Source organism: Notechis scutatus, chromosome 5 (genome assembly GCF_049901735.1).
Source record: "Notechis scutatus isolate UNSWTSFEM ecotype Mainland chromosome 5, rNotScu1.2, whole genome shotgun sequence".
In the NCBI taxonomy this organism is placed as follows: domain Eukaryota; kingdom Metazoa; phylum Chordata; class Lepidosauria; order Squamata; family Elapidae; genus Notechis; species Notechis scutatus.
In genome coordinates this window covers 68,412,064-68,691,979 of record NC_142013.1, presented here as the reverse complement: position 1 = coordinate 68,691,979, position 279,916 = coordinate 68,412,064, and the positions used below count along the sequence as shown (strand labels likewise).

General features: G+C 38.6%; 2 protein-coding genes across 5 annotated transcripts; both read left to right on the top strand.

Annotated features, from left to right (window-relative positions):
* The first annotated feature begins 38,994 nt into the window (after positions 1-38,994).
* Positions 38,995-115,420, top strand: SMS (spermine synthase). 2 transcript variants are annotated; one of them, XM_087966927.1, is made up of 11 exons: positions 38,995-39,191; positions 57,009-57,129; positions 70,919-71,009; positions 74,704-74,768; positions 87,252-87,427; positions 88,501-88,657; positions 89,894-89,981; positions 97,295-97,409; positions 99,534-99,613; positions 112,863-112,978; positions 113,432-115,420. In XM_087966927.1, exons 1-11 carry the CDS (start codon positions 39,143-39,145, stop codon positions 113,469-113,471), a joined length of 1,098 nt encoding a protein of 365 aa, XP_087823053.1. In that variant the 5' UTR covers positions 38,995-39,142; the 3' UTR covers positions 113,472-115,420. The 2 variants fall into 2 exon arrangements, with proteins under 2 accessions (XP_087823053.1, XP_087823054.1); XM_087966928.1 differs by lacking the exons at positions 97,295-97,409; positions 99,534-99,613.
* Positions 115,421-121,728: 6,308 nt separating this feature from the next.
* Positions 121,729-267,400, top strand: PHEX (phosphate regulating endopeptidase X-linked). Of its 3 annotated transcripts, none has more exons than XM_026674905.2 (22): positions 121,729-122,401; positions 127,737-127,805; positions 132,377-132,538; positions 160,999-161,085; positions 163,861-164,087; positions 165,575-165,643; positions 167,200-167,316; positions 173,148-173,231; positions 173,486-173,631; positions 188,131-188,224; positions 188,736-188,864; positions 193,115-193,216; positions 223,643-223,720; positions 232,505-232,608; positions 235,618-235,676; positions 245,236-245,290; positions 254,876-254,943; positions 255,269-255,399; positions 256,369-256,434; positions 256,578-256,682; positions 257,211-257,287; positions 264,983-267,400. In XM_026674905.2, exons 1-22 carry the CDS (start codon positions 122,278-122,280, stop codon positions 265,083-265,085), a joined length of 2,256 nt encoding a protein of 751 aa, XP_026530690.1. In that variant the 5' UTR covers positions 121,729-122,277; the 3' UTR covers positions 265,086-267,400. The 3 variants fall into 3 exon arrangements, with proteins under 3 accessions (XP_026530690.1, XP_087823041.1, XP_087823042.1); XM_087966915.1 differs by lacking the exon at positions 264,983-267,400 and adding an exon at positions 258,170-258,299; XM_087966916.1 differs by lacking the exon at positions 132,377-132,538 and having other exon boundaries at positions 121,739-122,401.
* Positions 267,401-279,916: the final 12,516 nt, after the last annotated feature.

The following is a 279,916-nucleotide window of genomic DNA, read 5'->3' as shown; positions in this document are numbered from 1 at the left end:
GTTCACAACAAAAAGGAAAACCTAGAAAAGGCCTCATTGGCATTGCTACAAATTGCTGTTCTGAGCCTGGAACATGAGAAAAATGGTAGATTTCCATTTTTGTAAAATATGTATTACAAAGTTACATATGACAAAAGAAAAACAATGTGGATATTGGAAAGGCATTTTCCATGACTTGAATGAGAAAGTCTTCCTGATAGAATAAGCATATATAGGTCTAGATGTACGCCTAAAGTAAGTGCTATTGATAATTTTTAGATTAGATTAACAGAGTTGGAAGGGACATTACAAGTCATCTAGTCCACCCCCCCCCCCATCCAAGCAGGAGACCCTACACCATTTCTGACAAATAGCAGTCTAATCTCTTCTTGAAAGCCTCCAGTGATGAAGCTCCCATAACTTCTGAAGGCAAGCTGTTCCATTGGTTGATGTCAGAAAATTTCTCCTTATTTCTAGGTTGAATCTCTCCTTGGTCAGTTTCCATCCATTATTCCTTGTCTGGCCTTCGGGTGCCTTGAAAAATAGCTTGACCCCTTCCTCTTTGTGGCAGCCCCTCAAATATTGGAACACTACTATCATGTCTCCCCTGGTCCTTCAATTCACTAGACTAACCATGCCCAGTTCCTGTAACTGTTCTTCATATATTTTAGTCACCAGTCCCCTATTCATCCTGGTTGCTCTTCTCTGCACTTTTTCTAGAGTCTCAACATCTTTTTTTATCTGGTGATCAAAACTGGATGCAGATGTGGTCTTACTAAGGCTTTATAGAGTGGTATTAGTATCTTGATCTTGATTGTATCTGTTAATGCAATTTAGGATTGCATTAGCTTTTTTGGCTGCCAACACACACTGCTGACTCATATTTAACTGGTTGTCCACTAAGACTCCAAGATTCCTGTCTCAGTTACTGCTATTAAGCCTGGTTTCACCCACTCTATATGTGTACTTTTGGTTTTTCTTGCCTAAGTGTAAGACTGTACTTTTCTCTATGTTGAATTTCATTTTGTTAGATAGGACTCAGTGTTGAAGTCTATCAAGATCCATCTGGATCTTGTGCCTAATTTCTTGGGTGTTAGTTCCTGCAAGCTTAGTATCATCTGTAAATTTTGTAAGTTCCCCTTCTATTCCCCCATATTAGTCGTTTATGAAGATATTAAATAATACTGGGCCTAAGACAGAACCTTGTGGTACCCCACTGCTTACTTCCCTCCATGTAGAAGTAGACCCATTAAGGACTACTCGTTGAGTATGGTTTGTCAGCCAGTTGTGAGTCCATCTAGTGGTGGTGTTATCTATCCCACTTTTTTCAAGCTTACCAAAAAGTAGGTTGTGGTCCACTTTGTCGAATACCTTGCTGAAGTCTAAGTATATTATGTCCACAGTATTTTGCTGGTCTACTAATTTAGTCATTATGAAGAATGAAATAAGATGGGTTTGGCATAATCTGTTCTTAACAAACCCATGATGACTCTATTTATTACTTTACTATTTCTAGATGTTGGCAGATCCTTTTAAATTATCTTTTCCAATATCTTCTCGGGTATTGATGTTAGGCTAATTGGTCTGTAGTTTCCTGGGGTCTGGTTTTTTTCTCCTTTTTTGAAGATAGGAACCACATCAGCGCTTTTCCAGTCCTCTGGTAGTTCCCCAGTGCTCCAGGATTTTTGAAAGATGTGGTACAGTGGTTCTGTGATGACATTTGCCACTCCTTTAGAACTCTGGGGTGGAATCCATCGGGCCCCGGTGATTTGTGTTCATCAAGATCAGACAGGTGTTCTTTTACTTCTTCTTTTTTTTTTTTTTTGGCTTATTTTAATTTTTATTTCTAGTCTGTCTTTTACAGTTATATTTTTGGCAGGTTGGGCTACAGTTTCTTTTTGCGTGAAGACCAGGAAAGAATGAGTTAAGCAGCTCTGCTTTCTTTCTGTTGCCTGTTACTTCTTTACAGTCTTCTCTCTTTAGTGAACCGACTGTTTCCTTGATTTTTTTTCTTGTTATTTCTATGCTAGAAGAAACTTTATTATCTTTAACTTTTGTTGCAAGTCTTTGTTCATTCTGAGTCTTTGCTTTCCTGACCGTCTTTGCAGATTCTGGCTATCTGCTGATATTTTGCCTTAGTTCTGTGTTCCTCTTTCCATTTTTGGTACTTGTCCTTTTTGTCTTTCAATTTGTCAGAGAGATCTTTGTGCAGCCATGCTGGTTTCTTCTTGGGTTTCTTTTTTTTTTCCTCAGTGGTATTGTGCTGGTCTCAGCTTTTATGATCATATTTTTCAGAGTTTCCCAAGCTTCTTGAATTGTTTTCCCATTAAGGATTTTCATCCAAGGAATCTTTTCCAAGTTCTCTTTGAGTTTATTAAAATCAGCTCTTTTAAAATCTAAGACTCTGATATCATTATTTGCATTATGTTGAATTCTAACATGAGATGGTGACTCTCACCCAAGATTCCTGAAGTTTCAACTCCCTCTATCCCTTCTCTGTTTTAAATATTAAGTTCAGTATGGTTGTCCATCTACTTTCCTCCTCTACCTTTTGGACAACAAAGTTATCAGCTAGGTTGGTTAAGAAATTATTTGATTTGTCACTTGGTGCAGAATTAGTCTTCCAATTGATGTCAGGGTAACTGAAGTCCCCCATTACTATTATACTATAGTGTCTTTTTTACATATATTTGTTAGTTGGTTAGCAAAAAGGACGTCTATTTTTTCTGCTTGATTGGTGGCCTATAGTATACATCTTTGGCCATGTCATTCTTTTTTTCTTTTATATTCACCTGTATGCATTCTAGGTAGTTTTTGTCTTTGGTTTCATGCATTTCTGTAGCAATATAGTGGTTCTTTACATACAGTGCAACTAGGGGGAGAAATCGTTTGCTCAGTCTTAATGGGGCTGCTTCTGATTGGGTTAGATTGGGCAACAAGGGTTTGTTAGATGTGTGCTGCTTCTTTCTTTGATTATTGTGTTTTCTTCTATGTGTGACATACCTCCATTTGTCTTCCTCCAAGGATTTATCAGCAGGGTCTAATCCTTTGGGAGTTTTTTGTTCATTATATGGTTCAATTTGGGCATAGCTTTCTTGCATAGGTTGGAGTTTGGCTAGAGCTGCCTCTAGATTCTTTACTTTTTCCTCTAGCAGTTCATACAGTTTACATTTAATACATGTATAATTTGAGTGTTCTTTGGGCATAAGCACATACATGGAACTTATATTGCAAAACACAATAGTATCAGTCACCTGTTCCCTAATTCTTCTTTTTTACTGGTTCTTTTTAGAGTAAAAAGTTTTGTCTCTTTCTTTTTTTTCCCCTATCCTTTTTTCTGTTCTTCTGTGCTTGTTTTTCTAGCTTGTTATTTATTTAACTTACTTAGTGTTATGTTAATTTTATTTATCCTTTTCTTCCCTATATTTTAAAAAAGTTTTTAACCTCTAATTCCTCCCTACCTTATTATTTAAGATTTGCCTTGTTTGTTTGATTGATCTTTATTCTTCCTTGATTGCTAATGTTCTACTCTTGTCATTATTTGCCTATTTATTTGTCTTTTATTTTCTGTTCTGTGTTTATTTTCATTCTCTACTGGGGTCTTCCCTCGCCATTGGGACCTCAAGCTTAATTGCTGCCTTCACTTCCATCATTCGCTGCTCTGGCCTCTTGTCATTTTCTCTATCAGCTCCCTTCTGTCCTTTGATTCTCGGATCTTTTCAGCCTCGTCTCTGTTCTGGTCAGCTCTCTCTGCCTGCCATTTAGTTATCCGGTTGGCTGTCTGGTCTGCTCTGTTCAGCCTGCTACTCAGCTTTAGAGACCAGATCTCTCCAACTCCATGTGCTTCTGCTGCTGTGCTGTCTGACTTTGCTGCTACAATTGCCCCTCCAATGATTCCGCTGCGGCTACATTTCTTGCCTCCAATTCTGCCACCCCCAATTTCTCACAGCCACCAGTTCCCTATGCCGGATGGGTTGCTCCAGGCCTTTTGTCCTTTGCCAGACAAGCCAGTGGGAAGAGCTGCTGGAGTAGCAAGTGGATAGGGGGGGCTGCTGGTCTCGCTGGGGAGGGAATGTTGATCAAGTCTTTCACAAATCCTCTACCAGGGGCAGATCACCGGGGAAGACTGCTGATTTGGAAGAATGCAGGGGAAGGGCTGCGGTAGTCAGCTGGCTTAAGTTTGCTAGGCCCTGAGGCCTGTGATGCCTGGGTGCTCAGTGAGCTGAGCTGCCTGGATTGGAATATGGGTCTAGGCAGTTATTAAATATATTGTGACCTGCCAGTTTGCTGCCTTGTTCAGCCTCCCTTTTTGTGCTCTGATCAGCTACTGGTTCGATGCTCTCAGTTACTTCTTTTCCAGCATTGGGCTCCTGAGCTGGATCTATTGTTCAGTTGCCAGCTGCCTCTGACTCACCGTACAGCCATTCATTCGCTGTGCTATTGTTTTGCTGGTGTTTCCCTACTTAACCCAATTTCTTATTTTCCTTTATCCTTTCTGTCTTCCTTATCTAACTTTCTGCTCCCTGTTCTTCCCCCTTTTTTTCTCTTATACTTTCTTACTTAATTTAGTAACTTCTCTTCCCGTGATCTGATACTGTTTCCTCCACTGCTGCCATCTTGGAAAGAATCTCCAACCATGTGCCTATACCTCCAGAAAGCTCACCGACACTGAACAAAGGTGGGTGGTGTGGGAGAAAGAGGCTTTCGTGGTCCATTGTGCACTATTAACCTGGTGGCACTTCCTAGAAGGGAGCCAAGTGTTGTTTGAAGTATGGATTGATCATAAAAATCTGGAGGCCCTTAGGACCCCTTGGAAGGCCTCTCCCAAACAGGTCCAGTGGGTGCAATATTTTAACCGATTTGATTTCCCACTGAAATATATCCCAGAAAGGAAAAACTTTCTAGCGGATGCCTTGTCCCAAATGCCCAGTATAAGATCAGGCATGATATTTTTCCGATTAAAATCGGAATTCCGATTAAAATCGGAATTCCGATTTTCTGGTGCGGGCGGCGCGAGGGGCGGGCGAAGCGCGCGCGCGCGGCGGTCGGGGCGAGCGGCGGTCGGGCGAGGGGCGGGCGAGCGGCGGTCGCGGCGAGCGGCGGGCGGGTGAGGGTGGGCGAGCGGGCGGGCGAGCGGGCGCGCGCAGCGGGCGGGCGAGGGGCGGGCTGCGCGCGCGGGCGGGCGATTTCTTGGCCCGCGGTGGGGGGTCTCTTGGCTGGCCCCAATTTTTTTGGGGGGGGGGGAATATCATGCCTGTATAAGATTAAGTGTGAAGAGGTGGTCAATGCCATCATTCCCATCCCCCAGAAGGCAGCACAAGTCACCACAAGGCAACAGACTTGGAGGCAATCAAGCGAACCAGGGGAAAAGCTAATTCAAAAGCTCAGAGCCAAACTGCCAAACGACCCTTGGTTCAGGGATAACCAACAATTCCTGACTTCCTGAGATGGATTGGCATGGCAAAGTCCAAAATTGTATGTCCCCAGCACCCTCCGTGTCCCAAGTCCTGCAAAGAAGCCACAATGCCAAGCAAACTGGCCATTTTGGATTCCTAAAGTCCTGGCATCTGGTGGGAAGATAATTTTGGTGGCCGGCAATAAAAAGGACATTGAAAGTTATGTATAAAGCTGGGTGACATGCACAGCAATGAAAAAAAGACCTAGGAAACCTCCAGGATTGTTACAACAAGTGCCCGAACCATCAGGACTCTGGATAGAAATAGCAATGGACTTTATCAAGGAACTCCCAGAAAGTGGAGGAAACATAATTTGGACAGTGATTTATCTTTTTTCCAAACAGGCTCATTCATTGCCTGCTCCAGACTCCCTTCAGCCCATAAACTGGCCAAGCTGTTCCTGAAGCACATTTAATGACTTCATGGAGTCCCAAAGAGGATTATATCTGATCAGGGGGTCCAGTTCATGGCCAAATTCTGGAGGGAGTTGGTAAAATCAATTGGGTCTCCCCAGGTGCTTAGCTCAGCTTTTCATCCAAGTAGTAGTGGGGCAGCAGAACGCATGAATGCAATGATAGACCAGTACCTGAGGTGCTATGTAAACTATGAACAAATCAATTGGGCTGATCTACCTTTTGCTGAAGTGGCATACAACAATGCCATACATAGCAGCACAGGCTTCATGCCTTTCAAGGTGGCCATAGGGGTGGACTTTGTCCCAATGCCTGAGTTCCCTCGAGAGCCCCCTTCCTTAGTAAACCCTCACTGAATGGATAGACTCCCTGCAGCAGGCTTGGGGGAATGTAAAGCATGCACTCGCCAAAGTCACAGATGCAGAAAGAGCAGGCAGACAAAAGGATTTTCCCCCAGAAGCTTTTTCACAGAGGAGAAAAAGTTTACCTCTCCATCAAATACCTGAAACTAAAACTGCCATGTAGAAAACTGGGTCCTAAGTTTATAGGACCTTTTCCCATCATAAAAATCACAATCCAGTCACAGTAGAACTGAAACTCCCATGCTTGTTGGGGAAAATACACCCGGTTTTCCATAGCAATCCATTGAAGCCAGTAATAGGCTGAGAGCTAAGGTCAGTAGCTTGGGAAGCCCCAGGTTCCATCTCAGTGCAGGGAGAGACCCATTACGAAGTAAAAAGAATTTTGGATCCTAGACTGTACAAGGAGATATTACAGTATTTAGTACAGTGGAAAAGCTGCCCTCTTTCAGAAGCAACTTGGGTGAAGAGACAGAATGTAAGAGCAGACAGAGTGGTCAGAAAGTTCCATGAGAAGAATCCTCAGAAGTCAAAAGGACAGCCAGGTGGTGATAGGCCTGGCTAAGAAAAAATTAACCTGTTTGAATTTGGTGTTTTCCAGATAACCCTCACAAACTGGGGTTGGGGAGAGCAGATTATCAACTTTGAACTTAACCTGGCTGCAGCCATCTTTCTGTTCCTTAGTTGCCACACAGAGTGGGAAGGGGGAAGGTGGTCAGAATGTATTACTAGAGACAACAAAGTTTTCTCCTGAGAACCAAGGTCGTCTCTACTGGCAACAGATAAGGTTGGAAAAGGAGTGCCTGAAGAGCCCGCCAATCAGCCCAATTGGCCAATGTGACTTGGGGATGCGTTTATTTCCTAGTTTAATGATACTGAAACCGTGGAAAAGATTTAGATTTTGTTTTCCATTGAAACTGTGCCTATATGATGTGCTCATACTCACCTTTGAGAAAGAGCCAAGTTTCAGAGTTCTGATTTGCTTGGGTTCATTAGTCGGAGCCTTTGACATAGGGTTGTGCTGCACAATTATGATTTTTTGTGAAGCCTCTGGGTTTGTGTAGATATTACATTATTTATTTCTATTGAAGAATCTAATTATGATTATTGTTGTTAGGAATATAAGTCACCTAACAGGTATTTGGGTTAGAAATATATAAACCAGGGACTTCCGGTGGCAGGACAGGGACGTCCAGAGGTGGAGAAGCCCAGCTGTGGCTTTCGATCACCTCTTCTCGCGTTTGGAGGGATCCCCAGTGGATACACGAAACCCGTAGAGCTTCGTGTCAGAAAAGAGGACCCCCGGGTTGCTGTTTGGGGAAGGCAACTCCCCAGCAACGAAGGAAGAGCCTCTAAGACCAGCGCGATTGAGCCAGCCGCCAGCTAATGGCGGCTCCAAAGTCCCGTCTGTCACTGAACTGACGAAGCGAAAAGTGACAGCCTGAAAGATCCGAGCTGAAAAGGGCAGAAGGACTACAAAAGCCGTGAGTGAGATTGGTCTGACTCTCCCTCTTTCATTGTGAGTAACAGTGGGGGAAAGCTGGAGACAAGCGGCTAGAAAAGCGATTCGAAAAGTGAAAGGGGGATTAATGCAGACAGAATGGCTCAACACTTAAAATGAAAGTGTGGATTGGAGCGTTTGGAAGAAGATTGTCGAGGAGAGAGGAAGGCGGTGGGATCTTTAAGAAGCTCGGGAGTGGATTGCCATCTGGGATCAGCGCCTGAGAAGACTAGAAGACTAGGGGAGAACTATAGCTGCGAAGGAGGGCAGAGCGAGCTGCAGAGGGCGAGATAGTGACGCACTGACTTTTATATGTAAGGTCCTCTTCCTTATAGCTACACTGCCTACAAAACTGATTTCTAAAAGGGATCGATTTGAGGCGGACACTCAAAGTGATTGTGGACTGACAATTGCTGACAGAAAGGAAGAAGAGGGAAGAAGAAGAAGGAAGAGACAGACGGAATCCTGGTAAAGACTGGTAAAGACTGAATGCTGAGTGCTGACAGCAATTAGTCAACACTTCCTCCCTCTGCTCCTTCGGTGCGCCCAGGAAGAAAGACTATAAGACTATAACACCAGCCCCAACTCAGACTTGTTTTTCTATGGAACTAATCCCACAGATACGTGTCTAGTGATTCCCTGAAATCTAAAAGACCCTTCTCTTCCCGCACCCTTTCTCTCTCCCTTTCTCTCTTAGTCTTTCCTTTCTCTCTATAACAATTATAAATATAGATGTAAAGGCAAACTGCTTATTATTGTTATTAGGGTTTACTGATTAGAGTCTTTTGAATATACAAAAATTTGAAGGTCTCTTAAATTGGGTTGACTTAGATTAACTGGAACCTTGAATATTAATTACATTATAGGACAAAGGTATATATAGAGTGAGAAATTTTAGAGTTGTTTGTTAGCTGTAAATAAGTTTGATTTGATATGATATTGATTTATTAGGGGTTAAATATAATTAATGAATTTTGGTATATGAACTTAGTATAGAGAACAATATATAATACTTAATATATAATATTTGATAATATTCTATTTATAGTATGTGATAACACTTTATTGAATTGGAATTTAAATTGCCTAAGCGACAAATTGGGTCGAAGAAAGAGATCTAAAATAACTTGGTGTGTAAGCTTAGTAAATAGACTTGCAATCACATTTAAAGGGCTATTACATCGAATGGTGATTTGGGAAAATATTCTTAACATTATCCAATTGCAAAAACAAATCTTATCAGAGATGACTTCCACAACAACCATGGCCCTGAAAACGGGAAGGAAGAACACCCAGACCTTGACGACAACTTTGGCAACTGCCTCCCCAACAACGCAGAAAACTATAGAAGAGACCTTGACAGGAGAAAAACAACCGACCGTCACTAATGCCAATCTGCAAGCGACACTATTATCCCTGCAAGAGTCAATGTCTAGAATGCAGGAGATTATGATTAGGAATCACAATGAGACCAGAGCCGATATTAGCGAACTGAAGGAAGAAATGGGGAAATTAAAAGAGGAGATGAGAGCAGATATACAAAAAGTCGAAGATAAGGTGGGGACAATGCAATTGGCTATGGAAAGAACTGAAATAAAAATAAAAGAAATAGAGAGGAGGACAGAACGAGCGGAGAGGAACCTAGAAAGGACTGAAGAAGGCTTTAAAAGTGTTAATAGAGAAATGGAAGATTCCTTGGTCCAACTTGAGATGGACAGAGCAGCGGCATACCTAAGGTTCCAAAACGTGGAGGAATCCAAAAATGAAGAACTAGCGCAATTAATGGCAGGTTTGTTGGCTGATCTAGTTGGAAAAGAAAAAGATGACTTACTCAAAGAATTCGACGAAGTCTATAGGGTGAATACCAGTTACGCAAGGCGTCACAAGTGCCCAAGGGAGATCCATATCCGCTTTTCAAGAAGATGCGTGAGAGACCTAATACTTAGAATGGCCAGAGATGAGAGAGTATTATATATGGGCAAAGAGATCATAGTTCTCAAGCAGATTCCAAGAAAAGTGAGGGCCTTAAGGCAAGAATATAAATTTTTAGCTAACCACTTAAATAAAAAAGAAATTTCATTTAAATGGCAAATTCCAGAAGGGATGCTAATATGGTGGAAGGGAAGAAAAATTAAAATAGATTCAATAGAACAAGCACAAGACCTTCTAGAACAGCTAACAACCACGGAGGATCAACACACTAAGGAGGAAACCCAAAGGAACATGCAGGAAGATCGGAACCGCCATAGGAACAAGGAAGAAAGACCCATCCAAACTCAAGGAAAAGACAACTTACAACAAGAAAGAGTAGAAACATCCCCATACCTCCTACAAGAAGAGAGCCGTATAATTACGAGACAAAAAGCGAGGCAGACTTAAGTAAATGGAGGAAGGAAGTAAAATCCTTTCCATCAACATAAACGGCCTAAATTCAAGAGCTAAAAGGAAGAGGATTCTAAATAAACTAATAAAACAAAACGTTGATATAGTTTGCATACAAGAAACACACATTAGGAAAAGAGAGGAGAAATTTCTAGATTGTCCGAAACTTGGAAAATTATTCACAGCACCAGCAGATGAGCACAAAAAGAAAGGTATTGCAATATATGTGAGAGATGATTTAAAAGCGGAGTTAATCTGGGCGGATCCTGAAGGAAGAACCCTGGTGGTACAAACTTCGATTAATGGCATTACATTTTTACTGGTAGTAATCTATGCCCCAAATGATGATCAAGGTAAATTTTTCAAACATCTTCACCAAAAAATAATAGATTTCGGAAATGGCAATATTTTTCTGATTGGCGATTTTAACTCTATTGCTGACTACCGGAAGGATCATAGTAACATGAGTAAGAATAAAAAAGGAAAAAGAGAATTTTCGAAGCCATGTAAGGATATGATGTACGAACTGAATCTGGTAGATATTTGGAGAAAACTAAACCCAAAAAAAGAACAGTTTACCTTTTACTCTAACCCAAAATTTGGACAAGAATAGATATGGCTTGGATAAATGGTGAATTAATTAATGAAATCAAAGATAGCGAAATCTTACCAAACGACTGGGCTGATCACAACCCAATTCAAATAACCTGGAGAGGTAGAAGAAAACCAAAAAGAAGATGGACTCTTAACACTCACTTAATAAAAGAAGAATACACTAATAAATTGAAAGAAGAACTGAACTTCTTCTTAAAAGAAAATAATAATGAACTAACTTCGAAACAAAATATATGGGACACAATGAAGGCATTTATAAGAGGAACAACTATCTCTTACAATGCTATGAGAAATAAAAGAAAGTATGCCCAACAAAGTAACTTACAACAAGAAATTAAGGATTTAGAAACCCAACTACAAAAGAACCCCAAAAATCAAAGAATACAGAATCAGTTAATAACAACTAAACACAATCTAAATTTATTGGAACAAGAAAAATTGGAGAGTAGTCTGAAAATGACTAAACAAATTTATTTTGAGCACGCAAACAAGCCAGGGAGATGGTTAGCCCACAAACTTAAGAAAATGAAAGAAAAAAGATTGATACACCAATTAATGGACGAGAGGGGCAATTTGCAAGAGGAGATAGAGAAGAAAAAAGAGATCACTTTTAAATACTTCAGGAAATTATACAAAAAGGAAGACGTTTGTGAGGACAAAATAATGAAATATCTAGAGGAAGCGAACGAAAATGCAATGGGAGAGGAAGAGATAGAATTATTAAACAAAAATATAACATGGTCCGAACTGAAGTCAGCAATAGAGAAGCAAAGTAACAATAAAGCGCCAGGACCGGACGGGATACCTGTAGAACTTTACAAAACAATCATAGAACAAATTGGACCACTGATGCTGGAAGTATTCAATGAGGTACTCCTAGCAGCCAAGATGCCGGACTTGTGGAGGGGAGCCTTAATTTCGCTGATCCCGAAGGAGGACCTAGACCATAGACTTATTAATAATTATAGACCAATCTCGCTCCTGAATGCAGATTACAAACTATTCTCTTCTATAATAGCTAATAGACTAAAACAGGTTCTAAACACACATATCCATGAAGATCAAAATGGATTTCTCCCATTTCGACAAATTAAGAATAATCTAAGAACAGTGATAGACATTTCAGAATACTATGAAGCCCATCCGGAAAAACAATTTGCATTTATGTTTTTGGACGCTGAAAAAGCATTCGACAATTTAAATTGGCATTTTTTAATTCAAAAAATATACAATATGAACCTCGGCACTAGATTCGAAAACGTCGTCACTACAATTTACCATACTCAACAGGCAAATATTCTAATAAATGGGGAACAAACTGACCCGATAAAAATAGAAAAAGGGGTTAGACAGGGTTGCCCTCTCTCCTCTGCTTTTCATATTCGCCCTAGAATCTCTTTTGACGTATATTAGGCAAAATTCGAGAATTAGAGGACTGAGGATTAAATCAGAAGAGTACAAAGTACAAGCCTTCGCTGATGATTTGGTTTTTTTCTGGAGGAGCCTATAGAAAAAGGACATAATTTATTAGAAGAACTAGAACGATTTGGAGAAGTCGCAGGATTTAAAATTAATAGGGGTAAAACGAAATTAATGTCTAAAAATTTAACAGGAGACCAGAATAAAGAACTAGAGACAATAATGGGAATACAGGTGACAAAAAAAATTAAATACTTAGGAATTTGGCTTACTCCACAAAGCAAATCATTAAAAGAAAACAACTATGACAAACTTCTCCAACAATCCAAGAAAGATTTAGATTCCTGGAGTACATTACAACTTTCCTTATTGGGCAGGATTGCTCTGATTAAGATGAATATTCTGCCAAAATTTCTATATCTATTCCAGACAATTCCAATCAAATTAAATAAAAATTTTTTATGGAATTAAACAAAATAACACTGAAATTTATTTGGCAGGGGAAAAATGCTAGGATTAATGTAAAAGCCCTACAAGATTTGAAAAGCAGAGGAGGGTTAGGCCTGCCAAACTGGGAAGTATATTACAAGGCAGCCACCCTACTATGGATAAAGGAATGGGTGAATTTAACTAACAAAAGAACACTAATATTAGAAGGCCACGATATGCAGAAAGGATGGCATGCCTTTCTGTGGGAAACTGGGAAACCCAGGCAATCATATTTCCATAGGCATCTTATCAGGGACTCTCTATTAACCAATTGGAAAAAAGTTCGTAAAAAACTTTATCTAAAAATACCGATTTGGCTATCTCCAATGGAAGCGATAGTACACCCTAATAATTTGGATATAACTAAAATGATTAAGTACGAAAATTTATTAGACCCACAAGGAAAATTGAAAACCCGACAAGAATTACAAGAGCGAGGATTTAAAATTGATCAGTGGGTGTACCTTCAAATTCATAGTAGATATAAACAAGATATTAAGGAATTTGGAATCTACAATAAATTACAGACTTTAGACAAAATTCTATTAGGACCGAGCAAAAAAATATATCTAAATTTTACAAACATTTATTAGAAACTGAATTAGAACAAGAAATTGTCAAAGGAAATATGATTGCGTGGAGCAGAAACGTGGGACGGAGCATTACGCTAGCAGAATGGGAAAGGATCTGGAACAGGAACATTAAGATCACGAAATCAGCAGCTTATAAAGAAAACGCATATAAAATGTTTTATAGATGGCACCTGCCCCCTTCGAGATTGGCGAAGATGCACCCCAACACGAGCCCCAATTGTTGGAAATGTCAAAGCATAGAAGGTACCTTCTTCCATTTGTGGTGGTCGTGCAAGGAAACCCAGAAGTACTGGCAAAAAATTAGGCGCTGGCTAGAGGAAATAACCAAGGAACAAATAGAGTACAAACCAGAGTCCTTCCTTCTAGGAATTTTCGATAAACAAATACCCAAAAAATCGAAGTATATTGTAATTCATATCTTAACCGCAGCCAGACTGGCATTTGCCCAGTGCTGGAAATTATCTTCCATTCCCTCTGAACATATGGTTATTCAGAAAATTTTACAATGCGCCGAAATGGACAAACTAACCCAAGCACTAAAAAATAAAGAATCCTCATCATATTACAATAATTGGAATCCTTTGTATAATTGGCTAAACCAAAGATAGATCATCTCTAGGAAAATTATGGCCGAGGGCCTCCGAAGCAGAGATAAAGAAAAGCACCGCCGATGATACTTTTGAAGAAGAAAGGATCTTACAGACAGTCACAAAATATGGTTTTATTTTAACTGTTTTCCCTACTCTATCCTTCCCCTCCCTTACTCTTCCCTTTCCCCTCTCTTAGGCTTTCCTCCCTCTCCCTCTTGGTCTATGCCAAGGCCTATTTTTCTTTTTGTTGTACATAATTTGTAGTTGTGTTGTTCTTTTAAAGGTAAAACTAATAAAGTTTTTTTGCAAAAAAAAAGAAATATATAAACCAGGATAAGCATTTTTAAAACTGTATCTTTAAGAAAATGTAAAACTGTAATTAGGTGTGGTTTCTCAAACAGCCATAAGATGGAGCCAGAAACCTGGGTTGTTTAGTCTTAATCTCAGAAGAGTGTGTGTCTCAGTCTCTTTTTCCTTCTGTTGGAAAGTATTGCCATTCTTCCATTTTTCCTAATTGACTCCTATTTCTGGATTTGATGTAAGTCTGATACTGAACTGTTTTTGACACTAAAATTTGTTATTGGATTATCCCTGGATTGAAAAACTGACTGATTTACCTGTGAATGACTTTTGGGCTACTTATCTTGAACTTTGCTTAAACTTTCTGGAAGTAAAAACCTACATTTACTGTACAGTGTATCTGTGTACTGTGTGTGTATTATTCAAACACTTCTCTCAAATACATCTCCCTGTATGTGCTCATTCTCCTAACGGGGAATTACCTCAACACTGGTTATGGGCCCAGGCCATACCAGGCTCAGATAACTGAGAGTTAGTGTGAATGCACAGTACTGTATATAGACAGCTGTTTACTGTTTAATTGTGGGTTACTATCCTGATAAAGATGGCACAAGTCACTTCAACAAGTCTATCACTGATAACCCGGTTGGATGGAACAAACTATGTTTCCTGGTCTATGAAGTGCAGTCTAATGCTGCGTAGAGAAGGTTTATGGAATGTAGTTCAAGACCCACCGGATGTAAATGCTTGGGATACAGCTAATGAGGATGATGCCAAGAAGCTTGCTGACTTTAAACAGAACAACGAACGAGCTCTTTGTATAATTGGACTAACACTGAGTGACCAGCAGCTAGTCCATATTCGTGGAGAAGAGTCTGCTGCTGGGTGTTGGGAGAATTTGAAGAAGATTTATGTTCATGACAGTGTAGGTGAACACATACATCTTACACGTAAACTGTTTAGAGTACGTCTTCTGAAAGGTGGAGATATGTTAGCTCATTTAAACTTCATGAAAAGAACTTTTCAAGAGCTACATGAAAAGGGACTGATATTTTCAGAGCTGCATCAAGTTTACATCATTCTTTCCTCATTGGATGAAAGTTATGATGATTATGTATCTTCACTGGAAGTCCTGCCCAGAGATAAACTGACATTGACTGACATAACTGGAAGATATAGAAGAAGCAAGAAGACAGCTGGATAGGGACCAACTGAGGAAGGAACAACCACAAGAAGAGAATTTGTCTTCATCTGCCTATACTGTTAGGAAATGTTTTTCTTGTGGGGCTAGGGGACATATAGCTAAATTCTGTAAGAAGGGAAAACAACAGAATACTGGCAAACACCAGAAGGCCAAGAAGAATGTTAGTTTAGCTATGTATAGCAATTCAACTGTAAACCATGATTTGTGGGTTGTTGATAGTGGAGCATCACAATGCATTACTAAGGATAGAAACAGGTTTGTAAAGATGTCCACAAGTAAACAACATGTATCATTGGCAAATGGATGGAAAATTAAAACATCAGGTGAAGGTACTGCATATTGTTCTTGTATAAATGAGCATTTAACTATGTTATATGTACCTAAACTGAAATTTAATTTGCTATCAATAAGGGCTTTAGTTAATCTTGGTTATGTAGTAACCTTTAGGGGAGATAACTGTATAATAGAGAAAGAGGGTAAAAGTGTTACTGCTACATTAGAAAATGATTTATATTTGATACATGATGACCAATTGAAGATGGCTAACTCAGTTTATAACAATGTTAAGCCACATGATGAATGTATACATTTACTGCATAGACGTCTAGGGCACATTAATTTCAAAATGCTCAAACAAACTGTTGAATTGTCAGAGGGAGTAAAATTGAAACCCTGTAGAAAGTATTTACGCTGTAATGCTTGTAGCCAAGAGAAGAATAAGGTTACTCCTGCAAACAGACTAAATGGGTTTAAGACCAAAGAACCTTTAGAGGTTGTTTTTGCTGACATAATTGGTCCTAAGAAACCAAGTTTAGGAGGTGCTTGCTATATTTTGAGTATTATGGACCATTACTCACGATATGGTTTCTGCTATCTTATGAAAAACAAAACAGAAACATTCAAACATTTCTTTAACTGGCTACGGTTTGCGAAGAGAAAAATGAAAAGTAATTACTTTAGTAACTGATAATGGGACTGAGTTTGTTAACAAAAGATTCCAAACTATGCTGAAATTGGCTGGTGTTGAGCATAAATGTTCTGTACCTTACAGACCACAACAAAACTTGTTTGTAGAATGAAGAGGGCAAACATTACAAGCCATGGCTCGCACTATGTTATCTGATTCAGGTTTACCTGAAACACTGTGGGGTGAGGCCATAATGTGTAGTAACCATGTTTTAAACAAATGTAGTGAATACAACAACTGGAGAATTGCCATTCACTCGTTGGCATGGCACAAAGCCAAATTTGAGTTACCTACACACATTTGGAGCTCCAGCATGGGTGCATAGTCCCTCACAAATAAGACTGAAAGGGCAACATAGAGCTAAGAAGTTATTTTTTGTGGGTTATGAGGCCAACCATAGATCGTTTAAATTTTGGGATCAAGTCACAGCTCATGTTTATTGTAGTGCTAGTGCAAAATTTCTTGAGCACGTTGGATGGGATAAACTGGAACAGGAATCCAGCAATGATATTATTATTGACACCCAAATAGTCCCTAAAGATAAAATCAGTAAACCCCAAATAGCCATTAAAGAGGAAGAACAGGAGGAAGTAGGCGTTCAGGCATAGGAGGAGGTAGAAGAACAGGAGTCAGGAAAGTCCACCAGTTAGCCCTGTGTTACCAAGACGTTCAACTCAAGTAACACGACCACCTGATAGATATCAGGCTAGTGTTGTATGCCAAGTGAATACAGTTCCAAGTAATTATAGTGAACTAAAACTGTTTCCTGCTAAGGGTCAGGCTGCTTGGCAGAAAGCAATGGATAAGGAACTGGAATCATTAAAAAGACTGGAGGCATACGGAAATGTTAAGTTACCACCAGGTAAACATGCCATAGGATGTAAATGGACATATAAATTGAAGACAGGTGTGGATGGGACTGTTACACATAAAGCCAGGCTAGTAGCACAAGGGTTCAATCAGACTGCAAATGACTATGATGAGGTGTTTGCACCTAGTCTGAAGGCTACTACATTAAGGGCAGCATTAGTATGGGCAGCTAAGGAGAAATACATTGTAAATCATTTGGATGTAGAGACAGCTTATCTGCATGCACCATTGCAACATACTATATATTTAAAGAAACCTTTAGGTCTCAAAAATGATAATACAAATGATTGCTGGAAATTGAAAAAGAGTCTTTATGGTTTGAAGCAATCAGGATATGAGTAGAACCAATGTATAGTTAAAGAATTAACTAAGAAAGGCTTTGTAGCTGGCATGGCTGATTCATGTTTGTTTAAAAGAGAAAGTAATGGTATGATTTCATTATTGTTATTATTTACTGATGACATAGCATTAATCACCAAAACTGAACAAGAAGCTACTGAGATAATTTCACTATTGGAAAAGAAATTTAAAATAAAACAATTAGGAGAAATCAAACAATATCTTGGTTTAAAGATAGATAGAACTAGGGGAGGATACAAGATCTCACAGGCAGATAAAATTAACCAATTACTAAAAAGTTATAAAATGGAACTTTGTAAGCCAGCTAAAACACCAATGAGCCAGGAGTTTAGCCATAGTGATGTTCAAAGTCCTATTTTTGATAAGAACATTTATCAGTCCTTGATTGGTAGTTTATCTTATCTCAGTAATTGGTCAAGGCGAGATATTGCATACAGTGTTAATCAATTAGCAAGATTTAACACTGAGCCAACTGAAAGGCACTGGCAAACTGCTAAACGTGTGTTAAGATATCTGAAACAAACTGCACTATGCATTGTATTTGGAGCCTAAAGATGAACTGAATTTGATTGCATATGCTGATGAAACTTTTGCTACAGACATAAATACACAAAAATCTACATCGGGTACTGTAGTATTATTGGGAAAAGCATTGATTGGCTGGAGATCTATTAGACAGAAACATCTAAGTTTGTTAACAATGGAGGCTGAATTCTCATGTTTGTCTTTACTATGTACAGATTTAGTTTTGTATAAGCAATTATTAATTGATATGGGAATTGATGTAAAATATCCTATTGTTGTTTACAAAGATAACCAATCATCAATACAGATGGCTTCAAATATTGCTGTTAAAACAAGAATGAAACACACAGATTTAAGATATTTAAATGTGAGACAATGTGTGCAAAGTAAAATGATTAAACTGGAATACTGTATGTCAGAAAACAATATAGCAGATCATTTTACAAAGGCCCAAGGCTCTATAAAGCATAAGGCTAGCTGTGAAGATTATGGACTTAGAATGTAAGGTTGTATATATTGTCTTACCCAAAAGGGGAGAATGTTAGGAATATAAGTCACCTAACAGGTATTTGGGTTAGAAATATATAAACCAGGATAAACATTTTTAAAACTGTATCTTTAAGAAAATGCAAAACTGTAATTAGGTGTCGTTTCTCAAACGGCCATAAAATGGAGTTGTTTAGTCTTAATCTCAGAAGAGAGTGTGTTTCAGTCTCTTTTTCCTTCTGTTGGAAAGTGTTGCCATTCTTCCATTTTTCCTAATTGACTCCTATTTCTGGATTTGATGTAAGTTTGATACTGAACTGTTTTTGACACTGGAATTTGTTATTGGATTATCCCTGGATTGAAAAACTGACTGATTTACCTGTGAATGACTTTTGGACTGCTTATCTTGAACTTTGCTTAAACTTTCTGGAAGTAAAAACCTATATTTACTGTACAGTGTATCTATGTACTGTGTGTGTATTATTCAAACACTTCTCTCAAATATGTCTCCCTGTATGCGCTCATTCTCCTAACGGGGAATTACCTCAACACTTGTAACTATATATGTCTCCTCTACTAGATTATAAAATACAGAGTTTATTTATTTCAAGCTATTTCTCCAAAGTTTATTTGCTTGTTTGCAGAACTGTAGCTATTGATCATTTTGTAGTTAGACAAATAACATATTCTTCAAGTTCTATTGTTATAAATGGAAATTAGTCTAGGACTCCATTACAGTGTCTTACTGATAAAACAAACACACTTTAAAAGCTATTAACTATCAAAGGTAGTCCTCAACTTACAGCAATCCATTTAGTGACCATTCAACATTACAATGGCACTGAAAAAGTGACTTACAACCATTTTTCACACTTATAACTGTTGCAGCATTCCCATGGTCACATGATCAAAATTAGATGCTTGGCAACTGGCTTATATGTACGACAATTGCAGTGTTCTGGGATCGTGACCTTTTGTGACCTAACAATCATAGTCAATGGGGAAGCCAGATTCACTTAACAATTTACTAACACTGCAGTGATTCACTTAGCAACTGTGGCAAGAAATATCATAAACTGGGGCAAAAGTTACTTAACAACTGTCTTGCTTAACAGTGGAAATTATGGGCTCAATTGTGGTCATGTCGATTACCTGTATATGGGTAGTCTTAATATTATTGTAATTTCTGACCATTGAAAGGTTATTATTAGCCTTTTCTACACACTACATAGACACATGAGACACTGATTCTCAATTGGAATCTGAATTCAGACTTGATTCTTAACATTTGGGGCTGCAGTAAAACTAAGCTTGGTTCTGAATAAACATGCGTAAAATTGTACTTAAATAACATTAATAACAAAAATCACAATAGAAGACCACATGGAAATCCTTAGAACAATTGTATTTCTTTTAACTGTAATCAGCAATAGAAACCCACACAAAAAGCCACCCAGACTAAATCTGGAGATGGGCAATGCTGAAGTCAAATAAATAATAACATACTTCAATAACTTCTAATTAATCATAATTATTTCAAACACAGTTGGAATAAACTTTTAAGGACTATGGTGTATGGAATATTTTCAAGATGTTTTTGAACAGTATCTGAAATTTCAACTGCCTTGGGGTGTTTGAATAATATTTTACTTGCATACCAATAGGTACAGCATTTCTGCCCAGCAGTAATTAAATGAAGGTGAAACAGTTAAAAGATTAATTTTTATAAAGAAAACTTCAGTAGTTTCAGAGAAAAATAAAAACAGATATGCCTTTAATTTTGCACTATTAATTTTAAGTCATAAGAGATAAAGATTACTTTAAAATAGTGTCTGACATCTCCTAAAGTAATGTCTGACATCTTTGGTATTTGACCTTGTAAAGAAACTGCTGCAGATAGAAGGATTGTTGTCCTGGCCCCAAGTAGAAGTTAATTGTTTCAAAAAGTTTCAATAATTAACTAATTTTACTGAGGAGCTGTGTTCTTAGAAAAATGTAGATTTAAAACCACTTTTTGAGCTGTGGTATTTTCTGCTCCCATTTGTATTATGAAGGAGCTAAAGTTAAAGAGAAATGAACTTAAATGAAAATGCTATAAACTAAACCTATATGTTATGCTGTTGGGTGAATTTATAGGATCTTATGATTTAAAAAAAATATCCACTCAATTCAGTAAAAAGACATTCTATTTTAAATATTCATTACTCTAGAACAGTAGACCATTGCATAAAAGAGTTTATCATGCCAATAATGATATTTGGTATTAGTTTAATACTATGTTGAGACTATAAAAAAATACACATACAGGGTGTCTTCAACTTACAACCACAATTGGGACTAGAATTTCTGTTGTAGATGGTTGTTAAATGATTCACACCCTATTTTACAACTTTTTGCTATGCTGTTAGAATCTCTGCAATTGTTAATCGAATCATGTAGTTGGTAAGCAAATCCAGCTTCCCCCTTTGATTTTGCTTGTCAGAAGCTGGCTGGGAAGAAGGTTGCAAATGATGATCATATGACCCAGGTATGCTGCTGTTATAAATGCATTCCAGTTGCCAACTGCTCAAATTTTGATCATATCAGCATGGGGATGCTGCAACAGTTTTCACTTTTTTCAGAGTCCTTGTAATTTTGAACAGTCACTCAATGAACGGTTGTAAGTTTAGGATTACCTGTACAATATACATCCTAATATTTATTATTATTAGCATTAATGAAAACATTTTTAAAAGATTGGCTCAGTCTAAAAAGAATCAAAACAAAAACTTCTAGTTTTTAAGGATTTAGAAGACTACATTGGAAAATAAATTCATGAGTCACCATGCTCAAATGGCCAGGATTTGTATCTTTGGTACCAAAAAAAATTCATCCACAGATAAAGACAAATTGCATATTTAATATGGCTTCTTCAGTGTCACATTGGGTCCCCACTTTCAGCAATAATTTTCTAAGTGGAGATACCCCTCCAACAAATGGGTGGGACAAAATGATGACCACATTTGGACTGCTGCCACACAGCTCAGACACATATAGCCTGCTCTCCTTTCACAACATGAAGTCTGGGGAGGTAAGTTTGTGGTATGATAGATGTGTAGGGAGAAGGTTCAAGTGCTGCAGGGTTTTGGCGGGATGGAATGGGGGAGGCAAAAGGGTGCTGCAGCATTCCTGTTGTCAACTTGTAAAGCATTCCTATGCCTGTTTTCGAGTTGCCATAAACGTGTGGAAAACCTGAAGGAGCAGTATGGCAGTTAAAACCAGAAGTACATTCCATGCTTATCTTACAAAAATTGTTGCCTAGGCTAATAGATCTTCTGCCCTCTTCATTGGAGAATGTGATTGATGACACACAGCCAGAATCTGATTTATGACACACCCAGGGGGAAGGGGGGAAAACAGGGTCACAGGTGACCGTAAATTACGTGTGGCAGAGTTGGCTCCATATGGGTCAATGCCGATATGTTGCTCCTAATAAATCTTTTGGATTCTTTTGAATCTTGGCTCAAGGCTCATGATTTAATTAGGGCAATCGCCAAAACCCTGACAGCAAGCCAACTCTGCCACACATAATTAATGGTCACCTGTACAGTCACCGGAACCCTGACACCTGTGGTTGGTCATAAGGGCAAACCACTACAGGCCCCATTTGCAGCTGTGGTAACTTTGAAATGGGATATGTAACTTTTGGGGATCTGTCATAATTTCGAACATTAGTTAAATGGCCTGTCGTACCTTGAGAATTATCTGTGGAAGATAAAGACTATAACTGTTTAGCACTATTTTCCTCAAAAGATTTAAATAGTTAAGTGAATATTTGTCTCTCTCTGTGTTTGTAGACTATAGAAAACAAAGCAAACGCCTAACAAAGCTAATCTAATGACAGATTCCATCACTGGAATCAATGGAAGACATGTTCAGTTGAAGGAACAAAGAATTTTATACCTTTTTTTCCCCCAATACATTTTTTTTTATTTCTTTAAATATATCTTGGGGTAAACAAGTGTGGTTCCAGGTTTTTTACATTTTAAATCAAACATGATCATAATTGCATATTCAGCTTTCTTATCTAATTTCATATCATTACCTATTACCAATTTTCCATTTTATATTCTCATACATTACTTTATATCAATCTCTATGTTCTTAATCATTCTATATATTCATTAATCATTTATTCTTGTATTTGTCATATTTGCAAATTTTATAAAATTATATCATTCCATTAATCATTCAAAAATTCATCTTAATTTGTATTATCCAATATTTATCCCCTTTTTAATATTAATTTTGCCACCATTTTTTTTAGTCCACACCATTCTTCAACTTCATTGCATTACACAAATTATATTTTTCATCTTATTTTCGTTTAACAAATTACATAAACTAATAACAATAGTCATTTTTATCTATTACCATATATTATGTTCATATGCATCATTGCATTGTACAAATGTATTTTCCATCTTATTTCCCTTTAACAAATTATGTAATCTGATAACAATATTATCATTTTTATCTATTGCCATATACTGTATAAATATATGTTTTCTGTCAGATTCCAAATATTTCCTTCCCCATATTACTTGATTTTCTTATATATTCCATAAACATTTATATATCTTGAATAGTAATCCTATAATAAGATATTATTTTCATATCTGTTCCAATTAGATTCTTATTTTTGTTCTAATTGATATTTTATATATCTTTAATAATAATTCTATAATAAAATATTGATTGCAGATTCCTCAATATCTATATTTATATATCTTAAAAAACAAAATGCCCTTTCATGTAGAATCCCCATCCTTCCCATCTTCAACCATCATCTCTTATTCTCTTTGCTATGTTAGTTTGTCTCATCTTAGCTTGCCTTCCATTTTCTATCATTTTTTGGCCCTATCTCTTAATCATTCCTCCTTTCTCAATTTCTTTCCACTGTTTTTCACCCAATTATCTAATTTTACCCACACCCTCTCCTGATCTTCTTTCTATAATCCCCTTTCCTTTTGTTTAACCTTCAAAATGTTCTCCCCTTTATTTATTACATCAATTATTAACATCTTAAATCTAATTTCCTTTTTGTCCTTTTGTGTTGTTTGTTGTTCCCTTTGTTCCGTTTTGCTGGTTTCTCTTTTATTTAACTTCTCCCCCTTCTGCATTCGTTGTTCTGTAATTTGCGTCGCCATTTCCCAGTTTTAATCAATTTATTCCTTTTCAGAGTCCCCCCCAAAAAAGCTAATAAATCTAGGGGTAATATCTTCATATATTCCTTCACTATTTGATTTTAATATATCCACTTTCTGGGGTCTTGTTGTAATACAGTTTCTTTTATTTCCTTTTGAGTTCACACTTTAATTAGATCATATGGTTTGAAGGGATCTGCAGAATGTTTCTTTTATCAACAGGTGGCACTCTTAATCCAGTTTTCACTTTCCACCATTTCCCCCCCACCCCTGTTTCTTTAAGCTTTTATTAACCTTGGCAGTTTTCCAAATATTAGCTTTTTTTTTTACACAATTTCAGCATTTTAAATAATGCCTATTTAGTGCCAAATCCTGTACAATCACCAATTCAAATTTTATATTCTTTTTGTAAAAATTTTCTCTCTGAATTAATTGTTGAAAAAAAAACTAAATGGAAAGGAAATAAGTTTCTTACTTTTCCCATTTTTGTCTCACTTTCAAATCACCGTTACCATTCTTTATAGAGTTCTTGATGAGAACTCTTTTCTGTTTATTTTGTCGAGGTTACCTTTTAAAGTTTGAAGTATTTTCACCCAGTCCACATACCATCACTGCTTCTCCACTCCAGCACAGTCTTAGTTTTCCAGACTGCCTCCCGTCTTCATGATAGCCATTTTAGGCTACAGCTCATCTTTGGAGGGAGGTTTCCTTACTAGGGAGGAGAGATGCATCTCCCCTTGACCTGGCAGGCGGTCCCAATGTCAGGTAAGGCTCCATTCAAAATTCAAGAAAGAGTGGGGTGGAGGCAGCTATCTAGGAGAGAAGATGTGGCAAAACTTTGTTTTGCAGGACCTTTTGGAAGGTCAAAAGGAGGCTTGTACGGTTTCTGAAGGTGTAGGGATGCTGAAGAATCTACACGGGTGGCGGTTCATGTGGGGAAGTGGAGAGAACCTGGATTGAACAGACGAAGGAAGGATGATCAGCAGACTGTCCATAGAAGAAGACACTGGCCATATTATCGGTGAAATAGTGGAACGAAGGTGCATATAAAACAGATAGCTTTAACATCTTTTAAAGTGAGTAAAACGAAAGGGGCACCAAAAGTGAATGATATAGAGAAAACCCAGCATTAAAAGTCAGTCCTAGTTAACAACGGAAGGAGCGGCAAATTTAATGGCGGGCAAAGAGATCGGAAGAAGATAGGGAAACTAAAAAAAAAACTACCTGGTGAATAGAAGAGAGAAGATCGGTGTATACGGCTGTAAAAGGAAAAAGTGATTAGCTTGGCGCCTAGATTTAATGTAAGGAAAAATTTTGGATTATACTTGGAGAAGGGTGACTTTTGAAAGTATCAAATGTGGATCCATGAGAGTGAGAGATCTGTGGGATTACAAAATAAAAACGGAAAGGTTTGGAATGATTTGAGTAACTTTGAACTGATGGACTTCATTTAAAAAACAGAGAGAATTCATAACTTTGATTAAATATCATGGTGAAATTGGACTCTTTTTGGATTTGGGCTCTACATTTCTTTTTGAAGTGTTCTGAACTTTTTCGGAAGAAGAAACGTGGTATTAATTAAAATGGAGTATACAAAGAAAATGAGTCTGCAATTTTGAAGTTGACAAAGAGACATTGTAGCATTTCGTGAGAGACACCTGCTAGTTACTGAAGTAAAGTGAAACTAGCAAGAAAAAGAATACTTGGTTATCTTTCTTTTTATACTAAAGCTTTTGTCTTTTGGTATGTTTTGTTGATTCTTAAATGACTGCATATATAGATAAATGTAAGATTTTGCTGATCTCTGCATATATTGGGTAATATAGATTGATATAATTATACAAATACAAATATAAGTCATATATTATATACCTGATAGCTAGGTTGATTATTTAAAGTACAAGAGAATTATTTTATTATTATATATTTTGATATATTGCAATATTACATTATAGATTAATTAAATATATATTTATTATCTTTAAGGTTTGACTAAGTGGGATTATTCTAAGCAATATATCTGTTAAAATTAATTACTACATATTGACTGGTATTATTGTGGATATATTTTAACCTACTACTGAATACTGGATATTAGATTGGATTTATTTTCAGATTGGTTTCAATATTAATATTAATTACCTGGACAAGTAATAGAGTTATAGAATTAATATATCGGGGGAAAGAAAAATTAATTATTAATTAAATATTGCAGAGTGACGTGTTAGTGTTAGAGTTAGAAATTATAAAATTAGAGGGAACTGGAGGGATTTGAAAGAGAAGAAAAGAATTGGAAGAGGTGGTGGAAAAAGAATATTATAGCAAAGATATTTAGTATGACAAGTAATACAAATATACCTAAACCGGGAGTTGGAAAAAAAAATACCCACCCAAACATTGACAACAACTTCAATGACCAGTCCCTCCACACAGAGAGCTATAGACGAAATGTTACCAAGGAAGAGATCGAACTCGATAAAAGATCTACAAGGATTAATGCTGAATATGCAGGAAGTGCTATCTAAAAATCATGAAGACCTGAAAACAGAGATAGGATCAGTAAGATCTGAATTAAAAGAAAAAATCCAAATTATAGATGAAAAATTTGAGTGCTACCAACAAGAGATGTGGAAAAACGAAGAAAAAATAGCGGAAATAAAATCTAGAATGGATAAAGAGGAGAAAAAAGTGGAAGACCTGACTGATAAGTTAATAAAAGCAGATAAAGAGCTGGAATCTATGGTAATTCTACTGGAAGCAGAAAAAGCAGCTCACTATCTGAGATTCCAAAATATTAAAGAGGAAAAAGAAGATCTGCCAGATGTAATGGGTGAGATAATTGCAAAAATATTGAAAACTGAAAAAGAAGAAATTGTGATGGAAATAGACGAGACGTATAGAGTGCAGATGAACTATGCAAGAAGGCACAATCTTCCTAGAGAAGTTCATGTCCGAATGATTAAGAAGTCAATGCACAATTAAATATTACACAGAACAAGAGATGATCCAGTAGAACATAGTGGAAAACAAATAACTGTCCTTAAACAAGTGCCGAGAAGAGTCAGGGACTTGAGAAAACCTTACCACTTTCTGACAACAAAGTTAATAGAATATAACATCAGTTTTAGATGGTTGATGCTAGAAGGAATTATGGTTAACTGGCAAGAGAAGAAACATCAACTAGATACAATTGACAAAGCGGAAGATTTTTATGATCAACAATTTGCTAATGAAAGAGAGACAGCAATGGAAGAAGAGGAAGGAAGGAAAGATTTGGCTGAGGAAAGAGGAGCAGAGGTAGAAAATGAGGAAGAAAACTCATCGGATAATAAGGAGAGGAGATATGGAAGAAGAAAGGCAGAAATATATGAAAGACAATATACAGAATCCAGGGAAACAAGAGCAACAAGAAATGTGAGGCAAAGAAACTGATAAAAAAAAAAAGAGAAATGTGAGGTAATTTTGATGAACATTAATGGCCTAAACTCCCCGGCAAAAAGGAAGAAAATATTTCATAATTTACAAAAACTGAATGTAGACATAATAGCTATACAAGAGGTGCATATAAGAGAGAAGCAAAAATATTTGCTAGATAACAGAAAATTAGGAAACGCTTTTATGTCATTAGATAAGCAAAAGAAAAGAGGACTGGAAAAGAGGACATAAAGGACTGGAATTCGGCTAAATAAAATTTCAAAGATAAAGATGGTAGGATTTTGATGGTAAAGATAGAGTTAGAAAATAAAAAGCTTCTTTTGGTAGAAATTTATGCTCCGAATGGCCCACAACAACACTTCTTTCAAAAATTATATAATAATATTAAAGAGCGGGGCCAAAAATTAACAAAGAAAAAAACAAAATACTCACCAAAAATATGACAAATGTACAAAAAGAAAATTTAACAATGATAATGGACATCCAGACGACAAACAAAATTAAATATTTGGGAATCGTAATTTCAGCAAAATGTATAACTTTCAAAGAGGACAATTATACCCCACTAATTAAAAAAATAACTGAAGATCTTAGGAAATGGAGCAACGCAAGACTTTCCCTTATGAGGAGAATTGCGTCTATAAAAATGAACATATTACCAAAATAATTGTTTTTATTCCAAAACGCTCTGGTAAAATTAGAGAAAAACTTTTTTAATCAATTGGATAAGCTAGTATCAAAATTTATATAGCAGGGGAAAAAGCCCAGAATTAGACTGAAATTGTTGCAGGATGCACTGAAAGAGGAGGATTTGGCCTACTGGATTGGAAAATATATATTACAGAGGAAAATATATATTACAGGAAAATATATATTACAATATATTACAAAATATATTACAGAGCGGCCATTCTGACCTGGGTTAAAGATTGGATAAGTGTTAAAAACAAAATAATATTAACATTAGAAGGATATAATTTACAGGCAGGGTGGCAGGCCTTTTTGTGGCAGGACAAACACCAAATTCATGGTTATTTTCAAAGGCATAAAATTAGGCAGACCTTATTAAATGCATGGAACAAAACTAAATGTCAATTCTACGTTGAAATACCAACTTGGCTATCTACATTAGAAGCGTTAATGAACTCACATTTATTGCGATAAGGACAGGTCATTACATATGAGGACATATGAAATGAGAAGGGGGAGTTAAAAACAAGACAAGCACTGAAGGATTTGGGATTTGAGATAGAATGGTGGGCCTATTTACAATTATAGTCGAGGTATAGTAAAGATATGAAAGAATGGGCTATTAGTAAGTGTAAAATAGAATTAGATAAAATATTATTAGGAGCGGATGAGAAATTGATTAAAAATTTTTTTTACAAAGTATTATTGGAATGTAAATTGGAAGAGAAAAAGGTGAAAGAAATGATGTTGGCCTGGATGAAAGATATCGGGTATAGTATAAATTTGGATGACTGGCAAATTTTATGGGACAGGAACAGGAAAATTACCTTGGTGGCATCATATAAAGAAAATGTACATAAAATGTTTTACCAATGGCATATCCCACCAGCAAAATTAGCAAAAATGCACCCGAAATTATCCCCTAAATGTTGGAAATGCAACAAAGAAATTGGAACATGCTATCATGTATGGTGGAAATGTGAAAAAGTCCAAATATATTGGCTGAAAATTAGAAACTGGTTAGAAGAGATGTGTAAAATTAAAATAGAGTTTAGACCTTAATTTTTTTTATTGGGAATAAATGTGGGGAAATATAATAAAGAGACCAAATTATACCTAATAGATCATGTCACCACTGCCGTGAGATTAGTTTTTGCCCAAAGATGCCGCGAGACTAGCTTTTGCCCAAAGATGGAAAGGAAGTGATATACCAGAAGAGATGGAAATAATTAGAAAAATTTGGTTGTGTGCTGAAATGGATAGAGTAACTCAAGAATTAAAAGATAAGACTGAATCTGATTATTATAAAATTTGGGAGAAGTTTTACCCTGGTTTAAAAAAAGAACGGAGTAATTGTATTAACGATGATTAATATTTATGTACATATGTAAATTTGTGTTTTTTGTTATGTATGCACCACGTTCATATTTTTAAATGTTTTTCTGTTTGTTGTTCATTAATAAAATTTATTAAAAAAAAATCCAAGAAAGAAAACCTTAGACTCCATTGTTTTAGAGAAAAGGACTTTTACTGAAAATTGATATGGTAGCATCAGAGGAATAAAAGATCTGAGGCAATAGGCGTGAAAATCACATATAGAAAGTTATGCCAATGTTCCCACCCCCAATAGTTCAAACTGGCCATCCAATCTGAGATGTGCATAATGTTATGTGGGGCATCTTCAGGTGGTGCTTCAGACATCTGGCTCACCATAGCTAAGAAGCTGCAGCTGTGCAGTAAGCAAGTAAGCATAGTCAAGAAAGTTTTCTCAAGTTTTACAGTTCACCCTCTCAAACCTCCAGCATTCCCTCCCCACATAGCCCAATTAATATTCCCTGCCCCCATTCCTATGGCAACCAGAAAGACAAGCAGAAGAAGATTCTTGAAGGCTGACACTCCCTTTCTTCACCAGCCCTGCAGGTCGTTCCGGTCTCGATTGGGACCCTCCAATGAGTAGAGCTTGGAGCGAAGCTGTGGACAATTGCGGACTCCACTCCGACTATGACAGAAGTTCAACCGGAAGTTCCAAAATTTTATATCTTTAAGTGTATTAAACAATATTATCATTTTTATGTCTATAATCCACTTTCTTAGTAGCATGTCTGTCTTAAATACCTAAAACGGTTTTTTGTACAATGGTTTTTATATCTGTCTCAACTGAAACAGTTGTGTAACTTTTTAAACTCTGAAATTCATTCAGCCTTACACAATCTCAAATATGTTTGCATTCCAGGCAAGAACTGAAAAATCAACTTCATGCAATCTCCTTTTATTTTAGCTCACCTTTATAAGGAAGATAGTTGCCACATTTTGAATATTTCAGCAACTGTATTTGAATTGTATATATCCTGTTTTCAAATAAAAATTGTATTGAGCAGCAATACCTACTAATCATTTTTAGTTTATTGCAATGTCCCAGAATAATGTTAAAATAAAGACACTGTGGGAAGTGTAAAATACTATTAAGCTGAAAGTCACGATACAACTTGCCTCGTGGTATAACCGGAACAATCTGGAACTGAACACACTCAAAATGTAGAAATGGTGGTAGACTTTAGAAGAAACCCTCCCATACCACAACCTCTTATATACAACACAGTATCAACAGTAGAGAACTTCAAATTTCTAGGTTTAAAATTTCATATCACAAGACCTAAAATGAACACCTAACATCAAAAACGACATCAAAAAACACAACAAAGAATGTGCTTTCTGCACCAACATAGAAAGCTCAAACTGCCCAAGGAGCTGCTGATACAGTTCTATAGAGGAATTATTAAGTCTGTCATCTGCATCTCTATAACTGTCTGTTTTGGTTCTGCAACCCAACAAGACAGACACAGACTTCAGAGAGTAATTAGGACTGCAGAAAAAAACAATTACTACCAACCTGCCTTCCATCAAGGACCTGTATACTGCATGAATCAGAAAGAGGGCTGTGAAAATATTTAGACCTCTCCATTCTGGACATCAACTGTTTCAACTCCTACCTTCAAAACAATGCTATAGAGCATTGCACACCAGAACAACCTGACACAAGGACAGTTTTTCCCCGAACGCCATCACTCTGCTAAACAAATAATTCCCTCAACACTGTCCAACTACTTACAAAGTCTGCACTACTATTACTATTAATCTTCTCATCACTCCTTATCACCCATCCCCTCCCACTTGTGACTGTATGACTGTGACTTTGTCACTTTATATTGACTGTTTCCTAGTATGATTTGATTGCTTATTGTACCCTATGTCTATTATTAAGTGCTGTACCTTATGATTCTTGACTCTTGATGAATGTATCTTTTCTTTTATGTACACTGAGAGCATTTGCACCAAGACAAATTCCTTGTGTGTCCAATCACACTTGGCCAATAAAGAATTCTATTCTATTCTATTCTATTCTATTCTATTCTATTCTATTCTATTCTATTCTATTCTATTCTATTCTATTCCTATTCTATTCTATTCTATTCTATTCTAATTCTATTCTATTCTACTTTACTCAAAGTGTTGCGCTAGAAATAGCAATATCACTTACTTATATACTGCTTCCTAGTGCTTTACAGCCCTCTCTAAGCGGTTTACAGTGTTAGCATATTGCCCCCAACAATCTGGGCTCTCATTTTATCGACTTTGGAAGGATGGAAGACTGTCAACCTTGAGCCGGTGAGACTCGAACTGTCCAACTGCTTGCAGCTGACAGCAGAAGTAGCCTTTCTAATCACTGTATCACCACGACTCTGAAATAATACTGTATTTAAGGGAGCCCCAGGAGAGTGGGGAACATAAGAGTGCATTGCTAAAGCCCTGGGAATCTATCAATTGCTCAAGGACTCCAGATGCTTGCTCAAGGACTCCAGATGCTGATACTGGCCCTGAATATATGTATATATTAATTTCCTGGAATCATTTATCCAATATGTATAACTTGCAGCTAGTAATGCTAAAGTACATTATATTGGGAATCTAAAAGGAATCCTTGTTACCCACCTTTTATAAAACATTGAATTGCCTCATTTGCTGATTTTAATATTAGCAGTTTTAATATCCTTAAGACAATAAAATAAAGGTTCCTTGGAATCTCTGTACCATTATATTAATATGTTTGCTCATTTATTTCTAGTGTAATAGAAATGCAATGCTGATTACTGGAAACCCTTAACTATACAGTAGATTACTCAGTGAAACAAAGCAAGGTTTTCAACATGTATTTTTGCCATGTAAAACAGCCATGCTAGTTGGGGAATCCTGGAAATTGAAGTCCACCTATCTTATTAAAGTTTCCAAGGTTGAGAAATGATGTAAAATGTATACATGACCATTCGGTGCAGCCTGTACAGTACTGTATTCTCATCAACCATGTTGCTTCCTTCCACATGGCAATATAAACGACTATATAGTCAATGCACTTTATTATTTCAATCTTTAAAAAATTGACCCTGAGCTATATATCTGCATCCTAATTTGTATATTATATTTTTATAAAATAGACCATGATGGGGATACGATGTAATTTCTCATTTAAATGTAGCTCTCAAGCTGACTTTCTTCAGTATTATAAAGTAGGTTTCTTGTCAGAGCATTTGCACCATGACTACCATTATGAGACAACCCAGGAGCAAAACACAGCACACAGAGACTTTAACAGTGGTTTATATACAAGAGTTATATACAGAAATATATGTGATAAGACAAAATAACTTACAAGCAAGCTAACTTTCTTCTTAACTCCATGGAGACCTCCGCAATGAATACTAGACACAAGGAGAGAGAACATGCCCTCTATAATGGCTGCAATTATACAGTATAAACACCTCTTAAAGGAATCTTTAATCCCTGGTCTTAAACCCATGCTATGCTGAATCATTCTTTTTTTTTAAAAAAAAAAAAATTTAATTGGTTTTTAAAAACTAACATAAACAAACAAAACATAAAAACATCAAGCTATCTTCCATATGTATACAGTGTGCCGGTTGGTTTACAAATTGTTTTGTGCTTCCATTTCGTAGTCTTCAATTACAATTACATTGCATATAATCTCATATTTTCAATCAAAAATTAAATACTTTAGTATCATTATTAATCATTTGACTATACTTTTATTCATTCATGTTTTACAAGACAATCATAATTTACTTAGTTTATTTTATAACAGTTCATATTATCATCCCAAATCTATCCTAAAATCATTTTGTAGATATAATAAGAAAGAAGTACATCTTTATATATTTATTATTTTCTAAAAGTCTACATATTTCATTACTGTATTTTATTGTTTAACCATTGATAGAAAAGATCCCAAATTTTATAAAATTGTTTATCCTCTTGTTCTCTAATTTCAAATGTCAATCTACTCATTTCAGCACATTCCAATATTTTCTTAATGATTTCCTCCTGTGATGGTATTTTCTCATTTTTCTAGTTTTTAGCAAATACAATCCTAGCCGCTGTTAATACATTTACAATCAGGTATTTCAAGTCTTTACTATATATTTCAGGTAAAATTCCCAATAAAAATATCTCTGGTTTCAAGTCTATATGTTTTTTTGTCATTTTTTCCAACCACATGTGGATTTTAGTCCAGTATTTTTTAGCATCCGCACAAGTCCACCACATATGGTAATATGAGCCAGGTGTCTGATGACATTTCCAACATTTTTCGGATTTATTCTTGAACATTCTTGATATTCTTGTTGGGGGGAAATGCCACCTGTAAAACATCTTATACAAATTTTCTTTATATGCTGTTGACATTGTCATTTTATAATTTTGAAACCACAGTTTTTGCCACTTCTCTAAATCGATCCCATATCCAAAATTCTTCCCCCAAGCAATCATAGTTTCTTTAACTTGTTCTTCTTCTAATGTAATTTCTAATAAATATCCATACAGTTTTTTAATCACCTTTTCATCAGTACCTGTCAAAATCTTATCTAAATCAGTCAATTTATCATAGAAACCTTCCATTTTAGAATCTTTATCATACCTTGAATGTATTTGCACATATGAAAACCAATTCATCTTTATACCTTGTTCCTCTAGTTTTTGTATAGATTTGAGTTCACCCTTTTCATTCAATATTTCACCATATCTAACTGTTTGCTCCTTTTTGTATATTAGCATTCTGTAAGTACTGTTTAACTCTTTCCTCATCAATATTCTTTTGCATATATAATTTCCCATAGAAGTCTCGAATGATTTCCTTCCTCTCTTTACTACCATAGCAAACTTGGCCTTGGTCATCTATTAATTGCAACATTTTCCTTGATTCTTTCTCCTTTCTCAATTTGTATGCTAACCATCTACCTGGTTTGTTTGCGTCTTCAAAGTAGTTCTGTTTAGCACCTCTAATTTTCTGTGCTAATTCTTCTTTTTCTATTTGACCCATTTTATGTTTAATTATATCCATTTTTAGCTTGATGTCCTTTTTCTGTGGTATTTTCTGTAGCTCTTTTTCAAGTCTTTTATACTCATCCTCTAAGGCCTTAGAGGCTAGTCTTTTCATAGTATTCCTTTTCCTTGTATAGTCTATTATCAAGCCTCTAACATATGCCTTCATTGTATCCCATACATTCTGAATTGATGTATCTTATTTTGTTTTCTCTAAAGAAAAAAGCCAATTCTTTCTCCATCCACTGTGTGAAGTCTTTTTCCTTTAAAATAGTATTATTTAACATCCATCTAGATCTTCTTTTTTGTCCTTTCCATTTAATTGTCATTGGATTGTGATCTGCCCAAGTACTTGTTTCAATATTTATTTCTTGAATATTAGCTAACAATTCTGTTGACATCTATATCATATCTATTCTGGACCATGATAAATGTTTATTTGAGTAGAAGGTGTGTTGTTTAGTTTTAGCATTTCTTTCTCTCCATGTATCTTTTAAGTTTATTTCATCTATCATTTTAAAAAAAGATTTAGGGAGAGTCTTTCTGTTTTGCTTTATTGTTTTCTGTGCTGTATAGTCCAATTTATTGTCTACAATTCCATTAAAATCTCCCATCATAACTATATTAGCATAGTCCAGTTCAATTATTTTCATATGTAATTTTTTGTAGAATTCTTCTTGTTTGTCATTTGGAGCATAGACTGCAATCCGGAGTGTTTTTGTATTATTGTCCACTATTTCCATCATTAGTATTCTTCCACCATCATCGGTATAAATCAATTTTGCTGGGGTGGTCTCTTTAATATATAAAACCAATCCTCTTTTCTTACATTGTGTTAAGGAAGTAAATATTTTCCCTAATTTTGGCTGTATCAACAATTGTTCATATTGTTTTTTAATATGAATTTCTTGTAGATAAATTATATCAAATTTTAATTTCTCTAATTTATGAAAGGTTTTCCTTCTTTCCTTCTTTTAACGGCTGAGTTAAGTCCATTTATATTAATTGTAATCAATTTGTTCTCTTCCATGGTTGTCTTTTGTAGTTAAGTTTAGCAGCTCACGTTGTTCTTTGGCTTCCACCTTTCCACCTGCTGCACCTTCTTCTTTTTCAGTCGCCATTTGGCAGTCCTCTTGGAATTCAATTAATGAGATCTCTTTTTCTGCCTCTTCCTCTTTCCCTCCAAAAAATTCTGTATAAAACAATTCCGCTTTCTCAATTGAGTCAATTCTATGTCTCTGTTCTTGCCATGTGAACATTAAACCTTCTGGAATCAGCCATCTATATTTCACCTCTTTTTAAAGTAGCATTTTAGTCAGGAATCGGTATTCTCTTCTCATCTCTCTCACTCTTCTGGGTATTTGTTTCAAGACCACAATCTCCTTGTCTTTATATTTCAATGTTTTCTCTTTTGCCACTTGCAATATTTGTGTTTTAATGGCTTTCTTTGTAAATCTAATGTGAACTTCTCTTGGTAAGCTATTTCTCATCACATATCTTGTGAAAACTCAATAAACCTCATCTATTCCATCCATCATCTTCTCTTGAGTTATTTCCAAAGCTTCAGCCAGTATTTCTATCATTATCTCAGCTAAGGTTTGTCCTTCTTCTTCCTCTACGTTTTGGAATCTAAGATAGAATTCTGATCTATCCACCTCCCATCTCAACATACCACTTTTATCTTGTTCAACCACCGTTAATCTATTATCAATATCTCCAATCTTCTTGTCTCTTTGTTTATCTTCTTCAATTTTTTGGAATCTCTCATCATACTTCAACATCATCTGGGTTTCTATCAACAGCTGGAGTCTGGTGTTGAAACCTAGGGGGAAAAAAGGTGATAAGTTTTTGGAGAAGAGAGCTATAATAAGAGCCTTGGATAATTAAACAAAGTGCAGTGTGCTCTTTTTACTTTTTCTAAGTTGTGCTATCCCTCCTCACCAGCTTTATTGTATTTCATTTTATCTTTTTTTTTTCTTGTAATAACTATTTGGGTTTTTGGCTTTGTTGGAGCTTGTCTTTGTTTTTCTTTTTTTCTTTGGAAGTCCAATCTCTACGTTTGCTTTTTATTTTAAAGGGAAAGCTTTAGTATTAATTTTTTTTTAAGGGAATAGCCTTTTTTTTCTCCTTTCCTGGTATTTTTGTTTTTTCATCTACCTTTCTGGTTTATTCTTATGCACTCTTTTCTATTTGAGACCTTTCAATTAGATTAAGGTGTTGAAGAACCTGAAGAATTTTTCCTTTTCTTTTTTTTCTTTTTCTTTTTCAAGCCTTTTTCTTCATCTAACTACTGATTGGATTAAGGTATACAAGAACCTGAAGAAATTTTGTCCTCCCTTTTTTCCCCTCTTTTTTTAATTATTATTATTGGGCTTCTTTTTTCTACTATTTTTATTTTGAACTATAATTGGTTACTTCACAATTGGATTAAGATTTAGAAGAACCTGAAGATTTTGAATTGCTTAAAATGAGTAAGAAATTTACAGCTCCTGGTTCTTCAACTTCTACTTCTTCCTATCCACCATCTGGAAGACAATGTTCAATACAGACAATGTAAAAGCAAGAAAAAGAACAAGAAAAAGTGACTCTGCAGATGATTATGCAAGGAATTCAAAATATTCAAGCAAGATCAGAGAATATTGAAAAGAGAATAGAGAACATTGAACAAAGAACAAAGAACATTAAACAAAGAACAGGGAAAACCGATGAAAAAGTGGAGAACATCCAACAAATGATGTTGAAGTATGATGAGAGATTCCAAAAAATTGCTGAATCATTCTTATTACATCAGCCACATCTGGCAGTTATTCACTGCTGGTCAGCTCTTAAATCCCAAAACCTTAACATTTCTGCAGCATCAAAGAATTATGTCAAAATGATAACCTAGATGAATACCAGTTTTTATTTTCCTCTCTTAACTCATCAGTGGACACCTTTGCTGTAAACAAAAATAATTTTCTTAGGTATACATTCCCAGATGAATTTTTTTCTATTTGATGTTTAAGATTCCATACTGAAGTGTGACACAATGGTAAACCACAAAACATGTCACCTGAATGGATCATTCAGCTCCACAGCAAGAATTAATTCCTAGTATGGTTCAGTGCTCCTGTCATTTCTCAGTGCAATTTAGGCTTGGATTTTAAAACAGGTTTTGGAGTTTAAGACCAATGAATGGTCTTATTTTTAAACCATCATGTCACATTTTTTTACTTTTTATTATAATGTATTGAATGCTAATATAATCATCAGTTTTATAATAGTACTGTATTTATTTTACTGGCTCAATCATCAGAATGGAATATAAATATTAGTAAATGAATGAGATAAATTATTTGACTTTATATATGCTGGATTATCCCTTATGTAAAAGGAGCAGTATTGCACAAGCACAAAGTGAATGCAAAGTTTTTCCATATGCAAAAACTCCAAATATGCAATGTGTATCTCGATGCAGAGGTAATTTTGTTGAGATGAAGAGTACTACATTTTTCAGACCAAATGCTAATTATTTTAGCAAAAGTATTCAAAAAGAAAAGCCTCTACAAGCTAAGAAAAACTAAAATGTTGAACTGCTTTGAGAAAAACAAAGCATGACTGTCTGCAGGTGGTGCACTGGAAGGGGAGAAATAGTTGTGATAGCAACTCAACAATTATGCCTTTGTTCCTAAGTTAGCTATTCTCAGTTACAATGGAAATTCAGTGAAGGTTTGTTAAATGTCTGGTTGGCTGGAAACAGGAAGTATTTTTTAAAAAAGTCCTGGGAAACAAAATGTCTTCAGCACATATTAAGTATGCTTATAAGAATCACACAAATACCTTCCCTCCCCAAAAGCTAACAGTTATTGGAAAGAAAACCCCTTAAAGAGTAAGAGAAAATAATGTAGCATATGTTGAACTTGTTAGCTTAGTTGTAGCATTGCCTCATTTCTGGAAGATGTTTATCAGCTAGTTTGACTTTGGAAAGATGCAAATAGTTCCTTGATTATTTACTGTTTCATTTGTATGCTTAGTCTTCCAGTGTTCTAATTGCAGTTTGTGTTTTTAAGGCACGATCTAGTTGTTAAAATACATTTAAAACAATTACAGAGATATTTCTTCAGTAATTTTAATTATATGCAATGTGATTTCTGGGGGGAGTGAAAAATTGGCACCTGCTGCAATTCCATGTAAATGAGAACTGGTTAAGGTAATTGTTAGAGACTTCGGGGCATCTAAAAGCATAGAAGAAATTCCTCCTTGACAGATGCAGGTGTTTGTTGACTCACCCTTTCTGTTCTGTCAAGTAAGCCGTTTCTTTCGTTCTCTGTAAAAAAAAGAGATTCCTGTCTCGTTCTTTGCAGCATTTTATATTACACGGTTAAAAGCACATTGTTCTTATATGCTACGTTTCAGAATTTGTTCTGGAACCGAAAAATAAAACTGCGATGTAGGAGGACACTAGGCCTAGTCTGCGTTAAGCCAGCCTCAATTTGGTGCTTCACTCATCATAGAATAAAACGAAGCATAACGTGTACAAGAAATCCAAACAACCTGGAATAGGAACGTTCGAGACATCACAATATAATGTGTTATTTGAAGCGCCTTTATTTTGCAGGAGGGCCTTGAAGCCAAAGTAGTAGTGAGTCTGTCTCCGATTATAAACAAAAGCCATCATCTCGCCCCTTCAGGCTTCCTAAAACAGCAAATGGAGAGGTGGCGCCCGCGCCTCCCACGAATCCCTACCAAAGCCGCTTTCAGCTCCCCCAACCCAGCGTCGACTTATCGCTTCCAGTCATTTGCCCCTCCCCTTCGGGTTCTTACACAGCGGCGGTAACCCCGGCCTCCACCTCGCGTGCTAACACACACGCACGCACACCGCGCAGGCAGGCAGTGGCACTCGCAGCACAGCCACGGCCGTTCCACCAGGCATGGCACAGGGCTCTACTTCATTATGGCAGCAGCGCGACACAGCACTCTCGACTTCATGCTCAGCGCCACAGGTGAGGCACCTCATTTCGCCGACTCGCCCTTTCTGGCCTACCCACCCACTCATGGCTGCCTGGCCGGCCCACAATTGTTTTTCCTTCCCTTCCTTAGCTACGGGGGAGAGGAGAGGTCCGGACTGCTTGCTGGGTCGCTCTTGCAGCAAGAGCCACGGCTCTCCGCAGGCCTCTGCACCAAATGAGTTTTGTCGTCTAGGTCGGCGTGGGAAGAGTGGGGCAGCCTGCCAGTTTTGCCCCGGTGTGTTTCTTTCCTGCCCACTCGCCCTCCCGTCCCCAAATACGCGGCATATCCCCTTCTTCCCTCCCCGGGTCTCCTTTACCGCCAACTCTTGAATCTTCTGTTTTCCCGAATCTTCGATTACCCCGACATATTCGAGGTTTTTTTCCCCTCTTCCCCCTCCCCCTTTCCGCTTACAATTATTTTCTGATATTCAATTACTGTATTTTCTAACATTCGTGCCTGCAACTCCTCCCCTTCGCAAATACAAATTGCCTAAAAACTCGGCCCCCTCTTGCTCTTCCAACCATGCGTGTTTCCGTGCCGCATGTGCTTTATGGCGAAATCTCCCTCGGCGAAATCTTGCCATGTGTCTGTCTCATTCATTTCCCGAAACAGAACGCACTCTCACCCGAATATGATTTACTCTCGTCAATAGGCCGGCAAAGATCTTTCTTCTCCTTTCCGAGCATATTCCCTTTATATACTTAAAAATGTGAGCTCGTGCCGGGGGGCGGGGGAGGGGCGGATAAAACATCGAAAAAACATCAGATATTCGGCACTATTGCAAATGTGAGCCCGTGCCTTGGGGGGGGGGGGGGTTTGACTATAAATGCGGCTTGTTTCTGTCCAGTAGAAATAGGCGTCTGTTCATTTTGCAGGTCTTGCGTTCAAAGGACGGGCCTTAATCTACCCCTCAGGCGATAAGGTTTTTCCTCTAGAAATGCTGATTGAAGAGGTGATCCAGTTACCTCCCCCTACCCTTCCTGATTTCCTGGCTCTACTGGAAATTGGGTTTGAAAGAAAATGTTAGCTGTATAGTAGAAGGGAAATTGTGTGCTTGCTTAATAGAGTAATAATAGAAACAAGATGTACTGTGCAGAACATAGAAGAACAGGAGGCCTTCTTACAAGGATAAATTTGAATGAAATTGTGTCTAATTGGTTGGAGAAGGAAATATTTGGGATAATTCTATCTTACTCATCTGACAGTTGGATTTGTTTGTACATATACATTATTAATTATTTTGCAAATCTTAAGTGGTATTAAATTGGAATTGGGCTATTTCCCAATGTTTTCCAAAAGGCCAGAATCCAACAATGTTTATTTAGAGCCCTTCACCTTCAGTGCTTTTAAGAAATGTATTCAAATATAGTACAATTTTTTTTACAACCAAGAGGATTGCAGTCATTCTGCATAAAAGAAATAGGTCAATCTTTATGTAAACAAATCTCTCATAAAAATGCAATATTTAAAAACTAAGCGAGGAGACACAGTTGGTGGTGCTTTTTAATCAATAGAACTTAAAAGATCACAGCATGCTGTCCTGCTTCAGGTTTTGTGTGTGTATGTGTATTTACACACACACATACGATTTTTTTAGGAGATTATCAATTTTACTTTCAGAGGACAATAGCAAGGACTGTCAAACAAAGTGAAGGCTTGCCTGTGAATTTTGTTTTTAAAGAGGAGTATGCAGAAAACTCATCCAAAATCATTCTGTCAAGGTTATCAGCTAGTCCAAGGGTCTATAGTGCAAGAGAAGTCATGCATGAGCCAGATATTATTTCCAGCAAAGAACATAAGCAAAGAAAACATTTTTTTAAAGGCTGCATTTTTTAAAGTTATCAGCAATCAGAATGTTTATTTCAGTGTTTCTCTATCTTGGCAGCTTGAAGATGTGTGGGCTTCAGCTGTCAAAATTCAGCAGTCAACATGCTACCTGGAGTATTCTGGGAGTTGAAGTCCACACATCTTCAAGCTACCATGGTTGAAAAATACTGGTTTACTCCATTGCTTGACAAGTAACCAGCAGGTTTCCTCTGTTCTGTTCTTCCTTCTGGTGCAGGGTCCTTTCCTGACAGGTCCAGCTACTCAGGTAGTGCTGGTGATGGATCAGCCTTATGTGATGTCTGGCTTTTTCCTTCCTGAATAGACATTGTGCAGGCTCAACTGAAGCAGCTTTTTCAGCTTTGGAGTCTGAGTCCCAAGCCTGGGCTATGATATATACATTAATTGATGTATTAGCTTCCTTAGCAGTATCTGGATGCTGCCAAATCTTTTTTGTATGGCACTATTAACAACCTATGTATCACATATTCTACACTATAGAACTGGTAAAGTAAATTGTCTATTGTATTGCCATAAAACATATTGAAACAGCTAAAACATTTCCTATAATTTTTGCTGGAACACACAGAACTATTGATGACAAAAAAGCAATGAGTTCCTTTAAATTCCACATTTGCATTTTGTTTTATGCCTGTGTTGCATGACAGCTATACACATTGTTGATGTGCTTCATTTGGCTACTGTATAAGGCACATAGGCTGTACAAACCTGGAAAGTAGTTGTCTTTCTTATAGTGTTTTTTTTTCTTTTACAAAACTTAAGTCTTCACCGAATGGGTTGTAAATTAGAAAATACTGTAAAATTGTTGCAAAGTAGGATGGTAGGATGTTTTTACAGACTTGCTTGTTGCCTAAAACTACAGTACACATGTATTAAAAAGTTAGTTTTTTATTTCTATATTCTTAGTTAATTCTAAATGTAGATAGTGTTACTGCATTTATTTAAACCTTTTGTTTAAAATAAAGACACCTATTGCTTTCTTAATTTTAATAGCTGAATAATTGCTCAATGCTAGAAAACCTTCAATAATCTAACAATTGAGATTGTTGTTGTTAGTCACAAAGTCATGTCCGACCCATCATGACCCCATGGACAACGTTCCTCCAGGCCTTCCTGTCCTCTACTCTGGAGTCCATTTAAGCTCACACCGACTGTTTCAATGACACCATCCAGCCACCTAATTCTCGGCCATCCCTTTCTTCAGTTGTTCCCAGCATTAGGCTCTTCTCCAGTGCATCCTTCCTTCTCATTTGGTGGCCAAAGTATTTGAGTTTCATCTTCAGGATCTGGCCTTCTAAAGAGCAGTCAAAGTTAATCTCCTCTACGACTGACCGGTTTGATCGCCTTGCAGTCCAAGGGCCTTGCAGGAGTCTTCTCTAGCACCATAATTCAAAGGCCTCAATTCTTTGGGGCTCAGCCTTCCTTATGGTCCCACTTTCACAAACAATACATTGAAACTGGGAAAACCATAGTTGTGACTATATACACTTTTGTTGGCAGGATGATGTCTCTTCTTTTTAGTATGCTGTCTAGATTTGCCATAGCTTTCCTCCCCAGGAGCAAGTGTCTTTTAATTTATTGGTTGTAGTCCCCATCTTGGAGCCCAACTTGTGATTCATCTAGTCCTGCCTTTCTCATGATGTGCTCTGCATATAAGTTAAATAGACAGGGCAACAGCCTTGCTGAACTCCTTTCTCAATTTTGAACCAATCAGTGGTTCTGTGTCCAGTTCTCACTGTTGTTTCTTGACCTCCATACAGGTTTCTCAAGAGACAAATAAGATGGTCTGGTACTCCCATCTCTTTAAGAACTTGCCACAATTTGTTATGATCCACACAATCAAAGGCTTTCGCATAGTCAATGAAGCAGAATTATATGTTTCTCCACTGAGCCGAGAATCCAGGATGGGGTAGTCTCTAGTCTCATAGCTCTGCAGACCGAGTTGAAAAACTGAGGACACACCTCCTGGTAACGGTCCCCAGTTCTTCACTCGGTCTCATCCTGTTCAGACCACCCTTTAAGGGCTCTGAATAGTTAAGATTGTAGAAGAATCACCCTCTGGATTGAGGTTTTTTCTCTTCGAGAGGCTTAGAGCAGGTTTGACAGCTAGCCAGCTTGCCGGTTAGCACTTTTTTTTCTTTCTTTTTTTTCTTTTTGACTGCCTTTTTTAAAAAAAAAAATGCTGGTGGACTGGTTTTTGGAATTGTGATTGTATATTTGGTTGGAGGTGCCCCTGAGAGCCCGTGTGGCCCGGGCTGGGAGGGCAGGAGTCAGTGTCTTATTCAACTCACTTTCTCCTGGTCCGTTCTTATTGATCTGTGCTAGCCATGAAAACCACGAGGCGCTTCTGCCCCTTTTCGGCGTCGGCGGCCATTTCAGACGTTTCGGGACAATTCTGCAGTTCGTCTCCAGGATTGTCCCGGGGGGGGGGGTACTGGCCATCTGGATTGAATCCTGACCCCTTGTCCAGTCACCAGAGCACCGTGGCAGCTGTGAGACGCTTGAGACTGCCAAATTGATTGCGGTGCAGCCAGCACTGGCTTGCAAGCCTCTGATCTGTCGGCTTGTAGCAATTTTAAAGAGTCAGCTATTTTTTTTCCTTTTTGCTTTGACTCTTGCCTAAAATTGCGGAGCTGTGCTGAGCTCACCACTTCTGGGTCGCACTAGCCTCCTGAAGTGATAGACAGCTGCTGTGACCAAAGCAGACAGCTTTAGATCAAATAAATTTTGTTTTTATTTTTCTTTTGCCCCTTTTTTCCTTTTTTCTCTCCCTGTCAGTGACAATTATTTTTGGTGAGCTCAAAATGGCCACCAAGGGAGCTGGCCAAGAATTATCAGCTCCTCAGCAGAGTACGAGAGAGCTGCAAGGGGATCAACTAAGTCCAGGTCTGCTGGGCTGGAGGCAGCAGCTAGGATCAGAGCTAGGACCCTAGCCCCTAAAAGACCCTCTAGGGCAGAGAATAGGCAGGCCAGGCATAGACAAAAAGCCCTACATAAGGAGTTTGATAAGGTGGTGAGAGACTCCATGATGACAGGCAGCAAGACCAATTGGCAGATAGACAATATTTGACTGCCTGATCTCCTGGTGGCTCAAGTATTCAGGATTTGCAGGGAAAACTCCAAATCGAGGCAAAAGCCACTCATAATAATTCTGAGCCACCACAAGGATTTTTGATTGCTGCACCTGGAAGCCAAGCCTCCAGCAGAACCAGACCTGTGCCTGAAAATAAAAAAATAATAAAGCCACCTTTACCCCTACAGTGGCTGGGTTGTGGCTGGAGGAGACCCCCTTCATGAGAGCCTGGATCTCCCAAACAATTAGACAAGAATTTCAGGCTTAAGTCAACCAGCTGCACCAGCTGCCTGGTTTGGACACCAACATAGGCGTTCCTCAGGGGCAGGGGCAGGCTTCTGCAGAACAGCCGATCTACTTCAGAAATCGTTCTGCATCCCCTTCGGAAAGAAGCCAGTCTTATGTTTCTGAGAGGGGCCTCCTTCCAGAGAGGGCTTTTCGGACAGGGAGTCAGAGGTAGCAGGTCTCCCCTCCTTTAAGGACCTTTTCCAGCTGGTTCTCTTCAAGACTCTGCTGGTTAAGGCTAAGAGCATGGCTCATCTTAAAAAAGGGACAAGGTCATCCAGGATCTTCCCCCAGAGGGGGAGGATCAGGAAGATTACCTATTCACTGAGAAAGCATCTGTGGTAGACGCTGTACCTGTGCCCCAGACGTTTATGAATGTGCTTAAAAAGCAGTGGGAGTCCCTTGGGGGTACACTCGCCCCAGTGGGTCTGAGTCTACCTTATTTAATGGGTGGTTGTGGCAGCTGCAGAGTAGAATCCCACCTGAGGACCTCAGGGTGCATCAAGACTTAGATAATAGCCGCAGCTCAATCGACAGCTAATGCCACCCTCAAGTCAGCCAAAATTTCTTCCAGAGCCATGGCCTCATCTGTAACAGCACGTAGGCTCATCTGGCTAAGAAATTGGCAGATGGACGCTAGAAACAAATGGAAGCTGGCATTTGCTCCCTTCAAGGGAGAGAGGCTTTTGGGGAAGGCCTTGGATCCCTTTTTTGATGGAAACCAGGGACAAGCGATAGATCCTGCCCTCCCAAGGGAGGCGTTTTGATTACAGGTCTCCACCCTATTACAGAAAGCCCTCCTTTAAACAGAGGGAAGCTGGGGCAAGCTTTCCCCGTCAAAGTAGGCCCTTCTTCCAAAGATCCTCATTTCAGGCCGATAGACCGGCCTTTGCTGCCGGAGGGCATCAGAGGCAAGATGACAGAAGGTCCTTTTGGGGTTCCAACAGACCTTTTAGATGCAACAAGTGACACCCAAGCCTCCTCTCCCACAGGGGGCCGCCTGGGACTGTTCTGGCAGAGGTGGGAACATCACGACGGACGCTTGGATCCTGACAACTTTATGGTCAGGTCTCTCGGGAGTTTCTTTCCGCCCCCCCAGTGCCTTTATGTGCTGCCCTGTCTCAAGGGACCCCTCAAAGAGAGATCTCATGGAATCAGTGATCCACCATCTGCTGGACGTTTAGGCCATCCAGCCGGTTCCTGGAGACCAGGAGAGACAGAGATTCTATTCAATTTGGTTTGGGATTTCAAAGGCCTCGGGGGGTAGGGGGTGGCGAGCAATCCTCAACTTGAAACAGCTCAACAGGCATCCAATCTACCAAAGATTCAAGTTGCACTCCCTCCACTCTATCCTACAGGGCCTGCGGGAGGGAGATTTTTTTTTAGCTTCGGTAGACCTGACAGAGGCCTACCTCCATGTGCCCATAGACCCCAAACACCGTTAGTTCCTGAGGTTTTGCTATGGCGGCCACCATTTTCAATACAGGGCTCTCCCGTTCGGCCTGTCATCAGCCCCACGGACTTTTACCAAGCTCCTGGCGGCCGTAGCAGCATACCTCAGATCCTTACCTATAAGGATCCAATGCTATTTGGATGACATCCTGATAGCATCCTCTTCCAGACCCCAGGCGGAGGAGGATATGATGTCAATAATCAGGATCCTTCGAGAGCATGGGTTCTTGATAAACCTGGACAAATGCCACCTAGTACCATCGAACCATCTCTTGCATTTGGGGGCTATCATAGACACCTTAACTGGCCAGGTCTTTCTCTCACAGGAGCGTTGAGACAGTATAAGGCAGGGGTCCCCAACCGCCGGTCCAGCGGACCGGGACCAGTCCAGCGGAACAAGTCTTACCGGGCCGCTGGTTGCTGGGCGCCGCCATCTTTTTGATAAAAAGTGCTTCCGGTGAGCTTTCGGGTAGAAAGCTCACGGAAGCACTCATCAAAAAGATGGCTCCACCTCGGTGAGCTTTTCCGGGTAGAAAGCCATTTCTACCGAAAAGCTCACCGGAAGCGCTAAGCGCCGCCATCTTTTTGATGAAAAAGTGCTTCGGTGAGGTCACGGGCTTTTTCATCAAAAAGATGGCAGCACCCAGTTGATGCTGGTACTGGGCCGCGGCGCCCAGCTGATGCGGTACCGGGCGCGGCATAAAAAAGGTTGGGGATCACTGGTATAAGGGACGTCATATCACAGATCTTGTCTGCCAGAGAGGTGCCTTGCTGTCTCAACTTCTTGGCAAGATGATATCGTGCATCAGGATCGTCCAAGGGCCGCTTCCATGCCCGAACCCTGCAGTGGTTCCTGCTCCCCTACCAAAAAGGCAGGCAGGGCGACTCACCAAGGAGGGTTCGCATCCCCTTGCTGGTTCTTCATTCTCTCCATTGGTGGCAGTCCCGAGCCATGGATCAGGGTTGCTTATACAGGGAGCCTCAGAGGATTACCATCACCACCAATGCCAGTCTGTATGGTTGCGGGGCCCACCTGGGAGTCCAGGTTAGGTGGTCACGGGAGGAGCTCACCCACAACATAAATTGGCTAGAGCTCGGGGCTGCCCGTTTAACTCTCAAGGATCTAAGGTGATGGGGAGACAGGTTCTTCTCCTCACAGACAATGTGGCCACCAAGGCCCACATAAACTGGCGGGGGGACACTCGCTCCAGATCTCTAATGCAGGAGGCGACTTGGTTGTTCAGGTGGGTGGAGAGACACCTGTTGTCCCAGCGAGCAGGAAACATCTCGGGAGTTTCCAATGTGCAAGCAGACTGGTTGAGCAGGGCCACAGTTGACAAGTCGGAATGTCGACTGCATCCCAGTCTGTTCCAGGAGATGACAGAATGGTTCGGCCGTCCGATTCTGGATCTCTTTGCATCTCTGGAGAACTCACAGCTCTCGAGGTTCTTTGCATGGTTCCCAGCACCGGGAGCAGAAGGGGTCAATGCTCTCTGGTGCAGGTGGCCCCAAGGGCTATTGTATGCCTTCCCCCTTCCCCTGATTCTGGGGACAATCAGAAAGGTACTGACAGAGAGGGCGGAGGTTCTGTTGGTAGCCCCTTACTGGCCCAGGTGCCCATGGTTCGCCGACCTGGTGGGCCTGTTGGTCGTCAGACCTGCACAGGATCTCCCTCAGCCCAATTGAGCACCCAGATCCAGCCTGGTTTCGGTTGACCGTCTGGCACTTGAGCGGGTGCTCCTGAAACAGGAGAAGTTTTCCAGAAGGGTCATTCAGACCATCCAGGTGGCCAGAAGACCTTCCATGACCAGGATATACGACGCATCATGGAGGATTTTCTGCGGTTGGTGTGCCAGTCACCTATTGGAACCTACTGCTGTTTCTATGGCAAATGTGTTAGAGTTCCTGCAGGACGGGTTGGACAGAGGTCTTGATCACAGTACCTTGAAGAGACAGGTGGCTGCCTTGGCCTTGTTTTTTTTGGTCAAGGACTCAACCACTCTGGCCCAACACCCCAGGGTGAAAGCCTTCCTTAGGGGAGCCACTAATTTGAAGCCACCAGTGGTCCACCGTTACCCCACCTGGGATTTGCCTAGGGTCCTGCAGGCACTGACTTCTCCCCCATTTGAACCCTTGTGTGAAGTCAGTCTTCGCCTACTCACGTGCAAGGTGTCATTCTTAGTGGCCATTATTTCAGCCACGTGTATCTCGGAGTTGACGGCCTTATCCATCAGAAAGAACCTGTGCATTTTCCATTCAGACAGGGTGGTTCTGCGGTTGGGCCCTACCTTTCTGCCCAGGGTGAACTTCTTATTCCATCGCTCACAGGAGTTGATTTTGCCTGACTTCAGGCAAATTCACTGGACAGAAAGTGGCACACCTTGGACGTTAGGAGGGCCCTCCGTATATACATCAAAAGGACTAACTCTTTTAGGAGGACTGAAGCCCTGTTCATTTCCTTTCAGCCGTCAACTTTGGGTCACGGGATGACACCATCTACCGTGGGTCACTGGCTTAGAGCCTGTATTGTGAAGGCCTATGAGTTACTGGCTCTTCCTGTGCCCTGGAGAATCACTGTGTACCTAACCAGGAGTGCGGCGACTACTGCAGCCTGGGCAACGCAGGCTTCGGTTCTGGACTTTTGTAGAGCTGTGACTTGGTCATCTGTGACCCCATTCATAAGACATTATAAAATTGACTCCTTTGCCTCAGCAGAGGCGTCCTTTGGAAGACGAGTCCTGCAGGGCGTTCATGTAGAAGTGGGGACCTCTGACCAATCCAGTTCCCTCCCGTAGGACAGCCATCAGCCAGCTTTGGTATGTCCCATTCTGAATTCTCCCTTCAGCTCAGTGGAGAAGGGGCGTTGGTCATACCTGAACGCTTCTTCTCGGGGAGCCGAAGGGAGAATCCAATCCTATCCTGTATTCTGTCTGGTCGGAGTAGGGAGGAAATGTTTTTTTCTCGCAGTATCAAATAGGCTATCTGTTAGAGGACGAGGAGCAGCTGGATCCGCTTTGACGTTCAGAACTGGGGACCGTTACCAGTGGGTGTGTCCTCAGTTTTTCAACTTGGTCTGCAGAGCTATGAGATTAGAGACTACCCCATCCTGGATTCTCCCTTCGGCTCCCCAAGAAGAAGCGTTCAGGTAGGACCAACGTCCCTTTTCTGGAACTCCCTAGCTTTCTCCATGATCCAGCATAAGTTGGCAATTTGTACTCTAGTTCTTCTGCCTCTTCGAAATCCTGCCTGTACTTCTGGTAGCTCTCGGTCCACATACTGCTGAAGCCTAGCTTGTAGGATTTTGAGCATAACTTTGCTAGCATGTGAAATGAGTGCAATGGTGCGGTAGTTTGAACATTCTTTGGCATTGCCCTTTGGAATTGGAATGTAAACTGACCTTTTCCAATCCTGTGGCCACTGTTGAGTTTTTAGATTTGCTGACATATTGAATATAGCACTTTTACTGCATGTCTTTTAAGATTTTGAATAGCTCAGCTGGAATACTGTCACCTCCACTAGCTTTGTTGTTGCTCAGACTTCCTAAAGCCTATTTGACTTCACATTCCAGGACGTCTGGCTCGAGGTCAGTGACCACCCCATCGTGGTTAACAGGGATGTTAAGCTTGTTTTTGTATAGTCCTTCTGTGTAGTTTTGCCACCTATTCTTAATCTCTTCTGCCTTTGTTAGGTCCCTGCCATTTTGGTGCTTTATCATGCCCATCTTTGCATGAAACGTTCCTTTCATATCTCCAATTTCCTTGAAGAGATCTCTGCTCCTCCCTATTCTATTGTTTTCTTCTATTTCTTTGCACTGTTCATTTATGAAGGTGTTCTTATCTCTTCTAGCTTATTCTCTAGAATTCTACATTCAATTGGATGTATCTTTCTCTTTTCCCTTGCCTTTCGCTTCCCTTCTTTCCTCAGCTATTTGCAAAGCTTCCTCAGCCAGCCATTTTGTTTTCTTGCATTTCTTTTTCTTTGGGATGGTTTTACTTGCTACCTCTCGTATAATGTTGCGAGCCTCCGCCCATAGTTTTCAGGCACTCTGTCTATCAGATCTAATTCCTTAAATCTATTTGTCACTTCTACTGTATATTCATCAGGGATATGATTTAGTTCATACCTGAGTGATCTAGTGCTTTTCCCTACTTTCTCAATTTAAGCGTAAATTTTGCAAAGAGAAGCTCATAATCTGAGCCACAGTCAACTCCTGGTCTTGTTTTTACTGACTGTATAGAGCTTCTCCATCTTTGGCTGCAGAGCACAGTCTGATTTCTGTGTTGACTGATGATGTCCATGTGTAGAGTTGTCTCTTGGGTTGTTGGAAAAGAGTGTTTGCTATGACCATCGTATTCTCTTGACAAAATTATACCAGCCTGTGCCCTATTTCATTTTGTACTCCAAGGCCAAACTTGCCTGTTATTCTGGTTATCTTTTGGCTTCCTACTTTAGCATTCCAATTCCCCATGATGATAAGAACATCATTTTTGGTGTTAATTCTAGAAGGTGTTGTAGGGCTTCATAGAACCGTCCAACTTCATCCTCTTTAGCACCAGTAATTGGGGCATAGACTTGACTACTGTGATGTTGAATGGTTTGCCTTGGATTCGAACTGAGATCATTCTGTCATTTTGGGGATTGTATCCCAGTACTGCTTTCTCTACTCTTTTATTGACTGTGAAGGCTACTCCATTTCTTCTGAGGGATTCTTGCCCACAGTAGTATACCTGATGGTCATCTGAATTAAATTCACCAATTTCTGTCCATTTTAGTTCACTGATTCCGAAGATGTCAATGTTCAGTCTTGTCATCTCTTGTTTGACCACGTCCAGCTTGCCTTGATTCAACGATCTTACATTCCAGGTTCCTATGCAATATAGATCTTTACAGCAACGGAGTTTCCTTTTACCACCAGATACAGCGGAGTGTCCTTTCGGCTTTGACCCAGTTGCTTCATTTTTTCTGGCGGTACTAGTACTAGCCCTCTGCTCTTCTCCAATAGCATATTGGACACCTTCCGACCTGAGAGGCTCATCTTCCAGTGTCATATCTTTTTGCCTTTTGGTACTGTCCATGGGGTTTTCATGGCAAAGATACTGGAGTGGGTTGCTATTTCCTTCTCCAGTGGATCACGTTTTGTCAGAGCTCTCTGCTATGACCTGTCCATCTTGGGTGGCCCTGCACAGTATAACTCATAGCTTCATTGAGCTACGCAAGCCTCTTCGCCATGACAAGGCAGTGATCCATGAAGGGGACAATTGAGATATGGATTACTAAAGTCTCTTCAATTACCGTGTTAAAAAAAGGCTGCAAATAAAGTAATAAACATCAGAGGCAGGAATCACAATTCTATCAAGCTCAGATGAATTTTGCATTAATTGAAACAAACTATCCATAGCATTATGCAATGCGATATATGTGAATATGTCATTACCTGTTTAAATCTACTTACTTTTTAGAGGCTGTATTGTGAATTTGTTACTCAATTACTTGTTAGTGTTTGCTACTTATTGTTCAACAAAAAATAATTTTAAAAATAAAATTATTTCTAAAGTGTACTAGCATTGTCCTGAATGGAGAGAGCTTTACTAAGTGCTAGAAAGCTGATTCCTTCACTGTTCATTAACTTCTAAATAAAAAACCCTTATTAATAACGTTGAACAATTGTTTTGAAGTTCATTTAGAAAGTAATATTGATATGTCCTAGAATGGTAAACTGATTTCTAGTTATGAGTTACAAGCAATCTGATAGCATGAATTGCAAACAGAAACTGACAATGTAGGGAGATAGATTTTTAAAAAGTGGCAGCTTCTAGTAGAGATCACCTACAAAAGGCTGGCAAAAAGGAGCACTTAATTCTTTTACATGTATATATGTTTTTGGAATGGCTGCATTGGATTTAAACAAATATATGTTTAGTTCCTATTTATTATTAAGGTTTGCTAAGATCTTTCCCCCAGATTTTGTTACATCAAAGAATTTCTAGGTTATGCCAAATTTTGAAAGATTAGAGTGATCTATAGATCCAGAGCTCGTGTTAGAATGCCAATGTTTTGAGTTCGTGATAGCTTCCTTTGTTTTCACATTTTGGGGAACAAATCTATGAACTAATCATTCCCCATCTGGAGCCCTCTACTTGCAGTCATAAACTATGATATCACATTGATTGCATTGCTTAGCAATGGCAGTTCCAGTTGATGATGTTGCCCTAGGACTATGTGGGTTTTTTAAGTGGAAAAAAGTGGCAATCTCAAATCAGAAGCATGGACAGTTCATAGGTGCTGTGGGTGGGTGCTAGGGAGTGTTGATGGGCCAGTGGGACCAGGAGAAGGTGGATATACTGCAAGGCTTCACAAAGGGCCAGCAGCTGTCTTAGCTGGATGTGCCTCATTAGCTGCAGAAGAAAGCAGACAGGGAAGGTCAGTGGCGGCGGCGCTCCAAATGGCGGTGGTGCTCCAAACAGCGGCAGTGCTCCAAACGCGGAAGCGGCAGCTCCAAACGTGGCAGCAGCTCCAAATGCGGATATGGCAACTCCAAACAGTGGCAGTGCTCCAAACAGCGGTGGGGTTCCAAACGCGGAAGCAGCAGCTCCAAACGGCGGCGGTGCTCCAAATGTAGAAGTGGCAGCTCCAAACGTGGCGGCGGTATGGGCAGAAGGGAAACCAACAGCGGCAAGCACTAACGGTCTCGGGTCTGCAGGAGTAGGGAGCTCTCTGCGCTCTGCCATGATCGCCCATTAGGAGCAGCTGGTGGCGAGGAATTGCTGCCCGCAGGGCGCTCCTAATGGCAAGTTCCCCCACCCTTCCCCCTTATTTTGCATGTTTTAAAATAGGCCTAAATTTGGGGGAAGGGGCTTCATTTGATTTTATGCCAATAAAACATGCTGGGCCTTCCTATTGGTGGAGGCCGTATTGTTGGAGAAACACGGTACAAATATGTGGTAATATGTGAAATAAATATCTGGCTGCAAATTTAGCATAATTCTGTCATTCAACTGCAGTTTAATTGTAGTTCTATAAAAAAGAAGATGTAAGTTTTATAAAGGCCAGTATGAGAGTCATTGCTTATCATCTGTCTTGTTTGGAATGTTACCTTGCTATAAAAAAAAAAGCTGTTACAACCATAGTAGCATCTCATGGTCATGTGATCATCATTTGGATACTTCACAACCAGCATATCCTTACAACCATTGCAACATTCTGCAGCCACATGGTCACCAGTTGTGTGCTCTGCAACTGGTTTATGACAGAAGTAATAGAGAAAGTAGAAATTAAATCATAAATCATAGTCACATGATGTTTTGCTTAATGATCCCAATACTTTACTTAACAATTAAAGGAGTAGTGAGATAATAAACCCGTCACAGTCATGTGATGTTTTGCTTAGTGATTGCGGCATTTAACAATGGCGCTACTGGTCCCAGTTGTGGTCATTAAGTGAGGACTACCTGTATCCTCTCAAATTTGACCATTGCTGTCAATGGCTTTTGTCTTAGTCCTGTCTTCCTCAGAGATTTGTTTTGAAGATAAAATGAAGAAAAGTATGTTGCCTTGAATTCTCTGAGAAAAAAAAGATACAAATGCAAATTACACAATGAGATCATTACAGTGGTAGAAGCTATATGGCTTTGTTATCAATAATGTGTTAATAGTAAACTGAATAAGAAAAAATTTAGATAACAGGCTTTTGAATTGACTGACAAAATTATGATTAAATACAAAGGAGAAATCAAAGTATTAAATACAAAAAAAGATCTTTAACTTTACATTATAAATGAACTTGAGCAATTTTTGTTTACTTTTTTTAAAAAATACTATGTTCTTCACAATGAACAGATGTTCATTGCCATCTGTTAAAATAATTGGTCTTGGCATCAAGCTTTTCATGTGAACTTAGAATATATATTTTTTTAATGTAGGAGTAAAAAATGGTGTGCAATAGGAAATTTTTTTTTTACTTCAGATGCTAGCTTTATGTAGACCATGGGTGTTAAATTTGATTGCATCATGTGATGTCATGTGTATCACGACATTTTTTGCCTTTGTGGAGCCAGGGTGAGCGTGACCTGCGTGTGATGCATCTGGCCCGCAGGCTGCCAGTTTGACACCCCTTATGTAGAATATGAACATAAAGCTCACTTAACATTTTTTCTACTTTGAGAAACATCCACACTGCTAAAATCAATTAATCAAATTATTTGATTTATTTTTCAAAATGTATTTAATTACTGTGCTTCTAAATTACCCAATATATGCAGCTCCAGCATAGACATATTTTAAGGTACTGTAAAACGATAGGAAACACTGGCTGCCCATATCTCTTGCTAGTAAAGACAAATATATGTGTCCCAGGATAATTTTGTAGGATCCAGTCTGAGTCAACACCAGGACCAAAGTTCTTTTTCTCCCAAGCTTTCAGTCTCTCTCTCTCTCTCTCTCTCTCTCTCTCTCCCTCCCTCCCTCCCTCCTCCCTCCCTCCCTCCCTCTCCCTTTCTCTCCCTCCCTCCCTCCCTCCCTCTCTTCTCTCTCTAATATGTGCACTGGACTGTTGTATTTATATGGTCCCTGATTGTGTGTAGCTTTTAGTTGCTAATTAGGGAGTTGGTAGCTGGATATTAAGTCATTGATTGTTGTTTCCTTGTGCTGTTGAGCTCCTAAGTACCTGATAGGAAACAGTATAAGGAACAGTATCTGATAGGAAACAGTATAAGCAAAAGTTGTAAGAAATCACAATAATAAAAATCACAATATGGACTGAACTTACTCCATCCCTCTGGGCCCACCACCTCTGGTGATCACAGAAAAAGATATGTGAGGTCTATTTTACAGACAAAAGCATGGAAAAGCACCAGGCCCCTACAAGGTAACTCCTCTTGCTTGAAAGTTTGTGCCCCCATCTACACTGTTAATAAATCACTAGAGATTTCCTTGGTGCTTCAAACACTTTACTATCATTCCATGTAGCTGAACAACTACAGACCAGTTACTCTGACATCCGTAGTTGTGAAAACCCTTGAAAGGTTAGTGCTGGTACACCTGAAAACCATCACAGACCTGCTGTTAGACCCCTTGCAATTTGCCAACCGAGCAAATAGATTGGCAGATGATGCTATTGATATAGCACTGCACAACATCTTACAACATTTTGAATCTCCAAGGATCTATGCAAGGGACTTTTTTGTAGACTTCAGCTCGCATACAATACCATCGTTACAGATATTTTTCTCACTAAACTGACTCAGTTAATTGTGTTTGACCACACTTGTAAGTGGATCATAAGCTTTCTAACAGATGGAAAGCAGCAGGTAAAGCTAGGCAAAATCATATCAAATACCTGTACAATTAACACAGGTGCCTCTCAGGGCTGTATGCTCTCCCATTACTCTTTTCTCTCTACACTAACAACTGCATCACAAAAGATTCCTCTGTTAAAGTACTGAAGTTTGCAGATGATACAGCAGTGATTGGTTTCATTCAAGATGGTGAATCTGCATACAGATGGGAAATTGAAACAATTGGCCCTATGGTGCAGCCAAAACAATCTTGATTTGAATACACTCAAAACTATAGAGGTGATAGTAGATTTTAGGAGAAGCCTCCTACTAATCTTCCATCTCTTACAATACTAAATAACACAATACTAACAATAGTAACCTTCATGTTTCTAGGTTCTATAATAGGACACCTAACATCAAAAACATTATTAAAAAAGCACAAGGAGCTGCTGATACAGTTCTACAGTTCTACAAAGGAGTTATTGAGACTGTCATTTGCACCTTTATAACTGTTTGGTTTGGCATAGCAAACAAGATAGACTTCAATGTTAGGACTGCAGAAAAAATAATGGCAACCAGCCTGCCTTTCATTGAGGACCTTATACTGCACGAACCAAAAAGAGGGCTGTGAAAATATCTACAGATACTTTCTCACATCCTGGACATAAGCTGTTTCAACTTCTTCCCTCAAGATGACACTACAGGGCATTACACTCTGCTAAACAACTAATTCCCACAACATTGTTTTATGCCCTGGGATGTCAAACCATCTAGTAGGGCTGTATAACTATTATCCTTCTCATATTTCCTATTACTTATTTCATTAGCTTCTTATGACTTGTTCTGACCCACGCCCTTTTCCAACAATTCAAACACAATCCAAAGGGAACAGAAACCTTGTAATGCTTCTGCGAAATAATTAGCTGTGATAAACACAAGCCTTGCCAAACTGTGCGAGACTTGCCAAAAGATAACAGACAAGAAATAATTTGCAATACAAGAATCTTCAAATACAAACTCAGGATACTGGAATGTCCACGAGGCTGGAGTTTCAAAACGTCTTTGCCTTCTGCAAAGTACATTCGTTTCACAGCTGGCTTTTATCTTCTTGAAGGGGGGGGGCATTACCTTGCAGCCTTACTCCCGAGTCTCCTGTGCTGTTGTAGCTGCTCTTTCCTACGAGCAATCCTGTGTGCACGTGCACTTGGCACAGGCTCCTCGGGAACCTCCTCATCACTGCTGCCAGCCCCCACAATCTCTGAAGGCAGCAGTCCTTCCTAATGGTCCTGGCCCCTCATCTGAGTCCTCGCTCTCCTCAGCTGTCCGCACCTGCTGCCGGCTAACCACAGCATGACTATAACTGTTGTTTGTATGTCATGGTTGATGTTTATTGCTTCTGTGTAGTATCCTATTATGATTTATGTTGATTGCTTTTATTTAGTATCCTATGACTATCACTGAGGGTTGTATCTTATGATTTATGATGATTATATTTTGTGATCATGATTTACCACTTGTTGCTTGTGTATACATTGAGAGCTTGTGCACCAGAGACAAATTCCTTGTGTGTCCAATCGCATTTGGCCAATAAAGAATTCTATGATGTTCTGTTTTTAAAACAATTGGGAAACAAATCTTTACAAAAAATGCTGTTAACTTGTTAGGTATGCAACCTCCACAGAAAACAAAAATTCTTTATCAAGATTTATTAAAAGAGGATAGCATAAGGAATCTGAACAATTTTCCAATACTTGATAAATGGTATAGAAATTGAACGATCATCATTTTATGCTCATAAATCTGATAAGAATATCATGACAAAATGCATTAAATATCATTTCTATGTATTTATTAACCCATTGGTATTTTTCTTTGTCTAGCTGATTGTAATGCCATTTTTAAAGGTCTACAATCCATCTTCCAAAAGGAGGGAATGACAGAGACTATTCATAACTGGGAAAATCATGGTTACCTAGCAACATACGTCAATAAAAATGGCTGGTAAGTTGAATTTTAATATACGCAATTGTTGGAAGTATGTTATAATTATCAATTATTTAATAGTTTGTCAAGGTTTCCTTTAAGAAGCTAAGTGAAGAGTATTCTTAATTTTTATTATTTTTTAAATTTTATTTATTTTAATTTTAAAAAGTTTTAAGATTAATTTCTAATTAACTGTTATGAAAATAGAGAAAATGGTATATTAATAAAATTAACACATACTGCTGAAGCTTATTGTTAGGCAAGCTCTAACATTTTGATGTTCTAATGTCTTAATGAAACTCATGGATGAAAATAATTATTTTTTAGAGAAGAGTAGAATATTACAGATAACCTTATTACCCAACTGAGCGATATTTGCCTAGAGACTGTTTTGGTAAGTAGCTAATTTAGTTGATAGATTTTTTAATGGTTTCATCATATATCTTTGCAATCACATTTAAAGGGCTATTACATCGAATGGTGATTTGGGAAAATATTCTTAACATTATCCAATTGCAAAAACAAATCTTATCAGAGATGACTTCCACAACAACTACGGCCCTGAAAACGGGAAGGAAGAACACCCAGACCTTGACGACAACTTTGGCAACTGCCTCCCCAATAACGCAGAAAACTATAGAAGAGACCTTGACAGGAGAAAAACAACCGACTGTCACTAATGCCAATCTGCAAGCGACACTATTATCCCTGCAAGAGTCAATGTCTAGAATGCAGGAGATTATGATTAGGAATCACAATGAGACCAGAGCCGATATTAGCGAACTGAAGGAAGAAATGGGGAAATTAAAAGAGGAGATGAGAGCAGATATACAAAAGTCGAAGATAAGGTGGGGACAATGCAATTGGCTATGGAAAGAACTGAAATAAAAATAAAAGAAATAGAGAGGAGGACAGAACGAGCAGAGAGGAACCTAGAAAGGACTGAAGAAGGCTTTAAAAGTATTAATAGAGAAATGGAAGATTCCTTGGTCCAACTTGAGATGGACAGAGCAGCGGCATACCTAAGGTTCCAAAACGTGGAGGAATCCAAAAATGAAGAACTAGCGCAATTAATGGCAGGTTTGTTGGCTGATCTAGTTGGAAAAGAAAAAGATGACTTACTCAAAGAATTGGACGAAGTCTATAGGGTGAATACCAGTTACGCAAGGCGTCACAAGTGCCCAAGGGAGATCCATATCCGCTTTTCAAGAAGATGCGTGAGAGACCTAATACTTAGAATGGCCAGAGATGAGAGAGTATTATATATGGGCAAAGAGATCATAGTTCTCAAGCAGATTCCAAGAAAAGTGAGGGCCTTAAGGCAAGAATATAAATTTTTAGCTAACCACTTAAATAAAAAAGAAATTTCATTTAAATGGCAAATTCCAGAAGGGATGCTAATATGGTGGAAGGGAAGGAAAATTAAAATAGATTCAATAGAACAAGCACAAGACTTCCTAGAACAGCTAACAACCACGGAGGATCAACACACTAAGGAGGAAACCCAAGGGAACATGCAGGAAGATCGGAACCGCCATAGGAACAAGGAAGAAAGACCCGTCCAAACTCAAGGAAAAGACAACTTACAACAAGAAAGAGTAGAAACATCCCCATACCTCCTACAAGAAGAGAGCCGTATAATTACGAGACAAAAAGCGAGGCAGACTTAAGTAAATGGAGGAAGGAAGTAAAATCCTTTCCATCAACATAAACGGCCTAAATTCAAGAGCTAAAAGGAAGAGGATTCTAAATAAACTAATAAAACAAAACGTTGATATAGTTTGCATACAAGAAACACACATTAGGAAAAGTGAGGAGAAATTTCTAGATTGTCCGAAACTGGGAAAATTATTCACAGCACCAGCAGATGAGCACAAAAAGAAAGGTATTGCAATATATGTGAGAGATGATTTAAAAGCGGAGTTAATCTGGGCGGATCCTGAAGGAAGAACCTTGGTGGTACAAACTTCGATTAATGGCATTACATTTTTACTGGTAGTAATCTATGCCCCAAATGATGATCAAGGTAAATTTTTCAAACATCTTCACCAAAAAATAATAGATTTCGGAAATGGCAATATTTTTCTGATTGGCGATTTTAACTCTATTGCTGACTACCGGAAGGATCATAGTAACATGAGTAAGAATAAAAAAGGAAAAAGAGAATTTTCGAAGCCATGTAAGGATATGATGTACGAACTGAATCTGGTAGATATTTGGAGAAAACTAAACCCAAAAAAGAACAGTTTACCTTTTACTCTAACCCACACAAAATTTGGACAAGAATAGATATGGCTTGGATAAATGGTGAATTAATTAATGAAATCAAAGATAGCGAAATCTTACCAAGCGACTGGGCTGATCACAACCCAATTCAAATAACCTGGAGAGGTAGAAGAAAACCAAAAAGAAGATGGACTCTTAACACTCACTTAATAAAAGAAGAAGAATACACTAATAAATTGAAAGAAGAACTGAACTTCTTCTTAAAAGAAAATAATAATGAACTAACTTGAAACAAAACATATGGGACACAATGAAGGCATTTATAAGAGGAACAACTATCTCTTACAATGCTATGAGAAATAAAAGAAAGTATGCCCAACAAAGTAACTTACAACAAGAAATTAAGGATTTAGAAACCCAACTACAAAAGAACCCCAAAAATCAAAGAATACAGAATCAGTTAATAACAACTAAACACAATCTAAATTTATTGGAACAAGAAAAATTGGAGAGTAGTCTGAAAATGACTAAACAAATTTATTTTGAGCACGCAAATAAGCCAGGGAGATGGTTAGCCCACAAACTTAAGAAAATGAAAGAAAAAGATTGATACACCAATTAATGGACGAGAGGGCAATTTGCAAGAGGAGATAGAGAAGAAAAAAGAGATCACTTTTAAATACTTCAGGAAATTATACAAAAAGGAAGGCGTTTGTGAGGACAAAATAATGAAATATCTAGAGGAAGCAAGCGAAAAAGCAATTGGAGAGGAAGAGATAGAATTATTAAACAAAAATATAACATGGTCCAAACTGAAGTCAGCAATAGAGAAGCAAAGTAACAATAAAGCGCCAGGACCGGACGGGATACCTGTAGAACTTTACAAAACAATCATAGAACAAATTGGACCACTGATGCTGGAAGTATTCAATGAGGTACTCCTAGCAGCCAAGATGCCGGACTCGTGGAGGGGAGCCTTAATTTCGCTGATCCCGAAGGAGGACCTAGACCATAGACTTATTAATAATTATAGACCAATCTCGCTCCTGAATGCAGATTACAAACTATTCTCTTCTATAATAGCTAATAGACTAAAACAGGTTCTAAACACACATATCCATGAAGATCAAAATGGATTTCTCCCATTTCGACAAATTAAGAATAATCTAAGAACAGTGATAGACATTTCAGAATACTATGAAGCCCATCCGGAAAAACAATTTGCTTTTATGTTTTTGGACGCTGAAAAAGCATTCGACAATTTAAATTGGCATTTTTAATTCAAAAAATATACAATATGAACCTTGGCACTAGATTCAAACGTCGTCACTACAATTTACCATACTCAACAGGCAAATATTCTAATAAATGGGGAACAAACTGACCCGATAAAAATAGAAAAAGGGGTTAGACAGGGTTGCCCTCTCTCTCCTCTGCTTTTCATATTCGCTCTAGAATCTTTTGGACGTATATTAGGCAAAATTCGAGAATTAGAGGACTGAGGATTAAATCAGAAGAGTACAAAGTACAAGCCTTAGCTGATGATTTGGTTTTTTTCTGGAGGAGCCTATAGAAAAAGGACATAACTTATTAGAAGAACTAGAGCGATTTGGAGAAGTCGCAGGATTTAAAATTAATAGGGGTAAAAGCGAAATTAATGTCTAAAAATTTAACAGGAGACCAGAATAAAGAACTAGAGACAATAATGGAAATACAGGTGACAAAAAAATTAAATACTTAGGAATTTGGCTTACTCCACAAAGCAAATCATTAAAAGAAAACAACTATGACAAACTTCTCCAACAATCCAAGAAAGATTTAGATTCCTGGAGTACATTACAACTTTCCTTATTGGGCAGGATTGCTCTGATTAAGATGAATATTCTGCCAAAATTTCTATATCTATTCCAGACAATTCCAATCAAATTAAATAAATTTTTTTTATGGAATTAAACAAGATAACACTGAAATTTATTTGGCAGGGAAAAAAAGCTAGGATTAATGTAAAAGCCCTACAAGATTTGAAAAGCAGAGGAGGGTTAGGCCTGCCAAACTGGGAAGTATATTACAAGGCAGCCACCCTACTATGGATAAAGGAATGGGTGAATTTAACTAACAAAAGAACACTAGTATTAGAAGGCCACGATATGCAGAAAGGATGGCATGCCTTTCTGTGGGAAACTGGGAAACCCAGGCAATCATATTTCCATAGGCATCTTATCAGGGACTCTCTATTAACCAATTGGAAAAAAGTACGTAAAAACTTTATCTAAAAATACCGATTTGGCTATCTCCAATGGAAGCGATAGTACACCTAATAATTTGGATATAACTAAAATGATTAAGTACGAAAATTTATTAGACCCACAAGGAAAATTGAAAACCCGACAAGAATTACAAGAGCGAGGATTTAAAATTGATCAGTGGGTGTACCTTCAAATTCATAGTAGATATAAACAAGATATTAAGGAATTTGGAATCTACAATAAATTACAGACTTTAGACAAAATTCTATTAGGACCGAGCAAAAAAAAAAAAATATCTAAATTTTACAAACATTTATTAGAAACTGAATTAGAACAAGAAATTGTCAAAGGAAATATGATTGCGTGGAGCAGAAACGTGGGACGGAGCATTACACTAGCAGAATGGGAAAGGATCTGGAACAGGAACATTAAGATCACGAAATCAGCAGCTTAAAGAAAAAGCATATAAAATGTTTTATAGATGGCACCTGCCCCCTTCGAGATTGGCGAAGATGCACCCCAACACGAGCCCCAATTGTTGGAAATGTCAAAGCATAGAAGGTACCTTCTTCCATTTGTGGTGGTCGTGCAAGGAAACCCAGAAGTACTGGCAAAAAATTAGGCGCTGGCTAGAGGAAATAACCAAGGAACAAATAGAGTACAAACCAGAGTCCTTCCTTCTAGGAATTTTCGATAAACAAATACCCAAAAAATCGAAGTATATTGTAATTCATATCTTAACCGCAGCCAGACTGGCATTTGCCCAGTGCTGGAAATTATCTTCCATTCCCTCTGAACATATGGTTATTCAGAAAATTTTACAATGCGCCGAAATGGACAAACTAACCCAAGCACTAAAAAATAAAGAATCCTCATCATATTACAACAATTGGAATCCTTTGTATAATTGGCTAAACCAAAGATAGATCATCTCTAGGAAAATTATGGCCGAGGGCCTCCGAAGCAGAGATAAAGAAAAGCACCGCCGATGATACTTTTGAAGAAGAAAGGATCTTACAGACAGTCACAAAATATGGTTTTATTTTAACTGTTTTCCCTACTCTATCCTTCCCCTCCCTTACTCTTCCCTTTCCCCTCTCTTAGGCTTTCCTCTCTCTCCCTCTTGGTCTATGCCAAGGCCTATTTTTCTTTTTGTTGTACATAATTTGTAGTTGTGTTGTTCTTTTAAAGGTAAAACTAATAAAGTATTTTTCCATAAAAGAAAATAATTATTTTTTAGAGAAGAGTAGAATATTACAGATAACCTTATTACCCAACTGAGCGATATTTGCCTAGAGACTGTTTTGGTAAGTAGCTAATTTAGTTGATAGATTTTTTAATGGTTTCATCATATATCTATCTCTAGGAAAGACAACAAAATCAAAGGGGGCCTCATTCATAACAAACAACTAATCCCCTGTTGTCGTGATGGCAAACCTATGGCATGCGTGCCAGAAGTGGCATGCAGAGCCACTTCTGGCTCGTGAGAGGTTGCCCGGAAGAACCCTACTGCGCATGGGCGTGCGCCCCCACCAGCCAGCTGATTGTTGGGAATCTGCTGTGTGTGTGCGGGGGAAGATGCTCCTGGGAGACATGTGTGCATGCGCAGAGGCATGCAGCATGCGGGGCAGGTTGCGTGCACATGCGCAGAGACATGCGATGCGGAGGTTTGTGTGCACATTTGCAGAGGCGCACGGTGTGCGCGCAAGGGGTCGCGTACACTGGGCGGGGGAGTCTCGCATGCATATGCATCAGTGTAGTCACACACGTGCACTTTTGGCACGCAATGTGGAAAAGGTTAACCATCACTGCCCTATTTGTCACAAATTACCAACATCACAGGTGACTATCATATAGTGTAGATGTTATCAAATTAATTAAACGAAAGCAACAAGATTTGAAATTTGGGTAAACAACATTTTATTTATTTATGCTGAAATGGCAAAACAAAGCTTGACAAAAGATTTTTTTTTCAATTCTTGATATTGTAGAGGGGGATATTCGGCTTTTTGGAGATCTGAATATTTTTTTCTCCAAATGTAAACAAATCTGTATCCAAAAGAAAATCTTGCAAAGTCTTCAAAAATGTCTTATATTAAATATTTTTAATTCATAATAATACAAATAACCTGGAAAAAAGAAAATATATGTTTTATTCAGTTCATGAAACTTGGGAAACTTGGGCACGTCCATTTTTCATATGATCTTTGTAGCATCCCCATGGTTATGCGATCAAAATTCAGATGATTGTCAACCGATTCATCTTAATGACCATTGCTGTGTCCCAAGGTCATGTGATTTCCTTTTATGACTCTCTGACAATCAAAGTCAATGAGGAAGTCAGTGTCAGCCTCAGATCCATCTTGATGGATTTTGCGGGGGATGGACTTTGTCTTGGAGTTACAAATCGCATGGAGAGTTTAATTGGAACACTGACATTAACCCGAATTTCATTCTAAAGAAAATCCCAGTGGCTTCTTTCAAAGTGGTGCTGCTGTCCAGGGTCCTAAGCCCCAAGACGCACCTTGGTATAACAGGGCGTAAAGAATCAGGGAAGATAGAACAGGGAACAGAGACCCCTGAAGGAGCTACCGGATCCACTCCAGAGGATGGTTGTGGAACTATCTGCTACCCATCAGCTGCGGCAGTGACCGAAGCCATGGAGGCTGAACTCCGCAGGGGTGCCAGACCCAAGGAACCGACCCCATGGCAGACCCCCGCCAGCCGGACCAGCTGCACAGTTAGAGTTAGAGATGGTGATGATGGTCTCCGGGCCTCCAGGGGCATTAGGACAACTTGAACAAGTGGCAGCCTTTGAATGGAGACCATTGAGAACCCCTGGAGACTGGCGAGTTCAGGAAATGGAGGCTCCCACTGTCATCGCATAGCCAGTCACTTGCCGGGCTACCTGAGAAGTTTGATCTACTGAGTGTGGGGCTCATGGTCCAGACATCACCACACTCGATGCAGCCCAGTTGGATTCTAACCCAGCCTACATTCAACTTTCCAGGGTCAGGAAGCACAGCAGTCAAGAGTGGAGTGTCTGCTTCATTCCACTCAGCACTGGCAGGGCCAAGGCACAGCCTCCCGCTTCAGACCCCCTCCGTCAGAGCTGTAGCCCAGCCAGCCATCGTGGCAGGATGACATCCCAGACCCTTAGGCCACTCAAACCCAGGGACCAGGGGGAGAATGGAAGGTTTGCCAAGGTCTGCCCATCAACCCCCACTAGAGCCTGCCGGACTGCCGCCCACCGACCAGGTTCCATCCGGGTGGGCCTTTTACCCAGGCCAAGATTGGATCCAGTACCAGTGGATGCCGGTTCCCGTCCCGTCATTGATCCCACCAACCGCAGCTACCGCCTCAGCAGCTACCCCACCACAGTTCTTGGCCACCTTTGACGGCACCCTTGGAAAACTGGCCTATTTCCTAAAATGAATCTGGGCTCACATTGATCGATATGGGGCACAGTACCAGTCAGACCAGGACAAGTTCTCAGTCATCGCAGATAATATGAGAGAAGGGGAAGCAGCCAAGTGGATTGCTCAACTCCATGATGAAGGAGACCCTGAGTTGGAAGATGTGTACAACTTTGTGCAATCTCTAAGGGCCCGATTCAAGGACATGACTAACAGAGAGGAAGCTGAAGCAGAGATCGGGGCTGAAGCAGCACGGTCGACCCCCCCCCCAGGAGCGTGTGTGGTTTAGAAGAGTGGCTGGAAAATTACGACGCTGGCCTAAGTGACTCTTCGTCCATTGTTTTAAGGAAGCCCTGGATCAGGACCTTAGGCAAGCTTGCGCCTACAGGGGCTCCCAACCGGATCCAAGATTGGTACCGGATGGGGGTGACTGTGGACTTGGAAATTCACCCCCACTGGAGTTTGACTCAAGAGAAAGCCTCTAAGTGGCTCTTGAGCTGTAGACCAGCCAGAAATGTGCCAGTAGAGGTGAAACCTGCGGCAAGCCTCAGAATCAAGTATTTCAGATGTGGCCACCAAGGTCACCAAGCTTCGGAATGCCTTGTGCCAGCTCCTGTTCTTCAGACGATGCCAACTGCAGCCAAGTTGAAGAGAAGTCCCCGAAAATTACCTGACAAGGGGAGGTTCGCAATTCCGGCCCCAGAAGTTATTGACTCCAGTGGGACTGGCGATGAGGACCCGATGGTAAGTGGAGCCATCCGCCCCTTTGTCATAAAATCTCGTATAGGGGTGCCCCATGGAGAGCTGGAGACCATAATAGACACCGGATGCACCTGGTGCTTAATCAGCTCTCAGACCGTGCAAAATTTAGAGATAAAAACAATAATTCTGAAACACTCCATCCGCTTTGAACAAGTAGATAATTCACTTATTGGGGGAGAGCCAGCGACTTTAGTCACAGAACTTCTAAACCTGGGGATGGTGTGGTACTTGGAACTGATACGATTTGTTGACGCCCCAAAAATGACTGAAGCCCTCATTCTCGGCTTGGCTTGGCTAGACAAATAGGCCCCCACCATTACCTGGGAAGATGGCTACCGTAAGTTAAGGATAGGCATAGGCCCCTTGCCTCCCCATATACAATATGAGAGCCAGCCACCTTTGGGACCCAGAGATTGCAGTCAGAAGGGGGGAGTGGCCTGCACAATGGAGGGACTGCCTGGTTGCCTGCAGATACCCAAAGAATACCAGGACTTAGCAGAGGTATTTAGTGAAGATGAGTCCAATGTACTGCCGCTCCTGACCCACTGACTGCACAATAGAATTCATCCCAGGGGCAAAACTATGAAAGCCAAAAATGTACACAATGACCCCTAAAGAAATGGATGAATTGAAGAAGTACATTGATGCCAACTTAGCGAGAGGATTCATCCAGCCAGCAAAATCGCAGGTCCCCATATTGTTTAAAGAGAAGAAAGATGGCAGGTGATTTTTGCGGGAAAAACACTGTTTGTGTACAAAATACCTACCCCACCCCCCTCATGAAAGACATGCTCAACCATCTGGTGAAGGGTAAGGTGTTTATCAATCTAGACCTATTACCATGTGCAGATAAAAGAGGGAGACAAATGGAAGACTGCATTCAATTGCTTGTTAGGCAGTTTCCAGTTTAAAGTCATGCCTTTTGGGCTACAAGGAGCCCCCTACATGAACACCTATGCAAGGGGTCTTCATTTATTTGTACGACATTCTCATCTTCAGTGAGACAATGGAGGAGAACATTAAACTAGTGTGACAAGTGTTAAAAAATCCTTGTGCTAAGCTTTATGCCAAGCTGTCAAGTTCCATAAGACTTCCCTGGGCTACCAAGTGTCAAACGAGGGAATTGAAATTGGTTAGAGCTGTGCTGGACTGGCAGCCTTATCGCACCTGGAAACAACTTCAAAGTTTCCTGGGTTTTGCAAACTTCTACTGGCAGTTCATTCCTGCATTTGCTGAGATAGCCTTACTACTAACTGAGCTGTTAAAAACCAGGGGGACCGACCCTAAGCCCAAACCCAACCAACCACTGAACTGAACACTTGAATGTCAACGAGCTTTTGAGAAGTCGAAGGGACTGTTCTCTAAAGAGCCAATCCTGCTATACCCTGACCCTGACTGGCTGTTTGTAGTGCAAGCGGATGCCAGCGATGTCACTGCCTCAGTGCTTCTGCAGGAAAACTCCCTGGGCCAGCTGCAACTCTGCGCTTATGTGTCCAAAAAGCTTACCGACACTGAGAGACAATGGGCTATCTGGGAGAAAGAGGCCTTCACGGTCAGGTGGGCTGTCCTCTCTTGGAGCATTTCTCGGAGGGCAGCAAAGTGCCTTTTGAAGTCTGGACTGATCACAAAAACCTAGAGGCACTGAAGACTCTGAGAAAATTAAGCAAGTCCACTGAGCACAATACTTTAAACACTTCAACTTTGAACTGAAGCATATCCCAGGTGAGAAGAATAAGTTGGCTGATGCTCTGTCAAGGAAACCTCAATTTAACAGCTAATAGGAGGAAGTAGTACATGCAGTCGTACCCCAATCTCAGCCAGCTGCTCAAGTCACCACCCAAAGCCTAGCCAGGAGTCAGGACGACCGCATGGTAGACCTGATCACTGCAGAGATGAAGACTGCGCTCCATGCTGACCAATGGCTAAAAGATAACCTTAACATCCTAACACTACGAGGTGGGTTAGCTTGGAAGGGATCTAAGTTGTACGTTCCTGCCAGCCTGAGGCTGAAAGTACTTCAACGTAGTCAATTCCTGGTTGGCTGGTCACTTTGGATTCCTAAAGATCCTCCGTTTAGTGAGGAGGCAGTTTTGGTGGCCGAAGATGAAAGCAGATGCGGAGGACTATGTAAAAAACTACTCCACATGCGCTGCCATGAAAACACAACTGGGGAAGCTGCCTGGTCTGCTCCAGCCAGTAGCTGATCCCAGCCTCCATGGGATGAAATAGCCATGGACTTTATAGTCAAACTCCCATAGAGTGGTGGAAATACCGTCATTTGGACAGTGGTTGATTTGTTTTCTAAGAAAGCACATTTCACTGTTTGCTCTGGGTACCATCAGCTAAGAGATTAGTAAAAATATTTATCAAACAGATTTTAGGCTGCATGGAGTGCCGCAGTGGATTATTTCTGATCAGGGTGTCCAGCTCTGGAGGGAGTTCCTATGGTCTGTTGAGTCCTCTCAGGGGCTGAGTTCTGCTTTTCATCTGAGCATGAACAGAGCTGCAGAACGGATGAACACCATGGTGGAACAGTATCTGAGATGATTACGAGGAAGAAAATTGGGCCGACCTGCTACCTTTCGTGGAAGTAGCCTACAACAACACAGTCAAAAGTAGCACAGGCTTAACCCCTTTCCAAGTCACCAGCAGAATGGACTTTATGCTTATGCCTGAGCTACCTAGAGCTACCTAGAGCAGGGGTCGCCAACCTTTTGAACCTCAGGGACCACCAAACTCGTACTTTTAAATCCTGAGGACCACTAATATGATTTTTTTTAAAAAAATATAATATATTTAATCTAAAAATTATTTTTATATTAGATATAAATTTAATATTAAAAGTTAAATTTTAATATATACATAAATATAAAAATGCTTATTTAATTATAACAAAATCGTAAGTGTTTAATCATAACTGGGGCAGAGCGAAGGGAAAGGAGGGGCCTCTCTCATCCTTTGTGGGGAAAGAGGGAGGTTTTAATACCTGCTGGGTTTCAAAAGAAGCCACATGGTGCCTGGAGGCTGGGAAGATCTGGACAGGGAGGAACCGGCTACCCCTCAAACGGAAGAAAAGCAGAGCCCCCCACCCCCAATCTGGTCTCCTTTCATTTCATATCTCCTCCAAGTTAGAGGAAACCTCTCCCTCCTTTGCCAAGTGTGGCTGCTTGGAGTTGGGGGAGGGAAGGAGGGCCGGGCTGGAAGCACCGAGGAAGATGGACTCCTAATAACCAGGTAACATTTCCCCCCTTCGGCCTCCACACAAGAAGAGGACTGAGGCCAAGTTCCAGATTTCTCCTGCCGCTTCCAAGCAGAGAAGGGTCCCGCCCTGTGTGAAGGCTGAAGGGGAGGTGTCCAGCCCAGAAAAGCTCGAGCTCTCGCCTGCACAAACAGGCTGGTTATTAGGAGTCTGCCTTCCTCGGCACTCTTGGTCTGGGCATTTGGTCTTTCCCCTCCCCCGCCCCATGCCAAAGGAAAGCCAGCCGGGCTTCTCCTTCCCTCTTACCCTTCCCCTTGTTCTCTTCCCCCCACTCAATCCTACTTCGGGACAGAGGAAAGTGCGCTGGAAACATGTGTTGGCATTTCCAACATGCATTTCTCTGGCGCTTGCCCACAATTCTTTGCATTCCTCCAGGCCTGGCTTGCTGAGGGGGGAGAGCAGCCCTGACATCTCTGCTGCTCCCTCCCCAGCCATCGCTGCCCGGGGAAAGCACAGGAAAAGAAAGTGAGCAGAAACATAGTTCTCGCTGGGGTAAAGAGTGGAGATTGGGGAAGGCATAGGCAACAAAAAGTGGTGCTTTTCAAAGGTGGCAGCTTCCATTTCTTGCCTGTGCCTTCCTCGATCTCACCTCTTTCACCCCAGCGAGAGCTATGTTTCTGCTCGCTTTTTCTGTGCCTTCCCCGGGCAGCAGTAGGGGTGGGGGTGGGGTCAGCAGAGCAGAGCAGAGCGCCGAGAGGGACAAGAAAACTGCTGCCGCCGTGTCCCATTCCAGACCTCTGAACTGGATGGTGAGTGCAGACTTCCCACTCCATCCTCTTCCACCACCACTAGCTGGTACTTTTCCTGCCCTGAGCTGTTCCTTCAGCCCGCGACCATCGAGGAAGAGCCCAGGCCAGAAGAGGCAAGCTGGAAGGTGTGGGAGTGCTGCACAAATGCAAGTAGTATGGCGCTCCTGCACCTTCCAGCCATCTCCAACACTGCTTCAGCCCTTCTGTGCCGCCAGCCCCCTCTTGCTGCAACAGGACCACTACCTCGTCCTGGCCGTGAGGATGTGAATGACTTTAGGAACGTAATGGCTCAGAAACAAATCGTATTTCATTAACAAAGTTGTATGTTTCTGGAACCATGGGTATTCTGGCCCAGATGTTTTCAAAGATCAGTTTATGTTTTGTTTTAATTTGAAGGATTGATTGATTGATTGGCTATCTGGATTTAAAGGGCCACTAAACAAAAACAATGTGTTCTCACAGTGTACAACAAAAAGAATAAATTAAATATATAATAACACATTAAAAAATCAACCACTATATAAAATTTTGATTGAACTCAGTAATTAATCAAAACAATCCATTGAAGTATTAATCAAATACCGGAGGAAAAGTGATATTTTATTTTCAAAGACCCCTATTGCTCCCTATAGCTTAACATACAGAGAAAGTTAGCTGTTTTTGGAGTACTGATAACAATATAATCCCAATATATGATATATAGATTCTTTAGATATTTATTAACACTATTTGAAAGTTGATAAATATTTACAAAATATTAAGCTAGCATACAAAAAAAGGCAGTAAAATACCCAGATGGCCATCTTTCAATAAACACTCAAAGAATTGTTGACCCAGAAGAGCAAGTAACAGTTTTGATGGTAGCAATTTTTCGGTTGTTGCAGAAGAAATAATTATTTAAAATAAAGACGAATTATTACCAGTCTGATCTCCAGGTGACATCTTTGGCCAAGTTATTTGAGAACTTTTAAGAGTCAGATCTGTCTAAAAAAGGAAGGGAATTTAATTTTTTAATTAGAACACTAACTTGCTGTGCAGATAAGAAATGTATTCTTTAGCATATATAATTCTTATAATTCTTATTAAATTAGAGTTTTATTTAGTAAATTAAATTCTGGCTTTATACTTTCTTTTCTTTTTATTGTCTAGCTTTGCGAATCTGAGAATTTATCCTCATGGTTTGGTTTTGATTGATGTGCAGAGTTGCAATGATTTGAATGAGAGAGAAGAAACAGAACAGGTGGGTACATATTAATTTTTATTAATAATTAATTTTATTAAAAGAGGAAATAAAATATTTTATACATTTTTAGCTGACCTTTTCCCTCATTTGTCATACATGTATCATATTTACAGTGATAAATTGTAAATTGAACCATGTGAAGTCTTTTAGCAGAGCCAGTTTGGAGTAGTTTTTAAACATCAGGCTTGGCTAATACATCAGACCATGAGTTCTAGTTCCGCCTTAGCTATCTAGGTAGCCTTGAGCCAGTCACTTTCTCAGCTCTTGGTAGCAAGCAATGGCAAGCCACTTCTGAAAAACCTGCTAAGAACAGGATCTTTTCCAAACTATCTGAGAGTCTAAGCTAGGAGTCAGTGCTGACTTAAAGCCAGCAAAAAAAAATCTCTCCAAGTAACAAATGTGAGAGTTTAGATGTTGATTATTAAACTTAAATCCTTCTAGCCACAAACCTTATCTGATTTGGTTTTCATGCAAAGGGTAATCATATAAAAGTATCTATTTATTGATTTTTGTCAATAATGATTATCAATTTAGTTTTGACAGCATTTCCTTTTCTTCCTGCCTGCCTTTAATATTTTTGGCTTACTGTCCATTGTTTTCTGTGTTTTTTATAACATTGTTTATACTTAAAGAGAATAATAGAATGATGGGTGAGTAAGTAGGTAGGCACCTAGGTGGATAATAGGTACATAGCCTGTCACAGTGGTTATAGTTTTCTGGTATCAGATGGTGCACGTTTCTGAATATAGTTGCTAAAAGAGAGCAGCAAGGAAGAGCTATTAAGCTTGTGTTTTCTTGGTCATTTGGGTGACTAATATGTGAAAATAGTCTTTTGCTATGATGCAACATGTTTTTAACTTTTTATTTTAATTTAAAAATATTATTGCAAAAAATTAAAGAACAATAAGGAAATCAAAAAGGAAAAAAAAGATTAAAAATGTACAGATGAATAAATTGAATTTACAGATATAGAAATTAAAGTTTTTCAGAAGTTCATTGACTAGGTGTAATATATCATTTTTAAAATACTAAAATCAGTATCTCTAAACAATATAAATATCAGAAATAGTAATTTAAAATTTAAGTTATGCAACTGAAATGGTAAGACTTATATACAGGTGAAACTCAAAAAATTAGAATATCGTGCAAAAGTTCATTTATTTCAGTAATGCAACTTAAAAGGTGAACCTAATATATGAGATAGACTCATTACATGCAAAGCAAGATAGGTCAAGCCATGATTTGCCATAATTGAGATGATTATGGCTTACAGCTCATGAAAACCCCAAATACACAATCTCAGAAAAGTAGAATATTGTGAAAAGGTTCAATATTCTAGGCTCAAAGTGTCCCACTCTAATCAGCTAATTTAAGCCATAATACCTGCAAAGGGTTCCTGAGCCTATAAATGGTCTCTCAGTCTGGTTCAGTAGGAAGCACAATCATGGGAAAAACTGCTGACCTGACAGTTGTGCAGAAAACCATCACTGGAAGGTGTCATTGAGATGATTATGGCTTACATTGACACCCTCCATAGGGAGGGAAAGCCTCAAAAGGTAATTGCAAAAGAGGTTGGATGTTCCCAAAGTGCTGTATCAAAGCACATTAATAGAAAGTTATGTGGAAGGGAAAAGTGTGGAAGAAAAAGGTGCACAAGCAGCAGGGATGACCACAGCCTGGAGAGAATTGTCAGGAAAAGACCATTCAAAAGTGTTGGGGACTTTCACAAGGAGTGGACTGAGGCTGGAGTCAGTGCATCAAGAGCCACCACACACAGATGGATTCTGGACATGGGCTTCAAATGATGTATTCCTCTTGTCAAGCCGCTCCTGAACAACAAACAACGTCAGAAGCATCTTACCTGGGCTAAAGAAAAACAGACCTGGTCTGTTGCTCAGTGGTCCACAGTCCTCTTTTCTGATGAGGGCAACTTTTGCATCTCATTTGGAAACCAAGGACCCAGAGTCTGAAGGAAGAATGGAGAGGCACACACTGCAAGATGCTTGAAGTCCAGTGTGAAGTTTCCACAGTGTATTGATTTGGGGAGCCATGTCATCTGCTGGTGTTGGTCCACTGTGCTTCATTAAGTCCAGGGTCAATGCAGCCGTCTACCAGGAGATTTTGGAGCACTTCATGCTTCCTTCTGCAGACCAGCTTTATGGGGATGTTGACTTCATTTTCCAGCAGGACTTGGCACCTGCCCACACTGCCAAAAGCACCAAAACCTGGTTCAATGACCATGGAATTACTGTGCTTGATTGGCCAGCAAACTCACCTGACCTGAACCCCATAGAGAATCTATGGGGCATTGCCAAGAGAAAGATGAGAGACATGAGACCGAACAATGCAGAAGAGCTGAAGGCTGCTATTGAAGCATCCTGGTCATCCATAACACCTCAGCAGTGCCACAGGCTGATAAGCTTCCATAACATGCCGCATTGAGGCAATAATTGCTGCAAAAGGGGCCCAAACCAAGTACTGAGTACATATGCATGCTTATACTTTTCAGAGGTCTTATATTGTTCTATGTACAATCCTTGTTTTATTGTTTGCATGTAATATTCGAATTTTCTGAGATCGTGGATTTGGGGTTTTCATGAGCTGTAAGCCATAATCATCACAATTATGAGAAATCACAGCTTGAACTATCTTGCTTTGCATGTAATGAGTCTATCTCATATATTAATTTCACCTTTTAAGTTGCATTACTGAAATAAATGAACTTTTGCATGATATTCTAATTTTTCGAGTTTCACCTGTAAAGAGAAGCTCTCAATGAATATGGTTCAGTTCTCTATATAAAATTATAATCTGGAGTTAAATTCTTTGCAGGATTTATTTTTACATACTCTCACAGTTTAGCTATTCTTTCACAGAGAGGATTTTAAAGTCTCTTTCATAGCCTTTGAGAATGAAGTTAAAATGATATAAATAATGGAACCTAATTAGATGAGTTATTAAAAAAAGATGAGTTAGACTTACTATTATTCCAACAGAAAAACACATGAGTTATTCAGATAATTTTAAGGATTTGCTTAAAACATTTAGCATCAGTTTCGTTCAATTTCAGTTCATTATAGCCAATACCTAACATATATGTAAAAAACAAAAACAAGTAAAAACATAAGCAGATGTAATAATCAAGTTTATTATATTTTTTACTGTGAGTCTCTTTCCATAATATTGAAGTTAGATAACAAGCCTTCATAAATATTACAAATTATATAAAAGACCTTGTCAATAAGAAGGAAATAAAAATATTTATAAATAAATAAATATATCAGATTTTTTGCTAAAAATGGAAAATAAATTAGAAGAATGATGATAAAACTACAAGGCTACAAGGTTATGCATCACCATTTAATTCAGAATTTTGTGGTGGGAAATTGGAATATAAATCAAATAATGCAAACTATTTATTACTAACATTTTTTTAATTGTTTACTGAAAACTTTGTTTCACTGAACCACATAAAGAAAAGTGGGCAAAATTTCAGCTTTGCTTTAGTATGCGTATAAAAATCTGTATTTGAAGTAATGTTCAAGAAGATGTTCTGGAACTTGAACATAAGCTATACAAAGTCGATTGAATAATAAAAATGATGCATATATTTGTAATAATTAGAGTGGTATCAAATTCTTAAGTCTAATATGTTTTACTATGGTTTATACACATATATGTTTTCCTGCAGCTTCTAAATAAAGTAGAAGAAAAAATGAAAGAATTATTTCATAAAAGTATCAAAAGGATAAAGCGGTAAGGAAGTTTGTGCTTTCATACATCTCTTAAATATGAGTAAGAGTGAAGGACATGACTGAATAAATTACTCTGAAATAGTAATAGTTAAACTTTTATGCAGTATAGAGCTTTTATGCAGTGGTAATTATTGAGGTATTCCCCATTAGGAGAATGAGGGCACTCAGGGAAACGTAGTAAGAGTGGTATTGAACAACACACAACCAGCATACATATACACTGAATACTAAAATGTAGGTTTTACTTCCAGTAAACGGGTAAACAAAGTCCAACAAACAGTCCATATCATACACGGTTAAAGCAGGTAGTATTCAGGTAGTCCAGGGATAATCCAAAAACGAAGTCCAGTATCATAAACAAAGTTCAGTAAACGGAGTTTGCTAACAGTTTGCAAGACTCACAGCAATCCAAGCAGAACGACGTTCAGGCAAAAGGCAATAGGAAAATGCAAGAGGAGAACAAACCAGGTTTCTGGCTCCATCTTATGGCCGTCGGAGGAACCTCAGCCAATCACAATTACAGCATTCTCTTAAAGATACAACAGTATTAAATGACTATCCTGTTTTATATATTGCCAATCCAACTGTTAGGTGACTATCATTCCTAACATTCTCCCTTTTGGGTAGGACAATATATAAAACCTTACAGTTTAAGTCCATATTCCTCACAGCAAGCCTTATGTTTTACAGTGCCTTGGGCTTTCGTAAAATGGTCTGCAGTGTTATTCTCTGACATGCAATACTCCAGTGTAATCATTTTACTTTGAACACATTGTCAGACATTTAGATATCGTACATTGGTGTGTTTTGATCTTGTCTTTACAGCGAGATTGGAAGCCATCTGAATTGCTGATTGATTATCTTCATATACAACTATAGGTTTATTTACATTAATTCCCATGTCTACCATTAGTTGTTTATAACATACTAAGTCTGTACATAATAGAGACAAACATGAGAATTCCGCCTCCATTGTTGATAAGCTTAAATGTTTTTGTCAAATAGACCGCCATCCAATTAACACCTTTCCTAATAATACTACAGTACCTGACATTGATTTACGTGTAGGTACATCTTTAGCGAAACTTGCATGGGCATATGCAGTTAAACTTAGTTCATCCTTAGGCTCCAAATATAATGCATAATGCATCGTTTGTTTAAGATATCTCAACACACGCTTAGCAGCTTGCCAGTGCCTTTCAGTAGGCTCAGAGTTAAACCTGGCTAATTGGTTGACACTATATGCTATGTCTGGCCTAGACCAATTACTTAGATAGGATAAGCTATCAATCAATGATTGATAAATATCTTTATCAAAAACAGGACTTTGCACATTGTTAGGGTTTGGGAATTAACCCCTAGAAGAGTATTGCAGCAGTAGTCAAGCCAGGAAGCTAAACGAGAGTGGAAGGGCCCCAGAGTATACACACACTGAACACAAACACTGTTTGTAGTTTAAATAGTTTTTAATCCAGTTAGAGTTTAAGCATTGTCATTCAGTCCATTAAGTCATTCACAGTATTTCCATCCAGTAAGACTCACTAGTATAGTCCAAATTAAGAGTCCTTGCAATATCTTTATCAGCCGATAAAGATATCTTCTCCTCCTCGGTTTCACTCTCCAGAGAAACAAACGCTGGATATTCAGCAAACAGTAGCAAACAAAAACAGTTCAGTCACAGGCACTCACAGTCAGTAATCACAGTTAGTCGCAGCAGCACACAGTAACAGTTACAGCTAGTAAGCTTTCCAGCTTCTAATGCTTCCTTATATTGTAACTTCTAACCGCACCCTTAATCGGCTAATTGCCTGCTGCATTTTGCTTAAAGTGATAAGCACTTAAACCATGATATCTAAGTTTTATATATTTATTCACCCAAACCATATTTGGTATCAATGTTATACCTAACATACTCCCCTTTTGGGTGAAATAAATATATAATACCTTACAATCTAATCCCATATTTTCACAACTCTCCTGGTGCTTACTGGCACCTTGGGCTTTAGTAAAATTATCAGCTAAATTGTCCTCCGACATACAGTACTCTAGCTGAATCATCTTACTTCTTACAGATTGTCTCACGTTTAGGTATCTTAGATCTGTATGTTTGCTCCTTGTTTTTACTCCAATATTTGTGGCCATTTGAATTGCTGCCTGATTATCTTCATGTATAATTATAGGATAATCTACTGTTATACCTATATCAATTAACATTTGTTTATACATTATTAATTCTGTACATAACAATGATAAACAGGAGAATTCTGCCTCCATAGTAGACAAACTTATATGCTGTTGTCTTATTGACTTCCAGCCTATTAATGTATTACCCAGCATTATGGCTGTTCCTGAAGTCGACTTTCTAGTGTCTCTTTCTGATGCAAAGCTAGCATCTGCATAAGCACTCAAAATTAAATCACCCTTTGGTTCTAAATACAATGAATAATTCATTGTCTTTTTAAGATATCTTAATATCCTCTTAGCTGCAATCCAGTGTCTTTCACATGGTGCAGAATTGAATCTAGCCAACTGATTCACGCAGTACGAAATATCTGGTCTAGACCAATTACTAATATAACTCAAACTACCAATTAAAGATTGATAAATCACCTTATCAAACTCGGGCTTTGTACATCAGTGTTGCTAAACTCCTGACTCATTGGAGTCTTAGCTGGCTTACAAAGCTCCATCTTGTAATCTTTTAGTAATTTGCTTATCTTATCTTCCTGAGATATCTTAAAACCTTTTCGTGTTTTCTTTATATTCAAACCGAGATACTTCTTTATCTCCCCTAATTGCTTGATCTTTATTCTCTTTCCTAATGATGCTATTATTTTATTTGCTTCATCATTAGTTTCAGTTATCAATGCAATGTCATCTGTGAATAGTAATAATAATGATACTTTCCCATTTGTCTCCCTCTTAAACAGACATGGATCGGCTAAACCAGCTTTAAATCCTATATTGTCTAGTTCCTTTACAATATACTGGTTCCATTCATAGCCTGATTGTTTAAGACCATAGAGACTTTTCTTTAACAACCAACAATCATTATTATCCTTACTTTCACTTTTAATACCAACAGGTTTTTCATATAAATAATATGTTTTAATGGGGCGTGCAAGTAAGCAGTTTCCACATCTAAATGGTTAACTATATAGTTTTTACTAGCTGCCCACACTAAGGCTGCCCTCAAGGTTGCTGCCTTAAGACTAGGTGCAAACACCTCATCATAGTCATTAGCATTCTGCCTAAAACCTTGGGCTACTAACCTTGCCTTATGGATTAAATTACCATCTTTATCTATTTTTACCTTAAATATCCATTTGCAGCCAATGGATTTCTTTCCTACAGGTAATTTGGCATTTTCATACACCTTCATATCACTTAATGAATTCAGTTCCTTATTCATTGCTGCATACCATTTTTCTTTTTCCTTATTAGGATACTTTTTAATTTCTTCTACAGAATTAGGAACTTGATTAATCTGGCACACTGTGTTAGCCTGGTACCTATCAGGCGGTCTAGATACACGTGTAGTTCTTCTGGGAATTACAGGGCTTACAGGAGGACTTTGTTGAACTACTACCTGTTCATCTTCCTCATCCTGTTCAGCTATTGAATCTGTTTCTTCCTCTATGGGCACTATTTCATCCTGTATTTGTCTCTTTACTTTATTTTTAAAGTTACAGGGATAACTAATGGGATTTCTATAGGATTCAATAATTACATCTTTATTGGCATCCTGTTCTAATTTCTCCCATCCTTCATGTTCTAGAAATTGGGCACTAGCACTACATAACACTTTAGATGTGCCTTTCTCCCAAAATCTATATGCCCTATGGTTTGCCTGATAACCAACGAAGAAAAATCTTTTAGCTCTATGTTGCCCTTTTTTTCTGAGTTGTGCAGGAATATGCACCCATGCTGGTGCACCAAATGTGTGCAGGTAACTTAGATCAGGTTTCCTGCCATGCCATCTGGTAAATGGTATTTCACCTGTTGTTGTATTAACAACGTTGTTCAATATGTTATTAGCACACATTGTAGCCTCCCCCACAAAGAATCAGGTAACCCAGAATCATTTAACATTGTTCTAACCATTGCCTGTAGTGTTTGGCCTCTTCTTTCAATAAAAGCGTTATGTTCTGGCCTGTATGGAGCAGACTTCTTATGCTCTATTCCAGCTATCTTAAGTCTGTTCTGGAATTTGTTATTAATAAATTCCGTGCCATTATCTGTCACCAGGGTTATCAGTTTACGTTTAGACTTTCTTTCAGCAAACCTAAGCCAATTGAAAAAATGTTGATATGTTTCAGTTTTGCTTTTCATTAAATAGCAAAACCCATATCTAGAATAATGGTCCATAATGCTCAGTATATATCTAGCACCCCCATACTGGGTTTCTTTGGACCTATTATGTCTGCAAATACTACATCTAAAGGTTCTTTTGTTTTGAAACCATTTAGCCTATTTGCAGGCAATACTTTGCTCTTATCTTCACAGCAAACATTACAACGCAAATATTTATCACAAGGTTTTAACCTTATTCCTTCAGATAACTCAACTGTACGTTTTAGCATTTTAAAATTTACATGCCCCAAACGCCTATGCAATAAATGGATACATTCTTCATGAGGCTTTATATTATTAAATACAGTCTGAGCCTCCCTTTCTTACTATTATCTAATACATATAATGTTCCATTTAAAGCTGCAGTTACCCTTTTGTTATCTTTTTCAATTATGCAATTATTATCTTTAAAAGTAATTACATAACCTAATTTATCTAATACCCTTACTGAAAGCAAATTAAACTTTAGTTGCGGTACATACAACATTTTTATATCCTGGTTTATGTACGGACAACGTGCAAAACCTTGACCTTTCGCTTTCAGGTTCCAGCCGTTAGCAAGAGATATATGTTGAGAGCTTGTAGACATTTTTATAAATTTTGTCTTATCTCTTGTGATGCAGTGGGATGCGCCACTGTCAACCACCCATAAATTATTCTTCATCAGAGTTGCTAAACGTGGCTAGTTCAAATGCTTTCTTTGGCTTTTTACATTCTGGCTTTTTCTCTTTTTGCAGAATCTTGCCAAATGTCCTCTGCCTCCACAATTAAAACACTTTTAATTGTGTATGCTGTTGAAGATAAATTCTCTTCTTCCAGGTGCTTTACTTTGCTTTGCTGGTTTCTTTCAAGCTTTGAAGATAATTTCTCTTCTTTCTTATCTTCTCTCAGCTCGTCACGCTCACGCCTTCTTCTGGCTTCTTCTAGTAGCCTGCCTGTAATGTCGGTTAATGAGAGGCTTTCTTTTGGCAATACTTCCAACGAAGTCACATAGTCATCATAGCTTTGATCTAATGAAGATAATATTATGTAGACTTGTTGCAGTTCATTAAATATAAGCTCTTTTTCTTGCAAATCTTGAAAAATGCTCTTCATACAGTTTAAATGAACTAACATATCTCCATTCCTCTGAAGATGCGTTCGAAAAAGCTTCCGTGTAAGATTTATATGTGCTCCTACACTGTCCCGAACATAAATCTTCCTGAGGTTCTCCCAGCAGTTTGCAGCATTTTCTTCTCCACGAATATGGACAAGCTGCTGATCACAGAGAGTCAGTCCTATGATGCATAAAGCCTGCTCATTCTTCAGTTTAAAGTCTTGTAACTTTTCTTTATCATCATCATTAGCAGGATCCCAGCTACTCACATCTGGTGGGTTTGCTATAATGTCCCACAAACCTTCTCTGCGTAGAAGTAAACTACATTTCATTGACCATGAAACATAGTTTGTTCCATCCAGCCTGGATATCATGGACAGTTGTGACAAATTTACTTGTGCCATTACTCTTCAGATATTTTGACTATTTTAAACTAATTAAAACAGTTTGTTTTTACAGTAATGTGCAACTCACACCAACTCTCTCTGCTATATCCTGGTTAGTTAGACTATGCTGCTGGGCCCATAACCAATGTTAGGGTTTGGGAATTAACCCCTAGAAGAGTATTGCAGCAGTAGTCAAGCCAGGAAGCTAAACGAGAGTGGAAGGGCCCCAGAGTATACACACACTGAACACAAACACTGTTTGTAGTTTAAATAGTTTTTAATCCAGTTAGAGTTTAAGCATTGTCATTCAGTCCATTAAGTCATTCACAGTATTTCCATCCAGTAAGACTCACTAGTATAGTCCAAATTAAGAGTCCTTGCAATATCTTTATCAGCCGATAAAGATATCTTCTCCTCCTCCGGTTTCACTCTCCAGAGAAACAAACGCTGGATATTCAGCAAACAGTAGCAAACAAAAACAGTTCAGTCACAGGCACTCACAGTCAGTAATCACAGTTAGTCGCAGCAGCACACAGTAACAGTTACAGCTAGTAAGCTTTCCAGCTTCTAATGCTTCCTTATATTGTAACTTCTAACCGCACCCTTAATCGGCTAATTGCCTGCTGCATTTTGCTTAAAGTGATAAGCACTTAAACCATGATATCTAAGTTTTATATATTTATTCACCCAAACCATATTTGGTATCAATGTTATACCTAACACACATCACTGTGGCTAAACTCCTGGCTCATTGGCATCTTAGCCAGCTTACAAAGTTCCATTTTAAAGTTCTTCAGTAACTGGTTAATTTTATCTGCCTGTGAGATTTTGTAGCCTCCCTTAGTTTTATCTATTTTCAAACCAATATACTATTTAATCTCACCTAAATGTTTTATTTTAAATTTCTTTTCTAACAGTGAAATAATCCCAATAGCTTCTTGATCAGTCTTAGTGATTAATGCAATGTCATCAGTGAACAATAGCAACAATGAAATTATACCATCACTTTCCTTTTTGAATAAACATGGATCAGCCATGCCAGCTACAAAACCTATCTTTGTTAATTCCTTCACTATGCATTGGTTCCATTCATAGCCTGATTGCTTCAAGCCATATAGACTCTTTTTTAATCTCCAGCAATCAGTTTTGTTATCAGTTTTTATCCCCAAAGGCTTCTTTAAATATATAGTATGTTGCAACGGTGCATGAAGATATGCCGTCTCCACATCTAAATGGTTTATTGTGTATTTATTTTTAGCTGCCCACACTAATGCTGCTCATAATGTGGTAGCCTTCAGACTAGGTGCAAACACCTCGTCATAGTCGTTGGCTGACTGATTGAACCCTTGTGCTACTAACCTGGCTTTATGGGTAACAGTCCCATCCACACCTGTCTTAATTTTATAAATCCACTTACTCCCTATGGCATGCTTACCCGGTGGTAACCTGACATTTTCATATACCTGCAAACTTTGTAAAGATTTCAGTTCCTTATCCATTGCTTCCTGCCAAGCAGCCTGATCCTTAGCAGGATACAGTTTCAGTTAATTATAGTTATTAGGAACTGTATTTACTTGGCATACTATACTAGCCTGATATCTATCTGGTGGTTGTGTTACACGGGTTGAACGTCTAGGTAACTCAGGGCTTACTGGTGGACTCTTCTGTTCCATCTGCTCCTGTTCTTCTACCTCCTCCTGTGCCTGTTCTTCTCTTTAATGGCGATTGATAGTTTTACTATCTCATCATTAGGGACTACTTGGGTGTCGATAACAACATTGTTGGATTCCTGTTCTAGTTTATGCCACTCAACGTGCTCAAGAAATTTAGCACTAGCGCTACAGTAAATATTAGCTGTGCCTTGATCCCAGAATCTAAACAATCTATGGTTGGCCTCATAATTTACGAAAAATAATTTCCTAGCTCTATGTTGCCCTTTAAGTCTTACTTGTGAGGGAATATGCACCCATGCTGGAGTTCCAAATGTGTGTAGATAACTTATATTTGGTTTTCTGCCATGCCAATGAGTGAATGGCAATTCACCAGTTGTTGTATTCACCACATTGTTTAACACATGGTTGCTACACATTATGGCTTCACCCCAATGTTTCAGGCAAATCTGAATCAGATAACATAGTGCGAGCCATGGCTTGTAATGTTTGCCCCCTTCATTCTATAAACAAATTATGTTGTGGCCTGTAAGGTGCAGAACGGTTATGCTTGATACCAGCCAATTTTAACATTGTTTAATAAACTCAGTCCCGTTATCTGTAACTAAAGTAATTACCTTATAACTCATTTTTCTCTCAGCAAATCTTAGCCAGTTAAAGAAATGTTGGAACGTTTCTGTTTTATTTTTCATTAGATAGCAGAAACCGTACCGTGAGTAATGGTCCATTATACTCAAAACATAGCAGGCACCTCCCAAACTGGGTTTCTTAAGACCAATTATGTCAGCAAAAACAACCTCTAAATGTTCTTTGGTCTTAAATCCATTCAGTCTGTTTTCTGGAGTAACCTTGCTTTTCTCCTGGCTACAGGCATTGCAGTTTAAATACTTGCTACAGGGTTTTAATTTTACTCCCTCTGACAATTTAACAGTTTGTTTCAGCATTTTGAAATTAATGTGCCCAAGACGTCTATGCAGTAAATGTATACATTCGTCATGTGGCTTAACATTGTTATAAACCGAGTTTGCCATCTCCAGCTGGTCATCATGTATCACATATAAATCATTCTCTAAAGTAGCAGTAACACTTTTACCCTGTTTCTCTATTATACAGTTATCTCCCCTAAAGGTTACTACATAACCAAGATTAACTAAAGCCCTTACTGATAACAAATTAAATTTCAGTTTAGGTACATATAACATAGATAAATGCTCATTTACACATGAACAATATGCAGTACCTTCACCAGATATTTTCATTTTCCATCCATTTGCCAATGATACATGTTGCTTACTCATAGACATCTTTACAAACCTCTCTCTATTTCTAGTAATGCACTGCGATGCTCCACTATCAACAACCCACAAATCATGGTTTACAGTTGAATTGCTAGACATAGCTAAATTAACATTCTTCTTAGCCTTCTGGTGATTACCAGTATTCTGTCATTTCCCCTTCTTACAGAATCTAGCTATATCTCCCTTAGCTCCACAAGAAAAACATTTCCTAGCAGTTTTGGCAGTTGAAAACAAATCCTCTTCTTGTGGTTGTTTCTCTCTCAGTTGGTCTCTATCCAACCTTCTTGCCTCTTCTAATAATCGTCCAGTTATGTCAGTTAATTTCAGTTCATTTCTGGTCAGGACTTTCAGTGAAGATACGTAATTATCATAAGTTTCATCCAATGAGGAAAGAATGATGTAAACCTGATGCAGCTCTGAAAAAATCAGTTCCTTTTCATGTAGCTCTTGAAAAGTTCTTTTCATTAAGTTCAAATGAGCTAACATATCTCCACCTTTCAGAAGACGTGCTCTAAACCAGGGATCCCCAACCTTTTCGACGCCGCGGCCCGGTTCCGGCGTCAGCTGAAGGCGCCGCTTGCCGGTTCCGCGTCAGCTGGGCGCCGCCATTTTTTACGAAAAATCACTTCCGGTGATGTCACGAGAGCGATTTTCGTCAAAAATAATGGCGCCACGCTTTCGATGAGCTTTCGGGTAGAAATGGCTTTCTACCCGGAAAAGCTCACGAAGCTTATGGCGCCGCCATCTTTTTGACGAAAAATTGCTTTTTACCAAAAAAGATGGCGGCGCCCAGCAACCAGCGAAGCCCGGTAAGGCTTGTTCAGCGGACGGTGCCGGTCCGTGGACCGCAGTTGGGGACCCTGCTCTAAACAGTTTACGTGTAAGATGTATGTGTGCACCTACACTGTCACGAACATAAATCTTCTTCAAATTCTCCCAACACCTAGCAGCAGACGCTTCTCCACGAATAGGGACTAGCTGCTGGTCACTCAGTGTTAGTCCAATTATACAAAGAGCTCATTCGTTGTTCCGTTTAAAGTCAGCTAACTTTTTGGCATCGTCCTCATTATTTGGATCCTAAGCATTACTGAACTGATCCTGAACTGCAGCCCATAACCCTTCCCTATGCAGAAGTAGACTGCACTTCATAGACCAGGAAACATAGTTTGTTCCATCCAACCGGGTTATCATTGATAGATTTGTTGACGGGTCTTGTGCCATCTTTACCATGACAGTAACCCACAATTAAACAGTAAACAGCTGTCTGTATATGGTACTGCGTATTCACACTAACTCAGTTATCTGAGTCTGGTATGGCCTGGGCCCATAACCAGTGTTGAGGTATTCCCCATTAGGAGAATGAGTGCACTCAGGGAAATGTAATGAGAGTGGTGTTGAATAACACATGACCAGCATACATATACACTGAATAGTAAAATGTAGGTTTTACTTCCAGTAAACAGGTAAACAAAGTCCAACAAACAGTCGAAATCATACACGGTTAAAGCAGGTAGTATTCAATACAATCAGTCCAGGGATAATCCAAAAACGAAGTCCAGTATCATAAACCAAGTTCAGTAAACGGAGTTTGCTAACAGTTTGCAAGACTCACAGCAATCCAAGCAGAATGACATTCAGGCAAAAGGCAATAGGAAAATGCAAGAGGAGAATAAACCAGGTTTCTGGCTCCATCTTATGGCTGTCGGAGGAACCTCAGCCAATCACAATTACAGCATTCTCTTAAAGATACAGCAGTATTAAATGACTATCCTGGTTTATATATTGCCAACCCAACTGTTAGGTGACTGTCATTCCTAATAGTAATATTATTTAGTTAGCTAATATTGAAGGATAGACTTATAAGTTGATTATTTCCATGTATTTAAATTAAAGGAAAGCAACCCAAAATTCTTATAATAATTTTTATTAAAGTTTACAAATAACTAATACAAACTAAGAAGAATATAAAAAGTAAAACTTTAAAATTAAAAGCATGAAGAAAAAAAACAAGAAAATATGTATTAAAAAATAGTTCAACCCTTCCTCATAACAAATACAACTTCAGTAACTTATCACCTCTGAGATATCAATAAAATATCTCTTATGTATGAATGTATACTGTATATACTATATATTAATCTAGATCAAATAAGTCCACTTTATATTTCTTACACTTAGTTTTAATCTTTAATTGATCTTGAATCCCGTCAAATAATGTCCCACAAGTTGATTTCTTATTTTTTTTCTTTGTGTCCTGTCAGAAACTCCTTCACAAGTATATCCCCCTTAATTTTTTAGACAACAGGCAATTTCATTTGTAAATGCAGTGTGGCATCATTTCCCATATTTTTGTTGTCTGGCATTTTAAAATCCACTTTCAGGTCCATATTCAAATCAGCCTCCGATTCTATTTAATCTAGTAAAATCTGTTCCTCATCTATAGCATCTTTTAAATCCAATTTTATAGTAACAGACAATTTTTAGAGTAATTTCTGAGCTTATTGTTCCCAAGTATCCTTGAATTCTTCCATAATCAAATAATATTACTTCGTTGAATTAATGAGTCTCTACTGCTTTTAATTGTAAACCTTAGTTCTCCCTGGTTCCCTCTAGTCAAGGGGTCCCCAACCTGGTCCACGTCCCATTACCAGACCCCAGACTAATCACTGGGCCACATGAAGGGCCTCCGTGCACACAGCCCCATTCACACAAGTGATGTTGTGGGTGCTCATGGCTTCACTTGTACTCACATCACAGATGTGGATCTACTTGTGCGAGCGTCATCATGGAAACTCACAGCCCCATTCGTGCTCATGTCGTTGTGGGCGCTCGCAGATCCACTCATGCAATGTCATCATGAGCTCTCACTGCCCCACTCTCAAGCATTGTGGGCGCTCTGAGCCCCACTCGCACTTGTGGATCCATTCTTGTGAGCGTTGTCACCAGTGCTCACAACTGCAGTTATGCAAGCGTGGGTGCTCTTGCACGAGCATCACCACAAACATTGTGGGTGCTTGTGCACACACACACATGTACTTTCCCCTCCTTTTTTACCGAATATGTTATGAATATATGATAATTTTAATTAGAATTAGTAAAAATAAGATTTTTTTCTTTACTATTATCCGTGATCAAGAAAATATTATTCATTTAATTTCCTATCTTTCTTACATTGTAGTATTAATAGCACTTAGAACAAACAGATAGAATTCTCTGGCAATCTATTTAATACTATATATCCCGACTTAGAAATAGTAGTTTATATGGATACATATAGTTGGTGAAGTCCTATTGTGCAGAAACATTAATAGTTAATATATGTTTACATACATGCAAAAAAATAGAAATATGCTGGAAATTAGAAAATAGATTTCTGAAGAGAATTTAATATATGTTTAGATATTTTAGAATTAAATGTAAATTTAGAATGTAAAAAACTTTAATTCATTTTCTTTACTATTTTCTAATTTCCAGCACTGAAATTAGAAAGTAATAAAGAAAATGTACTAAATGTATTAATTTATTTATTAATTTAAAATATGTATTTTGCTTGTAGCATTGGCTTGTCTATCTATTCATACATAATAGTCCCTTTAGGAAGCTGTTATTTAAGGTTGTCTGACAAGAATAAAATGTGTCCTTCCTTCCTTCCTTCCCTTCCTCCCTCCCTCCCTCTTTCAGCTTGCCAGTCATTATGAGAGGGGATGCCATTGATAGATACTGGCCTACAGCAGATGGGCGATTGGTGGAATATGACATAGATGAAGTTGTATATGACGAAGAATCAGCTTATCAGAATATTAAAATTTTACATTCAAAACAATTTGGAAATATTCTTATCCTCAGTGGGGATGTTAGTGAGTATTATCAGTTTAAAATAAAATACATGCATTTGCTATTGAATCAGGCTGAAAAAGTTTCTAAATTGCCAGACTAAATACAACCCATAATCCATGGCTTATTAAGGGTTTGGAATTGCCTATTTCTAGGATTATTGTTCTTAAATTGCTAAACATTCTGTGTGAGAATTAATTGATATTTTATTCATGAAAGAAAGGATTGTTAGATGCTTGTCACATTTTTTTTCTTGGATGATATGAAATAAAATATAAATATAATTGTAGTGATATACAATTACACTTTATTGATTTTATTATATTAAGGTTAATTGTAAAATAATGTAACATTCTTACCTGAGATATGATGGCTGATTGAATTATGTGAACAAATTTCTCTTGGGTGACAGAAAAGGGTTCCGACCGATTTAATATGAGGTTGTAGTAAGCATATAGCTTATGTAGTTCAGGCAAAAGATCTACCCCTGTTTCAAATTTCTACTGCAGTCCTTGATTTACAACAGTTTGTTTAGTGATTGTTTGAACTTACAACACTGACAAAAAATAACTTACGACTGTTTTCACAGTTATGACCATTGTGGCATTTCCATGGTCTGATCAAAATTAAGGTGTTTAGCAACTAGTTCATGTTTATGATGGTTGTAGTGTCCCGGGATCATGTGATCACCTTTTGCAAACTTTGAACAAGCAGTCAGTGGGGAATCCAGATTCACTTTAAGAACCATGTTACTAACTTAACAACTATAGTAATTCACTTAACAACTGTGCCAAAAAAGGTCATAAAATGGAGCAAAAATTCATTTAACAAATGTCTCACTTAGCAACAGAACTTATGGGCTCAATTGAAGTTGTAAGTCGAAGACTACATATAGTTATAAAATTATCTTTAGAAATTTGTTAATTTCTAAAGGATGAATGTAAGACTAACCAACTATAAATATATATAATATTCATTGTATAATATCAATTGTCAGTTAACTGATTAGTTATAAGTATCAAAATGGTTATTGTTATGAAAAGGTTTTATTTTTATGTTTGTGTATATTCATAAGTTTGTTTTTCTGCTTTTTAAGATCTGGCAGAAAGTGACCTAGCATATACAAAAGCTATAATGGGGAGTGGAAAAGAGGATTACACCAATAAAGAAGTGCTCATTCTTGGAGGTGGTGATGGAGGAATATTGTATGAAATTGTCAAAATGAAACCAAAGATGGTCACCATGGTAGAGATATCCTTTTGATATGAACCTTAGTCATTAATATAAAAACAAAAATCTTCATCCCATTCTATCTGGAGCAAAGATTATTGGTTTATTATTTATCTTGATTCCTTAGTTTAGAGCATTATTTAAAACTTTGTCCATTACCTATCTTAAATCTGGTTCAAATTGTATATAGCATTTTATAATTCAGTTGAAGATTTGCTACTTTTAAAATTGTTGTAATTAAGAATTTCTGATGACCATACAATTTTTTGTGTGTAAAATACATCTTTAAATATACTATAATAGAGTTTTGTTCAGGCAGCTAAGGTTTGCTTTACTCTAGTGGTCCCCAACCTTTCTGGCTTTGTGGACTAGCAGTGAGGGTGAGTGGAGAGGGGATGGTTCCCACATAAGAGCAGGCGAGCTTGAGCTCACCCACCATTTCTACAGCCTGGTACTAAGCCCGGGGTTGGGGACCCCTGTTTTACTCTATCTGGCAAGGAGAGGGAATCTACAGTGATGGCCATCATATCTGCCAGTGGTTCAGTTCTAAAGATGGATTATACAATTGGATAAAATATGTCAAAGGATTATAATAAATATATGTGCATTTCTAAGAATGTTTTCATTTCAATTTTTAATCTATTTTAGGGGTGTCAAATTCAAGGCCCACGGGCTGGATTCAGCCCACGGGGTTCTTAAAACTGGCTCACAGGGCCGGCCTGGAATTAGCAAAGGATTGACCTGTAGTGCCTCTAGCAGCCAAAGAAGGTTGGGGGGACTGCACATGGCTCCCCGTGCCCCCTTTTCAATTTGGACTGCCTTCAGCACTCTGCTGGCCAAAATGGAGCTTGGGGGGGCGCACACAGCTCCCTCGTGCCCTATTTTCAGCCTGGGCGGCCTTCAACACCCTGCCAGCCAAAACTTCACCCCATTTTGGCCAGCAGCTTGCCGCAGGAGGCCATCCAGGCTGAAAACGAGGCATGGGGGGACCAGCAGGGTGCTTCAGGAGTTGTCTGTCCAGTCTCCCCCTACCCCCCCCTGCCCAGCTCACGGAGAAGTGCAATGCTGATCAGGCCCTAGATGAAATCCAGTTTGACACCCCTGATTTATTTGGCTCTAGGAAACTGTCAACTTATTAATGTTTTAGTGGTATGTTCGTTATACAATTTAGACTTTTCAAGACAGAAACAAAGAACATTATGAAGAATGTTATAATAAAACAAAATGAGTTATTTCATTCTTATTAGTATCAAAAACATTGACCAAATGGTGATTGATGGGTGTCGAAAATATATGCGTAAAACATGTGGAGATGTCTTGGACAATCTAAAAGGAGAATGCTATCAGGTATATATTTTATTTATAGTATTATCTAATTTTCTCATAAAAGTTTGTTTCTGGTACATAGAAATAAGTTCAATTATATGTTTTTGCTTTTAATATCTAAAGCCAATTTTGTCAGTATTTTTGTTCTATTATCAATACTAGTAGCGATATGAGGTAATGGTATGAATTGTATATAATTGCAGGATGTCCTTAAAATAGAGATAACTCTAATTTAATACAGCTAATACTATTTTAACTATGCAGAAGGTTGAAACCACAGGGTTTTTTGGTTTGATTTCAATTGCCACTTTGTTGTGGGGGAACAAAGGGAATAGTATGCTGTTCAACATTAGTGACTTTTAAATCTTGTAAATGAGTGAATGATAAATGAAATATTTTTGGAATAGGAGATGCTTTGATTGAAACATTGATGTTTTGTTACTAATAATAACAAGGTATATTTATTCTTGTCTGTCATGTTTTATGACTGTATGTGTCAAAGTTCCTACTGATGAACCCAACCAAGCCAGCAATTCGAGATGATCAGATCTCTTTAAGCATAACTTTATTGAATACATCATTTCAGCATGCATGTAGCAAAACCAACTCTAACTAGTTCCTGGGGTTTTCGGCTAATTAAAGAGTGAATTCTTTCCTCCCCTACTTTGACCAGGTCACATTGTCCAATTAGGTGTTCTGGTGACACTATGGCAACTCCTTCAGGCTCTTGCCAAACATCTGTTGAGATGATCTTGGTTCCCACAGGACGATTTCTTGTTGTCTGGGCTGGCATTCTAAACCTCTCCCCCCCACCCCCTCCAATAGTCTGGCAATCTGAGAAATGAAAAGATGGCTGCGACAGCAAGTTTCCTGCTTCCAGTTTCTAAGTTTGACATTCGGACCCCTTAGAAAGTGAGAAGCACCTGCAAAATATTAAGTACACATGTTAGTTACTTCACGGTTTCCTTGGCCTCTAGGAAGGAGTCCTTGGCTTCTGGGGATATTTCTCATGGAATTTCTCTACTAATCTGTCCTCATGTTCTGAGCTTTTACACATCTGGCTTTTGACATTGGATACCCCTTCCACTGGACTAGGTATTGGAGTTTTCCCCTTGAATAGTCTGGAGTCCAGAATTGATTTGACCTCATAGTGTTTCTTCTTCTTCCCCCCTCCCCCAATGATTGGACCTGGGCCAATTCTAGCCACTAGTCTTAGCTCAGATCCTACTACTGGCTTAAGCAGACTACAGTGGAACACAGGATGCACTTTTCCTAATAAGTGGGGTAATTTTATCTTTATTGTGACTTAGTTTATGACCTTTACTATGGGGAAGGATCCTATATACTTTGAACCCAGCTCCTTGCAAAGTAGTTTCAGCTTTAGATACTTGGTAGACAAATATACTTTCTCTCCATGTGGAATGATTTCTGGAGTGAGTGTGTCTGAACTTGCTGACTTTTGGTTGTTTTTGCTAGGGTTTGCTTTACATTACCCCAGGCATTTTGGAGGGAACCCACAAACTCTGTCAAACTTACTGACAAAGGGGTTCCTTAGGGTACTCTAGCATAGGCATGAAGTCTACCCCTGTAGCTACTTTAAAAGGGATGAGTCCCATGCTGCTATGCACTGCATTATTGTAGGCAACCTCAACAAATAGCAAAAGGTCTGCCCAGTTAGATTGCTAATAGTTGACATAGCAACACAGGTATTGTTCCATCATCGCATTCACTCATTTCGCGGCACCATTCGTGTTCAGATGAAATACCGAGCTAAGCCCTTGGGAGGATCCTATTAGTTTTACGAACTCCCTCCAGAACTTAGTGGTGAATTGGACCCCCTGATCCGAGATGATATGCTTCAGCACCCTGTGCAATTAGCAAATGTGTTGAAGAAACATTTTAGCCAATCTCTGGGGGGTGGGAGGCTCGAGCAGGCGATAAAGTGAGCTTGCTTGGAAAACAAGTCTATTACTGTCCAAATCACAGTGTTTCCCCCACTCTCTAGGAGCTCGACTATGAAGTCCATCGTGATATCTTTCCAGGGTGGAGTGGCTCTGTCAAGTTGCAGTAAGCCTGGGCTCTTCCCTGCTCTTTTTTTCATTGCCGCATACACCAGGCAACTTTTCACATAGCTCTCTGTGGAGTAGTGTGATTCAAATAATTTAACAATCAGTTCTCTACCCTAATGACCAGCTGGGGTAGGCGTGGCTGGGTAGGCATATCCAAATTGACGTCACTCATGTCGAGGGGCACCTTGCCTCGCTCTGCTTGCCTGACCTCCCGAGTTCTTATGGTCTTTGTCTAATAATTTATCTACTACTAGTGTCTGGTTGATTATCTAATTCCTGCCTGTCTTTCTGGATTTGGAACTCCCATAGATTCTTAGCTCTAGTATTCTCCACGATCTTCTGTGGAAACTCCTTGACGGCTGGCTGGGGAATTCTGAGAGTTAAAGTCCATAAATCTTTCAGCTGAGAGAAACTGATCTATCCCTTGGGTTCTATCAACTGTGATAAATCCCTGCTTCCATGAATCTGGTCCTTGGTGCCTGTTCTAGTGCTACTACGATCAGTGTCAGTGTTGCCTTTTATACACACACACACACCAGAGCAACAACAGAAACAACCTACAAAGTATGCCTCAGAATGCCAATTCATCCTAAATAAATACGGCCTTTATTTGCTTCTCTGGCAGGAATCTTTTCAGCAAAGTCCATTGCAGAAAGGTAGAGGTTGGGGCGGGGGGTGGGAGGGGATAGGGAAGAAGAGGAAATGACACCCGTCATTGTCCTCATTCTTATTTCATGAATTAATCTGGCTATCAAACTTGCAAACAACTGTGGCGAGAAATATCACGGGTCTCTCTCCACCCCCAAAGACCTTGCCTTTGCTCTCAGTCTCCAACACGAATTTCAGTCACAAAGCTCTGTTGGAGTGCTCCAGGCCAGAGAGGGAGAGAGAGAGAGCAGCCTCCCTTTCCTTCCCACCCCAACCTCCGTCTTTCTGCAATGGGCTTGGAAACCTGTGTTTTGCTGAAAAGATTCCTGCCAGCCAGAGAAGCAAATAAAGGCCGTATTTATTTAGGATGAATTGGCATTCTCTGAGGCATACTTTGTGTATAAAAAGCAGCAGTGATCACTGATCATAACAGCACAAGAATGGGGGAGGGGGAGGGAGGGAGAGACAGACAGACATGAAATGCCTGCCTTTTGCCTTTTTTTCTTTCCCAGCCCTCCAGCCACCATTCTCCTCCCTTCTTCTCCCATCCCAGGGCCAAAATCCCCGAAAGTAACCGCCTGGCCAGGCAGTTGTAACAGTTGATTTCGATGCTGTCTAGCAGCTGCTTCAGCTTGTGCAAGAGTTTGCCTAGGCCGATAGCCCCTGCGGAGGAGGTGGTGGAAACGGCATCCTTGGAATCTTCCTGGGCCAGCAACAGCCCTGGCCTGCCTCCTAGGATGAGCAAGAGAGCGCCCTACCTCCTGGGAAGTATGAGAGAGCGCCCTTCCTCCTGGGATGCAGAACACTCACGGGATGGGATGGGAGAGCGTTCTGCTCCCAGGATGGTGTGGGACACTGTTCTGCCTCCTGGGATGGCATGAGAGAACATCCTGCCTGCCTGGACAGGGCGAGAGAGCCCTGCCTCCCGGGACAGGGCAAGAGAGCGCTCTGCCTCCCAGGATAGGGCGAGAGAGCATCCTGCCTCCTGGGGTGGCGCAAGAGAGTGCTCTGCCTCCTGGGACGTGTGAGCGAGGTGGCCATCCAGGAGGGCCTCACATTTCACAATGTCACATGGCTCTCCTGGGGAGGTAGGAGATTGAGAGAGAGGCTCCTGCTTTTCTTTCCTGACCAGGGGAGGCAGAGGGCCACCAGGTTTCTCCATGAAGAAGCAGCCCAACACATGCCCTCCTTCCGCACCCTGAAGCTGAGCCCACCCACCTGCCAAGAGTGCGCCAGCGCACGCTCACCTGGCTATCAAGATCACGTTGACTACTGTGTTTCTCATATAATAAGGCTGGGTCTTATTTTTTTTTGAGCCCCGAAAAAATGGCTAGGCCGTCTTTTCGGGGTGACTTAATTCCCCCGCATCTTCGGGTGGCGGCGACTGCTTGGATGTTGACCTCGGCGTTGATGGGGCACTTCGTATTGGGGTCAACGCAGGCAGCACCATATCCGGGTGTGCAACAAAAGTACTTCCTAACGGCAACCCCCCCCATTTCCCCCCATTTCGCATGTTTTAATATAGGCCTTAATTTGGGGGAAGGGGCTTAATTTCATTTCATGCCTATAAAACATGCTGGGACTTCCTATTGGGGGAGGCCATATTGTTGGAGAAACAGGGTAGATAGGCCGTCACTAAGGTGCCAGGACCTTTTCACCACTGGCCACCGGCCTGCTGAGGCTGCGGGCTCCTGCTCCCGGAGCTGCTCTCTGGCTGGCAGCCATTCCCACTGCAGCTCCCAGAGGTCACCATGGAGCCGGTTCAACTGCTTCCCTGTGCCAGAAGGGTGCGAGGCCAGGTGTGCGAGTGAGATGGCTATCCAGGAGGGCCTTGTCTTTCGCATTGTCATGCGGCTATTCCAGGAAGGTAGAAAAGGGGGAGAGAGGCCGACTGGCCGGGGATGTTGTGGCCTGCCAGTGGCCAGCAGAGCTGGCAGCAGATTCGGACAGTGAGGAGGTTGGGGAGGAAGATGGGCCAGTCCTGGAGTCTGGGGAAGGCTCTGACGAGTGCTCTGCATTGGAGGCAGAGATGGGGCCAGGTCCCTCTGACAGTTATCACCTGCCTTTGGAGTCGGACATCAGTGAGGCAGAAGAACAGCTGGAGCCTGTTCCCAGTGTGCGCATGCACAGAGCTGCTGGAAGAAGGGAACGGCTAAGGAACAAGGGTCAACTTGGGAGTAAAGCCACAGGTGGACGGTGAACGGCCTCTCCCATAGGGAATAAAATAGGAACAAAAGGGGAGTGAGGTTTTGCAGGAGACAATTAGTTCATTTGGGTGAAGATCTGTTTCTGCATTCTTGCCAAGTATTGTCTGTTACAGTGTAGCATCTGAAAGATATTGTCCTGGCAACTCTCCAAGCTTGATAAAGGTCTGTAATTATGAAACATCTTGAAAGACTGTTGGATGGGACTTTGCTGGAGAGGAATTCACTGTAAACTAAATAAAAGGGTTTATCAGGACGAGGACTCAGCTTTGTGCTGTTGGGGAAGCCTAGGTCAGAACGGGAAGAAGAGAGGGTAGGAGTGGAAAGCAGTTGGGCCCTGCTGCTGCATGGTTCAGGCGAGCGGTGAAGGCAGGCAAGCAGGCGAAGAGGGAGACCAGCTGGGCCTGATGTGCAGTGTGGACATGGATGAGCAACGAAGGCAAGTGAGCGAGGAAGCCAGAGAGCAGCTGGTCCACAGGCATGACTAGGTGAGCGGGTGAGGCGAGATGAGTGGCTGGGAGGGGCAGGGCGGGTGGAGCCAGCCAGTGGTGGGATTAGCCGTTTCCCCGAACTGTGCAAAAAGTTAAGGTGTTCAGCCGAACCATTGAGAACCGGCCGAATCCCACCACACTCTCTGTCCGCTTTATCCCTGGCCACCAGAACTGTCTCTTAACTAAATGCAAAGTTTTTAAGAATCCAAGGTGACTAGCTTGCTTGGTGTCATAGCTTTGTTGCAAGGCTTGGCTCTTGGGAACATAGTTTGTCCCCCTTCCATGCCATCCCTTCTCTCGATGTTAGTTTACTTCCACGGCCTCCAAATTGGCTATCAGACTGTAATTCCTTTTTTATCTGTTGAGTCAGTGGAGGTCTGACAATCTTTTTTTTTTTTTTTTTGCCTGCTGCCTTGTGGTCCCCTGTGCTGCTCGTTATTTTGGAGGGGTGATGGCATTTACTACTACTTGATTGCTCTTGTACTATGGCATGCGGCTGCAAAGTTCTTCCCCCCCTGGGATGTACTTCAATTCAAAGTCAACTCAAAGTATTGTGCCCACTGGACTTTCAGGGAGAGCTTTCAGTGGGTTCTCAGTGCTTCCAAGTTTTTATGGTCAGTTCACACTTTGAAATGTACTTAACTTCCTTCAAGGAGTTGCCGCCAAGTAAGTAATGCCCACCTCACAGAGAAAGCTTCCTTTTTCCACACTGCTCAGTGCCTCTTTGTCTTGGTGATTTTTTGGGAGTGTAAGCGCATGGTTGAAACTTCCCTTCTCTGATTTTCTGGAGGAGTACTGGCTCCAACCGCCACATCCCTGGCATCAGCTTGGTTAATGAAGGGCTCCTTGGGGTTAGGGTGTTTTAGGATCGGCTTCTCTGCAAACAGTCTTTTTAAGTCCTCGAAAGCCTTCTGGCACTCCATTGGCCAGTTCAATGGCTGGCTTGGTCAAGATTTTTCTCTCCCTCCTCCCATCTTTAACAGCTTGGTGATCAGCAGGGCAATTTTCATGAAGGGGGCAATAAATTGCCAATAAAAGTTCGCAAACCCCAGGAAGCTCTGTAACTGCTTGCCGTTCAAGGGACTTGCCACTCTAATATGGCTTTCACTTTCTCCAGGTCCACCTCTATTCCATTGCATACACTTGGTAGTCCAGACAGGACTTGTGAAACTCTCATTTAGACAGTTCAGCATATAGGTTTGCCCTCAAGAGTTTCTGGAGGACCTGGCATATTAATTTTATGTGCTCCTCCATTGTCTCCATGTAAATTAGGATGTCACAAGGTACACTAGGACCCCTTTGTACAGGTGGTCATGCAGCACCTCATTAACTAGCTTACAATGAGCAGAGCAGAGATTTACCAAATTAAACGCAATCCATGGAGAAAAGAAATGGCAAACCAGTCAGTATTATAGTGATCCAAGACTGTTCAGATGCAAAAGAAGCAGATGTTGAACAGTTGACACAACAAAGAAGACAAGTCATGCTATTTATAGGTGACTGGAATGCTGTTTAAAGAAAAGATTGTGGTCATTGCCCATTTGAGTAGCCTAGCAGAGTTTAGCTGCCGCCTCTGTTTCAAAATCCTGTCTTTTGGCTTGTCCTTTCTATGAGTTATGAGAGTAGAAAAAAATGGTGTTTACATCATGATTTCTCTGTTCAAACTCCAGCAAGAGATCCTTAAATATTAGAGCACATCTTTGCATGCAAGAAATACCATGTTCAATTTCTAACTTGAACTGTCTTAATTATAGAGAACAAATCTCTGAACAATGTAGATCTATAAGAGGCCTTATATGGATAGTTCAGTTGATAAAGAGTTGGGTTACTCCGTTCATCATGACTACTACAGAAAGTGCTAGTTAGTAACCTTATGGGCATCATTATTATGTTAAGTAGACAAAATGTTACTACTTTTTTAGGTACTAATAGAAGATTGTATCCCAGTCCTGAAGAGATATGCCAAAGAAGAAAGAATGTTTGATTATGTAATTAATGATTTGACAGCTGTTCCAATCTCCACATCTCCAGAAGAAGGTTATTTTTAAAAACTTTTATTGTATTTCTACTTTATTTTACTATAAAAAAATAATATCTTTGGGGCATTTGTCTGAATATGTGGAAAGCTCAGATTGAGGAAGAAAATTGTCCATTCATGCAAATCTACTTTCTACAGACTTACTCCAGCCTCCATAGGTTCTAGTGAAAAATCTGAAGGGAGGATCAGACACCTCACAACAGTGGTTTGTGTGTAATGTAGAAGGACAGAATGGGACATTTAGGCATGGACCCTTGGCTGCACCTCCTTTGGTCCCAGCCACCTGCCTCAGCCTATTTACAGCCAGCTTTCCTCCTCTGCTGGATTTTCCACAGCCATTCTCCATGGCCAATGGGCCCCTTGCCCCTGGCCCCTTGTCCCTGCCCATTTGCCCAGACACGATTTGATCCGGGCCTTTGGCTGCATGGGATAAATAGCCCCAAGCCAATCGAGTGGCAGGCAGAAGCAATGGTTCTGCGGGGACAATGTGCGATGGGTAATCGCAGGGGCTGTTGTGGGAGGATGGGACAAGCATGCAATATAAGATTTTTTTTAAGTACTGTGGCTGCTGTGCAGATTTTGGAGCCTTGCAGATCTGTCACCAGGAGTGGGAATAGTGGTGGGAATAGCAGTGCTGGGCTCACTGGGGGGGCCAGACAAGCAAGGGTGTGTTGGGGGAGTAGGAAGGGAGGAAGGGGTTCGTCAAGGGGGTTTCACAAAGGCAGCTTGGCTTGCAACTCAGCTCCAAGGAAAGGGGAAGAGGAACAAGGCCGGTGTGGCTTTTGGTGTTGTGGAGGACAGCTATGAGGGGGCGCACTAGGAGAACAGCAAGGCTGGCGCGGCTTCTGCAATTGAAGTGGGCATGGGGGGGCGAACAGCAAGGGTGGCATGCTTACATGATTGCAGGAGGCTGAGGAGACAAGGCAGATGAGCACATGGGTTGGGGACAGCTGAATTGGCTGTTAGGCATCAGGCCGGAGTGGCAGTGGCGGGGCTCCCCCAAGCCGCATGCCACCTTTATTCACCTGACGACCACCACCACCCCACCCTCCCTGCAATCACATAAGACATGCCCACCTTGCCATTCACCTGCGGCCCTGCCGCCCACACTCACTGCAATTGAAGAAACCACACCAGCCTTGCTGTCTGCCTGCATTCCCCCATGCCTCCTGCAATCACAGAAAATGCGCCAGCCTTGCTGTTCACCTGCCATGCCCTCCAGCCATCCCCCCTCAATGCCAGATGCTGTGCCAGCCTTGCTCTTCCTCCCCTCTTTTGTTGGGGCTGACTGAGTTGTGTCTTTATGAAGCCCCCATAAGGTGCCCCTCCCACGCTTCCTGGTCTCCTGGTGACAGATCTGCTAGGGTTAGGGTTAGGGAGCTGCAGTTTTTTAAAAAAATCTTGCATCGCACGCTGCTCCCCCCAGCCCCTGCGATTGGCAATTGCACGTTGCTCCTGCAATACCCTTGCTTCTGCCTGCCACCTGATTGGCTTGGGGCTATTTATCTGAACCAAATATAGTGACCAAAATCAAAAATAAAGACCAGTTCAAAACAAGCAGCTTTAACCAGCAGAACGTGACTAATTATCTGGTCCAAACATCTGGGAAACAGTCACGTCCATAATACCTTATAAAAACCTAGCATGATTGGGACTATCCAAATCTTTGGTGGGATGCTATTGTGTTCTTTTGCAAAATACTGTTATGCATTCCCTTGCAAAGTTTATTGTCAATCGTTTTTTTCTGAAAATCTCTTTTGTAGTTAAGTAACTTACTGTACATCTGAAGAATAGAGAGAGAGAGAAAAAGTAAGTGGGTATGTAAAGTATAGTTTTATAAGTTGTGCATATTAGGGGTGTGGAGAAAAATGGAGACAAGCATTATTGGCCCTCACATCTACAGATAATTGATAGATTTTCTGCAATGCTGGAAATTGTTTTATAAATAATTGTCCTATATTTATAAAAAAATGTTTAAAGGAAGTTCCATGCCTTTTTATTTACAGAGTATCCTAAAAAATCAAACATGAATCCAATGATGTTGCAAATTGTAGTTGTTCTCATCACTTAACGTTTATGAATTATTCAATTCCTAATTAAACAATTAGTATGTTTAAATTTAGATTCCACATGGGAGTTTCTACGAATGATTCTGGACCTTTCAATGAGAGTCTTGAAACCTGATGGAAAATATTTCACCCAGGTATGACAGGTGGAATTGTTGTAGATAATGCAACTGTAGGGAATTTTGAAAAGAACCTTGTTTAGATGGCTTTGTAGATAGGCATGTTAGGGTGTGTTTGGAGTGAAGAGTCATACCAAAGCCTAGTATTAAGTTGTATGCTGTGCTTCAGAAGGGAGTGAATTAGGAATAGGGTTTTTTGGGGGGAGGGGGGTTGAAGGTGAGTTCCATCAGAAGCTAAGATTGTTTCATTCTTTTGAAATGGAAAAATCCTAGGAGCCACACTTTACTTTTAATGGAATTTGCCAGTCTTACTTAATTGCATTTCTTCCACAGGGATGTTTTCTCTTTGATTAAAGTGAAGTTAGACAGTAGTATCCTACTTCAAATGTTGGAATATGTATGAGATAGATGTTCTGCCGTGATTTGTTTGTTTGTTTGATTCAGTGTTGACTCCTGGTGACTGACTAGAGAAATCTCTAGTTTTCTTGGCAAAATTTCAGAAGTGGCTTGCTTACTTCCGAGTGGCTGAGAAAGAGTGACTGGCCCAATGTCACACAATTGGCTTCATGACTGATGTGGAACTAGAACTCATATCTTCCAATTTCTGGCCTTATGTCTTAACCACTACACCAAATTGCCTCCAATCTAGGAGAAAATCATTGAGTTCCAGAAATTTTGCTAATCTGTTTTGAACCAGCTACAATTTGGCAGAAGCAAATTCCAAAATCGTCGATTTTTCCAAGTCTGCGTTATCTACCCTCTCATTGCTGCCATCCAAGTCCCAGCTTGACATATCCATTGGCCCAATTAATCTTCTCCCAGTCTTTCCAGAGCTTTTGATTAATTATGTGTCAGGTTATATTCTCTTATGCCTCTGAAATGTGGAAACAAATTGATTATGATTAGTTCTCCTGTAATTTTAAGTTCCTCATAAGTGTCAAGAACCCCATTTAAGAAGAAAAGTTTTATTATATATGTAATCTATTCTGTCTTTATTTCGTCAGCTTAAGATTTCCTTCTTCCCCCCCCCATAAAACAACCCACTGTGTTGGGTTGGGCTAAGAGGGAGTGACTAACCTAATATCACTTATTGAGAATCTGGTCTATTGTTGCCTAGTCCACCTCCTTAACTATGCATCACACTGATGGCATTTACTAGATTTTTTTAAACTATGGTGTGCGGAACTACTATTTCCTTTGGTCTCCAATAATACAAAAAGTTCTACATTTTTATTAATCATTGAAAACAAAGTCTTTTAGTTTAAAAAGCACTAGGGTAAGTAACACAGCACTAGGAGACATAAAAACTAGTTGTTGTTGTTATAGTTAGTCATGAAGTTGTGTCCGACCCCTCACGATCCCATGGAGAACGTTTCTCCAGGCCTTCCTGTCTTCTACAATCCCGAGTCCATTTAAGCTCATGCTGACTGCTTCAGTGACTCCATCCAGCCAACTCATTCTCTGCCATCCCCTTCTTCTTTTGCCCTCGATTGTTCCCAGCATTAGGCTCTTCTCCGGTAAGTTGCTCCCTCTCATTAGGTAGCCAAAATATTTGAGTTTCATCTTCAGGATCTGGCCTTCTAAAGAGCAGTCAAAGTTAATTTCCTCTACGACTGACCGGTTTGATCGCCTTGCAGTCCAAGGGCCTTGCAGGAGTCTTCTCCAGCACCATAATTCAAAGGCCTCAATTTTTGGGGGTTCAGCCTTCCTTATGGTCCCACTTTCACAAACAATACATTGAAACTGGGAAAACCATAGTTGTGACTATATGCACTTTTGTTGGCAGGATGATGTCTCTGCTTTTTAGTATGCTGTCTAGATTTGCCATAGCTTTCCTCCCCAGGAGCAAGTGTCTTTTAATTTACTGGTTGTAGTCCCCATCTGCAGTGATCTTGGAGCCCAGGAAAATAAAATCTGTCACTTCCTCCATTTCTTCCCCATCTATTTGCCAGGAATTGAGAGGGCCAGATGCCATGATCTTAGTTTTCTTAATGTTGAGTTTCAAACCAACTTTTGCACTCTCTTTCACCTGCATCAAGAGGCTCTTTAGTTCCTCTTCACTTTCCGCCATTAGAGTGGTATCATCTGCATATCTGAGGTTGTTGGTATTTCTCCCAGCAATCTTAAATCCAGCTTGTGATTCATCTAGCCCACCTTTCTCATGATGTGCTCTGCATATAAGTTAAATAGGCTGGCGACATTATACAGCCTTGCCAAACTCCTTTCTCAATTTTGAACCAATCAGTGGTTCTGTGTCCAGTTCTCACTGTTGCTTCTTGATGCACATACAGGTTTCTCAAGAGACAAATAAGATGGTCTGGTACTCCCATCTCTTTAAGAACTTGCCACAATTTGTTACGATCCGCACAATCAATGGCTTTAGCATAGTCAATGAAGCAGAAGTAGATGTTTTTCTGGAACTGCCTAGCTTTCTCCATAATCCAGCATATGTTGGCAATTTGTACTCTAGTTCCTCTGCCTCTTCGAAATCCTGCCTGTACTTCTGGTAGTTATTGGTCCACATACTGCTGGAGCCTAGCTTGTAGGATTTTGAGCATAACTTTGCTAGCATGTGAAATGAGTGCAATGGTGTGGTAGTTTGAACATTCTTTGGCATTGCTCTTCTTTGGCATTGGAATGTAAATTGACCTTTTCCAATTCCGTTGGTCACTGTCGAGTTTTCCAAATTTGCTGGCAAATTGAGTGTAGCACTTCTACTGCATGTCTTTTAAGATTTTGAATAGCTCAGCTGGAGCACTGTAACCTCTACTAGCATTGTTGTTGCTAAGACTTCCTAAGGCCCTTTTGACTTCACATTCCAGGATGTCTGGCTCCAGGTCAATGACCACCCCATTGTTGCTAACATGTAATTGACTCATTTTTTTAATTAATTATATACTGATTAAATTATGATTGTGCTGAGATTAACTAAAAATTTAAAATTAAGCATTATATTATTGTGATGTGCTATAGCTTATACTGTGTTGTGATTTTATTGTTTTTCTTTATTGTGCTTAACTATAGCCATATACCACAACTCTGCCTTAGTGTATCACATTTGGTAGCTTATTTACTAGTGCCTGAATACCATTTCACTCCATTATTGAATATAACCACTAGATGGAGTTTTATTACTAAAAATGTCAGCTAACAAATTCAGAGACTGGAACTATATGGTACATTTAAATTAAGTTGTGAGTGATGTAATCTGATAAGACTGTGGCAGCATTAGCTTTTTCATAGAATGATAGTTGTTAAATATTTATTATGTAAGGTCCCAGGCATTTCCTAAGCCACTGAAATACCAAACAGAGTGAGACTCGAGACGAGGCTTGCAAAAGTATTTAGCTTTTTATTTTAGCCAAAGCACAAAGAATCTGCGTCAAACTATTTCCAAAACATACAGTCAAAAAGCATGTAAGGAATAGCCACACCTCTGTGAGAGTGGCCCAGAGTTTTTTCCTTGTAAGGATGCAACAGGTCAGGATGGGTGATACTCTCCTTTAGCTCTTTAGGACTGAGTCTGTGCAAAAGGCTTATTAGCCTAGCTCCGTCCACTCCAGGTAGCCCCTCCCAGTTTCTACTCAGTCCTTAGCAGAGTAAGACACAGAGTATTGCCTCTCCTGCCTTTGGGTATTTTTTGTGACCAAAGACAGCTTTGCAAAGGAAAAATTTATTCTTGTATTTTAAAAGGGAAAAAAAGCCTCCGTTTGCCCTTTCCTTTTAAATTTGTCGCTCCACTTCTCAGCTGAGGTCTCGGGAGCATCAAATAGCTGAGGACTGCTCCAGAGTTCCGGAGCAGGCTGCAGGGGTCCATTTCAGCCCTCCGGGGCAAAGAGGAAGGAATCGATCAGCTGGAGGGCCGTTCGTCGAGGGCGGCAGCTTCTGCCCTCGCTACAAAGCCACGGGGCCGCTTTGGGCTGTCCATGGCAAAGAGAAGGCTAAGCTTCGGCCAGGTGGCCATATTGGTGAGCGTGGGCATCAGCCATGCTCTTTACAGAGCCGTGGGGCTGTCCCAATCCCCATGGTGAAGCAGGCATAGTAAGAGTCTGCCTTTTGGAAGCTCCTCTGCCTCTGCAGAGCAACACAGTTCCAGGGAGTTACAGTAACTCCCTGGGGACGAAGAAAGGAGCCCCGTGGCCAGAAGCAGCCATTTTGTGAAGATCTCGTGTCTGGTGGCCAGTTTGGAAAGTGATCAAAGACAAGGTGGCCATTTTGAAGAGGCCTTTCTTTTTCCCACCACTCCTGCGCCTTTGTCATCATCAGTCTTGGTTGTTCCTGAGGAAGACATAGAAGGGTAGGTGCTAGCTTTTCATAATTTTACCGGTAGGGGATTGGTTTCCCTATCCTGTGGTAGACAAGACCCTTGGGCTTCCAGTCGGGCCTGGTTTATAGTTATTGCCCTATTAGGCCCAGGAGGGTATGAGTCCCAGGAGGATGTGTTAAAACATCCTGCTGAAGTTGCATAGGGCAGAAGAGAGTGGTGATTGGTGTGGGGATGGAGAAGATTTCCCCTGAAGTCCTTTATAAATCCCTTCATGTGCTTTCCTCCTTGCACAGGACTTTCAGTCCAGAATAGGCCTTGCTGTTCCAAGATGGCTGAAGCCCCCAAGGGAAACCAGAGCTTCTAAAGCTGCCAAGCCTCAAAAGGTGGCTCCTGCTGCTTCTATCAAAGGAAAGCAGCCTGTGAAGAAGGCCTCTAAAGTACAGGAGAAGGATGCTTCCAGGCGCCATCAGGCCATAGAGAAGCAGATAGCCAAGGTGCATCAGGCCTCTACTCGCTTAATACCTACAAGAGCTACTTCTCCAGCATCACTCATCAGTGAAGTGGATTTGGAGGAGCCTGGACCTTCTAGACCTGACATCCAGATGTGGTCCACTGATGTGTCCAGGAGAGGCGCTTCTGAGGGAGGCAATCAGTTTGATGAGGGTGAAGCTGTACCTTGGCAAGAGCGTGGACGCAGTAAGCAGAGGGTGGAACCCTTTTTTCCTTCTTCTGCTACTGGCCTCAGACCAGCTGAACCTTCTGACTCTGATGTTCCTGTAAATTTACAGATCCTCATCAACAAGGACATCAGGAAGGGCATCAGAAGGCTTGCAGAGAGCGACCCGACATTCTTCTGCTGTTTCTGATTTATCGGAAAGACGGTCCCGGGTTCGAGAAGCTCTCTTGTCAGAAAGAGGTTCCTTTATCCAGGATCCGGTTTCTGTGTTGGCTGAGGACTTCGCTCCTGCTACCTCAGTGGTTCCATCCTTGGCGGGGGAACCTGACAAGCCAGAATCTGATATGTCAGCAGATGAAGGCATGTCCCGTGAGATTCCTGTGTTCACAGATTGTTTTAAACACACCTTGTTTAGTCCCTTGTTCAAGGCGAGGAACACCGTCAATCAGAAAGGTGCTGCTGATGAGGTAGCGGCCTCACTTCCTCCTGAGGAATCAGATGTTCTGTTTGACAAACCGGAAGTGAGGAAAGAAGTGGTTCCACCTCCTAAACTGTTTCTGAAGGTGATCAGGAAACAGCTGGAAGCTCCTGCCTTAGGGCCCAGTCCTCTGGCCTCTTTAATGTGGGACCTGAACTCACCGAGACGCTCCAGGTTCCCACAGTAGATGCTTCTGTAGCAGCTCTGGCTTCTTCCTTGTCGGCTCCATCTGGTCCGAAGGAAGTCCTCAAGGCAGAGGAAAAACGTGTTGAACAATCGCTTCCTCGGTGGCAACCAGGCCCATGTGCTGGCTGCGCAACTGGCAAGCTGATGGCAGACAAAAATTGAAGTTGGCGTCTGCCCCGGTCCAAGGCGACAAGCTCTTTGGGGAGGTCCTCGAGCCCCTTTTAGTTGAAACCAAAGATAAGCGTAAAATTCTTCCTTTGCTTCTCAAGAGGGCTCAACATCGAGCCACTCCTTACTTCAAACATCCTCAGTTCAGAGGGGAATCCAGTTCCTGTTTCCAACGTCTGTCCAAGTCTGCTTACCAACGCCAGGAACCACCTCCTGACCGTTCAGGCAAGGGCAAACAGCAGTTTTCTGCCACACGGCCCTTTCGAGGAGGAGGAAGTCACCTGTACCATCACCAGCGCTAGTGCACAGTCTATTCCCATTGGTGGCCGATTAGCATGGTTTGCAGACCAATGGGAGGGTATTACTTCTGACGCCTGGGTTTTGTCCATAGTTAGATTGGGTCTTTCTCTTGAGTTCTTCTACTCCACTCCTCTGAGGTTCTTTATCTCCTGCCCATTGTCTAGAGATGCTGGGAGACAGAGTTTGATGGAGTCGGCCATCCAGCATTTGCTAGATCTCAAGGCCATCCAGGAGGTTCCCCTACAACAACAGGGGATGGGATTCTATTCTAGAATTTTTGTTATTCCCAAGGCCTTGGGGGGGGGTTGGGGTGGAGGACAATTCTTGACCTGAAATGGGCATTTAAGATGGACTTTCTTCCTTCCATTCTAGAGAGCATTCAGCAGGGGGACTTCCTCACATCCATAGATTTGACGGAAGCCTATTTACATGTTTCCATTTGTTCCTCACATAGAAAGTTTCTAAGGTTTTGTTACCAGGGGCACCATTTCCAGTACAGGGCTCTTCCCTTTGGGTTATCCTCTGCCCCTAGAGTCTTTACCAAAGTTCTGGCTCCCTTGGTGGCGCACCCTCGTTCTCCCAGTGCGCTACAGTGTTATTTGGATGACATTTTAAGCACTTCCTTTAATGCTCAATTGCCCAGGTTTTTCACTAGATATTTCACCCAGGGGGCAGAAGGGACCAACACTTTACATAGCAGCTGGCCTCCTGGATTGTCTTTTGGTTTGCCTTTCCTCCATTGCCACTGATCCCACCTGTGATTCGGAAATTTTTGTTGGAATGGGCCGAGGTGATATTAGTGGCTCCCTTTTGGCCTTGCTGGCATTGGTTTGCTGATTTGATGGGCCTGTCTGTAATTCACCCTTGGCGGATTCCTGAGGAGGATGTCTCTCTTCTTCAGGGGTCCCTGACTCATCCAGAGCCTCAGTGGCTACATCTGGCAGTTTGGCGATTGAGTGAGGCATCTTAAAAAACACCCAACTCTCCAACAAGGTGATACTCCAGGAGACCCTCTACAATTTGTATTTATGAAGTTACTTGTCAATCCTTCTCTTCTTGGTGTATCAAGTCTAACATCTCACCTTTACAAGCCTCGGTGGCTGCTATTCTGGAATATCTGCAGGCAGGCCTGGATAAGGGCCTTTCCACCAACACTCTCCACAGGCAGGTATCTGCCATCTCATCAATGTTAACTTGTGGAAAGTTAGACTCTTTGGCTCAGCACCCTACAGTCCGTAGGTTCCTCAGAGTGACCAACCTTTGTCCTCCTACAGTACATAGGTACCCCACTTGGGATCTGACCAAGGTCTTGCAGTCACTGACGAAACCTCCGTTTGAACTGCTTCGACAGTCCAGCCTACACCTCCTTACCCTGAAGGTGGCATTCCTGGTAGTTACTTTGGCGAGGAGAATTTCAGAGTTGGTGGCGGGGGGGGGGGGGGGTTGGGGGGTTAGAAGAAGGGGGTTGGGGAAAGACAAAAAAAAAAAAAAAAAAAAAAAAAAAAAAAAAACTTTTGGGAGGGGGGTGGGGGGGGGGGGGGGGGGGGGGGGGGAGGGGAGGGAATAATTTTGTTAATCCTTTTCTTCCTTTTTCCTTTTTTACCTCCCCCCCCTTTTAATTTTTTTTTTTTTTTTTTTGTTTTCCCCTCTCTCCAGGGGTTTTTTTTTTGGGGTGTTGCACGGATTTTTTTTTCTTTTAAAAAGAGGGGGTTCTCTTTACACGGGTATGGGGGGGGGGGGTTTTTTTTTTTTTCTTTTTTTTTTGGGTTTTTATAAAAAAAATAACATACATTGGGATTCTGTCTGGTAATCTAAGCCGGCCGGCAGGGCCTATCCTTCCACCCCCCTCTTGTATTTTCCATCCCTACCGGGTGGTTTTAAGGTTAAATCCGGCCTTTATTCTTAAGGTCAATACCTCCTTCAGGAACAGGTTCTTCCGGATTTTTGCCCTCATCCGGTCCATGAGTTGGAAAAGGCTTGGCATACTTTGGATGTGCGCAGGGCCTTGAAGGTTTATATTAAATGTACTGCTGAATTCCATGAGTTAAAATAGAGACGGGGCCCCCTCTTCTTCCTTTTTTTTTTTTTTCAAATGAGCGTGTCTCTATTTTTAAAGTTTTTGTTCCAACCTTCCACCTTGGGAGGTAAGGTGACCCCATCTACGGTGAGTAGAAGGATCAAGGCATGTATTGCTCAAGCCTATTCCAGTTGGTCCCTGCTGTCACTTAGGAAGGAGACAGGTATGAGGAGGAAGGGCGTGGGGCATTGACCGGCCTCCACTCGGAAAAGGGTAGCGTGGGGGGGGGTCGCGGCACCGGCAGGGGGGGGGGGGGGGGGGGGGGGGGGGGGGGGGGGACCTACAGAGGCTTGGGCTACGCAGGCGTCAGTGGAGGAGGTGTGCAGAGCAGCCACGTCACCTTCGCCTTTCATCTGTCACTGCTGCCTGGACTCTTTCACTTCAGTGGATGCGGCATTTGGGTGACGGGTCCTGCAATGTGTTGTTTTGGACCGTGAACAACACGACCAGTCTTAACCCTTCTGAGGACAACCCTGCTTTGGTATGTCCCATCCTGACCAGTCACAGCCTTACAAGGGAAAATGGGCATTATTTACCTGAATGCCACTTTTCCTTGTAGGCAAGACAGGTCAGCCCCACCATGTGGGACTGTTCCTTCGGGGGACCCGAGGGGGGGATCCAGATAATATTCGTGTTTTTTTGTTTCCCTTTCTCAGAGGTAATCTGGTCTGTCACACTAACTTCACAGAAACTGGGAGGGGCTACCCGGAGTGGGCGGAGCTAGGCTAATAAGCCTTTTGCACAGACTCAATCCTCAGCAGCTAAAGGAGAGTATCACCCATCCTGACCTGTCTTGCCTACAAGGAAAAGTGGCGTTCAGGTAAACAACGCCCAATTATACACATTTTTACCCTGTTAGAGATAAAGTTTACCCAGTCAGAGACAAAGGTTCAATATCAACGCGGGTCTTTATCTTCAAAGTTTCTTTGTCCACGCCCCTGTCTCTGACCACCTTATCTACGGAGCATCCCTATAGCCGTGTATTGGGGTGGGGCGATTTCCCTATCTGGCCAAGTTGTTTATTCAGCAGAATACTTTCAGGTAATTCCCTGCTGTGGTACTCTCTATGAGGCAGGAAACTCCCTACTCTGGTTCCTTTATCTATGGAGCCTGATACTCCTGAGTAACAATTTCTTTTATATTTTCAAGGATGTACCTAGGTTTGAATCAAAGGACAGAAGCGAGATAACAAGCTTTGCACTAATGCCAACCAGTATCAAGGCTACACTTTACTAAGCTAAAATTAATTCCTAACAACTAATTTCTGACAGTATACAGCGGGGGTGTCAAACTCAGGCCCATGGGCCGGATGTATCACGTGCTGGCCCCACCCCCGGCCAGTTTAGCAAAGGGGGAAAAAGTCCCAATACGTCACATGGCACCGCTGTGACAACATGAGTTTGACATCCCAGTATACAATAATATAAGCAGAAGCCAATAACAAAGCTCAATTCCTAACAAATGATTTCTAGCAGTGTATCATATTAGAAGCAAACAGCAAATATTGATTTGATCACTAACAAATATATAGTAGCATAAGCAATTCATAACAAAAGCAAATAGCCAATATTAATTTGATCACTATGCTTCAATTAGATCACAAATATACCTGATGTAATAAAAATACACTATCTTGTCTGGCTATTATTTATATCAGCATTATTAAGGATTAAATATGCTCTGTGGTTCTCAAAGTTTTTAATTTTCACTTGCCAAAATATCAAAATTTAAAAAAATATTTTTCTGAAAATGCATAGGACTATAATTATAAAAATATAGTTTGATGTTTTATACCACATAGTTATGTTATTATTTCACCCTGTTATATTTGGTAAAATCAAGGAGATGAATATGCCCTAGAATCCTTGCTTCCTGTTTTCACACAACAGTTACCCCTGTGAGGTGGGTTGTGCTGAGAGGAAGTTACTTAAGCCAAAAGTTACTTAGCTAGTTTTTATGCCTAAGGGAGGCCTAGAACTTAGTCTCCTGGTTTCTGGTGCCAGAACTTAAACTAAACTGGTTTACTTCAATTTTATAACTTTTTATAAGTTGTTTTCATTTTATTTTATGCATTAAAGCGAGGTAAATAAATGTATAAAGCATGCCAGCTTTCAGAACAATTGCTAGTAAAGATTACAAGATTTTTGGATATTTCTTTCCCTAGAGAAAGATTATTGGAGATAATCTGGCTTTGTGATGAGATTACTAAACTGTTTGCTTATCAAGCCCTATAGTTCCATAATGGCTCCTGAGATTCATATTCCAAAGTATGAGATGAAAATCTATTATTTTGTTAATATAGGAATTCAAGTAGAAAATTAAATGTTCTGGAAGTTACTATTCAAGGCATGGTTCATGAGGTGTACTCAAGATCTTAATATCATTCCAATTAGATAGTTGAAATTCAGATTTCCTAATGGCATTTTCTGGGGTTATTGAGAATAAAAACTTCATTATCCCTATCCAGCATGGCAAAATATGGAATTGAGCCAGGGTACATTATTTTTACAGAGATATTTTCCATCCTAGTACCTTTGTGCATCAAATTCTAAAGCAGTGGCATCAATGTTTAAAGAGTTGTGGACTGCAATTCAACCTCCTTGTCTTTAAAAAGCCACATAAGACCAGCTAGAAATGTAGTACACTAGGATGGTGTGGCCAATATTTGGTGAGCCTTACAAAATCTTGGATGATTTAGAGGTAAATAAATGCTTCGGAAGGTTTTCCTTAAAAGATTCTTCCCATCTGAATTATGTTAGTGAAATGCAATAATTTCCTCTAAATTGCAGCTGCAATCAGTTCCAGGTGTTAATTGGGCCATATGTGAACCATGTTGCCCCTTTTAAAGTTCTATATTCTTGTTGATTTGCAACACCAATAGTTTTAAATTGTAATATGAATTAGCAAAGCACCTTATCACCCTTACGCCAGCTAAGATTGGACTTAAGCATAGTACATAAAATCATATATTACAATGTCTTACCAGTTAATGAATATTTCAGCTTTAACCACAACAACACAAGAGCACACAACAGGTATAAACTTAATGTAAACCACTCCAAACTTAATTGCAGAAAGTACAATTTCAGCAAGAGAGTGGTCAATGCCTGGAACTCACTACCTGATTCTATTATCACATGCTCAAACTCCTACTCTTTTACCCTGAAACTAACCTCTACTGACCTCACCCCATTCCAAAGTTGTCTGTATGGGGCGAGTATAAGCACACAATCGTGCCTACCGTCCCTGTCCTGTTGTCCCCAATTATTAGTTCCTATTTCATGTATTTAAACTTGTGTTTATTCTTATTTCTATTATATTCTAAGTGTTTGACAAATAAATAGATAAATAAATCCAGCCTGGTCAGCTTCAGCATAGCCTGAAATACAAACAGTTTCAGCATAGCCTGATTTCACGAGCAGCTGATTGGCGGTTGGATCAGCCTCCTGGAATACCGCCGATCAGCTTTTCCAGGCTGCAGGAATCGCCGCTGCCTGTCACCGCAGATCACCGTCTCTGCACTTTTGGCTTCCATGTGCCCCATTTTTGGCCCATTCCAGGTACCTGGGATTCAGCCTGATCCCCGCAGCCTGGAACAGCTGATCGGTGGTATTCCAGGAGGCTGATCCAACCGCCAATCAGATGCTCGTGCTAAATCTTGCTTTGCTGAAGCTGACCAGACTGTTTGCTATTTGCTGCAAGGAGGCAAATTGCTGGGAGGCAGAGGCCGAAGGGTGGGGGCCGGCGGGTGGGCCGGGCTTCAGCAGCATTCATTCTATAAGACACACAGACATTTCCACCCACTTTTGGAGGGGGAGAGTGCATCATATAGTGTGAAAAATATGGTACTTGATTGTATTAGAGATTTCTGTTTCATTGGTGAAAAGATTTGAAATGACATGATACATTTGTTTAGAAAACATTCACTAATGTAAGGTAGAGAAATGTGTAAGTGAAGCATTTAAATCTGTTTCAGGCATTGCACACAGTTAGTGTGCTTTGTATAGACTTTGTGGACAGATCTTGCATGCACCCATTTCAGCTGCCAACTATAAGAAACTTTTCAGGGTTGAATCTTTCTTCCATCTCACATTCATTTTCCCTTAAAGTACAGTATATATAATTATACAGATTTTTTGATGGATCTATAAGAGCATAAATTGATTGCAAATAAATCATCCTAAAGCATGAATTTATACAGATCAAATGTAGTGGAATATTACCTGTTCTTGATATAAATACTGTTAGGGAAAAGAAATTTATAAACTTTGCTAAATGCAGTGTTGCATATTGAGTATCTTAAATAATTACATTTTTCATCTATTTTTTTTGCCCACTGTCTCTTCTGATTTATTTATTTTTGAAGATGATTATTAGAATTGGATAAAAAGAATGATGGTCTATGAAACAAGATTTTAGATTACTTACATTATATAGATTTGGTCATGCCATTAAACAACTTCAGTAGGTTGTCCCATGAATTACCTAGTGCCTTGTTTCTGTTTGTGATTTTTAAATTATATACACAGGTTATTTATGTACTATTCTATTCAATTTGAGGTGGGCAAAATTATATGCTTTGTAAAAGACAGCAGAACCAAATAACCACTGCTGATTGTGGTTAATTTTAGATTACTATCTAAGCTTTATGTAACATTTTGATCTTGTTTAAATAATATTTTGCTATTATTCTGTAATAGTTTTGATAGATTCCACTTTTTAAATATTAACAAAAATATTATTTTTAATGAAAAAGCATTTTAACAGCAGTAAAATAAGAAAATATATCCTTAGTTATCTGCCCTTGGAATATTCATATTCCATTCTAATTGCTATATGCTGTATAAGATTATCATTTGGTGATATATAATAGCCTTTGTTGCAATTGATTGACATCATTTTCGTAAAAGTGATCTCTTATTTTTCCCCTTCTATGCTTCCCCTTTGTTGCAGTAGTCATTATAATATATATTTATAGTTATACACACTCACATTATAAAGTCTTCTAATAATAAAGAACCATGAAATTCATGAAATGTTTCCTTTTATATAATTGCCTCCTCTGCCCTTCCACTGATTGTTTGACCCAGTTTTTTCTATCCTGCTCCCTTGCAGGGAAATTGTGTCAACCTCACAGAAGCCTTGTCGCTCTATGAAGAACAGCTTGGCAGATTATATTGTCCTGTGGAATTCTCAAAAGAAGTTGTATGTGTCCCCTCATACATGGAGCTGTATCCTTCAATAAGAAACCATGTTTGTTAACAATCCTATTTCAGTTGGTGCTAAATCATAGCTGGCTTAACCAGAATGACACGTTAAATCTAAAGTATATTATGGCTTAACACAGTGTACTGTCTTAATATAAGAAATCCTTGGGCAAGAACTCATAATCCTGAAAATATACAAATACTCTGTTACAACTTTTTAATGCAAATTTTCTTGATGCTTCAGCAATCATAATTTTAATATCTTAATCATCAAAGAATTTCTGCTTTGCAGTATAATCATTTTTTTAAAAAAAAATTGTACCTGAGATGTAAAGGATGAAGCATGCTAAAACGAGTTTCTTGTTTTATTTTGGAAGTAATGAAGATTTATTTATTTTGAAATGATACTTACTTATATGTGTTGGGAAACGAAGCTTATGAGAAAACAAAACATTGGATTCCTTGACTATCTTTTAGATGGGTATTTTATACTATTTGGAAGAAGACTGATATTTGAAGCTGAAAGACTGAGCTACATGCTGCGTGAAACGTGTAGGCTTGCCACATGCTTTGTCTTGGTGTCTTGACTCTAAATTATATGCTGTAGATTATTTTGAAACTTAGTCACACTATCAATTGATAATTCTTTAAATGGTTTTTATTATTTTAATTTAAAAGCAAATGCACAATGTATATTTTGATGAACTAGTATGTTATTTTTGGAAGTCAACTTAGCTGAATTAGCAGCAAAATTATAGCTGCTGAATGCACTGAACCTTTAGAATGTGATCATTTTATTATGTTTATTTTAGAATTTTGAACACCAGTTTTAAAAGTCAATATTAGCATTTAGTGTGATACTGTAGATTTTTTTCCAACATTCATCACTTTAATAATCATGGTGTGACTTGTGCATTTGTTGTCAAATGATCACTGTGCTTCCCTGAAAGAAATTTAAGAATAGATGTTATTTTTTTAATAATACCTTCTAACTCACTGGGATTTTTACAACTTTTTCATGGTGAATAAAATTTCATTATGAAAAAGTGACACAAAAGCACCATCATAATTTACCATCGTGGTAGTGTTAAAATCTATGGTCTTTGCTGCATAAGAATTAGCATGAAAGTACTTGACCCTAGTTATAAAAGAAATGAATTATTTAGTTTCTTTTTTTCATCATCTGTTTTTCAATTTAGAAAGATATAAATTGTTATCTTTCCACCTGTAAGATTTACGAGCTACTTAATAATGATATAGTGTTGTACCATTATTGGTACACCATTATTGTACACCACCCAGAGTCGCTTGTTGTGAGATGGGTGGCGACATAAATGTGATTGATTGAATAAATAAATGAATATAGTGTTACTGAATTAATGAGTATGTAGTGAAATGTCAATCAAAATCAGTCTGTGTATTTATTGTAAGTAGGGTAGAATAGTAGATCGAACAAGTGTTAAAACTATGGGGTAGACTATTTTTCCAAATTAAATATGAAAAGTTGAAATATATGTAAGATTACATGCCCTTTTTGCTTTGATATTGATTCTAATCCTAGAGGGACAAATATACATTAAAAATAGACAATATGCTAGAAACTCGCTGTAAGGACCTGCCCCAGCTGGTCCTTCAGGAAAGCAAGACTCTTAAATCCATTAAGTTGAATCGAAAGAACTTTTACTGAGAGAAAGTAATTGCAGGAAAGTAAGGCAGAAACTGAAAAATCCTGCATAAAGCACAAAGCAATTCTTTCAGTTTCCCCAAGCCGAACCTAACCAGTCTACTGGCAGCCAATGTGATGTCGCGAGGCTGGAATCTGCTGGGGGAGAGTCCACTCCATCTCCAAAGACAATGACTTCCAAATTCCCAAGCAGTACAGCAAAAGCAAAAGCATGCCAAAATGCCAGCAAGCCTCCTTTCCCCTCCCCGACTTCCAATAGAATGGCAGGACACGATGATCGACCTGATACTTTCCCTTTAACCAATTTTATCTATGATAAATGGGAGATAGATTTGTACAGCACAAGGCACGTCCCATTTCATTCAGTGTGGTCTGGACCTAAAACGTTTCTGGTACCATGTTGATCTGAGACATTTATGAATCTTGTATTTATATTTTGTGCCAGTAGAGCCCAACCGTATGGATGGGATAAATCTTATTTCTTAAGTAATCAATTAACATATACGCTATTTGAATATGCATGTGGAAGCCTATTAGATTATTGGATCGATGTCTCCCGGTATGTTTCTGCACATGGTATGAAATTATATTTTTGTAAAATCTGCGTGTATTGATTTTTTGTTTGCTCATTGTGTTGCTATAAACAGATCCTGAAAATTGTTGAGATATAGTTCTTATTGTAATGTTGGTGCAATAAGAAAGCAAGAAAAATTAAAATGTACCATTCTTCTTTTTTTCAATCTTAAAAATCATTCAATAAAATTATTTTATTGTTAATTAAAGAAGACTGTTTATAGACTGGCTCCCAAAACTCTTAACTCCATTTCTAGTGAAAGGCCAATACACTACATGAAGAAATTCAGATATAATTTCCTGATGTAGTTAAGAGAAGATAGTCTATTCCATGATAATCTGATAGGCACTAAATTTTATAAACACTGGAATTTACCACATTGAAGTTGTCATATACTAACAAACTAGACACATAAAGCAAGTTGTATTATAATTTTATGTGTTGAATGAAGCCACTTAATAAACTATGATAAAGTGCAAACTTTCAATTAATTGTTTTGATGAATGAAAAGCTATATTTTTATGTAAATCTACTAGAGATTTGTAGGCAAACATGAACGGAAAGCATGAATCAACATTTGGTAGTGGTTTTAAAACACAGGTTTACACAAAATCATTTTTCTGAATATCAGTTGGCATTCTTTTTTTTAAAATGAGTGATAAAACATTGTGGTGGGAGATCTGTAGCAAGCAAGCAGAACATTTTAGATATCTAGGTTTGCATTGAATTGTAAGATACATATATTTAAATATTTAATTATGCGTTTTTTAAAAAAACCTCATGTCTTGATTTGAAATTTATTCATTTATTTGTTAAATGTATTTGCCACATCTTTCCAGGGGGCTATCCTAGGCAGAAGTCATACAAGGCTTGTAACGAACCTAGAGCTACCTTTTTAAAATACATAGAATGTAAGGTCCTGCCTTGCCAATCTTCTCAAGAAAGCGAAATAAATCCATTTCGAAAGGAAACTTTTATTGGAAGTTGACAGCAAGAGAGGTAAGCAGGAAGTGACTTTTCCCACTTGAAACAATAAATTAAACCATTGCAGACAGAACCCTTCCCAAAATCCAATACATCACCGAGTCAATCCTGATGTGTGAGAAACTCCAGCAGAGAAGCCAGCAGAGAAGGTGATAAACTTAGTCTCCAAGGCAATGCTGCTGCACTTCTTCTGAGAGGAGATAAGGCAGCTGCTTGAAGCACATTCCATTCCCCCTCCCAAGGCCCTGAAAGTTACAGCAAAGCAAAGTAAGAAATAGAAACAGAAACCACATATAGAGATCCCTCCCCCCTCCCACCAGTATGATAGCATCCCTATCTATGGGACCTGACGTGCCACCCCCCTAGAAAAATGGAAAGTCCACCTGAAGGAAATAGAAATAGGGAAGGGGAGACAACAAAATATACAATCAGGCTTGTCAGGGTACAAGTGATGTAAACATTAATTTTAAAGTATGTACATGTTTCTTGTGAAGCCATTCGTTCTGGGAGAAAGGGAGGTGTTTCCATGCCACCAGGTACTAGGTGGCCCCATGGAATTTCCTAGAGTCCAAGATTGCCTGAACTTCAAAATGTTCACTTTTGACTATAATAGGTGGTGAAGCAGGGGAAGGAGTGGGACGGAGGTTAAAGGTGATTTCAGGCTATAGCAGACTACAATGAAAAACAATAGACTTGACTTCCAGTTTGAGTTCCTTCGCCGACAGACCAAAACTGCGATCGTGCGTGGTTTTGATCCGTGCTCACCGCCGGAGCAACCCGAGCTGGCTGGTTTCGGGGCTAAGCCACCCCGTAGAGGTAGTGAAGAGGGGGAGACTGCCAGCAGGGTTGAGGAGAGCCACATCTCCTCAGCTGGCCATTACTCCCTTTCCCGAAGGCAGTTGCAGCAGTGGTCAGAAATGACCACCTCAAAGAAGAACTCAACCAGAAAAGAATGTGCAGGAGGAAGATAAGAAGAGAAAGTTTTGGTTGACCGGGTTAAACTGCAAAAGCAACAACGTAAGGTACCCTGGAATTTAAACTATAAAAAAATAACATTGTTCCCAAAGATGATTTTGAAGCAGCGAAGGAGAGAGGGAAGGGAAAGGATTTGGGTTTTTTTCTTCCCTTCCTTTACTGACAGCTAAGAGACTTAAGCAAGAAATTGAAAAAAAATCCACTTTGACATCAATAGGCATTTAAGCTGAAAATAAAATGTCAAAGGGATAATAAAGATTTCTGGATACTGAAGATGAAGATGAAACCTAGCTTCCTAACAAATGATAGCCGTCCATTTACCCGGAGCCAAGCTGCACAAAAGGCCTCCAATAAAGGAACACAATGTTGCCAACCAATCAAGACACAAAAAGAGCCACTAAACAGACAGAAGATATTAGAAACACCAATCAAGCAGAACACAGCAAACTCCAAGACCAATAAACACAGACCTAGATTCCCAACCAATCTGGATGAAGAAAAAACCATTCTGGCACAGCAAGAGGCTGCCCCAAATTTAAAACTGAAACAACTGTGGGGGCCTGACTCACAGACGGACACAATCAGAAGCCTGATGATGGCAGATGAGATTCTGCCAAAACGTTGCTACAACTTTAAAAGCACAACTACAATGGCGTGGGAAAATACCGAACAAAGCTGAATGCCATACATGTAAGTACCCACGAAAACTTAAGAAAACACACACACACACACACACACACACACACACACACACACACACACACACACACATATATATATATATATATATATATATATATATATATATATATATATATATATATATATATATATAATCTTTCTTTAAGAATATAGTGTGTATTTTAGAATACCAAGCAGAATTCGATTGGAAGTTATGTATTATATTGAATGTTATAATCTTAAAGGTATACATTGAAGCTTAAATAAGAGTTGGTAGGCGGTTACCTGGGCAATTTGCTTGTCCAGGCTTGTTCTGAAAAAAACACTAAGAGCCACTCTGGTAAAGGAGGTAGCTTCCCAATGACTCTTGAATTCATGGATGTGTTCCTTGATGGGTCGCCCCCTCTGCCTTAGGTTTCTGAGCTCATCTTCCACATACGGGTCATCCTTTGCCTCCTCAAATCTGGCCTCTAGCAGTCGTAGGAAGTCATCTACATCCTGCGGTTGGGAGGGGCTCTCCTTTTGTGGAGGGCTGCTAGCCATTCCCTTGCCTCTCCCTCTAGCCCCTGGGTGACGGTATTCACCATGGCTCTGGGGGATGGGTAGAGGTGTCCATAGCATTCTAAGTGGATGTCAGCCAAATCAAGGAACAGAGATAGCTGGTTGGAGTCCTCATAAAATTTTCCCCTTAAGCGAGGCGGTTGTTCAACACTGCTCCTTCCTCCTCCTGTTGGTCACTGAAAGTCTACGCTTGATGTGGCTCGCCACCTTTCATGGCCCTAGTTTGGAGAGTGGGAGGGAGTTTCTGCCCTGGGCGGTCTGCTGCTGTGTGGGAGAGACACTGGTTGCAATCTTGGGTTTCTCCTGATGGCTGGAGAAGGGGGGCTGCATTCCCTTCTGTGTCTCCTCAATTCAAAAGGATCAGCTGCACCTCCCTTCTCCTTTGGGCAGCATGAGGGTCCCTCACAAATAGTGGCACAGTCAAATTCCTCCCTCAGCTGCTCTATGGAACTCCCCAGGGTTTCCACCCGGGTCTTTGGGAGCCTGACCTGTGCCCAATCCCACATTCAATCCACTCTTCACAGCTCCCTCAGAGCCCCTCCCCCCTTCGGCTGGGTATTGGGGGGGGGGGGATTCAAGCTCAGCTGCTTTAGGGATTTTTTTCCACCAATACTCATTCCTTCTTGCTTTGGTCACTGGGGCAGACATCTCAGCTTTGATGTCTGGGGAGGGCTGCACTCCTATTGCCATTAGGCTGCTGGGTCCTGGAATTTCCTGGTTGGGGGAAAGCTCTGTCATGGCTCTGTCGGAGTCTGGTTGGGGGAAAGCTCTATGTCATGCCCCTGTCAGAGTCTGAATCTGAGGAGGAAGATGAACAGCTGACAGGGAGTGGGAATGTGGCTCAGTTGGCTGTGGAGGAAACTGGGGAAGAGCAAAGTCTGGCTGGGCAGAGCAGGGGAGAGGTAGAACAAAGGAGAGGGAGTTCAGAGGAAGACCCAGGCCCACCCCCCACTTTATCCTAGGGCACACAGGAACGGAGAAGAGAGCAACATGGGTTGCATGGCTTACAGGGGAAGAAAGGGCCCTGATTCCCTTCATTAGCCACACCTGGGAAGAAAGATTAAAAGAGATGCATGCTGAGTGTGGCATCTGCTGGGAGCAAACGTGAGTTTATCTTGTGTTGACTTTGGTTATCTGTGTTCCTGGTGTCCTCCCAACTGTGTTCAGTTATTGTCGTGCCTTCACGTCTGGAATTCTTGCTCCTGCCCTGCCAGCCTTATTACCTCATTTTGCCTTGATTGGACTTATAGCTATAGTTTTTGTTCACCACATTTTGGACTTGATTCTCTGCAGCCAAAAGCTGTTCCTGGGAGAGTTTTTCTCCAGCCAGAAGGTAACCAGGACATTGGGGGCAAAATTGGGGCTAATAAAGGAACTCCTACTGATTATCTGACTGTGTTGCCTTGTGCCACACCCTGGGTCATCACAGCTCTGCCTCCTTTTCGGTCCCTTGGAGCAGGCTTTCTTAGGATAATTCACCCACTGCCATAGTTGCCTGAGTTTCTCTCCATGCACCCCAGATGTCAGGGAGCGATTGGAGAGGCCGGGACCCAGGAATCCCAGTAATTTTGATTCATTTAAAAGGAAGAACCGACTGGCTATCAGGGTTCTGATGGATGCTCTAATTAATTCATGAGCCTCGAGTCAAGTTTCTAAAGAAATCCAATTATTTATTAGGAGCAACATGTCAGCACTTTTCCCAAGTGCAGTTGCTCTGCCCTACATAATTTACTGTTCACCTATGACCCCGTTTCCTCCATCCTCCCAGGGTGTGTCATAAATAACATTCTCCAATGAAGCACTTTCGTGGGAAAACATGCCTCTCCAGCTTGGCTTGGTAACTTGAGACATAAGCTGGAGAAATGTATGTGTGGAATGTGCTGATCATAGCAATGAACTGCTCCATCAGATCTCCCCCCTTCCTTCTTATGGCAACTTGAGAGCAATCCAGGAATGCTTTATGAGCAGATTGCAGAGGAGAGGTGTCATATAAGCATGCCCATTATTACCTACATTGCTATATTATGGACAAGGTGAAGCTTCCCAGTGGTCCCATGTAGAGGATTGCAATAATAAAGCCATGAGAGTGACATGTGTACTTTGTGATATCCAATGGATGGACAGACACACACCACACACACATAACCCTTAGGAAACACAATATATACCATAATGTGAAGTGGCAGCAAAAAGATGGATTTTTGGTCCAAACAAAATAACAGTAGACACTGGCTGTGCCTTGCCCTCAGAGAAAGGTCATCTTTCACTTATACTTTTTAGCTCCAGCACTTGAATTTTCAGAAGACATGGGGAAAAAAGCCATTTTATCATGAGCTACTGGCAGAATTACAATAAATGTAAAGTAAATTTGCAATAAATGCAAGAAAGAAACAGAGCAGAAAGGCAAAATGATAGTAATTTTTGCAAATAGAATAAAGCTGATATGAAATCCAAGGTCATTTTAGCAGATGAGACAGCAAAGCAATTTGCTTGACAGCAATAAATGCTTTAAAAAGAACCTCCCCTTTTCCCTATATTTTCCCTTACCAATACGTTGCTAAAAGCTCTAAGCCCAAAGGATGGTAGCACTGGATTTTGGCATAAGCAGGTTTTTACTTTGAATTCCTTTCAATGTCAAGCTTCAGCCTTGGGATAGATAAGGTTTATGTACTTGGTTTTTAAAAATTTAAATCCATATATTTCCTCTGAAGTACTCAAGCCAGTTAAGAATAAACCATATTTTGCCCCACAATAACTAGTAGAAGTTGATACAAGGATTCAACAACAATACACTGTAGAAAATAACTTCAAATGACATCAGATTGTAATAATCTCACAATATAGTTGCTATAGCAATCAAATTAGCTGATGCTTAGAATCCAATCTATATTTTAAGCATAAAACAATTATTAGAAAGAAAGTGGTCTTTTTGTTTTCGGTCTGTCATTTTTAAGTTTTAATCAAGTTTCTTTGAATCTCTTCTAAATGAATTATTTCCAGCTTTAACATTTGAAAGTGCAAATGCTACATTTGTAGGAGATCAGCTTTCAACATAATTATTTAATATATTTTGTCTTTCCTGTCTTCATAAAAACACTTTATTACAGCTTTATTCTTGCACAATGTTTGCATAGAACCCTCAGAAAGTCCACAGGCACTGAAAAGTAACTTGTTTGGGTTTTTTTGCCTTAAAAAAATCCCATCTGTAGGTTGTTTTAATAACAAGTTTGCCTTCCACATAAACATGACTCTGATCTTTGGCACTTGGTGTCATAAACACATCTCCTAAAATAAAAACAATGTAAGTCATCCCTTGGAGCTTTAAAAGGAGTTGTAGTTGGAGAAGATTTATTCTGTAAAGGAAAATGATGCAGCAGCTAGAATGAAAATGAATGAAATTCAGAAGAAAATCACATTGCTTAACATTTTTTTTTAATCAATCTAATGTTTGCAAAGTTTTATCAAATCTAGTTTTTGATTGGAAAACATTATTTTATAAATTTGAATGGTGAAATACATTGGGGCAATACTGAATTTTTTTTGCCTTGCCCTGCTGACAAAAATTGCCCTGCTTGCAACGAACAAGAGCTACAAATAAAATTGTCACTGTGTGCCTTTCCAAGCTGATCAAAGAAGAAATTTAATACTGCATTTTTCTCCCCCCTATCCACTCCCATTTTTGGAAAGAGTTAAAGATTTGGAAATGAGTTTGGACAGCAGTGTTAGTTGCGGAAATATTCAACGTTAAAAGAGATTTGAAGAAGGGATTCATGGATGGGACTTCTCTATAAATCAACAGTAACAAACAGCAGAAGAACGAAAAACAGGGACTTTTTTTTCAGGGAATTGTGAAAATCTATCCTGATGGAAGGAGAGACAACAGGGAGGTCAGTTCCAGCCAACAAGAGAGCTACCAGCAAACTTCTCAAACTGTCCCTTGGTGTGTTTGTGAGTAGCACGATTGTGCTTGGCATTGCCCTTTTTCTGGGTAAGTTTCAATCCGTTGCACTAGCATAAATGCAATTTTGCAAAAGTTTGTCTGCAGTAGTATAGCCATTTCACCTTAGGTTACTCTTCTAATCACATTGTAAGGTTCTCTAATTGGAAGAATTACTGTAGTTTTACTAGTGGGAATTCTGTTTCCAGGTTAAAGATTGCATTGGAGGCTTGAAAGGTCTTGAAATGTACTTTTCTTCTCTAGTTATTCTACAGCAGTTGCAATTTAGTATTTGGTTAATGGCTCTTATTATTTGTTTGAACAAGTCCTGGGATTATTCATTTATTTCTTTTTTGCTACTCACATTTTAACTAAGAAGCAACCAAGGTCTACAAACACCAATGTATTTTATCAAGTTACAGTTTAAAACCTTGAATAAATTCTGAATAACAAACCATAGCAATATTAATCATAATGTCATTATCCAGCATTATAAATAGATAACAATATTACATGAAAAAGGAGGAAACATTTTTGTTAAAAAAGAGTGAGGGTTACTTTGGAATTAAAAAAACAAACTATTGTTTATTTTAACTACGGACAATTAACATGGATTTTATATAAAAATAAATTATGTCTTTCAAAGCTTGAAATTAATGCATAATCTCAATGGATCTATTGAGGATTCTTATTCCATTTGATTTCAGTTAAACTGTATTGTGTACATCAAAGAAATAAACTTAGGTGTGCATCAAAATATTCTATACATTTTGACTATGCATTCTTATCTATACTTTTGAAGTGTTAAAACTAAAGATTACCAAATGAATAATTAAATCTTTATTAAGAGGGAGGGGAATAGAGTTTCTCTCTTCTTCAGTTCTGCTGAAACTAAAGTAGCTGAAAGATGACTTCCTCCCAAACATTTAGTTGTGGTTTGGCATAATATATGCTGACATATATAAATGGGGTTCATTGTCAAGGTCCATTTACCACATGAGCTCCACAGAGAAATTGCAAGGCAGCCTTCCCCTATCAGATGCCCCCTAGATGTCTTGTGGTTTTGGCTAGTCACAACTCTTAAATGTTAAAAATTTGATCAAATTTATAGCATGGAAATTCCATATGACTGTACTTATTAAAACAAGATGCTTATTGCAAAATCTGTTTTATTTAGGAAATGGTATTTAATTAATTTAGAGAATTTATATGGCTACTCACTTTTAATTATTCTAAATGGCTTACAAAAAAAAAACCACACCTCAATATTAAAAGAGTAAAAGCAATAACCCTCTCCCTCCTGATGACAAAAAGCAATATACACTTGATGGGTTCCATCCCATTCTGGGTTCCCCAAGCCAGTTGGCAAAACCAGGTTTTCAGGTCCTTCTGGAAGAGTATCAAAGTGGGGGCCAGTCTAATCTCTGTGGGGATGATGTTCCACAGGGAGGGAGCTACCATGGAGAAGACCCTGGAAAGAGACAATCCTTTAAATACCTTGGTCCCAAGCTGTGTAGGGCTTTAATAGTGACAACTAACATTTTGAATTGCATCAGGAAACAAATTGGAAGACAATGCAGTTCCCATGTGAGAGGTGAATCATGTGCACACCTGGGTCTGCACAGAACCATGCCAGCTGCTACATTTTGAACCAACTGGAGTTTCTGGATGCTTTTCAAGGGGAGTCCCACGTAGAGCATGTTGCAATAATTAAGAAGGGAAGTGACCAGAGTATGAGTGACTGTGAGCAAGGATTGTTGGTCTAGGAAAGGGCATAACTGGCACACAACCTGAACCTTAAGGTACCCCACAAAGTAGGGGGCAAGGGCTGGACCTCTTGCTTCCTATCAACACCAACTGAGAATGGCCAGAGAGGAAGGAAGTGAACCAGGACAACACAGAGCCCCTGCCACTCCCAACGCCTGAAATTGCTCCAGAAGGATACCATGGTTGATGGTACCAAAGGTTGACAAAAGATCACATAAAACAAGGATGGATGCACCACCCCCAACTTGCCCATGTCAGGGATCATCAAAAAGCATGATCAATGCCATTTCCATCCCATATCGAGACTTGCATCCTGACTAGAAAAGGTCTAGATCAGGAGTGTCAAGCTCACGTCTTCATGGTGGTGTCACATGACATACCATGACTCCCCCCCCCCTTCGCTAAACCAGGCATGGGCGTGGGCAGCGTATGACGCATTAAACCTACGGGCCCTGAGTTTGGCAGTGTCAAACTAGATCAGGGGTGTCAAACTCAAGGCCTGGGGGCCTGATCTGGCCTGCAGGTTGCTTAGATCTGGCCCACAGGGCCGTCCTGGAAACAGCAAAGGACTGGCCTGCGATGCCTTTGCCAGTGAAAACGGAGCTCAGGAGGATCCCAAGCTCCGTTTTTGCTGGCAGAAGGTGGCAGGAGGCCATCGCAGCCAAAAATGGACCTTCCAAGGCCGCGGGCAGTCCTCCCAAACTCCATTTTCACCGGCAGAGGGTTGCAGAAGACCACTGCAACTGAAAACAGAGCTCCAGAGCCTGTTTCCTCTGGTAGAGCGCTCAGATTACCACAAGCTGCCCCAATACAAGTGATTTCAAGCTGACCACACCTACCCTGGCCACGCCCCCCCCCCCCAGTCTGCCTCAAACACAACCTTGATGTGGCCCTCAATAAAACTGATTTTGACACTCCTGGTCTAGATAATCCATTTCATCCAAGAAACTCTGGTGTGATCATGCAACCACCTTCTCAATAACTGCTCAAAAGGGAGAATTGGAGACAGATCAAAAATTATCCAACAGGGTGGAATCTAGCAATAGGTTCTTAAGAAGGGGGTGGATCACAGTCTTCTTAAAATTGCTGAGGCATAATCCCCTCACAAAAGGAAGCATTAATCACTGCCAGAACTCACCTACATGTCACCTCCCAAGAAGTTTTCACAAGCCAGGAGAGGCATGGCTCTAAAACACAGGTGCTTGCATGCATGCCTCTAAGATCCTGTCCACTTCCTCAGGAGCAGCAGGGTCAAAGCATTCCCAGATAACTGGGCAAGAACATGCTCTATGTGCCTTCACCGGACCAGCAACCATGCTGGAATCTAACTGAGAATGAAGACAAGTGATACTGTTTTCCAGAAAATCAGCAAATTCCTCAGCATGTTCCATCAGGTGGACCTCTGTGTCCTGCTTCCCCAGAAGGAGACAGCTCACCTTAAAAGAGAGTTACAAGAGAGACCTATGTTTGATTGAGTTGGTCCTTTGTCTTCTGCCAGTAGCACTCTAGATGTCTCTTCATTAATTTCATCCTTCTCAATTCCTCTGCATGCCATGGGGACAACGAGGTCTATGGATTAGGAGAGGTCACATGGATGCAATCCTATCCAGAGCCTCAGTCACCTTCCTATTCCAAGCAGTGACTAAAAATTCAGCAGTACTCTGCAGCAGATCTGCAGGTTTAAAGCCACTTCTTTCTGAAACTTATACAGTTCCATTAGTTGCCAGGGGTGCACCAACCTAATAGATCAGTGATGGCGAACCTTTTTGTTGTGGTGTGCCAAAAGCACATGTGTGTGCCAGCACCCACAATGCAATGTGCCACAGATGCATGTGTACGCAACACCCCCATCCTGCCCCCTTACCTGCACTGTGCATGTGCATACCTCCCAGCTGATTTTTGGTCTGTTTGAGGCCATTTTCCCTCTGCAGCGTCAGGAGGCTGAACAATGGGCCTTCCGGAAATACTGTAAGTACCCATGTTCAGCCTCCGGAGGCCCTCTGGAGCCCAGGGGAAGCTGTTTTCGCCCTCCCAGAGGCTCGAGAGAAGCCTCTGCAGCCTCGGGAGGCCAAAAACGGGCCATTTAGTCACGGTATTTCTGGAAAAATGGGCCGAAAATCAGCTGGGAGGTGCACACATATGCAGTGCAGGTAAGTTTGGCTGGGGCTTGCGTGCCCGCACAAATGGCTCTGTGTGCCACCTGTGACACCATGGTAATAGATCCTGCTTCTCTGAGGAGGGATACATCTCTGTTTTCCCAAATGAAACTCATTGACACCAGACTGTGATCTGACATGACAGGGGTACCAAAGACAAGCCCACCAATTCCATTAGGCACTGCTCCGATAAGAACACCAAATATGGTGTGTGTGACCTCTATTTCTAGTCGTAGTAGGTATTGTTCCTACATTATCATAGAACTGTAGGACTGAGAAATTTGAATAGGGGATCTAGCCACTTAATAGGGCAAAATTCCTTCCTCATCAAGTTACTTTTTGGGAACTAAGTATAAATCAGTTTTCCCAAATGATTACTCCAAATGTAACATACTTGTTGGCTGAGGATCTGTTATCCAAGCACATTGTCATGACACACAGGCACGAGGTAGAAATTTGCATTATGACAATGTTACTTGTTTTGTCATTCCTTAATATTTTCCAAAAATATTTTTGTTATAAAATATTTTTACAGTTAGCCATTGTAGCAAGAAAGAGTAATCTTTTTATATGTGTCATGAAACTACTACTTATGATTCCCGATCATGTGTCACACTAAAATATTTGGAAGAATACAGGATGGGGAAAGCAACTGTGAAATTATAGAAATGGGGAAAAAATTTTAAAAAATCCAAAGCATTGACTATCTTGCAAAAGATGAAAGAGTTTCTTAAAGGTCTCCCCAAAAGATTTATCAAACTAGAAAGGTTAAGCTCTTTACTCCCCTCTTCTTCCCCTTCATCCTGTTTACTCTTCCCTATGACGTTTTTGTTGACACAAATAGCACTTTTAGCATTTTAGAGCTTAGGCCCCAAACATTGAGTTTGGGGCATTTGGATTTGGGAAATCTCACAAAATGACCACTCTAATGCATATGATAGCTAGTGGGGACTAAGATTAACCTACCCCAATTTTTCAGTTCTATTTTTATCTACAGTCAACAAGAAAATTAAATACAACTGCTTCTGTTGCTTACTGGGGTCTTAATTGTCCTCTTTTTTGTGGAAAAAGGATACAAATTACAAGTAAACATTTCAGTGCTGTGTTGATTAGCAAATTAATTTTGGACTGACTCCAGTATCACATAATAGTTGGATCAGGATGGAGATCAAGTTCAAAACCCTATCAACCATAGATTCTCTGCCTCACCCTAACCTATCTCCCCATTTAGTAATAAAATAGTTCACAGGTACTGCTCCTGAGTCAAACTGGTGTGGTGAGTGAACAAGTGGTTGATAATATACAAAAATATATTCTGTTTTGAGGAAGCTATTGTATCAACAGATAGAAATCTTTTCCTTCTGTACCAGCATTACCACAATCACTCAACTAATGTCTTTAGATTCATGAAAAACATTTGCTGAGCCAAAGATGGCCACAATGTTGTTCTTTTCCTTTTGCAGTTAGTCAAGGACATCTCAGGATTCATGCAAAGCAACAATATTGCTTAACTCCTGAATGCATTGAAGTTGGTAAGTAAAGTATTACTTTTCTTTTAGTATAGATAAAGCATATTGGTAAAAAGAGATGTAAACTCTTTTTTTCCCTTTTGGATCTCAGAAACCTGGAACAGATTGAAAACCCTTTTAACCATTAATAACTTAATTGTAATTACTATTTTTTAAAAACAGTAATTACTATTTTAAAAAAATATTTTAAATTTAAAAAAATAGTTCTATTGATTGAGGGAGAGCCAGTTTAGAGTAGTGGTTAAGGCAGCGGTTGCCAACCGGTGGGCTGCGAGAAAATTTTAGTGGGCCGCAGAGAAATCTCACCTCCAGAGCACCCCCACAAAGCAATTAATCCAGGCTGCACAGAAACACAAGGCTGCTCAGCCCACATGGCCCACGGGAACCCTTTCCGCCCACTCACTCCTTACCCGGCAAACTTGTCTGCTAAGTTGCTATTTTTCCTTTTTCCGACCATCATCTGTTCTGCTGTGCCAGGAGATTTAGATTAGCTAGGAAGCAGGAAATGGTTGGATTTCTTGTTTTCTAGCTAAGCACAGCTGAACCTCCCTTAGGACTGAAGGTTTGCTTGCAAGCAAATTCAGTGCAGACTCACGGCAAGCAAATTTGAGAGACTGACCTAGCCGATGGCAGATAGAATGATTCTGTGAGCAACTCAATCTGCCTGCTTTGCCTAATTTTGGATAAAAGTTGCTTTTTTAATAATTAAAAAAATTCAATATTTACATACATGGTGTGTTGTGAGTTAATTTTGTGAGTTTGCTTGCAAGCAAATTTTATGTGACAGACTGAGCTAGCCAATGGCAGATAGGTAGATTTCTGAATGAATCTGTGATTCTGTGAGCAACTCAACCTTCTTGCCTGCTTTGCCTGATTTTGGGTAAAAGTTGCTCTTTTTTTATAAAAAATTCAATATTTATATAAATATTTATAATATTTACATACAAGCCATGCCCAGCCAGTTACATGACCACCAAGCCACACCCACGAATTAGGCCAAGCCCACAGAACCAGTTAGTGGTCCCTGGGATCTAAAATTATGAGTTTGGTGGTCCCTGAGGTCCAAAAGGTTGGCGACCCCTGGGTTAAGGCATCAGGCTGGAAAACAGGAGAGCTTGGGTTAGATGATTTCTCTTGTAGGAAGGAGGCAAGTGGTATTACAGGGCTATTCTTGGGGCCCTTAAAACTGCCTTCACCACCACACTCTGCACCACCACTCTGCCTTCAAAACTCTTCAAGGGTAGGCCCATATAGAGGTCATTACAACAGCCCAGTTGTGAGCTGATTAGGGACTGAACTACTGAGCACAGGGAATCCTGATCCAGGAAAGGCCGCAACTGGTACATCACATGAAGTTGTACAAAGGCTCTCCTAGCCACAACTGCCACCTATTCCTCAAGCAGGAGAACCCTCAAGTTGTGAATCAGATTTGCTGGGGCAATGCCACCCCATCCAGAGTCAAAATTGACAAAATCTGAGATCCCCATATACTCAAAGCCATTTGGTCTTGCCAGGGTTCAGTCGAAGCCAGGCCCATATGCTTGCAGGCACTGCCAGAAAGTGGCCATAACATCACTTAGGTCACCAAGATTAGAGATATAGATGATATGGGTGTCATCGGCATACTGTTAGATACCTTAACCCTTGGTGATGGGTGATCTCACCCAGCAGTTTCATATAGACATTGAAAAGAGGTGGCTCTGAAGGAGGAGGATGGGCAGAAGCCCATTCCTTAGCTAATCAGCCCCAAGGTTTTCAAGGAGTAGGAGCTGCTGTGATGTCATGCTGACTGTCTGGAGGAGTGTAGAGTTAGAAGCAAATTCAGAGATCAACTAGATTCCATTCACACCCCTCATAGTGATTGATTAGCCATTCCTGCAAGATTTGCATAATCTGTCATTGTGTGTTGGGAATCCACCTCTCTTCTAACCTGGCTGTGTTGGATCTCGGAGTAAACATGCCACTTGCAGGTTTGGGGGAACTGATGCTTTCTCCCGCCTCAGCCCCCCCTTTTTTTTGAAAAAAAAAATGGAAACAAAAAGTTTGAAGAATGATTTTTCTGTCACCAAAAAGACAATTGCAAAGCCTAAGGGTGGAGCTGGCACAGAATGGATGAATTCTACTTGACTGAATAACTTCTGTTATTTTTGTTGCGGAAAGCAGAAACTTTGAATCCAGCCTTCAGTTCACAAAGAAAGCTTGCTAGCCACATCAGACTAACTAAATATAGTGGGATAGAATTAATTACATTTTTAGACAGGATTAAAATCCCATGGAAGCCAACATTTATGATTAATTACATTTGTTAAACAAGATTAAAAATCCAAGAAAGCCAGCACTTTAGACTCATTGCCAGTTTCCTTGGGGTTTTTTGTGCAATGCACCATGGGAGGATCAGCATAATTTTGCCTATTCCATTCCTGTTTTGATAGCCCCAGCTGCTTCTTTTGGGTACCCCTGGACAAGAGAACTGAAAGTTTATCGGTCACTTTCACAGCCATGTCCTTGCAGCATACCCTTGCTCCTCCAGCTTCACTTTATGACCTTATTCACCCATGTTCCGTTGGGCTATTTTTTTTCCAGAAAAGGCACAAGGGAGCAATTGCAAGACCATTGGGAGAAGCCCCTTGTCAGAGCTCCAACAAATCTTTTTATAGAGTATCTTTTTAGTTGACACCCCTTCTGTTTTGTGTTTTCTCCCTCCTTTCCCTCAGTGTTTGCCATCTGTTAAGCAACTTGACAGATCACTAAACCTTCCATTCAATCTGTCCCATCCTTTTTCATCCCCACTTTAGAGAGAGTGATTGTTGATTATTTTCATACATACTGTGATGCTTGGTGACAGGAAAAGACATTAACTGCTCTCCTTAACTTCAGAAAGAATCTGGCTTCACGGTGCCTTTTTTGACTAACATTTAAAAAAACAGGCAGAAGCTTTACTGATGAAGTAAGATACAGCTCACAAAAAGCTTCTGCCTTTTAATAAAAATTGTTAATTGGAAAAGGTGCTATCAAACTCATCATTTTTTGACACTATAGACTAATATGGCCTTGACACTAAAATAGTAAAAATAGTGTTGGTCATCAGCTTCATTGCTATAGTGCAGAGGTGGTATTCAGCAGGTTCTGACCAGTTCTGGAGAACTGGTAGCAGAAATTTTGAGTAGTTCGGAGAACCAGCAAATACCACCTCTGATTGGCCCCACCCCCATCTATTCTCTGCCTCCCGAGTCCCAGCTGATTGGCTGGATCTTCTTTGGTTGCCCTGCACAGGAGAATGGAGCTGGAAAGCAGGTTAGTGGGGTGGGGAGGGAATGGGGATTTTACAGTATCCTTCCCCTGCCACGCCCACCAAGCCACCCCCACAGAACCGGTAGTAAAAAATTTTGAATCCCACCACTGCTATAGTGGAATTGATTGGCACTGGACCAATAAATTTTAAGTTGGTATACTTTCCTGTTAGTTCAAGTAGTAGTGAATAGGAGTTTAATTCAGCCATAAGGAAGAACCCAATGTCTCTGCACCAAATAGTTAAATGATAAAGCTTGAATTTGGGACAAACTATATTAAATATATGCCATCATCATTCTGATACTGTTTAGTCTGCTATTCTCTATAACCTTAACACAGATAATAAGATTTGTACTGTCCGTGGTATGAGTCAAATATACAGAAACATAGGTGAGGGCATCTGGCCCCCCAGATGCTGAATTATGCCCATGCCCCATCCTTTCCCCTGCTGCCTGCTGTAAAGTAATACATCCCTCAAAAATAAGACTCAATATCATTTTTTAAATACTTAGGGCAGAGAACCAGTTGTTAAATTATTTGAATCCCACCACTGGGTCCAGATAATCTGTTTCAACCAGGACCTCTGCAGCTGCTAGGCAACCACCTTTTCTACAAACTTCCCTAAGAATGGAAGGTTGGAAATTGGACAAAAATTGTCCAGGCAGGTGGGATCCAATGATGATTTTTAAGGAAGGGGTAAACCAGGGCTTCCTTAAAAGCATCCTGAAATATCCCCTCCTCTAGTGATGTATTAATCACTTCCTGGACCTGCCCATTGCTCACCATCCTGGAGGCTTTCACAACCCAAGAGGGACAAAGATCTAACCAACAGGTTGCGGTGCTGACAGTATCACGGGCCCTGTCCGCCTAAATAGCCTGAAGCTAAAGGAAGATGAAGAGAAGAGAGGTGGCAACCAAAAGATCCCTTGAGATTTTAGCAAGGTCAGTTTCAGTGACAGATTGTGAAAATCCAGATGCACCCAGAAAACGAGAGCCAAAATGTTAGTGAATAGCTCCAAATCCATAACTTGAAAATCAAGGAAAGTGAGATTGGGCAATACTTAAGAAATATTTCTTTCCTTTCATTTTCATTACCTTTTGATATTGTAGCCTATCTGAACAAAGTCAGATGGCATAGTTAAATGGTGAGATTAATTATGTGGAAGTAAAGGGAATAAATAAAGCCAGAAAATAGTAATTATAAATCTGGAAGTGACTTGCATGCCTTGTATAGCAATTAATATTATCAACTGATGATCCATGAAATTATATAATTTTTGCAGCTGCCTCCATCAAAAGCAAGCTAAATATGTCTGTAGACCCATGTGATAACTTTTTCCGATTTGCCTGTGAAGGATGGTCACAAGATAATCCAATACCAGAAGATTATTCAAATTATGGAGTCTATTCTTGGCTGAGACATAATGTAGATCTAAAATTGAAAGGTAAGTGGATCCTTGCTGAAGGACTCTAGCTAACGAATTTGCTTCATATTGTTTTTTGTTGTTGTCGTCATTTGTTTCTACTTATTAAGAACAAACAATAGTGTATTGTTGCTGGTAAAATAATTTATTAAACTTGTATGCCACCTAAGTTCTAAATGACCCCAGGTGGCTACTGTTATGTATAATTTTTGTTTTTGATTGATTATGTGTCAAATAGGTACCAACTCTTAGCAATCACACAAATTTTCTCGATGACCATCTATCCCTAACCTGGTCCTTCAGGTTTTTGTTCCAATGATGCACCCACTATCACTGTAATTGAACTGTTTGCCTTGCTGTTGATCATCCCTTCTCTCTACTTTACTCGACATCAAAGCTTTCTTTACAGAGTTGGACCTTCTCATAATGTGTTCAGAGTAGGAAAATCTGTGCCAAGTCATTTCTACTCTGAAACGAACTCTGAATTGTTTTGTTTGATGATGTGTTTATTTTCTTGGCTATCTATGGCAATCTTAGGGGATTCTTCCAACCTCAGAGTTCAAAAGCATCAATATATTTCCTATCCTGCTTCTTCAAAATCCAACTTTCGCTTCAATAGTGTGTCACAGAGAATATAATTGCTAATTGCTTACACAGAAGTTCATTATGGCAGTTGAATACCTTTTCCAAGACTTTCATGGCTGTTCTACCAAGTACTAATCGGCAGGTTATTTCTTGATTCCTCATTCTTTTGTGGTTGAATCATAAATCATTTTATATTTTTATCCATATGCTTTTCCTGGTAACAACTTCCCAGATTCATTAAGAGTTAGGTTTAATAAATTATTATTTGTAGAAGGCCAAGGAATAGCCTTGAGGAACAGGAAAAAGCTGCTATCAAGGCAACAGATAAAAGGGGTCTGAGCCAAGGGCATATAAAATGAGTAAACATCTTACACAAGGCCTTCCCTAGTTCAAAGATAAAGGGAGGGAGGGAAGGCAGACTTTAGAAAAAAAAATTGCGAGGCTGCACCTCACAAAAACAGGGAAAATGTACTTGGAAGACTGGCCCAACTCATCGGAAGGATTTTAAACTAAAATGGGGTGGGGGAGTTGAGCAATTTTTAGAATCTCTAGAAGACAAAACCAATCATAAATCCCAAGAAAACAAATCAAACAATGAGGTAGGGAATAATGTGAAAAAAAGAAAAACTCAAACAACAATTAGGAGATGCAGGAAACATATCCATGGACAAGCATAAATGTCTTAAATGCTTATATTCAAATGTTCACAGCTTGAGGAACAAACAAGGTGAACTAGAAGCAATAGTACATGAGGGTAGGTATTATATAGTTGCCATTACAGAAACCTGGTGGAATGAAACATATGACTAGAATGTACTGATGGATGGATACAAATTGTTCAAAACAAACAGATCTACAAAAGGAGAAGGTGGAGTTGCACTATTTGTAGCAGATCACTACGTATCTACAGAAATGCACATGATCAAAGATAAAATCCTTCTAGAATATATATGGATCAATATAAAAGAAAAAAAAGAGTGACATTGCCATAGATGTATATTACAGGCCACCCAACCAATCAGAAAAAAATAGATGAACTCTTTGCCAACCAGTTAAAAATGTATGTAGGAAGCATACCAGAATAGTAATGAGAGAATTTAACTATCTAGATATCAACTGGGAGACAAAATCTGCATCAGGTGGGAGATCAAACAGATTCCGAACCAACCTAGCCTAACCAACAACTTTGTTATCCAAAAGGTAAAGGAGGGAACTAGAAGCATGTCACAGTTTGAAGCAATCCAGTCAGCACACAAACAAATAATTCACCAGGATTCATTATATAGAAGAAACTTCTTTATATACAATAATATAAAACATGATGCATGTATACAATACTCATGCAGCTCTTGCAATGTGATAGAGAGAAGAAATAGCAAGTACAAGAACAAGCATTAGAACACTCAAGCAAAGAAAAAATGAACTCTTTTATACATAAACAGTTAAGCTAAGCCATGCCCAGGCTCCAAGCTGTCTCAGTCACCAAACAGATCATTGGCTGATCTGTTGCCATGCTTATTCCAGTTCATTAATGACCCAGGAAACTACACACCAATCAGTTTAACATCAAGATCCTGGAAAAGATAATAAAAAAACAGTTCTGTGAACATTAGAAATAAGTAAAGTTATAACTAGTAGTCAGCACAGGTTTGTTAAAAACAGATCATGCCAAACCAATCATATTTCATTATTTGATAAAGTGACTAAATAAGTAGACCAACGAAATGTTGTGTATGTAGTATACATAAATTTCAGTAAGGCATTTGACAAAGTAGACCACAACATACTTCTTGGTAAACTAGAAAAATATGGAATCAATAACATCACCACCAGATGGATTAGTAGCTTGCTGACAAACTGTACTCAATGTACTTAATGGTACTAATCTAAATGGAGGGAAATAAGCAGTGGGGCACTACAAGGTTCTGTCTTAGGCCCAGTACTCTTCAACATCTTCATAAATGATTTAGATGAGGGAATAGAAGGGGAACTCATCAAATCTGCAGATGACACCAAGCTGGCACGAAGAGCCAACACTCCAGAAGACAAGCTCAGGATCCAAAAAGACCTTGAAAAACTTGAACGATAGGCCTTATCCAACAAAATAAATTTTAATGTGGAGAAAAGTAAGTTTTACATTTAGGCAGGAAAAATCAAAGGTATAAGTACAGATTTTGTGAGACCTGGCTCAAAAACAGTACCTGTGAGAGGGACCTTGGAGTCCTAGCGGATGATCATTTGAATATGAGCCAGCAGTGTTCATTTGTAGCTAAAAAGGCTAATACAGTGGGTTGTATAAACAGGCATAGAATCAAAATCACATGAAGTAATAGTATCACTTTATAAAGCCCTAGTAAGACCAAATCTGGAATATTACAACCAATTTTGGTCATCACACTACAAAAAGGTTATTGAGACTTTGAAAAAAGTTCAGAGAAGAGCTACTAAGATGATCAAAGACCTGGAGACTAAAACATATGAACAACAGTTGCAGGATTTGGGTTTGGCTAGTCCAGAGAAAAGAAGAATTAGGGGTGACATGATAGCAGTATTCCAATATTTGAGGGGCTGCTACAAAGAAGAGCAGGTTTAATTATTCTACAAAGCCCAGATGGTTGGAAACTAATTAAAGAGAGAAGCAAACTGGAATTAAGGAGAAACTTTCTAACAGTGAAGACAATTAACCATTGGAATGGCTTGCCTTCAGAAGTTGTGGGTGCTTCATCACTGGAAGTTTTTAAAAAGAGACTGGACAGCCACTTGTTTGAGATTATATAGGGCAGGGGTTTGCAACCTTAAACACTCAAAGAATCACTTGGACCCATTTCCCACAGAAAACAAAACACTGGGAGCCACAAACCCTGGATGGACTTGGCCAACTCAATGTCACTCACATAGTCACATAACCCCCCCAGCCACACCTACCCAGATTTTGCGGCTCCCTGTGTTTTCTCTGGGAAAAAGGTATCTCCCTCTCTCCGTCTCCCTCCCTCCCTCCCCTCCCTTCCTCTCATCTCTCTTTCTCTCTCTCATCTCTCTCTTTTTCTCTTTTTCCTCTCCCTCCCTCCCTCCCTCCCTCCCTCTCATCTTTCTCTTTCTCTCATTTTTTTCTCCCTCTCTCCCTCTCTATCACCCTCTCATCTCTCTCTTTCTCTCTCTGATTTTTCTTTTTCCCTCTTTCTTCCTCTTCCTCCCTCTCTCTCATCTTTCTTTCTCTCATTTCTCTTTCTCTTTTTCTCTCTATCTCCCTCTCTATCTCCCTCTCATCCCATACCCCGCAAGATCCGCCCTTACCATTCTCTCCCAGCCCTCTTTCTGGTGACAACAGCAAATGTATCATGATGATGGAATCAATTATTAACCAATCCATTATCCTCCACTTAGAGACAAACAACCTACTCTCTAATAAACAATTTGGTTTCAGAAAAAAACAACTATCCTGTAATCTGCAACTCTTACACTGCAAAAACATATGGACTACACAACTCGATCAGGGCAAAGCAATAGATGCAATCTACATAGACTTCTGTAAAACCTTTGATTCAGTGGTACATGACAAACTGCTCCTAAAACTAAAATCTTATGGTATCTCTGGACAACTGCATAACTGGATAGAAGCATTCCTGTCAAACAGACAACAAATGGTCAAAATTGGGAGCGTCCTATCAAATTCTGTACCTGTCAACAGTGGTGTCCCCCAAGGCAGTGTTCTAGGACCAACTCTCTTCATACTCTACATAAATGAGGCTGGACTGGAAGACCTCCAAAGTCCCTTCCAGATTCTATTCTATTCTATTCTATTCTATTCTATTCTATTCTATTCTATTCTATTCTATTCTATTCTACTCTACACTACTCTACTCTACTCTACTCTACTCTACTCTATTACCACAGCTTTACAAGAACAGTAGTATTGACCTACAGCATGTGGTGTTGGTTTTCTTGTTTATTTTGAAGGGATAATACCATCACTGTTGTTTTTGTGTTCTTGCTATGATGCAGGAATATTTTACTTGCCTTCTCCCACTCAGTATGAAATGTTGCCTTTGCCATTGTCACTAAAGTTATCATCACCCTCCAGCCTTTTTCTACATTACTGCTGCCTGCTAGCTTTAGTCAAATATCCGGGATAAACATCAGCACCTCTCCTGGAAATACATAATTTTGGCATATTCTCTGTTGTTTTTTTATTCAGCCCTCCAAGGAACACACATTTCTGTCATAATGAGGCAGGATCTTTTTTTTTTAATTGATAGCCAGACACCATTAGCTTTATTCTTTCTACCCTGCAAGGTATAGTTCACTCAACAGGATGTTAATATCAGATTTAAATTTAATATATACTTTAATTAATCTTTTAAGCTTTTCATTTTGTACTTTGTGCTTTAGTTATTTTCAGTTGCCTTGCATACCCATACACATAGGAAAACCAGACCTAAGCCAAAACTAAATCAAAATGGCATTACCATTTTGTGGTAAGGCTCATGGGATTAGCAGAGCCATTTGTGAAAGTAGTACAATCTTTAGTGTGAAAATTTAGACCATATGGTGAAAGCTCAATATACTGTAAGGTTGTGAAACTCACTATTTTAAACAATGGAATTGAGATGAAGGGTACAATGGAGAATGAAACAACGATTAATATTTAATGTGAGTTGTTTAAATTTGACGATGGCAATTAGTTGGATTTTGAAGTTAAACAGGAGAATGGCCACAGCTTCTGTGACAATATCAGGCGGAAAACTTATTCTGTATTCCTGGAGTCTAGGTGTAGACTTAGTTGAAAAGTTATTCCAACACTCCAAGGATTTTCTGACTGTATCTATTAGACTTCTCCAACCAGGTATTCACTAGAGATGCTGGACTATGTCTCTTATAATTTCAAGTCAGCATAGCCAAGACCTGGCAAGGTGGACATTATGGAAGGCACTACATTTGGGAAGCCTCCTATATGAGTTTTATGGAAGATGATGAATCAACAAAAGGGAAAGAGAAGGAAAAGGAAAATTTAGGACAATGTACTACAGCTATATGTGTATTAGAGGAATGTACTTTTAGATCAAGAATCTAATCTTCTGATGCCAAATGTCCTAGAAAAAGGATCCATATTCGGAGTGAATAACTAACATTAACTGAGATAATAATACAGTTGCATTCTTGTTATACCTGACATTTTAGGGTTTAAGTCACAGATTTTTAAAGTGACATAAATTTAATTATGTCTCTGAGAAATGGCAAAGTTTATGTATTTTTAAATTTGTAAATTCTATAAATTTTATTTTCCTGCTGTTTTTTTTTTTAAAAAACTGGGCTTTCATTTTATCCAATGATAGAATGTTGGGCAGATTAAAATATAATAAATACATAAGTATCAGAAAATCATTTTAAGGATTACATTCTACATATGTATATTTTCTTAAATTTGAGAGACAGATGAAGCCTGACTTTTTGCTGAGCTGCATGTGGTTCCTCTAAAATTATGTACCATTAAAGGATAGGTCTTGGGAAATGTTATTCATGCCTAGAAGAAAAATATAGTTTGGGATGGAAATGTGTAGGAAGTGAGATATTTTAATCTGAAAGTTTTCCCTTTATGTTGAATTTTATTTAAAAAAACCTCAATGGGCTGATATATACACAGAAAAAAAAATAGAACTTATTTTTAAGCAACATCAACCATCTTACTCTAATTACAGAGCAAAGTGCCATATGCTGATACACTTATTCATATCTTCCAATATCAATATTTTCAAAAAATGATTTATATTTTTCGGTTTGTGTTTGATATAGAAAGTGTTAGAGATCTATTTATATGGAAGATCATTCTGTTGACATCAACAGGATTATAATGTTAAGATATTTTTCCCTCAAATATTATAAAAATGTAACAAAAAATTATTGCATAGCAGTATATTTTGACTGTTAAATCAGATGTGATAATGACCTGATAATTTTTGACCTGATAATTCTAGTATCTGTATATTATTCAAGTGTAGAATCAGAGATTTGTGGGAAATATATATTTTCATTGTTTGATTATGTTCCATTCCTGAATTTCAGGAATTAATTGAAGTTCATTAAACTTATATTAGGAATTAGCATGCATCCATTTTCATAAACTGAAAAACAAAAAGTTCAAGTAATTTACTTTTGAACCTGGCTTTCAGGCAAGGTCATCCATAATGTTATTTGAAAATGTAAAGAGGATAACTGCAATTTCACAATTGAATCTAGTCCTTTTTTATGTTCATGCAAGAGAGGAATATGGTTTGATAGATGGTTACAGTTGCCATCTTAACTTTTTTGACCAGATACCGTGCATTCATAAATTCATATATTGAACAGTAATCGGATTCTGACATAACAGCTTTTGGTGAAAGTTTACACTGGAACCTTCTTCCTCCATAGCATCTTCCAGATTCATTAGATTTCTACTCTCTAACAGACAGGTTTTAGCCTTGTTGGAAGACAGCAGATAGAAAGCTATTGCCATGTAATAATGCAGAATCCAGCAGAAGCCTTTATTTTCCTGAAGTGTTTTAATGTCAAATCCCTCTTGCATTAAAAATAAGCACCACCACTAATGACATAATTTGCCAGCAAACCATTGTATTTTTGACATGTTTACAAGGTACTGCATCACAATTTATAAGAATTTGAAGGCATGTAAACCAAGTGATCTTAAGTAATGTACAATAGAGAGAAATGCCAAGATTTTGACATCCAAAGCTCTTGACGAGACTAATAAAATACTTTAATTGGGCTGGCAGCCTAGTCTTATTTAAATTAATTGAGGTTGCAATCCAATGAAAGCATATTTGAAAAAGAGCCCACTGACTAGACATTTTTCTGCATAAATATGTGTAGGTTTACACTATGAACTATAGTTAGAGCAATGTTTATATTTGACTTGTAATATATTTTGATTTGTGTTTCTTACATACTGTGATGTTGTGTAAACATTGAACAGTCTCTTCCCCAAAATGAAAATTAAATACTGAGGTTTTGATCCCACCTTAGGTGAACATCTGGATAATAATCAACCCTGGATTTAAGATCCTAGTCTAAGTTGGGAATATGTGTGACTTGAGTATCATAGAATCCACAGCCCACGTTCTTCTTTATTGCCAGTTTTATAGGCATATTTTCCACAAGTTGATGACACCTCTCTTATTTAAACTTATGGGGCGCTGTAATAGCTTTTATCTGCACAGCCTGTTAAAAAGTAAAGATCAATTTATTTCTCTGAAAGTAGTAAACTTTTGCTATAACCTTTGCCCACAAATGGTTGCTGATAGTTCTTACTGTTAGGGGATAATTTTTATGTTATTCATTTTATTGATTGTATTTAATCAGTCAGTGACTGAAATAAAGTTCTTTCTTTAAAAGTTTTGCTTGTATATACTGTACACTCATTGTTAAGTATTTTGTTTCTAATAGGACTCTACTCAAAGTCTTTTTCTTGCTTTGTTCCACATATTTTAGTTAGTTTGAATGCCCAAACTCAAGTCTATATTTCAGCTTTGTGTGGGGTCACAGATATCTTGTTCCTATTCCTCAGCATTCTCTATAGTTTATGGATCCTATTCATTTCCTTGGCTTTTTTTTAGCATAAACCATTAAACTTTGCTTTCTGTGAGCAGTATGGATCACCTTTTTATTTTAGAATAACATTTAAGCACAGTATATATTTAGCATAATATGTAGATGAACTTTTAAGGTGATTGCAATTTGAAGCAAGTGCACTTTATTATTATTATTATTATTATTATTATTATTATTATTATTATTATTATTATTATTATTATTATTATTATTATTATGCCTTTTCTTGACAATCTCATCAACACGACACAGGGCCAAAGTGTTAAGCCCTGTTTCCTAAAGTCTGTTCTCCTGAGCTACCATAGCTGAAATTGCTGCAGAGTTAGTGAGTTCTTAATAACATGGGGAATATGAAACTGAAGAAGTATCTGCTACCTGTTGAAAAAGAGGAGGAGGTTGAGAGTGTAATTTCTTTTTCATCATCACAATTCCTGTTCATTTTCCTAACTTAGATTTCAACCTTTCAACCACTGAAAGACATAATAGAAAACAAATTGGTTTTGACTGATGCAATAATCTTGAATAACTATTAAAATTATTTTTATCTTGCTGGACCTTGATCAGAGAGAAATTCTTAATTCTCTCCCCAAACCCCTGTAAAACTATGAGATGTTCCATACCAAAAGCATCTGTAACACTTCCCTCATCCTTAGAAACAATCCTGGAAAGGCCATAATTAACTGCAGATAGATTTTCAAATGCTAAGCTGTAGAGCATCATCCAGCTATCATTAATGATACTACTATATCAGCAAAATGGTTGGATGATGCTAGAAAACACTATTAATCATTTTGAGCAAATTACCGAAGCTGACAAAATCTCCCCTCCCTGTCCAATGAGAAGTACAAAAGTTGGCTGCAAATCACATTATAACTGTTGCTGGTCCATAGTTGCTTTTCAGTTTATTTTAGAAAGACCTGATTGCTGCTGTGCAGGAGGTGACAAAGCTGCCCCTATGTCTCTTAGAACCCTCAGGGAAATAGTGACTTGGGGCTATGGAAGCTTTGCAGTAGTGCAGATTAAGAAGAATGTAGAATTAGTAGTAGAGAAGACAGAAATCACCCCAAGAGCCTGAAAAAGTTGACTTCTGTCACGATCCCACACAGTGAGGTGAACAATATTGCCTGTGCAATATTAAAATTGATCACTTTGCACCTTCCATTCTAATGATAATGACAGCACTTTACTCCAGTCTTGAGCCCCATATATTGTATAATGTAACTATTAACAATTATAATATACTTATAACAATTTCACTCTGTATTGTTGATTGAGATATTTTAAGCTTCCAGTTTTAAGAGGGGGGGGGGGTAGAATCCAAATAATAGCACGATAGCATGTGTTTGGACTAAAGAGAACATAATGAGTGTGTTTAAATAATAAATTTAATGTTAATATATTTTCCTATGTTGTAGTTGTGGCTTTTAAAAGTCAGATATATAAGATTTAACAGTTACTGAATGGGCAATGGATTATTTTAGCTGATGATTTAATAGGTGATAAATGTACTTAGGAACCACATTGGCTCTCCTGTAAGCTGAATAACTAATATATATTTTATATAAGAGCATATAAAAAGACAAATTTATAAAAAGGACAAATAGCATTTGTCCTTTTTCACAATCCTTGAATTTTCTTAATTATTATGTATTAATTCCTTTTTAACCAAATATTAAATGATAGAAAAGCCAGAAATTGTGTAGGTTAGCTAGATGAGCTGTCTTCATAAAAGCTATGTGGGAAACCAGGAATGAGGAAAAGAGACAATTTATTCCCCAATGAAGGTTTCATGGCTCTTCATGATGTGAGCCACAGGATTTCCTCAGACTTCTTTTGGTTAGGAGAGAGACACCACCTCTGAGTTTGGGGAGTTTATGCTTGTTGGATCAAGTGAACAGTTTTATTTAGCTTTGGGGGTTGCATGTATTGTAAAATACAGTATTTAACTGACTTTCATTTTCTATCAAAATGATTCATCATCTTTTCCTTGAATTCCAAAATCTACAAAGAAGATAAATCTATCAAAGTATATAAATTACATTCAGGGTTATCTCTGTATTTCCATAATTTTTCCAGGTATCATAATTACCATTGAAAAGAATAAAATGTAGGATACCACGAAGCAAATCTTACACAGTGTAAATCAAGCTCCCTGATTTAGTTCTAGCAGCTCCAATTAACTGAAATGGAAGCTCATAAGCTTTCTATGTCTGTTGAACTGTGCAGAGTGCAGAGTCTATGTGCAGAATGCTCAGAATTGTAATTCAGCAACATTTTAACTCCTGAGTGCTGAATTTAGGGATCAGGGCCAAATGACATGTTATCTTAAATAACATGATGCTTTTAAAAATAGAGGTAGAAATAGCTGCTTCAGAAGGTGTAAATAAGCACCCAATGCAAACAGAAAGAAGGGCTTGCCTTTTTTTCTAGTAGAAATCACCCCCATCTAAGGAATATTTAGCACAGCAGTAGTAATATATGCACTGATTATACTGTAATATATTATTGCTTGTGCAGCATTTTAGAATGTGGATGTAGACAATTTTTTACATTATTGTGTGGCTGGCGTAGAGGGAAGGCACATTCCTTATTTTCCTGAAGCTACTAAGGTTATAATAAGAAACTGTCAGGGTTCCAAGTAACACCCCCAACATAATCAAAACTCTGAGGCAGATCTCTTCCTCAAAGCATAAATTTATTAGAGATGTCATTTTGGCACATCTGGGGAAAACCCAATTGAAAATCCCCACCCATAGTAAAACCCAAAGTTTCTTCCCCTGCATCCACATCTGCATCACATGGTCCAATCAAATCAGTGTCCCAACTTCAGCCACCTTCTATCACACCTTCCCAGGTGCAGGCTGGATGTCCTTGGCTTCCAAGGGAAAGAATGTTATGATTATACATCCCACACTACCTACACCTCCCCCCTTTCATTCCCACAGTTTGCTGAACCACCACTGTGGCATATAGGGCTGACAGAAATATGTGGTCCTTTGATAAGTTTTTTTTTAAGTCTAGCTTGTCAATAAGCCATTGGCTATTGTAACAGGACATTACAATAACCACAATATAACTGATGAGTTCAGATTAAGAAAGATAACAAAACACTTCTTAGATTTTTCTATGTCTCACTATACACAATGGTGGTTATTTCATGACAAAACAGGTTTTTTATTATAGGATTGGATAAGGGAAATACTTTGATGGCAGCAAATATGTGTAAATGAAATATCTTCAAAATATGTCAGAAGATATTTGAGTTCTACTGAGTTATCTTCTAAGTATTTTGCAAAAAAACTGTGGAGTTCAAGAATCACTAAACTACGAAGTAGATTTGCAGAAAGAGAATAGGACTCCAGATATGAAGGGAATAGTAGATTCCAAATGGTTTTTAATTCCTTAGAAAAATGTACTTTAGAAAGACACATATCACTGCAATGGAAGTTTCTGTCTAACCTTGTAATATTTCAATGATAATTACATCAGGACCCTATTTATTTATTTATTTGATTTGTCAATTGCTTACAAGATAATAGATATAAGTATAAACATGAATAAGAATACAGGAAATATGTAGGAATTAATGGGGATAATAGGACAGGGACGGTAGGAACAATGGTGCACTTATGCACGCCCCTTCTAGACCTCTTAGGAATGGGGTGAGGTCAATAGTGGTTAGTTTGAGGTTAAAGGAGTGGGGGTTAGAGAATGTAACAACAGAGTCAGGTAGTGCATTCCAGGCATTGACCACTCTGTTGCTGAAGTTGTACTTTCTGCAATCAAGTTTGAAGTGGTTTACATTGAGTTTGTATCTGTTGTGTGCTCTTGTATTGTTGTGGTTGAAGCTGAAGTAGTCATTGACTGGTAGGACATTGTAGCAGATAATTTTGTGTGCTATGCTTAAGTCTAACCATAGGTGGCGTAGTTCAAGGTTGTCCAAGACCAAAATCTCAAGCCTGGTGATATAGGGTATTCTGTTGTGAGCAATTCTGTTCTCGTGAAATACTTCTGGACTCACTCGATTGTATTAATGTCTGATATGCAGTGCAGATTCCAGACTGATGAGCTGTATTCGAGTATTGGTCTGGCAAAAGTTTTGTACGCTCTAGTTAGCAATTCGATATTTCCAGAGGAGAAGCTTCATAAGATTAGATTTACAACTCTTAATGCCTTTTTGGCAATAGTGTTACTGTGAGCTCTGGCGCTTAGATCATTTGATATGAGAACTTCAAGGTCCTTGACAGAGTGAGGATCATCAACGAGGTCATATCCGCCTAGTTTGCATTGGTGTACTGATTTTTTTTACCAATGTGTAGGACAGAGCATTTGTTGGCCAAGATTTGGAGTTGCCAGATGTTTAACCATTCAGACACATAATCAAGATCGCTTTTAAGGATATTGTTGTTGGTGTTAAATAGTTTTATGTCATCCGCAAAGAGAATACAGTTGCTTACAAGGTGATTGCAATGGTCATTTATATAGAGTATAAAGAGTGTGGGTCCTAGAACACTGCCTTGGGGGACATCACTGTTAACTGGAGCATGATATAGTGCTCCCTATTTTTACTATTTGTTGCCTTTTTGAAAGGAGTGCGGTAATCCACTTATGGAGGGATCCAGAAATGCCATAAGAATTTAGTTTTAACAGTAGTTTGTCGTGTACCACTGAATCAAAAGCTTTGCAGAAGTCTATGTAAATTGCATCTATAGCTTTACCCTGGTCAAGTAGAGTAGTCTATATGTTTTTCCAGTATAGGAGTTGTAGATTGCAGGACAATTTTTTTCCTGAAACCAAATTGTTTTTTGGAGAGAAGGTTGTTTGACTCTAAGTGGAGGGTGATGAATTGGTTAATGATTGATTCCATGACTTTGCACATGACACAACACAGTGAGATTGGTCTGTAGTTTTCAACCAGGCTGGGGTCACCTTTTTTGAAGATAGGGATGACTGTAGCTAAGGACCATAGGTTTGGTAACGAGCTGGTTCTGAATGATATCTCATATATAATGCATAGGGGTTCCGCTATGGCAGAGGAGAGCTTTTTTAAGAAGTATGCACATAATCCATCAGGGCCAATAGAAAGGGATGGTTTTAGGTTTTGTAGTGCCTTTTCTACATTATCTTCTGTAAAGTCAATATGTAGTAGATCACTACAGTTAGTTGTGGTAACGACTAGGAAATGTGGGGCATGAACCATTGCTGTTTACAAAGACTGAACTGAAGAATGTGTTGAAGAGGTTGGCCTTAACAGCTTTATCGTTGCAGTCTTTTCCATTTGGTCCTTTTAGGGGTGGGATGGTTCTTGATTCTTTAAGTTTGGTGTTAACAAAATTGTAGAAGACGTGGGTGGATTTTGTACACAGGAGGTTTTCCTCTTGCTTGCAGTGGTAATTTATGCATTCTGTCTTTATCTGTTGGCATAGGGTGTTGTATTGGTTTTTAAAGTTTGCTACCTAGCTAGTTTTGTTTTTACGCCATAGTGATCTCTTTTTTTTATTGAAGTTTCCTTATTGTTATGGGTAATTTGCTTATTTTGTTTTGGAGGGTTACTAATGGTACATATAGTTTAATGACTTTTTCAAGTTCAAACAAGAATGCATTACAATGGTCTTCTGTAGTATTACAGCTAGAGAACAGAATGTTCCAATCAAGAGATAATAGGACAGAATCTATGAGATCATAGTTGGCTTTTTTGAAGTTGTATTTTGGGGATCCATCATTATGATCTTCTTTGTGATGGTGTAAATTGAGACAAAAGTCGATCATACTATGGTCACTGTTTGAAAAGGGTTCTTGTATTTGTAGGCCATATATTGAGTTTGAGCTGTTGCAGAAGATAAGGTGGAGGCGGTTATTGAGTCTAGTGTTACTAGTTACTAATTGATCCAGTCCCAGTGTAGTAATGGCATTGTACAGGGTTGCATGTATGGGTTCGGATGTACATTCATTTAGTGTCCAATTTATAAGAGGTAGATTGAAGTCACCAAGGAAAATAAGAGGGTGAGGGCAAGAGGCAGCCCACGTTAACAGCAGTGATGGGATTCAAATATTGTTGCCACCAGTTCGGTGGGCGTGGCTTGGTGGGTGTGCTTTGCGCACATTCACACACTTTGCGTGCATGTGCGTGCCAAATGAGCACTATGCGCAGGGGCAGAGGCATTTGTACAGGTGCAGAGGCATTTGCGCAGCCGCAGAGGTGTTCTAACTCGCCTCCTGCAAGCCTGCACGATCCCAGTCGCTTCAGCAGCTGCCGTGCGGCACTATTCTGTACCGTGCAATGCAGCTGTGCTTCAAATTTAGCAGATAAAAGTGAATATGGAAACCCGGGTGGGCGGGTGGGCCCAACAGCAAAGCGGCGGAGAGAACTGATTTGGTCTCCGCTGCTCATCACTCTTACCGGCTCACTAGAACCGGGCCGAACCGGTTGAATACCATCACTGGTATTAGTGAAGTTAGCTTGTTTGCATGAACTATGTCCTAATCTGGGGCTCTGTAGCATAGTAAAAAGCGGATTGTGGCATGTGAGGACAGTTCACGACGATGGTCTATGGAGAGCAAGTTCCTGTGTAATTTGAATCTTTTTTAGATTTAGGGATTTTTTGCAGAAGATAGCAACTCCACCTCCTCTACGGATTTCGTGATCTGACCGATAAACGTGATATTCGCTGACTGTGATAGTGGAGTCTGGAAAAGATGCATTTAACCATGTCTCACAGACAAATATAATGTCGAATGTGGTCGTTCCTAATAAGATGAGGAATTCATGCATTTTGTTTGTGAGGCTTCTTGCGTTGTGTAGTTTGCATTTTAGATATGTAGTAGTGGGTTTGGAGGAAGTAAGGGACATGCATGCCTAATGTTGGATGTTGGGGTAATGGTTAATGGGATGTAAGTTGAAGGATTTTATGTGCCCCAAGTCTTAAAAATTACAAAATGCTCTCAGAGAAGGGTCAAGGCATTACTGATCATCCATCCTTCTTGTCAAGAGCAGAAACATGCATCTTAGTTTTCTTAATCTTTGTGCTCTCCAAAACCCATCACTCTAAATACGAAAAGAAGTGATTATGATTGCTGCTTCTGTTTTCTTTCTTCATGTATTCATCTGAATTTTAACTCTAGCACAATGTCTATGGAAATTCTTAGTCAGCCAGGTCATGGCTGACAGGTCAAGCTTCTTGGATGAGAAGCAAAATGTCTTCAAAAAACCCCCAGAAAGTCCAGTTGCCTCTTGAAAAAACACCTTTGGGACAACTCAGCACAATCTATGTTTTTACATATTATTAAAATATACACACATTGACATACAGCACATGCATAATCCTAGTCTTGTAACTAATAGAGCTATTATCACATTTGCTTTGAGGGCTAGGCATAATATAATCTAATAAATTGAACCATGTTTTAGAAATGTAGCTCTATTTATCTACATCTGATTTTCTTGAAAATGTTCCATACTGTTTTCAAAGGTGGCACATCAACTTTGATCCTTATCAAGAGGGAAAATGTATTGGTATTATTTTTCTTGATTAGATTTAATTCTTATTAAGCTGATTATGATTTCCCAGGTTATCATACCAATTTCATTTGATGTATGGCTGAATGTTCACCAAATCTCTATGGAATTGCATATTAATTAAATCCTTATTAATTGTTTATTATTGCATACTGATTGATTGACACAAAAGCTAGGCATATTAATTATAATGATCCAATTGTCAAAAAAAATATTTGGGATAAAAAGTATAAATGTCTCAAGAAATGATTTATAAAGTGCAAGGTTTCTACATTTATCCAAGTGATAAATTTGAATTTGTAGGGAGCAATTCATTTAGGCTACAAAAATCTAAGGGACATGTGACCTTTTAGTCTTTTTAATTTTGTTTTTAAAGTATTTTAGCTTAAAACAGAGGTGATATTCAGCAGGTTCTGACCAGTTCTGGAGAACCAGTAGCGGAAATTTTGTGTAGTTCAGAGAACTGGCAAATACCATTCCAGACTGGAGATTTTACAGTATCCTTCCCCTGCCATGCCCACCAAGCCTTGCCCACAGAACCAGTCGTAAAAAATTTTTTGTATCCCACCACTGGCTTAAAAGTCCTTAAATATTTTAATTAAAATGCAGAGTACAATTTCAACTGAAATGGACATTCTTACAGGTTTAATTTTTACATTTATATATCTACAGAAATAAAATTTTATTGCTATTACAGTTTCTTATGCGTCTTATGTTGTAAAAATTTGAGATTGTAAACAACATGTATAATGAGTTGGGGAGCCAGTTTGATATAGTGGTTAAGGCACAGTCTAGAAACTCAAACTATAAACTGGGAGAACATAGTTTCTAGTTCCACCTTGGGCCAATGATTCTCTCTCTGCCCTAGGGAGGAGGCAATGGCAAACTACTTTCAAAAACCTTGGCAAAAAGACTACAAGAATTTTGTTGCCAGGTATCAAAATCTCACTTGAAGGCACCAAATAATAGTAGTTAAATGTCATTTGGGAACAACCCATGTTATCTCATCTTCAATCTCATTTTGCAAATGTAAATGGAAAATGTAAGATTCTCTATTTTCTCATGGAAAGGGGACTGAACATTAAAGAAATCACTGATAGCAAAACACAGTAATATAAACTTAAATGAATGGCTACTAAAAGATTGATATTGGGAGATTGAATAATCAGAAACAACCTTCAGAAAATAGCTTCTTTCCCCTTTAAAGAACGTTTAAGACTTTTCAGGGTGCATTTGTAAAATTCAATGGCTGCTTTTAAAACAGCTAGTTAATAAGGCTGGATACTCTCAGTCTCAGAGAATAGATTGAACTACTCCAGATTTCCCAGCCTGATGTTCTCAGATGGATCGGAGTACAATTCCTATCTTCACGAAGGAGTATTGTCATTAACTGTGCTGATTGATGACAGGAGAGTCCAATACATCTGGAAAGTTGGGAAAGACTGGGCTAGGCTGTTTCTTTGTCATATCCACACAGGACATGAACTTTGTATTTTTATACTTTTATACTTTCTTATATCACCCCTTCCTCCCTCCCTCCCTTCCCATCCATACAGCTGTGAAGACAAACACAAGAATAAAAATGTTGAGCCTAATTTTAGAGACTTGTGGTTCCATTTTTATTTTCAGCAAGCAAAGTATATACTTAGCATTTTCTGTGTTCCTAAATATTCCAGATGTCTTCAGCATCTCCTTGTTTCTGGAGCTTAGACTATAATCCTTTCTGAAATGCACTAGTGTACTGTTGAAATGGTATAATTAGAGTCTCTGTGTTTGTCAAGTCATAAATTTTTTTTGGGGGGGGGGGGAAGCCACAACCCTAAGTTTGAGGTTTTCTAAAAAATGTAGGTCCTACTTTAGCAATTCATCACTGAACAAAACAAGGGTCATGGGAACTTGCTTGAAAGGGGCACGGACTTATAGTCCATTTATCTCAGTATAATCTACATTAACTATTCTTTAAGGGATCAAAAAGGCAATTTTTCCTTCCTTCCTTCCTTCCTTCCTCCCTCCCAGAGGCAAATTTTGACTCTTAAGATCCTGGCACCAAATTATGGACCCTTCTGAATGCAGTAGTGTTCTACACTTGAGTCCAGACTCAGAAAAATCTGCCCAACCTTTTCTTAGATTGAATCTTTTATGGAATTTGATGCCAAGCCTTATTACAGACAAAGTAAAAAGTCATTTCATCTAGATCAATTGCATTCACAATGTGCTTGCATTTGATCTATGTAGGATAGATAATAAAATGCAAAGTTGCTTACTATTAAAAAGATAACATTTTTAAGCAGAGAAAGACTTCCAGTGACTTTGTAGATTTGTTTTTCTTCATAATGTTATATAAAGTTTGCTGTTTGCTTTTTTGAGATGGCTCAACTTTTCAAGCTAATATAGTGTTCTGATAATCCCGGACTGCTCCTCAACTGGTTTAGCCAGTCTTGACCCTCCTTAACTTCTGAGCTACAACAAGATTGACCATGTGCTGCCAAAGATATTCAAAATGTTTTAACATCAAAAGCAGGACCATTTCAATTGCTGTTATTTTTAAGTCTTCTCTTGAATTCAGAAAAAGGGTTTGTTTTGCAGCTTCCAAATAATATTCTTGGTTTTTTTTTCATACTTTCAAATTTATCAACAAAACGATATACCTAGGACAAAGCAGCAGACAATATGCAATGTATGTCTCAGTAGGGAGCTGTTCTGGATCTCAGTTCAGCTTTTTTTTAAAAAAAAAAACAAGTTTTATTTTCAAGACAAACAATACATAAATACACATAAACACAAAACATAAAAGCATAAAAAATCTCTTTTCTGAAAGTTGCTTAGTCCCGGGTTAAAACTCTTGGTACAGACACAAGTTCAGTTTCATATTCATTTTACATACCATTTCATATCTTATTAACATTTTCAATTTTCTATATAACTTCTCCTCTCCTTTAAATTTTCTCAATTTTTTTTCCTCCTCTCAATTCATATCGTAATATTTATTATTCTTTGTCTGTTCTATTCCAGCCAATCATTTATTTTTCTTCTTTAAAAAAAAAGAAGAAATACTTCTCCTGTACACTATATGGAGTATGATGCCTTTATCTTTTTCCCTTATATTTATAGTACCTAATATAAAATACATAACATACATTGGGATTCTGTCTGGTACATTCTAAAATTATACTATATTATCAAAAATAATACAAATCTATTCATTAATATTGATATTCATTCATATCTTAGACGTTTAACTCATTACTTTTCAATTAAATCACATACTTTTATGAGAGCCCTATTTTCCATAATTATCCCCCCCCCATCACATATTATAGCTCATTATTTCATTGAAATGTTCCTCCTTCTTCTACTTCAAATCTCATTTCACAATTTTTTTTGCTAGTATACCATGTTCTAATCATTAATTTTAACAATCATTTATATCTTAAACATTTTATCCATTTCAATTGAATATCATGCCTTTGTGGGAACACTTATGCTTTCCACGATTATTACCCCCCACATCACAATCTTGAATCATATTTCATTACAGTACTCTCTTTTTCTTAACAAAAATTTCACTTATTTATGTTAGATATTTTATCACATTTTAAGCTACATATTATTTCTAATTTTCTATAATTACTTCTAAATACAGATATAAAAATGCAATCTTATGTACCTTTCTAGAATCCCATTAACAATAAGATCTATCCATTATCTCTGAAAAACTTTTGCTTCTTAATATCTTGCTCCCCACCATTAGAGCTTCTCATCCCTTCCTTTCTCCCTTGCTTCTTCTTCTCCTTGTCCTCTTTAACCCCTTGTCTCTCCACCTCCCTTTTATTCTGCTTTCCCCCTTTCTGTTGTTTCTTAACATAATGTCCCTTTTTCACCTTATTCTTCTCTTTTTGGGCTGTTTTTTCAGATCTTAAAGACCTCTTTTCCTTTTTCTCTTGCTTTTTCCCATCTCCAATCAAAGTCCTTTTTTCATCAAAGATGGCTTCTTCTTCTTCTTTGTCCCCATCATCCTCATTCTGCTTCGCATAAATATAAACTGCCATTTCTAAGTATTGAAATATAGTGCCAAGTCCATCTTACCCTCCTTGTTTTTCTCTTTCATATTTTTGATATATAAGTTCCAATCCATCCACAGGTGATGCCATTGTGTAGAGAAAAAGTTTTTCCAAACAACCACCCAGATGATTTAATCAGAAATAATTTCCAAAGGTTCCAAAATCACCAAACAATCCAAACAGACTGTTTCTTTTAAATACCTTCTTCTTCTTCACTTTTTCTTTCTGAGGTTAAAGTAATCACAAATCCTTTTCAAATATATTTTTTGGAAGTTTTTAAACTCTTTGCAATTCTAGGCAATCTTCTCCTTATTTTCAAATTTTGCTCTGATTTTTTTTTTCACTCTCCCTTCCCACTCACAGCCAAAAAGATTTTTTTTTCCCGCTGTCACTTTAGGAAGGAGAGTAGAACAAAGAAAAAAAAAACTTTCCCCTTTAGGGTATTCGCAGCTTGTGGCTCTCACAAGGAACAATATATCCTTAACAGCTTTCAAGGTTCCAAATCACTTTCTCCCGTCTTGTCCTGGTTAAAAGCACCTTTCACTTTCTCCAGCTTTCTCCCTCCTGCACTTGCTTACCCGGCTGCAGCTTTCTTCGTGGCGGCCATTACTGACCGCCGTTCCTCTGCCTCGGGAAAAGGGAGGTTAACCGGCTGGGGAGGGGGTTTGCGGCACCTCCAAACCCCTTGCCGGATCCCCCTATCTTCAGCTGCCTCTACGGGGCAGCTATATCCCCCAGATCCAAATGGATCGGGGGAAACCTTGGCGGCGAACGCAGCAGGGATCGCGTGGTTGCAAATCCCTGCCGCCGCCGAAGGCTAGCAAACCGGAAATCTCAGTTCAGCTTTTGTAGAAAAAGGTGCTGGCAGAAGCCTGGTAGTACAGTCAAAGTACTCACAGTTTTGTGAAGGATTTATAATGCAAGCTGGGTGTGGTAAATGCAAATCACTAGTACAATAATACAAGGTTAGTTTGGTTAATTGAGGTTGAACCTTCAAGGTATATTTGAAAATGCATTGATTGTATTGGCTTTGGACTGTTCTGTTGAACTTTGATTGGTGTGTGCACCTTTTGTATATGTTGATATGCCTGTCACTATAATCTTAATAATAATCTTAATATTATTGGTGCAGTTTATCAGCACCTATAGACTCTCCCTTTTTGCATCTATTAACCACATAGCCAATGAGAGAGACGCAGTTACTTCTGGTGAACTTGTGACCATTAGGTAGTTATAAATAAACACACTTTTACAACATGATAAATCTATTTGCTTGAACTTGCTTAATAGGAGACATGACACAGCCTATAGAAAGCTGTGTTTAACTAACGTAGTTGAAAATATTTCTGAAAACCTTGTAGGAATAAAAAGAAGGATAACTTGTGCTTGCCTGTTTGATTTGTATATTTTAGGCTAGAGAAGAGCTAATAGAAAAGAATATGATGAGATTAGCTTTTTATTCTGCTAATTAGTTGCCTTAGTACCACAGATTTTATTTAAGGAAAGAAAAATTTGGGGAAAGTAACTGACTTTAGCTGATTTTTCAGCTGCTCTCCCTTTTCCTAAGCAATCACAGCAAAGATAGATATGTTATATTTTAACTGCTCTCGTGGTGGGGGCGTTGTTTTCAAAAAATGTTGTAATAATAATACATTTGAATAATTTTTCTGCATGTTTTGAGGGTTTTTCTAGTGACATCTGGAGAAATTTTGCCCCATTAAGATATTGAGGTTAAAATTTCACATGCCAAAGGTGAAGAAAATGGGCATTTTACATAAAGTCTTTCAATAAACCCTGGAAGTGAGGTTTGACACAGGGGTGGGATTCAAATTTTTAACAACCGGTTCTTTGGGCATGACTTAGATGGTGGACATGGCTTGATGGTCATGTGACTGGGTGGACATGGCTTGGTGGTCATGTTATTCACATCAAGGCACAAGGCACACATCTCATGACTGTGGGGATGCTGCAACAGTCGTAAGTGTGAAAAATGGTCATAAGTCACTTTTTTCAGTGCCATTGTAACTTTGAATGGTCACTCCACACAAGCAAAGTACCAGCAAAGGAGGGGAAAAAAAACTCCAGAGACGTTCCTGAGACAGGAAGTCTATTTCTGCCAAGTATGTAATAAGGGTTAATGGAGAGGCAGTTTCTGTAAGCAACATCAGAATGTTTCCTTCCTGCCTTCCTTACAGGATTAGGCCAATAATTTATTCTAACAACCGGTTCTCCGAACTGCTTAGAATGTTAACAACCGGTTCTAGCGAATAGGTGTGAACTGGTAGAATCCCACCCCTGTTTTGACATGAATTGGCCATCTTGTGAATAAATTATAAAGAGAAATTCAGTGTTTTGTTCCAAAGTTGTATATTTTGCTTTTAAGGTAAAATAATGTGCACCAGTGGTGGGATTCAATTTTTTTTTACTACCGGTTCTGTGGGCGTGGCTTGGTGGGCATCGTGTGGCTTGGTGGGCATGGCAGGGGAAGGATACTGCAAAATCCCCATTCTCTTCCCACCCCATTAACCTGCTTTCCAGCTCCGTTCTCCTGTGCAGGGCAACAAAAGAAGATCCAGCCAATCCGCTGGGATGCGGGAGGCAGCGAATAGATGGGGGTGGGGCCAGTCAAGAGATGGTATTTGCCTCTGAACTACTCAAGTCGTTCTCTGAACTACTCAAAATTTCTGCTACTGGTTCTCCAGAAGTGGTCAGAACCTGCTGAATACCACCTCTGATGTGCACCACATATTCAGGATTCAAATCTTACTAAATAATTGTTTTCCAGCTTTTCCTGCATCTTTTTCCACCTTCTTCTTTGCCTGTTTTCTGTGACCATTTTACTCCTATGAATAGAATGAATGAGCTGGAAGGGACCTTGGAGGTCTTCCAGTCCACCCCCCTGCTCAAGCAGGAGAACATATACTATTTCAGATAAGTGACTGTCTGACTCTTCTTAAAAACACCCAGTGATGGAGTGCCATGATTTCTGGAGGCAAGCTGTCCCACTGGTTAATTGTCCTCACTGTTAGGAAGTTTCTCCTTAATTCCAAGTTGCTTCTTCCTTTGATTAGTTTCCAACCATTGTTTCTTGTCCTGCCCTCAGATGCTTTGTAGAATAATTTGACCCCCTCTTCTTTGTGGCAGCCGCTCAAGTATTGGAATACTGCTATCATGTCATCCCTAATTCTTCTTTTCTTTAGACTAGCCAAACCCAAATCCTGCAACTATTGTTCATATGTTTTGTCTCCAGGCCTTTGATCATCTTAGTTGCTCTTCTCTGAACTTTTTCCAAAATCTCAACTTTTTTCTTGAGGTATAGTGACCAAACAGACAGTAAGCAGCAGGTGAAGCTAGGCAAAACCACATCTGATACCTGTACAATTAGCACAGGAGCCCCCCAGAGCTGTGTGCTCTCTCCTCTTCTCACTATATACCAATGACTGCATCTCAAAAGATCCTCCTGTTAAAGTACTGAAGTTTGCAAATGATGTAATTGATCTCATTCAAGACAAAGATGAATCCGCATACAAATGGAGGTTGAACAACTAGCCATGTGGTGCAACCAGAACAATCTTGAACTAAATACACTCAAAACCGTAGAAATGGTTGTAGATTTTAGGAGAAACCCTCCTATACTACCACCTCTTACAATACTAGACAACACAGTATGAACAGTAGAGACCTTCAAGTGTCCAGGTTTTATCATATCTCAAGATTTAAAATGGACACCTAACATCAAAAACATCATCAAAAAAGCGCAACAAGGGTTTTCTGTGCCAACTCAGAAAGCTCAATCTGCCCAAAGAGCTGCTGATTCAGTTCTACAGAGGAATTATTGAGTCTGTCATCTGCATCTTTATAACTGTCTGGTTTTGCTCTGCAATGAAACAAGACAGACACAGACTTCAACTGATAATTAGAACTGCAGAAAAAACAATTGCTACCAACCTGCCTTCCATTGAGGACCCGTACACTGCATTAATCAAAAAAAGGGCTGTGAAAATATCTACAGACCCCTCACATCCTGGACATAAATTATTTCAACTTCTACCCTCAAAATGACACTATAGGGCACTGCATACCAGAACAACTAGACACAAGGACAGTTTTCCCCCCCGAATGCCATCACTCTGCTGAACAATTAATTCCCACCACACTGTCAAACTACTTAGTAAGACTGTATTACTATTCTTCTTCTCATCCTTCCTATTACCTGTCTCTTCCCACTTATGACTATAACTGTGTTGCTTGTATCTTTACAATTTATATTGTTTTATTTGTTTCTTAGTATGATTTGATTGCTTACTAGAAACCTATGACTATCACTAAGTGTTGTCTCTTATGATTCTTGAATATATTTTATTTTTTCTTTATGTACACTGAGAGCATTTGCACCAAAGACAATTTCCTTGTGTGTCCAATCACACTTGGCCAATAAATAATTCTATTCTATTCTAAAATTGTTGCATATTCTAGGTATGATCTTACTAGGGTTTTATAAAGTGGTAGTAATACTTCATGTGACCTTGATTGTATGTCTCTGTTTATACAACCTTATGAATATATGGCAACCCACATTTTCTCAAAATATATTGATTCATAGATGTAATGGAGATTTGTCAATAACTTTCCATGTGTTGTAACCATATTGAATGACAGTTAATGCCAAAAACAACTTCCTCTTCCAAATAAAAAAGGCATCAAAAACCAGTGGTGAAGCAATGCAAATATCTTCAAAGTACACACTCAAAATTACTGACAAGAAGAATGAGGGGTAATATTGATTCAGGGGACATGATTTGAGAGGAAAAAAATTGGCTTAATCTCAGAAACAGCAATGTCATCACTCCACCTCACCTAATTGTATGTACTCTTGATATGGCAAGAAGACAGCCAAAGTATTTTAGGTCTAACTTTTCATAGGTAGGATTTTTTTTTCCTTCATAAATTAAATGGAAGAAGTTTAATTTGTGCAGGAAGTTGAAGGGTATGAAATATAGAGTGAAACTATGATTGTTTGTAGGCTGGGAAAGTGGCAGGGGCTAGAAATAGCAAGTAAGATTAGAGGTAACACTTTACCACAAATATATAGTTAGTTTCAAAATAGTTCTTTTTCTGAGAGAAAAAAATCCTGTAGGAGTATTTAACTTTTAGTGGAGGATAGACTTCATTTTAACTGGATATGATTACTATTTACTCTTAGGATAACAGTGTATCCTATTTAGGCTTATATCCTAAACCGATGATGTCTGTTCTAACTGTACCTGTGTAAGACGATCTACAGCATAGGGTAGGGCTTTTACCTTCCCTGGCTCCATCCAATTCATTTGAGATTTGAAAGAAAAATGAGAGTTAAAGTTGAGAAGTAGTAACTCGGAAAAACATCTATTCTTATACTGAATATAGTTGCTTTTGAGAAGCAGCTATATTATGAAGGAAAATGGAAGCTGACTTGTTTATTATTGATTATATAGATATTATGGTCAATGATTCATGTTTTTTTCTATAATAGCCTTACAACAAACTTTGAGGTAAGCAGGAGTGAAAGAAAGTATAAAGTATAAAAGAATAGGAATCTATTATACTTTATTGTGTGTGATGTATTTGTGTCCCCCCCCCCTCTCTTTAGCATTTTCCACAAGTGCAAGGTCCACTTTTTATTTTAACAGATCAACCAAGTGTTGATCCATCCATTGTTGCACAAGTTGAAACAGTGATTTGGCCAAAGTCACCCAGCCAACTTTCAGTTCTAAGGCAGTACTAGAATCCGTAGTCTACTGGTTTTTAGCTGGTGCCTTAACTGCTGGATCAAACTGACTGTTGCACACACACGCTCTCCTTCTATGTCAGCTACAGATGTCTCTGTGCCTTTTTAGTCAGGATTAGGTAAATTCTGTGAATTTACAAAAAAATGGAAAATTTAGACAGCTTAAGTGAGAGAGCATGAACCCCTTGAACCTGCACTGAAGTGCATAGGTGAATCGTGAGACAAATTATGACATTTCACTGCTTTAGAGCTCACTTAAATATCAACTTTGGCACCTACTGTTTCCATTTCCTGTTTCCAGTGCTGTGATAACCTGGGGCATGGTACAAAGGCAATACAGTCAGATAATCAGTAGGAGTCCCTTTATAAGCTCCAAATTTGGCCCCAATGTCGTGGTTACCTTCTGGCTGGAGAAAAACTCTCCCAGGAACAGCCATTGGCTGCAGAGAATCAAGTCCAAAACATGGCCAACAAAAACTGTAACTGTAAGTCCAATCAAGCCAAAATTAGTCCAACAGGGCAGGAGCAAAAATTCCAGACATGAAGGCATGGCAACTGCGTTCTCTTCGCTGATGATGTAAAGCTATTCAACACCACAGACAATACTGCTACCCTTCAAAAAGACCTTGACTATGTATCAGAATGGTCAAACAAATGGCAACTTCAAATCTCAACAAATAAATGCTCTGTCTTACATATTGGCAAAAAAACAACAACCGGAAAATAAAATACAGGATGAATAGTCAAGACTTTGTTGATGATCCAAACACTGTCAAGGTTCTTGGGGTACTCATCTCTAATGATCTAGGTGCCAGAGCCCACTGTAACTACATAGCCAAAAAGGTGTTAAGAGTTGTTAACCTAATCTTACGTAGCTTTTTCTCTGGTAATATTACACTACTAACTAGAGCATACAAAACATTTGCTAGACCAATACTCGAATACAGCTCATCAGTCTGGAACCCACATTACGTATCTGATATTAACACAGTTAGGAAAGTCCTGAAATATTTCACAAGAAGAGTTCTCCACTCCTCTACTCGTTGCAGAATACCTTATGCCACCAGACTTGAAATTCTAGACCTAGAAAACTTAGAACTACACCGCCTTCGGTCCGATCTAAGTATAGTATATGAAATCATGCATTGCAATGTCCTACCTGTCAATGAATACTTCAGCTTCAACCATAACAATACAAGAGCAAACAATAGATTAATCAAGGTTAATCGCACCAAACTTGATTGCAGGAAATACGACTTCAGCAACAGAGTGATCAGTGTCTGGAATCCTCTACCTGACTCTGTGGTTTTTTCCCCAAACCCCAAAAACTTTAACCTTAGACTGTCTACTATTGACCTCACCCCTTTCCTAAGAGGTCTGTAGAGGGCATGCATAAGTGCACCAACGTGCCTACCATCCCTGTCCTATTGTTTCTTTTATTTTTTTACTTTTCTTAATGTATCCATGTATTCATAAGTATGTTTTTACTTATACCTATTATCTTGTAAGCAATTGACAAACCAAATAAATAAATAAAATAAATAAATAACTCCACATGGCTGGGAAGTCTCCTGGGAACACAGATAACTAAAGTCAACACAAGATAAATTCATGTTTGCTCCCAGCAGTGCCACAGTCAGCATGTATTTCTTTTAAACTTTCATTCCCAGGTGTGGCTAATGAAGGGAATCAGGGCCCTTTCTCCCCCGTAAGCCATGCAACCCATGTTGCTCTCTTCTTCATTCCTCCCTGCATGCCCTAGATGAAGAGGGGGTGGGCCTGGGTTTTCCTCTGAACTCCCTCTCCCTTGTTCTATCTCTCCCTTTGTTCTATCTCTCCAGCCGGACTTTGCCCTTCCCCATTTTCTTTCACAGCCAACTGAGCCCCAGCCCCTGTCAGCTGTTTGTCTTCTTCCTCAGATTCAGACTCTGACAGGGGCATGATAGCTCTATGTAAATCATGGCTTGAGTCAATTGACTTGGAGTGTGTTATAGATAACTAGGTCAAAGTAACCCACCTCCTCCCCAGAACATTTAGAATGGTTTCAGGGAAATTAAGGTGGCAGCTAAAGAAAGGGAGCAAGATAATTGACTTTTACATTTCTTTCAAAATATGTAATGCCCTTGTTGAATTGAGGAGAAATCTCATTGTTTCTCAGATACAATTTTAACTTTGCCAGATCAAGCCCCGCATTTCTAGAGTGGGCCTGCATTAAATTTGATATAATTTGGTATTTCAATTATTTAGGAAAGGAAAAAAAACACTTAAATGTTCCTTCCTATTTATGTTTCAAAACAAAAACAGCCAATTTCCTCCACCCTTTGTTTTGTTGTAATTGTGTACATGCTCATTCTGTTTTCAAATGTGTGTATCTGACATTTCTTTCTTTGAGGAAATATTATGCAATTAAAATTCTTGATTCCAAACTAACCTTTCATATAATAAATATAATATATGATGTAAAATAAGAAACAGAGTAATATGTAATTATAATCTGGGTAGAATGATCATAGATGAATGAAGCTTTTCCCAAAAGTTCCCAACATCATCACTTTCTTACCAATAAAATAAAAGGTGAAAATGGAACTAATGTTATATAATTGTTGCTGGCTCTACCAGAATTTTGAATAGGAATGCATGTATTAGAGTTCCCATTTTTGACCAAGAATAGGAGAGAGCAATTCAGCTCTTTGGTGTTTAATATTCATTCTAATGTCAGTGATGCCATTCCAGAACAGAGTATAACATTCAGTGCAACTCTAATACTTCTCACCATGTGAAGTTTAATATTTTCTAAGTCCCTCATTCAGAAATGTCCATGGCAGCCAATCTAAATATCTAAAACAATATTCCCAAGAATTCAGGTATCTTAACTACATCGTGGCATTCTGAACTGTTTTCTGATAATAATAAATGTCTTGGGGGTGGTGGAATCTATTCTTTACAGCTCTCCTTGAAAAACCGCTTAGCAAAAGACGAGACAATGAAGCTGTCCAGAAGGCCAAGATACTTTATTCTTCATGTATGAATGAAAGTGAGTAACTATTTCCATATTGTTAAAAACTATATGGTGCACAATTGTTAGTCTCTATTAGGAGAAGAAAGATGTACCAAATTAATTTAAAACAATCTAGAAAGTCCTAATGCACATGTACAATGATTTTTACATTTCAGATATTTGCAATGGAGCACCTTTTTCTGATTGCAGTTCAATCTGTGCAATATTATATCACTTAAATAAATATGAAGGCTGCTATTGATATTTGTGTATCATGTATTGTATAATCTTTAATGTAGCCTTTTCTAGTTTATTGCTCATTTGTTATGCTGGATAGTGTTGATAACAAATGTATTATAACACACCAATAAATACCAGATTGATTGGTGACTGAGAATAGTAATTTCAGAAGCAGAACTGAGTAGTAGGATTGAGACAGGGCCTTTGAATAAATGGTTTATTATAAAAGCATACTAAGTTTATGGTCACATTAGGATAGAATTGAAGATGATTTAATTGATGCTTTAGAGGGGTACAAAAGAAAGATTGAGGGATTCTGATTCACATAGAAAGACTAAAGAAGAAGTAATATCAAATAATGATGTGTTAGAATAATGAGGGACGTTAAATCAAATTTTAACACTTCATCTAGGATGCCTCAACTAACTCTTTGGAAGAAACAAAATAAAAGGAATGAAGAAGGATTATATAGTAGGAATTTTAGCTTTGCCCCAGAGAAGTAGGAAAACATTTTTTTTCTACAAGATCTGAAAGGTGGTGGACTGATTACATTGGCTATATTTATGTTCGTATGTTTAGATTTTGGGGGGCTAATTTTTTACAGTGCAAAAACAACTTGAGGAATTATGGCACAGTAGAAACAAAAAGGAAAGATACCACCATTCTTTTACCTCATCTTTTCTTTTCTTCCACCTGTATACATGAACCTTTGGAAATTGAACTTTCTATTTAGAAATATGGAAATTTCTAACCAAGAAAAGGTTTATGTCTATATTATGGAGATTAGGTCACTTGAAACATGTCTGATAAGATGCCTTCTTGTTGATAAACCAAATACTGTGTTTTTGGGAAGGAACATATTTTTTTCAAACAGATGATTTACACCTTCCAAATCTGAATTATTGAAGAAATGAATGAGTCACAGTTTCCGGGACTGGACATCAGAAACTAAATGAATCCCAGATATGTGGAGATATTCATTGACATTTATCCTCACTTTTCCACAAATTCAAAATAGTCCTGAAATACAACTGTAGTCTTTAGTACACCCCAGAGAAATTAACTGAATCGTCCATTTCATGTAAGACAATCCATTAGCTCTGCAAACTATTTGTTTGGTTATGTCTTAACAATTCTTACATTCAAGACATTTGTAAAAAAAAAAAAAAAGACACCTCCTGTATGTAGTCTATGATTATCACTTCCTGAACTATGTAAACAGTAGAAGTTTTTATCTTTCCCTCACTTCAAATTGAGAAAATGCACACATTTATACAAAATTGGATCTCAGTGGAACTGAGAATATTTAATTGCTTTTGATTCTAATTAGGAGAAACTTGAATATATAGCCTAGATCCTACATATTGGTGAGCAGTGAATCATAGGAAAGATTTTAATTTGGCTGCAATGGAAATGCTTTTCAGACATCTATTGACTGAAAGACGAAGGAGGAGAAGAACTTGTTACATGCAAACTCAGAGAAAGTGGAGAGGGAAAAGTATAAAAAAAAAAACCTAATGAAGAAAGAACACATATTTCCCAGACTAGAGATAATTCTTATATCAATAAAGGTACTCCACACCCTCCAACTATATTTTAACTCAAAGATTAGAAGATAAAGACTAGAATTTAAATGTAGGAAGACAGACCTATGCATAGGCTTTGTAATAATTCTGTTTGCATATGATTTCATTCTTGTCAGCAAATATAGCTGAGTTGTGTCTGAGAATTGTCTAAGCAAAACAGTAAGTTAGTTTCAAAGTAAGGGGCCAAAGTCTGACAGCCAGAGATTATGTTACTGTTGGTGCTACCTAAAACTGCAACTTGAAGTAGAGATAGTCTGCCTCGCCCTCTGCTATTATGTACAGCAGTGACCAGTATTAATCAGGGTTCTAGCAGAAGTGCCATAATCGGGTACATGCTGACCAGCTAGTGCAGAACCTGACCATCCATCATACTGAGTCAAAAGCTTGGATGATTTGCATTTGCTCTTAAGGTTGCCAGTGACTGAACAGCAGTCAAGGCCTGAGCAGACAGATGGCAAGAGCAGACATTTTTCTGCTTTCTGTGCCAAGACAAGCTATTCAAAGTGGCTAATGTTTAGGCTAAATCTATGGTTCTAGCTGACATATATAAAGAAATATACATAATGATAGGAAAACAGCTTTTGTTGCCAACAATATACAGACATAGGTATTTTAGAAGTGGATTTTTTTTTGCAAGATGCCTTCTGTCAGGGTTGTCAGACTGAAGGCCAGTGGATCGGATCTGGCCCATGGGGTATTTAGATCTGGCCCGTAGGGCTGCCCTAGGAATAGCGAAGGACCGGCCCATAGTGCCTCTGCCAGTGAAAACGGAGCTTGGGAGGGCCTCCTACAACCCTCTGCCAGTGAAAATGGAGCTCAGGAGGGCTGGCACAGCACTACAGGTGCCCCCAATATGAGTGACATTGAGCTGGCCACACCTACACTGTTCCCCCGAGGTCAAACACAACTCTCATGCGGCCCTCAATGAAATTGAGTTTGACACCCCTGCCTTACGTTGACTGCTTTTTTTTTTCCGTTTCCCCAGATAAGATAGAAAAAGCTGATGCAAAACCACTTCTAAACATGCTGAAGCATTCTCCATTTCGCTGGCCTGTGCTGGAATCAAACATTGGGCCCGAAGGTCTGTGGTCAGAAAGGAAGTTCAGCATGCTCCAGACCCTTGCTACTCTTCGTGGACAATATAGCAATTCTGTTTTCATCCGATTATATGTGGCTTCAGATGATAAGGCTTCTAATGAGCACATCATAAAGGTATTATTAAGGAAGCCATACATGTGGTATTTTCAATTAATTTCATTTTATTATTTAGTATTCTGTCCTTAACCTGGAGTAGAAGATCCTGGCAATTGGACTGCAGCAGTGTGTTCTAAACAGGACTGGCTTTAAAGACCATCTAGATTTTAGATGCTGGATAGTGCAAAATATACTAGTCTGCTTGCTGGTGAACCACAACAACCAAGAAAAAGCCATTCTGCCCTGGCTGAAGTGCAGTTCAAACTGCTAGTTTTATCTTGAAAAACCCTATATGGCTTGCCTGTTAAGTACCTTCAGACCTTCTTCATATGGAATTGAATGATCTGATGTATTGTATGCTGACAAATTGTTAATGGCCCCAATGACAAAGTTGTTGGGGATGGGGCCCATGTGTATTACAGCCAATATTTTTTTCATTGTGGTCCTTGCATTATGTGACAGTCTTCCCTGGAGGTCTAATCAGTGCCTATCCTAATAGTCTTCTTCAAACTAGTAAAAACCTCATTTCTAGAGAGCATTTGGTATGGTGACTATATGCCATTGCTAGGCCTGTAACATATTTCTTATTATTATATTGTTGTCTTAATTAAACATGTCTAGAAACCCATGCAGACTGTAATGGTGTATAAAAGATAGGAACAAACTTAGAGACAATAAACACATCATAGATGTATTATTTAGTTAGTTATTCACTTTATATATAAATGTATATGAAGGTACAATTATGGAAGCCATGTAGAGATAGGATGTAGGCTTTTGAATAGCAAGTTAGTGTTCAAAATTAAACAAGAAAGAAGGGATGCAAATTTGTAGTACCACATGGACATGAGCTATTTATACCTCAGAGAATTCCTTCTTAACCACATATGGAAGAAGGTATAGCATATTTTAAATCTGTATTTAATTAAGCCTTCAGCTAATTTTGTTAACAGTATTTATAAAACTTTTACATCTGTGTTCAACAACATCCTGACATCTGGTTATTAGTATGTATATATGTAAATGACTAAAAGTTGGAAAAATTTAACAGTATTCCTGATGGCATTCTATAGACATTTCTAATTTAATTTTCAATAATCTTCTTTACAGAAAGTACATTGCTATATTCTATTTAATTTTTGAAGAAATGTGTTGTTCTTACATTGCCTTGCTATGAAATTTTCACATTTTTGGGATGAAGCAATTTTGTTTTGTAAAATTAAAACTCCTCAGGGTCTACATATTCATTTTGTCAAAAATGCAGAACATCCAGGGTTAATAAATGGAAGACTTTTATGGACATTGTAATGTGTTCTGAATTCTGCCCATCCCCTTTAACTTATAATACTATATTGGATGTTGGTATTGCAATACTGCTACAAATCTATTCACAAATAGTCTCTCTAAGATCTTTGGGTTTATCTCTGAAGTCTGGTTATAGAACTACAGTCCAAACTGTGTTTTTGTAAATCTAATATATAGTAATTCTTATTTTATTTATATAGTTAGATCAAGCATCTCTGACTCTATCAGCACGGGAAGACTACCTGGACAATACCACAGAAGCTAAATCTGTGAGTGTCATTTACTCAATCACCTAAGTACATTCAGGATGTTTTCCCAGCCTATCTGGAATTACAATTCCCAAAAGCTAGCTGGATTCAGGGAGTGAAATACAAGCACATCTGCAAAACACCAGGCTTGGAAATTAAATGTTCATTCCTCTATATTTTGTACACTATACAGAGTATAAAGGTGATATTTCTGCTAAAAATTTACATAAACCATATGAGAAGTGAGCTGAAAGAAAATCTTAATTATGTGATAATATATACCTTATCACTTACTATCTTTCCAGTAATTACATATCGTCCCCAACATAGCAAGTAAATATGAGGGAAGATTAAAAAATAGTATATAGCAATTGAATATTTGAACATACTCTAACATATTCTGCATACTCTAAACAATAAACATGAGCAGGGGTGGGATTCTACCAGTTCAGACTGGTTCTATAGAACCAGTAGTTATGATTCTGCACAGTTCAGAGAACTGGCATATTGTGCTCCTATCTGGCCCTGCCCCTCTCCACCCGCCCCTCCCTTCCTTGCCCAGCCAGTCCTTATCATGCATGCATGACATCGCGTGCATGCCCAACATCGCTGACTGCGTTCTCCACCCAGTCACTCCTTAAGGTATTTCTTTTTTTCCCCTCCCAATGATCAGCTGTTCTGATAATCAGCTGTGCTGGGATCCCTCTCATTGTCTTACTGTTTTGCCCAGGAGGCTTCCCTGAGGCCCAGGAGGCAAAAAGGGGTGTGTGTGTGTGGGGGTGTTCTTCATTTTCTGCCTTCCTGGGCCCCAGGGAAACCTTCTGGGAGCAAAAATGCCCCCTGAGGAGGCTTCCTTGAGGCCCAGGAGGCAAAAAAAACCAGGTGGGGGGTACTGCAAAAAAAAGAAGAAGTCATGCCCACCTAGTCACACGGCCATGCCCACCTAGTCACACCCACCTAGCCACGCCCACAGTACTGGTTATTAAAAAATTTGAATCCCACCTATGAACATGAGCAATATGTCAGTTACTTATTATCAGTAGAACCCTGCCCTGTTCTGTGACCTGTTCCTTTTCAGTATTGACCATTATTTGCAGCACAATCTTCTTTGTTAATTTATGTTGCAACCAAGGATGTCTTGCTTAGTGCAATTTTACAATCATTCATATATTGCACAAGTCTGAGTTCTTTTCTTGTGTTCAGTTTTCTGAATATGAAAATATTCCCTGATAACATAGAAAAATAAAGGAAGTACAGATGAAGTTCACATCCTAGTTCCTCAATATGCTTTCAAAACCAAACTTTTGAAGAAAGCTAGGGACCCACTTTCTCAATGTGTGTTGATTTGTGCAAATGACATGCTAATTAATATTTGTGATGATGTTAATGCTAATTCTGCTAGCAAGATTTATACAACCCATTAAATAATATCAAAATGTAATACTGAAACTGAAATTAAAAATGAAAATAAGTAAAGTGTTATGTTAGACCATTCAATATAAAATAAGGTAAGTGTTATCTGGTAAGTGCTATTGTCTTTTTCGCTGTATTAATGTGTGAATTTTACCCCACTATAGTACAGAGATGCCTTGTTCCAGTTCATGGTTGATATCTCAGTCCTTTTGGGTGCCAATGCTTCACGTGCAGAGTTGGACATGAAGTCAGTGCTTAAATTAGAAATGAAAATTGCTGAGGTTAGTGCTCTTTTAAGTATAGATTTTAGCTGCACTTGTGGTACCCAGTCTTCAGATGAACTTTGGATTTATATCTCCATTCAACACTGTTCTTTCCCAGATTTGTAATTCAGTGACAAAAGGCAGTGTGCCATCTTGGTTGCTGTTGCCTCTTCTGCATCTGTTATTTTCTTCCATCTGTCTTTGGAAGAACATTTGAATAACAGAGTAACAGAATAATAGAGTTGGAAGCAGTGGAAGATTAAGACTCACTGGTGCCCTAAGCACTGACAAATCTTGGTACTCCCCTCCTTTGTACATACTGTACAAACGAAGCCATATTCTCAACTTTGTGGTGCCCCCTTTGGGCCTGGTGCCCTAAGCACACGCTTAGTCTGCTTAATGGTTAATACACCACTGGTTGGAAGGGACCTTGGAGGTCTTCTAGTCCAACTCCCTGCTCAAACATTTACCAGTTATACACCATTTCAAACAAATGATTGTCCAGTCTTTTCTTAAATACCTCCAGTATTGGAGCATGCACAACTTCTGGAGATAAATCATTCCATTAATTACTTGTTCTAACTGTCAAGAAATTTCTCCTTGGTTCTAGGTTGGTTCTCTCCTTAATTAGTTTCCATCCATTGCTTCTTGTCCTGCCTTCACATGCTTTGGATAATAAGTTGACCCCCTCTTCTTCTTACATATTGGAACACTGCTATCATGTCATCCTGGTCCTTCTTTTCATTATACTTCTTTTGAACCACAGTTCTTTGCAATCAAATAAAGTGAAGTAGCGTACATTTTATAAACTTTGGCCATTTAGGGTGAAAAAAATTCTCATTTTTGATGTTTCAAACTTTTTGGTAGTTTTAGGTTAGCAGGCACAGATAGACTTTCAGTGATATTTAATCAAATATAATTTTCAATGTTTTTAATTCTATTGGTACCAGTGATTCAGTAAGTACTTAAGATTCCCTTTTAGATTCTTGTTTTTATACTTTATAGTCTTTTTATATAATTTTATTTTTGTACTTTATCTTTTTAATTTTTTTGTATTCCATCCTTTTTTTGTTGATCTTTGACCATAATAAAGGTTGAAAAAAAGATGATCAGAAGTATTAAATTTAAATTAAGTATCCTCTGCTTATAGAGAAAGGTCAGAGAAAGGATATTTGATCATAATTAAGTATGATATTTAAAATTTATTGGTTATGTAACTGTATACTGCATGCGCCTCCTAATAAGTAAAATACAAACAATATGTTGGTATGCAAGATAGTTATTAAACAAGAGACCTTAGCTCTTATTTAAGGTAACTGGGAAGTATGTAAATATAAATCCTCCAATTACAATGAAAATTTTGTATGTTTTATACCTGTGTTGCAAAGTCACACACATAGCACTCAGCGTTGGAACTTTTATCATTATGCAAAATGACTTTGACAAGAGATAAATTAGAACCCTTAGCTAGGCAAAGTATTTTTTTAAGTCCAGCATAAGATAACATTCAGAAATGATTGAAGTATAAGAAGGAAGAAGTACAATTCAGTACTTGATTTGCAAGATAATATTATTATGCCTAAGCATAATAAAATAAGTTTAGTCTTCCTGTAGAATTGATTTACTGATCAGGTATACCTTTCCTTGTAAGGCAGGGGTGTCAAACTCAATTTCATTGAAAGCCACATCAGGGTTGTGGTTGACCTCGAGGGGCCGGGGTGTGCATGTCCAGGGTGGGTGTGGCCAGCTCCCATTGCTCGCTCTCCTTGGCCAGGTTGCTCATGGTGTGTGCAGGAGGAGTGTGTGGGTCAGAAGGAGGCCCACTCTCTCTCCTCGCTCTCTTCCCCTCTTTGTCTTTCCACTTTCTCCTTTCCTGTCCCTTCTTGGATGTTCAAAAAAGGGGGGGAAATTTCTCAATGCCTCCTTGTCTTGTGATCAAATGCCAGTAGTTTGCTAGTAGTTTGTGGCCACTTGAAAGACTGAGAACAAGTCAGGCTCAGTTTATCCCATACTTGCATTTAGTGGGGGCATCCACAGGCAACAGTACAACTGTGGCTATACTGTGGTAGTTGATCAGAGCTCAACTTTTTATGTGCAACAGCTGTAGCATTTAGGAGCAGAGGCAAGTTAGTTGCTTTTCTATTAATACAAAATCCTTAAAAGGGCTCTCTTGTAGGGACCCTGCCGTGGTCTAATTCAGACTGGAAATATAGGAAAGGAAAATATTTTCCTCACTCTGCTTTGTTCTGTTTTCCTCACTGGAAATGGCTGTTTGCTACACACATGGAGGGGATACCTTCCCAAGAGCTCACAATTTAAGAATATCAATGTATTCTTAATTGCACATGAGGTATCTTTGGGTATTTCTGGGTGGGGAGGGCCATGGGGCAGGCCTAGTTATAAAACAGGCCTTCAAGTCCTCCCCAACCCCCTAAGATACCTCATACTTCTCCCTCCTTTCCTTCCATACCAGACTCATCTTGCAAACATCTGTCTCCTTTCTGCCACTATTTCTTTACCTTTGTGGTAAAGAACCTTTGAAGGAGGAGAGGAGAGTTGGCTTGGAAATGCTTTTTGTGCTGACAATGGACGCTCCTGTGTGCCATAATATCGCACAAGTTCAGGCACCCATCCTGTTTTGCAGAATCAGGGACCTTTCCTTCTCAATGTAAAAAGTGTTTGCAGCACTGGTCTCCTGCTCCTCCTGTCAAACTACTTTCCACCACCGCTGTGTCAGGGATGCTCCCTGCCTGCTAAAATCCACTATGGACAGAGCTCCTTCAACCACCCATCCTGTGGCCAGAACCAGGAAGATTGCTATGGAATCAACTGGGGTGCAGGATCCAACGCTGTCCATGGCCCAGGTGCACTGCTCATCATGCACAGGCCTTACAGTTTGAGTGCGCCCCTCACACCCACATTCAGTCTGCTGGAGTTCACCACACCAAGAGAGGAATGAGACCCCATTGTCCCACAGAGCACGTATGCATGAAAATGGGGTGTCTGTGTGCAAATGGGGCACTTGGAATGATCTTTGAAGACAAACCTGCTGCTGCGCCTTTGAAGAAAGCTTCAGCTTAGACACAATTGGGGCACCCAAGCTAGTGGTGGTGGCAGGAGCCACCTGAGCAGCCATGATCCCTGCTTCCCAGCCAGCCAGTACCACCTGACCTACTCTCTGCCTGGCCAGCCAGCCAGCACAAAACCTCCTCCTCCTCCTTGTCCTCCCTGCTCAACTGGCGGTGGTCTCCACGGGACAGGGTCTCATTCCTCTCCTGGTGCAGCAAAGTCTGCTGGGCTGGATGCAGGTGTGAGGGGTCTGGCCCCACAGTGCCTCCTTGCTCAGTTGAAGGCTTCATTCAGCCTTCAAACAGTAAGGCCAGTGCACTCAAGTGAGCAGCGCACCTGGGCCACATACGGCATTGGTTCCTGCACCTGACTGATTCCAATTTCATGGCTGGCCTTAGAGCCTGAGGGCAAGAACAAAGTCTTCAACTGAGTGAGGAAGCACTGTGGGGCCAGGCCTCTCATACCCATGTCCAGCCCACCGGAGTTTGCCACACTGGGGGAGGAATGAGACCCTGTTGTCCCATGGAGCACGCTTGCATGCAAATGGGGCATCTTCATGCAAATGGGTGCTTGGACCAATCTTTGAGGGCAAGCCCTTGCTGCACCTCTGCTTTTAGTTTGGACACAGTCAGGGCACTCAAGGTGGTGGTGACAGTCACCTGAGCAACCATGATTTCCCCCATCCCCAGCCAGCCAGCACTGCCTGATCTACTCCCTGCCTGGCCAGCTGACCAGTGCAAAGCCTCACCATTCTTCTCCTCATCCTCCATGCCCAAGTGGCAGTGGGCTCCGTGGTCTCATTCCTCTGCTGGTACAGTGAGCTCTGGCAGGCTGGACATGAGTGTGGGGAGCCTGGCTCCGTGGTGCTGCTTCACTCAGTTGAAGGCTTCATTCCTGCACTCAAACAGTAAAGCAAGTAGTGCACCTGGGGCACAGACAATGTTGGTTCCTGCATCCAGCCTTAGATCGGACCCTCAAGCTGCCCTGGAACCAATGAGGAGCTGGCCAGCTGCCTTGGCCCTGCTCCCTCTGCGTATGCATAGGAAGTAGTGAGTACGCAAGTGCTGTCATCCTGGGTGAAAGGGAGTTGCTCAAAACGCAGTCAGCCTGCTGGAGAAGATGGTCCACAGGGACACCAGGCATGTTCGCTGCCTCCTGTCCATCCACCTAGGGAGTGGGGAGGTGCTGGGGAGGCCCCCTACTAGCTCCAGTGTGGCCGCATGGATCTAAGGCTGACCATGTCCCAGCTTGGATGGCCACCACTGATTTGTAGATCAGCACCTGGTCAGCCTGGACTGGGCAGAGGTGCTGTAGGCCAGCCATTTAGTGTTTCTAGGGTGGCTCCACTGGCCAGATCTAACCACATTGTGGTCCGGAGCTGGCCCACGGGCCTTGAGTTTGACACCCATGATCTAAGATTTTAGAAGGCACTAATAGAAATAAACATGTGTACAAATACTTTTTTTTTAAACTGGACACTATATTTTGAGACAAATCTCTTTGTCAGTGGACTCAAGTAATAAAAATACCTTTACAAGATACAGTATATAATGGAGTAAATCTTTCCATCAAAGTATAACATTTATAACGTACAAATGCATAATGAATAAATGCAAAGGACACATTAAAAAGGCACTAACCAGTGTGAAACAGGGAGAGTGCCACAGGGAAACCCCACCCCCCCAGTATATTAAAGGTATAAAGGAGGGAAAAACAGGATGGAATCTTAGAAACTAAAGCAGAACTTAAATAAAACAAGCAAGCAAGCAAAAACTGATTAATTAATAATACAATTTAAAGCATAAAAGTGTATCAAGAACATGGCCCAAATAAATCTTTTACAAAATGACAAATAACCATTCATGTACTGACCAAACATTTTGCAATAATATCTTGCAAGGATATGGGTAGTTTAAACTATTTATGGATAAATATATAAGGGCTTTCAGTCCAGAACTAACAATTGTGTCAGAGTTCAGGATAATTGTGTTGTATAGAAGGGGAACAGTAGCAAGTTATACATAAATAGCAAAAAACCTAGAGCAAATCTAAATTATAACCCATTTGTTGTAGGGAGGAAAAATAGTAGTAAAATAGCTGCAAGGATGTTAAAAATTGAAAGGCTTTAGGTAAATATAATTTACTTAAGGAGTGGCTTTATGATTTTTTTTAGTGTGTATGAGAATTCGGCATCTGTGTCTAATAATTGGAAAAATACTATTAATGTTCTCTTTAAAAATAAAATTAGCAAGACTGAATGCAAAATTTAAAAGGATTTAAAGAAAATGTGTGATGAAGTGGATATAATTAATTAGGGAAAGTTTTATGTGAATATGATGTGAAAAATAAGTTAGTAAATGTGATAAATGTGATTGTATTTTTAGACAATGGTTGAACTCTGAACAGGGAGGTAAGACAAGGATGCCTGATATGCCTTTTGTTGTTTAAGTTATTTATAGATAAACCCAAATAAAATATAGAACTTACAATTATTCTCTGTGTGTATTTTACAAGAAATGAATGATTGCGAGTTATTTATAAAAGCAAAAAACTAGAAGCATAAATTATAATCATTATAATATATAGAAGAAAATTGTTAAAATAGTTATTCAGATAAGTGGTTGTTTATATATAATTATAAAATAATTCTATTTGATATCAGCAGGTTTGATGTAACATTGTTTGTTTCAGTGAAGGAACTATTAAAAGATCTGTTGATATTAACAGACTCAGAATGGATTTCTTAGTAGCATAATATTTGTTTACATGTATCTTTGCAGATAATGATTCCACATGAGAATCGAACCAGTGAATCTATGTATAACAAAATGAACATATCAGAACTCAGCAGCATGATCCCACAGGTTGGAAAACAACTTTAATAATGCATGATTGGACTGGGTATTTACCTTTCTAAATTGAAAGCTGCTTTAGATGTGCATACGGTGCAATTTAAATTAAAATAGTTAAATATATATATGTAAATAAATGCAGCTGTTTTATGAAAAGTTCAAAATATTTGCAATGTGCAGTGAACTTCAACTTTGCAATCAGGTGAAAACTTACTCAAACTTTTTTCTTATAAGAGCCAAAAGCTAAACATTTATATATCTTTCAGTTTGACTGGCTGGCATATATCAAGAAGGTGATTGACACTAAACTCTATCCTGACCTAAAGGACATTGATGCTTCAGAAAATGTGGTCGTCCGAGTGCCGCAGTATTTTAAAAATTTATTCAGGATATTAGAAAGAGAAAGGAAAAAGTAAGGATTTCTCGTTGATGTTGTTTTTCTGCTGGACTTTTAGAACAAAATGTTGGTTCCTGGTGCACTTTGAAGTTCCATACCAAGAAATAATATATACCTGCAAAAGTCTTTCAGTTCATCATGGGACTTCCTTTTTATTTGCAGAAACAAATGCATTAAATATATAGTAAAATCACGTGATTTTAATTTAGATAATATCAGAACAGCCTTTCCTAACAGGAGATTCTCCAAATGTGGTAGCGTACAGGGCCCATAAATGTTAGCAATATATTTCAGTGTGATGAACTATGTTATCTATTTGGCAAAGAAAAAAGGAGAAAAATAAGGAATAAAAGAACCATTTCATGAGAACATGAAGAAGCAATAGCTTCTGACTGGATAACCTTCTACTCAAATCAATACATGCTACTACTTTGCTTAAGAATGAATACAATTGCAAAACAAAATTGCAATTGCAAACAAAAGAATTGCATTTCATTTTATTTAAAATGGATGCCATTAAAAAACCACATTGCAAAAATTAGATAAATTAGATAAATAAGACAGCAAAAACTAAAAATGAAGAAAACAAACTGGAAAGGAGAAAGAGAAAAAAACCCTCCTTTGTTAGAATTTCCAAATAATAATGTTATAAAATTCAGATTTTAAGCAAAGGCTACATGAAGTAATATTATCCAATCTTATCTTTGTTAACATGAAGCTATCTCAAAGACTGAGAGTTGACATTGAATCCAGCATAAAATGTTGGCACACACATACACCTATTATAAAACCACTTCTTTTGCTTTCTTCAAGACAGGATATATATATTAAACCATAGATAGAGACGTTTCAATTTGAGTGCATAGAGATATATGACAATATTAATATCACTTTTATATATTTAAACCTTAACCCCCAAACCTGGTCCACCATAGTATTTATCTCTAATCAATAAGGAACTACGTGACCAAAGTATACACTAAATTTCCTTGATATTTATTATCTCTCCAGCTTAAGGCAAGATTACAGCCAACCTTTCTGAAACATCCAAAATGCCTAATACGTTTAGTTTGCCAAAACTATAATGTAGTACTATAGATTCTAAAAACAGATTATGTTAATGATAGACTATGATCAATCACTTACTGCATTCAAGTGATATACTATGGAGTTGGAAAGTCAATCAAACTAATCTGCCCTATCAAAGAACGTCTTTCTGCATAATCAATCCACTTTTTTCCTCTTGTTTCAAGCTGGCAAGGTATTTAAATCAAATAATCTTTTCTAAATTTTGAACAACATCAGAATTATTTTTGTAAAACATTAAGGCATGTTTTAATGCTTTCCAACAACAGTTTTTCATAGGAAGTATTACAAAGTTCCTTATGAGTTAAGATTGTTTCTTGATGGAGAAGTACCCATTGAATATCTATCCCATGTGTTCTTATATTTCAGTGTTCCACAAGGACTTAAGCCTGTTTCATAATTCCCTACTTGCTGAAGTCCAAGGCAATTCTGATTTATTTTATTTGAGATTATTCCTATCAGACCAGTTCATTTCCATTACTTTTTATGTGCCAAAATATTGTTACACTTTTGGAAATCTTCATGCACGTTGATCATCATGAGGGTCTAATTACAGTTTTATGCTTGTTTTTTTTTACTTACCTGAAACAGAAACTATTAATCTGTTTAATTCTGTGGAACTAAGTTTTTAAACAATTAAAAAATAATACAAAACATACTTAAAGCTTTGTACACCTTAAAGCTTTTGTTTTGCAATACAGGATATTGCATGTCATAAAGAAATTAATACTATTTCTTAGATTTAATAGATTTAACAGATTAGCAGAGTTGGAAGGGGACCTTGTAAGTCATCTAGTTCAACCCCCACCCACGCAGGAGACCCACCATTTCTGACAGATGGCAGTCCAATCTCTTCTTGAAAGCTTCCAATGATGAAGCCCCCACAATTTCTGAAGGCAAGCCGTTCCAATGGTTGATGGTTCTCACTCTCAGAAAATGTCTCCTTATTTCCAGGTTAAATCTCTCTTTGTTCAGTTTCCATCCATTATTCCTTGTCTGGCCTTTGGGTGCTTTAGAACAGGGGTCTCCAACCTTGGCAACTTTAAGACTTGTGGACTTCAACTCCCAGAATTCCTCAGCCAGCAAAGCTGTTGAGGAATTCTGGGAGCTGAAGTCCACAAGTTTTAAAGTTGCCAAGGTTGGAGACCCCTGCTTTAGAAAATAGCTCTCTGTGGCAGCCCCCCAAATATTGGAAGACTGCTATCATGTCTCCCCTGGTCCTTCTCTTCACTAGACGAGCCAGGCCCAGTTCCTGTAACTGTTTTTCATATGTTTTAGTCTCCAGTTCCTTAATCATCCTGGTTGCTCTTCTCTGCACTCTTTCTAGAGTCTCAACAACTTTTTTGTAGTATGGTGACCAAAGCTGGATGCAGTACTCTAGGTGTGATCTTACTAAGGCTTTACAGAGTGGTATTAGTACCTCACTTGATCTTGATTGTATCCCTCTGTTAATGCAATTTAGGATTGCATTGGCTTTTTTGGGTGCTGCTGTATACTGTTGGCTCACATTTAATTGGTTGTCCACTAAGTGTCCAAGATCCTACTCACAATTACTGCTATTAAGCCTGGTTTCACCCAATCTATATGTGTACTTTTGGTTTTTTTGCCAAAGTATAAGACTTTACTTTTCTCTATGCTGAATTTCATTTTGTAAGATTGGGCCCAGTGTTCAAGTCTGTCAAGATCCATCTGGATCTTGAGCCTATCATCAAGGGTGTTGGCTATTCATGCCAGCTTAGTATCATCTGCAAATTTGATAAGTTCCCCTTCTAGTCCCTCATCTAAGTTGTTAATGAAGATATTGAAAAGTACTGGGCCTAAGACTGAATCTTCTGGCACCCCACTGCTTACTTCCCTCCATGTAGACGTAGTACCATTCAGGACTTGTTGAGTATGATTTATCAGCCAGTTACAAATCCATGATCATGATCATGCAGCTGCCGTGGCCATTTGCTTTCTTCATTTCGTCATTCCCCGGGAGAAGGTAGAAATCAAGTGGCAGCAGTGGTGGCTGGAGCATACTGCCAACTGCCTTCTCCCGGGGAATGACAAAATAAAGAAAGCAAGCGGCCATGGTGGCTAGCTGCTGCTGCCTCCCCCACCCACTTTCTGCCTTTTCGTGCCACCCGCTGCTCTGGAGCTCGCTGGATCATTTTGTCCCAGTCGGACCAGGTGTGTATGTGGGAGAAACAGAGTGTGATGTGTGTGTGTGTGTGAGAGAGAGAGAGAATGCCTTGGGGAGGGCAGGGGAGACTGGCCACTGAACTAAGTGCCGAGAAGTGACTTTTTATTTTTATTTATTTATTTATTTATGTCAATTGCTTACAATATAATAGGTATAAGTAAAAACATAGTTATGAATACATGGATACATATAAGAAAAATAAAAGAAATAAAAGAAACAATAGAACAGGGATGGTAGGCACGTTGGTGTGCTTATGCACGCCCTCTACAGACCTCTTAGGAAAGGGGTGAGATCAATAGTAGACAGTCTAAGGTTAAAGTTTTGGGAGTTTGAGAAAGAAACCACAGAGTCAGGTAGAGGATTCCAGACATTGATCACTCTGTTGCTGAAGTCGTATTTCCTGCAATCATGTTTGATGCAGTTTACCTTGAGTTTGTATCTATTGTGTGCTCTTGTATTGTTATGGTTGAAGCTGAGGTATTCATTGACAGGTAGGACATTGCAATGTATGATTTTATATACTATACTTAGATCGGACCGAAGGCGGCGTAGTTCTAGGTTTTCTAGGTCTAGAATTTCAAGTCTGGTGGCATAAGGTATTCTGCAATGAATAGAGGAGTGGAGAACACTTCTTGTGAAATATTTCTGGACTTTCTCAACTGTGTTAATATCAGATACATAATGTGGGTTCCAGACTGATGAGCTGTATTCGAGTATTGGTCTAGCAAATGTTTTGCATGATCTAGTTAATGGTGTAATATTACCAGAGAAAAAGCTACGTAAGATTAGGTTAACAACTCTTAACGCCTTTTTGGCTATGTAGTTACAGTGGGCTCTAGCACTTAGGTCATTAGAGATGAGTACTCCAAGAACCTTGACAGTGTTTGGATAATCAACAAAGTCTTGACTATTCATCCTGTATTTTATTTTCTGATATATTTTTTTGCCAATACGTAAGACAGAGCATTTATTTGTTGAGATTTGAAGTTGCCATTTGTTTGACCATTCTGATACATAGTCTAGATCTTTTTGAAGGGTAGCAGTATTGTCTGTGGTGTTGAATAGCTTTACATCATCAGCGAAGAGAATGCAGTTGCTCTTGATATGATCACAGAGGTCATTTATGGAGAGTATGAAAAGAGTTGGTCCTAGAAGACTGTCTTGGGGGACACCACTGTTTACAGTACAGAATTTGATAGGACGCTCCCAATTTTGACCATTGTCTGTTTGACAGGAGGTTGGCTTTAATGGTGTCATCATTGCAGTCTTTACCATTAGGTCCTTTCAGGGATGGGATGGACCTTGAGTCTTTTAGTTTGTTGTTTACAAAATTGTAGAAAGCGTGGGTGGAATTTGTGGGTAGAAGGTTTTCTTCTTGTTTAATGTGATTGTTTAATGTGCATTCAGTTTTTATCTGGTGGCATAAATTTTTGTATTGGCTTTTGAAGTTGGCAACGAGACCAGATTTGTTTTTCTGCCAAAGTGATTTTTTTTTTTGGATTAGCTTCCTTATTGTTATGGGTAATTTATTTTTTCTGGTTTTGGGAGTTGTTAAAGGTACATATAGTTTGATGACTCTTGACTTCAAGTAAAAATATGTTGTAATGATCTTCAACAGTATTGCATCCAGTGAATAGAAATTGCTAATCAAGGGATGAGAGATTGTTGTTTATAAGATCATGGTCGCCTTTTTTGAAGTTATAATTGGGGATTCCATTGTTGTGATTATTTTTGTGTGGATGTATGTTGAGACAAAAGTCAATCATGTTGTGGTCACTGTTGGAAAAGGGTTCTTTAATTTGTATTCCGTAAATTGAATTCAAACTATTGCAGAAGATGAGATCGAGGCAGTTGTTAAGTCTAGTGTTGTTGGTTACTAGTTGTTCTAGTCCCAGATTTGTTACTGCATTGTAGAAGGTTGCATGTGTGGGTTCAGTTTTAAATTCATTAAGGGTCCAGTTAATATGAGGTAGATTGAAGTCACCAAGAACGATAAAAGCGTGTGGGCAGGATGCTGCCCATGTTAGTAGTGTATTTAGCTTGTTTGAATGTTCGATGTCATAATCAGGGGGTCTGTAACATAGTAAGAATCGAAATGTGATATTTAAGGACAGTTCACAGACAATGGTCTCAGGAAGAGCAAGCTCCTGGGGAACTTTGATGTTTAGATGTAAGGACTTTTTATAGAAGATAGCAACACCACCTCGTCTATGGATTTCACGATCTGATCGGTAAACATGATAGTCTATTACTGTGGTAATGGAGTCAGGGAGAGATGCGTTGAGCCATGTTTCACAGACAAATATAACATCAAATTTAGCCATATTTAGTAAGAGGAGAAATTCAGGTATTTTATTTACAAGGCTTCTTGCATTGAGTAGCTTGCATTTAAGGCCAGTTGTGGTTTGAATAGAGGTAGTTAGTGGTGTGCGTGCCTAGTTTTGAGTGATGTTGGATTGGATGGGGTGGGGTTGGATGCGGAGTTGTGGGTTGTGTGACTTCCTTTTGATGCAATCAGCTCTATAGTCAATGTATAGATGCTTTTCTGCATTGTCTAGATGATTTTTGAGTTCTGTGCGGAATTCATGGGAGCGGATTCTTTGCAGTATGGATAAGTCTGGTCTTGAGTGAAGTTTTTTGTGGTTGGGATTGGTTTTTACAATGGCATTTATTGTATGAATGAATATGCGTTTGCTGGACTCATTTTTGCATACAACTCTACAAAATCTTGGGGCCACAGAGCCGTCATTGTATTTGCACCCAGGGCCGTCTCTGGTTATTTCAATGATATCTTCAGGAGAGATGTTTGTTGTATTTGAGTTACTTATGATATCACCAACTTTGGTAGTGATGTGTTTCCATTGTAGCCCAGATAGTGCAGTAGCAGTGCAAAGCGACCATCCTTGAGCAAATAGTGGTGGGTCCCCCTGCTTGCTTTCCTAGGCTTTCTCACACCTCTTTTCCTCCTTTCCCCATACCGGATCTTCGACACATGTCCCAGAGGTGGAAAGAACTGGGGTGCCAAGTAAGTCATCTAGAGACTATCCTTCCCATCCCCCCAGCCCTGTTTGTATCTTGCCGCTGAGGGCCGGATCCGATGCAAAGCACACATAGCCTTGGTGCCCCAAGTCTGGATTGCTGTGACACTGTCTGGGGGCATTTGCATGGCCCTTGTGTCATATACTGCGATGAGCATGCATGAGGTTTTAGCTCCTTGGAGGTTACTGGCTTTCCCAGCTTCCTGTGCCAGATCGAAATGCCCCATTTTCTGGGAGTCAGCGGGGTTGCAGACAACAGTAGGCTCTCCTCTTGATGGGGGAAGGGAACCAGGCTGTGGGGTTTCACTGTGGCCAAAGTAGAAAGTGGCATCGGGCTTTTCATGAAGGGAGGAGCTAGCGGCGGCGAAGTGCTCAGATTGGGAGGGTGGGGACCCAGCTGCCTCCCGTCATAGCACTGCTGCAGCAAAGCCTCCACTACCCTCCTGACCAGGTGTGTGTGTGTGTGTGTGTGTGTGTGTGTGTGAGAGAGGGAGAGGGAGAGGGAGAGGGAGAGAGAGAGAGAGAGAGAAAAAGAAAGAAAGAAAGAAAGAAAGAAAGAAAGAAAGAAAGAAAGAAAGAAAGAAAGAAAGAAAGAAAGAAAGAAAGAGAAATAAATAAATAAAAAGAAATAGAAAGGAAGGGAGACAGTGTGTGTGGTATGTGTGTGTGTCTGTGTGTGTGTGAGAGAGAGAGACAAGAAAAGAAAGAAAGAGCAAGAAAAAAAGAGGAAGGGAGAAAAAGAAAGAGAGAAAAAGAAAGAGAAAGAAATAAAGGAAAAAAAAGAAATAGGAAGGAAGGGGGAGAGAGAGAAAAAAACCTCTGTGCTATTATTTTTAATTGTTCCATTAGTTATCATATATTAATATTTTACACTGTATCTACATTTAGAGTGATTTTACTGTCTTTCTTTGCTCAGGGCTACCACATATTTTTCAGGGTTTACATACATTCAATGTCTATAGTCCAGAGCATAAATACACTTGTGTTTAACAGAGTTGAAAGGGACTTTGGAGGTCTTCTAGTCCAACCCCCTGCTCAGGCAGGAAAACTGAGGATGCCAAAATCTGAGCAGAGTCCTGGGAAAGGTGTCAGAATAACAGAATAACACTTAGAAGGGATCTTGTGGGGAACCCTATACCATTTCATAAAAATGGCTGTCCAGTCTTTTCTTAAAAACTTCCAGTGATTGAGCACCCAGAAGTTCTGGAGACAGGCAGTTCCACTGGTTAATTGTTCTCATTGTCAGGAAGTTTCTCCTTAGTTTTAGGTTGCTTCTTTCTCTGTTCAGTTTCCATCCATTGCTTCTTGTTTGCCTTCAGGGGCTTTGGAAAAATATATTGCCCCCCCTTCTTTGTGGCAGCCCCTTAAAAGCCCATTGCCTATCTCTTGGGCAAAGCATGTGAGCCATTTCCTCCTTTCAGTGGTCCATGAAAGTACATCTATAGTATATAGATAATAAAGAAAAAAAAAGGTGAACAACATTTTTACAGAACTATAGATACATTGAGGCTGGGTGTGACAAGGAATGCCTGGAAGAGGAGGGGCCAGGCAAGGCACCCCTTGACATGAGTGACATTAAGTTGGCCATGCCCACCCAGTCACATGACCACCAAGCATGCCCACCCAGTCACATGACTACCAAGCCACACCCACCAAATAAGCCACACCCACGGAACCAGTAGTAAAATGTTTTGAATCCTACCACTGGCTGATGTATATGAAAAGGCATTTGGTACATCAAAAGCAAGAGTGGTAGCAATCATTGTAGCTAAAAGGTGTGAATTTATGATAAAAGCCATAAAAGGCATGATATGAGAAGATTTCTTATAATTCAAGGCTTGATTTGTGGACAAGAGGTTATCTTAGCAAACTTGTATGCACCTAATATAAATAAAAGAGAGCTTTATAATAGGGTATATAAAGAAATAGAAGAAGTAAAAAAGGTTATTTGATAGCGACAGGTGATTATAATAGGGTTATGGATAGTGGAATTGACAAATCCATCAAAAGTGGAAATAAAGTATAATAATACAGATTTAAGAAAATGTATTAGTAGAAATAGATTAAAAATGTTTGGAGGGAATTACATGGTAATCAAAAGAGTTATACATATTTTTCTGGTAGATATTAAAATTTTACAAGAATAAATTATATATTTGTAACATTAACATTTAGAGAGGCATTAACATTTAGTGACCATTCAAAGTTACAATGGCACTGAAAAAAGTGACTTATGACCATTTTTCACACATATGACCATTGCAGCATTAGCACAGTCACGAGAGGTCAGGCGAGGAGAAGCACCCCTTGATGTGAGTGATGTCGAGTTGGCCACACCCAGCCAGTCACAAGCCATGCCCAGCCAATTATGTGACCACCAAGCCATGCCCAGCCAGTCACATGACCACCAAGCCACACCCACAAATTAAGCCACACCCATAGAACCGGTTGTTAAGAAATTTGAATCCTACTCCTGCCAATATCCCTTATTAATCAGGATACTAAGATTTTTACATCAATATTGGCAAATAGATTGAATAAATTTATAGGTAATTATATTAAAAATGACCAGTGTGGATTTATAAGAGGCCAACAAATGTCAGACATAATAAGAAGGGTATTAAGTATAGGTTATTGTATAAAGAATCAAAAATTAAAGGCAGGTTTATTAGAATTAGATGTATTTAAGGCCTTTGATTGTGTGGAATGAACTACATTGAAGATATTAATAGAGAAGTTAGGTTTTGGAAAACTTTTTAGAAAAGTGATAAATCAACTATATTCGGAGAATAACGCAAGAATAATTATAAATGATGGTGTTACAGAGACAATAACTTTAAGGCAGGGTTGCCCTTTATCCCTGGTTTTATTTGCATTATTGATGGAGGTTTTGGCAAATACAATTAGGGAAGATTCATTGATTGAAGGAATTGGTGTACATAAGAAAACTACAACAAATTTATTTGCAGATCATACATTATTAACATTTCAAAATGCCATAGTTATTATGGAGAGGATATATTTACATCTGAATGAATTTGGGAAATATGGTGGATTACAAATAAACTTGGAAAAATCAGAAATGATGTTATATAACCATAGTAAAGAAGAAATGGATGTATTGAAAGAAAAATATAAATTAAAAATAGTAGATAGTATTAAATATTTAGATATTGACATCCCCCCAAATATTCAAGAGTTAAAGAAAATATATTATGAAAAGTTAAAGAAAGATGTAAAAGTTAAAAGAGAGCAATGTGGGAAAGTAAAATTATCATGGTTTGGAAGAATTACAATGATAAAAATTAAAGTTTTACCAAAAATTAACTTTTTGTTTTGGAAGATCCCAATTAAGTTTTGGATCAAAAATTAAAGAGGTTTCCAGAAGTGTGTTGTAATGGAGGTAAGAGAGCAAGAATAAATAAAGCATTATGGTATGAACCATTAAAAAAGGGTGGGCTGGGTCTTCCAAATTTTAGAAATTATTGGGTAGCTAATCAATTAAAGGTGGTCCCAGATATTTTAGCATTAACTAGAGATTTACTATGGAGTTGAAAGAATTAAGGGAAATAGGTAGTCCAATTGAAACATATTGGTTTAAAAATGTTGTTAAAAAAATTGCTAGAAAGATTCAAAATCCATTTAAAAAAAACTTTGATAGAACTATGGAATAAATGGAGATACCGGTTTATGCCAGGAATTTCTCCTTTAACACCAGTGGTGGAAATGGAGAAGTTCCCTAAGATTGAATTGAAAGAGTGGATTAGTAAATTAAAAGAAAATCAGATATATAAATGGGAAGACTGGAAGAACAAGATAAGAATATAACACAACTAAAGAATGTTTTTTCAGATATTAAATTAAATTGTTTGAATTTAATACAATTAGAGAAATGGATAAAAATAGAAGAAAGATTCAAGGAGAAAGAAAGACAGTTAACGAAATTTGAAATGATTATAAAAGAATGTGAGGTGAAGGAAGAATATATAGGTAAAGGAAGAATTGGGAAAATATATAGAATATTAACTGAATTAGAAGATCAGGCAAAAGGTTTAAAATTAATTTGGGAACCAGATTTAGGAGAAATAAATGATAATGATTGGAAAAATATTTGGAATACAAGAGTATATAAAAATATGTCAGTTAGAGTTAAGGAAAATGGATATAAAATGATATGGAGGTGGTGCCTAACACCATGTAAATTAAATCAAATAGATGATAAATATAAAAATATTTGTTGGAGGTGCAAAAAAGAGGTGGGAACATATAAACATATGTGGTGGGATTGTGATAGTGCACAAAAATATGGGATATGGTGTTTAGGGAAATTAGAGCACTTTTGAATGTAAATTTAGATATGTCACTGAGGATTACATTATTGTTGCTGGTGGAAAAATAGGATATAAATGAAACAAAAAAGGAACTGATTGTACATTTGATAATGCCAGCTAGATTAGTGATGGCTAAATATTGGGGACGAAATTGAGATATGCAAAGAAATGAGTGTTATAATGAAATCTGGAGTATAGCAGCAAATGATAAATTGACAACAGAAATCAAATTTTAAAAAGGGACGATTAAAGTAAACCATTATAATGAAATATGGGGATTTTATAAAAATAGTGTTGGTGGAAGGCAAAGGGAATAAACCTACTCAAGAACATATGTTGTTTTGGAGGGGATAAGGGCACAATTGGAATATATTGTATATCTTTTAAATGTTATAAAAGAAGAAATATAAGTAATAAAAATGGTCTCTGGGGGAGGGAGTGCACTGTAATATTTGCATTTTTTTGTATCTAGATTTATATGTGTTATGTTTGTATTATTTGTATTCAAAATAAATACATAAAAAAGAAGCAAAATCAGAATAGAGCTGGAAGGGATCTTGGAGGACTTCTAGTCCACCCCCCTCCTCAGCAGAAGATCCTACACCATTTCAGACAAGTGACTGTCCAGTCTCTTCTTAAAAATCTCCAGTGATGAAGCACCCCCAATATCTGAAGGCAAGCTGTTCCACTGATTAATCGTCCTGTTAGGAAGTTTCTCCTCAATTCCAAGTTGCTTCTCTCCTTGGTTAGTTTCCGTCCATTGTTTCTTTCCCTGCCCTCTGATGCTTTGGTAAATAAGCTGACCCCCCCTCTTCTTTGTGGCAGCCTCTCAAATACCAGAATATTGCTATTATGTCCCCCTTTAGTCCTTTTCTCTAGACTAGTCAAACCCAAATCCTGTAACCGTTCTTTTATGTTTTAGTCTTCAGGCCTTTAATCTACTTCATTGCTCTTCTTTACACTTTTTCCCAAAGTCTCAATATCTTTTTTGTAATGTGGTGATCAAAACTGGATGCACTCTACAGGTGTGGTCTTACTACGGCTTTATAAAGCAGTAGTAATACTTCATATGATTTGATTCTATGCCTCTGTTTATACAACCAAGGATTGTATTAGCTTTTTTGGCTTCTGCCGCACATTGCTGACTCTTGTTTAAGTGATCATCCACTAAGACTCCAAGATCCCTCTCACAGTTAATGTTTTTTAGCCAGGTTTCACCTAATCTGTACTTGTATCTTTGCTTTTTCCTGCCCAGGCATAAACCCTTACTTTTGTCCACATTAAATTTCATTTTGTTGGATAGGGCTCATCATTCAAAACTGTCAAGATCTTTTTTGGATCCTGAGCTTGCCCTCTGGGGTGTTGGCTATTCCTGCCAGCTTTGTAACATCTGCAAATTTGATGAGTTATTGCCTCATCTAAGTCATTAATGAAGATTTATGAAGAAGTCACAGATCAATATACACTGCTCAAAAAATAAAGGGAACACTTAAAAAACATAATGTAACTCCAAGTCAATCACACTTCTGTGAAATCAAACTGTCCACTTAGGTAGCAACACTGATTGACAATCAATTTCACATGCTGTTGTGCAAATGAAATAGACAACAGGTGGAAAGCAAAGGCAGTTAGCAAGACATCTCCAATAAAGGAGTGGTTCTGCAGGTGGTGACCACAGACCACTTCTCAGTTCCTATGCTTTCTGGCTGATGGTTTGGTCACTTTTGAATGCTGGCGGTGCTTTCACTCTAGTGGTAGCATGAGACAGAGTCTACAACCCACACAAGTGGCTCAGGTAGTGCAGCTCATCCAGGATGGCACATCAATGCGAGCTGTGGCAAGAAGGTTTGCTGTGTCTGTCAGTGTAGTGTCCAGAGCATGGAGGTGCTACCAGGAGACAGGCCAGTACATCAGGAGACGTGGAGGAGGCCATAAGAGGGCAACAACCCAGCATCAGGACTGCTACCTCTGCCTTTGTGCAAGGAGGGACAGGAAGAGCACTGCCAGAGCCCTGCAAAATGACCTCCAGCGGGCCACAAATGTGCATGTGGCTGCTCAAACGGTCAGAAACAGACTCCATGAGGGTGGTATGAGGGCCCGACGTCCACAGGTGGGGGTTGTGCTTACAGCCCAACACCGTGCAAGACGTTTGGCATTTGCCAGAGAACACCAAGATTGGCAAATTCGCCACTGGCTCCCTGTGCTCTTCACAGATGAAAGCAGGTTCACACTGAGCACATGTGACAGACGTGACAGGGTCTGGAGATGCCGTGGAGAACGTTCTGCTGCCTGCAACATCCTCCAGCATGACCGGTTTGGCAGTGGGTCAGTAATAGTGTGGGGTGGCATTTCTTTAGGGGGCCACACAGCCCTCCTTGTGCTTGCCAGATGGAGCCTGACTGCCATTAGGTACCGAGATGAGATCCTCAGACCCCTTGTGAGACCATATGCTGGTGTGGTTGGCCCTGGGTTCATCCTAATGCACGACAATGCTAGACTTCATGTGGCTGGAGTGTGTCAGCAGTTCCTGCAAGACGAAGGCATTGATGCTATGGACTGGCCCACCCGTTCCCCAGACCTGAATCCAATTGAACACATCTGGGACATCATGTCTTGCTCCATCCATCAACGCCATGTTGCACCACAGACTGTCCAGGAGTTGGGAGATGCTTTTAGTCCAGGTCTGGGAGGAGATCCCTCAGGAGACCATCCGCCACCTCATCAGGTGCATGCCCAGGCGTTGTAGGGAGGTCATACAGGCACATGGAGGCCACACACACTACTGAGCCTCATTTTGACTTGTTTTAAGGACATTACATCAAAGTTGGATCAGCCTGCAGTATTTTTTTCCCACTTTAATTTTGAGTGTAATTCCAAATCTAGACCTCCATGGGTTGCTAAATTTGATTTCCATTGATAATTTTTGTGTGATTTTGTTGTCAGCACATTCAACTGTGTAATGAACAAAGTATTTAATAAGAATATTTCATCCATTCAGATCTAGGATGTCTTATTTTTGTGTTCCCTTTATTTTTTTGAGCAGTGTATATATAAAAGTATTAATTCTATTCTTTCAGACTAAGCTTTTAAAAATGTTTGCCTATTTGCAATGTTTAATTACTTAACATCCTTTATATAATTTAATTCATTTAGCCTTAAAATGATCTGGTATGTCATTATTCATAACATAATGCCTAAGATGTTGCATATGTTGTAGCATTAGTTACAAACAATAGTTTTTATCAAATTTATTTTTTAAGGTTTATATTGATCTTGTGATTGCATTGATTCAGCTGTTAACTGTCCAGAATAAAGCAGGTTACACTGGAAGAACAGAGCAACATCTTTTCCAATAAATAATATTCTTACTATATTCCTTGGAATGATATATTTGGCTCTAGTATGGAACATGCCACTAAGAAATTGATTTCTAAGCTTTTCTGAAGCTCTAACAGCTAAAACATTCAAGATGCTTATTTAATTTGCTTTTAATGACCACATTTTTTTTATCATGATTAATCAATTAAAACTATACTAATGAATACTATAAAAGTTATTAAAAGGGAGGCCGGGTGACTGCACCAGTGACTCTTTCTTGTCTCAACCACCCCACAAAGTTGTTAGAACTTTAAGCCTAAATCCCAATTCAGGATATTCAAAAGGAAAATGTCCTCACTTATTTACATTATGGCAATTACGATGCAGTCTCTTCATTCTTCTGTAATATGTTTTTGTCAATTCATACTTTGCTCATTAATTTCTAAGTTGATATTGTAGTGAATAAGAACGTAAAAAAATATTTACGTATATTTCTTGTATTGGCTGTACATTAGAACACATAGATATAACTGGTCTTCATTTGTATGTATTACAGGACTATTGCCAACTATCTGGTATGGAGAATGGTTTATTCAAGAATATTCAACCTCAGTCGACGTTTTCAATATAGATGGCTAGAATTTTCGAGGGTGAGTATGAGACATCAATATCCATGTTATTCCTGCCTATAAGATGAATAACAATATTTGATATCCATATTTCATGATCTAGCCTGCCTGAACCAAAAGTTTCTGTAGAGATCAATGTGTATTGAACAAACCATTGCGATTTGGATCCTGACAACCATTTTTTTTAAAGGGATCTCTAGAGTTTCTTTGTTTACTTATTTGAAAAATTTATATGGCCAACCATAATACATAAAATCACTCTGAATGGCTAACAATTAATAGAACACATAAAAAAAACAACTTACATATCACCAAGTGCTGTAATGCTTCAATCACAAAAACATAAATACTGGGCTTACCTCGCACCCTGGCTCAATGCTTGAGGGAAAAGCCAAGTTTTAATGGCCTTTAAGAAGACAAGGAGGGTAGAGTTGCTCTGTTTCTCAAGGGTAGGCTGTTTCACTGGGTAAGCACAGCTACAGAAAAGGCTATACATGAACTTACCATAATATATCAATCTTAACTCAAACAGGTAATCCAGGGAACAACATCTTTACCGCCTCAATGGGATAAATGTGTAAACTTCCTAGAAAGTGCTCTCCCATATGTTCTTGGCAAAATATTTGTACAACTACATTTCCAAGAAGATAAAAAAGAAATGGTAGGTTTTATTTTGTTTTACTTAATTTTTTAATATTTGTTTGATTGTTTCAACACAGTAAACAATAGTAGAAGAGTTCACAGCAATTATACAAATTGCTATTGTAGAAAATAAAGAGTCCCAGCTTCAGGAACAAATAACATCCATATGAAATCTATAAGGTTAAATAGATATTATAGTTTACTTAGGATCAGCTGGGTAGAAATGAATACGTAATTGTTTTTCTGTCTTTAAACTGAGTTAGATACTAACTGCTACACTTACCATAGTTTTGTACCAATTTTGCAGCATTTTCTTCCACAAAGCTTGAGTTTTGTATCACTATAGATAAGGGAATACAGACATTTCAAAATAAGATCCTGAGGAAATTATAGTGCTGTTTTCATGCAGTATACATGCTAGCATTTGGTACCAATTACATTGTTTTGTTCCATCAAGGGCAAGTTTTGCAACCCCATCAAAACTAGGTCACTTATATGCATTCTATGTATTAGCAATGAAAATATTGTTCTAGGGCCTATTGACCACTGAGAGCATACTAATTCTAATGGACATTCTTGAATTTTATAAATACATATATGTAAGAAACAAAAATATATTACTATATTACAAAAACAAAAGAGTCATAAAACGAAGACACCAAATTTAGACTCAACATCTCTATGAACACTAAACAGAGTATAAGACAAGGTAGTGCAGGGGCCTTCAAACTTGACAACTTTAAGGCTTGTGGACTTCAACTCCCAGAATTCCTGAGTTAACATGACTGGAGGAGGAATTCTGGGAGTTGAAGTCCACAAGTCTTAAACTTGCCAAGTTTGAAGACCCTTGAGGTAGTGTGATATCCCTGTGCTTACCTACAATGCTTGATAGAATATTTACCATAAATCATAAAATGGGTGGTATTATAAGATAGATGTTTGTAGAAAGATAGTGGATGCTGTGAGGCTTGTAGCAAGGAATAAATTATCACAAGAAGGAAAACTGCTGTGTTTCTTGTTATATGGAAGTGAGAGTTGTGTCACAAGAAACACAAACATGTTGAATGGGGCACTTAAGTGGTTGTAGCAAAACAAACAAGTAAAATGATTTAAGAATAGTTAATGACAGAATATGGATTGAATACAAAATTGAGTAACCACTATGAAATATTTTGAGGTGGCATGGTTATACAGAGAGCATGAGAGAGATTTTAAACAAAAAGAGAAATAGTGTATCGGTTAAGAGGAAGGGGAAGATTGAAAAAATTCTGGCTGGCTGCATTAATAAAATCCTGAAAAGAGAAAGGTATGAAGCATAAAGACTAAAAGGCAGCATAGGAGGCGGATAACAGATATGATATAAGCAAATATATAAATTGATTGTGAATAGTGTGGGTGCAAGACTGATTGAAGGCACACACACATACATATGCATGTGCGCGCGCACACACACATCATATGCATGTGCGCCACACACATACATATGCATGTGCGCGCACACACATACATATGCATGTGCGCACACACGCAGAGTTTAACCTATGTTTCCTTTTCTTTTATCCTATGTTATGCTTTTAACTTCTTTTGCTTAATAATTCTTATTCCTTTATGGTACTTGGTATAATGTTGCTTACTGCCCCAGGAAATAGTGTGATGGCTATGTATGTATTGGAATATTAGCTGTGCCTGAGTATAGGCATAACCCAAAATGTGTTGTAGAGGAAAATTGGAAAAGAAAACTTTTCATCTTGAATAAACAATCCCATGCATGTTTATAATCCTAGGCACACTCCATTTATGCCAGGGGTGGGATTCAGTTTTTTTAACAACCGGTTCTGTGGGCGTGGCTTGGTTGGTGGGTGTGGCTTGGTGGTCATGTGACTGGGTGGGCGTGGCCAACTCAATATCACTCATGTCAAGGGGCGCTTTTCCTCACCTGGCCTCTCATGACAGTGGGAATGCTGCAACGGTCATAAATATGAAAAATGGTCATAAGTCACTTTTTTCAGTGCCATTGTAACTTTGAATCATCACTAAATGAACTGTTGTAAGTCAAGGATTATCTGTACAAAAATACAAAAAGCTTCTTTGCTTGCAAAAAGCTGCCCTAAATACCAATCATTAGATTAAAAATACCTGCAAGCCAGAGTTACAAATCAGGCAGGGTGCCAGAGCACCTTGAGGAATTAAAATAGTTAAAATGCAGTGATAACTATCAGCAGCCATCTCTTGCTCATAAAGTGAAACCCTTTAGCAGAGAGGTCATTTAAGCTCTCCAGAAAAAGCACACCCAAGAAAAGCAATCCTTAGTTCCATTTGCACCACTTAAAGATACCAGCTGGTCTCAATCATCTCACAAGATATCCTAAGGAAATCATCCAGACCTTTAAGAAAAGGTCACATGCCCTCCAGAAAGGCAGTAAGAAAAATCAGTGCCAAGTTTGCATCCTGCCTCTTGGAAGAATACCCCAAAAGGACAGTGCCAGATATCGCTAAAGCAGTGAAGGAACACCCCCTCCCCAGATAGAAAAAGAAACTGTGAGGCAGCAAAAAATTCAAACACAATACAAATAATTAAATCACAACAGTAGCTGTTGCTTTTTGAAGTTGAATAGGGAAAATTATCCCACCAATAAAGACAGGATTAAATGTCACCAAGCACAGAATTAACCTTAATCAAAAACCAGTTTTAGACCAAAACTCAGAAAGGGTATGTAAACTCACGTTTGAATGTCAATCTTTCTAGCTAGCCAAGAAGCTCTGCTGACCATCACTCATCTTGGTTCCCTGTCACTAAAAGCTTTGCTTCATTATTCAATTATTTCTTCAAAGTGCTGATTGTCCAGGGAAGTATTTCCTTCCAACAGCAGTGTAAAAATCTTAAAACAACCCTTCCCCTTTAAAAAAGTCAAGCCTCAGAAGCTCTGGAGACAGGAAGTCTAGGCATACTGGCAAGAATGTAATAAGAGTGGAAAAAAACAAAAGGAGATTGCTTCTAACTACTGGTTCTCCAAACTGCCTAGAAAGTTAACAAGGGGTTCTATAGAACTGGATAGAACCGGTAGAATCCCACCCCTGATTTATGTCTTGTACATGCCTCTTTGTGGTAAATCTCATGGAAATGTTGGATTTTAATATGAATATGGACAATATGTAAATAAATACTCTGGTTTATTTCATTTTTAAAATGAGTCCTTTTCATTTCTTTAGTTTATCAATCATGTTTCAGCTGCTTAGACATTATAACCCTAACCCCATGTCCTCTTAGTGGTAGGTGCCTGTTGCAAAACAAATAATCTATTAGGACATTCTCAACTGTAGTCAACGATGAACGCATGTCCTGGGTGTCATCTTGTCTTTCTTCTTTGATCAAACATATAATATTTATGATCTAAATTTAGCAATATATTTGACCAAAAGCCTAAGCAGCATGAATGGCTATGCCTCAACAATTTTGATAAGAACTCTGAGGATATAAGAACATTCTTCCTGTTAGCACTATTGCTACAGATGTGGATAAAAATCAGAATATACTCCAGAGCCCAATTGTAGACTCTAGAATATGAGCTAACAACGTCTGAGTTCAGGGAGTTCAGCTCATTAGTTCACTAAGTTAATTGAAACATTGCTCTGCCATCATTATTCTCTGAGTTAACCTATTCCCTGGGATGCAGTTTACTCTTGATTGTTGAATACTCAGTCCTGTACTGACTTCCATATTGAATTAAAATAATGCAATATTAAAAGACATTAATGAATCATAAAAATAAGATGCTGCAAGTCCCCTAGGTCATTTAGGGAAGGGCATTTTATATAGATCAATATAAAAACACAATTTCAGCCAGCAGTTTCCAGGGTGGTAGCTGAATTGAAACAAAAACAGAAGTGTTGCAGCACCTTGAAGACCAACAATTCTGTTATAATATTAATGGAAGTTTAATGCAATAATGTTAATCTAAACCTATTTCTTAGGTTTAGGTGAAATTAGAAGTTTCATCTACCACTTACTCCATTTTTTCTGAGTATTTTGTCAATATTTGTTTTCACATTTCAGATTAATATTTAGGGGAAAATCTAACTTTGATGCTTTTACATACTTTCTTTCAGAATAAATGCATTTGATAAAAATCTTGCTATTTTTATCAGTCTTAGACAGTTTTTGTTACTATGATGTGTTTTTTTCTTAGAATTGAAATTAGAGGCTAGCAATACAATGCAGGGTAAAAATGTATGGGAATTGAAATACAAAACACCTAATGTTTCCTTCAGATGACAGAGCTGACTGAAGGAATTCGATGGGCCTTTATAGACATGTTAGAAAATGAAAATGACTGGATGGATTTGGAAACAAAAAGAAAAGCTGTTGAAAAGGTAAGGATATTAAAATACAGTCTATACTATCATATGTGAATGCATAGCAAGAAAAAGAACTGAAAACAGGATTGGATGTTTATTGCAAAGTTCTATGATTTGTATCTTTTATTTGAAAAGAAGGTATTTATTGAGCTGCCCTTTAAGGGGGATCAATTAGCATGCCTGACGACTTGACGCTTAAACACCTTAATTGAAGCAACATTCAGTATGGTTGAGCTTCAAATATTACATCAAACCCAGAGGCTACAGAGGCTGCCTCTAATTAAGAAACCACAACTTATCAGTGCCAAAACTCATTGTGTTTACCAATTTGTTTGTAATTGCGGAGACAATTACATCAGCAGAACTGATAGGTGTTTGGCTTTCAGAATAAAGGAGCATCTTCTGAAATGGGTCCAAACAGCCTTGGGTAATCCAACAACAGCAGCAAATCATGGCCATAAAATGCCTTCTTCGGCCATTACAAGACACTTACTATCTACAGGTCACCAGGTGGATCAAAACTCTGCATTTAAAGTTCTACTATGCCATCTGAACTCTCGTTTCCTGCAATTTGCTAAGGTAGTTGCCATTAACCATTTGAAGCCCCCCTTGTGTGTGCAGAAATGGCTTTATGTCAATCTACACCTCCCATGGGCATAAGGCTTGCCATTGGTTGCTTTCCTGCATATATTATAGGCTTAATTAATTAATGCTCTTGCTAGATCTTATATTTGAGGCTGATTTTAACTATGCTATTGTAATGTAGGTACTAATGAGTCAATATGAAATGCTTGCATCTACCTCTTTGTCTTTTGATTAAATTATTAAAAGGGACTGGTTAACTCTTCTTTATAGTCATGGTGATTCTTTGATTCATTTTGCATTTAAATAGAACAAGTTAGTAATTATATTTAAATAAACAGTTTTCCTTGGGAGAGAAACTATTAATGTAAGGCTTTAAGACTTCTCTTCTGACATTATTCAATTCCTGGAATTGATTGGAATTACTGGATTGCCCCATATTGTATATCTCAAATCAAATCAAATCAAATCAAACATTTATTGTCAATGTACAACATGTATACAATAAAATAGAAATGAGCCTCCCTTGGTGTAGCCCCCCCAAAAAAAAAAAACACAAAATACATCTCAGTAACTCAATAAATGAAAGAAATAGAATCCCTAAACCCAAATAAGTAATAACTAACACACATTCCCATTTACCTATATGTATGTAACATATTATATTACATTGGTATGAACATGTTGCACGTTACGCTGGCCCTGAAAGACTATCATATTAAATCTAATTGTGGTGTTATGTTGCATTCAGAAGTCTGACAGCCCATGGATAAAAGCTATTTTTCAGCCTATTCATTTGTCTAGTTATGCTTCTATATCTCCTGCCCTATGGTAGGAGAGTAAAGAAGTGCTGATCAGGGTGTGAATAATCCCTGAGGATTTTCTCACTCTGCTGAGGCAGTGGGTCCTGGCGATTTCATCCAGTGGTGTCAGGGGACAGCCTGTAATTTTTTGTGCTGTGCTCAACACCCTCTGTAATGCCTTTTTGTCCGTGGCTGTCAAGCCAGCATACCATACCATAACACAATATGTAAGGGGGCTTTCTATCGTAGACTGGTAAAAGGAAATAATCAGTCATCATTCCACCTAATATTTCCGCAAGACCCTAAGGAAATGGGGTCTCTGTTGAGCCTTCCTGACCACCTGGATTGTGTTATTTTTCCAGATGATATCTTGGCTAAGGTGGACTCCCAGAAATTTGAAAGAGGAGACCCTCTCCACACAGCCCCCTTGATGTAGAGTGGGCAGGTTCCACTCTCTGCTTCTGGAAGTCTAATACCATCTCCTTTGTCTTGCTGAAGTTTAGATGCAAGTTGTTTTCTGAACACCAGGTGGATAACTTCTGGAGTTCTTCCCTGTATGCTAATTCATCTCCTCCTGTAATAAGACTGGGTATTGTGGTATCATCTACAAATATTGGTCAAAGTTTGATGGAAGACATGACCTGAGGTGTTGAAGAACCAGTGTCTCAAAGCACATCATCACTATAGATTTATTGATTTTATTTATTTGATTTGCCAATTGTTTACAAGATAATAAGTATAAGTGTATACATAGTTGTGAATACATGAAATGGGTACATATAAGAAAAATAAAAGAATAAGAGAAACAATAGGACAGGGACGGTGGGCACGATGGTGCGCTTTATGCACCCCCTACAGACCTCTTAGGAAAGGGGTGAGGTCAATAGTAGACAGTCTAAGGTTAAAGTTTTTGGGGTTTGGGGAAGAGACTACAGAGTCGGGTAGAGTATTCCAGACATTGACCACTCTATTGCTGAAGTCGTATTTCCTGCAATCAAGTTTGGTGCGGTTTACTTTGAGTTTGTATCTATTGTGTGCTCTTGTGTTGTTATGGTTGAAGCTGAAGTATTCATTGACAGGTAGGACATTGCAATGTATGATTTTATATACCATGCTTAAGTCAGACCGAAGACGGCGTAATTCAAGGTTTTCTAGTTTTAGAATTTCAAGTCTGGTGGCATAAGGTATTCTACAACGAGTAGAAGAGTGGAGAACTCTTCTTGTGAAATATTTCTGGACTTTCTCAATTGTGCTAATATCAGATACGTAATGAGGGTTCCAGACTCATGAACTGTATTCGAGTATTGGTCTAGCAAATGTTTTGTATGCTCTGGTTAGTAGTGTGATATTACCAGAGAAAAAACTACGTAGGATTAGGTTAACAACTCTTAATGCCTTTTTGGTTACTGCAATGGGTCTATAGTCATTCAGGTTGTTTATTGCTGTTTTCTTTGGAATTGGAATGATAGTGGCTGCTTTCAGACATGATGGACCAGTGGCTGATTGCAGGGAGAAGTTAAAAATCCTTGTTAGGACCTCTGATATTTGGTCAGCACAGGTTTTAACCACTATCCCCAGCACCTCATCTGGACCTGCAGCTTTATTGGAATTCACAGCCTTCAATACAGCTCTCACTTGGTGTTCATGCAAGGCGAGTGGCTGGGAGTTGGAGGGCCGGCGGGCTGGGGCTACAGGGTCAGGTCTCTTGACCTCATAGTGGGTGAAGGTGTTCAATTCCTCTGCCAATGAGGCATCAGAGTTGACTGTCTTCATCGTATTGCCCTTATAGTTAGTTAGATGCTGCAGTCCCTGCCACACCTGCCTTGGGTTGTTGTCTGCTAGATGGTTCTCCACCTTTTGTTTATATTTTTGTTTAGCTACCTTGGTGCCTCTCCGTAGATTTGCCCTGGCCTCATTGTATTATCTCTGTCACCTGCCTTAAAGGAGGAATTTCGGGCTCTCAGGAGTGTCTGTACCTCTGTTGACATCCAGGATTTGCAATTCTCATAGATGCACTTGTTCACTGTTACATTATCTGTGCATATTTTGATATATGAGAGTACGGTGTCAGTGAATTCTTGCAACTCCAAATGTTTAAATATACTCCATTCAGTAGTCTCAAAGCAGTTTTTCAACTGGCAGAGTGTTCCATCTGGCCAGATTTTAACAGTTTTCCTGACTGGCCGTATCATTTTCCTAAGGGGGATATACTTTGGGCACAATAGCAGAGAGATGTGGTCAGACGTACCCAGATGGGAGTGGAGATTGCTCTATATGCCTGACTTAAGTTTGAATACATATGGTCTAAAGTGTTCTTACCTCTGGTGGTATACTGCACATACTGCACAAACTTAGGAAGAACAGACTGTAGACAAGCTTGATTAAAATCCCCAGCCACGACAAAAGCGCCCTCAGGGTAAGTTTGCTGCTACCTCTTGATGGTGTCATGTAACTTAGAGAGTGCTGTGCTAACATTTGCATCAGGTGGACTATAGACAGTGGTGATAATTATAACAGAAATGATAGTTTATAGATTATAACAGACAAATGATAGTTAAGAATTCCACATCCGTAGAACAGTGTGTATAAGTAACTACTGTTATCTGTGATTATAACACAGTCTTCAACTTTTTATTTGTTTATTATTTGTATTCCTTATAAAAATCTGGAAATCATTTAAAATAAAATATATTTGGGTCATTGTATGCCTGATATATTACAATATTGTCAATACAGTCAAGTACAGTTTCTACTGAATAGAACTTATTACAGTGCAATATGTTCAGGGGTGGGATTGTACTGGCCATGCAAACCAGTGGTTCCGGTAAGCATTTGGCCCCGCTCACCCACCCCTGCTCTTTCCTGTGCTTTATTTTATTTTTTTAGAGCACAGATGATTCATGCGGCAGAGTGGTTTGCTGCGCCTCAGCTGTTTTATTCACAGAGGCTGCAGTAGAAGGTAAGTATTAGAGCTGAAAATGGGCTTTTTTAAACACTGTGCATGTGTGCTCACCAAACCAGTTGTTACACCGGTTGAATTGCACCACTGAATATGTTTGATTATATTAAAGAAGAATTGTATAACTTATGCAGAAGAATCAAATTTGAAATTTCAATTTAAGATGGTGTATGGAATATTAAGGCTGAGGTTTACCTTTAACTTTTTTTGGCATGGTTGGGGACTACTGTGCAATAATGGGGGAGGATAATGCAAAGTAGGTAGGCATATATGTTCTTTTAGCTGGGTGTTATTCCATGTTAAAGGACACAGTACAGTTTTTAATGTTTTTCACTGAAACTGATATAAAATTATACCACTAATTTTCAGCAACTGTGGTTAAAAGTTCCGTTCCCAAAGCCTCATGTTATCTGTAATTTAAAAGTATCAATATAATTGTCCCAAGTATTTTCAGTCAGAAATTATGGTGCACATAATTATTAGCTCATGAAATTTAATACATACCAAACTTATAACTTTTGTTTTACTTTTTCTGATGCTTCAGTAGTTCTTAAAACTATTCTCCCTTATTCTTTCAAGCTTTTTATAGATATGTTTTATATTTCATAAAAATGGAATTTGTAGTAGTAGTTGTACAATTGCTTTCAACCCTTTGTGTTCTGATGGAAATAATTTCCAGGATTGTCTGTTTATAATTTAAGTATTTCAATTCCTGTAAGCTCATGTTTGTGTATTCTGAGATATCTAACCACTTCTGTTTGTTTTATTCTTAATATTTTAACATATAATTATGCATTATGTTCATTGATATTATTAGTTACCATTTTTGCATTAAAACAGATGATGATTTCTTTTGTTGTCTAAAAATAGACTTTAATGGCTCTCATCTGCAATAAGAACCCCATTCTAAGATCTCCATTATCTTTCTTCATCAGTATTTCTGTTAAAGTGGGAAGAAAATTCCAAAAAACAAACTTATTGTGCCTTATTTGACTCCTTCTTAGAAACTATGATAAACTGACTTGTTGATGTGAGAAACTTGCTCTGACTCTTCTGGGTCTCTTTCCACATGGGGCTTCTTTTATGTGAAGCAGCCTTCAAATACTAGATCTTCCAGGAAGCACATAAGTTGCTTCACAGCTTGAAACCATTTTTTGATGTATAATGTTTTCACTATTTTGTGTGACATAAGAAAATATGCAGCTATGAATGTCTATTTATAGATTTCCAGGGATTCTTGGAGACTTTATTTTATAATTGTTCATTTTAAGCTTTCAGGGGAAACTTATCTTAATAAGGTAATAATAGACTTTAAAAACACTTGAATGCAAAAGGCAGAGGCAAAAGAGAAAAAATGTAATTTTCTACAAGTTCTTTTAAGAGAAAACTTCAGCATTCTTAGATGAAAAACAATAAATGTAATGCTTTTTAGCTGATACAAATGTGAAAAATGTATTGAATACAGAAGTGGTATGCTGCCAGTTTGCACCAGTTCTAGTGATCTGGTAGTGCCAGTCAGCAGTTGGGTTTGTTGATTGTTGATTGGCTGTTGTTACTGAGACACAGGGGTGGGATTCAAATTTTTTAACAACCGGTTCTGTGGGCGTGACTTAGTTGGTGATCATGCGACTGGCTGGGCATGGTCAACTCAATATCACTCACATCGAGGCACGCATCTCCTTGCCTGCCCTCTCATGACTGTGGGGAAGCTGCAACAGTCATAAGTGTGAAAAACAGTCATAAGTCACTTTTTTCAGTGCCATTGTAACTTTGAATGGTCACTCCACAAAAGCAAAGTACCAGCAAAGGAGGAAAAAAAAACTCCAGAGAAGTTCCTGAGACAGGAAGTCTAGTCCTGTCAAGAATGTAATAAGAGTTAATGGAGAGGCAGTTTCTGTAAGCAACACCAGAATGTTTCCTTCCTGCCTTCCTTACAGGATTAGGCCAGTAATTTATTCTAACAACCGGTTCTCCTAACTTAGAATGCTTAGAATGTTAACAACCAGTTCTAGCGAATAGTTGCGAACTGGTAGAATCCCACCCCTGCTGAGACACGGTCTTTGGTTTTAAGTACTGTCTGTGTGGTGCAAATTAGTGTTGTTAGTTCGGATACTTCTGAGTCATGGTCTGGCTTCAAACTGTTGGATTGTCTGGTTATTGTTGTTGAGACGTGGTCTGATTTCTTGTGAGCTGATGAGTTATGTTTTGTTGTGGTGTAGTGGTGGATGCCTGTTTGTTTGATTTGAATGCTATCTTCGAGATCACGGTTGATGCAGTTCTTTCATTTTCAGTGATTGGTAGACCAGATTGATAATATGTTTGTTTATTGACTTGTTGGTGGAAAACCAGGCTTGACATGATCCATTAACTAACAACACTAATTTACAACACACCGAGCTACTAATATTCAAACACATCTCAAATAGCTATATTTATATTTCATAAATTTGCAAATAAAACAATGGGAAACATTTCAGTGGCAAAAATGTTATAAATATATGTTTACACATTGCATGCAATAATTATAAATGTTGTTTTATTTGTGGCTGAACATACACATATCCTATCAATTATTATTTCAATAAATCATGAAATAAATCATGGGTTAGTTCAATCAGTAAATAGTCAAATGTCAAGTGAAAAATGTCAAGAGTAAGAATAGCCTAGTGCTCTTTAAGAAACCACTGAAAAGAAAATTCATCAGATAAGCTCTTTGACTACTCCATGCCCCCTGTAACTGGGAATGGGACTGAAATTCCTAATACATTATGGGGTAGTAATATTCTAGCTACCTAAAACATTAAAATAAACTAATCAGAACAAAACAATCTTTGTTTTTGTTTGCTACAATTCCCACTGCAAATATATGCTCAGTTATGTTTACTTTTAGATAAAGAAATACACAGAAAAATATAGTAATCATCTGCAGCTTGGCATTCTAATTTTAAAATCTTTATGGCCTGACTTTGAGATGACTTGTTCAATGTAGCTATAACAACACCTGAGATGAAGTAAAGATATTAACTGCTGCTTCAGCTGAAGCTGGGATGCTTGCTTAGCAAAGGCAGCTCCAAGCTTTTGACTTGAGGGTCACTTAAAGACTTCTTCTTAGTAGGCAGCAGAGGGCAGCAATAGCACAATAATTTAGCTCCCAACAACTTAAGTAAAATGTTAAACTGAACATTGTGAGAGTCCCTAGGCAAACATTTGGTTGGAACCATACTTTGTTAGTAATATCGTGGAAAATATAAATGGCAGTTTTCTAAGTGAACTACAGAGGACAAAGCCAAGGTTAAATTTCCACTTTGTTGTAACCCTTGGGCTCTAGCATCTGGCTAATGATGTTACATGCTGATAATTCTGATATCCAGTAAATACTTACTTATACTAGAAACACTGACATTAACCAACTATTAAATTGGAACAATTACCACCTAACTGGAGACTCTGCAATGTGTGCTTTCAAACTTTTTGTTTTGTTCTAGTAGGAATGTTTGAAGAATTTGTTAGATTTGTGTTCTGTCTCTGCTTCAGGGGCTTAAGCACCATACATAATGCTTTCTCTTCCAAACCCTCCCACCATAAGAACCTTGAGAGGTAAAAGTTGACCTAAGAGTAACTGATCCTAAATCACCCAGTGAGCATCTATTGCTGATGGTGAATGTGGATTTTCCTAGTGCCAGTTTAGCACCATAACTACACTGGCTCTTTGATTTTATTTAGTGATCTGGGTGTCATGGTTCCAACTGACAAACCCAACCAAGCCAGCAAAGCTGAGATGATCCAATCTTTTAATGCCAAACTTTATTGAATACATCATTTTGGCATAACATGAATGCAAAACCAGTTCTACCTAATTCCTGCGGTTTAAATAATCTTCTCTCCATCCCATTAAGGCAGGTCACTTGGAAAACTGTCCAAGTCTTTGCCAAACATCTGGTTTGATGATCTTGGTTCCTACAGGATGATTTCTTGTTGCTACTTGGAATTGGCATTTCAACCCTGCCCTTACTTCCCCCCTGGTTCTGTAGCAAGCTGAGAAGTAAAAATGGCTGCAACAGCATAATCACGCTTAGAACTTGACAGTTGGAACCCCTAGCATGTGAAAGGTACTTAGAAAATTTTGTGTGTGTGTAGCCTTTTTTGCCACTGGATTCTGGATTCCACCACCAGTTTAAGCAGACTACAATGAAACACTGGGTGCACTTTTCCCAATATCCAGGGTAGTTTGAGCTCCACTGTAACTGGGTTTATGACCTTTAAAACTGGAAAGGGCCCTATGTACTTCAGACCTGCTTTTTACAGGATAGCCTTAATTTTAAATACTTTGTAGATAGATAAACTTTGTCCCCTATATGGAATATTCCCTGGGACAATTGTTTCTTATCTGCCTGGACTTTCTGACTCTCCATTGCTCTAGTTAATGCTTTCCTGACATTTCCCCAGGCATTTTGAAGGGAACCCACCCATTCAGTCAAGTTTACTGATGATGGGAGTTCCCTAGGGTACCTTAGCATGGGCACAAATTCTACCCCTGTTGCTACCTTCAAAGAGGTATGTCCCATACTACTACCATGTTTCCCTGAAAATAAGACTGGGTCTCATATATTTTTTGAACCCAAAAGCCCATTAGGCCTTATTTTCAGGGATGTCTTATTTTGTGGCCAGCTGGCCACTCCCTCCCACCATCTGTTTACCCAAGGCTTGCCTAGTGCTTCCTAGGGCACTCACACTTTCCTTCTAGCACAGACCGAAAGCTTCATCTGTTTGCAAATGGGTTGCTTTGAAAGAGAGCAATTAGCTCCGTTTCAAAGCACCCCATTTGCAAGCAGGCAAAACTTCATCTTCCTCTGGGTGAAAAGTGTTTGGGTGCCTATGGGGTGTTAGGGAATGGAGCAGTTTGCTCGGGGATGAGACTGGGGAGGCAATTGCTCTTCTCTGGAGCTCCATCATCCTCTGCTCTGCTGCCTGTCCTTTCTATCTCCTCCCCCTCACTCAGTGGTCCTGCATCCTCTCTTCCTCTCTGACAACCCTTTCCAGGCCCAAGGGACCCAGGGCTGTTCATCCTGCTCATCCAGTCATCCTCCAGGGCCAGAGAGGCTGCACCATCTTTGTCTGTCAGCCCTGGCTCCTCCTCCTACTCTGACCCGACATCCCTGACCTCTTATTCATAGCTGCACACACTGCACAACTTTTTACAAGCTTTCTATGTCCTTATTCATTCCTGGCCACTAAAATGGTCTTTTAGCTAAATATAAAGTCTTTAAGAATCTGAAGTGGCCAGCTTGCTGCCTCCAGGTTAGCAAACCCACCTCACCACAAACACCTCTTTCTCCCATACTGCCCAATGTCTATCAGTCTTGTTCAGTTTTCATGAAGTGTAAGTGCACGGCTGCAAATTCTTTCTGAAGGAGCACTGCTCCTATTGCTACATCACTGGCATTAGCTTGGATCATGAACAGCTCCTTGGGTTAGGGTGCTTTAGGACCGGCTCTGCTGCAAAAAGTCTCTTAAGTTTTTCAAAGGTTGTCTGGCACTCCATTGTCCAGTTCAACAATTGACCTGGGCCTGGTTTCACTCCCCCTCCTCCCGTTTTCAATAGCTCTGTAATCAGCAGGGAGATTTTGCAAAGGAGGAGATGAATTTCCTGTAAAGGTTTGCAAACCCCAAGAAGCTTTGTTTGCAGGTTCGTGGGGCTTGTCACTCTAGGATGGCTTTAACCTTTCCCATGTCCATTTCTACTCCATCACATGATACCCAGGTAGTCTAAGCTGGTTTTGTGGAATTCACATTTAGACAGTTTGGTGTACAGCTTAGCTTTTAGGAGCTTCTGCAAGACCTGTGACACTAGCTTTACTTGTTCCTCCATTGTCTCTGAATAGATGAGGATGTCACCAAGATAAACTAGAACCCCTTTGTACAAGTGTTCATGTAGCACCTCATTGATTAGTTGCATGAATATGGCTAGGGCTCCTTAGAATCCAAAGGGCATAACTTTGAATTGATAGCTTCCTAATGGGCAACTGAAAGCTGTTTTCCATTAATTGCCTTACTTGATTCTTACTTGATAGTACACTTCCCTCAAATCTTGCTGTGGCAGGACTTTTCCTCCCCATTGCCACCCATCTCACCCCTTTTGGCCAGCATATAATAGGGCTCCACTTGGTTAACCAGGACAACCCTAGTATCATAGCCTCCATCATTTTGGGCGCCACTATGAATTGGATGGTCTCCTATTTCTAGGTGCACTTTTTCTGTCAGTTACATGGCTGGGTATCCCCCTCCCCACCAATGAGCCATCAACCTGCTCAAACTTCATAGAGTAGTGCAGTCTCCTCACTCATAACCTCAGCTTTGGGCACTACAATCTTCACAAGAACTGACAAAGGGGCTGATGGTTTCACTTACCATTGGATTGTCCTCCTTTTTGTCTTCATTCTCATAGAGGTTCATCTGCTGCTCTTCCTCAGTCAGAGGTCCCACCCCTTCACTGCTAGGGGAAGTGACATGTGATTTCTCTCATCCCTTTTGCACTTTTTTTTGCTTGGATAGGGCTTGAGCTTTTGAAGCCACCTTGGGGGCTGGTGCCAGGCACATAGCCACTCAGTAGCCTTCCTGGCCACATCCAAAACACAAACTGGATTCACACATCCCCAGGGCCTCTGGGGGGGGGGGGAAGTATCGATGCAGGCGGTGGTCTCCTTCCCAATGGGCACCACTCCTGGCTCTTTTTCAGCCAGCTTTCATCCCCCTATGCCTCTTGTATTCTTTTATGTTGAGCTCCACCATCGTCATCAATCGATACCAGTCACAGATCTGGTATCAGGTACTCCCCTGGGCAAGCAGGTGTGAAACAGCTCCCAATTGAATTCAAGCCATCTCTAAAAGGGTAGACTAGCAGCTGTTCTGGCCAGTGCCTCAGTTTATCCACAATTCTTCAGAACTCACAAAAGTACTCCACCACTAGTTGGTTCCCTTGTCTGATGGTTCACATCTCTGACTCTGCCCACTGGACTTGGGTGTCATCTTCAAATCTGCCTCTGAGCTCTGCCAGAAAAGTATCAGCATTCCCCAATTCTGGCGGCCTTTGTCATGGAGATCCATCACCCACTCCACTGCTTTCTCCTCAAGGGGAAATGGTGTTTACAATTGTCACCTCATTGGGGTAGGAAAGGGTGTACTGGTTTAGGTGTACCCACACATGGTTTAGGAAGAAAGCCAGTTTCTCTGAGCTTCTGTCTAACGTAGCCTTAATCGGCAGAGGATCCATATGGTGGGGAGCACCCCAGTGTCCTGGAACCCAGTCAGGTCCAGGAAAGTAGAACCCGGGCTGGCCATCCCTGAGTCTTCCTTTATCAGCCCCACTCCAGGCTTCACTGTCGATTCCTCCTATGCTCCATTTCAGTGATCTTCCCTGAGTCTTCACAGCTCTTCTGCAGGTGACTGGACAGGTTGCGGTCCCCACAATTTTGGCTTGTTAGTTGGATTTAAGGCAGAGCTGGTTTAATGTCAAGGTTCCGACTGATGAACCCAACCAAGCCAGCAAAGCTGAGGTGATCCAATCTCTTAATGCCTAACTTTATTGAATACATCATTTCGGCACAACATGAATGCAAAACCAGTTCTACCTAATTCCTGCAGTTTTCACATAATTAAAGAATAGGTTCTTCCCTCCACCCCATTAGTGCAGGTCACATTGTCCAATTAGATGTCCAAGTATTGTTAGGGAAAACTGTCCAAGTCTTTGTTGAACATGTAGTTAGATGTCCTTGGTTCCCACAGGATGATTTCTTGTCACTTAGAACTAGCATTTCAACCTTGCTCTTCCCTCCCCCCTGGTTCTGTGGCAAGCTGAGAAGTGAAAATGGCTGCAACAGCATAATCCCGTTTCGAATTTGACATTGAGTTGTTCTTCCTGATCTGTTATACACACTGGAAATTATCAATCCACTTTTACATGTTCTGAATTTGTGACCTAGGTACTGATTAAACCAATATCAATGCATATTTATTTTAGAATGCTACTTATAGAGCCTCAGTGGCGCAGTGGTTAGAGTGCAGTACTGCAAGCTACTTCTGCTGCAGCCAGTTGCCTATAGTTTGGCAAATCAAATCTCACCAGGTTCAAGGTTGACTCAGGCTTCCATTCTTCCGAGGTGGGTAAATGAGGACCCAGATTGTTGGGGGCAATATGCTGACTCTGTAAACCGCTTAGAGAGGGCTGTAAAGCACTATAAAGCAGTATATAAGTCTAAGTGCTAGTGCTATTTAAAAAGAATCTCTCCTAACTTTTACAATTGTAAATTTTGAAAGAAAATGCAGTGTTAAAAATAGTGAAGAACAGAATGGATAAAACAAGCTTACGAGTGAACAGATGCAAAAGTGTCATGGACTAAAACAATATAGATATTTTTTTTTTTCAAGCTGAAGTGGTTGCTATGTTTTGTATTTCAGGTTTCTTAGCATCATAAGCAGGAAAGGCAATCAGTTCTCATTAGACCTACCCAACAACTGGTTAATCGAAGGGTTGTGTAACTTGAAGGACAGAAGGTTGAGAAACGTTGGTGTAAATCTAATCTGATTTTATCTAAATCAGAACCCCAAAGCAGACCTTATGCAGTTGATTTTTCTGATGAAATCTCCATTTCAGTTATGTTCTGTTTAATAGGTTTGACAAGTATATAAGAAAAGATTCAAAACACAAAATTAACAGATTTAGTTATAGATTTTATGTGCAAAGAAGGAGGATGCATGTTTGTGATACTGTTTTTCTAACTAATATGTAATTCACACATACTTCTTGGGATGGAGCTCCAAGTGCTTCCATCAATTCTGGAAAGCCCAAGAACAATTCACTACACGTGTATTTTTATATACTTTAAAAAAAAACCTTTCTGTTCTTATTTCCAAATTCAGTCAATTTTTTATTCTCTTAGGTCTTTTCACATGTGAGGATTAAACAATTGCTGACTTACATCAGATTTTGGTGTAAATAGACATTATAGCCGCCATAAACTTTAAAGGTACTTTTCATGAGAGAAAAAAAGGTTTCACGTGACTATTCAAAGCAGAAGAATGGCTTAAAGATTTTTCAAAATGGGACTGGGTTTTAGTTATGCTCATCATACACAAGTGCATAGAAATGTAGCCAGAAGAAGATATGAGTAAATGTGGATCCAGTCCATTGACTTTTGTTTCACAACAGTACCTTGTTCAATTATAATTATTTTATTTCAATTATAATTATTATAATTACTTTCAGTTTCTTCTATCTAAAGTTGTAGATACGTTGATGATTATTTTTACTTGTGCCTTGATCTTCCACTAACACTTGAAATTTATTTATTTATTTACAACAATATCTATGCTTATTCACATTCTACAAATGTACGCTCATTTGAAATGTTAGCTGGGAATAACTAAGACTTATATCTGGGCTGCAAAAATTCAAAACTTTAACTCTGCTGCTATCTAGAACATGGGTCACCAACCTTTTGGACCTCAGGGACCATCAAACTCATAATATTAAATCCCAGGGACCACTAACCGGTTCTGTGGGCCTGGCCTAATATGTGGGTGTGGCTTGGTGGTCATGTGACTGGCTGGGCATGGCTTGTATGTAAATATTATAAATATTTATATAAACATTGATTTTTTTTAATAAAAAAGAGCAACTTTTACCCAAAATCAGGCAAAGCAGGCAGGCAGATTGAGTTGGTCAAAGAATCACAGATTCATTCAGATATCTATCTATCTGCCATTGGCTAGCTCAGTCTGTCACATAAAATTTGCTTGCAAGCAAACTCATAAAATTAACTCACAACACACCATGTATGTAAATAGTGATTTTTTTTTAATAAAAAAAGGCAACTGTTACCCAAAATCAGGCAAAGCAGGCAGGCAAATTGAGTTGCTCACAGAATCATTCAGTGATCTATCTATCTGCCATCAGCTAGCTCAGTCTATCACATAAAATTTGCCTGCTGTGAGTCTGCACTGAATAATAGAACCTTCAGTCCTAAGGAAGGTTCGACTGTGCTTAAAAGCAGAGTTGAAGATCTAAAGACTAACTAGAAAGCAAGAAATCCAACCATTTCCTGCTTCCTAGCTAATCTAAATCTCCCGGCACAGCAGAACAGCTGATGGTAGGAAAAATAGCAATTTAGCAGGCAAGTTTGCCAGGTAAGGAGTGAGTGGGTGGGGAGGGTTCCCGTGCGCCATGTGGGCAGCGCAGCCTTGTGTTTCTGTGCAGCCTGGATTAATTGCTCAGGGGGGTGCTCTGGGGGTGAGATTTCTCTGAGGCCCACCAAAATTTTGATAGCGGAAATTTTGAGAAATAGGAGAGGAAGTGGAAGACATAGAAAATTTACCAAATTGCTGGGCCGACCATAACCCACTCAAAATAAGCTGGAGAGGTGGGAAGAAAACAAGATGTAGGTATACTTTAAACATTCAAATATTAAAAGAGACCGAATTTGTTCAGAAATTGAGAGAAGAACTAACATATTTCTTTAAGGAAAACAATAGACAACACACGTCGACACAGAATTTATAGGATACTATGAAAGCAGTCACCCGGGGTATCATAATATCATATATAGCAAAAAGGAACAAAGAAAAATTTGGTCAACAAAATAAGTTGCAGGAAACAATTAAGAAGTTAGAGATTGAATTACAAAATGCTCCACAAAATATTGAATTAAAAAAACAATTGAATTTAACTAAACACAAACTTAATTTAGTAGATCAAGAAGAAATGGTGAAAAATCTAAAAACAGCGAGACAAACATTTTTTGAACAAGCTAATAAACTGGGAAGATGGCTCTCTCACAAGCTTAAGAAAGAAAGAGAAAAAAGAATCATCCACCAACTACAAGATGAAAATGGAGAATACCATCATACAATAGAAAGAAAGAAAAAGATTGCACACCAATATTTTGAGAATTTATATAAGAGAGAGGAGATAGATGAAGAACAGATAAGGAAACACTTGAGAGAGGAACGAGGCCCATCGATAGCAGAAGACCTGAAGGAAAACTTAGCCAAAGAGATAACGATAGCAGAATTAAACCAGGCAATTAGAAACCAGAAAAACAATAAAACACCAGGGCCAGATGGCCTCACATGGGAATTCTATAAAATGATGGAAGACTTACTAGAACCACTGATGCTAGACCTTTATAATGAGGTTATGATAGATGCTAAGATGCTGGATACATGGAAGGATGCACTCATTTTGCTAATCCTGAAGGAGGGCACGGATACAAGACAAATCCAAAATTACAGACCAATATCGTTATTAAATGTTGACTATAAAATTTTTATGACCATCATAGCAAATAGACTGAAGAGACTCTTGAATGAATACATTCATTCAGACCAAAATGGATTTCTGCCAGGCAGACAAATTAGGAACAATTTGAGGATAGTAATAGATATTTTAGAATATTATGATGCCTACCCGGAGAAACAAATATCACTTGTTTTTTTGGATGCCCAGAAAACATTTGATAATTTGAACTGGAAATTCATGATACAGCAAATTTATAATATGAATCTAGGAACTAAATTTGAGCACATAATAATAACAATATACTCCAATCAGAAAGCAAATATTATAGTGAATGGTGAAATAACACAGAGCCTAGAAATGAAAAGGTGTTAGACAAGGTTACCCACTCTCGCCTCTGCTTTTTATATTATCTCTTGAAACTCTACTTAGACGAATTAGGCAAAACCCGGAAATAAAAGGACTAAAACTCAGGAAAGAAGACTACAAATTACAAGCTTTCGTGGACGATAGTGTCTTCTTTATTGAAGATCTGATAGAAACAGGAAAGGAGCTAATTAGCGAATTAGAAAGATATGTGGAAGTAGCAGGTCTGAAAATTAATAGACAGAAAATGAAACTCTTGTCTAAAAATTTAATGGAATCACAATGAATAGAATTAGAAAGAATAACAGGACTACCAACAATAAAGAAAATTAAATATGTAGGTATATGGCTGACCGCACAATGCAAAACAATAAAGAATAATTATAACAAATTACTACAACAAACAAAAAAAGATTTGGAATTATGGGCTAAATTGCAATTATCTTTATTGGGAAGAGTAGCATCTATAAAAATGTCAATTTTACTCAAATTTTTATATTTATTTCAAACAATTCCTATTACACTAGAGAAATCCTTTTTTAACGAACTTAATAAAATTATGCTGAAATTTATTTGGCTAAGCAAAAAACCTAGATTAAAGATAAAATCATTACAAGATGTAAAAAGCAGAGGAGGATTGGGTCTTCCAAATTGGAAGTTATATTATAGCGCAGCGGTGTTAATCTGGACGAAAGATTGGATCAGTCTAACCAATAAAAGAATACTAAGTCTGGAAGGCCACAACCTGCAAAGAGGATGGCATGCCTTTTTGTGGGAAACAGGAATTAAGAAACAACAGTATTTCCATAGACATCTAATTAGAGATTCCCTGTTACAAAATTGGATTAAAATAAAAAAGACACTATATGAAGATACCATTTTGGTTATCTACGATGGAGGTTATGATCCACCCAAACAATTTGGACTTAGCTAAGATGATAAAATATAAAGATGTATTAGATGTAGAAGGAAACTTGAAATCGAGACAAGATCTTCAAAAGCAAGGGGTATATATCGACTGGTGGGCATTTCTCCAGCTTCAAAATAGATACAAAAAAGACATTAAGGATTTCGGAATATATTTGAAACCCCAACAATTAGATAAAATCTTAATAGGCCCAGACAAAAAAAAACATTACAAAAATTTATAAGTACTTGTTGGAGATGGATTTAGAGGAAGAGATAGTGAAGGGATGCATGATAGCTTGGGCTCAAAACATAGGACATAATATAAATTTGACAGAATGGGAAAGCATGTGGAATTGAAATTATAAGTTAACAAAATTGGCTGCATACAAAGAGAATGCCTATAAGATGTTCTATAGACGGTATTTGCTCCCTTTGAGATTGGCGATGATGTATCTTAATATGAATCCGACATGTTGGAAGTGTAAGAAGAAGAAAGGTACATTATATCATATGTGGTGGTCATGCCCAGACACTCAAAAATATTGGCTAAAAAAAAAAATGGTTGCAAGAGATTACCAAAGTACAAATAGAATTAGAGTCGAAATTATTTTTACTGGGGATATTCAAGAAGAAATATGGGAGAAATATAAAATATATAATATTATATATCCTGACGGCAGCCAGAATTGTTTATGGCCAATGCTGGAAACAATCATATATACCTCCAGGTGAACTGGTTATTCAGAAAATAATGACATGTGCCGAGATGGATAAACTAACTTTGATGTTAAAAGAGAGAGAGGAGACCGAATACTATAAAATTTGGGGAAAATGGTATGATTGGATCAAACAAAGATATTTAAATGGTTGATGAATTGAGGATAAGCAATATATACGTTAATGTATATAATTGTATATATTTGTAAATAGTGCACAAAATATTAGCATAAGAAAACTGTCACAACTTGTCGAATCTAAGATACTTTTACTCTTGACTTGTTTTACTTTTGTTTTTTAAAGTTATAAAAGATCAATAAAGTTTATTTAAAAAAACATTTTTGCTAGTCTTGCCAGTAGCAAATGCCACGTATAAAACATTTCATAAATATTTTTCTTATATGCAGTAACCATTGTCAGTTTATAATTCCTATCCCAAAGTTTTTGCCATTTATTTAATTCCAGAGGTGGTATTCAGCAGGTTCTGACCAGTTCTGGAGTGCCGGTAGCGGAAATTTTGAGTAGTTCAGAGAACTGGCAAATATCCCCTCTGACTGGCCCTGCCCCCATCTATTCTCTGCCTCCCGAGTCCCAGTTGATTGGCGGGGTCTTCTTTTGTGGCCCTGCACAGGAGAATGGAGCTGGAAAGCAGGTTAGTGGGGTGGGAAGGGAATGGGATTTTGCAGTATCCTTCCTCTGCCACACCCACCAAGCTACACCCACAGAACCGGTAGTAAAAGTTTTTGAATCCTACCACTGTCTATTTCTGTAGTATAGCCAAAGTTTTTTGCCCATACTATCATTGTTTCTTTTACTTCTACATCTTCCATTTTAAAGCTTAATAAATAATTATATATTTTTCTTATCAGTTTTTCATCTGTCCCTAATAACATTTTATCAAGTATTGTTAGTTCTTTATAAAAGCCCCATGTTTTTGCATCTTTCTTGTATCTTGGTTGTATTTGTAAGTGTGGCCACCAAGCTAAGTCCACCCCTTGACTTAATAATTCCTGTCTAGTTTTAAGTTCCCCGTTCTCATTTAGAATGTCTTTATAACATACGGTTTTCCCAAGTTAATAAGATTTGGATATATCAATGCTTCCAGTGTAGAAAGCCAGACTGGTATTTTCCTATACTTTTGTGATTTATTTTTTTCCCATACTAAAAGTAAAGCATTCCTCACATAATATTTTTGAAAATATCTATGTGCAGTGTTCTTCCATATCATAAAAAACATGCCATTCTAATTGAAGATCATGTCCCTCCAATAATAATAATCTTCTATGCCTTTCCCATTTCTTATTAGACCAAGTATAGAATCTTGGAACATCCACATAGTACAATGTTTTTGCAAATGGGTTGTGTTTGAAAAGATCCACAAATTCTGGTTGATTCTGCTTCTATCATTATTCAGTTGTACAGCAGCATTATCCTGAAAGAACTCTTGACGCAATTGTGGAAGGTGCACTTGAAGGCAAACAACAGTTGGTTCCCTTTTGTGAGTTTGAAATTCAACAGCTGAAGCAATAGTTTCAGAGGACTCAAAAATCTGTCTGTCAAGTACTGTGTAATTTGGTCTTCACTGTTCAATGCAAAAATTGCCTGATCACTCCCTTTTATACTTGATGATGTATTTGGTAGATTTGACAGTTGAACATATTTTTGCACTGAGCCGACAACTGAAAAGGTTCAATAGTTGTGCATTATAGGCACCACCCACTGAGGAGTTTTTTTTGACTTGCTCAAATGTATCATAATCTTGTGACTTGAATGCTTCATTAAGCCACAGCAGATAGTGCAAATGAGGCAGATTCTACTTTAGCACATAAGTAATTCCCGCCTGCCTGCTTGCCTGCAGCCACAACTGCTCAAATTTAATTCCCTCAGAATAATGGGTCCTGGCATTCTGTAAACTGACCCATTTAAGCTACCTTTGTTGACAATTTTACTCTATGATGCACCATTTCTTTCAGAACAGATTTTTGTAGTACAAGTAGTAGTATAGTTACTAGTATAAAAGTAGTATAAAAAGAAACTGTTAAAAATCAGAAACTATTGATTAAAGAAAGACTAAGCTACACCTGCAGTTGAAAAATGTTTTATTACATGTTCCATGATAATCATAAACATTTAAAAAAATGTTCTTTAATGTATAAGTGAATGATATATAATAAGGACTTTCAGGCTATATGAAAGGATGATCTACCCAGCCATTGGAAACAATGATATAATTGTTCTGTCTTGAATGGGAGAAAGAGAAATATGGATTTTCAGAGTTATGCTGCTGCTTCCTATGTTGGCCTCCTGAACCCAGTATTTGGGAATAATATTACAGAATGGACACCACAAATGCATGTTTCAAAGTGATGAAACTTCAGTGGAATCAGCTCACTGAAGTCATTTCATGAACAGCTTCAAGCCAGTAAATTGATTAAATTTAAATAAGTCATAGATTTTTAAAGTACTACAATGACTATTTGGAAACTGCACCTGTGCAATATGTAACTGCTTGTCTGAAACGGGACTAGACCCATTATAGTTGGGAGACTATCTCAATGAATTAATGGATAAAATTTATAGGCATTGGTCTAAATGTCTACTACTTTTTAAAACAGGATGGAAAGGCTATGAATACCATTTCTCTGTGCTAGTTTCTTTTCTCTTGTATCTTAGTGTGCTAGCACATGCCAGCATCTGATACTTCAGTCAACAAACCACAGTCCTGGGGGGAGAGGGGGTTTACAAATAAGCTTTGCCAACTCTTATGTCACACCACAAAGCTCTGTGTTTTATGGGCAGCAAAACCATACTACCTTACCAAAGCAAATTAATGGTCTTTATTCTCAGTCCTGACCAGAGAAAGTTAATCTTTGCCAATGTGCCCTGCCTAACTTGGCAACCCATCAAATCCAGGATTTACAACTCTTTTCTTCAGTTGATATAAGAACCTTAGAAAAATAGGTAGAAAAGAAATAGGTTTTTACATTTTTATTTCAGATACATTATGGCACTTTCTTCATTTGTCTAACAATACCTTGGTTCACTGCTGGACTCTTCTTTGTACTCTTTCATCAACTTTACAACATTTACTTTAAAGGACACAACTTTATTGCGGTAAAACTCTATCCAGCTGCAATTTGGCACATAGTTAATGTCCTATAAAGGGTCTGCCATTCCTGTTATTTTCATCCTACTCTGCTAAAGAATGAAGATGTTATAAGCATTTTGATGCTTGCCAGTTGTGAAAACTATGTTTTCCACCAAACTAGTTTGCTTTCAAATATAAAATCACAAACAAATTATAAAATGGTCCTTTTGAATCAAATTTAATCAGATTAGATCTGATTCGCATCAGCTTGATATATGCATGGAAGAAGTACTTCTGGTATATAATAAGAACTTGTTTTAACTATGAGTTGTATTATCAGCAATCAAAAATATACGTAGTAACCTTTTTTCGATTGGGAAAACTTTTTTTATTTGAATCACTTGAATTAGATAAGGTATCTCCAACTCTGTGGGTATATCTGCAGTATGAATACAGTGTAATGGATGGATAGATAGAAGGGAGGAAGGCAAGATAATCAACATCACTGTGAATATCAGTAAATGTGCAGCAGAAAGATAAGTAGGCATTTGCTGATAAATCATGGGTAGATTGCTGGGAAGGTGGAGGATGCATATTTTATACTTGTACAAAATGTTGTTTTGAATAGTGAGGTGGGTGACATATAAATTTAATATAAGTAAAATGGCAAATGGATTTAATAGATATTTGGGTAGGGATGTGTATGGGTTTCTAAAATATCATAGTGTGCGATGTCATTTGGTAATCCCTAGGTTGATGAATATATATATATTCTTAAGTTTTCACGGGTATTTATATGTATGGTATTCAGCTTTGTTCGGGTATTTTCCCATGACATTATAGTTGTGCTTTTAAAGTTGTAGCAACCTTTCGGCAGAATCTCATCTGCCATCATCAGGCTTCTGTATAGTGTTCATCTGTGAGTCAGACTTTCACAGCCATTTCTGTTTTAAATTTGGTGCTAGCCTACTGCTGTGCCAGAATGGTTTTTTCTTCATCCTGATTGGTTGGGAGTCTTGGTCTGTGTTTATTGGTCTTGGAGATTGCTGTGTGTCTGCTTGATTGGTGTTTCTAATATCTTCTGTCTGTTTTGTAGCTTTTTTTGTCTTGATTGGCTGGCAACATTGTGTTTCCTGTATTGGAGGCTTTTAATGCAGCTTGGCTACGAGTAAACAGATGGCTATCATTTATTAGGAAGCTAGGTTTCATCTTGGTGCCTGGTTGGGGTGTGTTTGAGCTGGAGGTATCGGAGGGGGGGGTGTCTGTTTGTGCCCAAGTATTTTCCTGGCTTGTGGTGTGGAGATTTTTTTGTTTGAGAGTGCAGGTTTCCAGATAATTGACAGTCTGGTGGAGTCATCTCTTCTATTCATGCTTTTAGGTCTTTTTTCAATCTCTATGGCTTCTCTGATAATTCTGTAGCTGGGGTTTTCTATAGTGGCTAGGGTTTTGGTGCCATTGAAGTCGATGCTATGACCTGTGGCTTTCAAGTGTTGGACTAGTGAGGAAGTGTGTTCCAGCTTTTTTACTGCATTTTTGTGTTCATCTAGGCGGGTACTTATTCTTCTATTGGTCTGTCCAATGTATGTGGCAGGGCATGATGCACAGGGGACTTCATATATGCCTTGGTTTTCCAGGTGAAATTTATCTTTGGGGTTTCTTAGGATGGCTGCTATTTTGCTGTCTGTTTTGAAGGCAGTCTTGATGTGATGCCTGTGTAGTATCGTACTGATTTTGTCTGTAGTACCTCTTATGTAGGGCAAGACAGCTGTTCCATAGGTCTGTTCATCTTCTAGGTTTCCATTATGTCTCAGTGTGTTTTTGTGGATCAAGCCAGTGATTTTGCTTTTGTGGAAGCCGTTGGCTGTCAGTACTTTAGTCAGGGTGCATAGTTCAGTCTTTATGTGTGTCTTGTCTGCCAGACATTTGGTTCTGGCAATTAGTGTTTTAGCCACGGAGTTTATCTGTGCTGGGTGGTGGTGGGATTGGGCGTTGAGGTAGCAGTTGGTGTGTGTTTTCTTCTGGTATACGGTGTGTCCTAGTGTGCCATCTGTTTTTTTGTAGATTAGTACATCTAGGAATGGCAGTTTTTTGTTTGTTTCCATTTCCATGGTGAACTTGATTTTGGGGTGTGTGCTGTTTAGGTGTGTTAGGAAATTGTTTAGGTTTTCTTTTCCATGGGGCCAAATAACTAACGTGTCATCGATGTATCTTAACCATAGTTTGGGTTTATGGGTGGCATTGGCTAGGGCTCTGGATTCGAATTCTTGGAATATTTGGAAAAATGCTACTCTTGAAATATTTTCTCACTTTCAGATAAAATAAATCCACAAGCTAATACTCTTTGGAACTATTGGAAACAATGTGCAGTATCCCTAGCCTGATGATGAATATTTATGATGTGATTTGTAATCCAATGCAATCCATATCTTGTCTGCATTAATAGGTTTGAATAGGATGGTACAGAAATAAGAAGCATCAGAAAAACATGATATGACTATGGTTTACAATTTACATCTCTTGAGATAGTAACTTTCACCCTCAAAAAAGCAATTTTAATTTATATGCCTTTAATTCACAAAAGCATGGATTCACCAACTGGATGTGATGTTTCTCATCTACTTTGGCTTGATTTGAAACCATTTGTCATGACATGTTTAATACTCTTTTATCCTTTAGTGTTGGATTATTTGCTGCCATCAGTTTCTCTCTTGTTACCTGCATGCTTCCAATGTTCAGTCAGTTGTATAGAGATGCCTGTTCCATTAATAACCTGAGCACAGTGCAGACAGGTTGTGAAAAATTGGAGAAGGGGAAGGAAATTATATTTAACCCTGAGTTTCCAGCTGTCATTCTATTTCCAGAGAACAGCTTAGCTGAAAAGATTAACCAAAGTGTGTGAGATCAAAATACTTGTGGCTATGCTCATTATCTACCTAAAAACAAATGCATGCATGTACTTGTTACATGCATACAATCAAATTACATTCATACAAGAAAGAAGACCTTGGAGTCAACAATTATGCAACAAACAAAAACAGCATAGTAATAATTTTATAGAACCTATACATTATCTACATTAGGCAATGACTGGAACTTGGATTTCTCTTAGGCATCTGATAACTGTCTTCGTTCTCTACCCCATTTCTTCTTCCAGATGCAGCCTTTTGAAGTAGCTGTGGCTGTTTCTATTGGGCAATCTAACAGTTAAAAATCTTTCCACTAGAACAAAGTATCAGTGCTAACTATAAACAATGCCCGGCTCTTATACAGTCATGAATTACTTAAGACAACTTGCTTAAATTTTAAAAAGCTTACAAATACAGTCAACAATATCATTCTAGTAAGCACTGGAGAATGAAAAAAAATCTGCAGAGTGCACTGTAGTTAAAAATATTTTTAACAACTAAACACAGCTTAAATAAATTCCTTATGCCCTTTATTAAACATAGATACAATTCCTATTTGCCCACATTATTAGTGTAAAATGCAGGATTGGATGGTTGTCTTGATAATGTAGTCAAATGAAATAAATTTTAGACATCCTCCACATTTCTACCACTCATTTTCTGATACATTCTATAATGCATTCCACATTGCAAAAAGCAAGGACATACATTCAAATTCATAGCTACTAAGATTGTTGGCCATGCAGGGACAAAGATAGCCAGGGAAATTATTGAAGCCTGGGAAATGGGCTCCTTGTCAGTCAACAAGAGTGCTGATTTACCATCAGCTTTCAGGTACTTAGGAGCCAAGTGCTTGGCAGTACATGGAAACAACAGCCAATTGCTGACCACCAACACACCAATCAACCAATAGGTAGGCACCACATAGATATGACTCATAGGAGAGCCCAAAGCAGAAGAGAGAAGTTCCTTGAACACTGGCTCCAGCATGAGTCCGAAAGCTCAGAAGAGTAAACCTCTGGTCCCAATGACCAACCCAGACTGGATCTTGCATTCCATAGTTATGCATGGTTTTTATTTACTGTCAAAGATTCAGGTATACAACCTAAAGTGACAAATAAACACCTGGGGTTAGCAAGATTGGCCTAATAAAATTTATTGCCAGAGGGAGTAGCTAAGGGGAGCTATTGAAATTAAAGTGTGTTGGTATAATAGCCAAAACGTCAGATTATTCCATGTATAAGACAAGGTAGAAGGATTTTTTTTATTTCCAGGTGATAAGATATTTATATTAAAATTCATTTAAATCATTTACAATGACTGTGTATCATGATAAATAAATAATAAAAAAATTAGCCATGTGGGCTAGAAAACTAAGGAATTTTTAGAAACTAAATGGCAACATTTCTTTTATAACTTGATCTTTTTGAGCACTGCATCTTAACTAAAAATGAAAACTAGAACATGGAAACAACAGCCAATTGCTGACCACCACCACACCAATCAACCAATAGGTAGGCACCACATAGATATGACTCATAGGAGAGCCCAAAGCACATATTCCAGTAGAGAGAAGTTCCTTGAACACTGGCTCCAGCATGAGTCCGAAAGCTCAGAAGAGTAAACCTCTGGTCCCAATGACCAACCCAGACTGGATCTTGCATTCCATAGTTATGCATGGTTTTTATTTACTGTCAAAGATTCAGGTATACAACCTAAAGTGATACAGATGACCTACCCCTTAATTAGGTGTAATAAATTCAATGCAGTTTACTTGAAATGTATTTTTGCTCTATTTATTTATGCAGTTTAAATAAAGGTCTTTTTATACTCTACTTTGGGCATATCTCTTATTGTAATAAAGCATACACCCCTTTTATATAAAAAATAAGTAACACTTAGAAAAATTAAATTTGATACCACACTAGATGTGGGATTGCCAATCAGGAGGTCTTCCTATGATCACACACTGACACAGAATGGTTAAAAACCACTTACATATAAAAAGACCCACAAACAGAAACATAATATTCATCTTATCTACTATGTTGTTAAATCATTCTATCTTAAAATGACTGCTTGCTTCATGGATAAAGAGAGGACTCCATTCCCAGACCCATCCATGAAGTATGGAAATTAATAAATATGGATGTATATTCTCAAAATAAAACGATACAGTAATGTTTCTTGATGATCAATTGATCATGTTTTAACATCACCACTCCCAGATTCAGATGATGTTATACGGCCTAGTTCTGATTTGAAATATCTTTAGCATTGGCATTTGATCAATATTTAGAGCAATTAGTTCACTTGTAAATCATTTGCCAGGTTGGCTCAGTTCATCCACATTCATTATTTCCAAACTACATAATTAGTCATGCTGCAAAATGAGGTGTTTTCTTTAAGGTCACAGTTTATCAGCACTTAAAATTATTATCCTCCTTTTTACTTAATGCTGTATACTGAAAAGCATGTATGCAATACAAAGTTGCTTAGTTGCTTTAAATGACTACTTTAGAAGACATGCAAGACCTCTGTGACTTACCTAGGTCATTTAAAAATTAGATCAGCAGAAATTTCAACATTTTTCCCCACTTGCCCTTTTGAGTTGAATATAAGAGGATCAGGTATCTTAACCCAACAGTAATTACAGTGTCAGTCATATACCAAATAAAAATAATATGTGGTTTTTCTTGAAAATAATAAAAACCTGCGAGGTTCTGATACCCCTTTTGAAAAATTATGAACGAATATTCTCTTTTGTTGTTTACTTTATTTCCCATTGTGGTCTTCTGTTGTTTTTCCGGTCACTGAGAACATTTGCATGACAATGAGATCTGTCTTGCTTAACGATTCATCTGTTTCTTGGTGCTCTTGCTGTTAATCTCCCACCTGTTTTGTGCAGGATGTCACATATTAATTATCTCAATTAATTGTAAAATCATGATATTTGCACAGGTGACAAATAAACACCTGGGGTTAGCAAGATTGGCCTAATAGAATTTATTGCCAGAGGGAGTAGCTAAGGGGAGCTATTGAAATTAAAGTGTGTTGGTATAATAGCCAAAACGTCAGATTATTCCATGTATAAGACAAGGTAGAAGGATTTTTTTATTTCCAGATGATAAGATATTTATATTAAAATTCATTTAAATCATTTACAATGACTGTATCATGATAAATAAATAATAAAAAATTAGCCATGTGGGCTAGAAAACTAAGGAATTTTAAGAAACTAAATGGCAACATTTCTTTTATAACTTGATCTTTGTGAGCACTGCATCTTAACTAAAAATGAAAACTAGAAAAGCCACCCAAAGAAGTATAAGAACAATGAATGCTTATCCTTATCTCCCCATAGTTATCAGTACAGATAGTCCTCACTGTACAACCACAATTGAGCCCAAAAATTCTGTTGCTAAGTGAAACATTTGTTAAGTGGGTTTATCACCTTTTTTTCCACAGCTGTTAAGTGAATCACTGTAGTTGTTAAGTTAGTCACATGGTTGTTAAGTGAATCTGGCTTCCCTACTGACTTTGCTTGTAAGAAGGTCTCAAAAAGTGACCACATGACCCAGGACACTCAAACCGTTTTAAATATGAATCAATTGTCAAGTGTCCAAATTTTGATCACAGGACCATGGAGATGCCACAGTGGTCATAAGTGTGAAAAACAGTCATAAGTCCCTTTTTTTAGTGCTGTTGTAACTTTGAACAGTCACTAAATAAACTGTTATAAGTTGAGGACTACCTGTATGCTTCTTTCGAGATATCAAGCACTATTAACTCTAACAGACTGGTTCTTACAGAATCCCATCTTCTGTCTAATTTACATTTACATTTAGCCAGGCTATAATCTGGGCTACAAAAATCTAGATAATCACAAAGTATTCTTTAATTTACAAGATGTAGAAACAAATAATTCCATTTACTGAACTCTAATTAATCGATTCACTCCAAAACATTATATTTTGAAGGGTTTTCAGGTAGCTTTGCTTGTTTTATATGGTGTTATCATAGATGAGAGTTCTTACCATCTGGTTCAAATTAGAAGTCATAACAATGTTCCTCCCGCTCACTCCCACAATCCAATATAGAATGTCTAGATTTGAACAATCTGTACATAAAAACTGCTTACCATAGATGGAATCATTTTATTTTATTTATTTATTTGATTTGTCAATCTCTTACAAGTTATAGGTATAAGTATATACATAGTTATGAATACATGAAATGGGTACATATAAGAAAAATAAAAGAAACAATAGGACAGGGACGGTAGGCACATTGGTGCGCTTATGCACGCCCCCTACAGACCTCTTAGGAAAGGAGTGAGGTCAATAGTAGACAGTCTAAGGTTAAAGTTTTTGGGGTTTGGGGAAGAAACCATAGAGTCAGGTAGAGTATTCCAGACATTGACCACTCTGTTGCTGAAGTCGTATTTCCTGCAATCAAGTTTGGTGTGATTAACCTTAAGTTTGTATCTATTGTGTGCTCTTGTGTTGTTATGGTTGAAGCTGAAGTATTAATTGACAGGTGAGTCATTGCAATGTATGATTTTATATACCATACTTAGATCAGACCGAAGACGGCATAATTCAATGTTTTCTAAGTCTAGAATTTTAAGTCTGGTGGCATAAGGTATTCTACAATGAGTAGAGGAGTGGAAAACTCTTCTTGTGAAATATTTCTGGACTTTCTCAACTGTGCTAATATCAGATAGATAATGTGGGTTCCAGACTGATGAGCTGTATTCGAGTATTGGTCTAGCAAATGTTTTGTATGCTCTAGTTAGTAGTGTGATATTACCAGAGAAAAAGCTACATAGGATTAGGTTAACAACTCTTAATGCCTTTTTAGCTATGAAGTTACAGTGGGCTCTAGCACTTAGATCATTAGAGATGAGTATTCCAAGCTCCTTTACAGAGCTTGGATCATCAACAAGGTCTTGACTATTCAGCTTGTATTTTATATTCTGATTTTTTTTGCCAATATGTAAGAAAGAGCATTTATTTGTTGAGATTTGAAGTTGCCATTTGTTTGACCATTCTGATACATAGTCAAGATCTTTTTGAAGGGTAGTAGTATTGTCTGTGGTATTGAACAGCTTTACATCATCAGTGAAGAGGACGCAGTTGCTCTTAATGTGATCACAGAGGTCATTTATGTAGAGTATGAAGAGAGTTGGTCCTAGAACACTGCCTTGGGGGACACCACTATTGACAGGTACAGATTTTGATAGGACACTCCCAATTTTGACCATTTGTTGTCTGTTTGACAGGAATGCTTCTATCCAGTTATGCAGTTGTCCAGAGATACCATAAGATTTTAGTTTTAGGAGTAGTTTGTCGTGTACCACTGAATCAAAGACTTTACAGAAGTCTATGTAGATTGCGTCTATTGTTTTGCCCTGATCGGGTTGTGTAGTCCATATGTTTTTGCAGTGTAAGAGTTGTAGATTACAGGATAGTTTTTTCCTGAAACCAAATTGTTTATTAGAGAGTAGGTTGTTTGTTTCTAAGTGGAGGATAATGGATTGGTTAATAATTGATTCCATGACTTTACAGGTGACGCAGCATAAGGAGATTGGTCTGTAATTTTCAACTAGGCTGGGGTCTCCCTTTTTGAAGATGAGGATGACCATGGCTTATGACCATAGGTTAGACAAGGAGCTGGTCCTGAAAGATTTTTCAAAGATTATGCTTGGAGGTTCTGCTATGGCAGTGGATAGCTTTTTTAAGAAGTAGGCACATATTCCATCCGGTCCAATAGATAGAGATAGTTTTAGATTGTGTAGTGCTTTTTCAACATTGTCTTCTGTAAAATCGATATGTATTAGATCATTGTAGTTTTCTGTGGTTCGACTAGGAAATACTGGGCATGATCCATTGCTGTTTACAAATACTGAGCCAAAGAATGTGTTAAAGATGTTGGCTTTAATGGTGTCATCGTTGCAGTTTTTACGATTAGGTCCTATCAGGGGTGGGATGGACCTTGAGTCTTTTAGTATGTTGTTTACAAAATTGTAAAAAGCGTGGGTGGAATTGGTACATAGAAGGTTTTCATCTTGTTTAATGTGATAATTGGTGCATTCAGTCTTTATCTGGTGGCATAAATTTTTATATCAGCTTTTGAAATTGGCAACGTGACCAGATTTGTTTTTCCGCCAGAGTGATCACTTTTTGGATTGAAGTTTCCTTATTGTTATGGGTAATCTGTTTTTTTGTTTTGTTTTGGGAGTTGTTGGTACATATATATACACATGCTGTATATCTGATTACCTTTTAGGAAAGAAAAAGTAACTGCTGAGCAGAAGCACTACAAAGCCAAATTTGGACTTCTTTGGTTGAGAAGAATGCACATAAAATATTTTGCACACCTTCATAGATAAAAAAAATAAGTTAGATCAGATTAAAACAAGGTAGCAGCACAGTAGGATGGATGGTGAGCAGAATAGGCTAGGGAGTGCCCCCACACACAAAAAACCCCCCATATTTTCGAAGACTCTTTTAGCCATGGAACACTGGTGTTTATGAGCAACATTTGACATGTGACAACTACATATTTTTGCATGAAAAGATCCAAACACTAACCATCTCCAACCTGGATTGTTTGAAAAATAACAGAAGTTTTGTATACTTACTATGGATAAATAATATCCTGAAAGATGTTTGTTGTTGTTATTTTTGTTGTTCTTTGCAGGAAAGTGAAATACAGACTTCTTGTTTTTAAAGCTAACAACCACAAGTGGAATTAAGGTTACCATAAGATTTAAAATTTACTTTAAATGATCATCCTTTATCCATTTTTTTCTAAAGGCAAAAGCAGTTTTGGCAAAAGTGGGTTATCCCGGATTTATAATGAATGATACGTATGTTATAGAAGGCATCAAAACGGTAAGTTTTGTTTTATTGTTTTCAATTATTACTTGTTGCAGTTATTGTTATAATATAAATGACAAATGCACGTATGTTCATACACTCATTCACCATGTAGAATATTCAAGATTTATCCAGAGCAAAGAGTACTACAAATATAAATTACAAAAGTCTAGTGCTAAATCCAATCATCCTTCCATTACAGAACCTCCTCTCCCTTTTGCAGCCCAACCCTTCCTTAACTCATGTCTCAGCTCTGCTTCATATTTGCTAATAAGTTTTTGGCAGTATAATAAGCATGTAGTGAATTGGATGGTGGCTCTCTCCTTTCTTAGGCACTTCAGGGAATGACTAGAGAAACAGTAAAGCCCATTTGTCCAGTGAGGCCTGTTGATACAATTCTATTACTCTTGTAGATGTCAAAATGCTGTTGAAACCATGAATATGATTTGTATTGGTGGAAAACACAATAAAAATTAAATTAAAAAAAGAAATCTTTATCTTCTCATAGACTAGAATTAGATAGATAGATGATGATAGATAGAATGTGTTATAAACAATCAAACCAAATATAATAATTTCAGGATATATTAATACTATGCATACAATTAATTCTCATTAGAAGTAAAGGAGTAGTAACTTCTAAGAGCTTCATTTATGCATGTTGCTTTGTATATTTCTTTCTTTTTTAATTATTGTTTTATTCAGTTTTTTAATATATACAATAAATTCATTTCATTTCAACCATGTGTCGATTAGGTACATGTTTCATGTGCTTACAGTTTAGAATTAATACTCTTCCTATTAATATAACAATATAACAATAATCACATTTTCATATAAGTAATATCCAATGTATCTTTTTTACAATATTTTCTTATTGCTTTATATATGCATCTAATCCTTTTTAATTTGTTTTATTTTCTAACCATTGGTAAAATAAATCCCATACCATGTAATATTCAGATTCTTCTTTTTCTTTAATTTCCAATGTTAACCTATTCATTTCTGCACATTCAAATATTTTTTCAATTACTTTTCCCTCCATCGGTATCTTGTCACTTTTCCAATTCTAAGCAAATACAATTCTAGTTGCTGTTAATACATGAATGATTAAATATGTTTTTTCTTTGCTGTAACCTTCAGGTATCATTCCTAATAAAAATATTTCGGGTTTCAAATCTATATGTTGTTTAATCATTTTTTCCAACCATGTGTATATTTTTGTCCAATATTTTTTAGCTTCTATGCATGACCACCACATATGGTAATATGTTCCTGGTGTTTGGTGACACTTCCAGTTGATTTATCTTTAAATATTTTCACTAGTTTTGCTGGTACTAAGTGTCATCTATAAAACATTTTGTTCAAGTTTTCTTTATATGCTGTTGATATTGTTAATTTATAGTTTCTGTCCCATAGCTTCTGCCATTTATCTAGTTCTATGGCATATCCTATTTTTTTTTTTGCCCATGCTATCATTGTTTCTTTAACTTGTTCCTCTTCCAATTTAACACCTAATAAATAACAGTATAGTTTTTAATCAACTTATCTTCTGTTCCTATTAGTATTTTATCCAATTCTGTCAACTCTTTATTGATCCCTTCATCTTTAATATCTTTTTCATACCTTGATTGTATTTGCACATACGAATATCAATGTATCTCTAACCCTTGTTCATTCAATTCTTATTTTGCTTTGAGCTCACCCTTTTCATTTAAAATATTTTTATATCTAGCAACACTTCCCATCTTACAAACATTTGGATATACAAGTGTTTCCATTGTTGATAACCAGACTGGTATCTTCATGTAATGCTGTTCCCTAGTTTTTCCCATATACGTAACAATGCATCCCTGATTATGTACCTTTGAAAGTACCCATGTGTTTTACCACTCTTGTACCACAAGAGTACATGCCAACCCATTTGTAAATCATGTCCTTCCAATGTTAATAACCTCTTATTCCTTAACATTACCCATTCTTTCAGCCATGTTAAAGCTGTGGCCTAAAAGTATATTTCCCAACTGGGTAATCCAAATCCTCCTCTAGTTCTAGTATCCTGTAACATTTTAATATTGATCCTTGCTTTTTTCTCTTGCCATATATATTTCAATACTAGTTTATTAATATCTTCAAAATCTTGCTCTTTTAAGTATTTCATCTCTCAATGTCTTTTTGATAAATCTTACATGTACCTCTTTTGAGAGTTTATGTCTTCTTGCGTAGTTTGTATGGATCTATTTCCCCTTGAATCTCTTGTTTGGTTTTCTATAGAGTTTCAGCCAACAATGCTGTCATCACATCCAGTAGGTCTTCCCTCTTCTCTTCTTCAATATTCTGAAATCTCAGGAAGTAAGCCACCTTTTCCATCTCTAGAATGATTATTGTCTCCTCTAGATCTTTATTACCTTGCAATAGCCTTTGATCCACTTCCTCCACTTTTTTCTCTGTTTGCTCTGATTTCTCTTCCATTTTCTGTATCCTCTGTTCCAGTGGTGGGATTCAAAAAATTTTGCTACTGGTTTTGTGGGCATGGCTTGGTGGGTGTGGCTGGGTGGTCATGTGACTGGGTGGCCATGGCCAACTCAACATCACTCATGTCGAGGGGTGCCTTGTCTCACCCCACTTGCTTGGCTTCCCAAGCTCTTCTGGTCTTTGTCTATTAATTTGTCTACTACTACAGTGTCTGGTTGATTATCTAATACCTGCCTGTCCTTCTGGATCCAGAATTCCCACAGATTCTTAGCTCTATTATTCTCCACGATCTTCTGTAGAAACTCCTTTTTCCTGGGATTATGCAGCTGCTTTTCTTCCCCCCCCAAAAGCCATATTTTGTTTAAAGAATTGCAGACAAATACTTCAATGGATGTCCTACGCTTATAATTTTTCTGCTTTTTCAAGACAGGTAGACACACTTCAAAACAAACACTGGCTGCAGATAGCTCTCTTTTTGACATTGCAGGAAAGTCCAGAAATAGTTCAGTGAGTTAACAACTAACTGGCTGATTTTGGGCCAGTCATTCCCTCTCTCAGCTCAGCTTACTTCACACTGTGATGGGGAACTGTGATGGGGAAAATAGGCGAAGGAGGGATGTTTTGAATGGTTGCTGCTTTGAATTACTTATAAAAATAATGATGGGAAAAATAGTATTTGAAATGCACTAGATATTAAAACTAAAACAGATTTGTATAAGCAACTTGTGACTAATGTGATAGCTAGCTGTAAAGATGGAAACTCAGGATATTATATTGCCAGCACATGTGAATTGAGCCCAAAGAGAAATTATATCTGAGCACTGACTTCAGATTGTCCTAGACTGGACAGAGGAAATCAATATGAATGCAATATGGAGTGTGACATTTCTTATGAAGATCAGTATATTCAAATTTCTTGCTAGACATTCTCACAAACAATCAAAAACAGATCTTGGCAGTTCTTTGTATGGCTTGTTTGGGATTTGAGTTTGTTGAAAGTGATTATATATCCCTGTTATAAACAAGGAGTATGTAATAAGGAAACACTCCAGAATTTCATTTACATAAAAACCACCCACTGATATCTGAAATAACACCTTTCTTATAGTGTTATCTTCTTGGTATGCTTTGCATACATCATTCAATGTGATCTGTCACTTTTACACACCGTATATATCAGATATTTGCACCTTTAGTGTGTTTGGAGAGATAAGGAAAGTGTCAGAGTGTTATTGGGAGCATGCACTTTAAAAAAAAAAAGCAGAATGAAAAGTGAATTATACTTCCAGTTAGAAAAACAAAGTGAATAGAACAATTTTCTAAATATGACCATCTCAGACCTCAAGAGGCTATTTAAATGATTTCCAGTAGCAAAAACAATGCTTTGTTCAACACTGAAAATAACTTTAGGCAAAGTCATTTCTTCCCACACAAACAAACAAGGCCTTTTATGTAGACAAATTCAGGCGTTCACTTGAAATCCCAGAATGAATCAGAATTTGTGAAGCCTGTGGGGAACCAGGAGGTGGGGGACCCCCCTCCCCTGGTGTCTCAAAGCAATGACAGGCCACTTCCTTGGACTCACCCACTCTCTGCGAGAGCTTCACTTCCCGATTCAGCCAATCGCACAGAATGACAGTCATGGCTGCGAGCGCCCGCAGTTCTGTGCCCCCTTTCTCTGCATCCCATCACCATGGCAACCAGCCCTTTCACATGCTAAAAAGACACAGCAAAGCATGGCCTGCCAAGCAGCACCAGGGAGAATGATGTGAGCTTGCACAGACGAGCCCAGTTGTTTCAAATCACTTTAGGAAAGTTGGTGGCAATTTTAATCATGAGACGCCTTTTAACTTTAATCCTGTAGTTTCCTCCCTCGTCTCCTTTGCTTTGAAAAGTTGCTTTTCAATGGGAAATGGAACAGCCAGCATGAGGAAAGGAGGGAGGAGGAAAGCGGCCTCCTCATCTCATGCCGGCCACTCCATTGCCTGTTTGACCATTGCAGCACCACGTCACAGAGCTTTCCCTGCCCACCACTGCCCAGATAGATGCCCTCGCTTCTCCCAAGGATTTCTTTGCCTTCCTGATTTCCAGCTCTTTGTGTTTCTCACCATCGTTCGTGTTCAGGGAAACAAAAGTTTGTGTGGGGCTAAAAAAAATGTTCAATCAGAAAAAGAACATGCGAAGTTGGAATTGATTGATTGAATTTTTTTTGTCAGGTACCAGGTTTCTTGTTTCTTTGTAACCCTAATTCTTACATCCAGCAGAACAGATATGAATAAACAATGCAGGTAACTTTATTAAAACCCTCTTGTTTAACATATTGCTTATTCATATGTTGTAAGCTGAATGAATCTTAATCTTCCAGTTACAAATAGTCATAAACAAAAAATATGCATACACTCAACTCCTCCAATATCCCCTGACCAGGTATGATGAACCTGGATGCTGATATGCCCATCAACAACTCATCCCAAATATATCACAAAGGTTCATTCTGTTGGAATGATTGTGATTGTTTTAAAAATGACAGTTTTTATGAAATGACAGTTTTTATGAACATACAAAAGACAAAAATTGTTCTTCTTTCTGATGAACAAAATATATTGACCAAAGTTAGATTGGAAGGTTCTGTTTTTCCATCTAGGAAACTGTCAGCATTTTACAAAAGGTTGAATAGATATATTCTAACAATATAAGTTAATAGAAAGGGTTAATATTGATATTCGTAATAAAAGAGCAAAGGATTACCTTTTCAGCCAGACAAAAAAGAGCTTATTATATATAACTGATAACATCTTTGTAGGGCTAAAACTCATGCTTAGTAGTCAGTTGGTGACTAGCAAATTAGAAGCAATGTCTCCTCAGAATTGCATGCGCAATCCCCACCCCACCCCCTTACCTGCACTGCGCCTCACAACTGATTTTTTGGCTGGTTTGAGGCCTTTTTTGGCCTCCCAGAGGATTGGAAAAAGCCTCTGCAAGCCTTTTCAGGCTGAATTATAGGCCCATTTTGTCACTTCCAGTATTACAGGAAGTGATGAAACGAGCCTATAATTCGGCCTGAAAAGTCTTGCAGAGGTTTTTTCCAAGCCTCTGGGAGGCCGAAAAAAGCCTCAAACCAGTCAAAAAATCAGCTGTGAGGCACACGCATGCACAGTGAGCTAAGTTTGCCTGTGGCTCGCGTGCCAGCACAAATGGTGACATCACAGATCTAGGCTTCATAAGTCATTGCAACAAATAGGTTTTGTAAATATGAAGAGACAACTGATTGCAGATGATGCTAAACTGGCAGGAATAGCCAACATCCCAGAAGGCAAACTCAGGATTCAAAAAGATCTTGACAAACTTGGACAATGGGCCAACAAAATGAATTTTAATGTGGAGAAAAGCAAAAGTTTACATTTAGGCAGGAAAAATCAAAGGTATAAATACAAATTAGGCAAGACTTGGCTCAAAACCAGTAACTTTGAGAGGGACTTTGGAATCCTTGAATATGAGCCAGCAATGTGCAGCAGCCACCAAAAAAGCTAATACAATCCTGGGTTGTATAAACAAAGGCATAGAATCAAGATCATTAGTGCCATTTTAAAAATTCTAGTAAGACTACACCCTGGAATACTGTATCCAATTTTGATCACCATACTACAAAAAAGGTGTTGAGACTTTGGAAAAAGTTCAGAGAAAAGCAACTAAGATGATCAAAGGCCTGGAGATTAAACCATATGAAGAACAGCTACAGATTTTGGGTCTGGCTAATCGAAAGGAAAGAAGAATTAGGGGTGGCTTGATAGCAGTATTTCAGTATTTGAGGAGGTGCCACAAAGAAGAGGGGGTCCAATTATTCTCCAAAGCACCAGCGGGCAGGACAAGAAATAATGGTTGGAAACTGATCAAAGAGAGAAGCAACCTAGAATTAAGGAGAAACTTCCTAACAGGACAATTAATCAGTGGAACAGCTCTCCTTCAGAAATCATGGGTGCTCCATCACTGCAGGTTTTTAAGAAGAGACTGAACAGTCACTTGTCTGAGATTGTATAGGTTTGCCAGCTTGTGTTCTCCTGTTTGAGCAGGGGGCTGGACTAAGACATCCAAGGTCCCTTCCAGTTTCTATTCTATTCTGCTCTGCTCTGCTCTGCTCTACTCTACTCAACTGCCCTTGATTTGAAGCAGTTTTTTTGGCAATTCTAAAAATTTTACTAAACTATTGATATATTAACTGTAGGGTCTGAGTTTGAAACTGTGATGTTATCGTATTTCTAATTTTTTTGAAGTTGCCAACAGTCATATTTTGAAGCCATTTTCTCAGTGTGAAAAAATATTTATTAGCTCTTAAAAGTCATAATCTGAAAATAAATACATTAAAATGTAGCTGATGGGAGCATTAAATTTTTTTAGAGAAGATAAATTTTATGTTTGCAGCTTGCTTATTTATTGGTTCAAAATATTTCACATTTAAAAATATCATTAGTTTTCTTTCAGATGTCAAGATTATTTACTCTTTCTTCAAATATGATCCAAGGAAGAGATTTTAAAGTATACTTCTTCTCCCACATTTTTATACTATTCACCATCAAAATGCATTCCATAAATAGTAATCAAAATGCATGTAATACCAAGCTCTAGAAACAACAGTGGAATAATTAAGTTTTCCAATGTGCCATATGTTTGGGCAAAACCATTGTGTTGTCTATGGAATTTCCTAGTAAATGCTCACATAGCAATATTCACTAATTTTCTAACACACAACAATTCTATTCATTTTAAAGTAAGTAAGATATTATCTTGCAATTGTATATTTATAGATTTTATGCAAACTGGTGTTAAAACACCATTTTCTTTTCAACAGAATTGCATTGCTTTCCAATTTGTGTACAATATAGAAGAGCACGAAAGTTATTGAACACATAACCTACATATGTTGATGTTAACGTTCATAGGGAAAAATTCAGTTTGAAAAATGTATTATTGTAGGAGAGCAATTGGCAGAGCTTGGGGTGGAGTCAAGGACAAATCAGCATACAGTCTCTATGGATCTTTGACTAAATCCAACCCTTCTTGAATTCCATTGACATTTATTTAATGACAAGATAGTGCTAGCCATTAGTTGAGTTGATTCCTGTGCATAGGCATGATTAGTAATAAATCACTTTAATTGTAACTTCATGTGTGGTCTTGATCTTTCATACCTGACAATTATACACTATTACACTAGTACATAGATAGGCAACCAATAATACAAGATAGTTGTTTCAAATATGTAGAGTAGTTTTCAACTTTACATGTCAGTTATGCTACTACAGCAGTTCGGAAAAGAATGGCAGCCCTTCTTTTTAGGAACCATGTACCTGTAGCCAACAAACTATTTATTTCAAAATTGGTAGCACAATTCTTTATGGTGTGTGCAACTGAATTCCAGCATAAAATGTTTAATCATATGAAAGAATACTCATTCTTTCTAAGAGCCATATTCTCTACACATAGAAGTACATCCAATGTTGTACTTAGATTAGACACTGGTTGATTAGCATTGAAACAAGTATTAGGAACTAATCTTATCTTTCTGGGTTAGAACCTATTCATTTTTCAAAGAACATTTTCCCCTCCTAGTAAATGATTGTACAACAAAGTGATATATAGCAATATCTTCAAACTACTTCATGTGGCATGTTCTTTAACTATATATGAAGTGGAACTTTTAAAGAAATATGATATATTTCAGCACAATTTAACAGCAGTCCTTTGGTGATATTTTCACCTCAGTGAATCAAGGGAACCACAACCTTTACATTTTTAAGTATATCCTTTACCAATGGGCCTTTTCAAAACACATTTTAATGCTTTTCCTTCTACAGTTATAGATAGCAGATATAAAGGAATCTCTGAAGCATATAATCAGTGCTCTTATGCCTCAATGGCAATTTCAAAATCTTAGAAGGTAGATTTCTAGGAAGTAAATTCCATGTGGAACTGCACTTTTAATTAATTTGCTGGAAAATAATTTTAATGGAAAGACTACATAGCAAACCCAATCAATGAGAGAGGTACCGATATCACCTTTTTAATTGTTCTGTTTCAATTAATTATATCCAAAATTGTTATTAGAACTATAATTTGTATTAAACTATTATAATATTATTATATTGTTGAATTGTTCCTGACTTTTTGGATCACAATGAAGAAAAGGAAGAAGAGGAGGCATTTTTTTCATTTCAGATTTTTTTTCAGAATATTTAAATTTTGATATTTAACTTGTTTAGTATATTAAGGTTGTTCATTTCTGTTTAGATCTAATTATATTAGCATAATCTTTATATTTATTTTCAGATGAAGTTTTCAGAAATAGACTATTTTGGCAATGTCCTTCAGACTCGCAAACATGTGGCCCAATCAGATTTCTACTGGCTGAGAAAAGAAGTCCCCAAAACAGAGTGAGTTGGGAAGGGATGTGCTGGGGAAGTATTGAGATGAAATATTATCAGACAATTTTGAGGATTATTTTTCTGTCACCATTGTAATAGCCAACCATATAGGTATCTCAGAAGGGGCTAAACTAAAGGTTTAATTCTAAAATCAACAAGCATTGGAATAACAGCTTTTTTTTTTTTACTCAGAATACTAACTCAAACTGCAATTTCCTACAGTAAAATCTCCAAAATATTCCTATAGCCCCATCCCAGATATGATTGAGTATTAGGATCCTACTACTACTACTACTACTACTACAACTACTACTACTACAACAACTACTACTACAATAATAATAATAATAATAATAATAATAATAATAATAATAATAATAATAATAATAGTAATAATAATAATAATAGTATTAGGAGCCTCTGTGGTACAGTGGTTAGAGTGCAGTACTACAAGCTACTTCTGCTGCAGCCAGCTGCCTACAATTTGGCAGTTCAAACCCCACCAAGCTCAAGGTTGACTCATCCTTCCATCCTTCCGAGGTGGGTAAAATGAGGACCCAAATTGTTGGGGGCAATATGCTGACTCTGTAAACTGCTTAGAGAGGGCTGTAAAGCGGTATATAAGTCTAAGTGCTATTGCTATTGCTATCTTCCATTTTCTACAATGTAACTGGCTATGAAGTCCTCCACTAGGCTAGGACAAATGCCCATTAGTACAGTAGTTTTGGACTAAACTATGAACTTTCTCAGATAGGGAAGAGGTCAAACATATATAGACATACATATTGTTATTGCTTTCTATTCTTAATGTAAGATGCCCAGAGTTATTCTGGTGTTAGGTGGCTTTAATCTTGTAAATAAATAAACACATAAAATGAGGATTGAATGATGTTGTCCTGAGACATTATATTGCAGGAAGAATTTTAGAACTTTTTAAGAATGTTTTCCAGTTATTCAGATAAGCATGAAAAATCTGATCTCTGAAATCTGCTGGATAACCAGTAGATGGCAGGAAGAAAATCAAGACAACTCTGGCTTTTGTTGCCATCTAGTGGCCATATGGAATATTTGCAGACTGTATTTAAAACCTACTTTAAATATCTGAACATAACAAAAGGGGAATCTATATAGGGAATCTTTCCTGAAGTATTTGTACTGTATATACAAATCTAACAAATTTTGGAGACTCTAGGATATGTGATAGAATTATTTAGGGCAGCTTCATTTCATTCTTATATATCAGTATTTGGAAGAACAAGAAAAGTCACCTCTTATCACCGACACCAGTACTAATAATGCTCTTTATTGGTTTGGTATTTGCATATGGGAAATTTTATTGGCATTAATTTTCTCCTGCAAAGCTGTAACCTCTGTACAGTAATGTGGATTGGTGGACACTTTTTGTATAGGTAATATAAATATATAGAAAAATTAAAGCATGTTAATATCAAATAATAGACATTTATAAAAGCTGTTACTTTTTAAGAAGCATACTAAATATTTATGCATCTTAAGTGATTGTAAAACTTATGGAGACAGCTTTGATCTCTTTGGGTTAAGGCTGTTAGAGGTTTCTAGGTTAGAACTTATTGAAAGAAAGCTCTGAGACAATTGAAGCAAATAAGATTAAGAGATGACGCTAAAGGTTGTGATCATTGTGGAGACTTGGAATGTGCAATGGCATTTTAGACTTCCAATAAAAGTGACCTAGTGCCACTCTTGGTCATTCCAAAAAGACATTCAACGTTATCCTATGTAAGGCCGCTTCTTTTTAAGCATCTGTACGGCTGCTTTTCAGGCTAGTGTATATGGCTGCTGCTGTAAATGATTCTGAAATTGGAATGCAGTCAACCTTGCTAAATGCTTTCTCTTGATGCCTCAGCCTAGATGTCACTCATCTTCTACTCTCTTACAGACATATACCTTCCATCTTATCATTTTATTAGAAAATGTTTTCCAGAAGGGTGCAGGGTAGGGAGACAAGCATGCCTGCTAAATAAAGTCTATTGGATTATAAGTATTAACTAAATAGGTATCTATTCAGTGATACACAGACGTATATATGATACTGATATTTAAAATACAGAATGGATAATAAAAATAATTGTTACATTGTATTATAGTATAATATTAAGTAATACTACACAAATATATTTGATGATGGTTTATTTTTTTAAAAAAACTGATAAAAATGATGGATATAAAGGAATGTAGTCTAATCTCATAAATCCTATACTTTTGATATTTTGATAACCATGCTTAATGCATTTTATTAATGCATAAAATTTCATTTGAAAAAGGGAAGCTTGTGTCCTTTATCTATAATGTCAAATATAGGATACCTGCTTTATCAAGGATGTAAGATACCTACTCGATATTCCATTGTACAAGAAGTCCTTGACTTATGACCGCAATTTGGATCAGAATTGTCATTGTAAGTCATTACAGTCATAAGTTGAGCCAGACCCAATTTTACCACAAATTTTATGGTGTGTGTTAAATGATTCCCCACCCGCATCAGCAAAAAATGTTGCAAATCAAACCATGTGACTGCAGGATGCTACAATCAATCATAAATATGGACAGGTTGCCAAGTGCCCAAATTGCAATCATATGAATACTAGGGGTGTGTGATGGTTGTAAGTATACATATAGGTCACAAGTAATGTTTTCTGAGGGCATATAATTTGGATGGTTGTTAAATGAACAGTTGTAGGCTGAGGACTACTGTTTGAACCACTTTTACAGATTATTAATCTTCATCCTTTACTACATAGCTGGATCCTGATTTCCTTAGCATATAGAATAACAAGATGCCTGCTTTGGCTTTGAATGGCAGGCTCAGCATTTGTACTTTAAATATTGAGGGAGATCCAAATTTAGCCAAAAAGAGCAATGAGCCCTCATATAGGAACTTGACATTTGTGGGGGGAAAGGGGGACGAGACAGACTGTAACAGATGTTCTCTACTTCATAGAATAAGAACACCAAACCTGCTCTTCTTTTCTTTTTCAACAGGTGGTTTACTAATCCAACAACAGTGAATGCCTTTTACAGTTCATCTACAAATCAGATCAGTGAGTACTTGACTAAGTCATGATTTAATTACTCATCTGAGAAAAAAGAATATCCTTCAGCTTCTACAAGCAGTGCTCCTTCTCACAGTTTTAAAACTGTTATTCCCTCACATCGCACAAAAAATGCCTACTAGGTGTCCTCATAAAAAATACTAATACCAAGTGCATTGTATGGTTACAACCAGGTAAATATATTGTGTTTGATTTTACATATTCAGGATATAAAGAGAGAAAGAGAGAGAAACAGGGAGAGAGGGAAGGAAGAAGGAAGGAAGGAAGGCAGATTACATAAAAATATCCCTTCTAAGAAACAAGTAATATTACCTTTATGAAGTAATAAGGCATTTGATAATCTCCTGATTCTGATACAAATATCACTAGTAAATCAAGGAATCCATAAAGCAGGCAGGCAGGCAGGCAGGCAGGCAGGCAGGCAGGCAGGCTGGCTGACAAATCCCATACTCAGTAAGACCATTCACTCTCTAGTAATTTACAATGTCACCCAGCTTTGTTGAGGCAATATAAACTGTATATTGGTGTATGTTTTTATGACTGCCATCAATTAAGCAGTGATAAGCTTTTGAGCCTAACAGCAATGGTCTAGTATTCTGGTGTCCTGACAGTTCGTCAGCAGGAAATTTTTTGCTGCTGGCAAAACATCAGGATACCAGAAAACTACACCACAGCCTTTCAGCCCAAAAGCATATTACTGCTTGAATATAAAACCCATCATTATTATTCTGATCCTGGAAAAACAACAATAATTCAAAATCTTTGAAAATTAGGGAACCAGGTCTTCCTCAACTTGGATGCTTGGGTTATAAAAATTACAGTTTACTTACAAGATGAGTTGCTCATAGAGATATAACAGCTGAGTCTGGTTTTTTAAAGTGTTCCCATGTGCAACACACATTATTATGGAATTCTGGAAAACATTTCATTTTCATCCCTTGTTTCATATAACTGATTTATTTATTATATTTATATGATTTAGGTTGTAATTTGTAATGAGAATAAGTAATTCTGAACAGTGAAGGAAGGTTGTTAAGATTTCGTTCTAGCGTTATAGATGTTTCTATCACTTATGTAATCATTTTTAGGGAGGATTTCATGGGTCCTATTGTTTAGGCATTAAGAAGTTGTTCTCATTCAGAATTTTTAGATAACAAATTAGCTGTTAGGGTTCCAAGTAATAACTCCATAGAATGCAGAACTGTGAGGCAAGCAAGTTCCTCAAAGAACAATTTTATTGGAGATATCATATTGGCACAAACTGAAAACCGCCTCTGAAAGTTCTGGTGGTTTTCACCTGATTAAAAAGTGAAAATTCCCCCTTTCTCCAAACAATCAGTCACATTGTCCAATCAAGGTGCTGGCTGGTCACTTGGTAACTGGACTCCTCATCTCCCCAGTCACCTGTTGGAATGTCCTTGGTTCCCACAGGAAACTATTTTGTTTTGGCTACAAACCCCCATCTAACTATGTCCCCCCTCCCTATCCCGTCTTCGCACCGTGGCAACTCTGAAGCTGCCAAAATGTCCCCTCAGGTTCTCTTTAGAGTTGACAATTGGACCCCCATAAGAGAAGTTCCTGAAAAAGAAAAGAAACCGCCTGGAGGTTAATTAGTGTTCACTCCTCCCGCCTGGAGGTCCTTTTGGCTTTTGAGGGTACTTCTCGTGGAACTGCTTAGCCAATCTGTCTGCTTTTACATCCAGCTCTTTACACATGTGGCTTTGGACAATGGGTACCCTTTTTGTTGCACTAAGTACTGCAACCTCCCCTTGTACAGTCTGGAATCCAAAATTCTTTTGATTTTGTAATGCATCTCCCTTTGCACTACAGTCAGTTTTGGGGCTGCCCAATCTACTGGCCTGAGCTGGGAGCCTACCACCGGCTTTAACAAGCTACTGTGAAAAACCAGATACCAAAACTTTCCCCAGCAGGTGGGGAGTTTAAATTGTACGGTTACATGGTTAATTACTTTCACTATGGGGAAGGACCCTATGAATTTTGGTCCAAACTTCTAGCAGGGAAGCTTTAGCTTCAAGTACTTGGTTGAGAGGTAGACCTTACTCCCTATTTGGAATGGGTTCTGAGGAGCCCAATGCTTATCGGTTGCACTTTATGCGTTCTCGATGCTTCCTGAAGGGCTCACTTTGTATTTTCCCAGGCTTGTTTCAGGGATTCCATCCAGTCAGTCAGTGATATGAATGAAGGGGGTTCCCTAGGGAGCTCGGGCATGGGGGACAAATTCTATGTCACTAATGACCTGGAAAGGGGTCAGCCTGGTGCTACTATGCACTGCATTGTTGTATGCCACTTTGGCAAATGGCAGCAATTTTGACCAATCTGTTTGCTGATAGTTTACATAACATCTCAAATATTGTTCCACTATTGCATTCATGCATTTCGTGGCCCCATTAGTCCTCAGATGGAACACAAAACTGAGCCCCTGTGAGGATCCGATGGATTTTATGAACTCCTTCCAGAACTTGGCCATGAATTGGACCCCTCCTATCGGAGATGATTCTCTGAGGGATACCATGCAGCCTATTAGATATGTTTTCTGAACAGTTTACCCAATTTATGGGCAGATGGGAGGCTGGAGCAAGCTATGAAGTGGGCTTGTTTTGAGAATAGGTCTATCGTGGTCCAAATTACCATATTCCCCCTGCTTTCAGGAAGCTGTACAATGAAATCCATGGCAATCTCTTCCCATGGTCGGGATGGGTCCGCTACTTGTTGGAGTAGTCCTGAGGGCCTCCCTGGTCTTTTTTTCATGGCTGCACAAGTAGCACAGCTTTTTACATAGTCCTCAATGTCCCTTTTTATTTTTGGCCACCATAATTGCCTTCTTGCCAGGTGCAGGGTCTTCAGGTAGCCGAAGTGCTCTGCCTGCTTAGAATCGTGTCTTTTCTGGAGCATTTGGAGATGCAGGCTATTTGGAACATACAATTTGGAACCTTTCCAGGCCAGGCCATCTTTGAGGGTCAGCACCCCTTAGTTGTTGTTGCACCATGAGACTGCTGGCAGCTCAGTTTTTAACTTTTGCATAAGCCCCCCTCCTTCTGTTGTTTTCTGCTGTTGCGCTTGTCCTCTGTGGGAGACTAGTGAGGCTGGTTGGGAGGAAGGAAGCATGGCATAGACCACCTCTTCCCATTTACTGTTGAATTGGGGTTTCTGTGACAAAGTGTCCACTAAGAGTCCCCCCCCCTCCAGAGATGTATTTTAGCATAAAATTGAACTGCTTGAAGTATTGCACCTATCTGACTTGCTTTGGGGAGAGTTTACATGGGATCCTAAGTGCCTCCAGGTTTTTGTAATCCATATCTTGAAAGGCCCTTGGCTACTGGATTGACTGGTTGGCATCACAGTAGATGGTTGTGGGATAGTGGAGCTCTGTGGGGCACCATAAAACCCAGCCAATACCTGCCTGCCCGGAGACCCTATGGGGTCAAAGCCCCCCTGGAGGAGTGGTTAAGAAAGGGGGGGGTCCTTTATAGATCATGAGGAAACAGCAATTTCCTCGTTTGACTCAAAGAAAACCCTCTTGATTGGCAGCAGAGACAATGACCATTTTGGCAAGACCAAAGCTGTGACAACCAGGACAAGAAAAATATGTGCTGGTTTGTGGACAGAGGATTGAAACTGGATGAGTTAACTTTCAACTTCTACACTAGAGACCTAAACCCTAATAAAATAATTCTTTAAAAAAAGACTCTCCAAAACATTAAGAAAGCGGTGATTTAATACATGGAGAAAGATTATAGATCTAAAAGTGAAACAAACTTTTAATGCAAGATTATGAAACTTTAAAATATAGAAAAACTGAACTGGAACTGGTAGTAGCATGAAAAGTTATTTAATTTGTGGATAATACTATTTGATTACTGGAAGAATCTGTACAAAGAAAGAGGAACTTTGCTTTTTTTTAAAAAAAAAAAATTCCCTGATCCTTTCCCCGCCAACAGTCAGCTGTTTTAGCTTTGCTGTGTTTAATGCTGGAACGTAGGGTGGGGGTGCCACCCACTGGTCAAAGAAGGTATTATATTAGTACATGGTGGGAATAACCTTGGAAAGTAAGTATTATTTAATAATACAAGAATAACAAAGAGAAGAAGATAGAAAATAGTGAAAGACAAACAACATTTGGAAGGCCTTTTCATTTTGGTTTCATATCTACTGGAGTTTTGGCTGCTTGCAAGTATTATTGAGCTGTTTGAAGATTTCTAAGGCAAGATAGACTGTAATTTTTCCTTGGAATTGAATATCTGACTTTGTGGATTAAAGGCATTTGGGGAAATCTGGTGGACCAATTTGGATTATTAAGATCAGTTGACAGAACATCATACAAGGTGAAAGAAGAAAAATTAAATGACTTAAAAATTTGGAAAATTTACAGGGTGCAAATTGGAAAAATTTAGAGGGTGCAAATTGGAAAAATTTAAGGACTATAAAATTTAGGGGATTTAGAGGAATAGTTTTGGAACTGTGTAAATTTTATTAATACTGGCATTTTGGTGTTTCTGGGCAATTGGGATATTGAAATTTTGCAGGAATATTGAGCTGTGATTAGTTTATTACATTATCACAAAATGTTTCAAAACAAATGCAGTCTATAAAGAAATATTATTGATGTTTCAGTGTATTTAGGAAGATATAACAAAGAATCATAGAGAGATGATGGAATTGATGCAGGGTACAGGTATGAGATTAGAAAACCCCCAGCAAAGCTCAATAAAAAATTAACAAAAAATTCAGGAAATAGAGCAGAAATCTGTAGGAGCTGAGGAAAGAACAGAGGAGATAAATCTAAAAATGATACAAGCATACAAAGATATGGAAGAGATAGCAACAATTTTTAACACGGAACAGACAGATTATTCCTTAAGAGTTCAAAATATCAAAAAGAATGAAGAGTAAGATATGGTAAAAATGATGTGGAAACTGTGGATGAGTGCTCTAGAGTCTCAACAGCAAGAGATAGATGCTGTGGCAGATGAAATATTTAGATTAAATAAACATGATGAAAGGAGTTACAAGATACCAGAGGAGAAGCATGAAAAATTCCCTAAAAAGTTAATAAGAGTTGAAATTCTAAAAAGAACAAGAGATGATGGATAGACGTAGAATATTTTTTAACATGGTGGATATTTTATTAAGTGTTAGAAAAAAGAAATAGAAAGCAGAAATTGGGAAAATAGTATTATGTATACTGAAATATAATAGAACATATTATAATTACTATGTATATACAAATGTTAGAAGTTGAAAGATTATGACTATGTATATTTAAATGGTACTATCATTATTTGAATTGTATGTAAAGTATATTGACCCAGACTACTGGGAAGTACTGTTCACTAAGTGCGTTTGGATGTTAAAGAAAAAAAATATTTAAAAATATTATAAAAGATAAGAAAGAAAGGCACTTGGCTGCCTTCAAGGAAGTGGCGCCAGGTTGACAGCACCCATCAGATCACATATGCTTCTTTCTCCCACACGGCTCACCTCCTCTTGGTTTTGGTCAATTTTTTGTAGGTGTAAGTGCAGGACTACAAGTTGCCTTTCTGGTTCTTTTGGAAGAGGACTGCAGCAGTGGCTACATTGCTAGCATCAGCTTGGATCACAAAGGGCTCTTGGGGTTTGGATGTTTAAGAATTGGCTCCTTAGCAAAGTCTCTTGAGCATTTCAAATGCCCATTGACATTCTAGGGTCCACTTTAGAGATTGGCTCAGCTGAGGCGTCACCCACCCCCTCCAGTCAAAAATTTCAGTGAAGTTTCAGTGAAGATGAGAATGTCATCTAAATATATGAGGACTCCTTTATACCCTCATGCAGCACCTCATTAATTAGCTGCATAAATACTGCAGGGGCTCCTTGGAGACAGAATGACATTATGTTAAATTGAAAGCTTCCCAAGGGGAAGTTGAAGGCTGTCTTCCATTCATCCCCTCTCTGATTCACACCTTTCACAGATCTAGCTTTGTGAACACTTTTCCTTTAGCTAGGTAGGCTAACAGGTCTTTCATGAGAAGGAGTTAGTAGGTGTTTTCCACGCAAACTGCATTTATTCCTCTAAAATCTACTGAAAGCCTCATCAATCCGTATTTCTTTTCTTTAAAATGGACTGAGGAGGCTACCCTGGATTTTGCTAGCTGTATGAATCCTCGGGGTAGGTTTATATCGATGTACTCTCTTAGTATTCTTATCTCTTTTGGGGTCGTGAAGTACATCTTCAGCTTGCGTAGTTTTGCCCCTGGTATGAACTCTATAGCACAGTCCATGGGTTGGGGTTGGGGGCAGGGTATTACAGTCCTCTTTGCTAAATACCCCCATTAGGTCCCAGTATTCTTTGGGGACTTGGGGATTGCCTGGGAGTGACTCGGAAGTGGCTACGGCTCTCTCACTTCGTTTAACTGCACTGGACAGCTCCCCCCATGGCAGCGTCAGGGGGAGGGAGAGGACCTACTCCCAGTTTCAGCCTCCTGTCACCCCCTTCCCACCAAATGGTGGGGTGCCATTTATCCAGCCATGCCAGATCTAGAATCACTGCTTTGGTCATTTTTAGAGCCACTATGAAGTGAATGACCTCCCAGTGCCAGCCCATTTCTAACAGTACAGGTTCAGTGATGACAGTGACAGGGGCTTCCCCTATTAACGACCCATTGACTTGCTTGAATCATATGGGTTGGGCCAATGTTTTCATTCTGATTCCTAACTTTAGGACCGTGAGTAGGCTGATCAGGCAGCAAGTGCAGCCTGTGTCTATGATGGCTTTCACCTCCCTTTGTGTCCCAGTCTTCGGCACTATCAGTCTCGACTGGATGGCAAAAGGGCATATGGCTTCACTTACCATCAGGTCATCCTCCCCTTCATCGTTGCAGTCATAGGCTATTGGCAGTAGGGGTCCTGGGGCTGGAGTTCCCTCTTCCCTGTTTGGAGAAGGGAAGACCTCAACAGCTTGCCAGAAAAATTTCCCCCTCTCCATTGCTCTGCACAGCAGTTTCTTCAGTTTGACTGACTCCGAGGCCTTGGCTTTTGGCTGATGGGCTGGTGCCAGCATTCAGCTGCTCAGTGGCCTTGTTAGCTGCAGTATAAACACTTGATGGCTTGTGCTGAGGCCTCCCTTGGCTGTTCTTCAGCTTGGCACGGGCTGGATCATCTCCCAAGTGTGTGTGTCTCAGGTTGGATTCTGGCTTCTGTTCAGTCGACCCATGTTTCTTGTGCTGGTGGAGCTCTATGTCCATGGCCACTGCCATCCAGTTCCACTCATGGATGCAGTCTGGGACCCCTCGGCAGATGCATGTGTGCAACAGTTCTTTGTCTAAGCCCTCCTTGAAAAAGTAGACCAGTAATTGCTCTGGCCAGTGCCACAGCTTTCCTGCAATTATTCTAATTTCTCTGACATACTCTTTGGCAGGGCAGCCCTTCTGTTTGATTTTCTTGATCTCAGCTTCAGCTTCCAGGGTCTTGGACTCATCCACTAATCTGGTCATTAGCTCCTACAGAAAAGTATTGATGTTTCCCACTCTGGTGTGCCTTCATCATTGAGCTGGACCACACACTCGGCTGCTTCCCCCTCCAGGTTGACAGAGACTACATGAACCATTGCCTGGTCAGTGGGGTAGAAATAGCCATGTTATCGATGTGGGCAAGTTTGTTGGGGTCCCCATCAAAGGTGGCCTTAATAGGTGGCAGAGCCACAGGGACAGGTGTGAGAACTGCTGGTGGAGGCTGTGGCGGTGCGATGCCCACTGTACCTAAACCCAGCCATGGCCAGGATAACCCACCCAAGTGGGATCAGCTGACTCAATGGGCAATGTGGTTGACTGGGTGGGCTGCCTGCTTCACATTATACTGATAAGAAGAGTATTATTAATAATTGTTAAGCACATGAAACATGTACCTAATTGACACATGATTGCAGCATTCCAAATGCCGGCTGCATCTGCTGTCTCCCCCCTGCTGCTTGCCCCTGTCATGCTGAGCTGATTCTCCGGTCATCTCTAGCTGAGTGGAAAGATGCCAACGCCATGCTGGTTCCACTGCCAGGTCCTGGATCAGGAAAAGTGAACATGGGTTGCATTAAAGCTTCATCTCAGTTGGGGATGTTGGGACTGCAGGACATAGCTTCCTACTTGAAGTTGCTCAGAACGCTCCGAGAACTCTCTCAACGATTGGCTTCAAGATGGAGACAACAGGTTCCAGTCTCAGGAGTTGTCAGACCCCAAAGCTCCCACACCTCAGATATAACAATAACTTCATTCTAGCTTCCTATACAAAATTATTTAGTTATATTTTGCCCCAAAGGCAACGCCCCTTGCAAACATTAATTTAGGGTTTTAAAAAAAGAACATCTAAATAAGATATGCAGGAAAGCTTTATTTACAGGTTTATCCAGTCATGTTTTGAGTATTTCCTTTTCCCCCCACTCATGGAAATCTTTATTCTCCCCTTCCCTGTTCATTAAAGCTTCTACCTAGAGTTTCTGCTATATATTTCTTAGTATTTAAGGTTTTTGGAAATTATTTGCAGCTTTTGCTGTTAATCTAGACTGTTTCTTTCTACTGTAATTCCTAGGCTTTCTTTGTGCTATCTACATAAGCACCTGTATAAAACAATATTATATAAATAGCTTACTTTGGCCACTGAGGGCTGATGAGAATTGCAACTCCAATATCTAAGTCTATGGAAAAAGCCTGGACATTTCTTTAAATCGCAAAATTTATTTATTTTAGAAAATGTATATGGCTGCCTGACTCACTTCACTGTCAGTGACTCTGGGAAGCTTACTAAGATAAAAATCCAATGACAAAACAATAAAAAGCAGGAACCATCAACCCTCTTATATACTTTTATATTGTAATACTTTCAATAAGAAGCTGGTCAACACACTATTTATATATTCTTAGGTTAACTAAAGGTATTCAAGTTGTGCATAGGAGATTGTTTTGATGATGTGACACAATTTAAAATTGTTTAGCCATCAGGACCAAATTTGGATAATAACCTGACCCATCAGAGGTGGTATTCAGAAGGTTCTGACCAGTTCTGGAGAACCAGTAGCAGAAATTTTGAGTAGTTCGGAGAACTGGCAAGTACCACCACTGACTGGAGATTTTACAGTATTCTTCCCCTGCACGTCCACCAAGCCACGCCCACAGAACTGGTAGTAAATTTTTTTGAATCCCACCACTGTGACCCAACCAATAGAATGTCTACACAAGTCAGTTTTTAGATATAATGGTGTTTCAATGGTAAGTTGTTTACTTGAATTTTAGCTGTGAGGGAGGGAGGGAGGAGGGAAGGAAGGAAGGAAGGAAGGAAGGAAGGAAGGAAGGAAGGAAGGAAGGAAGGAAGGAAGGACGGGCTTCCTATAAAGATATACTATGCTTCTGACTGAAATTCATTGTTTAAACCATTAGATTAACTGTTGCCCTTGTGTGCAGAAAGTATCAGATACTACCTTGTCTAAATATCTTACAAAATCTCAGACTTCTTTAATGGGTGAGACTGAATTCTTTCTTCTCCTCTTCCCCTTCTAAAATCACTATAGGGTTTCCAGCAGGAGAGCTCCAGAAGCCTTTCTTCTGGGGAACCGAATATCCCAGGTAAGAAGTCTTTTTATGTGAAATGCTTATAAAGTCAAATACATAAGCATACTTATTAGAACAAGAAACTGGAAATCTAAATATATGTGCAATTAACTATGTTCTGTTAGCTTTAACTTTTGAGGCATTATAAATATAGACCAGTACAAAAAATTGCTTTCATGATAATACTGTTGGAAGAAATGTCAATCTGGGTTCAGTTCCAAATGGGAAGAAAGACACTGGAAACATGGAGGCTGCTTGGAAGGATGGTTTAATGGTGAAGCAGAACCATCAAGCATGTGTGATTCTGGGTAATGACCATATGGAGGGTACACACACACAAACACACACTCTCTTGGATCTTGTCTCTGAGCTTCCTGATACTGTGGCAAGGGCAGATATCCTATTGGCTGCTGTCAGACTCCAAGGGGCTATGCAGTCATAGCTGAAGTTGTTTGTATCCCAGGCTTGGTTGATGCAGTGAAGGGTAATTTCCTATTGTGGCTGAATGGCTTTGCCCTTAAGGTAGATCCCATCATCCTGGACCTGAGGTCTTTTGTTTTGTAGATAAGATGGCACCAAAATATCTGCTGGAGGCAGGGAGCTGGGACCGAGTCTTTAGAAACCTGTTTCTCCTTTAGGAAAAATATAATATTCTGCCTTTTTAATATTTCCTAAAATAATTCATTCTTCTAACTTTTTTCAGTACCTATGTCTTTTTTGTTTTGTTTTCAATTCATTAGAGATAGGTCCATGCATTCTGTTCCCTTTCTTTCAATCTCATGCACTTTTTAGCAGGTGATCAAACAGTAAACCCAGGAAAGGAGCTCTCCCCATATTTACTTTACTGAGGTTTTCTTTACAGAGTTTGTCAGCAGCCTCCATTCCTCTCCTGTGTATTTAAATACTCTGTTATAAAATGAAAGCTGCTGGCAGAGATGAATTAAGTATTCCTGTTCATGTATTACAATGAATAATTTTTTAGAAAACTAACTACTGTTAGCTGTTGATCCACCTAGAAGCTGGTAGTTTTCACACATATAAAACAAAACAAAACAAAAAACCTGTTAATGCTAAATATGTCTCTGGAATTTAAAACACCCAATTCCTATTTATGAGATTAGAAATATTAGGTTCCATTTTTTTGTTTTAATAAATTCTCAATAATTGTTACAATTCTTCCCCCACAAGATCATTTCCCCCATAATTTTTTTATATCTTCAGAAATTGCCTCCTTATAGTCTCAATGGACATTGAATTATAAAGTAGAAAAGCTGAGTATCTCTGAGAATCTAATTCTTGAATCATGAAATGTGACAGGAATCAGATTCCAGAAAGTAGAAATTAATTTAAGATCTTTTGCCTGGATCAAAGTTTGATAGTTACTGGTCTTTGAAATCCTTGTAGAATCCATGCATAGGATTTGTGTTGTGAAATCAACATTTATGCATGTCTACACTGAAATTAAAGTGCTAGCTGCTACTTATACATTGATGTGCTTATTAATTATGAAACCAAAAATAAGGAATCATATATCTTTTATGACATTTTGTGGAGGAAGCGAACAGCTTTGGAAGACACAGCATTTTATTGTTCTGGCTGTTTGCACTAGGGGTGGAATTCAAATTTTTATTTTATTTTTTAAAACAAGTTTTATTAATTTTTCAGAAACAAACAAATCATCATTAACCATTACATACTTGAACCTTTTTCCATTATAAATTTAACAAGTCAGATAAAACCTATAATTCTATTTTAAACCATTTCCATATAAGCATACAAAAACCTCTTATCCAGTTTCTCTTCACTTCTCTTTACTCTTATTCAATTTCATTATTATTATTTCATCTATTTCTTTCTGACTTGGTTACCATTATTCTCATTCTATATTTCTGCAAGGTTTTATTAATTCTCCCAGAAACATAAACACACAACATACAAGACATAAAAAAAAAAAAGATCTTTTAGGAAAGTAACTTGGCCCCAGATATCTCTCTCTTCATGGACTTCAATTATATTCATGCTCATCTTACATGTCATTACTTATTTTATTTACCATTCTAAGTCTTCTATATTAGCTTCTCCACACATTTCACTCTTGCTTAATTCTATCTTAATTAATCCATCTTAATTTGAGTCATTATATTTGTATCTTTTGTCCATTCTTTATTGTCCCTTTGTCTCGTTCCTTATAATAAAAAAAAAGAATTTCTCCTGAAATCACTAATCAATGATGCCTTTCTATCTCCCCCCTAAATTAATCAAATTAACATTTAAAATAACACCAAATACCCAATCCGATTCTGCTTGGTACATTCTATCTAAATAGTAAATCCAAAATAATTAGATACATAGTTAATTAGTAGATCTAAATATTGAATCTTATAACATTCCCATTGCCTTTTCCAAAAACAAATGCTATAATAAAAATTTTATAATAACATCAATACCATAATCTTATTAAACTCTTTAATTAAAACTCAATATTCTAAACCTCCCCTTTAATATTATTAAATTTTAAAATCAATCATTACTAAACATTTCAACATTTTGATCTCTTATCAACTCTTAAACCATTTTAGTTTTCTATTTCTAATACAATGCTACGATATCATCTTATGTACCTTGCAAAATCTTTTTTGAAGAATTTATACTTTACCCTTTATCCCTAAAAAGATTCCTTTTTTCCCATCTAGTTTCAAAACTTTGTGGCTTTTCTCCACCTTTTTCCTTCCTTTCTTCCCCCACCAAACCTTTCTACCCCCCTTCTTCTAGCCTCTGCCTTACTGGCTTCCCTTCTCTGTTGTGTTCCTTTTTCCTTTTGTTTACTATCATTATATTGATTTTGCACCTTATTTTTCCCCTTCTTAAGTGTTTTTTTAAATCTTAAGTCCTTCATTTCTCTTCCTTTCCCTCTTCCTTCTTTCTTGGTTAAATTCTGAAATTCATTAAAAATGGCTTCTTCCTCTCCTTCTTCTTCTTCTGCTGTCTTCATCTGTTGTAATGTTTGTTGATAGTTAGCAAGCGCCATTTCTAAGAAAAGGAAGGCTTCTTTCAAACCATCTTTACCATCTTTTTTTGTTTGCTCATATTCTTTTCTCAGTTCCTCAACAGAAAAAGCCATTATAAATCTTTTCTTTTCTCTTCCCCTTCTTTCTTCTTGCAGCAACCAAGATATTTCAAAAAAATAAAAAAATAAAACAGTCCCAAAGTTATCAATCAGTCCAAGCCAAGGCAAAGTTCTCACTTTCTCTTCCTGGGGTAGTACCAATCAGAAAAAAAAGAAAGTCCAAATCTGTTTCTTAAAGTCTTATTGCAATATATTTCAGTCTTCAAATCCTTAAGGCATCTCCTCCAACAAAATCTTAGCATACAAATATTTTTTTTAGTCCTCTCACTTATCACTTAAAGCCAGTTTTTGCCTAAAAAAAATAAGTTTCTTAATATCCACTTATTAATTCGGTAGAGAAGGAGAGTAAACTTTCCTTTCAGCACCACCAAATTGCCGCTTATTTTCTCTTCTAGAAGGTATCATTCAGAAAGCCATAATTTCCAGGAATTTTGTTAAATATATCTCAGAGTCCCGGGAACCAAAAAAACTTTCTCTTTTCAAAAGCTTTCTCCACTTCCTCCTGCACATTCTTACCCGGCTGCCAGCTTCTTTGTGGCGGCCATTACGGACCGCCGCTGCACTGTCTTGGGAAAAGGGGGTTCTGCCGGCTGGGAAGGGGGTCTGCAACACCCCCAAACCTCACTCCGGATCCCCCTTGTCTTCAGCCACCCCTGCAGGGCAGCCTTAGCTCCAGACCCGTCCGGGTTGGAGCACCAAAAACGGCTAGTGCAGCAGGGATCGCGCTGTATCGCGAATCCCTGCCGCTCGCAAAGCCGACAAACCAGAAGTTCGGAATTCAAATTTGTTAACAACCAGTTTTGTGGGTGTGGCTAGGTGGGCATGTTAATGTGACTGGGTGGGCATGGCTTGGTGGGTTTTTTTGGCAGCACCCCCCCTCCCATTTTTGGGGCCTTCTGGGCCCCAGGGAAGCCTCCTGGGGGGGTGCGTTTTTGCTCCCAGAAGGCTTCCTTGAGGCTCAGGAAGGAGAAAAAATGGAGTTGGGGGGACATGCAGCCTTCTGGGCCTCAGGGAAGCCTCTTGGGGGGTGTTTTTGGTTCCAGAAGGCTCCCCTAGAGCTCAGGAAGAAAAAAAATAGAGCCTGGAGGGGCACGCAGTACCCCACCCTCCATTTTGGGGCCTTCTGGGCTTCAGGGAAGCCTCCTGGGTGGTATTTTTGCTCCCAGGAAGCTTCCCTGGGGCCCAGGAAGGCAAAAATTGGAGTGTATGTGTGTGCGTGCGCGCGCGCGCTGCGCCCCCCCTCCATTTTTTGCCTTCCTGGGCCTCAGAGAAACCTCCTGGGTAAGACAGCAAGGGGAACCCCGGCACAGCTGATCATAGGAACAGTTGGGAGGGAAAAAGAAAAAAAGAAATAACTTAAGGAGTGACTGAGCGGGGAAGAACCCAGTCAGCAATATCGGGCATGCACAATAAAGACTGATTGGGTGGGGAGGGGAGGGGTGTGTGGAGAGGGGCAAGGCCAGCCAGGGGCAAGATTTTCCAGTTCTCCTAAGTTATTTCTGAGGGGTCCTTGGTGCTCTCTGACCTTGGTTGTTTTCTTGCAGAATTTTCATTACCCAAACTAGGTAACATCATCAGTGCTAGGACACTAGTGTTACCTAGTTTGGGTAATGAAAATTCTGCAAGAAAACAACTATGATCAGAGAGCACCTAGGACCCCACATTTCAACCCTGAGCTACAAATATTCTCCTTTATTGGTAAGCTATTTCTTCTTTTCACTAACATTCCTTCTTCCTCTGCTCTTCCCCTGGATTTATGTCTCATTCTAATATCAATGCTCATATTTTTTTCACCCATTCTGCATTTGTTTAAAAACCCCAATTCCTCTGCTTTCTGTTAGTTTTTCTCTAACAACTACCTCTCCCAAGCAGACTGATTTTTTTTTTTTAAGAAAGTAGACTGTAGGTTATGGGTGTCAAACTTGATTGCGTCACATGATGTACTGTTACATAGCGTGACGTTTTTGCTTTTGCAGAGCTGGGGTGGTCATGGCCTGCACGGGGTGCATCTGGCTTATTGGCCACCAGTTTAGCACCCCTGCTGTAGGTATTTTTAACCTGACAGTTTTAAGTGTTTGTGAATTTCGTATTTCCCTCTGTTTGCACATACATTGTTAAATTTCATTGCTTAAAGTTTACATAGATAAATTATATTGGGAATGCTTTTCCACTATTGCTGAATTCCTGGGGAATAATGGATAAAGATTTCACTCCTTTTTGTATTCTAGACACACTCCTTGATATTATCAAAAAGTCGAAAAGCCTCACTCTTAAGATTGTATTCTGTATCTGATGCCATACCTGTCTTCAGTACAATATAAAATAATAAACTTGTCATGGAATGGGATGCTTCAATTCTTGAAATGTATAATTTTAACCTCAGGCTTGTAATGGAATTTTTCAGAGATAAAAATAAAATATGTAAGAACTATTTTATGACATACAAATTAGCTTTTGTGGAGGATAGAATAAAATAAAAAACTAAGATAGAAATTCAAATATATGGCTCAGAGGGTAACTACCATGTTATGGATTGTTAAATGAAAGTTTCTTCAAAAATCTGCAGTGACATTGATGGAGTGTTGCTGTTGTTATAGTAAATTCAAAATAAACATGGGGGATTCTGATTTTGTGTTCAACTACAAAATCAGTGGAGAAAAGATATAACCTTTCCTCCCTTCCCATTTTGGTCCTGTGAATAGTGTGTTGAGTAGAAAATATAATTTCAATTAAGAAGAGATCTTCCTTGGCATTAAATCAGAATTTCTTTCTCCTCAGTGAATTCTTCTGCATGACCAAGCCATTAGGAAAGCAGAGTACCCCAATAGCAGGTGAACACAGTCTAGTAATCTCTAATTTAATTTAATATCTCTAATTTGAAACCATCTATGGGCTGAGAGGACAGACATGCATAGATGTGAATATGCATTCCCAGTATTTCTGAGCAGAGGAATAGCAATAGCACTTAAATTTCTATACTGCTCCATAGTGCTTTACAGTGTTCTCTAAATGGTTTACAGAATCAGCATATTGCTCCCAACAATTTGGCTCTGCATTTTACTGCCTTCAAAAGGATGGAAAGCTGAGTCAACCTTGAGTTGGTCAGGATCAAACTCCTGGCTGTGGTGAGAGTCAGCCTACCATACTGCATTCCAACCATTGCAGCAGCAGGATTAGCCAGCTTTTGAGTCCATCTCTTTCAGAGGTTTTCTGAAAGATGTGATTTCTGACAGTTTTTAAAATGACTTTACTTCTATGTCTTTCCAGTTTTGTCCATGTGGTAATGGCTCAACAAACTCTAGGCCATTTGTTACTGTACTGGTCCTTTCATTCTATTTAATGTTACTTCTTTCAGACAAGGAATTTTTTATTTATTTGTCAAGCGATTATAAGATAACAGGTATAAGTATAAACATAGTTATGAATACATGAAATGGAAACATACAAGAAAAATAAAAAGAAACTATAAGACAGGAACGGTAGGCACATTGGTGCGCTTATGCATACCCCCAACAGACCTCTTAGGAAAGGGGTGAGGTCAGTAGTAGACAGTCTAAGGTTAAAGTTTTTGGGGTTTGGGGAAGAAACCACAGAGTCAGGTAGAGTATTCCAGACATTGACCACTCTGTTGCTGAAGTCGTATTTCCTGCAATCAAGTTTGGTGTGATTAACCTTTAGTTTGTATCTATTGTGTGCTCTTGTATTGTATAATTGTATAATTAAAAGTATTCCTCCAAGTCACCAAGTTTTGTACCACCACCTGTAGAATACATCACATAATTAATTAAATTTGGATATACTTTTTTATAATACATATGCATATATATAATGTAATGAAATGTATATTATATTATTATTGCATTGCATTGTATTTTCTGTTCCATCCTGTCTGATTTTTGAATAGTGCCAGGACAAGTCCAGCAGATTTCTTGTCAAGGTTTTTCAGAAGTGGTTTGCCATTGCTTCCTTCCTGGGGCTGAGAGAAGGTGCTAGCCTAAGGTTACCCAGTTGGCTTGTGGGATTAGAACCACAGTCTTCTGGTCTCTAGCTTGATGCCTTAACCACTATATCAGGATGGCTCTCCCTATATTTTTAGATCTACCTACATACCTATCTGTCTGTCTGTCTGTCTATTCCTACATGCACACATTCCATATTGCTTTGATTTTCTCTTATACATACAGCGGTATACAACAGTTTAACTATTGTATATTTTCCTGAATCTGGCCTTATGACTGTAATAAATTGATTTCAATATAACCCAGATTTAACCATATTTTAAAAACATTTATATGTATTTTAATATTATATGGATTTATATTTTGGAAGTTTTAATACATGCACACATAAATATACAATAAGTGCTACATTTTGTTTGTTTGTTTCATTAATAATTATCTTTAAATGGAGGGAGATTTTCTGAGAGCTTGGGAAATACAATGCACTTGTTTCTTGGCTTATGTTTAATGTGCAACTTCTGTACATGTTCGTCCAGTAGTGACTTCCTCATGTTTCATCCACTAGCAGAGGGGACAAACTACATTCTATTGCAGACTTTAGCTTTGCATGTTTAAAGAAAATTGTTTTAGCTGCTCAATGTCCTCAAGAAATAAAATATGAAATAACAGAAAAAGAAATAGCAGCACAATCTAATAGAAATTCCAAAAATTCAATTCCATTTCAAAACTTTCCCAACATCAACTTCACAATCTCTCTTAAAAAAATAATAAATCTGATTTTCCCTGATTATATATGCAACTTGTACCTATAATTTATATTATTCAACTCCTAGCCTCTGGCCTCAGGGAGCCATCTTTCTCTGCCATGGGTTTATAATGACTCAGACTGCAACATTCAGCCATTATTAAAATTACTGTGAAAAATGTCTGGTTGTAAAAATGCCATCATATTATGGGCATTACAGTCAACAGAAGTGTTTTAATATAAATGGCCTATTTCCCAATAATGGTTTCGTTCTCCTTCCTTCCTTCCTCCCTCCCTCCCTCCCTCCAACATATATGACAATATAATTGAATGTATGTTTGTGTACACATTTAAGGAGCAACGGGATTTTTGTTAATCCAGATCTGACAGCTCAGAGACAGAATATTCTTTGACTTCGACGTTTAAAACTGTTATTGGTTGGATTCATGAATAACTGATTGGAATATGATTTCTTGTCTGTCTTACTATTTTAATTCAGCTCATATGAAAACCATCAAATGTTAGCTTTCAAGTAATTTCTGAGAATAAAATGGGATGAAAACTGTGCCCTCTGGAAGTAGTCAGTCAAGGTTCAATTTCTTCATTGAAAACTTCATTGAAAACCCTTCAAAAACTAAAAGTTATGCTTTCATTCTAGGACTACTTCCATATGCCTTTATTCCTTCCTGCTATTTCAGTTCTTAAAAATACGTGAACCATGGGTTTCCTTTCATTAGAATATTTTAGAAACTTATATCTTTAGTCTGGTATTTAACTAAACTTACATATCTTCCCTTTCCCTTCCTTTTTCTTCCATTTTGTAGTTTTCAACTAAGATTACAAAAATGACATTAAAGAATGTTTTTATGACATTAAAGAATGTTTATTCTTACATCTTATTACAAATAATATCTACTGATAAGGGCATAAATAATATTACTGCAAGCATACTCCATTTTAATACATTTGACTATTTATACTTTAGACCTCTCTCCATCAGTTTTGATTTAAGACAACTTATGAGCCATATATGACTTATATGGAAAAAGGAGATTTGGTATTCTTTAGACAATTTAATTAGCTTGAGCTTTTTTGCATGTTTGGAAATTACAGTTGTTAAGAGAAGCTCTTCACTCTGCTGTGACAAAGTTTAACTACCTTGATACTGCAAGGCTAGTAATTGATTCCAAAAGGTTAATTGTGAGCTGCCTTGAAAATGGTTGATAGAAATGTAACATTGAACTGTGATTAATATAAAAACATCCAATGTGACTGTTAAATAAAACCACATTCATCATATGCCATTAAGTTTTATTTAATATTAATATTAAATATTAATATTAAATATTAATATTAAATATCAAATATTAATATTAATATTTGAGGTGGCACTGTGTTTAATGTAGTTAGAGAAGTTAAATGTATTTCTTTGTGTACATTAGCTAATTTCCATTTGCTTTTTACAAACTAATAATTTTTTTACATTTCTACTGTTTTTCAGATAATAGTGGTTTTCTTCAATGATATCTTTAAATATACTTTCTTCCAGTTTATATAGAACCAAATGGAAATTCTACTGCTTTGTCTTCTCCATATACTGCAGGAGTGTCAAACTGGTGGCCCGCAGGCTGGATGCGTAATGAGCAGGCCATGCCCACCCCAGCTCAGCAAAGAGGAAAAAATGTTGTGATACGTCACGTGATGGCAACATGATGCCGCGAATTTGACACCCATGATCTGCTGGAGCTCAAAATTCTTTTCTTTTTCAGGTCATTAAGCTATGGTGCTATTGGAGTAATTGTTGGACATGAATTTACTCATGGATTTGATAGCAATGGTGAGATTTAGATTCTTAAAATTTGGTTAAAAATAAATGACTAATTTTGGAGCACCCTCTTAACTTTTGTAGGAGTAAAAATGATGAACTATAAATGCAAACTTCATGTACTTTCTAAAGCAATATGGAGATGTAGTGTTTCTAGTCTTTTAAGTGAAAATAGCTAATATGCATTAAATTCTTGCTTATATTTATGTAATTTTAAGATACATGTAAATAGTGAAGTGATTCTTTTAAAGGAAATGTTTCTGGGTTAAGTTTTAAGAAATCTGCATATTAATATTATGCTTTGTGTTTTGTTTTGTTTTTGAAAATGGAAATGCAGGTCGCAAATATGACAAGAATGGAAATTTGAATCCTTGGTGGTCCTTGCAGTCAGAAGAAAAATTCAAAGAGAAAACAAAATGCATGATCAATCAGTACAACAGTTATTACTGGAAAAAAGCAGGGTTGAATGTAAGTTCAGGTTTTTTGGCTTAAACTGGTTTGGATCAACCAAACTAAATCTAGAACAACCAGCAGTAATATATCATCATGACATTTTGATGTTTGGCTTTTTTGTATAGCTTGTAACATATTTTTTATCTTTTTAACTAGATACATTTAGCTTTTTCAGTGATACCTGATACTGAGAGATACATTATTTCATCTAGTGACAGCTGGCTACTGTGGCAAAGATTTTAAAGACTTAGTTATTTTCCAGTGCTTTTCCTTGCTTTTTCCTTTAATTTCAAGGCAGAGAGGTAAGGAAGAGATGAAATGATGGGAAACCACCTATGCTTGCTAATTATTCACTATACATCTATACAATTATATAACTGTCAATAACAATGCAATATATATTGTTAAACCTATATTCCTTTACAGCTTTTGATTTTCTGTCTCTGTCTGTCCATCTGTCTATATCTAATCTCTACCTATCTCATCCATCCATCCAGTAGAATGGGGAAAAATGGAATTTGAAGCAATAGGATCCACTGACTGGATTCCTTGGAAAACTTAAGTACTAATGCTACATAGCAGCCAAACTAATTTGAAACACAACTTGTTTTTTTCCCACTTTTTCAGCATGTTAAAAACATTGTTTTCTAACTTTGCTTACAGATAGTCTTTGTTTAAAGACTGCCCTGTTTAGCAACTGTTCAAAGTTAAAACTACACTGAAAAACTAACTTTACAGCTGTTCCTTGCACTTAGGATGGTTGCAACATTCCCCCGGCTGAGTTATCACCACTTGCCTGCTCCACAGCTGGCTTCTGACAAATAGAGTTAATAAAGAAGCTGACAGTATAATAACAAGTTGCAATTATATGATGTTTCACTTAACAACCACTACTTAGCAACAAAGTTAGCAACCCTTGTATTTTTCAGAAATATTTGATGTGGATTGAAAAACCATGATAATTTACAGTATTCTTACTCCTAGATAAAAGGAAAAAGGACTTTGGCAGAAAACATTGCAGATAACGGAGGGTTACGAGAAGCTTTTGGGGTAGGCAGCTCTTTTTTTCTAAGTGCAGACCAATACATGGTCCAACACCTCTCCCCCACCCCCTATTCTTATATATATATAGTAGGAAAGAGGGCTGGTGAAACCTGCACTGCCTTCAATGTGTTCATTATGTCTCTCATCAGGCCTATAGGAAATGGGTCAAAGAAAAGAGACAAGGAGAGGAAGAGGCTTTACTACCAGGCATTGATTTCACCCACAATCAGCTCTTCTTTCTGAGTTATGCTCATGTGAGTAGTACACAACATTTCAGAATGGACACATATATAGCTGTTCGCTGTATGATGAGTAGACAAGTCTGCTTGATTACCAAAAGAATGTCATTTTCATAAATTGCAGATTATTACCAGTCTCTTCCCTTCCCTTCCAAACAAATTACAAGGCGTCTCTTCAGATTCTTTTTTCTACAATACCTTACCAAAAAGAAGTAAAGTATATTTCAGTGCTGCTTCCTACCTGATAGTTCATTCCTTTCTAGATTTCTAGTTGCTGAAGAGAAAGAAATTTCAAAGGCAGCCCAAGTTCCTTTTTTTAGCACAATGTTGCTTTTTATAGCACAATCATGTTTTGTGGATTATTTGTCTCAGATTTACACATACAGACAACTACATCTGTCATTGGTTACAAGCTGGACCATGAAAGAGATACTACACCTGATCTTAGCCAAAAGGCTGAGAAGCAATATGAGAAGGATCATGAAAGAGGTTCAGAATTATTTAACTGGTTCTTTTATCTAATTATCTAACTATATATCTTAGGTGAGGTGCAATTCATTCAAACCAGAAGCTGCAAGAGAACAAATCTACGCTGGAGTTCACAGTCCCTCTCAGTTCAGGTATTTTAAGTTGCTTTCTTTTTCCCCAATTGCCATAATACAATAAATTAGGCAGGTATAATATAAACAGCTGTTCTGATCAGTTAAGAAATGTGACAATTACTTTTAACCCCTCTGTTGTTCTGCAAGTACTCATATATTAGTGTATGTACTTCTTTCCCTTCACTTTATTTTCCATCTTGATATTTATTGTTCATCATTTGCAGAGATTTGTTTTTCCAGCCTCAAGAAGCTGATTAGTAGAAGGGAGATAAAATTGGGGTGGGGAAAATTATTTTCTTCTTTCCAGGTAGTAGTTTCTCTTCTCTGTAACATTTAGCTGTGTGAATTTTAATTTATTAATGTTTATTCTAGTATTCTGAACCTAAGTGTAGCATTATAATAGTAGATATGGGCCAACTGATCCCACATGTCAACACATTAAATCAGGTCTAGAAATGTGGGTAAGAAAGATTGTTTTCTTTTTTCTTTTGCAAATGCATACACCCAAAAATTTACACAATTGCCTATCTCTATCCTGGAGCCAGCAAAAGTTTGTGCATTTTGGTATGTTGTGAAATAGGACTTGACCCAACAGCGCAGTTTCATTACCCAAACTCTTCCATTATTTCTGTGGGAGTGAATGCTTTTACACTATTTTTTATTTGTTCTGTTGTATTTCAATGCTGTATTTTATTCTTTAATGTTTTAATATTTTGAGTACCACCTGGAGACTGTAGGGAGCTTAAATGATTATGATAAAATATTACTACATACAATTATAATTAATGAAATAGTGTTATTTTTTTTAATCATTGGGCTTTCCAAGAACAGGAATTTCTATTGCAATTTTTAGTGCAATTTCCTGCCAATATTTAAAGAAGTATATTCAACATCCAACAGATTAACAGAGTTGGAAGGTCATCTAAGTGAACACCCCCCACCCAAACAGGAGACACTACACCATTTCTGACAAAAGGCAGTCCAGTCTTCTTGAAAGCTTCCAGCGATGAGGCTCCCACAGCTTCCGAAGGCAAGCTGTTCCATTGGTTGATTGTTCTCACTATCAGAAACTTTCTCCTTATTTCTAGGTTGAATCTCTCCTTGATCAGTTTTCATTCATTATTCCTTGTATGGTCTTCAGGTGCCTTGGAAAATAGCTTGACCCATCCTCTCTGTGGAAGCCGCTCAAATATTGGAACACTGTTATCATGTCTCCCCTGGTCCTTTTCTTCTCTAGACTAGCCATGCCGAATATTTGCAACAGTTCATCGTATGTTTTAGCCTCCAGTGCCCTAATCATCTTGGTTGCTCTTTGCACTTTTTCTAGAGAAGATGTGTCAAATCGGATTTCTTGGAGGGCCAGATCAGCATTGTAGTTGTCCTCTATGGGCTGACCAGGGGGAGAAAGATGGGATGGACAGCCTCCTGTAGCACCCTGATGGCCAAAATGGGGCGTGGGGGGACACAGGTAGCCCCTGTGCACCCTGTTTTTGGCCTGAATGGCCTGCAGCACCATGCCAGCCAAAATGGGCTGTGGGAGGGCCACAGATGGCCACCACAAGCTCCGTTTTTGACCTGAATGGCCTCCTGCAGCACCCTGCTGGCCAAAACGGTTGATAGAAATTATTTATTATTTATTATTATTTTAGGTATGGTCTTACTAAGGCTTTATAGAATGGTATTAGTACTTCACCTGATCTTGATTATATCCCTCTGTTAATTCAATTTAGGATTGTATTGGCTTTTTTGGCTGCTACCACACACTGTTGGTTCATATTTAATTGGTCCCACTAAGACTCCAAGACTCCACAGTTACTGCTACTAAGCCTGGTTTCACACAGTCTATATATATACTTTTGGTTTTTCTTGCCTAAGTGTAAGACTTTACTTTTCCCTACACTGAATTTCATTTTGTTAGATATGGTCCAGTGTTCTAGTCTGTCAAGATCCATCTGGATCTTGAGCCTATCTTCTTGGGTATTAGCTATTCCTGCCAGCTTAATATCATTTGCAAATTAAATCCCAACTCACACAGTTCTCTTCTCCATCCCTAACTGTGGAGCTGTTTCATATATCCTTAGAAATGTAATTGCATCTGAGGAGAACTGGTTGGTGTTGTGGCAGGAATGGTTGGAAATAGCAGAACTCCACTGAGCTCTGTGAAAACCAGCCAATATCTGCTTGCTGGAAGACCCTATGCGGTCAAAGCAACCCTGGGGGGGGGGGGTGTTGATGAAGGAAGAAGAGGTGCTTCATTGGCCATGAGAAAACCACAATTTCCTCATTAGATCTGAAGAAAGCTCTCCTGAACTGCAGCAGGGATGACAGGCATTTTTGGCAAGTTACAAGCTGTGACAACTGGGACAATAAGATTTGTGTTAGAGTGGTTCGTGGATAGAGCATTGAAACTGGGTGAGACAACTTCCAACTTTTATTATAGAGACCTAACCCAAGTAAAAGATTTTTTTAAAAAATAATCTCCAAACATTAAGAAAGCAGTGACTGGATACATGGAGAAAGAGAAATATTAAAGACTCAGATGTGAAATAAATATCTAATGGAAATATCTAATCTAATTTAAAACATAGAAAGCCTGGAAAAGATTTAACATTATTTTGAAAAGTGATTATTGGGAGAAACTGCTTTTTTATTTTTATTTCTAAACACACACACACACACCCGCCATTGGTTGTGTTCAATGGGTGTGGAGCAGGAAAATTATCTAGTGGAGGAGGAAGATTACTGCAGCATGGGAACTCAAGTGCAAGGGTCACCAATCTTTTGGACCTCAAGGGCCACCAAACTCATTTCAAATCCCATGGACCACTAATATGAATTTTGACTGACGGTGGCTTGCTGATGTTGGTGGAAAAGTTGGTCCCATATTCCAGAGCTGCAGTAGTCACAGGACTAGCTTGTGCACCGGCCTGCCATGGATGAGCTGCTCCAGCATGACCAAAGAGCCAGTCTTGTGACTTCTGCAGCTCTGGAATATGGGACCAGCCCGTGGTGGGGTTGGAAATCTCCGCCATAGGGACTGGCACCTGTAATATGCAAATTTGCAGGTGGTGCAACATGCAAAAAGCAGTGCAGTCCTCACCGGCCAGGACGAGATAATGGTGCTGTTGCAGCAAGAGGGGGCTGGCGGCACAGGTGTTCTAGTCTGTCAAGATCCATCTGGATCTTGAGCCTATCTTCTTGGGTGTTAGCTATTCCTGCCAGCTTAGTATCATCTGCAAATTTGCTAAGTTCCCTTTCTATTCCCTCCTCTAAGTTGTTAATGAAGATATTGAAGAGTACTGGGCCTAAGACTGAACCTTGTGGCACCCCACTGCTTACTTCCCTCCATGTAGACTTAGGCCCATTAACGACTACTCGTTGAGTATGGTTTGCCAGCCAGTTGCTAGTCCATCTAGTGGTGGTGCTATCTATTCCACTTTTTTTATAGCTTACTAAGAAGTAGCTTACTAGAAGTGTGGTCTACTTTGTCAAATGCTTTGCTGAAATCTAAATATATTATGTCCACAGTATTTTGCTGGTCTACTAATTTAGTCACTGTGTTGAAGAATGAAATAAGATTGGTTTGGCATGATCTGTTCTTAACAAACCCATGCTGACTGCTAGTTATTACTTTACTTGTTTCTAGATGTTGGCAGATCTTGCCGCCACTTTCAGCTTTCCCCCCTTCCGCTTCGGAGTTTCAGTCACTCACTGATTACTTTTCCAAACTATCCACTAGTTATAATCCAACACCAATTTTGCCTTGATATCTTTCCCGGACTCAAATTCAATCTCTTCTCTCCGCTTCCTTCTTGAATTGTTCTGTCACGTCTTCGGGCCAGCCTCAACAGGCTGACTTCTTTTGCCCTGAGCTTCGGGCTCCCTTCTTTACCTCTGGGATTGCAATTTCCCTGATAGGCTCCGTGAGTTCTTCCTCACTTGGGTGATCCTGCCAGGATCTAGTCCCACCTCGAACGGTCGCCCACAAGCAAAAACCCCGATGTAGGAGAGCAGAGCAGAGTTCTCCCACCTCGCCATGTTGTGATGTCACCGGAAGTCCTTGACTAAATTTTATTAATAATTGACTTCTTTGGAGTTTTTAGATTTTGGGATACTGGAATATTAGAGGTATATTAAGTAATTTTTAATATATTAAACTGGTACAAAATGACCCAACAGGAGACAATAAAGTTTTATGAAGAAATGTTAGTGATGCTTAAAAGTATTTATGAAAATGTGACAAAGAATCATAAGGAAATGATGGGATTGTTTAAAGATAAAGATGTGAGTGTAGAAGATCCTCAACAAATGGTGGAAAAAGATGAATATGATACACAGAAGACAGATGAGAAATTAGAGGGCGTGGTGGTGGAGACAAAGCAAAATAAACTGCAAGAAGATAAAAATAAGTTACAAACAGATAAATTGTTATTTTCCAAAACTAATGAAAGGGTTATGGATGGATATTCAAAAGATGCAACAGAAGGAGATAAAGGGTAAGGAAGAGGGAACAGTCAGTTTGTGCAAAAATGCTAAAAAGACATATAGGATTCCAAGAGAGAAATATAAAAGAATGACCAAAAAAATCAATAAATGATGAAATTCTAAAAAAGCTGAGAGATGATGGATAGAGACATAATATCTTGCAATATAGCAATTATATTAAAAACCAATAGACATAAGTGGAAATTTTAAATTGGGAAAATAGTAGCACATATATAGAATATATGATAGAATTTATTATAACCATAAATACAGTATATTAAGATTAGGAGGTGGAAGACTAGGACTAGGTATATCTAAATGTATTATGATTAATAGGGTGCAAAAATATACTGGAATATATAGTTTTCAAGGACTATAAATCCAGGGGACTTAGAGATATAATCTTGAGACTGATTAAATCTTATTAACAATTGGTTTTATTGGTGTTTATAGAAAATTGAGATATTGAAAATGTGGTGGAACACTGAGTGATAATTACAATATTATAAAATTAACGACTTAACGGGTTAATAAGTATATTGTATGAAGAAATGTTATTGATGTTTACATATATATTTTGGAAAAAGTGATAAAAATCATAAAGAGAGAATAATATCATTTAATGAGGTGAATATAGAAAAACCCAACAAATAGGAAAAATAAAGAAATAAGTACCATTGGGAAAATAGTATAATATATATTGATACATAAAAGAATATAATTATAGTGAGCATATGAAGGTTAGAAGTTGGAAGGTAAAAACCCTGTATATGTAATTGTATTATTACTGTGAACATTGTGTGAAAAACATATTAACCCAGTCCACAAAAATATTGGTTGTTAAAGGAAAATTATAAATAAAACATATAAAAAAACAAATGGTGGGAAAAGATGAATATAATATTCAGAAGACAGATCACAAATTAGAAGGAGTGCTGGAGGAGACAAATCAAAAAAAGTTACAAGACAAAAACACCAAAGAGACAGCAACAATAAGTATTAAGAATCAAATAGATAATTCCTTAAGAGTTTACAATGGAACAGAGAAAAGAAAAGGAAGGTTTTCGAAAAATAATGAAAGGGTTATGGATGGATATCCAAATGATGCAGCAGAAGGAGACAAGGGGTAAGGCAGAGGGAACATTCAGTCTGTGCAAAAACGTTAGAAAGAAATATAGGATTCCAACAGAGAAATATAAAAGAGTTACCAAAAAGTCAGTAAATGATGAAATTCTAAAAAGACTAAGAGATGATGGATAGAGATAAAATATCTTGCAATAAGGTGACTGTATTAAAAACTAATAGAAAAAAGTAGAAAGTATACATTGAGAAAATAGTAGCATACATATGGATATATAACAGAATTCATTATAACCACAAATATACTAAGTTTGGAGGTGGAAGACTATGATTAGGTATATTTAAATGTATTATTATTATTAACTGTGTAAAAATATATATTGAAATTTATAGCTTTGAAGGACTATAAATTCAGCAGATTTAGAGCCTGGGATTGATTAAACTTTATTAATAATTGGTCTTATTGGTGTTTACAAAAAAAATTGAAATATTGGAATTATGGTGGAACATTGAGTAATATTTAAAATATTAAATTATTAGTGATTTAGCAGGGGTCAGCAAATACATTGTATGAAGAAATGTTATTGATGTTTGAATATATTTATGGAGAAAGTGATAAAGAATAAAGAGAGAATGGTATTGTTTAAAGACAAAGATGTGTATGTAGAAGAACCACAACAAATGGGGAAAAATAAGTACAAGTTGGAAAAATAGTATTATATACATATACATACATTAGATACATTAAATAATCTATTATAATTACAATGAATATATTAAGGTTAGAAGTTGGAAGACAAAGATTATGTATATTCAATTGTATTATTAGTGTTAGCAGTGTGTAAAAAATATATTGACTTAGTCAATACACTGTCCACAAAATATGTTGGTTGTTAAAGGAAAATTACAAATAAAACATATAAAACAAAGAAAAGAAAAAAAAGAAAGGTAATTGCATCCACAGAAAGTGCTAGGAATCCTCTGTATTTTAAAGATTTGTTGCCCTAAATGTCTGTCTTCTGAAAGAGAAAGATTAAAAACCCCTCACACGGATAACCATTTGGAATGAGAAAATACATTTTCCAGTAATATAGCTTCCCCTACATGATGAGTTAGGCTGTGAAAGATAATAATTCAATTGTGACACAAATTTTATTGTTTTTTAAATAGAGGGTTCAGATAATGTCGAAAAGCTTGAATGATACTGGATCAAATGGACACTTTTAATGAAAAAAACAGCTTCAACAATTAAAAGTAAAGTTAAATCTAATGTAAAGTACATGAATTATTGGTAATAATTCAACAATGTTCAGGAAAGAAAACTATCAGGACAAAAGAGGCACTACTGTTGAGATCCTTGTTTAATGTGCTGCTGCAGGCAATGAACAAGCAGGAGACTAGAATGCCTGAAAAGCTGGAATGACATACAAATTAATGGTATATCCTCATCAACAAGATTGTGTCTTGTCCTTGGGCATCTTATCTCCAGAACTTATCAAATAACATTACCTAATGTACACAGGTACATTAAAGTGGTGAGCCTTTTAAAGGATTTTATATGTTAGCTGAAATGGTATAATGAAGTAGCAGGGCTAGCTTGAAATAGCATATGTTTCTCTACAGGAAATCAAAATGAAGGTTTTGTAGCCTGAAATCACTATCAAATATTGTCACCTAATGTACCCAGGAAGTGGGTGGTGAACCTTATAAAGGATTTTACATGTTATCTGGAATGATAAGGTGCCATAGCAGTGGTAGCTTGAGTTAGCATGTTTCATGAATGAAGGCAATTAAACATGTCCCAGGATAATGTTGCAGGATCCAATATAGGTTGGCAACAGAGACCAGTGGTTTTGTCCTCCAAGATTTCAGGCTCATACTGGAGCCCATCTTCAGGGAATTCTCTCTAGCAGAAGCATGTTCACTCTGCTTCATTCTGTCAGAGTTCCCTGAAGATAGACTCCAGTACAAGTCCGAAAAAAGATAAACTGCTGGTCCCAGTGATCAGCCCAGTTTGGATCATAGCATGTTTTTCTACAGGAAATCAAAATGAAGGTTTTGAAAATGAATCACTACTTATATGTATTAAGAATATGAGGCACAGTATTAAACTAATTTGCAAATTTACCTTTTCTTTCTCCACTTCAGAGTTATTGGTGCTATGAGTAATTTTGAAGAATTCTGGAAAGCTTTCAACTGTCCAGAAAATACTACAATGAATCGAGGTGCAGATTCCTGTCGAATTTGGTAGTGCTTCCTCTGAAATCCTATGTAGAAATCATGTCTTCGTTTCACTGGCCTACTATTGCTTCAGAATTGCATTGATCAAGTACATACCAATATTATTTTGCTGTGTAGCATTCCCATCCTGGTGCTTGACCCAACTGGATCTGGCATTATTGAGTTGCTTCTCACAAGCAAGGATAATTCAAAATGTAGTATGTAGAAAAGAACAGGCATTTTTTTTAAAAAAAGTGTCTTTATACAGTTCATAACCTGTAAAAAATTGTACTATAGTATTCTCATTGCTGTGAAGCAAAACAACACCAACATTATAAGATTATAAATGTACATTTCCACTTTTTTTATAGCAGTCATGCTGGTATTTCAAATTTGTCAAACTATATCCCAAACCATACAAACACAGATAAAATCTGATTTTCAGCAATCATGTACACCTTTCCCAGTGATGGGATTCAAATTTTTTTACTACTGGTTCTATGGGCATGGCCTGGTGGGCGTGGCTGGGGAAGGCTACTGTAAAATCTCAATTCCCTCCCCACTCCTGGGGAAGGTTACTGCAAAATCCCATTCCCTCCTCACCCCATTAACCTGCTTTCCAGCTCCGTTCTCCTGTGCATGGCAACAAAAGAAGACCCAGCCGATCAGCTGGGATTCAGGAGGCAGAGAATAGATGGGGGGAAGGGCCAGTCAGAGGTGGTATTTGCTGGTTCTCTGAACTACTCAAAATTTCCACTACCAGTTCTCCAGAACTGATCAGAACCTGCTGAATACCACCTCTGATCTTTCCTCTACTTTCTTGAGGTATTGATCAGAGAGATCTTTGGGACCAGTACTTTAAGAATAAGGTTGCTTAACCTATTCTCTTTCCACTGCCACTCTGAGTTATATGGTGGAATATACTAATGAAGCACATTGGGTTCAGTTTTGGCTTCAGACATGCATGCTTTCTTCAACCTATAATTGCATTTGCATATATGTATGATACACACAAACTCGTAATCTATTTTTCAATTTATGTAATGGATTACAAATATTTTACCTGAATTGTGGGCATCATTTATTTTATAATATAATAAAAAGGTAAGTTTGAAACAAGTATAATCATTTAAAAGTCAGATGCATGATCCTGTAATGCCAATTTAAGCACTTTCTCCACAAATCTTTAGCAACATAGATATTGTGGCTATTTGCCTCCACACTGGTTAAATATATAAAATCTTTGCTCAGCTAATTGCACATTGGCTTCATGACAGATGCTTCTGATAATATGCAAAGAGTAAATTTTCTACATGAGTGATTTTAATCTACATAATATAGTGATCTAGGCATGAACAGAATTGGGAATGAGGCAGATGTTTTGTAGCATTATAGAATGTCTACTTGTTTTAAAAAGTGAAGAACTTCTTCCCAGATACCACCATTTTCTTGCAAAGTAGAAAAGAGGGATCTTTGGTGCTCTATGAGCTTGCTTCTTTTCTTGCAGACAGTTCATTACCTAAACTAGGTAACATCATCAGTAAGGAGTGCAGTTTACTGTCAGTTTATATTCTAGTAGCTTGCCCTGTCAGTGTTGGTGGGAGTAGTCTTAGAGATTCTTTGGTTAGGCTGTTTAATGTTGGCTTGTTTCGTAGTTTTTTGATTGGGGTATTGTTTATTTGATTGTTGGTCTGATGTTAATCTTGGAGTAGGAAGGCTGAAAGGGGCAGCTTCTGATATGGAACCTAGCACTCTTTTGTCTTAAGGCGAGTTTCAAACTTACCTTGGGTGTAGTTACAGAATTGGTTCAATAATTGCAATGTTTTGCAGAGATATTGGAAGTGACAATGCCAATTCACAGCTGCAGATGGACTCAAGGGAGTCAATTATAATTTAGTTCAAAAGACTTGACCATTTCTAGTATTTTAGGCTTGCAGTGACAGCATTACTATAGCAGGGTCAATTTAGGGCCCTAGGATCACAATATAAAAAGATTCCACAGATAGAAAGTGTTAACTATACTATATTAACAGTAGGATTCTTGCTGGTAAAGATTTGAGTAAAGAGTGAAATAATCTTATATCTTTTTTTCTGTTTTTTAAAAAATTGTTTAAATTGTTTACCTTTTAGAGGAAAAAATATATCCATATAAAAATTGCTTGAAATCGGATAATTTAGTTAATGATCATATAATACAACCATTCTCAAATCACAGATGAAGATGATTAAAGTGATAGCTTTTTTATATATTGTATGACATTTTCCACTGTAATCTGCTTTTGAGCTCACTTGTGAAAACAATATATGATAAGTTTTTAATAAATAAATCTTGCAAGGCTACTCTAATATATTTTTTGTTCTTTTTCTTAATGTGAACAAGAAGAAAGATATCCAAGTATCAAACACCATTCAGTTGCCTATAAAGGAGCATTTGTGCTATATTAGGACAGTTGTGTCTGACTCTAGGGGGCAGTGCTCATCTCTATTGAGCTGAGGGAGCCACATTGTCTGAAGACACTTCTGTAGTCATTTAGCTAGCATGAGTCATCATGACTATATGTTGAGGTGCATGGAATGCTGTTAGTTTCTCACCAAAGTGGTACCTATTTATCAATTTGCATTTTCATGCTTTTCAACAGCTAAATTGGCAGGGGCTGGGACAAGAATGGGAGCTCATCCTGTCACATGGGTCTCGAATTGCCAACCTTCTAGTTGATAAGCCCAGTGTTTTAGATATTAGACCACCGCACCCCTTAGCCATAGTTGAATATTGTGCTCACAGTGAGTGCAGCACAAATAACAGGAAAGGATATGGTTATTATTTACAAAAGACTAAGTTTTGGATTACAAAATATTGATCACAACTTTGCTATAGTTCAATATTCATTGTAACATAAAATCAGAATACAAATTCCATACTTGGTTGCCCAAAGGAACTTTTAGGTGCTTATTTCCAATTAGGATCTATGTTAGGAGACCTCTGGACAGGGGTGGGATTCAAATTTCTTAACAACTGGTTCTGTGGGCATAGCCTAATTTGTGAGTGTGGTTTGGTGGTCATGTGGCTGGCTGGGCATGGCTTGGTAGTCACATGACTGACTGTGTGTGACTTGGTGGTCATGTGACTGCATGGGTAAAAAGATAGAAACTCACTTTAACAATGCTCTTGGTGCGGGCTTGGACTAGATGACTCTGAGGTCCCTGGATTGCTGTACTGTTTCAAAGCATCCTCTGAAGCTGCATCTAGTGCCAGGGTTTGTGGTCCTTCCTTCCTCTCCTTTTTCTTTCCCTCCGTCCCTCTATCCATCCCCCCATTCTTCTATATCTCATTCACATTCCTTTCCCTCCCCTCTTTTTCCCTTCCCTCCCTCCCTTTCTTTCTCCCATCCCATCCCTCCCTTTCTTTTTCTTCTTCCTTTTAAGCGAAAGAAAGAAAAAAAGAAAAAAGAAGACTACCATGCATTTCTATGCTATTCATGGTATATTTTCAGCTGGAATCTTTTTCTACTTAAACCAGGGGTCCCCAAACTTGGCAACTTTAAGACTTGTGGACTTCAACTCCCCCAGCTGGAGAATTCTGGGAGTTGAAGTCCACAAGTCTTAAAGTTGCCAAGTTTGAAGACTCTGACTTAAACCTTAGTATAACATCCAGATATTTAAAGACATTAAACATCTTGGATTAATCTTGAAACTTTTTGCATACTTGTGCTTAATCAGAAAGAATTTTATTTTAACACTTTATTTTATTTCAATTCCAAAGCTACTTTTTATGAAGACCAAGTCAGGAAAAGTAGATTGGAAACAAAGCAAAAGTTAACCTTCTCATTCTTTTTAACCTTTTCTAAATGACAAGTAGAAGTGAGCCTTCTTGCCATTTTATTACCAAGAATTTATCACCATCTTCAAATTAAAGAATTGCCTTCCAATAACAAAAAACACAAGTTTGCAAACTGCCTGAATAGTACACAGCATGTAATTTTGTATGTTAAATATTGAACCACAAAGTGGAAGAGGGAAAATATTTGTGAGAAATATTTACTGTGTTTTTTGCTTGTCAAACTTAAAAGGCCATTGGACTCCATAAAGGTTGTGACAGCAATAGAAGCAATGAAGCAGCAGCTAGGCAAACTGCTGAGTAGTCTGAATTATGCTTTGGAAATGTATGTTCTGAAACTGAGCAAATGAATGAGACCTAAAGGAAAGCTGTTCTCTACAAAATCCGCTTGAACTTATCTTACCACCCTAAGCCTGGCATGAAAAAGCAGAGCAACTTACTAGTTTTGAAGAGGAGGATATGGAATAAAGAAAGAAGATTGGCTCCAACAGTTTTAGGAGACTTCACAGTTTTGTTTACCTAGACCATTCCCAAGGCAGTAATCAATACTGTATTAGCTCCAAATGTTCTTTTGGCTAAACACTGAATCCAGGCATATTGGATGGCTGGAGGCTGCAGGGAGGCCTCCTAGGCCCAAAACGGGGCCTAGCAAGTCCTCCTGGAGCCTCCTAGGAGCAAAAGCAGGATGTGTGTGTGTGTGTGGGGGGGCGTTTTCGGCCTAGCAAGTCTCCCTGGAGGCTCTTGGGAGCAAAAATGGGGGGGGCAGTGCCGGACCCCCCCCCCCCATGGCCCGTTTTTACTCCCAGGAGGCTACCTTGGAGCCAGACAGGCCTCGCAGGGACTCCTGGGAGGGGAAGGGAGGGATGGGCGGGGCCAGCTGTTCTTCAGAATTATCGGTTTGCAGAACTGCATGTAAAATTAATGTCCGGTTTGCACGAACTGGCCCAAAGCGGTAGAATCCCACCCCTGCCTCTGGAGATGAGAATTTTCTCATAATTTGTATTAAACAAAGATAGATGTTTTTAGATAGATGCTTCTAAAGAGGCAAATGTACATGGAAGGATTTTGTCTTTTTGGAATAGATTTTTAAAAAATGAAAATAAATTCAAAACATGTTTCCATCTTCTGATTGCTGTCTTAGTGTTGTTAAAACAGATCATATTAAAATAAATTTAGACATAATACCAAACTCTGCTTTGTTTTACTCTTTTTCTTCTTTTTGCAGAAACTTGAAAAGGTTTATAGGGAGCTAGCGAACCAGAAATTCAGTATGGCTCATTTCTAAACATTTAAATGGTGAGAATAGAGCTTTGATATGTGCTAATAACCTTACCTCATCAGATAAAAATCATAATTTAGTGTGTGGCATATTTGGCTTTGACACAATGTTTATATTTACCTTTGTTGTTCACAAGAAAAAAATTATGCCTCTCAGTTGCACATTTTATGATAGTAGGAATCCATGGAAACTGGTCAGTCAAGCATTCAAAGAGCCAGGAGACTTGAACTACATTAATTAATTTCCTCTTTGACAGGAGGAAAAATTATTTAAAACAGATTATGTCATAGGATTTGGGGTAGGAAGTTACCTAGATATTGAAGTTTGTACCTGAAAATAAATAGCAAGTGCAACCAGGGGTGGGATTCAAATTTTTAAACAACCGGTTCTGTGGGCGTGGCCTGGTGGGCATGGCTTGGTGGTCATGTTATTGGCTGGGTGTGGCCAACTCAATATCACTCACATCGAGGCACACATCTCCTCACCTGGCCTCTCATGACTGTGGGGATGCTGCAACAGTTGTAAGTGTGAAAAATGGTCATAAGTCACTTTTTTCAGTGCCATTGTAACTTTGAATGGTCACTCCACACAAGCAAAGTATCAGCAAAGGAGGGGGGAAAAACTGCAGAGACGTTCCAGAGACAGGAAGTCTAGTCCTGCCAAGAATGTAATAAGGGTTAACAGAGAGGCAGTTTCTGTAAGCAACACCAGAATGTTTCCTTCCTGCCTTCCTTACAGGATTAGGCCAGTAATTTCTTCTAACAACCGGTTCTCTGAACTGCTTAGAATGTTAACAACCTGTTCTAGCGAATGGGTGCCAACTGGTAGAATCCCACCCCTGAGTGCAACCTAAAGAGTTGTTGATTCAACCAAAGATGCAGCTGCATCTATGTAGCATGAAATGCTGTAACGCTAAACATAGTTTAGTTGTGGGAGTAATTTCTTATAACTTTTACCACAAAGTCCTCTCTGGGTAGGTTGTAAAATAGACTTACCCGAATCCCTAAAAAGCATATTGAATTTTAGAAAACTAATACTGAAACAGAATATTGACAAAGCATTTTTTTAGGATGATGCATATGAAAGGAAGACTAGAAGGACAAAATGGAGTATATATTCAGAAACAATATAATGCAAATAAACATCAAACAATACTTGGCATCTCTAAACAGAATTGGTCTTCTACATTCACATTTTCCAATCTGTTCCATATCTATCTGAGCACTTGTACTGAGTACACATATACCTTGCTGTATTTGCTGCATATATGAACTGCAACTATTTGCTCGTGATTAGTCAGGAATTAGAGTCTACATTTTTTATTTGTATACTTATATACACCATGGATCCAGAGCTTATTTACTAAGAAATAAATTCTAATTTGTATAAATGTGGTCAATTTAAATCATTTAATTAACAGCAACAATCATGCTAATCCAGGCCTGTCAAAGGCAAAAAATTGTCATGATAGATCATGTGACACAGTCAGGTTTGACATCTTTGTGCTAATCAAACAAAATTTTAATTCATAAGTGAATGACTAGGTTTTTATGTAGCATAAGATATTTGTTAGTTCAATAGGATTCCTTTTTCTTCTGTCCTTCAAGATAGATTTTGGCCAGAATTTGGAACTCAGGTTATATAATTACATTCAAGATGAAAGTGTACAGTATAGTACAATTGCCATGTTTTAATAGACTCAGAAATAAACAATAAGAAGGGAATAACTAAAGAGTTGAAAATTCACATTAGAGAATAATTTTAAAGTAATTATGTTTGTTTATATGTAATATTCTGAAGGATTTTTGATCATTTGTTTTCTTGAGTAACAAAGGGGTTTATTGAACAAAAATGAAAAATAGTCAGGCAAAGAGAGAATCAAGGGAAATTTCTTCCCTTAAATTCTCTTCACACAATTTTCTCAATTTCATTGTATTAATAATGAAAATGCTATAGTAATTCACTTTAGTAAAAATCCTGCCATGTGGTTCTTTTGATAGTAATTCTTGGTTTCCCCCCACTTAAATCATTTAATAGATTTTCTTAAAATTATTAGGATTAACACTGCTGTTTCTCTTTGATTGCCATCAGGTATAATAGTTTTTCCAGCTTCTGAGAAAAAAAGGAAAGAAAAGTATTATAACTGGACCTAAATCAATGCTTACAGGTTTGGATTAGCAGTGCTATTATAGAAAATGGTATCTAAGTATTTTGGACTCAATTTTCTTTAGGCAATATTTCCTGTGTAGCAATTTATTTGATAATGTGTACAAAATAAATTGCTGTAATTTATAAATGTAATTATTTCAACTCCATGGATTAAACTATACAGTGTGTGTAAGGGTCTGCCTCTCCTCTCCATTCAAGAAAATAAAAAAGAAGTGGAAGATCTATTTCACAGACAAAAACCAGGAAAAGCACCAAGGCCAGACAAGATAACTCCTTCTTGCTTAAAAGTCTGTGCTGACCGAATCTTCAATAAATCACTAGATGCACTATTGTGCTATGTTCTTTCTTGCTTCAAATGCTCTACTATCATCCCAGTGCCAAAGAAGCTCTCCATCAGGGAAATGAATGACTACAGACCAGTTGCATTAACATCTGTAGCTATGAAAACCTTTGAAAGGTTAGTGCTGTCCCACCTGAAAACCATCACAGATCCACTGTTAGATCCCATGCAGTTTGCACACAGAGCTACTAGATTGACAGATGATGCTATTAATATGGCTCGGCACTATATCCTACAACATCTTGAATCTCCAAATACCTATTCAAGGCTCCTCTTTCTAGACTTCAGTTCAGCATTCAATACCATCATTCCAGACATTCTTCTAACTAAGCTAATCCAGCTAGTAGTACCTGAACACACTTGTAAGTGGATCATAAGCTTCCTAACAGACAGAAAGCAGCAGGTGAAGCTAGGCAGAATCACATCTGATACCTGTACAATTAGCACAGGGCCCGCCCAAGGCTATGTGCTTTCTCCACTTCTCTTCTCCCTATACACCAATGACTGCATCTCAAATGATCCATCTGTTAAAATACTGAAGTTTGCAGATGATACAACAGTGATTGGTCTCATATGAGAAAACGACAAATCGGCATACAGACAGGAGGTTGCATAATTTGCCTCATGGTGTAACTGGAACAATCTGGAACCGAACACACTCAAAACTGTAGAAATGGTGGTAGACTTTAGAAGAAATCCTCTCATACTGCCACTTCTTATAATACTAGACAACACAGTATCAACAGTAGAGACCTTCAAATTTCTAGGTTCTAGAAAATTCTAAAGTAGCTTTGTCACTTGTACCCTTATGGTTTATATTGACTGTTTCCTAGTATGATTTGATTGCTTATTGTACCCTAGACCTAAAATGGACACCTAACATCAAAAATGTCATCAAAAAAGCACAACAAAGAATGTTCTTTCTGAACAAACTCAGAAAGCTCAAACTGCCCAAGGAACCTCTACAGAGGAATTATTGAGTCTGTCATCTGCACCTCTATAACTGACTGGTTTGGTTCTGCAACCCAACAGGACAGATACAGACTTCAGAGGATAATTAGGACTGCAGAAAAAACAATTATTACCAACCTGCCTTCCATTGAAGGCCTGTACACTACACGAGTCAAAAAGAGGGCTGTGAAAATATTTACAGACCCCTCACATCCCTGACATAGTTTCAACTCCTACCCTCAAAATGACGCTATAGAGCACTGCACACCAAAACAACTAGATACAAGGACAGTTTTTCCCCGAACGCCATCACTCTGCTAAACAAATAATCCCTTCAACACTGTCCAACTATTTAGAAAGTCTGCACTACTATTACTATTAATCTTCCCATCACTCCTTATCACCCATCCCCTCCCACTTGTGACTATATGACTGTAACTTTGTCACTTGTATCCTTATGATTTATATTGACTGTTTCCTAGTACGATTTGATTGCTTATTGACTGCTATTAAGTGTTGCACCTTATGGTTCTTGACTCTTGACGAATATATCTTTTCTTTTATGTACACCGAGAGCATTTGCAGCAAGACAAATTCCTTGTGTGTCCAATCACACTTGGCCAATAAAGGATTCTATTCTATAACTCTTGAAACAATTGACAATTCAAAAGGAACCTTTTATTGAAGGAAGGGATTGCAGGACAAAGGAAGCAGGATCTAAACTTTCCAGGTCAATTCAGTTAGCATAAAACAGTTAGAAACCTCACTCCTCAGTCCAATGTTGAATAAGCCAATCCACAGGTGTGAAGTTGTTTTGAGAATCACAGGTTGAGCAGGTGATAAGCTGTTCTCAGGCGTCTCTTGCTAGAGGTTTTGGAACTGAGGTAAAACGGATGGTCCTCCCCCCTTAGATTCCCAAGAAGGTGAATTAAAGCACAGGATAAATAGGCATCAGGAAAAAGGCTATAAACTAAAGAATGCGACAAGCTTTGCAACAGCTGGATTGGGGGATTTTCTGATTCTTCCTTGTAAATCCTTTCAAGTTGAGTCAGGTTGGATGGCGATCATCGGTGGACAGCCATTTTCAGGTCCCTCCAGCGATGTTCAATAGGGTTCAAGACACATCTCTGGCTGGGCCACTCTAGGATATTCACAGAATTGTCCTTAAGCCACTTGGGCATTGTATCTTAGCTGTGTGCTTAGGATCGTTGTCATGTTGGAAAGTGAACCTTCAGCCCAGTCTGAGGTCCTGAGAACTGTGGAACAGATTTTCATTGAGGATGTCCCTGTACTTTGTTGCATTCAGCTTTCCCTCAACCCTGACCAATCCTCCCTGCTGCTGAAAAAAATCCACACAACATGATACTGCCATCCCCATGCTTCACTGTTGGGGTGATATTGGGCAGGTGATGAGCAGTGCCTGGTTTCATCCAGATATATTTAGAATTGAGGCCAAACAGTTCAATCTTGGTTTTAACAGAGCAAAGAATCTTGTTCCTCACAGTCTTCAAATCCTTCAGGGTGCTTTTTTAAAAACTCCAAGTGGGCATTCATGTATTTTGCACTGAAGATTTCATCTAGTTACTGTGCCATAAAGTCCAGCTCAGTGCAGGGCTGCAGTGATGGTTGTCCTTCTGGAACTTTGTCCCATCTCCACACAGGATCTCTGGAGCTCAGTCAGAGTGACCATGGGGTTCTCAGCCACCTCTCTTACTAAGGCTCTTCTCCCCTGATTGCTCAGTTTGACTGGGTGACCAGCTCTTGGAAGAATCCTAGTTGTGCCAAATGTCTTCCATTTGAGAATCATGGAAGCCACTGTGCTCTTAGGAACCTTCAGTGCAGCAGAAATTTTATTGTAGCCTTCCCCAGAACTATGCCTTGCCATAATCCTGTCTCTGAGCTCTTCAGGAAGTTCCTTTGACCTCATGGCTTTTGCTCTGCTACAGTATGCATTGTCAGCTGTGAGGCCTTCTATAGAGAGGTGTATGCTCTTCCAAATCATGTCCAATCAATGTAATTTACCATAGGTAAACTCCTATCAATGTATAGAATCATGTCAGCAATGATCAAGAAAAATGGGAAGCACCTGAACTAACTTTCAAATGTTGTTGTAAAGGGTCTGAATAGTTATACCAATGTGATATTTCAGTTTTTCCTTTTTAATAAATTTACAGGCATTTCTAAACCTCTGTTTTCATTTTGTCATTATGGGGTATTGAGTGTAAATTAATAAGAAATTAATTTCAACAACTGTAGTATCAGGCTGCAGCATAACAATATTGACAAAAGTGAAAGGGGTCTAAATACTTTGTGAATGCACTGCATATTCAATTCTATGGCAACTCAATTCTCTTTCCAATTGGCTTAAAAGGCCTACCTAAAAGTCATTAAGTTTTGTTACTGAAAAGACACTGCTTTCATGAACTAAGTGCATATGCATTAAAGATATTTTGGGAGATACCCTTTCACTCCCCATAAACATTTCTGAATTAGTTTCACAACTGCTAGTTCCACAATTGTAGAGAAATATGCCAGCTTGGTGTAGTGGTTAAGGCATCAAGCCAGGTAAGTTTCTTAGGGCCAGCCACTTTCAGCCCCAGAATGGAGGCACTACTACTTCTGAACTACTTCTGAAAAAACTTTGGCAAGAAAATTACAGGGATAAGCTCAGGAATCAACATTCAGAAAATCAATCACCAACCACAAGCTTCTTCTTCTTCTTCCATGTCTAGATGAAACTTTAAACTGCCAAAATGAAGCTACCTTCTTTGCTTAGTCATTGGCCAAAAAAAGTCATTATCTGTACATGTTTCTGATAGTAGCCAACATACCAGCAGATGAGCCAGGCTCTGTGTCTCCACATTCACACAGCATGTTATCTGCTAAAAGCATCCACTTGAGCATATTGGTTTTACACTTTTCATTATTATCTGCAGCATTTCCTGGGAATATGAGTGGTGATGTAAATCTACTGAAGCTAAAGCAGCTACCTCCAACAAAAAGGCTTGCTCTTCCTGCTGTCAAGTCTAGATTAGTATTAGGAGAGAAAAGAAATTACTTGTGTGAATGTGCAGTCAGCCTTGATAAGAAAAATTAAGGCCAAGAACCACAGTCTTCTTTAGAAAACCAGCTGTGTATCTCTGTCTGTCTGTCTGTCTGTCTGTCTGTCTCTCTCTCTCTCTCTCTGTGTGTGTGTGTGTGTGTGTGTGTTTGTGTATATCTCTGTCTCTCTTTCTGTCTCTGTCTCTTCTCTCTCTCGGAAAGCCAAGGTTCGGCCAAGCCAGAGAGCTCTCCTTGGGGCTCTTCACTACTCCTTTTCTTTCTTCTTGGAACTTTTGGGAAATCCGCCCTGGCTTAGGAATAAGCGCGAGTTGCAGTGGAGGCTTCCCTCCTCCTCCTCTCCCTCCTCTCATGATCTCCTGGCTGGCTGTGGTGGTGAGGGTGCGAATGAGTGAGGTGACTCTCCTCAAGTGAGTGGCCACACGCTCCATATGCACCTTTGCTGAGCTTTGGCCAAACCTGGCCACTTGCTAAAGGAGGGTGTCCCTGCTCATGTGCACCCTCCGGGGCCCTGCCACAGCTGACAAGGGGATCGTGAGAGGAGAAAGAGGGGGTGGAGGAGGGTCACCCAAAGGGAAGCCTCTGCTGTGGCTCATGCTTGTTCCTCAAAGAGAGAGAGAGACAGAGACAGAGACAGAGACAGAGACAAACGGTGTTTTTTTTTTCCTGTGGGAAACGGGTCCAAATGGCTCTTTGAAAATTAAGGTTGCAGACCCCTGGCCTAGGCGTTAAGGATCCAGGCTGGAAATCCAAAGATGGTGAGTTCTAGCCCCACCTTAGCCGTAAAAGCAAGCTGGGTAACTTTGGACAGCCAACCCAACTCCCCTCACAGAGTTGTTATTGTGGGAAAAATAGGAGAAAGAAAGATTATTAGTAGATATATTTGCTACCTTGAGTTATTTGTAAAAATAATAAAGGTGGGATACAAAGAAATAAATATACAAAATGCAGAAGAGGACTAAGAAATAATAAGCAAATGAAATAATTAAGGTCATGAAATAAAAAAGAAAGGCATTCTTACTTATTCTTTCTTACTAATCACTCTCTTTTGTGTCCAATCTACTTCATTCCGCATCCATTCATTCTAATCATTATCGCCTCCTGTTTTACTATGCACTTGTCTTTAAAAAAATTAGTTTGTACTGCAAGTTTTTCCTGTCAAAGACATGCATGTTCTCTTTTAATACATTATTTTTCAGATGCATATTTCTCATTGCATTGTACAATCTAACTTCAAGCATTCCATATACATTTGGTCCATAAATACATTAAGCAACTAAGAGAAATCACAAAAAACTTTCTTTCCTCTCTGCTGAATTTTGAACCCATCACGAATCATTCCATTTATTCTAACACATTTTTTATTTCCATCATATACTGATTTAATCTGATCAACAATGAGTTATGAAGTTTCCATTCATCCAGAAGATTTTGCGGTTTTTCTAAATGAGCAAGCATACTTGTGAAAACTTCCTTCTTAAATAAATGCATCTATTCCTCTTCCTTGTTGCTTATAAAGAATAAACAGGGTGCTCAAAATCCTTCCCAAGCTTAAAACTACATTGCATTTTTTATTTTTTCCTCATTGTCACTTCTCACATATTTTCAATCAGAATCAGGACAAACAGCTTCCCTGGCACATTTAATAAACTAATCTCCCTATAGCCTTGTATTTGGTAGATTTCCCTTTATATCAAGGAAAAATAACAAAACCCTTTCACTCATCTGGCACAGATTTAACCTTCACATACATACATAAAAAGGTTCAAGCTATTCATTAAGCACACTATATTTTTTCCATTGGCACCATCATTCATACAACAGCCTTCCCATTGTTAACATTCTGACCTTTTAATCAAGTTTATTCTTGAATTCATTTACTGCATATGCTTCAATTGTACTCTTCAACCTATAGTTGTTGTTGGAAGAAAATTCACTTGTTTTTCCTGCTGGGAGAACACACAAGAAAAGAAAAAATAACAACAAACTCCACTGCCTTTTGAAATTAAAAGATTGAAATCATCTTTGGAAGGAAGTTTATTTCAGAAGCAAAGTGACATTCAGCAATTCAGTTCTAGGGCAGCTGACCAATTGGTTGGGTGAGTGGATGGATTTTTATAGGGTTCTGGGGTTTTGTGATTGGGATGCTTCATGGGGTTGTGCAATGTGGTGAGCCTTGTGTCTTTTGCTATTCCAGTGGTGGCGAGTAAATCCTATTATGTCTTAAAAGTCTTGTCCTGTTCTTGTAATTGGGTAGTGGGGTGTAGATTTTAATTCCCATCATTTCCCTATTCCTGGTCTGCCTGGTTTGTTTGATATGAATGGGCTATGCTTGTTTCCTTATGAATGGAGCTGTTTAGATAGGTAGCATCCACTTGCAATAGGCATCTTGCAATAGGAGAGAAGAGAAAGAAGGGATTAATATCAGCTGCTGAGATTACAAGTACTTTATATTTAACCAAAATAGGGAAGAAAGCATTTTCACCATCATTGGCCACCTCGAGTCCATCTAATCAGAGGCCATGGTGAGTGGACCATGTGAGTTGTCTTATTTTGTGTAGTTGAGGTTATTTGCAGTTGAGAACCAATTGTTTTTGAGTACTTGGAGAATGAAAGTACCACCTCTAAGTGGATATTTCACTAATTGTGACAGATTTAACCATGCTCTAAAAAGGCAAGATTCAGTAGCGGACACATCTTTTGTCCATTGGCAAATTCACCACCTCTATACTAAGAGATGATACATATAGTATCCTTCCCCTGCCACACCTACCAAGCCACGCCCACAGAACTGGTAGTAAAAAAATTTGAATCCTACCACTGATGTCCAGCCTCCTTGAGAATTGTTTTTATTAATCTTGATTAAACAATATCTGCAAGAATAGGTCAAAAGAGCTTGCAGACAAGAGTTGCTTAGGAACTGTTGCTGCATCCATATGCTTCTTTTTCTATTCAAATCTTTCTCTTTATGGAACTGGTTTTAAATGTACAGAATTGCCATTGCCACGTTTGGTTTGCACCTTGTAGTACCTTTACACTTTTGCTGAAAAACATGTTGCCCTCTAACTCCAGCACTTATCCTTAAACCGCCAATCTGCTGCTAAAGACTTGTGAGTGAAACACAAAAGTGAAGGTTTCTTTAATTATTATAAATCTGACAAAAGGAAATGGCTGAATTAGTTCTGCAGCCTCTGGGAAAAGAGAGGAAAATTTTAAGGAATTTAAATT

Coding starts and splice junctions, on each gene's coding strand:
- SMS (XM_087966927.1), top strand. CDS start 39,143: ATGGCAGCAGCGCGACACAGCACTCTCGACTTCATGCTCAGCGCCACA. Junction 87,428..88,500: donor TATCCTCAGTGGGGATGTTA/GTGAGTATTATC, acceptor CTGCTTTTTAAG/ATCTGGCAGAAAGTGACCTA. Junction 99,614..112,862: donor ATGGAAAATATTTCACCCAG/GTATGACAGGTG, acceptor GCTCCCTTGCAG/GGAAATTGTGTCAACCTCAC.
- PHEX (XM_026674905.2), top strand. CDS start 122,278: ATGGAAGGAGAGACAACAGGGAGGTCAGTTCCAGCCAACAAGAGAGCT. Junction 254,944..255,268: donor TCATGGATTTGATAGCAATG/GTGAGATTTAGA, acceptor ATGGAAATGCAG/GTCGCAAATATGACAAGAAT. Junction 256,683..257,210: donor TCTTTCTGAGTTATGCTCAT/GTGAGTAGTACA, acceptor TATATATCTTAG/GTGAGGTGCAATTCATTCAA.